The sequence below is a fragment of the Pelodiscus sinensis genome, chromosome 25 (assembly GCF_049634645.1).
Source record: "Pelodiscus sinensis isolate JC-2024 chromosome 25, ASM4963464v1, whole genome shotgun sequence".
Taxonomy (NCBI): domain Eukaryota; kingdom Metazoa; phylum Chordata; order Testudines; family Trionychidae; genus Pelodiscus; species Pelodiscus sinensis.
Window position 1 is genome coordinate 12933582 of NC_134735.1, and position 247855 is coordinate 13181436.

At 57.9% G+C, this 247855-nt stretch overlaps 1 protein-coding gene, 1 long non-coding RNA gene and 210 other non-coding genes across 212 annotated transcripts in view; all 212 read left to right on the forward strand.

Moving 5' to 3' along the window:
* The first annotated feature begins 6324 nt into the window (after positions 1-6324).
* Positions 6325-20612, forward strand: RCC1 (regulator of chromosome condensation 1). The gene is made up of 10 exons (XM_006121066.4): positions 6325-6481; positions 10805-10894; positions 11671-11858; positions 12875-13054; positions 13143-13239; positions 14046-14168; positions 14789-14944; positions 15554-15673; positions 18346-18498; positions 18930-20612. Exons 2-10 carry the CDS (start codon positions 10822-10824, stop codon positions 19103-19105), a joined length of 1266 nt encoding a protein of 421 aa, XP_006121128.1. The 5' UTR covers positions 6325-6481; positions 10805-10821; the 3' UTR covers positions 19106-20612.
* A 33310-nt stretch (positions 20613-53922) lies between these two features.
* Positions 53923-53994, forward strand: TRNAD-GUC (transfer RNA aspartic acid (anticodon GUC)). Its single transcript has one exon. It is a non-coding gene; the product is annotated as a tRNA-Asp (tRNA).
* A 424-nt stretch (positions 53995-54418) lies between these two features.
* Positions 54419-54490, forward strand: TRNAH-GUG (transfer RNA histidin (anticodon GUG)). The gene has a single exon. It is a non-coding gene; the product is annotated as a tRNA-His (tRNA).
* Positions 54491-55073: 583 nt separating this feature from the next.
* On the forward strand, positions 55074-55145 carry TRNAD-GUC (transfer RNA aspartic acid (anticodon GUC)). Its single transcript has one exon. It is a non-coding gene; the product is annotated as a tRNA-Asp (tRNA).
* A 424-nt stretch (positions 55146-55569) lies between these two features.
* On the forward strand, positions 55570-55641 carry TRNAH-GUG (transfer RNA histidin (anticodon GUG)). Its single transcript has one exon. It is a non-coding gene; the product is annotated as a tRNA-His (tRNA).
* A 581-nt stretch (positions 55642-56222) lies between these two features.
* Positions 56223-56294, forward strand: TRNAD-GUC (transfer RNA aspartic acid (anticodon GUC)). The gene has a single exon. It is a non-coding gene; the product is annotated as a tRNA-Asp (tRNA).
* Positions 56295-56718: 424 nt separating this feature from the next.
* TRNAH-GUG (transfer RNA histidin (anticodon GUG)) lies at positions 56719-56790 on the forward strand. The gene has a single exon. It is a non-coding gene; the product is annotated as a tRNA-His (tRNA).
* Positions 56791-57387: 597 nt separating this feature from the next.
* On the forward strand, positions 57388-57459 carry TRNAD-GUC (transfer RNA aspartic acid (anticodon GUC)). Its single transcript has one exon. It is a non-coding gene; the product is annotated as a tRNA-Asp (tRNA).
* A 424-nt stretch (positions 57460-57883) lies between these two features.
* On the forward strand, positions 57884-57955 carry TRNAH-GUG (transfer RNA histidin (anticodon GUG)). The gene has a single exon. It is a non-coding gene; the product is annotated as a tRNA-His (tRNA).
* Positions 57956-58540: 585 nt separating this feature from the next.
* Positions 58541-58612, forward strand: TRNAD-GUC (transfer RNA aspartic acid (anticodon GUC)). The gene has a single exon. It is a non-coding gene; the product is annotated as a tRNA-Asp (tRNA).
* Positions 58613-59036: 424 nt separating this feature from the next.
* TRNAH-GUG (transfer RNA histidin (anticodon GUG)) lies at positions 59037-59108 on the forward strand. The gene has a single exon. It is a non-coding gene; the product is annotated as a tRNA-His (tRNA).
* Positions 59109-59697: 589 nt separating this feature from the next.
* Positions 59698-59769, forward strand: TRNAD-GUC (transfer RNA aspartic acid (anticodon GUC)). The gene has a single exon. It is a non-coding gene; the product is annotated as a tRNA-Asp (tRNA).
* A 424-nt stretch (positions 59770-60193) lies between these two features.
* On the forward strand, positions 60194-60265 carry TRNAH-GUG (transfer RNA histidin (anticodon GUG)). Its single transcript has one exon. It is a non-coding gene; the product is annotated as a tRNA-His (tRNA).
* A 597-nt stretch (positions 60266-60862) lies between these two features.
* TRNAD-GUC (transfer RNA aspartic acid (anticodon GUC)) lies at positions 60863-60934 on the forward strand. The gene has a single exon. It is a non-coding gene; the product is annotated as a tRNA-Asp (tRNA).
* A 424-nt stretch (positions 60935-61358) lies between these two features.
* On the forward strand, positions 61359-61430 carry TRNAH-GUG (transfer RNA histidin (anticodon GUG)). Its single transcript has one exon. It is a non-coding gene; the product is annotated as a tRNA-His (tRNA).
* A 585-nt stretch (positions 61431-62015) lies between these two features.
* On the forward strand, positions 62016-62087 carry TRNAD-GUC (transfer RNA aspartic acid (anticodon GUC)). Its single transcript has one exon. It is a non-coding gene; the product is annotated as a tRNA-Asp (tRNA).
* Positions 62088-62511: 424 nt separating this feature from the next.
* On the forward strand, positions 62512-62583 carry TRNAH-GUG (transfer RNA histidin (anticodon GUG)). Its single transcript has one exon. It is a non-coding gene; the product is annotated as a tRNA-His (tRNA).
* A 585-nt stretch (positions 62584-63168) lies between these two features.
* TRNAD-GUC (transfer RNA aspartic acid (anticodon GUC)) lies at positions 63169-63240 on the forward strand. The gene has a single exon. It is a non-coding gene; the product is annotated as a tRNA-Asp (tRNA).
* Positions 63241-63664: 424 nt separating this feature from the next.
* TRNAH-GUG (transfer RNA histidin (anticodon GUG)) lies at positions 63665-63736 on the forward strand. Its single transcript has one exon. It is a non-coding gene; the product is annotated as a tRNA-His (tRNA).
* A 585-nt stretch (positions 63737-64321) lies between these two features.
* On the forward strand, positions 64322-64393 carry TRNAD-GUC (transfer RNA aspartic acid (anticodon GUC)). Its single transcript has one exon. It is a non-coding gene; the product is annotated as a tRNA-Asp (tRNA).
* A 424-nt stretch (positions 64394-64817) lies between these two features.
* Positions 64818-64889, forward strand: TRNAH-GUG (transfer RNA histidin (anticodon GUG)). Its single transcript has one exon. It is a non-coding gene; the product is annotated as a tRNA-His (tRNA).
* Positions 64890-65474: 585 nt separating this feature from the next.
* TRNAD-GUC (transfer RNA aspartic acid (anticodon GUC)) lies at positions 65475-65546 on the forward strand. The gene has a single exon. It is a non-coding gene; the product is annotated as a tRNA-Asp (tRNA).
* Positions 65547-65970: 424 nt separating this feature from the next.
* On the forward strand, positions 65971-66042 carry TRNAH-GUG (transfer RNA histidin (anticodon GUG)). Its single transcript has one exon. It is a non-coding gene; the product is annotated as a tRNA-His (tRNA).
* A 585-nt stretch (positions 66043-66627) lies between these two features.
* On the forward strand, positions 66628-66699 carry TRNAD-GUC (transfer RNA aspartic acid (anticodon GUC)). Its single transcript has one exon. It is a non-coding gene; the product is annotated as a tRNA-Asp (tRNA).
* A 424-nt stretch (positions 66700-67123) lies between these two features.
* On the forward strand, positions 67124-67195 carry TRNAH-GUG (transfer RNA histidin (anticodon GUG)). The gene has a single exon. It is a non-coding gene; the product is annotated as a tRNA-His (tRNA).
* A 597-nt stretch (positions 67196-67792) lies between these two features.
* On the forward strand, positions 67793-67864 carry TRNAD-GUC (transfer RNA aspartic acid (anticodon GUC)). Its single transcript has one exon. It is a non-coding gene; the product is annotated as a tRNA-Asp (tRNA).
* Positions 67865-68288: 424 nt separating this feature from the next.
* Positions 68289-68360, forward strand: TRNAH-GUG (transfer RNA histidin (anticodon GUG)). Its single transcript has one exon. It is a non-coding gene; the product is annotated as a tRNA-His (tRNA).
* A 585-nt stretch (positions 68361-68945) lies between these two features.
* Positions 68946-69017, forward strand: TRNAD-GUC (transfer RNA aspartic acid (anticodon GUC)). The gene has a single exon. It is a non-coding gene; the product is annotated as a tRNA-Asp (tRNA).
* A 424-nt stretch (positions 69018-69441) lies between these two features.
* On the forward strand, positions 69442-69513 carry TRNAH-GUG (transfer RNA histidin (anticodon GUG)). The gene has a single exon. It is a non-coding gene; the product is annotated as a tRNA-His (tRNA).
* Positions 69514-70110: 597 nt separating this feature from the next.
* On the forward strand, positions 70111-70182 carry TRNAD-GUC (transfer RNA aspartic acid (anticodon GUC)). Its single transcript has one exon. It is a non-coding gene; the product is annotated as a tRNA-Asp (tRNA).
* Positions 70183-70606: 424 nt separating this feature from the next.
* Positions 70607-70678, forward strand: TRNAH-GUG (transfer RNA histidin (anticodon GUG)). The gene has a single exon. It is a non-coding gene; the product is annotated as a tRNA-His (tRNA).
* A 581-nt stretch (positions 70679-71259) lies between these two features.
* Positions 71260-71331, forward strand: TRNAD-GUC (transfer RNA aspartic acid (anticodon GUC)). The gene has a single exon. It is a non-coding gene; the product is annotated as a tRNA-Asp (tRNA).
* A 424-nt stretch (positions 71332-71755) lies between these two features.
* Positions 71756-71827, forward strand: TRNAH-GUG (transfer RNA histidin (anticodon GUG)). Its single transcript has one exon. It is a non-coding gene; the product is annotated as a tRNA-His (tRNA).
* Positions 71828-72424: 597 nt separating this feature from the next.
* Positions 72425-72496, forward strand: TRNAD-GUC (transfer RNA aspartic acid (anticodon GUC)). Its single transcript has one exon. It is a non-coding gene; the product is annotated as a tRNA-Asp (tRNA).
* Positions 72497-72920: 424 nt separating this feature from the next.
* TRNAH-GUG (transfer RNA histidin (anticodon GUG)) lies at positions 72921-72992 on the forward strand. Its single transcript has one exon. It is a non-coding gene; the product is annotated as a tRNA-His (tRNA).
* Positions 72993-73571: 579 nt separating this feature from the next.
* Positions 73572-73643, forward strand: TRNAD-GUC (transfer RNA aspartic acid (anticodon GUC)). The gene has a single exon. It is a non-coding gene; the product is annotated as a tRNA-Asp (tRNA).
* Positions 73644-74724: 1081 nt separating this feature from the next.
* Positions 74725-74796, forward strand: TRNAD-GUC (transfer RNA aspartic acid (anticodon GUC)). Its single transcript has one exon. It is a non-coding gene; the product is annotated as a tRNA-Asp (tRNA).
* Positions 74797-75220: 424 nt separating this feature from the next.
* Positions 75221-75292, forward strand: TRNAH-GUG (transfer RNA histidin (anticodon GUG)). Its single transcript has one exon. It is a non-coding gene; the product is annotated as a tRNA-His (tRNA).
* Positions 75293-75889: 597 nt separating this feature from the next.
* TRNAD-GUC (transfer RNA aspartic acid (anticodon GUC)) lies at positions 75890-75961 on the forward strand. Its single transcript has one exon. It is a non-coding gene; the product is annotated as a tRNA-Asp (tRNA).
* Positions 75962-76385: 424 nt separating this feature from the next.
* TRNAH-GUG (transfer RNA histidin (anticodon GUG)) lies at positions 76386-76457 on the forward strand. Its single transcript has one exon. It is a non-coding gene; the product is annotated as a tRNA-His (tRNA).
* Positions 76458-77054: 597 nt separating this feature from the next.
* TRNAD-GUC (transfer RNA aspartic acid (anticodon GUC)) lies at positions 77055-77126 on the forward strand. Its single transcript has one exon. It is a non-coding gene; the product is annotated as a tRNA-Asp (tRNA).
* A 424-nt stretch (positions 77127-77550) lies between these two features.
* TRNAH-GUG (transfer RNA histidin (anticodon GUG)) lies at positions 77551-77622 on the forward strand. Its single transcript has one exon. It is a non-coding gene; the product is annotated as a tRNA-His (tRNA).
* A 597-nt stretch (positions 77623-78219) lies between these two features.
* TRNAD-GUC (transfer RNA aspartic acid (anticodon GUC)) lies at positions 78220-78291 on the forward strand. Its single transcript has one exon. It is a non-coding gene; the product is annotated as a tRNA-Asp (tRNA).
* Positions 78292-78715: 424 nt separating this feature from the next.
* TRNAH-GUG (transfer RNA histidin (anticodon GUG)) lies at positions 78716-78787 on the forward strand. The gene has a single exon. It is a non-coding gene; the product is annotated as a tRNA-His (tRNA).
* A 585-nt stretch (positions 78788-79372) lies between these two features.
* Positions 79373-79444, forward strand: TRNAD-GUC (transfer RNA aspartic acid (anticodon GUC)). Its single transcript has one exon. It is a non-coding gene; the product is annotated as a tRNA-Asp (tRNA).
* A 424-nt stretch (positions 79445-79868) lies between these two features.
* TRNAH-GUG (transfer RNA histidin (anticodon GUG)) lies at positions 79869-79940 on the forward strand. The gene has a single exon. It is a non-coding gene; the product is annotated as a tRNA-His (tRNA).
* Positions 79941-80537: 597 nt separating this feature from the next.
* Positions 80538-80609, forward strand: TRNAD-GUC (transfer RNA aspartic acid (anticodon GUC)). Its single transcript has one exon. It is a non-coding gene; the product is annotated as a tRNA-Asp (tRNA).
* A 424-nt stretch (positions 80610-81033) lies between these two features.
* TRNAH-GUG (transfer RNA histidin (anticodon GUG)) lies at positions 81034-81105 on the forward strand. The gene has a single exon. It is a non-coding gene; the product is annotated as a tRNA-His (tRNA).
* A 585-nt stretch (positions 81106-81690) lies between these two features.
* Positions 81691-81762, forward strand: TRNAD-GUC (transfer RNA aspartic acid (anticodon GUC)). Its single transcript has one exon. It is a non-coding gene; the product is annotated as a tRNA-Asp (tRNA).
* Positions 81763-82186: 424 nt separating this feature from the next.
* Positions 82187-82258, forward strand: TRNAH-GUG (transfer RNA histidin (anticodon GUG)). Its single transcript has one exon. It is a non-coding gene; the product is annotated as a tRNA-His (tRNA).
* Positions 82259-82843: 585 nt separating this feature from the next.
* TRNAD-GUC (transfer RNA aspartic acid (anticodon GUC)) lies at positions 82844-82915 on the forward strand. The gene has a single exon. It is a non-coding gene; the product is annotated as a tRNA-Asp (tRNA).
* Positions 82916-84008: 1093 nt separating this feature from the next.
* Positions 84009-84080, forward strand: TRNAD-GUC (transfer RNA aspartic acid (anticodon GUC)). The gene has a single exon. It is a non-coding gene; the product is annotated as a tRNA-Asp (tRNA).
* A 424-nt stretch (positions 84081-84504) lies between these two features.
* TRNAH-GUG (transfer RNA histidin (anticodon GUG)) lies at positions 84505-84576 on the forward strand. Its single transcript has one exon. It is a non-coding gene; the product is annotated as a tRNA-His (tRNA).
* A 585-nt stretch (positions 84577-85161) lies between these two features.
* Positions 85162-85233, forward strand: TRNAD-GUC (transfer RNA aspartic acid (anticodon GUC)). Its single transcript has one exon. It is a non-coding gene; the product is annotated as a tRNA-Asp (tRNA).
* Positions 85234-85655: 422 nt separating this feature from the next.
* On the forward strand, positions 85656-85727 carry TRNAH-GUG (transfer RNA histidin (anticodon GUG)). Its single transcript has one exon. It is a non-coding gene; the product is annotated as a tRNA-His (tRNA).
* A 597-nt stretch (positions 85728-86324) lies between these two features.
* Positions 86325-86396, forward strand: TRNAD-GUC (transfer RNA aspartic acid (anticodon GUC)). The gene has a single exon. It is a non-coding gene; the product is annotated as a tRNA-Asp (tRNA).
* A 424-nt stretch (positions 86397-86820) lies between these two features.
* Positions 86821-86892, forward strand: TRNAH-GUG (transfer RNA histidin (anticodon GUG)). The gene has a single exon. It is a non-coding gene; the product is annotated as a tRNA-His (tRNA).
* A 585-nt stretch (positions 86893-87477) lies between these two features.
* On the forward strand, positions 87478-87549 carry TRNAD-GUC (transfer RNA aspartic acid (anticodon GUC)). Its single transcript has one exon. It is a non-coding gene; the product is annotated as a tRNA-Asp (tRNA).
* A 424-nt stretch (positions 87550-87973) lies between these two features.
* TRNAH-GUG (transfer RNA histidin (anticodon GUG)) lies at positions 87974-88045 on the forward strand. The gene has a single exon. It is a non-coding gene; the product is annotated as a tRNA-His (tRNA).
* A 585-nt stretch (positions 88046-88630) lies between these two features.
* On the forward strand, positions 88631-88702 carry TRNAD-GUC (transfer RNA aspartic acid (anticodon GUC)). The gene has a single exon. It is a non-coding gene; the product is annotated as a tRNA-Asp (tRNA).
* Positions 88703-89783: 1081 nt separating this feature from the next.
* Positions 89784-89855, forward strand: TRNAD-GUC (transfer RNA aspartic acid (anticodon GUC)). Its single transcript has one exon. It is a non-coding gene; the product is annotated as a tRNA-Asp (tRNA).
* A 424-nt stretch (positions 89856-90279) lies between these two features.
* TRNAH-GUG (transfer RNA histidin (anticodon GUG)) lies at positions 90280-90351 on the forward strand. The gene has a single exon. It is a non-coding gene; the product is annotated as a tRNA-His (tRNA).
* A 585-nt stretch (positions 90352-90936) lies between these two features.
* TRNAD-GUC (transfer RNA aspartic acid (anticodon GUC)) lies at positions 90937-91008 on the forward strand. The gene has a single exon. It is a non-coding gene; the product is annotated as a tRNA-Asp (tRNA).
* Positions 91009-91432: 424 nt separating this feature from the next.
* Positions 91433-91504, forward strand: TRNAH-GUG (transfer RNA histidin (anticodon GUG)). The gene has a single exon. It is a non-coding gene; the product is annotated as a tRNA-His (tRNA).
* A 585-nt stretch (positions 91505-92089) lies between these two features.
* TRNAD-GUC (transfer RNA aspartic acid (anticodon GUC)) lies at positions 92090-92161 on the forward strand. The gene has a single exon. It is a non-coding gene; the product is annotated as a tRNA-Asp (tRNA).
* A 424-nt stretch (positions 92162-92585) lies between these two features.
* Positions 92586-92657, forward strand: TRNAH-GUG (transfer RNA histidin (anticodon GUG)). The gene has a single exon. It is a non-coding gene; the product is annotated as a tRNA-His (tRNA).
* Positions 92658-93242: 585 nt separating this feature from the next.
* On the forward strand, positions 93243-93314 carry TRNAD-GUC (transfer RNA aspartic acid (anticodon GUC)). The gene has a single exon. It is a non-coding gene; the product is annotated as a tRNA-Asp (tRNA).
* Positions 93315-93738: 424 nt separating this feature from the next.
* On the forward strand, positions 93739-93810 carry TRNAH-GUG (transfer RNA histidin (anticodon GUG)). The gene has a single exon. It is a non-coding gene; the product is annotated as a tRNA-His (tRNA).
* A 585-nt stretch (positions 93811-94395) lies between these two features.
* TRNAD-GUC (transfer RNA aspartic acid (anticodon GUC)) lies at positions 94396-94467 on the forward strand. Its single transcript has one exon. It is a non-coding gene; the product is annotated as a tRNA-Asp (tRNA).
* A 424-nt stretch (positions 94468-94891) lies between these two features.
* On the forward strand, positions 94892-94963 carry TRNAH-GUG (transfer RNA histidin (anticodon GUG)). Its single transcript has one exon. It is a non-coding gene; the product is annotated as a tRNA-His (tRNA).
* A 585-nt stretch (positions 94964-95548) lies between these two features.
* Positions 95549-95620, forward strand: TRNAD-GUC (transfer RNA aspartic acid (anticodon GUC)). Its single transcript has one exon. It is a non-coding gene; the product is annotated as a tRNA-Asp (tRNA).
* A 1075-nt stretch (positions 95621-96695) lies between these two features.
* Positions 96696-96767, forward strand: TRNAD-GUC (transfer RNA aspartic acid (anticodon GUC)). The gene has a single exon. It is a non-coding gene; the product is annotated as a tRNA-Asp (tRNA).
* A 1081-nt stretch (positions 96768-97848) lies between these two features.
* Positions 97849-97920, forward strand: TRNAD-GUC (transfer RNA aspartic acid (anticodon GUC)). The gene has a single exon. It is a non-coding gene; the product is annotated as a tRNA-Asp (tRNA).
* A 424-nt stretch (positions 97921-98344) lies between these two features.
* Positions 98345-98416, forward strand: TRNAH-GUG (transfer RNA histidin (anticodon GUG)). Its single transcript has one exon. It is a non-coding gene; the product is annotated as a tRNA-His (tRNA).
* A 585-nt stretch (positions 98417-99001) lies between these two features.
* On the forward strand, positions 99002-99073 carry TRNAD-GUC (transfer RNA aspartic acid (anticodon GUC)). Its single transcript has one exon. It is a non-coding gene; the product is annotated as a tRNA-Asp (tRNA).
* Positions 99074-99497: 424 nt separating this feature from the next.
* TRNAH-GUG (transfer RNA histidin (anticodon GUG)) lies at positions 99498-99569 on the forward strand. The gene has a single exon. It is a non-coding gene; the product is annotated as a tRNA-His (tRNA).
* A 585-nt stretch (positions 99570-100154) lies between these two features.
* Positions 100155-100226, forward strand: TRNAD-GUC (transfer RNA aspartic acid (anticodon GUC)). The gene has a single exon. It is a non-coding gene; the product is annotated as a tRNA-Asp (tRNA).
* A 424-nt stretch (positions 100227-100650) lies between these two features.
* On the forward strand, positions 100651-100722 carry TRNAH-GUG (transfer RNA histidin (anticodon GUG)). The gene has a single exon. It is a non-coding gene; the product is annotated as a tRNA-His (tRNA).
* A 585-nt stretch (positions 100723-101307) lies between these two features.
* Positions 101308-101379, forward strand: TRNAD-GUC (transfer RNA aspartic acid (anticodon GUC)). Its single transcript has one exon. It is a non-coding gene; the product is annotated as a tRNA-Asp (tRNA).
* Positions 101380-101803: 424 nt separating this feature from the next.
* TRNAH-GUG (transfer RNA histidin (anticodon GUG)) lies at positions 101804-101875 on the forward strand. Its single transcript has one exon. It is a non-coding gene; the product is annotated as a tRNA-His (tRNA).
* A 585-nt stretch (positions 101876-102460) lies between these two features.
* On the forward strand, positions 102461-102532 carry TRNAD-GUC (transfer RNA aspartic acid (anticodon GUC)). Its single transcript has one exon. It is a non-coding gene; the product is annotated as a tRNA-Asp (tRNA).
* A 424-nt stretch (positions 102533-102956) lies between these two features.
* On the forward strand, positions 102957-103028 carry TRNAH-GUG (transfer RNA histidin (anticodon GUG)). Its single transcript has one exon. It is a non-coding gene; the product is annotated as a tRNA-His (tRNA).
* A 585-nt stretch (positions 103029-103613) lies between these two features.
* TRNAD-GUC (transfer RNA aspartic acid (anticodon GUC)) lies at positions 103614-103685 on the forward strand. The gene has a single exon. It is a non-coding gene; the product is annotated as a tRNA-Asp (tRNA).
* A 424-nt stretch (positions 103686-104109) lies between these two features.
* TRNAH-GUG (transfer RNA histidin (anticodon GUG)) lies at positions 104110-104181 on the forward strand. The gene has a single exon. It is a non-coding gene; the product is annotated as a tRNA-His (tRNA).
* Positions 104182-104766: 585 nt separating this feature from the next.
* On the forward strand, positions 104767-104838 carry TRNAD-GUC (transfer RNA aspartic acid (anticodon GUC)). The gene has a single exon. It is a non-coding gene; the product is annotated as a tRNA-Asp (tRNA).
* Positions 104839-105262: 424 nt separating this feature from the next.
* Positions 105263-105334, forward strand: TRNAH-GUG (transfer RNA histidin (anticodon GUG)). The gene has a single exon. It is a non-coding gene; the product is annotated as a tRNA-His (tRNA).
* Positions 105335-105919: 585 nt separating this feature from the next.
* TRNAD-GUC (transfer RNA aspartic acid (anticodon GUC)) lies at positions 105920-105991 on the forward strand. The gene has a single exon. It is a non-coding gene; the product is annotated as a tRNA-Asp (tRNA).
* Positions 105992-106415: 424 nt separating this feature from the next.
* Positions 106416-106487, forward strand: TRNAH-GUG (transfer RNA histidin (anticodon GUG)). Its single transcript has one exon. It is a non-coding gene; the product is annotated as a tRNA-His (tRNA).
* A 585-nt stretch (positions 106488-107072) lies between these two features.
* Positions 107073-107144, forward strand: TRNAD-GUC (transfer RNA aspartic acid (anticodon GUC)). The gene has a single exon. It is a non-coding gene; the product is annotated as a tRNA-Asp (tRNA).
* Positions 107145-107568: 424 nt separating this feature from the next.
* On the forward strand, positions 107569-107640 carry TRNAH-GUG (transfer RNA histidin (anticodon GUG)). Its single transcript has one exon. It is a non-coding gene; the product is annotated as a tRNA-His (tRNA).
* Positions 107641-108225: 585 nt separating this feature from the next.
* Positions 108226-108297, forward strand: TRNAD-GUC (transfer RNA aspartic acid (anticodon GUC)). Its single transcript has one exon. It is a non-coding gene; the product is annotated as a tRNA-Asp (tRNA).
* A 424-nt stretch (positions 108298-108721) lies between these two features.
* TRNAH-GUG (transfer RNA histidin (anticodon GUG)) lies at positions 108722-108793 on the forward strand. Its single transcript has one exon. It is a non-coding gene; the product is annotated as a tRNA-His (tRNA).
* Positions 108794-109378: 585 nt separating this feature from the next.
* TRNAD-GUC (transfer RNA aspartic acid (anticodon GUC)) lies at positions 109379-109450 on the forward strand. The gene has a single exon. It is a non-coding gene; the product is annotated as a tRNA-Asp (tRNA).
* A 424-nt stretch (positions 109451-109874) lies between these two features.
* TRNAH-GUG (transfer RNA histidin (anticodon GUG)) lies at positions 109875-109946 on the forward strand. Its single transcript has one exon. It is a non-coding gene; the product is annotated as a tRNA-His (tRNA).
* A 585-nt stretch (positions 109947-110531) lies between these two features.
* Positions 110532-110603, forward strand: TRNAD-GUC (transfer RNA aspartic acid (anticodon GUC)). Its single transcript has one exon. It is a non-coding gene; the product is annotated as a tRNA-Asp (tRNA).
* Positions 110604-111027: 424 nt separating this feature from the next.
* TRNAH-GUG (transfer RNA histidin (anticodon GUG)) lies at positions 111028-111099 on the forward strand. Its single transcript has one exon. It is a non-coding gene; the product is annotated as a tRNA-His (tRNA).
* A 585-nt stretch (positions 111100-111684) lies between these two features.
* Positions 111685-111756, forward strand: TRNAD-GUC (transfer RNA aspartic acid (anticodon GUC)). Its single transcript has one exon. It is a non-coding gene; the product is annotated as a tRNA-Asp (tRNA).
* A 424-nt stretch (positions 111757-112180) lies between these two features.
* TRNAH-GUG (transfer RNA histidin (anticodon GUG)) lies at positions 112181-112252 on the forward strand. The gene has a single exon. It is a non-coding gene; the product is annotated as a tRNA-His (tRNA).
* A 585-nt stretch (positions 112253-112837) lies between these two features.
* Positions 112838-112909, forward strand: TRNAD-GUC (transfer RNA aspartic acid (anticodon GUC)). The gene has a single exon. It is a non-coding gene; the product is annotated as a tRNA-Asp (tRNA).
* Positions 112910-113333: 424 nt separating this feature from the next.
* On the forward strand, positions 113334-113405 carry TRNAH-GUG (transfer RNA histidin (anticodon GUG)). The gene has a single exon. It is a non-coding gene; the product is annotated as a tRNA-His (tRNA).
* Positions 113406-113996: 591 nt separating this feature from the next.
* Positions 113997-114068, forward strand: TRNAD-GUC (transfer RNA aspartic acid (anticodon GUC)). The gene has a single exon. It is a non-coding gene; the product is annotated as a tRNA-Asp (tRNA).
* Positions 114069-114492: 424 nt separating this feature from the next.
* On the forward strand, positions 114493-114564 carry TRNAH-GUG (transfer RNA histidin (anticodon GUG)). Its single transcript has one exon. It is a non-coding gene; the product is annotated as a tRNA-His (tRNA).
* A 585-nt stretch (positions 114565-115149) lies between these two features.
* On the forward strand, positions 115150-115221 carry TRNAD-GUC (transfer RNA aspartic acid (anticodon GUC)). The gene has a single exon. It is a non-coding gene; the product is annotated as a tRNA-Asp (tRNA).
* A 424-nt stretch (positions 115222-115645) lies between these two features.
* Positions 115646-115717, forward strand: TRNAH-GUG (transfer RNA histidin (anticodon GUG)). Its single transcript has one exon. It is a non-coding gene; the product is annotated as a tRNA-His (tRNA).
* Positions 115718-116302: 585 nt separating this feature from the next.
* Positions 116303-116374, forward strand: TRNAD-GUC (transfer RNA aspartic acid (anticodon GUC)). The gene has a single exon. It is a non-coding gene; the product is annotated as a tRNA-Asp (tRNA).
* Positions 116375-117455: 1081 nt separating this feature from the next.
* TRNAD-GUC (transfer RNA aspartic acid (anticodon GUC)) lies at positions 117456-117527 on the forward strand. Its single transcript has one exon. It is a non-coding gene; the product is annotated as a tRNA-Asp (tRNA).
* A 424-nt stretch (positions 117528-117951) lies between these two features.
* TRNAH-GUG (transfer RNA histidin (anticodon GUG)) lies at positions 117952-118023 on the forward strand. The gene has a single exon. It is a non-coding gene; the product is annotated as a tRNA-His (tRNA).
* A 585-nt stretch (positions 118024-118608) lies between these two features.
* TRNAD-GUC (transfer RNA aspartic acid (anticodon GUC)) lies at positions 118609-118680 on the forward strand. Its single transcript has one exon. It is a non-coding gene; the product is annotated as a tRNA-Asp (tRNA).
* A 424-nt stretch (positions 118681-119104) lies between these two features.
* Positions 119105-119176, forward strand: TRNAH-GUG (transfer RNA histidin (anticodon GUG)). Its single transcript has one exon. It is a non-coding gene; the product is annotated as a tRNA-His (tRNA).
* A 585-nt stretch (positions 119177-119761) lies between these two features.
* TRNAD-GUC (transfer RNA aspartic acid (anticodon GUC)) lies at positions 119762-119833 on the forward strand. Its single transcript has one exon. It is a non-coding gene; the product is annotated as a tRNA-Asp (tRNA).
* Positions 119834-120257: 424 nt separating this feature from the next.
* On the forward strand, positions 120258-120329 carry TRNAH-GUG (transfer RNA histidin (anticodon GUG)). The gene has a single exon. It is a non-coding gene; the product is annotated as a tRNA-His (tRNA).
* A 585-nt stretch (positions 120330-120914) lies between these two features.
* Positions 120915-120986, forward strand: TRNAD-GUC (transfer RNA aspartic acid (anticodon GUC)). Its single transcript has one exon. It is a non-coding gene; the product is annotated as a tRNA-Asp (tRNA).
* Positions 120987-121410: 424 nt separating this feature from the next.
* Positions 121411-121482, forward strand: TRNAH-GUG (transfer RNA histidin (anticodon GUG)). The gene has a single exon. It is a non-coding gene; the product is annotated as a tRNA-His (tRNA).
* A 585-nt stretch (positions 121483-122067) lies between these two features.
* On the forward strand, positions 122068-122139 carry TRNAD-GUC (transfer RNA aspartic acid (anticodon GUC)). The gene has a single exon. It is a non-coding gene; the product is annotated as a tRNA-Asp (tRNA).
* A 424-nt stretch (positions 122140-122563) lies between these two features.
* On the forward strand, positions 122564-122635 carry TRNAH-GUG (transfer RNA histidin (anticodon GUG)). Its single transcript has one exon. It is a non-coding gene; the product is annotated as a tRNA-His (tRNA).
* A 585-nt stretch (positions 122636-123220) lies between these two features.
* Positions 123221-123292, forward strand: TRNAD-GUC (transfer RNA aspartic acid (anticodon GUC)). The gene has a single exon. It is a non-coding gene; the product is annotated as a tRNA-Asp (tRNA).
* A 424-nt stretch (positions 123293-123716) lies between these two features.
* Positions 123717-123788, forward strand: TRNAH-GUG (transfer RNA histidin (anticodon GUG)). The gene has a single exon. It is a non-coding gene; the product is annotated as a tRNA-His (tRNA).
* A 585-nt stretch (positions 123789-124373) lies between these two features.
* TRNAD-GUC (transfer RNA aspartic acid (anticodon GUC)) lies at positions 124374-124445 on the forward strand. Its single transcript has one exon. It is a non-coding gene; the product is annotated as a tRNA-Asp (tRNA).
* Positions 124446-124869: 424 nt separating this feature from the next.
* On the forward strand, positions 124870-124941 carry TRNAH-GUG (transfer RNA histidin (anticodon GUG)). The gene has a single exon. It is a non-coding gene; the product is annotated as a tRNA-His (tRNA).
* Positions 124942-125526: 585 nt separating this feature from the next.
* Positions 125527-125598, forward strand: TRNAD-GUC (transfer RNA aspartic acid (anticodon GUC)). The gene has a single exon. It is a non-coding gene; the product is annotated as a tRNA-Asp (tRNA).
* Positions 125599-126022: 424 nt separating this feature from the next.
* Positions 126023-126094, forward strand: TRNAH-GUG (transfer RNA histidin (anticodon GUG)). Its single transcript has one exon. It is a non-coding gene; the product is annotated as a tRNA-His (tRNA).
* A 585-nt stretch (positions 126095-126679) lies between these two features.
* On the forward strand, positions 126680-126751 carry TRNAD-GUC (transfer RNA aspartic acid (anticodon GUC)). Its single transcript has one exon. It is a non-coding gene; the product is annotated as a tRNA-Asp (tRNA).
* A 424-nt stretch (positions 126752-127175) lies between these two features.
* On the forward strand, positions 127176-127247 carry TRNAH-GUG (transfer RNA histidin (anticodon GUG)). The gene has a single exon. It is a non-coding gene; the product is annotated as a tRNA-His (tRNA).
* Positions 127248-127832: 585 nt separating this feature from the next.
* On the forward strand, positions 127833-127904 carry TRNAD-GUC (transfer RNA aspartic acid (anticodon GUC)). The gene has a single exon. It is a non-coding gene; the product is annotated as a tRNA-Asp (tRNA).
* A 424-nt stretch (positions 127905-128328) lies between these two features.
* Positions 128329-128400, forward strand: TRNAH-GUG (transfer RNA histidin (anticodon GUG)). Its single transcript has one exon. It is a non-coding gene; the product is annotated as a tRNA-His (tRNA).
* Positions 128401-128985: 585 nt separating this feature from the next.
* TRNAD-GUC (transfer RNA aspartic acid (anticodon GUC)) lies at positions 128986-129057 on the forward strand. The gene has a single exon. It is a non-coding gene; the product is annotated as a tRNA-Asp (tRNA).
* A 1081-nt stretch (positions 129058-130138) lies between these two features.
* Positions 130139-130210, forward strand: TRNAD-GUC (transfer RNA aspartic acid (anticodon GUC)). The gene has a single exon. It is a non-coding gene; the product is annotated as a tRNA-Asp (tRNA).
* Positions 130211-130634: 424 nt separating this feature from the next.
* On the forward strand, positions 130635-130706 carry TRNAH-GUG (transfer RNA histidin (anticodon GUG)). Its single transcript has one exon. It is a non-coding gene; the product is annotated as a tRNA-His (tRNA).
* Positions 130707-131291: 585 nt separating this feature from the next.
* Positions 131292-131363, forward strand: TRNAD-GUC (transfer RNA aspartic acid (anticodon GUC)). The gene has a single exon. It is a non-coding gene; the product is annotated as a tRNA-Asp (tRNA).
* A 424-nt stretch (positions 131364-131787) lies between these two features.
* TRNAH-GUG (transfer RNA histidin (anticodon GUG)) lies at positions 131788-131859 on the forward strand. The gene has a single exon. It is a non-coding gene; the product is annotated as a tRNA-His (tRNA).
* Positions 131860-132444: 585 nt separating this feature from the next.
* TRNAD-GUC (transfer RNA aspartic acid (anticodon GUC)) lies at positions 132445-132516 on the forward strand. The gene has a single exon. It is a non-coding gene; the product is annotated as a tRNA-Asp (tRNA).
* A 424-nt stretch (positions 132517-132940) lies between these two features.
* Positions 132941-133012, forward strand: TRNAH-GUG (transfer RNA histidin (anticodon GUG)). Its single transcript has one exon. It is a non-coding gene; the product is annotated as a tRNA-His (tRNA).
* A 585-nt stretch (positions 133013-133597) lies between these two features.
* Positions 133598-133669, forward strand: TRNAD-GUC (transfer RNA aspartic acid (anticodon GUC)). Its single transcript has one exon. It is a non-coding gene; the product is annotated as a tRNA-Asp (tRNA).
* A 424-nt stretch (positions 133670-134093) lies between these two features.
* TRNAH-GUG (transfer RNA histidin (anticodon GUG)) lies at positions 134094-134165 on the forward strand. Its single transcript has one exon. It is a non-coding gene; the product is annotated as a tRNA-His (tRNA).
* Positions 134166-134750: 585 nt separating this feature from the next.
* Positions 134751-134822, forward strand: TRNAD-GUC (transfer RNA aspartic acid (anticodon GUC)). The gene has a single exon. It is a non-coding gene; the product is annotated as a tRNA-Asp (tRNA).
* Positions 134823-135903: 1081 nt separating this feature from the next.
* Positions 135904-135975, forward strand: TRNAD-GUC (transfer RNA aspartic acid (anticodon GUC)). The gene has a single exon. It is a non-coding gene; the product is annotated as a tRNA-Asp (tRNA).
* Positions 135976-136399: 424 nt separating this feature from the next.
* On the forward strand, positions 136400-136471 carry TRNAH-GUG (transfer RNA histidin (anticodon GUG)). The gene has a single exon. It is a non-coding gene; the product is annotated as a tRNA-His (tRNA).
* A 585-nt stretch (positions 136472-137056) lies between these two features.
* On the forward strand, positions 137057-137128 carry TRNAD-GUC (transfer RNA aspartic acid (anticodon GUC)). Its single transcript has one exon. It is a non-coding gene; the product is annotated as a tRNA-Asp (tRNA).
* Positions 137129-137552: 424 nt separating this feature from the next.
* On the forward strand, positions 137553-137624 carry TRNAH-GUG (transfer RNA histidin (anticodon GUG)). The gene has a single exon. It is a non-coding gene; the product is annotated as a tRNA-His (tRNA).
* A 585-nt stretch (positions 137625-138209) lies between these two features.
* Positions 138210-138281, forward strand: TRNAD-GUC (transfer RNA aspartic acid (anticodon GUC)). The gene has a single exon. It is a non-coding gene; the product is annotated as a tRNA-Asp (tRNA).
* A 1081-nt stretch (positions 138282-139362) lies between these two features.
* Positions 139363-139434, forward strand: TRNAD-GUC (transfer RNA aspartic acid (anticodon GUC)). The gene has a single exon. It is a non-coding gene; the product is annotated as a tRNA-Asp (tRNA).
* A 424-nt stretch (positions 139435-139858) lies between these two features.
* On the forward strand, positions 139859-139930 carry TRNAH-GUG (transfer RNA histidin (anticodon GUG)). The gene has a single exon. It is a non-coding gene; the product is annotated as a tRNA-His (tRNA).
* Positions 139931-140515: 585 nt separating this feature from the next.
* On the forward strand, positions 140516-140587 carry TRNAD-GUC (transfer RNA aspartic acid (anticodon GUC)). The gene has a single exon. It is a non-coding gene; the product is annotated as a tRNA-Asp (tRNA).
* A 424-nt stretch (positions 140588-141011) lies between these two features.
* On the forward strand, positions 141012-141083 carry TRNAH-GUG (transfer RNA histidin (anticodon GUG)). The gene has a single exon. It is a non-coding gene; the product is annotated as a tRNA-His (tRNA).
* Positions 141084-141668: 585 nt separating this feature from the next.
* Positions 141669-141740, forward strand: TRNAD-GUC (transfer RNA aspartic acid (anticodon GUC)). Its single transcript has one exon. It is a non-coding gene; the product is annotated as a tRNA-Asp (tRNA).
* Positions 141741-142164: 424 nt separating this feature from the next.
* TRNAH-GUG (transfer RNA histidin (anticodon GUG)) lies at positions 142165-142236 on the forward strand. Its single transcript has one exon. It is a non-coding gene; the product is annotated as a tRNA-His (tRNA).
* A 585-nt stretch (positions 142237-142821) lies between these two features.
* Positions 142822-142893, forward strand: TRNAD-GUC (transfer RNA aspartic acid (anticodon GUC)). The gene has a single exon. It is a non-coding gene; the product is annotated as a tRNA-Asp (tRNA).
* A 424-nt stretch (positions 142894-143317) lies between these two features.
* TRNAH-GUG (transfer RNA histidin (anticodon GUG)) lies at positions 143318-143389 on the forward strand. The gene has a single exon. It is a non-coding gene; the product is annotated as a tRNA-His (tRNA).
* A 585-nt stretch (positions 143390-143974) lies between these two features.
* Positions 143975-144046, forward strand: TRNAD-GUC (transfer RNA aspartic acid (anticodon GUC)). Its single transcript has one exon. It is a non-coding gene; the product is annotated as a tRNA-Asp (tRNA).
* A 424-nt stretch (positions 144047-144470) lies between these two features.
* On the forward strand, positions 144471-144542 carry TRNAH-GUG (transfer RNA histidin (anticodon GUG)). Its single transcript has one exon. It is a non-coding gene; the product is annotated as a tRNA-His (tRNA).
* Positions 144543-145127: 585 nt separating this feature from the next.
* Positions 145128-145199, forward strand: TRNAD-GUC (transfer RNA aspartic acid (anticodon GUC)). The gene has a single exon. It is a non-coding gene; the product is annotated as a tRNA-Asp (tRNA).
* A 424-nt stretch (positions 145200-145623) lies between these two features.
* TRNAH-GUG (transfer RNA histidin (anticodon GUG)) lies at positions 145624-145695 on the forward strand. The gene has a single exon. It is a non-coding gene; the product is annotated as a tRNA-His (tRNA).
* A 585-nt stretch (positions 145696-146280) lies between these two features.
* Positions 146281-146352, forward strand: TRNAD-GUC (transfer RNA aspartic acid (anticodon GUC)). The gene has a single exon. It is a non-coding gene; the product is annotated as a tRNA-Asp (tRNA).
* Positions 146353-146776: 424 nt separating this feature from the next.
* TRNAH-GUG (transfer RNA histidin (anticodon GUG)) lies at positions 146777-146848 on the forward strand. Its single transcript has one exon. It is a non-coding gene; the product is annotated as a tRNA-His (tRNA).
* Positions 146849-147433: 585 nt separating this feature from the next.
* TRNAD-GUC (transfer RNA aspartic acid (anticodon GUC)) lies at positions 147434-147505 on the forward strand. Its single transcript has one exon. It is a non-coding gene; the product is annotated as a tRNA-Asp (tRNA).
* Positions 147506-148586: 1081 nt separating this feature from the next.
* Positions 148587-148658, forward strand: TRNAD-GUC (transfer RNA aspartic acid (anticodon GUC)). The gene has a single exon. It is a non-coding gene; the product is annotated as a tRNA-Asp (tRNA).
* A 424-nt stretch (positions 148659-149082) lies between these two features.
* On the forward strand, positions 149083-149154 carry TRNAH-GUG (transfer RNA histidin (anticodon GUG)). The gene has a single exon. It is a non-coding gene; the product is annotated as a tRNA-His (tRNA).
* Positions 149155-149739: 585 nt separating this feature from the next.
* TRNAD-GUC (transfer RNA aspartic acid (anticodon GUC)) lies at positions 149740-149811 on the forward strand. Its single transcript has one exon. It is a non-coding gene; the product is annotated as a tRNA-Asp (tRNA).
* Positions 149812-150235: 424 nt separating this feature from the next.
* TRNAH-GUG (transfer RNA histidin (anticodon GUG)) lies at positions 150236-150307 on the forward strand. The gene has a single exon. It is a non-coding gene; the product is annotated as a tRNA-His (tRNA).
* A 585-nt stretch (positions 150308-150892) lies between these two features.
* TRNAD-GUC (transfer RNA aspartic acid (anticodon GUC)) lies at positions 150893-150964 on the forward strand. The gene has a single exon. It is a non-coding gene; the product is annotated as a tRNA-Asp (tRNA).
* A 424-nt stretch (positions 150965-151388) lies between these two features.
* Positions 151389-151460, forward strand: TRNAH-GUG (transfer RNA histidin (anticodon GUG)). Its single transcript has one exon. It is a non-coding gene; the product is annotated as a tRNA-His (tRNA).
* A 585-nt stretch (positions 151461-152045) lies between these two features.
* Positions 152046-152117, forward strand: TRNAD-GUC (transfer RNA aspartic acid (anticodon GUC)). The gene has a single exon. It is a non-coding gene; the product is annotated as a tRNA-Asp (tRNA).
* A 424-nt stretch (positions 152118-152541) lies between these two features.
* TRNAH-GUG (transfer RNA histidin (anticodon GUG)) lies at positions 152542-152613 on the forward strand. The gene has a single exon. It is a non-coding gene; the product is annotated as a tRNA-His (tRNA).
* Positions 152614-153202: 589 nt separating this feature from the next.
* Positions 153203-153274, forward strand: TRNAD-GUC (transfer RNA aspartic acid (anticodon GUC)). Its single transcript has one exon. It is a non-coding gene; the product is annotated as a tRNA-Asp (tRNA).
* Positions 153275-153698: 424 nt separating this feature from the next.
* On the forward strand, positions 153699-153770 carry TRNAH-GUG (transfer RNA histidin (anticodon GUG)). Its single transcript has one exon. It is a non-coding gene; the product is annotated as a tRNA-His (tRNA).
* A 585-nt stretch (positions 153771-154355) lies between these two features.
* TRNAD-GUC (transfer RNA aspartic acid (anticodon GUC)) lies at positions 154356-154427 on the forward strand. The gene has a single exon. It is a non-coding gene; the product is annotated as a tRNA-Asp (tRNA).
* Positions 154428-154851: 424 nt separating this feature from the next.
* TRNAH-GUG (transfer RNA histidin (anticodon GUG)) lies at positions 154852-154923 on the forward strand. The gene has a single exon. It is a non-coding gene; the product is annotated as a tRNA-His (tRNA).
* A 585-nt stretch (positions 154924-155508) lies between these two features.
* On the forward strand, positions 155509-155580 carry TRNAD-GUC (transfer RNA aspartic acid (anticodon GUC)). Its single transcript has one exon. It is a non-coding gene; the product is annotated as a tRNA-Asp (tRNA).
* A 424-nt stretch (positions 155581-156004) lies between these two features.
* On the forward strand, positions 156005-156076 carry TRNAH-GUG (transfer RNA histidin (anticodon GUG)). Its single transcript has one exon. It is a non-coding gene; the product is annotated as a tRNA-His (tRNA).
* Positions 156077-156661: 585 nt separating this feature from the next.
* Positions 156662-156733, forward strand: TRNAD-GUC (transfer RNA aspartic acid (anticodon GUC)). Its single transcript has one exon. It is a non-coding gene; the product is annotated as a tRNA-Asp (tRNA).
* Positions 156734-157157: 424 nt separating this feature from the next.
* On the forward strand, positions 157158-157229 carry TRNAH-GUG (transfer RNA histidin (anticodon GUG)). The gene has a single exon. It is a non-coding gene; the product is annotated as a tRNA-His (tRNA).
* Positions 157230-157806: 577 nt separating this feature from the next.
* On the forward strand, positions 157807-157878 carry TRNAD-GUC (transfer RNA aspartic acid (anticodon GUC)). The gene has a single exon. It is a non-coding gene; the product is annotated as a tRNA-Asp (tRNA).
* Positions 157879-158302: 424 nt separating this feature from the next.
* On the forward strand, positions 158303-158374 carry TRNAH-GUG (transfer RNA histidin (anticodon GUG)). Its single transcript has one exon. It is a non-coding gene; the product is annotated as a tRNA-His (tRNA).
* Positions 158375-158959: 585 nt separating this feature from the next.
* Positions 158960-159031, forward strand: TRNAD-GUC (transfer RNA aspartic acid (anticodon GUC)). The gene has a single exon. It is a non-coding gene; the product is annotated as a tRNA-Asp (tRNA).
* Positions 159032-159455: 424 nt separating this feature from the next.
* On the forward strand, positions 159456-159527 carry TRNAH-GUG (transfer RNA histidin (anticodon GUG)). The gene has a single exon. It is a non-coding gene; the product is annotated as a tRNA-His (tRNA).
* A 585-nt stretch (positions 159528-160112) lies between these two features.
* TRNAD-GUC (transfer RNA aspartic acid (anticodon GUC)) lies at positions 160113-160184 on the forward strand. The gene has a single exon. It is a non-coding gene; the product is annotated as a tRNA-Asp (tRNA).
* Positions 160185-160608: 424 nt separating this feature from the next.
* On the forward strand, positions 160609-160680 carry TRNAH-GUG (transfer RNA histidin (anticodon GUG)). Its single transcript has one exon. It is a non-coding gene; the product is annotated as a tRNA-His (tRNA).
* Positions 160681-161265: 585 nt separating this feature from the next.
* On the forward strand, positions 161266-161337 carry TRNAD-GUC (transfer RNA aspartic acid (anticodon GUC)). The gene has a single exon. It is a non-coding gene; the product is annotated as a tRNA-Asp (tRNA).
* Positions 161338-161761: 424 nt separating this feature from the next.
* Positions 161762-161833, forward strand: TRNAH-GUG (transfer RNA histidin (anticodon GUG)). The gene has a single exon. It is a non-coding gene; the product is annotated as a tRNA-His (tRNA).
* Positions 161834-162418: 585 nt separating this feature from the next.
* On the forward strand, positions 162419-162490 carry TRNAD-GUC (transfer RNA aspartic acid (anticodon GUC)). Its single transcript has one exon. It is a non-coding gene; the product is annotated as a tRNA-Asp (tRNA).
* Positions 162491-162914: 424 nt separating this feature from the next.
* Positions 162915-162986, forward strand: TRNAH-GUG (transfer RNA histidin (anticodon GUG)). Its single transcript has one exon. It is a non-coding gene; the product is annotated as a tRNA-His (tRNA).
* A 585-nt stretch (positions 162987-163571) lies between these two features.
* TRNAD-GUC (transfer RNA aspartic acid (anticodon GUC)) lies at positions 163572-163643 on the forward strand. Its single transcript has one exon. It is a non-coding gene; the product is annotated as a tRNA-Asp (tRNA).
* A 424-nt stretch (positions 163644-164067) lies between these two features.
* TRNAH-GUG (transfer RNA histidin (anticodon GUG)) lies at positions 164068-164139 on the forward strand. Its single transcript has one exon. It is a non-coding gene; the product is annotated as a tRNA-His (tRNA).
* A 585-nt stretch (positions 164140-164724) lies between these two features.
* TRNAD-GUC (transfer RNA aspartic acid (anticodon GUC)) lies at positions 164725-164796 on the forward strand. Its single transcript has one exon. It is a non-coding gene; the product is annotated as a tRNA-Asp (tRNA).
* A 424-nt stretch (positions 164797-165220) lies between these two features.
* Positions 165221-165292, forward strand: TRNAH-GUG (transfer RNA histidin (anticodon GUG)). The gene has a single exon. It is a non-coding gene; the product is annotated as a tRNA-His (tRNA).
* A 585-nt stretch (positions 165293-165877) lies between these two features.
* TRNAD-GUC (transfer RNA aspartic acid (anticodon GUC)) lies at positions 165878-165949 on the forward strand. The gene has a single exon. It is a non-coding gene; the product is annotated as a tRNA-Asp (tRNA).
* A 424-nt stretch (positions 165950-166373) lies between these two features.
* On the forward strand, positions 166374-166445 carry TRNAH-GUG (transfer RNA histidin (anticodon GUG)). Its single transcript has one exon. It is a non-coding gene; the product is annotated as a tRNA-His (tRNA).
* A 1067-nt stretch (positions 166446-167512) lies between these two features.
* Positions 167513-167584, forward strand: TRNAH-GUG (transfer RNA histidin (anticodon GUG)). The gene has a single exon. It is a non-coding gene; the product is annotated as a tRNA-His (tRNA).
* Positions 167585-168165: 581 nt separating this feature from the next.
* On the forward strand, positions 168166-168237 carry TRNAD-GUC (transfer RNA aspartic acid (anticodon GUC)). Its single transcript has one exon. It is a non-coding gene; the product is annotated as a tRNA-Asp (tRNA).
* Positions 168238-168661: 424 nt separating this feature from the next.
* TRNAH-GUG (transfer RNA histidin (anticodon GUG)) lies at positions 168662-168733 on the forward strand. The gene has a single exon. It is a non-coding gene; the product is annotated as a tRNA-His (tRNA).
* Positions 168734-169324: 591 nt separating this feature from the next.
* TRNAD-GUC (transfer RNA aspartic acid (anticodon GUC)) lies at positions 169325-169396 on the forward strand. The gene has a single exon. It is a non-coding gene; the product is annotated as a tRNA-Asp (tRNA).
* A 424-nt stretch (positions 169397-169820) lies between these two features.
* TRNAH-GUG (transfer RNA histidin (anticodon GUG)) lies at positions 169821-169892 on the forward strand. Its single transcript has one exon. It is a non-coding gene; the product is annotated as a tRNA-His (tRNA).
* Positions 169893-170475: 583 nt separating this feature from the next.
* On the forward strand, positions 170476-170547 carry TRNAD-GUC (transfer RNA aspartic acid (anticodon GUC)). Its single transcript has one exon. It is a non-coding gene; the product is annotated as a tRNA-Asp (tRNA).
* A 424-nt stretch (positions 170548-170971) lies between these two features.
* On the forward strand, positions 170972-171043 carry TRNAH-GUG (transfer RNA histidin (anticodon GUG)). The gene has a single exon. It is a non-coding gene; the product is annotated as a tRNA-His (tRNA).
* A 595-nt stretch (positions 171044-171638) lies between these two features.
* On the forward strand, positions 171639-171710 carry TRNAD-GUC (transfer RNA aspartic acid (anticodon GUC)). The gene has a single exon. It is a non-coding gene; the product is annotated as a tRNA-Asp (tRNA).
* Positions 171711-172134: 424 nt separating this feature from the next.
* Positions 172135-172206, forward strand: TRNAH-GUG (transfer RNA histidin (anticodon GUG)). The gene has a single exon. It is a non-coding gene; the product is annotated as a tRNA-His (tRNA).
* Positions 172207-172809: 603 nt separating this feature from the next.
* Positions 172810-172881, forward strand: TRNAD-GUC (transfer RNA aspartic acid (anticodon GUC)). The gene has a single exon. It is a non-coding gene; the product is annotated as a tRNA-Asp (tRNA).
* A 1093-nt stretch (positions 172882-173974) lies between these two features.
* On the forward strand, positions 173975-174046 carry TRNAD-GUC (transfer RNA aspartic acid (anticodon GUC)). Its single transcript has one exon. It is a non-coding gene; the product is annotated as a tRNA-Asp (tRNA).
* A 424-nt stretch (positions 174047-174470) lies between these two features.
* Positions 174471-174542, forward strand: TRNAH-GUG (transfer RNA histidin (anticodon GUG)). The gene has a single exon. It is a non-coding gene; the product is annotated as a tRNA-His (tRNA).
* Positions 174543-175119: 577 nt separating this feature from the next.
* Positions 175120-175191, forward strand: TRNAD-GUC (transfer RNA aspartic acid (anticodon GUC)). The gene has a single exon. It is a non-coding gene; the product is annotated as a tRNA-Asp (tRNA).
* A 424-nt stretch (positions 175192-175615) lies between these two features.
* Positions 175616-175687, forward strand: TRNAH-GUG (transfer RNA histidin (anticodon GUG)). Its single transcript has one exon. It is a non-coding gene; the product is annotated as a tRNA-His (tRNA).
* Positions 175688-176276: 589 nt separating this feature from the next.
* TRNAD-GUC (transfer RNA aspartic acid (anticodon GUC)) lies at positions 176277-176348 on the forward strand. The gene has a single exon. It is a non-coding gene; the product is annotated as a tRNA-Asp (tRNA).
* Positions 176349-181084: 4736 nt separating this feature from the next.
* Positions 181085-181156, forward strand: TRNAD-GUC (transfer RNA aspartic acid (anticodon GUC)). The gene has a single exon. It is a non-coding gene; the product is annotated as a tRNA-Asp (tRNA).
* A 424-nt stretch (positions 181157-181580) lies between these two features.
* Positions 181581-181652, forward strand: TRNAH-GUG (transfer RNA histidin (anticodon GUG)). The gene has a single exon. It is a non-coding gene; the product is annotated as a tRNA-His (tRNA).
* A 601-nt stretch (positions 181653-182253) lies between these two features.
* On the forward strand, positions 182254-182325 carry TRNAD-GUC (transfer RNA aspartic acid (anticodon GUC)). Its single transcript has one exon. It is a non-coding gene; the product is annotated as a tRNA-Asp (tRNA).
* A 424-nt stretch (positions 182326-182749) lies between these two features.
* On the forward strand, positions 182750-182821 carry TRNAH-GUG (transfer RNA histidin (anticodon GUG)). The gene has a single exon. It is a non-coding gene; the product is annotated as a tRNA-His (tRNA).
* Positions 182822-183418: 597 nt separating this feature from the next.
* On the forward strand, positions 183419-183490 carry TRNAD-GUC (transfer RNA aspartic acid (anticodon GUC)). The gene has a single exon. It is a non-coding gene; the product is annotated as a tRNA-Asp (tRNA).
* Positions 183491-183914: 424 nt separating this feature from the next.
* TRNAH-GUG (transfer RNA histidin (anticodon GUG)) lies at positions 183915-183986 on the forward strand. Its single transcript has one exon. It is a non-coding gene; the product is annotated as a tRNA-His (tRNA).
* Positions 183987-184575: 589 nt separating this feature from the next.
* TRNAD-GUC (transfer RNA aspartic acid (anticodon GUC)) lies at positions 184576-184647 on the forward strand. Its single transcript has one exon. It is a non-coding gene; the product is annotated as a tRNA-Asp (tRNA).
* A 424-nt stretch (positions 184648-185071) lies between these two features.
* TRNAH-GUG (transfer RNA histidin (anticodon GUG)) lies at positions 185072-185143 on the forward strand. The gene has a single exon. It is a non-coding gene; the product is annotated as a tRNA-His (tRNA).
* Positions 185144-185724: 581 nt separating this feature from the next.
* TRNAD-GUC (transfer RNA aspartic acid (anticodon GUC)) lies at positions 185725-185796 on the forward strand. The gene has a single exon. It is a non-coding gene; the product is annotated as a tRNA-Asp (tRNA).
* Positions 185797-205800: 20004 nt separating this feature from the next.
* Positions 205801-247855, forward strand: part of LOC106732413 (uncharacterized) — a 66698-nt gene continuing 24643 nt past the window's right edge. The window contains exon 1 of the long non-coding RNA XR_012897585.1: positions 205801-206024. This is a non-coding gene — a long non-coding RNA (uncharacterized LOC106732413). The remainder of the gene's footprint in view (positions 206025-247855) is intronic.

The following is a 247855-nucleotide window of genomic DNA, read 5'->3' on the forward strand; positions in this document are numbered from 1 at the left end:
TATGCTGTGCTGTATTCTGGAAAATTAATAAACCCCTCTCTCCTGCTGGCTGGTGGAGACTGTTCTGGCTGCTACAGGGATGCAGGATTGGGGGAACCGCAACTGCGCAGTCACAGTATGTATCCCAGTGGGCCAGGTTGTAGGAAGGCAGAACTAAGCCCTGCACATCTCAAGAGTTCCTCTGAGTTCTCCCGCAATCTCAATTGCCAGAGAGTGGCATCATGAGTAGTTCTGTGAGCTCTCTGAGCTGAAGAATCTCAAAACAGCACAGCAGTCGTCCCCCGTCCCCGCCACAAGGTTCTGCTGCTCTGTTCCTAGTGCACGCCAGAACAGGAGCTGTCCAATGCTTTGCTCTTTGTTCCCCAAACAGCAGTATGTTCTGCTGTCGGATACTTGTTGGAGCTTTGAAAGGGGAAAGGCACATACCTGCAAGGCAGTAGAGCTCAAAATACTGAGCAGAGCCAGTGGGATACTGGCAGAAATTGGTTCTGTGGACAAAATAAACAACAGTGTCTACACTGGCTCTATGTGGACAACAAAGGGAGAGGAAAAGAAAAAGTCTTTCCAGCTGGGTGTTTTCCCCAACAACAGTCGCATTGCAGTGTGTACGCTTTCACTTTTTTGTCACCAACAGCCATTTTTGTTGTTGACAGGAAAAAAGTCATTGATGTTAAATGGAAAATTGGGATGTAACAGTGTAGCCAGTTGGGCTACGTCTAGACTGCATCCCTCTGTCGACAGAGGGATGCAAACAAGCACGTTGAAATTGCTAATGAAGCAAGGATTTAAATATCCCATTAGCATAAACCTGGCCACCGCTTTTTTGGAAATGGAGCTTTTTCGGAAAAAAAGGGCAGTCTAGATGCAGCTCTGTCGAAAATAAACCCTTTTTCAACAGATCCTGTAAACCTCATTTTTTGAGGAATGCAGGAGGATCTGTCGAAAAAGGGTTTATTTTGGATAGATCTGCTTCTAGACTGCTGGTTTTTTTTGAAAAAGCTCCATTTTGAAAAAAGTGGTGGCCATGTTTATGCTAATTAAGCACGGGAGAAGTGTAGTCTAGACACAGCCTTAAATGATTAACCTGTAAGCAGATGCTTTTCAGTTAATGCTACTGGCTACTTAGAAACACTTCCCCCTGGGGCCCTGCATTTAAGGGGTTTTGGGAACGGGCTTGCAGGCAAACTGGCTCAGTCCCAGCTCACGCCAGCTCTGCGTGCCTGCCCACTGGCTATCAAGCTCCTTTAAATACAGAGCTGCAGCAGGGGTAGCTGCTAGGACCTGGTTTGAACTTAAGCCAGCATGCCTGCCCGCAAGCTCCTTTAATGCAGAGCTGCTTATCAGTTAATCATGTAACTGACAAAATTTGACAGCTACACGATTACGGAATTCCTAAAATCTCTACTGAAAAGAAACACAAATGTTGCAATCGGCTGTTGGGCTCTCTAATTCAGATCGTCCTGTATTGTAGGAAGTGGATGGGAAGTTCAGATCGAAGGTCCTACATGTATTGTGTTAAGGGAAGCCTGTAATATTGCTTCATAGAGAATGTTATAGACACTGTCTGAGGGGTTCAGTTGTATGACTAATAGTGGAATTGCTTTTAAAAGGTGGTGCTTGGATCTTGATCTGTCCTTCAGTGACATCACTGGCTAAAAGTTCCATTCACTCAGAGTGAAACTCAGGAACATCTGATGACTTCTCATATTTCATACAAATTGCTGTATGCACTCAGATTCTCCTTGGGTGTCTGGGGAATTAACCCTCTAATCTCCAGTGATATCAACTGTTCTTCAGGACTAACTGGACCAATTGGAGCTTCAGGGGGTAGCCAAGTTAGTCTGTTACAGAAAAAACACCAAATGGTCTGGTAGCACTTTATAGACTGAAACATGTAGATGGTATCATGAGCTTTTGTGGGCACAGCCCACTTCTTCAGATGACCAGAGTTATGAGTTGGGGATAAGAAAACTCGAAATAAATAGGAGAGGGGGAGAGAAAGAAAAAAGGGAGGGGGATGGGAGACAGAGCATCATTAAGTATCTGGTGAATGGATAATTAAACCTAAGCAGATAAAAATCAAAGTAGATAGATTCCTAAAACAGGAATCTACCACTCAGGGAGCTGTTAGGGCCTTCAGTAGTTAAGTAGGTAGTGTCCCCACCAGCCCATATAAGGATTGAGTCCATTAGCATGTGAATTGAATTTGTGGATGAACTGGGATTCCAGGGCTTCTCTGTGTATTTGGCTTGTAGAGCTGGTTTGTGATGAGACAGCTACTTGCAGGTCTGTCAGACTGTGATTAGGCAAGCTGAAATACTCACCAACAGGCTTCAATATATTCGCTTTACGTATATCCGATCTGTGTCCATTGATTCTTTCCTGCAGAGACCATCCAGTTTGTCCAATATATATATATATACTGCTGGCATTTGATGGCATAGCTCAAATTACTGGATGTACAGTCAAATGACCCTTTGATTTTGTGGTTTATGTTGTTTGCTCCAGTGATGAATTCACCAGTGTAGATACGTGGGCAGAGTTGGCATCTTTTTTGGTTGCAGGGCTGGGTTCCTGGAGGCTTATGATGTGGTTGTGTGGCATGGTTATCAGAAAGAATACGTTTCAAGTTGGGGGTTGTCTGTAAGCAAGAATACGTTTTTCTCCGAAGGCCTCTGAGAGTGAGGGATCATTTTCCAAGATGGGTTGTAGATTGTGTGTAATGCGTTGGAGGGATCTGAGTTGTGGACTGTAGGTAACAACTAGAGGAGTTCTGTTTTCTCTTTTGGGTCTGTCTTGAAGTAGTTCATGTCTGGGTACTTTTTGGGCTCTGTCAATTTGTTTTTTCACTTCCCCAGGTGGGTATTTCAATTTTAGGAATGCTCTGTAAAGATCCTGTAGGTGATTGTCTCTGTCTGTGGGGTCGGAGCAAATCCGGTTGTATCGTAGGGCTTGGCTGTATACAATCGACTGAAATATGTGTCTGGGATGGAAGCTGGAAGCATGAAGGTAAGTGTAGCAGTCAGTAGGTTTCCAGTATAGGGTGGTGGAAATTTGTCCATTATTTAACTCTACTGTAGTGTCCAGGAAGTGGATTTCCCTTGTGGATTGGTCCAGGCTGAGGTTGATAGTAGGGTGGAAGTTGTAGAAATCCTTGTGGAATCCTTCAAGAGTCTCTTTTCCGTGGGTCCATATGATGAAGATGTCATCGATGTAGCGTTAAGTAAAAGAGAGGTGTTGGGCGAGAGCTGAGGAAACGTTGTTCAAGGTCAGCCATAAAGATCTATTTATTTCGAGTTTTCATATCCCCCAACTCATAACTCCAGTCATCTGAAGTGGGTTGTGCCCACGAAAGTTCGTGATACCATCTACATGTTTCATTAGTCTATAAAGTGCTAACAGACCATTTGTTGTTTGACCAATTGAAGGCTTCCTTCAAGCCAAACTTCTTGATAAAAATTCCAGCAGATATGATTGTTGGGTTTATGAAGCAGCCTTGCTTGACAACTTTCATAATAGAGTTCCTAGCCATCACATTGCCCCAGGGTGAGCTTTTTACAGGTTATCAGATCCAAAACAAAAATGAAATGCTTAATGGAAATATTTTTGCTAATGCTATTAGACCTACATTTTTATTTCTCTGTAAAATGCTATGTGTACTGAAGAAGAGCTCTGCATTGCTCAAACGCTCATCTCTCACCAAGAGAAGTTGGTCCAATAAAAGATATCACATCACTCACCTTTTCTTTTATAAATACTTATGGCATTATGTGACTTGAATGAAATTGGTTTGGGTGAGGATTGGAACATCGAAACATTGTATAAGCCATGGAAACTAATTTCCATCCGCCTCATAAGTGACAGTAGTTATGACATGAAACTTGGGTATACTAGAGCTTTAAAATACATTTCAATAGCATGAAATTTTAGTGGTGTGGGTAAGAAAAAGTAGGGATTTTTCATGATGGTGACAAAAAGAGAAAAATGTAGTCCCAATATAAGGAGGGCAAAATAAATGAAGTTGAAGTGAGCAAAAGCTGGACGCAGTCAAACTAAAATTCTAGTAAGATACCCATCTTATACTCAAGGCTAAAGATAGATTCTAAATTATAGATAGGCAAGCTGCTAGGATAGACAGAAATATAAACTGGATATTTTGTATAGGTACCTAAGTAACATTGTCCAAGGTGAAATCTACCAGAAAATTGACCTAGTGTGTCTTGTCATTTGATCATCAAGGCTTTGCTTATTTGATTTTTTTTAAATCTAATGTTCTGAGGGATGAATTTTAGAAGCATTGACTTGAACCATGAGTAATGTGATCTGAGCTCTTTTTACTTCCTTTTGGATCTCAAAGGTACCTACTACCTGGCTACTGTGTGATGGGGACAAGGTTTGAGACACTATCCAAATGTGTAATCCATGAACTAAGCTTCTCATAGCCGGAGAGGAGGGGATGTTCTCTAATATGATTAGGGTTTGGAGCTGATGTACCCATGGCTGAAAGGCCCTGTCTACTTGCGGATCTGAACTGTTGTAGAAACCTGAAAAAGTTGAAGATCACTTCAGTGTCCTAGGGTTTATACTGTTCATTGTGTACAAGTTTAAAATGGTCTCTAAACCCGGTTTCCTTCCATGCATATGATTTTCTATTAGTTTTGCTACACCCCGTACAAACATAGACCAAAAATATTTTCTGCCCCAAACTGCTTACATTTTATGCTGGTTTTCTCTGCCTAAGTAGGAAACATTTCTCACAATATTTCATTTACCTTGCCATGGCTTTAGATCACGTAGGGCAAAATGTTCTGACAATTCATTGACATTACAAAATCTGTTTAAAAAGGCAGTCATCTGATCATGTCCTAACCACATTCTAGCCCGCTAGAATGTGCTTCCTTAACACGTTTGACACGTTGCCCTCATCACATTGCTTCAAAAATGTGAAGATTGTAACATGATGCTTCAATGTTCGCAATGCAGCCAGAACATGAAATGGCTTCTCTTTGCGTAGGGAAGGCATTTTGGAACAGACCTGTGAGCACACTCAAAGTGAAGCATGACTCATCTCTGCACTGATAGGTGTGTAATAGGTTCTGGAGTCATGTTGCCTGGACACCTGTTTGGACAATACTTGCCACAGTGTTCTGTGCTGCGGTTTTGAACATACTGAGTTTCTGTTGAAGTGGGACTAATGTGACTTTGGGCTGTTCTCTCAAAAGGCTCAGAGCATTTTACCAGAGTTAGTTTATCCTCACAACACTCCAGTGAAACTGGTGGGTAGTTCCCTTGTTTTCAAAGATAGGGGGAAGTGAGGTGTAGAAATGACTCGCCCAATGTCACAATAATCAGCAGGGTTAGGAATTTTGACTCAGGAACATGGGACTGGAAAGGAGTTCAAGCCTCATCCTCTCATAATCCCTACATGGATCAAGAGCTAGTTTAAAACTAGTTAGGCTGTTTACCCACTTCTGGAGAAGACTGCTCCAGAACCTCACTCCTCTCTGATTGCTGGCAATATTGAATTTCATTCTACATTGATTCATGGCCAATTTTGACTTAGTGGTTTTGAACTCTGAGCAGGAAGCATCACTCCACTCCTTACAAAATCTATCGGTGCAGCACTATATTTTACAGTCTTAAGAGAGCTCTGCTGGCAATTGTAATGCCTGCTGTGGAGAGAGCAAGGCTGTGACAGAACACCTGGGGAGCAGTTACCCCCATCATTTGTAGTTGTGTAAATTCTGTTTCAAAATTCCATTGGGAGCAATTTTTTAAAATAAATGATCCTTTTCAGTGTGTGGGCTCTCCAGATTGCACCACTGGGGTTGGGCAGATGACATTGCTTAGAAAGAAGATGAGTCATTACCTAAACTGAAATACAAAGTGGTAACAAAACAGGCAAGCAAACATTAATTCTTAAATTATATCCCTTTGAACAATGTGAGTTATTTGCAATACAAGCATGGTTGGGTGTATTGGCCCGGATCCTGTCAGCCCTTGCCCGTGTGCTTAACTTCATGTGTGTGGAATCCATGGAATTCAACTACTGGAGCGCAAAGTTCAGCGTGTGCGCAGAATTCGCCCGCTGCTGCAACTGCATCTGCACCAAGCCGGTCTAGGTGCAGAAGTGGGGTCACACCGCGCCAGAGCCAGCAGCGCTGAGGGGGGAGCACCAGGGCTATTGCTTACGACCCCCGCCGCTGCAGTCGGGGTGGGGGGTGAGCGCTGGCCGGCTCAGGCCCTTTGGCATGTACGATGCGCTACGCGCTTCTGACCCCAATTCACCCCGATTTCTCCGCCCCGTGCTGACAGCCCCCGCCGCGGCGCGTTGCGGCCTTTCCGCGCAGTGGCCAGCAGGGGTCGCTATCACCGCTGCTCGCTGCCGGCTGGCGCTGGGGCCCTCGCGCATGCTCCGGTGCAGCGGGTGGGGGGCCGAGAGCAGCGAGCGGGCCAGCCGGGGTGGCGGAGCAGCAAGGAGGTGAGACACTCGGGATTGCGTCCCACCCGCCTCGGGGGTGCAAGCGGGGCTCCGGCCGGCGGAGGGGGGGGACCGAGCCCCGGGCTCCCTTTCCCCGGTGGGGGCCGAGGCCTGGGCCAGCCCCACGTGGCCGCCGAGCGGCTGTGTGCGAAGGTTCCACGGGTGGAACGCCGAGTGTCAGTTCCCTCCGGCCGCGTTCCGAACGTTCCCCGGGAGCCGCTCGCGCGCGCGCAGCCGCCCCTCCCCCGTTCGCCGAGTGCGGGGCTGCGGCAGCGTGCGACGGGGAGGACCCGGGCCAGCGCGGGAATTTCAAACTCCAGCAGCTGCTCTGTGGCTGGGGGGGAGGGGCCGCGGCGCGCAAGGCCGCGTGCGGGCAGGGGGGGCGTTTGAGGGTCCGTTGCGGGGTCTGATGAATCGGATTGACGGGTGCTAGTGGAGGTCGACCTACCCTGCACGGGGCCGCGCGCGCGTGCGTGTGTGTGTGGGGGGGGGATTGCAAAACAGACCCTTAACTCCTTAGGAGCGTGATGGGGGCCGCAGGCTGGCAGGGGTGGGGATTCTCTGGTGGCTTCGTAAAGGAGTGCGGGGGGGAGCGTTCACACTGTGTCTATGTCTACACTGGCGGCTCCTTGCGCAAGAACATCTTGCACAAGGGTTTTTGTGCAAGAACTCTTGCACAAGAAAACATCCACACTGCCATGTGCGAGCTGTGCTTTTGCGCAAGAGCGCCGTGCGAGAAAGCTCTGAGGGCCATTTTAGCCATCGGGCTTTCTTGCGCAAGAAATCCCTGCCGAGCATCCACACTGCCCTCTTGCGCAAGAGCTCCTGCACAAGAGGGCTTACACCTGTTAAAAAAGAGCGTAGCTCTTGCGCAAGGAGCCCTCTCTTCCCACACCGTACTGTACATTTCCTTGCACAAGAGCGGGCGGGCAGTGTGGTCGTTCTGCAGATTCTTGTGCAAGAATGACCATACTTGCGCAAGAAGCCGTGAGTGTAGACATAGCCTGTGTGTTTGTATGTATCCAGCGTTGTGGCCTTGTTCACGCGGGGCTGCAGAGAAACGAGGCGTGTGAGGGCTTGTAAAAGATACAGCCACACCCACCTGGTTGTAAAAGTCAGAAAGAAAGAACTCAGCAGTGGGCAGAGGGAGGCGTGTTTGCATAGCATGTAGCCTCTTGGGAGTAGCCTCCCTCTTCACATGTCTCATTTCTTTGCAAATAATCGTGATGGTGAAGGCACATTATAGCCATGTTCTGCCCCAGCTATATAGCTGGGAATTAGAGGCTTGATTTTTGTGGTGTTTGGGACTCCTATAACCAGTTAGTAAAATGAAGGCAGGCAGATTGTATGTTGAAGTCACTAAGTAAGCTAAAATTGTGCTGTGCTTTGCATATCACTTTTGTCTGGAAATGGATGTTGTGTTCCTTCTCTCTGGGGCATTTGATATTGGCCACTGTTGGCAGACAAGATACTGGGCTAGCTGGACCTTTGGTCTGACCCAATATGGCTGTTCTTATATATAACTAGAGGGACTACGTCTAGACTGGCATGATTTTCCGGAAATGCTTTTAACGGAAAAGGTTTCCGTTAAAAGCATTTTCGGAAAAGCACGTCTAGATTGGCACAGACGCTTTTCCGCAAAAGTACTTTTTGCGGAAAAGCGTCCATGCCAATCTAGACGCGGTTTTGCGCAAAAAAGCCCCGATTGCCATTTTTGCGATCGGGGCTTTTTTGCACAAAACGAATCTCAGCAAAAGTTTTGCACAAAAGGGACTTTTGCCCGAACAGGAGCAGCATAGTATTTCCGCAAAAAGCACTGATTTCTTACAGTAGGAAGTCAGTGCTTTTGCGGAACTTCAAGCGGCCAGTGTAGACAGCTGGCTGATTTTCCGGAAAAACTGGCCAGTCTAGACACAGCCGGGGTGTCAAAAAACTTTACAAACATTAAAGGGATATAGTACAAAATGATTATATTATTGAAACCTTACCACATTTTCCCCTTGTGCTGCTCATAACATCTTACTTTGTTAAAACTACTGGAAAAACTAAATCTCCTTTTCACCATCGATTCATTGTTTAAATTTTACTTTTTGCTTTGCTGGGGCAATGAAAGCTTGACTATCCAATCTCACTTGAATTTCTACTCATTTTCACTTTTTCTCTTGCCGAGAGCACAATACTGCAGTATTTTAGTTGTCACCTCTGCCTGTGCCACTTTAAACAACTATGTTTTTAAAAAAAGTTTTAAAAAATAGTTTTTGAGAGAACTCCAAATGCACCCTAAACGTTGGGCCTAAAATCCTGATATATCACTGTAAGCTTTTCTTAAGGTGTTGGAGTCCAGCAACCTTTGCTTCTGTGCTTGTTATCACACTGATTTCAGATATGGTTGTAGGGTCAAGCCAGGAAATAACAAAAACATGATTCTAGGAAGAAGAAATGGAGTCTTGAAGTAGTGTGCTGTTTGTTTAACATCACCTTTCTCCTGAATCTTCCTCTTAAGCTTTCAGGTGTAGGTTTTCACTGTTGTAATGAGTTACGGATATTTTTAGGATCAAGGACTATTTGTGTCTCTGGCACCTCTTGTAGCAAAGGACTAGGAAGCAGTGTTTTGGGAAAATAGAGCCACAAAACCGTTGAATCCTCTGACTTTCTAACTTCTGATTATCCGTTGAAAATAAGTTTAGCGCTGCTAGCCTTGGTGAAAGTTGAGAAAGCCGAGAATTTGGATTTTTGGGGTGACCATTTGGATAGATCTCATCAACTCGATTCTATCAACAGAGACCTTAACATGAAGATTCTCATAGACTCATAGACTTTAAGGTCAGAAGGGACCATTATGATCATCTAGTCTGACCCCCTGCACAGTGCAGGCCACAGAATCTCGCCCACCCCTCTTAGAATAATCCTCTCACCTATGTCTCAGATATTGAAGCCTTCCAATACTTTGAAGGCCCCAACATGCAGAGAGTCCTTCAGCTGTGATCTGTGCCCAATGCTACAGAGGAAGGCGAAAAACCTCCAGGGCCTCTGCCAATCTACCCTGGAGGAAAATTCCTTCCTGACCCCAAATATGGCGATCAGCTAAACCCTGAGCATGTGGGCAAGACTCACCAGCCAGACACCCAGAAAGTTCCCTATAGCAACTCCTATCATCCCTCCATTGACCTATTTCCAACTGGAAATGAATGGTCAATTAGTTACCAAGATCATGTTATTTCATCCAACCATCCCCTTATCATAGAATCAGAACTGGAAGAGACCTCAGAAGGTCGTCAAGTCCAGCCCTCCACTCTAGGCAGGACCAATCCCATCTAAATCAACCCGGCCAGGGCTTTGTCAAGCCGAGACTTAAACACCTCTAGGGATGGAGACTCCACTACTTCCCTAGGTAACCCATTCCAATGCTTCACTACCCTCCTAGTAAAATAGTTTTTCCTAATATCCAATCTGGACCTCTCCCACCACAACTTGAGACCATTGCTCCTTGTTCTGCCATCTGTCACTACTGAGAACAGCCTCTCTCCATCCTCTTTGGAACCTCCCTTCAGGAAGTTGATGAACATATTAGGGATGTAAACATTAAGTTTAACCACTTAACAGATTGAACCAGAGTGGCTAGCGGGCTCCTGCCTGGCTCTGTCCACCAGCCTTGTGCGGGGACTGGGCAGTGTCGGAGTAGCCCTCCACCCATGGCGGGCTGCTCCCTGGATACTAGGGATGTTAGCAAATGTTTATTTTTGTGAATGTGTAACTGCTGCATTTTTCAGCAATTACGTGTTTACACGCGGGAGGAGAGCCAGGAGATGGTGCTTCAGGGGGGAGGAGCTGGTTTTTAAGCTCCTCCAAGCACTGGCTCCCGCCTACCCCCACAAATGCTGCCTCTGTTAATGGTTAACATCCCTTCCAGTTAACTGTTACCTGGTAAGCATCAGGCGTTAAGGGTGATGCTTACCGGATAATCATTTAACCAGTTACCTGTTAACGTCCCTAGAACAAATGGGAATTCATGATTGCTTCTGAGCTTGACTAGTGGGTAGAATGGTGAAACGGAAATTAGATTCTAAAATTTCCAGGTATTTTAGTGTAACGATGGGATTTTACCTGGGGTGGGAGGGAGGGAGTTAGACATCCAGTTCCCACTTCACTTTCATCTCCCATGGCCGAAGGCCTCTTGCAAAACCCCAGCGTCAGAGATTTATTAGAAAACAGGGGGCTGGGCAGGACCTGACAATGTCACTTTGGAAGCTTGTGCTTTGCAATTCCGCTTTTTCTCCCAGACTCTGGGTTAATGAACGTCTTAACATGCAGTGTTCTTAACAGTTTAGCTCTCTAGCAATATGCCAGGAAAGCGTGCTGCAAAGAAAAGCCCAACACCGGAAGAAGGGTCTCCGGAGAGGAAGAAGGTTAAAGGTAAAATGTCTTTTTTTTCAGGGTTTCTTGCACCTTCCTCTGAAACATCTGCCGGCTGGTGTCAGAGGCAGGCTGCGGGGGCACAGGTCTGATCCAGGCTGACAGTTCTGTATCAGTCACGTTTATAAAACATTGCTGTGGGATAAGCTGTTGTCAGCCTGAAGTGAAAAGGCTGAGAAACCCTGGGCTAAAGGATAAAGAAGCCAAGTTCTTCCATAGCTCCTGCCCCCCAAGGATCTGAAATAGGGATGTTAACTGGTACACCAGGCTTACTGGTGAACCAGCCCTTGCAGTCAGCCCTGCCAGACTGGAGCAGCTTTGGCTGCAGAGGGGCTGAGTGGTGGGACCCCACGGCCCTAAGTTAAAATAGTTAAGTGCTGTCGTTCAGGGATGTTAATTAATCGGAAACCCCCCCCCCCCCCCCAGTCTGAGGAGGCAGGAGTCCCGCTGTACGGATGGAGACTCGGAAGCAAAGCAGGCGGAGGGCTGACTTGCCCAAGGTCTTTCATTGAGTCAGCTGCACTTGCTGCCTCTTCAGTATGATCCCTCCCCCGGGGCTGGTGCGAGGGGCTGCGAGGTCCCCACACAGAGCTCTGCTGGCGTCCTATTGCCTCTGGCCCACTGCGGCGCCTGGGATTCACTGCTGGAGCCCCATGCGTGGCTGGCTCAGTCTCTCGCTCGGGAGCTCCGCCCCGGTTGGGGTGGAAAGGTGTCTCGAGAGCCAGCCTCTGGCATCCTGCTTAGCAGCGTTTCCCCCTCTGTCTCCGGTGCTCTAGTCTGCCATTCGTCACACCGGACGGAGCCTGGCCTGGTGCTGACACTGGGCCAAGGGGACGTGGGACAGCTGGGCTTGGGAGAGGCTGTGATGGAGCGGAAGAGGCCGGCCCTGGTGCAGCTGCCCGAGAGGATCATCCAGGCAGAGGCAGGGGGAATGCACACCGTCTGCCTGGGCGCGACAGGCAAAGTGAGTGGGCGGCGCCGGGGTCGGTGAGGGCCTGACATCGCGTGGGGGTGGGGTGACTCGCTGAGCCCAGACCCACTGTCTTAAATCTTCATGCGGCCGCTGCACCGCGGGTCAGAACCCTCCCCCAAAGAGGTTCCTTACAGACAAGAGCCCTGCGCCAGAGCCCCTCCGGTTACTGCGCCCTCACTCCGCTGCCTTCTGAACTTCCAGAGCGGCTGCTCGGAGCCCGGGCGCTTGGGTGTCAGCAGGGGGCTGGCCCAGGACCGTGCGTGGCGGCGGAGGAGCTGTGCGTTGGTAAAAGTCCTGGGTTCAAAGTGAGCCGTGCAGGGGAAACCTGCCGCTGTGTGACTTGGGCCGTTCGCGTGGCCCGGCGGGGGGCAGAGCCAGAGGACGGCTGTGCCATGGCACAGAGCTCTCCGTCACGGCCCCCCTCCGTCTGGCCCACCTGCGTTGTTGTTGGCTGAATCTAATGAAACTTTGGGGCTGGGTGCGGCTCTCTCCTCGCCTGCCCCTCGCATGGGGCTTGTGCCGTCACACGGCAGCAATTGGGCTTCTCAGCTTACTAGCCTCACGGTGGGGGTGGGGGTGTCAACTGCTCTGGGCCGAAGGGGAGTTGCTCTAAGTGCTTCCCTGGCGGATCCTGTTGCGGGAGACGGTAGCAACACCAAGGTATTTTCAGCCCCTAAAGGACATTCAAGATCTCCTGGCGGCTTGTGGGGGGCAGTGCTTGTCCAAAGTTCCCCTTTTCTCACCAGGACGCTGCCTGTCGGATCCCCCCTGCAGGGACTAGTTCTTCTGCACCCTAAGCCTCTAGCTTGCAAAGTGCCCGGAGATGAAATGGGAACCTCCCTCACCTTCCAACTGCGGCTTCTGAGAATAACCCAGCTGTCGTCCTCGGCTGGCAGGTGGTGGCTGAGCCCTGTGCCAGCTGCTCGTTAGAGCCGGGTGGCTTTTCCAGGCCTGGGTTTGTCCTGGCTCTGGGCACCTCTCCCACTGCGACACGTTTCCATTTCCAGATCTACTCCTTTGGCTGCAATGACGAAGGCGCCCTGGGTCGCGACACCTCCGCGGAGGGCTCGGAGACCACCCCGGGGCCGGTGGAGCTGCAGGAGAAGGTGGTGCAGGTGTCCGCTGGCGATAGCCACACGGCCGCGCTGACGGAGGACGGCAGGGTCTTCCTCTGGGGCTCTTTCCGGGTACGTGCGCTGCGCTGGCTCGGGGAGCACGGCTGCCTCTTCCCTGGCTTTGCCCCTAAATTTCCCCTGCGTCTCGCTTCCCGTCCAGGATAACAATGGAGTCATCGGTCTGCTGGAGCCCATGAAGAAGAGCGCCATACCGGTGCCGCTGCCGCTGGATGTGCCCGTCCTTAAAATAGCCTCAGGTGAGGGACGGCCCAGTGCACAGGGGACAGACAAGCCACTCGGAGACTCCGAATAAACCAGATCATTTGATTCTTTTCTACCAGCTGCAGAAGGCTGGTCCTTCCCCTGCCCTGTGCTCCTTTATTACCCCGACTGGGCAGCCTCTCTGTGTGCGCTTTGCAAGTGTGAACTAGTGAATCCAAGTAGGAGGATTATCTTACCAGTGGGGAAACCGAGGCAGGGCAGGTACAGGACTTTGGATGGGGAAGTCTCAGTGACTCAGCTGATGTCGGCGTGTGGTTTGGGATCAGGTGGGAGCGATGACTCAGCGCCCCTGGCTCTTAGCGTAGCACATGCAAGAGGCAGTTAGTGCTCAGTGCGAGGGCCAGCCAGACGTACTGACCGTCTGAGCCGCGTACGACAATCTTCAGAAGCTTCAGATTGGGGGGGTGTCTGCTGGGGCCCCAAACCCCCAGAGGAGCCTCCCATGGGGCTGAGGCCCTGAGACCCCCTGTCCTCCGGCAGAGGGGAGCCCCGAGCACCCTGCCAGCAGCCTGGTAGGTGCAGAAGGGGGGCCTCTGAGAGCTGCTGTTGAGCCACCCCTGTAACAGAAACGGGCCGCTTGCCGTTCCAGAGCGAGTGAGGAAAATGCCTGGGGGTCTTGCCGAGTCCGTACGTGTCAAGGCTCCTGCGTGGGACTTGGCTGGCTGGGCTTGTTCTCCGGCAGCCTCCCAGCGTCACCCAGCCGCGCTGCTGGTTGCAGGGCCAGGCACGCTGCGTAGAGATGGGGTTCCTGGGCAGGGCTAACCCTCTCTCCATCCCCCAGGGAACGATCACTTAGTGCTGCTGACCGTGGACGGGGACCTGTACACGTGTGGCTGTGGCGAGCAGGGCCAGCTGGGCCGAGTGCCGGAGCTCTTCGCCAACCGGGGAGGAAGGAAAGGCTTACGTGAGTCGATGCCGGGGGTGGGGGGGGGCGCTGGGGCCCCGGGAGGTGGTGTCTGAGATGCTGAGGGGGCGCAGATGCCGATGTCCCGGCCGGCCGGGGTGTGACCCGCTAAGCTGGGAGGCGCGGGCTGTGTCGTTCGGGTTTGTTTTTACAAACACACGACAACGCTGTCGATCCCTCTGCCCTGGGAGCCGCACCCCCGCCACCGACCCAGTGCAGGCCGCTGAGATGAGCTGGCTGGACGGGGCCCTGTCTGCTGGGGGCTCTTTGCCGGCAGTGGCAGTGAGACACGCTGGAGCGGAGGGGGTGGGCAGCGCCGCCGGAGGGCGGTCGCATGGGCAAGTCTCCTTCCCTGGCCGCGAGGAGAGGGCGCCGGGCAGGGGCTCCCTAGCGGGACTGCGGCCGGGTTTCTTTTTAGGCGTGTGGCTTGAGTTGAGTCTGCAAATCCCGCCCCATGGAGCGCTGGGAGAATAAGGCCCCAAGAAGGGCACCGGCCAGCCTCGAGCAATGCTGGGCTTGAAAGGCCAGCCGGGCTCGTCCCTCCACTCCCCACCCTTCCCATGGGACGGGCACCTCCCTGGCTCTCCTCGCTGCAGCCTGATCGCTTGTCTCCCGTGTAGAGCGACTGCTCGTGCCTCAGCGCGTCCCTCTCAAGGGGAGAAGCGGCAAGGGCCGGGTGCGCTTCCAGGACGCCTTCTGCGGGGCCTACTTCACCTTTGCCGTCACCCAGGAAGGCCACGTCTACGGCTTCGGCCTCTCCAACTACCACCAGCTGGGTGAGGGGTTGCCCATGTGCACAGTGGGTCAGCCTCCGCCTGGAGGAGATGGGGGGGAGGGGGACTCTAGCCACGTCGGACCGAGGGGGAAATGGGACACGGGGAGACAGACTTGCCACAGTTCACTGATGGGGAGGGGGTGGCAGACCTAGGGAAAGAATCCAGATCTAAGCCCCATCCAGCGCCTTGGGCACAGAGCAGCCTTCCTCAGCCCCTCACATCAGCCTGCTGGGATCCAGCGGAGCTAAGGAAAGGAAGGGACAGGCTGGCCACCTGGCCTGGTTCCGTTGGGTGCCGATGGTCTCAGCTCCTCGTACCTCTGGGAAGGGTATTTGGAAGCATTAGAGGAGACTCTGGGGATTTCTTACAATGCCAGACCAGCCCCCCCTTCCCGGCCAGGTGCCCCATTGGTTTGAGCAGAGGGCTTGCGTGGCACAGGCCTGTGGAATGAACAATGGCTGCAGGATTCTCCAGCCAGGTGGAACGTTCTTGGGCTGTCCCTGTGCAGGCCAGGCAGGGTGGATTCGCTCTGGGGTTAGGTGTCTGCAGCGAGCTGGGGGGTGTCTGCTCCCCTGTCTCTGACCCTTGGCTTTGCTGTCCCCGCTGCAGGGACGCAGGGCACCGAGCCCTGCTTTGCACCCCAGAACCTGACGGCATTCAAGAACTCCACCAAGTCCTGGGTGGGCTTTTCAGGCGGGCAGCACCACACCGTGTGCCTGGACTCGGAAGGTGAGCGGGGCAGCTGCGTGCGAGCCAGACGGGGCTGCGGTCACTTGGTTTTGAGCCGCTGTCTCCCAGCGCCAGGCTGAGTCCCAGGGCCGGGCGTTCCGGGGCGTAGCTGGAAGCAGTTGGGTCTGTGCATTGTTTTATATGCTCCAAGGGTTTTCCTGAAGAATTTCTCACTTTATCCGTATTTTTATTTCCCTTTTGCCGGGATTTGGGTCCTGGCTCTGGAAGGGGGAGGGCCAGGCCCTGCCTGGGGGTGGGTCAGAGTGAACCTTCCTGCAGCATTGGGCCTGGGACACAAGGTGGCAGCACTGCACAGTTTCTCCCCCGCCCCCCTTCCTGCCATGAGGCCAAACCTGTGTAGCAGAGAGACCCTGTGCACCAGGTTGCATGCCTGGGGTGGGCCCCTGGGCCAAGCCCCCCAGTGCAAGAGCCGGTTATTTGTTCGGCTTCCTTTGCCGTCGTCATTTCTCATTTGGTTCCATGTTGATGGGCGTTTGCTGAAAAGCTCCGGGCTCTAGTTGGACGGTAAAGTCACCGATGTCCTTGGGAGGTGTCCCCGAACTCAGACGCTGCGTAGTGGCTCTGGGAGCTACGCTGTGTGGTGCTGCTATTCCTGCTCCCTCGCTCCCGGGAGGTGCTGTGCTGAGCTGGCACGGGGGGTGTGGCTGCTGCCACATCCCTTCGCACTAGACGAGGGCGTTCCGCACGGCCCACACGTGGGAGTGTGAAGGGGGCTTTTTGGTCTCTTGCCTACCAGAGTCGCGGGCATCACTCCTGGCTTTTCTGTTGCACTTTTCATCTCAGGTGCTGCACAAAGAAGGGTAGTGTTAGCCCCGTTGTGCATGTGGGGAAACTGAGGCACAGGGCGAGAGCAACTTGCCCAAGGTCACCCAGCAGGCCAGGAATAGAGCCCGGGTCTCCAGAGTGCCAGGCTAATGCTCTAGCCACTAGCTCCCACTGCCTTTCTGGAGAGGGCAGCATGCTGCAGCCCCAGGGTTGTCTTCATTAATTACAGAATCCCAGAAACCTCATGGATGCTGCTGCTAACCAGAAATCAGTTGTTGCCCCTTGTGCAGGAGACCTGGGGCTTGGGTGAGAGACTGAGAAGTGAGGGGTGGGGTTTCTGAGGCTCATTCAGACACACGCAGAGCGGCCCCGCCCCCTCCTAACCTCGGCTAGTGCTTGGCTGCCTCCAGCAGGCCAGCGTCGGTGCAAGCAGAGACCGACGTCCTTCAGAAACCGCTCAAAGACTCCCACGTTTATCAGGGCACGAGCTGTCCTGGGACAGAGCTCACTTCCTCATGCTTGGCGTGAAAGAGGCAGGGACCCAGGGATGGAGTGTAACAGGGTGGCTGCGGTTCCCCTCCAACCACGCCGAGAAGGCGAGAGCAGCTTGCGGGGAAACAGCTTATTGCAGGGAGAGAGCCGCCCTGTCTCTTGTCTGACGCGGTTCGACGGTGTCGGGTTCACGTACGAATTCCCGCTCCGCAGTGTCGCGTTGCCGGCTGGCTTTGAAGACGTTTTGCCTAAGTGTGGCAGCTCTCAAGTCTGGTGCTGAGTGTCCAGGGAAGGGATGTAACAGCGTGGTGGCTGAACCGATTAGCAAAAGCCTGTTGGCTAATGCCCTAGAGTACACCCATCCATCCCCTGCCAGTTAATTTTTTAGCAGCCCGGCTCAGTCCTGGTTTGTGCCAGGTCTGGGACCTACCCCTGCTGCAGCTCTGCATTTAAAGTGTATTAGGAGCCAGATGGGCAGGCAGCCCGGCTCGGTTCCAGCTCACACCGGGTTGGGGGGTTCAGTCCCCTCCCCGGACAGAGGCCGCTACCACCCCGCGCTGCTGCCCCTGTATCAGGAAGCAGCACGCTGTGGCAGGGGGCTCTCGGCAGTAGGGCCAGAGCGCACTGGCTGTTGGCCCCGCCCCTGCGGACTATAGAATAGTCAAGCAACCAATAAGAATTCATGAGGTTAATCAACTATTCGATTAACCAATATTGAACATCCCTAGTCCAGGGAGGTTCCAGGCTCTCCTACTGGTTCTTGATGCCTGATTGGTGCCCATTTATCCTTTGGAGTAGAGACAGTCCGGTTTGGCCATCGTACATGGCAGAGAGGCGTTGCTGGCACATGTCCGAGTAGCAGAGGGGCAGGTGAAGGAGCCCCTGATGGTGTGGTTAGGTGCTGGGGTGGTGTCGCGAGGGTAGATGTGTGACAGAGTTGGCACAGGGGTTCTGGCCCTGCCTTGCTTTCACTCCACGCACCTGAGGAAGTGAGTTGTAGCCCACGAAAGCTCCTGATTGTTTCTACTGAAACAGACTCCGTGAACCTGAAGTCCTCCACGTCCCAAGCACGCGGCTTGTCTCCCCTTAGCAGGCAGTGACGGAGCTGAGCAAGTAACGGGAATCGGGAGCAGCTTCGTGGCGTCTCAGCGGGTGTGTTGGGCTCCAGCTTGTGTCCTCTGGCTACGGCTCGGCGGACGGCCTGGAGCGGTCAGAGGCTGGTCGGCTGCACACGGGGCAGTCCCGGGAAGGGAGGGTGCCTGAGCCTAGCCCGATCCGCCTGGCAGGCGGTGGGATGTAGGTAGGAGGGCTGAGGCGGGCGCTGCGTGGTCCGACTTGCTGATGGTCTCTGTGCCTGGGAGTAACACGTCTCTTGTGTGTCCCGTTGGCGCCAGGGAAAGCCTACAGCCTGGGCAGGGCGGAGTACGGCCGCTTAGGACTTGGAGAAGGGGCGGAAGAGAAGAGCGTTCCCACCCCCATCCCCGAGCTGCCCAGAGTCTCGTCCATCGCCTGTGGGGCGTCTGTGGGCTACGCTGTCACTCAGGAAGGTAAGGGTTGCAGGGGACATCCGGGCAGGGCTTGGTGCTGGCACGTGGCGGGGGCTGGGCAAACGCTACTAAAATGTCTTTCTACGAAGGCGCGTTTCTGCGGGGGGGGTGGGGCCCTGGATGTGCGCACGGGGTGTGTTGTGGCTCTACGCAGCCCGGTGGATCCCCCAGCAGCTGGTTAACCCACCTCCGGATCACTCTCTACCCTTCGCGGACAGACAAGCCAGTTTGAATCTGGAGCCTGAGCCTCCTGTTCTGGAGCAGCCGCGGGGCTGAGTGTGGCGGCAGGGGTGCCCCATGTCTCTATCCAAGGGCTGGTTTGAAAACCACGACCCTGCCTCACCCTGGGGACCCGCTCAGATCAGGGCTGTGGGCCCACCAGCCTCCAGCGTCGGGTAGGCAACCAGCCTCTCCCCGCTCTCTGTTTTCAGGGCAAGTGTTTGCCTGGGGCATGGGCACGAACTACCAGCTGGGCACGGGGGAAGAGGAGGATGTCTGGAGCCCCGTGGAGATGACCGGCAAGCAGCTGGAGAATCGCGTCGTCCTGTCTGTGTCCAGTGGGGGGCAGCACACCGTCCTGCTGGTCAAAGACAAGGGGCAGAGTTGATGACGCACCCCGCAAGCGGCTCAGGGCTGGCGTTTGGGGGCCTCTGGTGGCTTCCTGAGACCACCTGATTTGTCTGCAGAGTTGGAGGGGAGGAAGCCCCCAGACTCGCCCCCAGCTGCCTCTCACTCTAATCCCAGGGGCAGAGCCTGCATGGCTGGCGGGCAGTTTTCCAGGGACACGTTTCCTCTCTGGACGCATGCGGCTTTGCTGGCCAGTTCAGGGCTCGCTGCCTTTTCCTCCAGCTCATCCCCGCGTGGTCGCTCCGAAGCCGATTGTCCAGCGTGGGAGCAGAGCGAGTTCCCCGCTGTTTTAAGCAATTCCGGGTCCAGCCAGCTCAGGGGCGTTGAGCTTTTTAAGGCCCCCGCATCCAAAAACCAAATCCTCCAGTCCCATCGTGTCTCCCCCACCCCCGTTTCCTTAGAGCTTCCCCCGGCCCTGGGTGATGTGAGTCACTTTTATGTCTCTGTTGGCCAAGTCTTTTTATTGTACATGGCTGAGCTCCCCCTCCCCTCTGCTGCTTTGTGCGACTTGCTAGCCAGCGTGCTCCCAGCAGACTGGCGCTCAGTCCAGCCTTTGGGCTGGAGGCAGAGGGGCAGGGCGGGGGTGGGGCAGAGGTGCGAGGGAGCGTTCGGTCTCTCCCGGGAGGTTTTCTAGTCCCCTCTAAGAGATGGAGAATCGAGGCAGGACTCTGGCCAGACTTTCCAGGGTCAATCTCGAAAGCCAGTCTCCTAAATCCATGTGCCAGGTCCTAAGTGGCCGGGTTCATTTGTAGCTGCAAAGACCCCAGCAATCTTCCCGTGGGAGCCGGCGCTCAGGACCGTTGCACACCAGGCCACCTGGAGAAGACTCCCCCGGGACACTTGCACTTGAATACGTCGTCCTCGGGCTGGACCCTGCCGGGGTGAAGTTTGGAAAAAATCATTTGTCTAGTCAGATCGATCCATTCCCCTGTCAAGCAGACGAGAGCCTCCCTCCGCTTCCTCTCTTGGCCGCTTGCTTTTAGAATTGCAACCGGCCCGTCTTCGCTGCCTGTCTCCATCTGCTTGGAAAGCTGCAGCAAGGGCACCCGTTTGCAGATGGCTTCTTGTTTGGGCTGTTCCCCTCGCCCGTTAGGGTTTTAATTTGCTGTGTAGGCCCCGAAGAGGAAGAGGAAGAGAAGTCAGTTCCAACGAGGCGTTAGATCACTGCAAGTAGCAAACCCGATTTAGAACCCTGGATCGTTTTGTGTGTGTCTAATTAGCCAGACTCCCTACACCTCTCCCACTCAGTCTCCTCCTGCAGCTGCCTTCCAAACACCTTGAATAAGAACCGCAGTTCTGCAAAGATCTGTTTTATATATTAAGTTATAGCAATATGGGGGAGGGGAGGGAGAAATTGTACAATGGCTCATACAATAGCTTGATTTTTTTTTTTAAAGAAGAATTTAAAAATATTTTGTGAGGTGAGTGGGGAGAAAAGGCAGGAAACAGGAAACTTTTAACATTTGGAATAAATTGAGTTTTGATAACCAGGTGTCTGGCTCATCACTAAGGAGAGATTGGCTTGGTTTAACGCTGTCTCTTGTGTTAGCTCAGTCTTGCCCAGAACCGAATGGCTTTTCTGTTGCTAGCCAGGGCGGCTGCCTTTCAAATGTCAGTGTGAAAATGGCAGCACGGTATAATGCAGCTGATGGTATTTTCCCTTCCAGGGTGCCCGTCATGGGATTGTCTGGGCATCAGACTCTCATGAAATCTCTGCTCGTGTGGCTTCTTCACACGAGCTTATGTTAGAACCAGACACAGGTCCAATTCCTTCAGCCACAAACCGAGCTGGCTCCCTTCTTTCTTTGCTCGTCTGAATGAGATGTTCCTCTCCCAACTAACGCCCTGGCCCTGTGTTGAGCAGCAGTGTGCACTGGAGGGGAGGGTGGGCTTTGGGAATCAGGTTGGTTGCATATGGCAGTAATGCCGAGCGATGGATCGGGACCTTATTGTGCCAGGCGCTGTACAGAGCCAGAACAAAGATGGTCCCTGCCCTAAAGATGCAGTCTGGGTCTGACAGTTTTAGCAGCCTGTCAGGTAATCTATGTCCCCACCTGCTCGGTCATCTGCAGCAGCAGTATTCAACCCCTCGTTGCCTCCCAGAGCAGCATGAGCGCCTGGTGCTGTTATCTCCCTGGAACCCTAAACTTGCTCAGACAAAGGGACTCGTGTGACTTGACTAAGGAGTTTGTGGCCACGTCCTTGCCTGCCGCTTGCCCTTTAACCCAATAGACGCCTCTTCCTCCAGCGCGCGTTTGCTTGTGGGAGAACACGCCACGTCCTGCTTGATGGGCATTTTGCTTTCAGCCTGATCTCTGCGTAGAACCCTCTGCTGGAAGGAAAAGCATTTTTAACCCCCTTCCCTCCGTGCACAGCCCCAGCTCTCAACTGGCTGCTCCAGTGGAGTCTCCCAGTGCTGCATGGGGAGAGTCTAGAGAGCCTGGTGTCTCAGGCCAGCTGAGCAGCCCCGCCCCCAAAAGCAGCTGGTGCATACAGCTCCATGCCTTGCCCCTCATCCGCAGGCACTGACCCCACAGTTCTCCATCACTGATCAATGGGAGCTGCAGGAGTGGTGCCTGCTGGCAAGGGCAGCATGTGGAGACCCCCAGCTCTGACCTTGCTAAAACCTGCAGCTTGCGGAGCCGGAACAGCCTTGAGCTCTGCTCCCTGCCTGGTGCTGCAAAGCCCCCGACTGTTGGCTCCAACACTCACCTTCCCAGCAAGCCACAGCCACTAAACAGTGAATCCAGCCCAGTTTGGTAAGCGCCAGCCAGCCAGCCTCCCCAGTGCTCGGCCGCTCCCCGAGCCACTTCCTTCTCCTGGGGGTCTCCAACCCGCCTGAAACATGCACCAGCCTGCTCCCTCAGCCACAACGCCCCGATCTAGCGCAGCCGTGGGCAACGTGCAGCACCTGGGGGTCTATGTGCGGCCCACGGGACTCTGTCTGCCGTTGCCCACGGGCAGTGTTGCCAGCGTCCGCTGGGTTCCATTCCCGTCGTTTTCTCCTACTGCTATTGCTTAAGTGAGACGCCCGGGAAGTGAGGTGCGGGCCGATTGCAGCCAATCACAGTGCTGCTACTGCTCAGTTGGCTTGCCCTGCAGATTCTAGGGACGAAAGCTACTCTGTCCTAGGAGACCGTCTTGGTTACAACAATCTTGCAGCCTGCTCACTAGCCTAGGCTGCCCCTCGCTGCTTTAGGGTGAGCTTGTCTCTGCTAGGCGCAAGAGCCTTCCCCTGTGCAGCTCTGCCATATGCAACAGCCTTCCTCTACCCCCTGCCCTTCCTGTCTCTGCAGAGCTCTGCTGTGGCCTTGCTCGCCATGCATTTCAAGCCAGCCGTCTACAGGTTTTTATCCCCCTGGAGCACAGATCAATGAGACGGGGGTGCATCCCCCAGCTGGGGAATTGTGGGTTATGCTGGTTGCTAAGGCTTCTTTCTGTTCTCCAGCTTCAGAGGGGTAGTTGTGTTCCTCTAATGGAAACAAACTTTTAAAAACAACAAATAGTCCTGCAGCACCTTAGAGACTTAACAAAAAATGTAGATGGGATCATGAGCTTTCATGGGCACAACCCATTTCTTCAGATGAATGGAGTTTAAGGGGTCCAAGTTCCAAATAAATCACAGAAAAAGAAGGGATGAGGAGGGAAAGGAAAAGAGGAAAAAAATGAGAAAAGGATAGTCAGTGTATCCAGGCTAACGGAAGGGCTACGTCTAGACTGGCATGATTTTCCGGAAATGCTTTTAATGGAAAACTTTTCTATTAAAAGCATTTTCGGAAAAGAGCGTCTAGATTGGCACAGACGCTTTTCCGCAAAAGCACTTTTTGTGGAAAAGTGTCTGTGCCAATCTAGACGCGCATTTCCGCAAAAAAGCCCCGATCGCCATTTTGCGATCGGGGCTTTTTTGTGGAAAACAAAGCTGAGCTGTCTACACTGGCCCTTTTGCGCAAAAGTTTTGCGCAAAAGGACTTTTGCCCGAATGGGAGCAGAATAGTATTTCCGCAAGAAGCACTGATTTCTTACAGTAGGAAGTCAATGCTTTTGCGGAACTTCAAGCGGCCAGTGTAGACAGCTGGCAAGTTTTTCCGGAAAAGCGGCTGATTTTCCGGAAAAACTGGCCAGTCTAGACACAGCCAAGCTGTTAGAATGGGTTCTAAGTACTCTTCAGTATCCGGTGCTTGGCTTTTTAAGTCATTAGGAGGTGGCATGTAGGGTAATGCAGTTAAGGTCTTTGTTTAAATCTCTCCTGTAGGTATCAAACTTGTAAATAAAATTAAGCTCTGCAGCTTCCCTTTCAGGCTGGCTTTTTAAATTGGCTTCTAAACCTTGGGACCCATTAGTGAGTGCCCAGGGCAAGTTAAATTGTTCCCCAACAGGTTTCTGTGTGTTACATTTTTGAATGTCTGATTTGTGTCCATTAATCCTTTGTCACAGAGACTGTTCAGTTTGGCCAATATCCATGGCAGAGGGGCATTGCTGGCACTTGATGGCGTAGATCACATTGGTGGATGTGCAGTTGTATGAACCTCTGAGGTGGTGGTTTATGTGGGAAGGTCCTGTGATGTCGCTAGTATAGATTAGGGATGTAAGCGACTAATCACTTTCCCCCTTGCTGCTTCTATCAGAAAGAGGCAGCAAGGAGGGGAAGAGGGAGGGGTGCTGGAGGAGCCAGCTTAAAAGCCAGTTCCCCCCAGCTTGGTGCGGGGGGCAGGGGCGCAGCGGCGACGTTCCAACTTTGAAACATACAAGAGCCCCAGAAGGGTTCTTGTGCATTTCAAAGATTGAAACGCCACATGGAACCTGGGATCAGTGGAGGACAAAGTTGGAACACCACACTGATCCTTACAACTAATCGAATAGTCGATGGAAACCCCATCGACTATTCGATTAGTTAGTTAACCGAAATTTAACATCCCTCGTATGGATGTTTGGACCGAGTTGACACCGGAGTTGATTGCAGTGTGGGTTCCTGGGTGAGTATGATGGCGGTGTGGCAGCAGGAAAGAATTTGAGCTTAGGGGGTTGTCTGTAGGTGAGGATTGGCCTGTCCCCCAAGGCTAGCGAGAGAGTCTGTTCTCCAGCCCTCACCTCTGCTCCTCACAGAGGTGGCTTTGTAAAGCATGGCAGGAACACCTGAAGCTTCGGCCACAAGGCTGCTGTCCCTGGCCTGGATTCTGTGGCCTTGACTTGTCTGTGTGACCTGTGTGTAGATGGGGCTAAAGGTCTGCAAAAGGCTCGCTCTGCCTGGCTGGAGCTAGTAGCGAAGCCTCCACCCTTGGGCTATGTCTAGACTGGCACGTTTTTCTGCAAAATCATCTGATTTTGCAGAAAAACTTGCCAGCTGTCTACACTGGCCGCTTGAATTTCTGCAAGAACACTGACGATCTGATGTAAGATTGTCAGTAGTGTTGCGGAAATACTGTGCTGCTCCTGTTCAGGCAAAAGCCCTCTTGCGCATATCATTTGCGCAAGAGGGCCAGTGTAAACAGCACAGTACTGTTTTGCACAAAAAAGCCCCGATGGCTAGAATGGCGATCGGGGCTTTGTTGCGCAAAACCGTGTCTAGATTGGCCATGGACGCTTTTCCACAAAAAGTGGTTTTGCGGAAAAGCGTCCTGCCAATCTAGACGCGATTTTCCGAAAATGCTTTTAACTGAAAAGTTTTTCGTTCAAAGCATTTCCGGAAAATCATGCCAGTGTAGATGTAGCCTTGGGGTTTATGGGACCTGTGGCTCCCCCTTGGTCTGTGAATGTGTTAGGCACTTTCATGTCCTTAAGCTAGTCTGAGCCCCAGCTGCGGGTCCTCCTCTTTGAGTCCAGATGGGACCCAGGTGAGCGGCAGTGACCAGCTCCCCCGCAGGTGTGTCAGCTGCAGATTTTAATTTTTCTTCCAGGTCGTTGATGAAGATGGTAAATAGCTCCGGGCCGAAACTGGCTCCTTGTGGGGCCCTGCTGGAGGAAAACAAACCTGCTGGAGAAGTCCCTGGTTCTGGTTCCATTTAGGAGGCCTATCATTTAGCCACCTTTTAAGCTGTTTAATATCTGCTGCATTCATGGATCATTCTCGTTTTTTAATCCTAGTGGCTTCCCTCTCACGGCAGCCTGGCACGTCTGGGCTTGTGTCTGCCTGTTGGGCGCTTTCCTGGGTGGGGGGGGGGTTGGAAAGCTGAGGGGACTGCTGCAGGGCTAATCTCCCCATTGCTGCCAGCCAAGCTGCACAGCTGCTGCGATTTGCTTCGGATCCTATGGGGCTGGCATGCAGGTGCAGGGGAAGCAGTTTCAAAGTGTCTGTCTGGTGTGAGGCTGGCTCGCCCCGCAGAACACAGGTGGCCAAGCACCTGTCATTGGGGATCTTAAAGCACTGACCGAGGGAGAGAGTCTCTGTCTTCATGTTACACAAAGAGGAACGTGTTCTTAAAGCAGTGGGGCCTAATGGAGCAACCTCCTTGCCACAGGCAGGGGCTGAGCAACACAGTGGGGGGACAGCCCCGGCCATGTGGGTCAGAGCCGGTGTTCCCTGTAAGTCCAGCGCTTAGGCAGCCACTCAGCAGAGAGTCCAATGCTGATCAGCGGATCAGCTGCCCAGCTGATTCTATTAGTGATGCACATACACACAAGCCTCTGTGCACAGAGCAAAATGTATTCTGCTCACAGATGGAAAAAATTAGAGGGAAGTTTGGTCAGGGCCCATCCTTGGCCCTGCTTTTAAGGCGAGGTGTGTGGGGTTTGCAGCTCATCGGAATGGGTTCTGGCCCTGTGAATGGTTTAGAGCTGACGCCTATGCAGGCATCCAAACTACTGACATGCCAGCAAATCAGGCTGGGTTCTCTGGGCCTCCTGCCCAGTGCTACTAAATGAGGCCCAGCCTCACTTTGCTTACTAGTGGTTGGTGCAAGAAGTGCAAACTTTGGGCTCAGTGGTGAAAAGGGGCAGGGCTGAATCTTGAAAGACCAGGGGCTAGATTTGCAGCTGGTGCAAATCAGTCAATGGAGCTGTGCTAGTTTGCAAGCGCTGAACAGCTGGCCCAGAGATTTCGTGCCTCCATAGAGGAGCTAGAATCAGGCTGTTCACCTCAGCAGAAGCTGTTGCTAAGTCTGTCTGGGCACTGCCAGGTCTGAAATTAACCCTCTGCTGGCTCAGCAGCAGCTCAGTCTGTCTTCTCAGCTCCTGCCGTCTCAATCCTCCATCCCTTGTCAGCACTGGCCGTTTGCAGAAGCGATGCCTCAAGTTACCAGAGTCACAGCTGTGTGGTCAAAAATAGGGATGTAATAGTAGATTAACCGATAAACAAAAGCTTGTAGGTTAATGCTATAGATTACATGCATACTGCTCCCCGCCCCCACTAACTTTTTTAGCAGGCTGGCCAGCAGCCCGGATCAGTCTCAGCTTGCACCAGGTCTGGGACCTACCCCCATTGCGGCTCTGCATTTAAAATGTATTCGAAGCCAGGTGGGCAGGCAGCCCGGCTTAGTTCTGGCTCATGCTGGGTCCGGGAGCTCAGGCCCACTTCACCCCTGGGCAGGGGCTACTGCCACCCCACACAGCTGCCTCTGTATCAGGTGGGGTGACAGGCAGCTGGTCCATGAGGAGAGCTGTTTTTTAACTGGTTCCCCTCTTGGACCAGCTTCTTCCTGGTACCCTCCACTGCTGCCTCTGATAGAGAGGCAGCAGCACAGGTGGCAGAGGACTCCCCAAGAGCAGGGCTGGAGCTCACTGGTTGCTGCCACTACCTGCAGGGACTATAGAATAGTTGACTAACCAATAAGAATTCATGAGGTTAATTGACTGTTCAATTTAACATCCCTAGTCAAAAATTGTGGTGTTCCCGGGGAGACGGGACTTCCTTCACCTGCAGTTCTGGGCTGTGGCCACACGATGGCAGCAAAAGGAAGGGACTGGAGAATGCCTGCCCCAGAGCCTAGAGCCGTGGTCACCAACCAGTAGATCGTGATCTACCGGTCGATCTCAGGGGCTCTAAGAGTAGCTCTTGAGCCCTCTCTGAACTGCGCGCCTGCGCAGTGCACTTACATTAGATTTCCTCATTTGAGGAGCAGCTACTCACTGAGCAACAACACAGGTGAGTAGCTGCGAGGAATTGTGGGAGCTGGGAGGTCGGGAGGGCTGAAACACCCCAGCAAGCTGACTGTGGCTTTCAGCTGAAAGAGGCTGCCCCGGGCTCCAGCTGATCGGCGGCTTCTCCTCTCTGCCTGCCCACGTGGAGCTTGGTGCACCCCAGCTGAGCGCCATGGCCAGCTAGCCGGGCAGCCACTTCTCTTCCCTCCAGCCCGGCTGCCCTGCACTCAGCCCAGGGAGGCTGCGTCTTGCTCCAGCTGTGCTGGAGCAAGCTTCCCAGGCTGAGCGCAGGATCACAGATTCCCATCTGATGGACTGTATACGACTAGCAATCTCAGACTACAACCCAGACTTCAAGACACTGGCAGATACTGTTCAGTCACAGGTGTCACACTGAGACTTTGTTATTGGAAGGGGCAGGGCAGTAGATCTTTGACTGTTCTGAGACTTAAAAAGTGATCTTGGGTGTAAAAAGGTTGGAGACCACTGGCCTAGAGTCAGTTGCAATTTGCTCTTTTCACCAGGCTGTTTAAAGCTCTGTAGGGAATTCCTAGAAGAGCGAGAGGCACACGAGCAAACAGGGCAAAAAGCAACAGCACTGGGCTACGAAGAATCATTGCTGTGCTGCCCGCCCCAGCCTGATCTACGGTGCAAGAGGCTTTTGCATTAAAACACGGCTCAGGGCTTTGTGTGGCTGCAGGGCTGGCTGGCTGCAAATGCCCAGCTTGGGTGATTAGACAGTATTTGCTGGTTGGAGGCACTGTGAGCTTCACAAAGGTGGGGAATAGTTCCAGATGGGTTAACTGAGGATGGAGCGGTGCAGTGGGAGCGGCCTGGGCTGCAGAGCCAGGCACAGACCCCAGTTTTCAAGGATCCCTGATTCTGCCACCATAGCAAATTCTGCTGGGATTCCCTCTCTACCCCTGCTGCAGCTGTTGCTTCTTTTCCTCATTCTAGCAGGGCAGGAATTCGCTCTGGGACTCCCCCTCCTGGGAAGCTGCCTGAAAGGAATGAGGCCTGGCAGATGGCTTGGCCTTCCCCGGCTGCTAGGGTCACCGTCAGCAAACTCTCCCTCTGCCCCTTTCTGCCAGGCTCTCCAGACGTCTTTTGAGAACAAGGGCAGCGTTCTCTGGGAGATGGTTCTTGGCGAGGGGATGGGGCAGGGCACACACGGTGGGGAGGGGTGGGGTGGGTTATCTACTGCTGCTTGCACCCTTCTCCTGCTTGTTGGTGTTCTCAAGAGTCCTAGCAATAGGACACTGCAATGTACCGACTGGAGTGGCTCACGGCTGACACCTGTTTGGCTGTTGTCAGCCATGTGCTCATCCCACCTGCCATGACTGTGGGTCCCATGGAGGTTTGGAGAGAGCTGGGCAGATGCCAGGCTGGAGCTGGCGCCTCAGCTGTCCCATCTGCCCGTCTCTGGGGGTGAATGCACAGCTGGCTTCTGGGAGGTGACGGCCAGAGCTGCGAGGGATTGCTCCAGGCTCTGGCCTGGCTTTGGGAGCAGGGAGCTGCCAGTTCTCCTGTCCCCACCCAGACCAGGCAGCGCGAAGGGTTCCTGGGTGGCAGAAGCTGGCTACGGATTGTTTAAGTGCCACTCCCAGGGGCTGAGGCTGGCCCTGCTTGCTCCCCCGTGGGTTTGCCCCAGACATGCCTGGCCCTGAAGGGCTCCCCCCCCCACAGGCAGCTGCTCCTTATGAATGGCTCCTTACAGATTTATTTTGTGTAGCTGGGCCTCAGCCACGCCACATGGTCCCATGGACAGGCACAGGAGGAGCCATCCCTGGCCCGTGCCAGCCTGGCTCTGGGCGCCAGCAGGTGCTGCTAATGGCGGGGTGGGGGCTTAGCACCCCGGAGGACACTCAGTGCTCGGGACTCCCTCCTATACCTCTGTGCCTGCAGAACAGCTCCTGGCTGTCAACAAAGCTGCCCCCGAGTTCCTCAGGCGGGTCAGTGGGCAGGAACCGCCCTTCAGATCCTACAGTGGGTGATGTGTGGTCCAGCTCAGCCAGTTAGACCCCCAATGTGGCCCAGAGACATTAACTAATGTACGTGGAAGCAACTCGCCAGTGGTATTAAGGGAGAATTAATGGGCCGCGCTGCATGAAAGGAATCAGCTAGAGGAAAGGTCCTGGGCAGAGACTTAGGAGAGCCGAGTTTGGGCCAAGCCCCAGCCTCTCTCGCTGCCTCAGTTTCCCTTGTTTTGTCTATTTCAGGCTTCGTGGCTGAAGCTGCCAAGCACAATGGGCCCTGATCTCAGTCGGGCCTCTAGGTGCCACTGTCATACAAATACACCCTTGGTTGTAGGGCGAAGGAGGAGGAGGGCAGATGGGGCTGGGGAGAGGAGCATGAGAGCTGAGAGATCTAAAGGAAGGGTGTGATTCCCCTGGGCCGAATTCGGTGTCCGGGTTGCTCCTTAATAGCCCTTTCCGTTGAAACACTGGGGCAGCAGACTAGGCAAGGGGGTCCCCCAGCCTGGTGTGGTCGGTGGGACCGACACCCCCCCCTTCCCGCCCCTTTGCTATGGCCTCGCCTCTTCCCTAGGGGATTCCTGCCAAGGAATTCCTCCAGCACGTGCCAAGGAAAGTGCCCGGTGTCTGCTGGCTGCCTCTGCTGAATGGACGCGGGTCGTGCGCTGCGGGGCGAGAGGAGGCCGCAGGCGCTGGCGGGCGGAAAGGGGGCAGCGCGACTCACAAACTCTCGCCCTCGGGGCTCATGCTGAGCTAGGAGCCGCCAACCTGTTTAAAGCCGGGAGCAAAGCCCCCAGGCCAGCAGAGCTGGCGGCGCGTCCCCGGCCCCGCGACAGCGGATTCTCCTGCTCCTGACTCCGCTGCCCCCCGCCGCGGCTGTGAGGGCAGGAATTAGAGTCTGGTGCAGCCCCCTCCGTCGGGGGTGGGGAGCTCCCGGCTGCTCCCGCCCCAGAGGCGCGGAGGGGAGCGGCGGGGCGGGAGCAGGACCCGTTCGCGCTGCACAAAGCGCGCCAGGGCTGGCCCCGACACGCTGCCTCTGTCCCCTCCCCTCTCCCAGCCGCTTGCCCCAGCGAGCGCTCTAGGCTGGCGCGCAGGGTCAGGGCTGCCCGGGGCGGCGGGGGGTTTCCTCCGCGAGGCTCAGGCCCGGCGAAAGAGGCAGCGTGCGGCCCCGCGGAGAGGCAGCCCGGGAGAGGCCGCGGGAGATGTTTGCCGAGGGTGGAGCTTTCCCGGCCGGCTAGGGAGCAGAGCGGAGAGGCTGGGCGAGCTCTAGCGCCTCGGCTCCTGCTAATGCCCCACGCGCGGCGGCTTGGCTGCTGCTCCCTCTTGATGGACGGGATTCCTGGGCAGCGGCCTTGGTTACCTGGGGCTAGCGGGGCCCCTTCGTGGCAGAGGCCCACGGCGCAGTAAGGACCCTCCCCCCACTAAGGCATTAGTTTGCGGCCCCGCACAGGCAGGGAGCCGGGGGTGTGTCGTGATGGGGACGTGGAAGGGGCGGAGGAAGGGGACTGAATGGGGAGCAGGTGCTAGTGTTGGGGGGGGGCGGGACTCTGGTCAGGAAACGGGTCCCTCGGCCTGGGAATCAGCCGCGAGCACCAGCCGGATCCGGCGCAAAGCTGGCGGCGGCTGGAACAGACGCCGGCCCCTATTCTAGAGGGGTTGCCCCTGGGACCCCCCCTTTCAGTGGTTCGCCTCCCCCGGCTAGGCCACGTGAGCGGTCCTTCCACCCCCGCCTCGCCATGCTGTTCTGGGCTAGCAGCCTCCCCCCTGCTCCCTCCCGTGGGAGCGTGAAACATCGGCGCGGGGAGGCAGCGTGCCCACTCCGCACCTGGGAACCGGCGGGCGGCTGGCTCGACGCGTTAATGGCAGCGTCTGCCTCGCCTTTGGCACCGCCGTGCCGCGCGCAAAAACACTTGAATGCGCTTTCAGGGCCAACCCCCCCCCCGCCCCATCCAGAGCGGCTTGCGCCGGGGAGGGCTCTGGGCCTTGATGTCCATCTCCCTTGGCCAGCATTTCTCACATGGGGCCATCGGGCTCTGCTGCAGCCGCAGCGGTAACTGGGCAGGAGGGGGAAGGAGCAGCGCCTCCCTGTTGCTCCTGGATGCACCATCTTGGTGCCGCCAGCTGGGGCTGCGCCCTGCCCCACTCTGGAGACCCCCGGCCCCAACGCTGGAGGAGCAGGCACCCGGTGAGCTCCTCCCCTTCTGAGGCTCCACCCCCAGGCCCCGTTCCCTGGCCACAAGGCTCCGCCCTCTGGCTGCCTCCCCCTGAACCTCCCTCCGGGGCTTAATTTGTTCCCCGGTTTGTCCGGGCTGGGTGAGCCTCCAGTGACCCTTGTGTGTTCATTTGCTAACATCACTTCTCAGGCTAGCAGTAAATTCATGATAGTGATTTGGACGAGTGTATGGGCTTGTGTGTTTGTTTGTTTGTTTCCTAAGGCTAAGAAAGTATTTTTAGGATAAAGCATGAGAGCAGCCACCAGCAAGAGTTGGGGGCCATCCTTCACGGAAAATTTTCCCCAGAATCCCTGCTCTAGACGTTGTGAGTTCAGGACTCCTCCTCCCCTGCTCCAAACACACAAGCTGGTCACTGGGAATAGTGATAGAAATGAAGCCGTGTTAGTCTGGTGTAGCTGAAACAAAAACTACATAGACCTGTATTTTGTTTAAGCTGGTCACTGGGCTCCTTTGAGTCTTGCTTTGGCAGAGTGGGGCAGGGGGTTTCCTGGTTAGGATTGCAGATCCTGGGGGTAGGGGGTTTCCTGGTTAGGATTGCAGATCCTGGGGGTAGGGGGTTTCCTGGTTAGGATTGCAGATCCTGGGGGCAGGGGGTTTCCTGGTTAGGATTGCAGATCCTGGGGGCAGGGGGTTTCCTGGTTAGGATTGCAGATCCTGGGGGCAGGGGGTTTCTTGGTTAGGATTGCAGATCCTGGGGGCAGGGGGTTTCCTGGTTAGGATTGCAGATCCTGGGGGTAGGGGGTTTCCTGGTTAGGATTGCAGATCCTGGGGGCAGGGGGTTTCTTGGTTAGGATTGCAGATCCTGGGGGCAGGGGGTTTCCTGGTTAGGATTGCAGATCCTGGGGGCAGGGGGTTTCCTGGTTAGGATTGCAGATCCTGGGGGCAGGGGGTTTCCTGGTTAGGATTGCAGATCCTGGGGGTAGGGGGTTTCCTGGTTAGGATTGCAGATCCTGGGGGCAGGGGGTTTCCTGGTTAGGATTGCAGATCCTGGGGGCAGGGGGTTTCCTGGTTAGGATTGCAGATCTGTCTTCTGTGAGCCTGGGGAACTCCGCTCCACTGCGGGTGGACGGGCAGCAGCTGGATGTGCTAGGTCGAAGGACATCTGTTTGGGTTTCCCTAGGCCAACAGAAGCCCTTAGCCTGGTTAATTACACTACCTATAGAAACAAGCCGTTGAATGGTTGGACGCAGGGTGATGCTTTTGACAGTGCCGGAGCTGGGCCAGGCCTAAGAATGGTGCCCCAAGGGCGGGAGCCAGCCTGTTATCGGTTGTGTGGCTGGCGCTTGCAGACACGCTGCCCGGGGTGACAAGTGACTGCACAGGCCGGATGAGCAGAGCGGGAGAGGATTCGTTTGTTTGTAAACCAGCCCCCCTAACGAGGTATCGTCAGACGTGACGCTAGTGCAAAGCCCAACCAAGAGGCTGAATAATGTGGCACTGGACAGGCCCAACACTAAGTTAGGTGAGTCTCTGCACCCTCCTTGCAATTTCATGATGGCTCCTCCCTACAAGAGCCTTCTCCTCTGTAGCTCCTGCCACCTAGCATGATCTTCCTCTGTGTCTCTGCCTCGTCAGTGCTCTGTAGCCTTTCCCGTGCTAACTGAATCCAGCGCTCTCCTCCTTGGGGGGCGGCTTTTTCATTTGCCTGTCTTTCCCGCCATCTCCGTGTTCCCGTCCTTTCATACGCCTGTCTCTCTGGAGCATGGTGGGGACAGCGGTGGCATGAAAGATGCTCCACAGAATCACTCTGCAGTGTCTGATTGTCTCACTGGAAGTCAGATCAAACGTGCACTGGTTCAAACGGCGCAGCAAAGCAGCTTGGCCCGTCTGCTGCTCGCCTTTGTGTGATGTTTTCTCTGAAGCTTAAACTGAACTGGCGCTCTGGGGAGTATTGCAGGCGATAGTGTTGCTGTGTCTGGGGTGGCACAGAGCAGCTAGCAGGATGGGGTCTCAGTCCACGGCCGGGGCTTCTAGGAGCGACTCAATCCATAAATAATTGCTCACGTTGTGATGGGATCCCTCTGGGGTGCAGCCTGGGACTGAGGAACCGCTGCACCCCCTGATGTCTCTCCAGCCTGGGTTGTCTCCCGCAATGTTAGTGCCAAGCAGCAAACTCCTGCGGGAGCTGTTAGCACAACAGCATGTGGGGTCCCACGCCCAGCTCGACGGCATGAATGCTCCCGGAGCCACTCATGAATCAGAGAGAGAGAGGGGCACTTTCCAAATCCCCCCAGCTCTCAATAGTCTCTCAGGAACATACGGTCGAATTGATTCATTGACTCACCAGCTCTTGAAAGTTTACCAGACACTTCAGGCAAACTCACTGGTAGAGAAAAACAGCAAAATAGGTGTATTGACTATAAAAGCTTGTAAGTGATGGGCAAACAGTCAGGCTACGTCTAGACTGGCATGATTTTCCAGAAATGCTTTTAATGGAAAAGTTTTCTGTTAAAAGCATTTTCAGAAAAGAGCGTCTAGATTGGCACGGACGCTTTTCTGCAAAAGCACTTTTGTGCCAATCTAAACGCGCTTTTGCACAAAAAATCCCCGATCATCATTTTCGCGATCGGGGCTTTTTTGCGCAAAACAATCTCAGCTGTCTACACTGGCCCTTTTGCCCGAACGGGAGCAGCGTAGTATTTCTGCAAAAAGCACTGATTTCTTGTGGAAATTCAAGCAGCCAGTGTAGACAGCTGGCAAGTTTTTCCGGAAAAGCGGCTGATTTTCTGGAAAAACTGGCCAGTCTAGACACAGCCTCAGGGTAGTTACTAAAAGACAATGTAGACATACAGTCTGAACTCTCCACCCTATTGGGCTCAGCAGCAAGTAGCTCAAGCAGTTTTCTCTCCCCCCATGCAGTCCACAGGATCCAGATTTCCCCCTTCAAGTCTCAGCAATCTGGATACTGAGGTGGGTGAAGGAGAGAGGCCCAGCATGTGGCCACAGTTCTGTTTTATGACCTCAGCCCCATGTGTTTGGGGAGTTGAAGTCCAGAATGCCTGGAGACCCAGCTGAGGTTCCGGACAAGGTTGATCCATTCTGCTGGGGTGGCTTCACTCTGGGAGAGTCACTGCATTGCAGCTCCCTTGCTGGACAACAGCTGCTGACACCCCACTGGGTGGTGGTTACTCTCCTAGCTGTCGTCTCTGGGAAGCTAATATCTGGCTGCTTCCCCCACTGACAATAGGTTTTAGTGATGACCATGCAACGTGAGTCTCACAACTTCATACGTGTCAATGATAAGGAGAGAGATGACTTTCAGCAGTTCATAACCTTTCCCCCAACACCTTACAAGGGATGCCTTATATGTAAGATCACAATTATATAACCATGTGGACTGTGGGCTAACAGGGTGCTCCCCCCAGAGAATAGAGCATCACCCACATGATTTAAGTAACTTGCCTTGGCTGGAGGGAGGGGGAGTGAGCCTTCCATGGCCAACTCACACCACTAGGCTACGTCTAGACTGGCATGATTTTCCGGAAATGCTTTTAACGGAAAAGTTTTCCGTTAAAAACATTTTAGGAAAAGAGCATCTAGATTGGCACGGATGCTTTTCCGCAAAAGCACTTTTTCCAGAAAAGCATCCGTGGCCAATCTAGACGCGCTTTTCCGCAAAAAAGCCCCGATCACCATTTTCGCGATCAAGGCTTTTTTTGCGGAAAACAAATCTCAGCTGTCTACACTGGCCCTTTTGTGCAGAAGTTTTGCGCAAAAGGGACTTATGCCCGAACAGGAGCAGCATAGTATTTCCACAAAAAGCATTGATTTCTTACAGTAGGAAGTCAGTGCTTTTGCGGAAATTCAAGTGGCCAGTGTAGACAGCTGGCAAGTTTTTCCGGAAAAGCAGATGATTTTCCGGAAAAACTAGCCAGTCTAGACACAGCCCTATTGTGCTGAAACAGAAGACAGAACTATGCAGCACTATAAAGACTAACAAGATATCTTTAATGTGCTGCATAGTCCTGTCTTTTGTTTCAGTTAGACCAGACTAACACAGCTACATCTCTATCACAATTGTTCTGTGCAACTTTATTGGCAAGTATGGTTTACTGAAGCAGGAAAGAGCAAAGACCTTTTAGGAAGGCTGGGTTTGTGGTTAAGGGCGTGTCTACCCTGCATTATAACCTGGGCTCAGACTCCTGTTTGAGCCCAGCCTTCCCCCCACTATTGTCCACGCTGTTTGGGGGTCAGCAAGCACTCAGGACCTGAGTCCTAGGCCATCCAGAGAGGGAGGAGTGTCTGAGCCCGAGTCCCACTGAGACTCAAGTCCAAGCCCTGGCATTTTGCAGTGTGGATGCAGCTCAAGCCGCAAACCCAAGTCGGAAGGGTTGTGTGGTGCGGTTGTTTGCACGGTGGCAAGAGCCAGATCTGGCGGTTGTAAAGCGAGGTTTACGATGCAGTGTGCATGCATCTGACGAAGTGGGTCTTTGCCCACCAAAGCTTATGCTCCAATAAATCTGTTAGTCTATAAGGTGCCACAGGACGTCTCGTTGTTAGAGCAAGGAAGTGACACACGCTCTGCCACTGCATTATGTGAGGGTCAGCTAGTCCAGGTTTAATGCAAGATCCAGGCCTGATCAAGGGCTTTTCCAAACCCCGTACTGCAGGGCTTGAATGGCTCTTGCGGCTGCTCCAGCCCCACTTCCCTTTGCTCCCACCCAGAATAATATGGAGGAAAAGCCAGGGCTTGGCTTGATGCCAGGTGCTCAAGCAAGCCCTGCCCTCCTGCAAGGCTGCCTGAGAGCACAACTACATCTCAAGGCAGATTTGGCACCTCCCGACCCCTGCCAGTGCAGTCACAGCTGGAACCCAACCTTTCTTTGTAGAGACTGTATATGCCAGATTGTGTGTGCACGCAGATCCTGGCATGATTTCCCTGTGGGCAGCCCCCTGCATTAACACAGTAATTAACGAAAAATAACAGCCGCTGATATTTTAATTGCACTCAGAATTCACACAGCGTTACCTAACCTGGACGTGTGTGAGCGACTGAGTGTTACAGGGCAGCATCTCAGTCGGTCTGATGCCAGGGATCCGCTTGCTGCCGCTCTGAACTGTATTGGGGCGATCTCGGTGCTGGTGCTAGTTGTAGGTGTATCCACTGGGGAGCTCGGTGACCTTTTCAGCTCACATAGCCTGGTGGCAAGGACTAATTTGCCGGCGAAAAGAGAAATTCATAGGTTGATTTCTTTCCTCTATAGAGCAGGTAGCGAAACCTCTTTTCACTCCCCTGGATTGGTTTGTTTGTTTTTTCCAATTGCTGGCATCGAGTGGAAGAAATTAACCAACGCTTGGCTGGCTGTGAGGAGAATTTGCTAAAATCTGTTGACTTAAAAAAAGCCACCTCCACCCACACCCACCCCCGGCCAAAACGTAATCGTTTTGTTGAAGCACAAAGGAAATGCTAGGAAGTTCTAGGCATCTTTATCTTCCCCAATTAGATCCTGCCTCATTCATTTTGATAATTTAAGAAATAAGGGTTTTGTGCCTACCCACCACTAATTGAGCCAGAACGGAGTCAGGAAGGAAATCTGAAGCTGCTTGTTCATCTATAACAGCCTGTATTCTTGCCTGTGGTTTTTAACTAAGATCTTTTTAATTTATGAAAGGATTTGGCTTGGTACAATTTCAGTGGGGATGCAACAGGGCCTCCTCGTGCATTAAGCACACTGGACTGGGACTCTGGAGACCTGGGTTTTATTCCTGGCTCTGCCAGTGGCTTGCTGGGTGACCTGGGGCAAGTCACAGCCCTGCTCTGCCTCAGTTTCCCCATCTGTAAAATCAGGACGGTGATGCTGGCCGCCTTTTGCAAAGCACTTTTCCTCAGTAAATATCAACGCTCCTTGCAAAGAGTTAGCTTTGTTATAGTTTTCTGTTGTTTTGCTGAGAAGCTTAATTGCTTTGTGGGGTACTGTACACAGAGAAAGCTGCTGCTTCTCGCGCTATGCTGACTTTCCTGACCGAGGAGGCTCCCTGACAGCGTTCCATGGCCTGTGCTGTGTGGGAGTTGACAGCGGTCCCATCTGGCCTTAGTTTCTTTGGGGGGAATCCTGGCCCATTGAAATCAATGGAATCTTGCCTCGGGCTTCAGTGGAGCCAGGATGTTGCCCTAGGAATGCGACTTCTCTCCTAGGGGGGGTCTGAGGATTATGGAGCCGTGATCCATGTTCCTCGTCAGTGACACTAACCAAATCAGGGACCAACCTGGCTGTGGGTCTGCTAGGGGAGACGTCAGGCTGCTGGTGGGCATCTAGAAGTTGCTTCCATCTCTGGTCTGCCCCCTCGCTTCCCAGCAGTGAGATCGGTGGGACACAGAACTTCCTTGTGCTGATGAAAAGGAGGATCTGATGGGGTGGAAGCTGCCGTCCTTGCCCCGGTGGGCAGTGAATTCCCTCCCCTTCCAGCCTTGCCGGGGGCGGGGGCCCTGCAGGTGGCCAGGTTTGCTGCCGAGGCTGGGACTGGATGGCAGGAATTGCTCTGTTCTGTTCATTCCCTCCGAAGCCCCGGGCACTTGGCCACTAGATGGGCTACGGGGCTGACCCACGATGGCCGGCCTTACCAGCTGATGATCTAGGGCCAGATCCAAGTCAATGGCAGGACCCCCCCAACTTCAGTCAGCTGGGCTCAGGTCCTTGGTGCAGGACTGGAGGAGGGTCTGCGGGGTAAAGCACCAGGTCCCGGAGGCCACTCAAGCGGACCACGAAGGGACGATTGCTCCTAGCCCTGTCCCAGCTGCTTTCTTTACAACGGCCCCTTGCCCGGCGTGTCCATAGGTACCAGCCCTGTGAAAACCTGGGGCTAAATCCATCCGCTGTGTAAACACACTCAAGGTGCAGGGCTGTCTTGAGGGGGGTGCCGGACTTGGGGCAACCCCCCCACCACTGCAGGGCCTCCCCTCCCCCATGCCACCCATTCCTCAAGCTTTGCCTCTGCTCTGCCTGATCCACCCCCGCCTTGTCTCCCCCCCCCCCCCTTCCCCGAGCAATGTGGCCTGGAGGATTACGGAGGGCTGGCGCCGCGGCACCAGGAGTCACCACCCCCCAGGCACCACACAGACTGCGGGAGCCGGAGGGGCCTGGCAGCTGGTTCCACCCTGCCATGCTGTGCCACCCTGCTGGCCCACGGCGCCTGCTTCTCCGCAGGCGGCGGAACCGGAGCGCCCTGGGTAGGGCATCTTCCTGCCACCTCTGAGAAGTCACATGCAGTGGGCTGGGAGAGGGGGGTGGGGCGGGACAGGCTGCCTGGCTGCTCTGACTCCCGCTACCCATGTGGTGAGGGGGAGGTGATCTCTGCTACTACCACCGGGCCAAGTCCCCATAATCCCCCATCCCTCCTGTCCATAGGATGGTTGGGCCAGTGGCCAGTTCAGGGCCCCTCAAGGCCTGGGGTGGCCCCCCCCATCCATTCTCTGCTGAGATGTTACATCAAGCTTCAGTGAAACAGAACTACTACCAGAACTGCTGGCTGGGGCCCCGCAGGGCAGATCTCAGGGGTCCCATTCAACGTGATCCCATGACCAAACAAGCAGGAAGAACTGGAAGTCCTGGCACAGTCAAAGAGCGATGAGGGGACTGGAGTAATGGAGACTTGGTGGGACTCACATCCCTGGAGCACTGTCGTGGAAGGGTAGAAACTGTTCAGGAAGCACAGGCTGGGAAGGAAAGGGGGGGAATTGCACTCTATGGGTATGTCTACACATCAAAGTTATTCTGGGATAGCTCCCCCGCGTCTTCACAAGCCACCTGTTATTTCGAAAAGTTCATTCCACAAGGGTTAAGGGATGTCTCAAAATAGCACTTTATTTTGAAATAAACTCAAAAGAAGTACGCAATTTGCATAGCGCAAATTGCGTATTTTATTTCGCGTTTCGAGTGCAGTGTAGACGTAGCCTATGTCAGAGAGCTGTAGGATTGCTCAGAGCTCTGGTAAATAGAGGGAGAAAAGCCTGTTGAGTGTCTTTGGGTTAAATTTAGAGGCGGGAGCAACAGAGGTGATGTTGTGGTTGGGGTCTGCTATAGACCAGATCAGGATGAGGTAGACGAGGCTTTCTTCAGACAACTAAGAGAAGCTTCCAGATCACAGGCCCTGGTTCTGATGGGGGACTTTAATCACCCTGGTATCTGCTGGGAGACCAACACAGTAGCCCACAGAGGGTGCATCTACACAGCACCCTAAACTCCTGTTATTTAAAAAAAAAATCAAAATAATGAGCAGCTTGCGTAGATTTTGGTATCCTGAAATAGCTGTGCTGTGTAAATGTACCCAGATAGTCCAGGAAGTTTTTGGAGAACATTGGGGATTACTTCCTGCTACAAGTGCTGAAGGAACTGACCAGGGGCCAAGCGCAGCTGGATTTGCTGCTCATAAAGAGGAAGGAACTAGTAGGGGAAGCGGATGTGGGTGGCAGCCAGGGCAGCAGTGATCATGAGATGGTCGAGTTCAGGATCCTGTGCAAAGGAAGAAAGGGGAGCAGCAAAATACACACCCTGGACTTCAGAAAAGCAGCCTCTGACTCCCCCAAACAACTGATGGGCTGGATCCCCTGGGATGCTAACATGAAGGGGAAAGGAGTCCAGGAGAGCTGGCAGTATTTTAATGAAGCCTTATTGAAGGCACTGGAACAAACCGTCCCGATGTGCAGGAAGAAAAGCAAATGTGGTAGGTGACCAGCTAGGCTTAGCAGTGAAATCCTTGGTGAGCTTAAACACAAAAAGGAAGTTTATAAGAAGTGGAAACATGGACAGATGACTAGGGAGGAGTATAAATATTTTGCTTGAGCATGTAGAGGTGTTATCAGGAAGGCCAAAGTGTAACTGGAATTTGCAGCTAGCAAGGGATGTGAAGAGTAACCAGAAAGGTTTTTACAGGCATGTTAGCAATAAGAGTGTGATCAGTGAGGGTGTGGGGCCCTTACTGGATGAGGGAGGTAACCTAGTGACAGATGATGTGGAAAGAACCGAAGTACTCAATGCTTTTTTTGACGGTCAGCTCCCAGGCTACTGCACTAGGCAACACAGTATGAGAAGGAGCAGCCCTTCGGGGAGAAAGAACAGGTGAAGAACTATTTAGAAAAGCTGGACATACACAAATCCATGGGGCCAGATTTAATGCATCCGAGGGTACCGAGGAGTTGGCAGATGTCATTTCAGAGCCATTTGCCATTATCTTTGAAAACTCGTGGAGATCGGGGGAGGTCCCGGATGATTGGAAAAAGGCAGAGGTAGTGCCAATCTACAAAAAGGGGAAGAAGGACAATCCAGAGAACTACAGACCGGTCGGTCTCAGCTCAGTCCCTGGAAAAATCCTGGAGGTGGGTCTCAAGGAATCCATTTTGAAGCAATTGGAAGACAGAAAAGTGGTCAGGAATAGTTGACATGGATTCACCAAGGGCAAGTCATGCCTGATCAACCTGATTGCCTTCTATGATGAGGTAACTGGCTCTGTGAACGTGGGGAAGTTAGTGGATGGGATATACCTTGACTTTAGCAAAGCTTTCACTATGGTCTTCTGCATAATTCTTGCCAGCAAATTAAGGAAGTATGGCTTGGATAAATGGACTATAAGGTGGATAGAAAGCTGGCTAGACTGTTGGGCTTAATGGATAGTGATCAACGGCTTGATGTCAGGATGGCTGTCAGTTTCTAGCGGAGTGACCCAAGAATTGGTTCTAGGGCCGATTTTGTTCAAGATCTTTATTAATGAGCTGGGTGAGGGGATCGATTGCACCCTCAGCAACTTTGCAGATGATACTAAGTTAGGGGGAGAGGTAGATACAATGAAGGGGATAGGGAGGTACACTGGAGGGCAGGGATAGGGTCCAGAGTGACCTGGACAAATTGGAGGACTGGGCCAAAAGAAATCTGATGAGGTTCAACAAGGACAAGTGTAGAGTCCTGTACTTGAGACAGAACAGTCTGAAGAACTGTTACAGGCTGGCCAAGCAGCAATTTGGCCAAAAAGGACCTGGGGATTACAGTGGATGAGAAGCTGGATATGAGTCAACTGGGTGCCCTTGTAGCCAAGGAGACTAATGGCATATTAGGTTGCTTTCGGAGAAGCATTTCCAGCAGATCTAGAGAAGTGATTATTCCCTTTTTTTCAGCACTGGTGAGGCCACATCTGGAATATTGTGTCCCGTTCTCCCTCCCCCCACAACTACAGAAAGAATGTGGATGCGTTGGAGAGGGTCCAGCGGAGGGCAATGAAAATGATTAGGGGGCTGGAGCACATAACGTAGGGGAGAGGCAGAGGGATTTGGGTTTGTTTAGTCTGCGGAAGAGAAGAGCGAGGGGAGATTTGATAGCAGCCTTCAACTTCCTGAAGGGAGGGGTCCAAAGAGGAGGGAGAAAGGCTGTTCACAGTAGTGATGGATGGCAGAACAAGGAGCAATAGTCACAAGCTGCAATGGGAGAGGTTGAATGTTAGGAAAAACGATTTCCCTAGGAGGGTGGGGAAGCACTGGGATGGGTTCCCTAGGGAAGTGGTGGAATCTCCATCCCTAGAGGTTTTTAAGTCCCTACTTGACACAAAGCCCTGGCTGGGATGATGTAGTTGGGGTTGGTCCTGCTTTGGTCAGGGGGCTGGACTTGATGACTCCTGAGGTCTTGTCCAGCCCAGTCTATGACCCCCTCAGAATCAGTAACCAGCAGGCTGCTTCCCTTCACACGCCTTGGCCATGTGCTCCCCCAGCTCATCCCTTCTTGCTTTGCAACTTACGGCTTCTTGCATGCCCTGCTGGTGCCACCTCATAGGCCTCTGGCTGGAATAGCTCTTGGCCTGCAGAGTTCGGCTGGTGTTGCTGGTTCAAGGCTGTTGGAAAATGAGCGTGGGTCAGCGCATCTGAACAGGGATTGCTGAGGGGGGGAATTAATCTGCAACAAGCAGTGTTTGGGTTTTAAATGGACCCCCGCCTGTAGTGTCGTGAGAATACTTTCCATCTGTTGTTACCGTTGCACTGAGAGGGACCGTGTGCTAGGTGCTGTACGTACCAATAGCCACAGACCATTCCTGCACCTGTGCTTTTATGACGGAGGGAGACATGTCCCCATTGTACAGATGGAGAACAGGGAGTGGGTGGCAAGTTCCCAGTCTCTTTCTCTAGACTCTGACCATAGTGTGTCACTGCTTGGAAAAGATCTTCACTTCTAAGCGAGAGAGAGCAACATGCTATTAAAGCTAAATAGAAGCAGCACAGTCTAATGGGCAATGTGCTGTATTAGAACTCAGGAGACCTAGCTTCTGTTCCCAGCTCTGCCACTGGCCAGCTGCATGATTGGGCACCCCCTCCTCCCAGACTCCGTGCCTCAGTTTCCCTTCCCACTCTGTCTTGTGGGTTTAGATTCTTATGGGGCAGAGCCTGTCTCTTATTGTATGCCCGTATGCTGCCCAGTGCAAGGAAATCCCAGCTAAAATAGAAAGTCCCGCGTCACTACTGTAATGTTACCCGTAAATGAGAATTTCCCCTTGCACAGCTGCTGGTTCATGAAGAATTTTAACTTGACACGCTCCTGGTCCCTTTAAAACTGGACCCTGTTCACAAAGGGACTTTCCGCATGAGCGGAGGAAACGTTCAAGGGCTGGGACTCTGGGCTATGGTATGTGAAGCCTGTGGCATCTCAGAGACCTCTGGGAGTTGGGCCCATCCTCAAAGGGGATTAGGGACCAAACTCCCGTTGATTTCAATTAATTGTGGGAATTAGGCACTTACATATCTTCGTGCATCTGGGCCTGGCTGCCACTTCTGGGGAAAGCCGATATCACGGGCTCAACCAGCTGCAGGTCAACCCCCCTCTTTCGCTGATTAAAGAATGATGTTTCTTGCATGTGTATTAACATTCCGTACTAAGGCATTGTCCCAGTCAGCCGGCAGGGAAATGTAACAATGCTAGTTAGGTTTGTCGTGGCCTTTCCAAAGCGCTGCCCTTTCCTGCCTGCTCCCTGACAGCTGGGAACCAAAATATTTTGCCTGAGCTGGTACCTGCCTTTGCATAACGTGACCCTGCCTGCTGCTTCTCAGATAGCTGGCTTGGGTGGGCTCCTAGTCAGTGTTCCCTGTAAGCTGGGCACTTGTGCGGCCATTCAGGAGAAAGTCCAATGCCCCCCCCAGCCGATTAACAGTGTGCCTACAGCTAGGTTTTTGTTCCTACTGGTAGTGCACATGCACATGCCTTGGTGCACATAAAATTATTCCGCACATGGATAGAAAAGATGAGACAGAACATTGCTTCTAGTTACCAGGCTGGCAGGAGCTTGTGGAAACGATTGTGCTGAGGCCGTGGGAGGAGAATGGAGGTGGGAGTGTGCACCAATAACTTGAAACGAATGGGGAACATGATGCATGAAGTGTCTCTTTCTGCCAGCTCCAATTGCAGAGGTTCCCATGGATTGCTTGGGTTTTAGCTCCAGGCTTTGTAGCCATAGGGTCCAGCATACAGCATTTTGAAGCTGGTTCCAAGTCTTCGGCTTCAATGGGTTTTGGATCAGAACCAGGAGGGAGGAAGGGGGCTGTTACTTCATGGTCTCCCTCTGTGTAGCAACAGCACTGTTATGTGAGGCTGCTGCAGGCTTTGTGCAGGGAGGAAACCATCAAGTTCATGCCAAGCTGGGAGAACCCCCCTCTCCCTGCACCTTATGGACTCTGAAAAATCAAATGCATGAACACAAAGGCGAAACTAGTGATCATCCACTTGGGTACTGACTCCCCTCTGTGGCTGTACCTGGTCTCCATTCATGTCAGCAGCAAAACTCCCAGGCAGGAATGACCCCTGCAGCCTAATCTCTAGTCTACTGTAAGTGAGCCGCTCTTTGGACTGTCTCCCCCTCTGCAGGGCTCCTGGGAGGATCCATGGAGTGCCAGCTCCTCCGCCGGGGGCCGTTGGCGCTGAAGTCAATAGAGCTGTCAATTACAGCGGCTGAAGATCTAACCCATCTTGTTTGTGTGCTGCTTGGAGCTGACAGTGCAGCCTGCCCCCGGAAACGCCCATGGGAGGCCGGGGGCCTGAGTGCAGTGAATGTCTCTGCCCCCACAGGCTCCTGGTGCCTCCGCCACGACTCATCAGGCTAAGGAGCTTGCTGGGCTTCGTTCGGTCTGAGCAGCGGTGGCCAAGCCTGCATGTTGAGCGCTTGTCTGGGGACCTGTCATGTTGTTATGGTTTCCACTGAAACAACTGTAACAGCTGCACCTCCCTCCTCAATGCAAGAAACAATCAAGCTCCTGCATGGAACCAGGCAACCGGAACAACAGGAGCATTCACTGAAAATACAGGCAAATGTCACTGCCCAAAACAAGGCATGTGATGACAGGTGTTTGGGGGATTGCTTGGCAGGGTGCATCTGTCGCTAGGACAATAGCAGGGAAAACAGCCGAGAAACAGAAGCAGCAGAAAGCCAAGGATGCAGCCAGAACGAGCGCTGAGGGGAGGATGGCCCGGAGGGAGCCTTTGGGCCAGGTGTTGGCTGAAGGGGGGCTTAGAATGGTGAGCAAAGAAATTGTCCCTGGCTGCAGCTCGGGAAACAGGACTGTGCCTGTTCTTTGTAAAAAACACCAAAGAAACGGCTCGTGCATAGCCCCGAATGGGGGTGGCTTATGAGAGGCAGAATGGCTAAGCATCTGAGCCAGGGAAACAGGCATTAGGGGCCCTAGACCTGCCTCTGCGGAGGAGTTGCATAAGGTTATGCAGTAGGATGCTGAGGGAGGCAGCGATAGACAAAGGACCATCCAATCTCATCACTTTATTAACTCCTCAGCCTCTAGCTGCTAACCCTTCTCTGGGTCATCAAGGGAGCAAAGTTAGAGCGGGGTGATAGTTCGAATACTTGGAAACCGGGGAGGGGACCTTCCCGCTCTCTCCCTCCAGTGCTTTGGATAGGCCCAACATCTCGCTTGGAAGATGTGCTGTGTCCAGTCACTGCTGGCCAGGTGTGTGCGCTTGTGAGGCTGCTGCTGTCATTGGTGATCTGTGACTAAGGGCATGTGTGTGAGAGCCAGGCCCTGTTATAACACAGCTGATTAGTTTTGCCTCTTAACTTCATGGCCCACCTGCAATACCAGGGATGACAGGCAGCAATGCATCCTGCTGCAAGCCAGGCTCAGGCAGCCTAGAGATGCTGAATCACCGAGGGGCGCAAGAGCTCAGTCGGCTTTGGGATCTGGTTCTAAGTTGGCTTTATTTCCTATACCAAGTGTAGAGTCCTTCCCACCCTCCTGCTCTCAACTGTTCTAGTCCCCAGTGACTCCCTGAGCTGCAAGAGGGACAAATATGGAATAACCTGCCCATAAGGGGAGCTCCATCCCTTAGGGGCTGACTCAGAAGCGGGAGAGTTGTGTTACCATTTAAAAGCCCTTTCTCTCCAGATCTGCATGCAGAGAAGGGTCAGTATCGGTACCCAGCAGCCAACATGCCCGGTGGTATTCTGCTTGCTTGGCCTCTGCTGCACATTGCAAAGATGGGATCCTTGAGCTGCCCTCAGGGAGAACCAAGTCTCTGGCCTGAGCTGCTCATTTAACACGGAAGGGTGGCTTGGAAAGGTTCCAGCCGCTCCTTGGTGTTTCAAATTAATATTTGCAAAGACTTTTAATAGTTCAGCTCTTTCTCTTCACTTTCATGTTTCCTCATCATGTGCTCTAGCTCTTCACATTGCTGAAGAATGGAGCTGTCTTCTACTCCTGGGCTGCCTTGTAGGATGCTCCGTGCTCCCCAGCCTGTCCCCGGGTGCTAAGGGAGATGCAGTCGGCTGGACCGTTCTGTTTGATGTCACTCCTGCCTATGTGGGGTACTTGGATGACACCATCTCAGCACTTGGCAAAGCTGAATTCTCATCTTCTCAGCCTCCCTGCGAGGCATGACACTGCTCTCCTCACTGTGCAGAGCGGGCGTTTGGGGCTTGTCTTCACGACCGGGCTACGTTGGCACAGCTGCACTGGCACAGGGCCTCTGGTGAGGTCCCTCTGTGTCGATGGGAGGTGTATGTCAATGTAACTTGCATCACTTGGGGGTGTTTTCATCACCCCCCCCCCCCGAGTGACATACATTCCAATGTGCGTTGTCACGTACGCAAGCCCTAACCCCAGGGACAGGCAACCATTTTTAATAGGGGACTACTTCAAGATTTTGGCAAGCAGTCAAGGGCTGCGCTTCTATGGAGGGGGTGAAGGGTCTGAGATGGAGGTTGGGTGCAGACGGGAGCTTGGGGTAGAGGACTGGGGTGCAGGAGAGGGTGTGGGATCTGAGGGAGTGTTTGGGTGAAGGAGGGGGTTGTCATCTGGGGCAGGGACTTTGGGGGGCCAAGGTCTTGGAGAGGGTGAGGGTGCAGGAGAGGATTCTGGCCTAAGGGAGGGGCTCTGGGAGGGGGAGCAAGGTCTTTGAGTGAGTTGCGACCTGGAGGAGGTAAGGAGAGGGGTACAGAGGATTTGAGTGGTGACCTGGGGCAGGTAGTTAGAGGGTGTGGGGTGCCAGAGGCAGGCTCTGGCTGGAAGGCACGTACCTAGGTGGCTCTCAGCCAACAGCCCTGCAGGAACCTGAGAGAGGCTCTGAGTCTGCTGGCTGCTCCACGTGCCCCCTCCTGCACCCAAACTCCATCCCAGATCCCACACCCCAATCCTCTCCTGCACCCTACCTCCTGCCCAGACCCCACGCCCTCACCCCCAGCCCACTCCTTCATCCTACCTCCCACTCAGAGCAAAGCAGCTTCACATGCTGCCCCTGACCCCAGCAAAATGTCTCCGTTCCTATTCGCTGGAAACTGGCCAATGGGAGCAGAGAGTTTTTGCTGGGGGGTGGGCAGCGAAGCCTCCCTTCTCCCTCACTAGCTATCCAGAGCAGAAAGCAGCCAGCTGTTTAAAGTGTGAGCTGCTCTCTGCCTAAGTGTCCCGGTGAGGCCCGTGGACAGTCTCTTGCCCACCACTGCCTAACCCTCTGTTCCTGCACAAAGCGTTTCCCTCTGACTTCTCTCATAGGGGAAAAAAAAAGTCTTAGATGATTTTTTTTCCTGTCTGAGATGTTTTGAAACAAATGTTTGCTAATATTGCTATTTGTGGCTTGGTTTGGTATTTTAATTGCATTCGGGGGGCATGTTGCCCTTCCCCCTCCCCTCTGGCTGAGGGAACAGCAGAGCTAGCACAGGGAAGCTCTGTCCCTACACTCACCTGCAGGCTCTACCCCCATTGCTCCCATTGGCTGGCAACCATGGTCAATGGGAGCAGTGGGGAGTGGCGCTCCCCCTCAAACAGGAGCTGCACCAAGTAAATGCCCCAATCCCCTGTCCTCTCCTGAACCCAAACTCCAGTGCAGATCCCACACCCCAATCCTCTCCTGCACCCTATCTCCTGCCCAGACCTCACGCCTTCACCCCCAGCCCGCTCCTGTACCCCCTCCCTTCCAGAGCTAACAAAGGCTCTGATGGAGCGTGTGGTGCTTTGCCAAGCCCTGTTCTTAGGAGCAGTGAGGATTTCACTTTTCTTTGGTATCTAAAAGGGTGTCATGAGGAGGAGGGAGAAAACTTGTTCATCTTGGCCCCTGAGGATAGAACAAGAAGCAATGGGCTTAAATTGCAGCAAGGGAGGTTTAGGTTGGACATTAGGAAAAAGTTCCTAACTGTCAGGGTGGTTAAACAGTGGAATAAATTGCCCAGGGAGGTTGTAGAATCCCCATCTCTGGAGATATTGAAGAGCAGGTTAGATAAATGTCTATCTGGGATGGTCTAGACAGTATTTGGTCCTGCCATGAGGGCAGGGGACTGGACTCGATGACCTCTCGAGGTCCCTTCCAGTCCGAGTATTCTATGATTCTATGATTCCTTCACTAGGCATTAAAATCATTGAAGTTCCTTCTCTTCTTTGGGGGTGGGGGTGCATGTGGGGTCAACCCAGTGAGTCAGTGGGAGAGCTGAAACTCAGAACCCATGTGTCCTGTCTCTGATGTGCCCCTGCTTTCATCTCTAGACTGCCTTCCACCCCAGAGCTGGGAACAAAACAATAGTGTCCCAATTTCCTGCTCAGCCTCCTACCCCCACGACTGGTGCTAAATTTCTCTTGGTGGCTCTCGTCTGAGTTCTGGCCAAGTGCCACCTGTGAGAGCTAGGCTGCTGTGGGTGGAAATTCACCCTGCAACCTCGCTTCGGACTGCACCTTAGGCTGCATCTGTCGTGGGAGGAGCAACAGATCCCTAATACTTTCTTTGGGGAAATACTCATGTATGCATGGAGATGAAAAGCAGACGTCGGACCCCACAGTGACAGGATCACATCCTATCCCTAGCGTATCATGGCAACAACTCCTCCAAAATAATAGAACACTGAGCTGCCTGAAATATAACCCCATCCGGCACTCTCTCTGCCTTCCAAAGCTCAGACAAAGTCATGACCTGTCAGCAATACTGCCAGGATCAGACAGCTCCAGTGACAGCTGTTACTGAAAATAATGCTTGCCCTGAGGTCTAAAAGAGAAGGGGACAAAGAGCGAAGAATTACTGTGCTGTACAGTTGGTGCACAATTCCCCTTTCCTGTATGGATTCCAAATGGAGTATTGTGTGTCAGAAGCCCTGTACAGCAAACAGATTCTCCTTTAGCGTGAGTGTTAAGGGACTGTAGCTTCTTCGGTAGCTATGAAGTTTCAAGTGCCTCTGACAGCTCTGACAGGTTCCCATATGGCCAACCTGTTTTATTTTGTTTTTATGGTTGTTTTTTTGCTTAAATGCACAGGACTGTGGCAAAGGGACCGGCTCTGAAAGGTGCCTCAGTACACAATAACTTGTAGCTCATTCCTTTTCCCACGCTGGGCTGGGACCTTCTCTTCCACGTCCCAGGCTGGGACCATGGTGGGACCCCTCTGACCCATGTCACCAGCTCTCTGCACTGAGCAGAGGAAACTGTCTCGCCTCCTTCTGGCTTTGGTATCAGAGCTGGCGGGACTCTGCCACTTACCACTGGTAACCAGCATGCTGCCGTGCTGTCTCCCTTGGCGGTGTAATCAGTGGGCAGAGGAGCCACTGGTGGCTTGTGAATCAGCTGGGGACTCAGTGGAGGCTGCCATCTTGATGTCTTGACTCTGTCCCTGAGCACACTGAGCCCTGGTCTACACGAAGGTTTTATTTCAAAATAACCCCCTTAGGTCAAATTCATGAGCGGCGCGTCCACACGGCCAAGCCCGTTGTTTTGAAATAATGGGACGTTTATTTTGAAATCTGTCCTCCTGCTTTCCTTGGGGAATAATGCTACTTTCGAAATAGCAGTCGTGTGGACACTCTGGTGCTGCTATTTCGAAATAGCTCCTCCCCAGAGTCATTCGAACGAATGACTCCCCAGTGCTCCCTGGGACTCTAAGTCGAGGTAACCCATCCACATTAGGGGATTAATTTAGAGGCTTCCCTGTAGTGACGGTAGTGTAGACGCTGGTATAGTTTTGTCGACAAAAGTCCACTTTTGTCGACAAAACTCAGTAGTCTAGACACACCCTTGTGACAAAACTATACCAGCGTCTACACTACTGCTGAGTTCTGTCGACATAACGTCGACAGAACTCAGCAGTTTTGTCGACGCTGGTAAACCTCATTTTACGAGGCATAACACCTTCTGTCGACAGAGTTCTGTCGACAGAAGGTGTTATTGCCTGTAGGTTGCGTCTAGACTACAGGGTTCTGTCGACAGAGCAGCTTGCTTTGTCGACAGAACTGAATGTGTCTAGACGCTCTTTGTCGACAGAAGTTTTGTCGACAGATACTGTCGACAAAACTTCTGTCGACAAAAGCCTGTAGTCTAGACGTACCCAGAGGCTGGGAACAGAGATGTCTCTTTTGATTCGGGGTGTGTGTGTGTGTGTGTGTGTGTGTGTGTGTGTCCCCTCCTGTTTCTCTTCTAACAACTGTGTTCAAGGGGATGATCAGAGCAGGAAGGGTTAATTTCCTGGACTAAAGCGATGTAGCTTGGGTTGCCAGGTGTCCGGTATTAAACAGGACAGCCCAATATTTGCGTCTTCCGTGCGGAAAAAAAATTCCAAAAATGTCTGGTATTTTCTGTTTTTCCTGAGGGCCGGCTTGGGTGCCCGACAGCAGAGGGAGGGGGAAGCTCAACAACTTCTCCTGTGGGTTTTTTTTCTTAACAGAATTTTTCCTGGGCATTTTTTGGGGGGGGATTCGGTATTTTTTGTGAAACCATCTGGCAACCCTACATGTAGCGCAACCAATGAGCAAAGAGGAACTGCTGTTTTTGTGGGGTTTGGATTGCAGTACCGCCTAGAGTCCCCAAGCAAGATCAGAGCCAAGGTGCTGTACATATACATGGTGTGATTCAGCCCCTGTCCTGACACTGGGTACACAATACTGATCAAGGAAGGGAGATGGGGAATATTATCCCATTTTATAATTGGTAAGCCAGAAGGTCCAGGTAGATTCAATGACATGCCCAGGGTTACCCAGGAAGAGTTTTGGATATCATGCAAACTAGAAACAGGACAAATCCAGCCCCTCCAAATGCACTGAGCCCCTGTTTTGTGGTGATTCCAATGGTTAGTACTCTATGCTGTGGCTGCAGCGACCTCGGTGGAATCCGAGTCACAGCATGGCTTTTTTAGGCTATGTCTAGACTCCAGGCTTCTTTTGCAAGAACCGTTTTTCTGAAGAGATCTTTGTGACGTAGTGGGGGTACGGTACCTAGCTGGTTTCTATGCTGCTGGCTCTGGGGTAACCCCCACTGCTGCCGTGGGTACCAGGACCCAGCAAAACAGGATGAGTCACTATGCAAACCAGTATAGCCAGACACCCCCCATGGAGAGGAACAAAGGAAGGGGGAATGCTGCCCTGGCTGGGGGGCAGGGCTGGAAGAGAGTTAGTGAGTTGCTGTCTGAGAGCATGGAGGAGACAGCCTAGGGAAAGGGGCTGGAGTTTAGGGGCCCAGTCTCCCCCATCTCAAGGGGGCCTGAGGCAGCCTAGCCCAGCTCTGTGACCAGATTCCATCTGTGCTGTGCTGTATCCTGGAGAGGCAATAAACTTCCTCTATTCCACCGGCTGGTGCAGTCTGTTTGTGCCATTTCGGGATGCAGGAGACGGGGGACCCCCATCGCGCCGTCACAATCTTCCAAAAAAAGCTTCTTGCACAAGAGCGCATCCACACACAAGAGTGCATCGGAAAAGCGATGCACTTTTGCGACAGTGTCCAGACTCACTGGACGCTCTTTCGCATAAAAGGCCACCCGGAACCACTTCAGCCAGGACGTTAGGTCACGAGTTGCTTCCGAATGTTGGTGCCAGAGCCTTGCAGAGAGATACGCTTAAAGGGACCCCTTGGACAGATGTTTCTCTGCTTCTGCTTGCCTACCTCTTTGAGGGACAGCAAAGCTTTAGCAGCGCCTGCTCTGGTTGCCCTGTTCTTTTTCGGATGCCACAGCCGTTTCCTTTGTGCCACGGAGCCGGAGCTGCCCCTGGGCATGTGATGGCCCCACACGGCCATGCTGTAGATTTTGCAGCATGTTCTGCCAGCTGCCTGCCTGGTCCTGCATGACCTGGACTTTGATCTTTTTCTGGGGACCCTCTCCATGGCTGTGGCTGCTCCACTTTTGGCAACTGCATCCCCCAGTGGAGAGGCATTTCCAGACGCTTGACACCGGTTTGGACTGGTCATGGAGTGGTGGGATGACCAGCAGTGGCTTCAAAACTTCTGCATGCAGAAGGCCACCTTCGTGGAGCTGTGTGCCTGGCTCACCCCCGACCTCCGGAGACACGACACCCACCTGTGGCCCGCCATCCCCCAAGAGAAGCGGGTTGCAATAGCCCTCTGAAAGCTCCCCACCCCTGACAGCTACTGGTCGGTGGGCAACCAGTTCGGTGTGAGGAAGTTCACTGTCGGGGCCCTCCTCATGGAGGTAAGGTGCTCTGGGGCTGCAGTCCCTGCAGGGAGGAGACAGTGTTGTATAAGGGGGACCTCGGGAAAGGGGAGCTGTGGGGGGTGGAGTGGGGTTGGGGGGAGCCCTGTCCTGGGGGCTTGTGCTGTCCCATCCTCACACAGCCCTGCTGCTGGGGGGGGGCAGCCTCATAGTAGGTGGCTCCTGGGGTGTTTGGGGGGGCAGCACCTCCCAAGGGCTCTCATTCTCTATTTTGTGTGTTTCTTTGTCTCCTTCTGCAGGTTGTGAGGGCCACCAACTCCAGCCTGCTACGGAGGGTCATCCGTCTGGGAGACCTGGATGTGACCATGGCTGGATTTGCTGCCCTGGGGTTCTTGAAGTGCGGGGAGCACTCGATGGGGCCCACATCACGACCTGCGCACCGCACCATCGAGCCACCCGGTATATTAATCGAAAGGGCTACTTCTCCATGGTGCTGCAGGCCCAGGTCGACCACTGGGGACACTTTCCAGACATTTTTGCTGGGTGGTCAGGAAGGGCACACGATGCTCACGTGTTCAGGAACGCTAGCCTGTACCGCAAGCTGGAGGTGGGCACATATTTTCCCCCGCCGTGAACTTGCCACGGGGATGTGCCAATACCACTGTGCAGCTTACCCCTGATGCCGTAGCTTATGAAGCCATACACTGGACACCTGCATCCCAGCAGGGACCAATGAATGCCCACCTGAACCGGGCCCAGATGCAGGTGGAGTGTGCCTTCAGCTGCCTCAACGCATATTTCTGGTGCCTCCTCACCTGCCTGGAGGTGGGGGAGAACAACATCCCTGAGGTAGTGGGGGCAAGTTGTGTCCTCCACAACATTGTGAAGAGGAAGGGGGAGGCCTTCCTCCTCACTGCATGAGGGGCGAGCCTTCCAAGAGCCATGGACAAAGCCTTCCAACAGCCATGGACAGAGGCCATACCCATCAGGCACATCCAGGGGGCCCTGACGAAGATATTTTTCTCAAGGAGATCAGTAACCCTCCCCAAGGCATCTGTACTAGGGGCCCATGTTTTGTGGCCCTATTCCTTCCTCTCCACAACCTCTCCCTTCACCTTTTCCCTGACATCTCAGTAAACACACCTGTTTCGTTATTTAAAAAGAACAGTCTGTATTCATAGTTCAGAAAAGTTGGGAAGAGGGAGGTGGGTAAAAAACAGAGAAAGAGGAGCTGAAGCTCTGCGGAAGCGCTTGCCGAGTGCGGCCGGGGATGTGGGGTACAGTGGCCATTGCTAGTGATTCTATGGGCACAGAAAGGAAGGCTGGGCGGGCCTGAGAAGCTGAAGCACTTGGAAGGCCAAGCGCTGCCGTGGCTGAGTTTGTGAGGGCGTGAGTTTGAGGCGCGTGGAATGTGAGGAAAGGGGAGGGCAGGAAGGAAGGGTTGTGAGAGGAGGGAGAAGGTGGTGAGGAGGGCAAGTGTGGGAAGAGAGGAGGTGGGAGAGGAGGTGAGTAGCGCCCCCAAGGCCTCGTGGTCAGAGCAAGGGTGGTAGAAGTAGGAGAGGGCTGTGGGCGCGTGCAGCCCAGGGGTGTTGGAAGGCCAAGTGAGGAAGCGGAAGCGGGGCTGTTGCTCGGGGCGGCTGTGGGGTGCAGAGGCCATAGGTAGTGTGGCAGAGCAGGCTGGCGCAAGAGGCCCTGCTCCTTTCCTCGTTAGTATAGTGGTGAGTATCCCCGCCTGTCACGCGGGAGACCGGGGTTCGATTCCCCGACGGGGAGAGCGCCACCCTCCCCTTTTTGCCCGGAGGCAGAGAGATGCCGCCTGCCCCGCACGGCAAGCAGCACTCCCGCCCCGGCAGGGTGATTCTTACCCGCAGAGAGACAAGGAGCCTGCAAAGCCACCGGCTCCGGCTTGCCCTTGCCGTAGCCTGACGGCAAGACACGCCCGTGGAGCGCACGCTGCAGAGCGACAAAGGGGCAGACTGTGGCCGAGGGCACGAGGAGCATGAGGGTGGCGACGGAGAGAGAAAAGCGGAGCGGCAGCAGGCCGGTCTCCGGTCTTCTTCTCCTTTGGGAATGGTGTGGAGTGTGAGAGTCCCAGGGAGACTTGAGAAGTATCCCCCGGCCTAGGTGAGGGAGGCGGCCTTTGTGCGAGCGCAGAGCTGAGCCTTCACGGCTCAGGTGCGGCTGAGCTTGCGTCCCGGCCGTGGTCGTATAGTGGTTAGTACTCTGTGCTGTGGCCGCAGCAACCTCGGTTCGAATCCGAGTCACGGCATGGCTTTTTTAGTGAGGGATCTTCAGAGCGGCAGCCTGCTTGCGCCCGAGTGCACAGAGGGCCAGCAGCTGTCCCTGGCTTGGGCTTGGGAGTGGAGCGGACGGGTGGGAAGGCGAGCAGGGGGACTCCTTCCTTCCTGGGTGCCAGAGTCCATGAGCAGCTCCTTCCCTCCTGGAAAGCGCTGTGCTTGGAAGGTGGGTGCAGTGGGCGCGGAAAGGAAAGGAAGGCTGTGCGGGCCTGAGAAGCTGAAGCGCTTGGAAGGCCAAGGGCTGCCGTGGCTGAGGGCGTGGCATGTGAGGAAAGGGGAGGGCAGGAAGGAAGGGTTGTGAGAGGAGGGAGAAGGTGGTGAGGAGGGCAAGTGTGGGAAGAGGGGAGGTGGGAGAGGAGGTGAGTAGCGCCCCCAAGGCCTCGTGGTCAGAGCAAGGGTGGTAGAAGTAGGAGAGGGCTGTGGGCGCGTGCAGCCCAGGGGTGTTGGAAGGCCAAGTGAGGAAGCGGAAGCGGGGCTGTTGCTCGGGGCGGCTGTGGGGTGCAGAGGCCATAGGTAGTGCGGCAGAGCAGGCTGGAGCAAGAGGCCCTGCTCCTTTCCTCGTTAGTATAGTGGTGAGTATCCCCGCCTGTCACGCGGGAGACCGGGGTTCGATTCCCCGACGGGGAGAGCGCCACCCTCCCCTTTTTGCCCGGAGGCAGAGAGATGCCGCCTGCCCCGCACGGCAAGCAGCACTCCCGCCCCGGCAGGGTGATTCTTACCCGCAGAGAGACAAGGAGCCTGCAAAGCCACCGGCTCCGGCTTGCCCTTGCCGTAGCCTGACGGCAAGACACGCCCGTGGAGCGCACGCTGCAGAGCGACAAAGGGGCAGACTGTGGCCGAGGGCACGAGGAGCATGAGGGTGGCGACGGAGAGAGAAAAGCGGAGCGGCAGCAGGCCGGTCTCCGGTCTTCTTCTCCTTTGGGAATGGTGTGGAGTGTGAGAGTCCCAGGGAGACTTGAGAAGTATCCCCCGGCCTAGGTGAGGGAGGCGGCCTTTGTGCGAGCGCAGAGCTGAGCCTTCACGGCTCAGGTGCGGCTGAGCTTGCGTCCCGGCCGTGGTCGTATAGTGGTTAGTACTCTGTGCTGTGGCCGCAGCAACCTCGGTTCGAATCCGAGTCACGGCATGGCTTTTTTAGTGAGGGATCTTCAGAGCGGCAGCCTGCTTGCGCCCGAGTGCACAGAGGGCCAGCAGCTGTCCCTGGCTTGGGCTTGGGCTTGGGAGTGGAGCGGACGGGTGGCAAGGCGAGCAGGGGGACTCCTTCCTTCCTTCCCGGGTGCCAGAGTCCATGAGCAGCTCCTTCCCTCCTGGAAAGCGCTGTGCTTGGAAGGTGGGTGCAGCGGGCGCGGAAAGGAAAGGAAGGCTGTGCGGGCCTGAGAAGCTGAAGCGCTTGGAAGGCCAAGGGCTGCCGTGGCTGAGGGCGTGGCATGTGAGGAAAGGGGAGGGCAGGAAGGAAGGGTTGTGAGAGGAGGGAGAAGGTGGTGAGGAGGGCAAGTGTGGGAAGAGGGGAGGTGAGTAGCGCCCCCAAGGCCTCGTGGTCAGAGCAAGGGTGGTAGAAGTAGGAGAGGGCTGTGGGCGCGTGCAGCCCAGGGGTGTTGGAAGGCCAAGTGAGGAAGCGGAAGCGGGGCTGTTGCTCGGGGCGGCTGTGGGGTGCAGAGGCCATAGGTAGTGCGGCAGAGCAGGCTGGAGCAAGAGGCCCTGCTCCTTTCCTCGTTAGTATAGTGGTGAGTATCCCCGCCTGTCACGCGGGAGACCGGGGTTCGATTCCCCGACGGGGAGAGCGCCACCCTCCCCTTTTTGCCCGGAGGCAGAGAGATGCCGCCTGCCCCGCACGGCAAGCAGCACTCCCGCCCCGGCAGGGTGATTCTTACCCGCAGAGAGACAAGGAGCCTGCAAAGCCACCGGCTCCGGCTTGCCCTTGCCGTAGCCTGACGGCAAGACACGCCCGTGGAGCGCACGCTGCAGAGCGACAAAGGGGCAGACTGTGGCCGAGGGCACGAGGAGCATGAGGGTGGCGACGGAGAGAGAAAAGCGGAGCGGCAGCAGGCCGGTCTCCGGTCTTCTTCTCCTTTGGGAATGGTGTGGAGTGTGAGAGTCCCAGGGAGACTTGAGAAGTATCCCCCGGCCTAGGTGAGGGAGGCGGCCTTTGTGCGAGCGCAGAGCTGAGCCTTCACGGCTCAGGTGCGGCTGAGCTTGCGTCCCGGCCGTGGTCGTATAGTGGTTAGTACTCTGTGCTGTGGCCGCAGCAACCTCGGTTCGAATCCGAGTCACGGCATGGCTTTTTTAGTGAGGGATCTTCAGAGCGGCAGCCTGCTTGCGCCCGAGTGCACAGAGGGCCAGCAGCTGTCCCTGGCTTGGGCTTGGGCTTGGGAGTGGAGCGGACGGGTGGCAAGGCGAGCAGGGGGACTCCTTCCTTCCTTCCTTCCTGGGTGCCAGAGTCCATGAGCAGCTCCTTCCCTCCTGGAAAGCGCTGTGCTTGGAAGGTGGGTGCAGCGGGCGCGGAAAGGAAAGGAAGGCTGTGCGGGCCTGAGAAGCTGAAGCGCTTGGAAGGCCAAGGGCTGCCGTGGCTGAGGGCGTGGCATGTGAGGAAAGGGGAGGGCAGGAAGGAAGGGTTGTGAGAGGAGGGAGAAGGTGGTGAGGAGGGCAAGTGTGGGAAGAGGGGAGGTGGGAGAGGAGGTGAGTAGCGCCCCCAAGGCCTCGTGGTCAGAGCAAGGGTGGTAGAAGTAGGAGAGGGCTGTGGGCGCGTGCAGCCCAGGGGTGTTGGAAGGCCAAGTGAGGAAGCGGAAGCGGGGCTGTTGCTCGGGGCGGCTGTGGGGTGCAGAGGCCATAGGTAGTGCGGCAGAGCAGGCTGGAGCAAGAGGCCCTGCTCCTTTCCTCGTTAGTATAGTGGTGAGTATCCCCGCCTGTCACGCGGGAGACCGGGGTTCGATTCCCCGACGGGGAGAGCGCCACCCTCCCCTTTTTGCCCGGAGGCAGAGAGATGCCGCCTGCCCCGCACGGCAAGCAGCACTCCCGCCCCGGCAGGGTGATTCTTACCCGCAGAGAGACAAGGAGCCTGCAAAGCCACCGGCTCCGGCTTGCCCTTGCCGTAGCCTGACGGCAAGACACGCCCGTGGAGCGCACGCTGCAGAGCGACAAAGGGGCAGACTGTGGCCGAGGGCACGAGGAGCATGAGGGTGGCGACGGAGAGAGAAAAGCGGAGCGGCAGCAGGCCGGTCTCCGGTCTTCTTCTCCTTTGGGAATGGTGTGGAGTGTGAGAGTCCCAGGGAGACTTGAGAAGTATCCCCCGGCCTAGGTGAGGGAGGCGGCCTTTGTGCGAGCGCAGAGCTGAGCCTTCACGGCTCAGGTGCGGCTGAGCTTGCGTCCCGGCCGTGGTCGTATAGTGGTTAGTACTCTGTGCTGTGGCCGCAGCAACCTCGGTTCGAATCCGAGTCACGGCATGGCTTTTTTAGTGAGGGATCTTCAGAGCGGCAGCCTGCTTGCGCCCGAGTGCACAGAGGGCCAGCAGCTGTCCCTGGCTTGGGCTTGGGCTTGGGAGTGGAGCGGACGGGTGGCAAGGCGAGCAGGGGGACTCCTTCCTTCCTTCCTTCCTGGGTGCCAGAGTCCATGAGCAGCTCCTTCCCTCCTGGAAAGCGCTGTGCTTGGAAGGTGGGTGCAGCGGGCGCGGAAAGGAAAGGAAGGCTGTGCGGGCCTGAGAAGCTGAAGCGCTTGGAAGGCCAAGGGCTGCCGTGGCTGAGGGCGTGGCATGTGAGGAAAGGGGAGGGCAGGAAGGAAGGGTTGTGAGAGGAGGGAGAAGGTGGTGAGGAGGGCAAGTGTGGGAAGAGGGGAGGTGAGTAGCGCCCCCAAGGCCTCGTGGTCAGAGCAAGGGTGGTAGAAGTAGGAGAGGGCTGTGGGCGCGTGCAGCCCAGGGGTGTTGGAAGGCCAAGTGAGGAAGCGGAAGCGGGGCTGTTGCTCGGGGCGGCTGTGGGGTGCAGAGGCCATAGGTAGTGCGGCAGAGCAGGCTGGCACAAGAGGCCCTGCTCCTTTCCTCGTTAGTATAGTGGTGAGTATCCCCGCCTGTCACGCGGGAGACCGGGGTTCGATTCCCCGACGGGGAGAGCGCCACCCTCCCCTTTTTGCCCGGAGGCAGAGAGATGCCGCCTGCCCCGCACGGCAAGCAGCACTCCCGCCCCGGCAGGGTGATTCTTACCCGCAGAGAGACAAGGAGCCTGCAAAGCCACCGGCTCCGGCTTGCCCTTGCCGTAGCCTGACGGCAAGACACGCCCGTGGAGCGCACGCTGCAGAGCGACAAAGGGGCAGACTGTGGCCGAGGGCACGAGGAGCATGAGGGTGGCGACGGAGAGAGAAAAGCGGAGCGGCAGCAGGCCGGTCTCCGGTCTTCTTCTCCTTTGGGAATGGTGTGGAGTGTGAGAGTCCCAGGGAGACTTGAGAAGTATCCCCCGGCCTAGGTGAGGGAGGCGGCCTTTGTGCGAGCGCAGAGCTGAGCCTTCACGGCTCAGGTGCGGCTGAGCTTGCGTCCCGGCCGTGGTCGTATAGTGGTTAGTACTCTGTGCTGTGGCCGCAGCAACCTCGGTTCGAATCCGAGTCACGGCATGGCTTTTTTAGTGAGGGATCTTCAGAGCGGCAGCCTGCTTGCGCCCGAGTGCACAGAGGGCCAGCAGCTGTCCCTGGCTTGGGCTTGGGCTTGGGAGTGGAGCGGACGGGTGGCAAGGAGAGCAGGGGGACTCCTTCCTTCCTGGGTGCCAGAGTCCATGAGCAGCTCCTTCCCTCCTGGAAAGCGCTGTGCTTGGAAGGTGGGTGCAGCGGGCGCGGAAAGGAAAGGAAGGCTGTGCGGGCCTGAGAAGCTGAAGCGCTTGGAAGGCCAAGGGCTGCCGTGGCTGAGGGCGTGGCATGTGAGGAAAGGGGAGGGCAGGAAGGAAGGGTTGTGAGAGGAGGGAGAAGGTGGTGAGGAGGGCAAGTGTGGGAAGAGGGGAGGTGGGAGAGGAGGTGAGTAGCGCCCCCAAGGCCTCGTGGTCAGAGCAAGGGTGGTAGAAGTAGAAGAGGGCTGTGGGCGCGTGCAGCCCAGGGGTGTTGGAAGGCCAAGTGAGGAAGCGGAAGCGGGGCTGTTGCTCGGGGCGGCTGTGGGGTGCAGAGGCCATAGGTAGTGCGGCAGAGCAGGCTGGAGCAAGAGGCCCTGCTCCTTTCCTCGTTAGTATAGTGGTGAGTATCCCCGCCTGTCACGCGGGAGACCGGGGTTCGATTCCCCGATGGGGAGAGCGCCACCCTCCCCTTTTTGCCCGGAGGCAGAGAGATGCCGCCTGCCCCGCACGGCAAGCAGCACTCCCGCCCCGGCAGGGTGATTCTTACCCGCAGAGAGACAAGGAGCCTGCAAAGCCACCGGCTCCGGCTTGCCCTTGCCGTAGCCTGACGGCAAGACACGCCCGTGGAGCGCACGCTGCAGAGCGACAAAGGGGCAGACTGTGGCCGAGGGCACGAGGAGCATGAGGGTGGCGACGGAGAGAGAAAAGCGGAGCGGCAGCAGGCCGGTCTCCGGTCTTCTTCTCCTTTGGGAATGGTGTGGAGTGTGAGAGTCCCAGGGAGACTTGAGAAGTATCCCCCGGCCTAGGTGAGGGAGGCGGCCTTTGTGCGAGCGCAGAGCTGAGCCTTCACGGCTCAGGTGCGGCTGAGCTTGCGTCCCGGCCGTGGTCGTATAGTGGTTAGTACTCTGTGCTGTGGCCGCAGCAACCTCGGTTCGAATCCGAGTCACGGCATGGCTTTTTTAGTGAGGGATCTTCAGAGCGGCAGCCTGCTTGCGCCCGAGTGCACAGAGGGCCAGCAGCTGTCCCTGGCTTGGGCTTGGGCTTGGGAGTGGAGCGGACGGGTGGCAAGGCGAGCAGGGGGACTCCTTCCTTCCTTCCTTCCTGGGTGCCAGAGTCCATGAGCAGCTCCTTCCCTCCTGGAAAGCGCTGTGCTTGGAAGGTGGGTGCAGCGGGCGCGGAAAGGAAAGGAAGGCTGTGCGGGCCTGAGAAGCTGAAGCGCTTGGAAGGCCAAGGGCTGCCGTGGCTGAGGGCGTGGCATGTGAGGAAAGGGGAGGGCAGGAAGGAAGGGTTGTGAGAGGAGGGAGAAGGTGGTGAGGAGGGCAAGTGTGGGAAGAGGGGAGGTGGGAGAGGAGGTGAGTAGCGCCCCCAAGGCCTCGTGGTCAGAGCAAGGGTGGTAGAAGTAGGAGAGGGCTGTGGGCGCGTGCAGCCCAGGGGTGTTGGAAGGCCAAGTGAGGAAGCGGAAGCGGGGCTGTTGCTCGGGGCGGCTGTGGGGTGCAGAGGCCATAGGTAGTGCGGCAGAGCAGGCTGGAGCAAGAGGCCCTGCTCCTTTCCTCGTTAGTATAGTGGTGAGTATCCCCGCCTGTCACGCGGGAGACCGGGGTTCGATTCCCCGACGGGGAGAGTGCCACCCTCCCCTTTTTGCCCGGAGGCAGAGAGATGCCGCCTGCCCCGCACGGCAAGCAGCACTCCCGCCCCGGCAGGGTGATTCTTACCCGCAGAGAGACAAGGAGCCTGCAAAGCCACCGGCTCCGGCTTGCCCTTGCCGTAGCCTGACGGCAAGACACGCCCGTGGAGCGCACGCTGCAGAGCGACAAAGGGGCAGACTGTGGCCGAGGGCACGAGGAGCATGAGGGTGGCGACGGAGAGAGAAAAGCGGAGCGGCAGCAGGCCGGTCTCCGGTCTTCTTCTCCTTTGGGAATGGTGTGGAGTGTGAGAGTCCCAGGGAGACTTGAGAAGTATCCCCCGGCCTAGGTGAGGGAGGCGGCCTTTGTGCGAGCGCAGAGCTGAGCCTTCACGGCTCAGGTGCGGCTGAGCTTGCGTCCCGGCCGTGGTCGTATAGTGGTTAGTACTCTGTGCTGTGGCCGCAGCAACCTCGGTTCGAATCCGAGTCACGGCATGGCTTTTTTAGTGAGGGATCTTCAGAGCGGCAGCCTGCTTGCGCCCGAGTGCACAGAGGGCCAGCAGCTGTCCCTGGCTTGGGCTTGGGCTTGGGAGTGGAGCGGACGGGTGGCAAGGCGAGCAGGGGGACTCCTTCCTTCCTTCCTTCCTGGGTGCCAGAGTCCATGAGCAGCTCCTTCCCTCCTGGAAAGCGCTGTGCTTGGAAGGTGGGTGCAGCGGGCGCGGAAAGGAAAGGAAGGCTGTGCGGGCCTGAGAAGCTGAAGCGCTTGGAAGGCCAAGGGCTGCCGTGGCTGAGGGCGTGGCATGTGAGGAAAGGGGAGGGCAGGAAGGAAGGGTTGTGAGAGGAGGGAGAAGGTGGTGAGGAGGGCAAGTGTGGGAAGAGGGGAGGTGAGTAGCGCCCCCAAGGCCTCGTGGTCAGAGCAAGGGTGGTAGAAGTAGGAGAGGGCTGTGGGCGCGTGCAGCCCAGGGGTGTTGGAAGGCCAAGTGAGGAAGCGGAAGCGGGGCTGTTGCTCGGGGCGGCTGTGGGGTGCAGAGGCCATAGGTAGTGCGGCAGAGCAGGCTGGCACAAGAGGCCCTGCTCCTTTCCTCGTTAGTATAGTGGTGAGTATCCCCGCCTGTCACGCGGGAGACCGGGGTTCGATTCCCCGACGGGGAGAGCGCCACCCTCCCCTTTTTGCCCGGAGGCAGAGAGATGCCGCCTGCCCCGCACGGCAAGCAGCACTCCCGCCCCGGCAGGGTGATTCTTACCCGCAGAGAGACAAGGAGCCTGCAAAGCCACCGGCTCCGGCTTGCCCTTGCCGTAGCCTGACGGCAAGACACGCCCGTGGAGCGCACGCTGCAGAGCGACAAAGGGGCAGACTGTGGCCGAGGGCACGAGGAGCATGAGGGTGGCGACGGAGAGAGAAAAGCGGAGCGGCAGCAGGCCGGTCTCCGGTCTTCTTCTCCTTTGGGAATGGTGTGGAGTGTGAGAGTCCCAGGGAGACTTGAGAAGTATCCCCCGGCCTAGGTGAGGGAGGCGGCCTTTGTGCGAGCGCAGAGCTGAGCCTTCACGGCTCAGGTGCGGCTGAGCTTGCGTCCCGGCCGTGGTCGTATAGTGGTTAGTACTCTGTGCTGTGGCCGCAGCAACCTCGGTTCGAATCCGAGTCACGGCATGGCTTTTTTAGTGAGGGATCTTCAGAGCGGCAGCCTGCTTGCGCCCGAGTGCACAGAGGGCCAGCAGCTGTCCCTGGCTTGGGCTTGGGCTTGGGAGTGGAGCGGACGGGTGGCAAGGAGAGCAGGGGGACTCCTTCCTTCCTTCCTTCCTGGGTGCCAGAGTCCATGAGCAGCTCCTTCCCTCCTGGAAAGCGCTGTGCTTGGAAGGTGGGTGCAGCGGGCGCGGAAAGGAAAGGAAGGCTGTGCGGGCCTGAGAAGCTGAAGCGCTTGGAAGGCCAAGGGCTGCCGTGGCTGAGGGCGTGGCATGTGAGGAAAGGGGAGGGCAGGAAGGAAGGGTTGTGAGAGGAGGGAGAAGGTGGTGAGGAGGGCAAGTGTGGGAAGAGGGGAGGTGAGTAGCGCCCCCAAGGCCTCGTGGTCAGAGCAAGGGTGGTAGAAGTAGGAGAGGGCTGTGGGCGCGTGCAGCCCAGGGGTGTTGGAAGGCCAAGTGAGGAAGCGGAAGCGGGGCTGTTGCTCGGGGCGGCTGTGGGGTGCAGAGGCCATAGGTAGTGCGGCAGAGCAGGCTGGAGCAAGAGGCCCTGCTCCTTTCCTCGTTAGTATAGTGGTGAGTATCCCCGCCTGTCACGCGGGAGACCGGGGTTCGATTCCCCGACGGGGAGAGCGCCACCCTCCCCTTTTTGCCCGGAGGCAGAGAGATGCCGCCTGCCCCGCACGGCAAGCAGCACTCCCGCCCCGGCAGGGTGATTCTTACCCGCAGAGAGACAAGGAGCCTGCAAAGCCACCGGCTCCGGCTTGCCCTTGCCGTAGCCTGACGGCAAGACACGCCCGTGGAGCGCACGCTGCAGAGCGACAAAGGGGCAGACTGTGGCCGAGGGCACGAGGAGCATGAGGGTGGCGACGGAGAGAGAAAAGCGGAGCGGCAGCAGGCCGGTCTCCGGTCTTCTTCTCCTTTGGGAATGGTGTGGAGTGTGAGAGTCCCAGGGAGACTTGAGAAGTATCCCCCGGCCTAGGTGAGGGAGGCGGCCTTTGTGCGAGCGCAGAGCTGAGCCTTCACGGCTCAGGTGCGGCTGAGCTTGCGTCCCGGCCGTGGTCGTATAGTGGTTAGTACTCTGTGCTGTGGCCGCAGCAACCTCGGTTCGAATCCGAGTCACGGCATGGCTTTTTTAGTGAGGGATCTTCAGAGCGGCAGCCTGCTTGCGCCCGAGTGCACAGAGGGCCAGCAGCTGTCCCTGGCTTGGGCTTGGGCTTGGGAGTGGAGCGGACGGGTGGCAAGGCGAGCAGGGGGACTCCTTCCTTCCTTCCTTCCTGGGTGCCAGAGTCCATGAGCAGCTCCTTCCCTCCTGGAAAGCGCTGTGCTTGGAAGGTGGGTGCAGCGGGCGCGGAAAGGAAAGGAAGGCTGTGCGGGCCTGAGAAGTTGAAGCGCTTGGAAGGCCAAGGGCTGCCGTGGCTGAGGGCGTGGCATGTGAGGAAAGGGGAGGGCAGGAAGGAAGGGTTGTGAGAGGAGGGAGAAGGTGGTGAGGAGGGCAAGTGTGGGAAGAGGGGAGGTGAGTAGCGCCCCCAAGGCCTCGTGGTCAGAGCAAGGGTGGTAGAAGTAGGAGAGGGCTGTGGGCGCGTGCAGCCCAGGGGTGTTGGAAGGCCAAGTGAGGAAGCGGAAGCGGGGCTGTTGCTCGGGGCGGCTGTGGGGTGCAGAGGCCATAGGTAGTGCGGCAGAGCAGGCTGGAGCAAGAGGCCCTGCTCCTTTCCTCGTTAGTATAGTGGTGAGTATCCCCGCCTGTCACGCGGGAGACCGGGGTTCGATTCCCCGATGGGGAGAGCGCCACCCTCCCCTTTTTGCCCGGAGGCAGAGAGATGCCGCCTGCCCCGCACGGCAAGCAGCACTCCCGCCCCGGCAGGGTGATTCTTACCCGCAGAGAGACAAGGAGCCTGCAAAGCCACCGGCTCCGGCTTGCCCTTGCCGTAGCCTGACGGCAAGACACGCCCGTGGAGCGCACGCTGCAGAGCGACAAAGGGGCAGACTGTGGCCGAGGGCACGAGGAGCATGAGGGTGGCGACGGAGAGAGAAAAGCGGAGCGGCAGCAGGCCGGTCTCCGGTCTTCTTCTCCTTTGGGAATGGTGTGGAGTGTGAGAGTCCCAGGGAGACTTGAGAAGTATCCCCCGGCCTAGGTGAGGGAGGCGGCCTTTGTGCGAGCGCAGAGCTGAGCCTTCACGGCTCAGGTGCGGCTGAGCTTGCGTCCCGGCCGTGGTCGTATAGTGGTTAGTACTCTGTGCTGTGGCCGCAGCAACCTCGGTTCGAATCCGAGTCACGGCATGGCTTTTTTAGTGAGGGATCTTCAGAGCGGCAGCCTGCTTGCGCCCGAGTGCACAGAGGGCCAGCAGCTGTCCCTGGCTTGGGCTTGGGCTTGGGAGTGGAGCGGACGGGTGGCAAGGCGAGCAGGGGGACTCCTTCCTTCCTTCCTTCCTGGGTGCCAGAGTCCATGAGCAGCTCCTTCCCTCCTGGAAAGCGCTGTGCTTGGAAGGTGGGTGCAGCGGGCGCGGAAAGGAAAGGAAGGCTGTGCGGGCCTGAGAAGCTGAAGCGCTTGGAAGGCCAAGGGCTGCCGTGGCTGAGGGCGTGGCATGTGAGGAAAGGGGAGGGCAGGAAGGAAGGGTTGTGAGAGGAGGGAGAAGGTGGTGAGGAGGGCAAGTGTGGGAAGAGGGGAGGTGAGTAGCGCCCCCAAGGCCTCGTGGTCAGAGCAAGGGTGGTAGAAGTAGGAGAGGGCTGTGGGCGCGTGCAGCCCAGGGGTGTTGGAAGGCCAAGTGAGGAAGCGGAAGCGGGGCTGTTGCTCGGGGCGGCTGTGGGGTGCAGAGGCCATAGGTAGTGCGGCAGAGCATGCTGGCGCAAGAGGCCCTGCTCCTTTCCTCGTTAGTATAGTGGTGAGTATCCCCGCCTGTCACGCGGGAGACCGGGGTTCGATTCCCCGACGGGGAGAGCGCCACCCTCCCCTTTTTGCCCGGAGGCAGAGAGATGCCGCCTGCCCCGCACGGCAAGCAGCACTCCCGCCCCGGCAGGGTGATTCTTACCCGCAGAGAGACAAGGAGCCTGCAAAGCCACCGGCTCCGGCTTGCCCTTGCCGTAGCCTGACGGCAAGACACGCCCGTGGAGCGCACGCTGCAGAGCGACAAAGGGGCAGACTGTGGCCGAGGGCACGAGGAGCATGAGGGTGGCGACGGAGAGAGAAAAGCGGAGCGGCAGCAGGCCGGTCTCCGGTCTTCTTCTCCTTTGGGAATGGTGTGGAGTGTGAGAGTCCCAGGGAGACTTGAGAAGTATCCCCCGGCCTAGGTGAGGGAGGCGGCCTTTGTGCGAGCGCAGAGCTGAGCCTTCACGGCTCAGGTGCGGCTGAGCTTGCGTCCCGGCCGTGGTCGTATAGTGGTTAGTACTCTGTGCTGTGGCCGCAGCAACCTCGGTTCGAATCCGAGTCACGGCATGGCTTTTTTAGTGAGGGATCTTCAGAGCGGCAGCCTGCTTGCGCCCGAGTGCACAGAGGGCCAGCAGCTGTCCCTGGCTTGGGCTTGGGCTTGGGAGTGGAGCGGACGGGTGGCAAGGAGAGCAGGGGGACTCCTTCCTTCCTTCCTTCCTGGGTGCCAGAGTCCATGAGCAGCTCCTTCCCTCCTGGAAAGCGCTGTGCTTGGAAGGTGGGTGCAGCGGGCGCGGAAAGGAAAGGAAGGCTGTGCGGGCCTGAGAAGCTGAAGCGCTTGGAAGGCCAAGGGCTGCCGTGGCTGAGGGCGTGGCATGTGAGGAAAGGGGAGGGCAGGAAGGAAGGGTTGTGAGAGGAGGGAGAAGGTGGTGAGGAGGGCAAGTGTGGGAAGAGGGGAGGTGAGTAGCGCCCCCAAGGCCTCGTGGTCAGAGCAAGGGTGGTAGAAGTAGGAGAGGGCTGTGGGCGCGTGCAGCCCAGGGGTGTTGGAAGGCCAAGTGAGGAAGCGGAAGCGGGGCTGTTGCTCGGGGCGGCTGTGGGGTGCAGAGGCCATAGGTAGTGCGGCAGAGCAGGCTGGCGCAAGAGGCCCTGCTCCTTTCCTCGTTAGTATAGTGGTGAGTATCCCCGCCTGTCACGCGGGAGACCGGGGTTCGATTCCCCGACGGGGAGAGCGCCACCCTCCCCTTTTTGCCCGGAGGCAGAGAGATGCCGCCTGCCCCGCACGGCAAGCAGCACTCCCGCCCCGGCAGGGTGATTCTTACCCGCAGAGAGACAAGGAGCCTGCAAAGCCACCGGCTCCGGCTTGCCCTTGCCGTAGCCTGACGGCAAGACACGCCCGTGGAGCGCACGCTGCAGAGCGACAAAGGGGCAGACTGTGGCCGAGGGCACGAGGAGCATGAGGGTGGCGACGGAGAGAGAAAAGCGGAGCGGCAGCAGGCCGGTCTCCGGTCTTCTTCTCCTTTGGGAATGGTGTGGAGTGTGAGAGTCCCAGGGAGACTTGAGAAGTATCCCCCGGCCTAGGTGAGGGAGGCGGCCTTTGTGCGAGCGCAGAGCTGAGCCTTCACGGCTCAGGTGCGGCTGAGCTTGCGTCCCGGCCGTGGTCGTATAGTGGTTAGTACTCTGTGCTGTGGCCGCAGCAACCTCGGTTCGAATCCGAGTCACGGCATGGCTTTTTTAGTGAGGGATCTTCAGAGCGGCAGCCTGCTTGCGCCCGAGTGCACAGAGGGCCAGCAGCTGTCCCTGGCTTGGGCTTGGGCTTGGGAGTGGAGCGGACGGGTGGCAAGGAGAGCAGGGGGACTCCTTCCTTCCTTCCTTCCTGGGTGCCAGAGTCCATGAGCAGCTCCTTCCCTCCTGGAAAGCGCTGTGCTTGGAAGGTGGGTGCAGCGGGCGCGGAAAGGAAAGGAAGGCTGTGCGGGCCTGAGAAGCTGAAGCGCTTGGAAGGCCAAGGGCTGCCGTGGCTGAGGGCGTGGCATGTGAGGAAAGGGGAGGGCAGGAAGGAAGGGTTGTGAGAGGAGGGAGAAGGTGGTGAGGAGGGCAAGTGTGGGAAGAGGGGAGGTGGGAGAGGAGGTGAGTAGCGCCCCCAAGGCCTCGTGGTCAGAGCAAGGGTGGTAGAAGTAGAAGAGGGCTGTGGGCGCGTGCAGCCCAGGGGTGTTGGAAGGCCAAGTGAGGAAGCGGAAGCGGGGCTGTTGCTCGGGGCGGCTGTGGGGTGCAGAGGCCATAGGTAGTGCGGCAGAGCAGGCTGGAGCAAGAGGCCCTGCTCCTTTCCTCGTTAGTATAGTGGTGAGTATCCCCGCCTGTCACGCGGGAGACCGGGGTTCGATTCCCCGACGGGGAGAGCGCCACCCTCCCCTTTTTGCCCGGAGGCAGAGAGATGCCGCCTGCCCCGCACGGCAAGCAGCACTCCCGCCCCGGCAGGGTGATTCTTACCCGCAGAGAGACAAGGAGCCTGCAAAGCCACCGGCTCCGGCTTGCCCTTGCCGTAGCCTGACGGCAAGACACGCCCGTGGAGCGCACGCTGCAGAGCGACAAAGGGGCAGACTGTGGCCGAGGGCACGAGGAGCATGAGGGTGGCGACGGAGAGAGAAAAGCGGAGCGGCAGCAGGCCGGTCTCCGGTCTTCTTCTCCTTTGGGAATGGTGTGGAGTGTGAGAGTCCCAGGGAGACTTGAGAAGTATCCCCCGGCCTAGGTGAGGGAGGCGGCCTTTGTGCGAGCGCAGAGCTGAGCCTTCACGGCTCAGGTGCGGCTGAGCTTGCGTCCCGGCCGTGGTCGTATAGTGGTTAGTACTCTGTGCTGTGGCCGCAGCAACCTCGGTTCGAATCCGAGTCACGGCATGGCTTTTTTAGTGAGGGATCTTCAGAGCGGCAGCCTGCTTGCGCCCGAGTGCACAGAGGGCCAGCAGCTGTCCCTGGCTTGGGCTTGGGCTTGGGAGTGGAGCGGACGGGTGGCAAGGCGAGCAGGGGGACTCCTTCCTTCCTTCCTTCCTGGGTGCCAGAGTCCATGAGCAGCTCCTTCCCTCCTGGAAAGCGCTGTGCTTGGAAGGTGGGTGCAGCGGGCGCGGAAAGGAAAGGAAGGCTGTGCGGGCCTGAGAAGCTGAAGCGCTTGGAAGGCCAAGGGCTGCCGTGGCTGAGGGCGTGGCATGTGAGGAAAGGGGAGGGCAGGAAGGAAGGGTTGTGAGAGGAGGGAGAAGGTGGTGAGGAGGGCAAGTGTGGGAAGAGGGGAGGTGAGTAGCGCCCCCAAGGCCTCGTGGTCAGAGCAAGGGTGGTAGAAGTAGGAGAGGGCTGTGGGCGCGTGCAGCCCAGGGGTGTTGGAAGGCCAAGTGAGGAAGCGGAAGCGGGGCTGTTGCTCGGGGCGGCTGTGGGGTGCAGAGGCCATAGGTAGTGCGGCAGAGCAGGCTGGCGCAAGAGGCCCTGCTCCTTTCCTCGTTAGTATAGTGGTGAGTATCCCCGCCTGTCACGCGGGAGACCGGGGTTCGATTCCCCGACGGGGAGAGCGCCACCCTCCCCTTTTTGCCCGGAGGCAGAGAGATGCCGCCTGCCCCGCACGGCAAGCAGCACTCCCGCCCCGGCAGGGTGATTCTTACCCGCAGAGAGACAAGGAGCCTGCAAAGCCACCGGCTCCGGCTTGCCCTTGCCGTAGCCTGACGGCAAGACACGCCCGTGGAGCGCACGCTGCAGAGCGACAAAGGGGCAGACTGTGGCCGAGGGCACGAGGAGCATGAGGGTGGCGACGGAGAGAGAAAAGCGGAGCGGCAGCAGGCCGGTCTCCGGTCTTCTTCTCCTTTGGGAATGGTGTGGAGTGTGAGAGTCCCAGGGAGACTTGAGAAGTATCCCCCGGCCTAGGTGAGGGAGGCGGCCTTTGTGCGAGCGCAGAGCTGAGCCTTCACGGCTCAGGTGCGGCTGAGCTTGCGTCCCGGCCGTGGTCGTATAGTGGTTAGTACTCTGTGCTGTGGCCGCAGCAACCTCGGTTCGAATCCGAGTCACGGCATGGCTTTTTTAGTGAGGGATCTTCAGAGCGGCAGCCTGCTTGCGCCCGAGTGCACAGAGGGCCAGCAGCTGTCCCTGGCTTGGGCTTGGGCTTGGGAGTGGAGCGGACGGGTGGCAAGGAGAGCAGGGGGACTCCTTCCTTCCTTCCTTCCTGGGTGCCAGAGTCCATGAGCAGCTCCTTCCCTCCTGGAAAGCGCTGTGCTTGGAAGGTGGGTGCAGCGGGCGCGGAAAGGAAAGGAAGGCTGTGCGGGCCTGAGAAGCTGAAGCGCTTGGAAGGCCAAGGGCTGCCGTGGCTGAGGGCGTGGCATGTGAGGAAAGGGGAGGGCAGGAAGGAAGGGTTGTGAGAGGAGGGAGAAGGTGGTGAGGAGGGCAAGTGTGGGAAGAGGGGAGGTGGGAGAGGAGGTGAGTAGCGCCCCCAAGGCCTCGTGGTCAGAGCAAGGGTGGTAGAAGTAGAAGAGGGCTGTGGGCGCGTGCAGCCCAGGGGTGTTGGAAGGCCAAGTGAGGAAGCGGAAGCGGGGCTGTTGCTCGGGGCGGCTGTGGGGTGCAGAGGCCATAGGTAGTGCGGCAGAGCAGGCTGGAGCAAGAGGCCCTGCTCCTTTCCTCGTTAGTATAGTGGTGAGTATCCCCGCCTGTCACGCGGGAGACCGGGGTTCGATTCCCCGACGGGGAGAGCGCCACCCTCCCCTTTTTGCCCGGAGGCAGAGAGATGCCGCCTGCCCCGCACGGCAAGCAGCACTCCCGCCCCGGCAGGGTGATTCTTACCCGCAGAGAGACAAGGAGCCTGCAAAGCCACCGGCTCCGGCTTGCCCTTGCCGTAGCCTGACGGCAAGACACGCCCGTGGAGCGCACGCTGCAGAGCGACAAAGGGGCAGACTGTGGCCGAGGGCACGAGGAGCATGAGGGTGGCGACGGAGAGAGAAAAGCGGAGCGGCAGCAGGCCGGTCTCCGGTCTTCTTCTCCTTTGGGAATGGTGTGGAGTGTGAGAGTCCCAGGGAGACTTGAGAAGTATCCCCCGGCCTAGGTGAGGGAGGCGGCCTTTGTGCGAGCGCAGAGCTGAGCCTTCACGGCTCAGGTGCGGCTGAGCTCGCGTCCCGGCCGTGGTCGTATAGTGGTTAGTACTCTGTGCTGTGGCCGCAGCAACCTCGGTTCGAATCCGAGTCACGGCATGGCTTTTTTAGTGAGGGATCTTCAGAGCGGCAGCCTGCTTGCGCCCGAGTGCACAGAGGGCCAGCAGCTGTCCCTGGCTTGGGCTTGGGCTTGGGAGTGGAGCGGACGGGTGGCAAGGCGAGCAGGGGGACTCCTTCCTTCCTTCCCGGGTGCCAGAGTCCATGAGCAGCTCCTTCCCTCCTGGAAAGCGCTGTGCTTGGAAGGTGGGTGCAGCGGGCGCGGAAAGGAAAGGAAGGCTGTGCGGGCCTGAGAAGCTGAAGCGCTTGGAAGGCCAAGGGCTGCCGTGGCTGAGGGCGTGGCATGTGAGGAAAGGGGAGGGCAGGAAGGAAGGGTTGTGAGAGGAGGGAGAAGGTGGTGAGGAGGGCAAGTGTGGGAAGAGGGGAGGTGAGTAGCGCCCCCAAGGCCTCGTGGTCAGAGCAAGGGTGGTAGAAGTAGGAGAGGGCTGTGGGCGCGTGCAGCCCAGGGGTGTTGGAAGGCCAAGTGAGGAAGCGGAAGCGGGGCTGTTGCTCGGGGCGGCTGTGGGGTGCAGAGGCCATAGGTAGTGCGGCAGAGCAGGCTGGCGCAAGAGGCCCTGCTCCTTTCCTCGTTAGTATAGTGGTGAGTATCCCCGCCTGTCACGCGGGAGACCGGGGTTCGATTCCCCGACGGGGAGAGCGCCACCCTCCCCTTTTTGCCCGGAGGCAGAGAGATGCCGCCTGCCCCGCACGGCAAGCAGCACTCCCGCCCCGGCAGGGTGATTCTTACCCGCAGAGAGACAAGGAGCCTGCAAAGCCACCGGCTCCGGCTTGCCCTTGCCGTAGCCTGACGGCAAGACACGCCCGTGGAGCGCACGCTGCAGAGCGACAAAGGGGCAGACTGTGGCCGAGGGCACGAGGAGCATGAGGGTGGCGACGGAGAGAGAAAAGCGGAGCGGCAGCAGGCCGGTCTCCGGTCTTCTTCTCCTTTGGGAATGGTGTGGAGTGTGAGAGTCCCAGGGAGACTTGAGAAGTATCCCCCGGCCTAGGTGAGGGAGGCGGCCTTTGTGCGAGCGCAGAGCTGAGCCTTCACGGCTCAGGTGCGGCTGAGCTTGCGTCCCGGCCGTGGTCGTATAGTGGTTAGTACTCTGTGCTGTGGCCGCAGCAACCTCGGTTCGAATCCGAGTCACGGCATGGCTTTTTTAGTGAGGGATCTTCAGAGCGGCAGCCTGCTTGCGCCCGAGTGCACAGAGGGCCAGCAGCTGTCCCTGGCTTGGGCTTGGGCTTGGGAGTGGAGCGGACGGGTGGCAAGGAGAGCAGGGGGACTCCTTCCTTCCTTCCTTCCTGGGTGCCAGAGTCCATGAGCAGCTCCTTCCCTCCTGGAAAGCGCTGTGCTTGGAAGGTGGGTGCAGCGGGCGCGGAAAGGAAAGGAAGGCTGTGCGGGCCTGAGAAGCTGAAGCGCTTGGAAGGCGAAGGGCTGCCGTGGCTGAGGGCGTGGCATGTGAGGAAAGGGGAGGGCAGGAAGGAAGGGTTGTGAGAGGAGGGAGAAGGTGGTGAGGAGGGCAAGTGTGGGAAGAGGGGAGGTGGGAGAGGAGGTGAGTAGCGCCCCCAAGGCCTCGTGGTCAGAGCAAGGGTGGTAGAAGTAGGAGAGGGCTGTGGGCGCGTGCAGCCCAGGGGTGTTGGAAGGCCAAGTGAGGAAGCGGAAGCGGGGCTGTTGCTCGGGGCGGCTGTGGGGTGCAGAGGCCATAGGTAGTGCGGCAGAGCAGGCTGGAGCAAGAGGCCCTGCTCCTTTCCTCGTTAGTATAGTGGTGAGTATCCCCGCCTGTCACGCGGGAGACCGGGGTTCGATTCCCCGACGGGGAGAGCACCACCCTCCCCTTTTTGCCCGGAGGCAGAGAGATGCCGCCTGCCCCGCACGGCAAGCAGCACTCCCGCCCCGGCAGGGTGATTCTTACCCGCAGAGAGACAAGGAGCCTGCAAAGCCACCGGCTCCGGCTTGCCCTTGCCGTAGCCTGACGGCAAGACACGCCCGTGGAGCGCACGCTGCAGAGCGACAAAGGGGCAGACTGTGGCCGAGGGCACGAGGAGCATGAGGGTGGCGACGGAGAGAGAAAAGCGGAGCGGCAGCAGGCCGGTCTCCGGTCTTCTTCTCCTTTGGGAATGGTGTGGAGTGTGAGAGTCCCAGGGAGACTTGAGAAGTATCCCCCGGCCTAGGTGAGGGAGGCGGCCTTTGTGCGAGCGCAGAGCTGAGCCTTCACGGCTCAGGTGCGGCTGAGCTTGCGTCCCGGCCGTGGTCGTATAGTGGTTAGTACTCTGTGCTGTGGCCGCAGCAACCTCGGTTCGAATCCGAGTCACGGCATGGCTTTTTTAGTGAGGGATCTTCAGAGCGGCAGCCTGCTTGCGCCCGAGTGCACAGAGGGCCAGCAGCTGTCCCTGGCTTGGGCTTGGGAGTGGAGCGGACGGGTGGCAAGGCGAGCAGGGGGACTCCTTCCTTCCTTCCTTCCTGGGTGCCAGAGTCCATGAGCAGCTCCTTCCCTCCTGGAAAGCGCTGTGCTTGGAAGGTGGGTGCAGCGGGCGCGGAAAGGAAAGGAAGGCTGTGCGGGCCTGAGAAGCTGAAGCGCTTGGAAGGCCAAGGGCTGCCGTGGCTGAGGGCGTGGCATGTGAGGAAAGGGGAGGGCAGGAAGGAAGGGTTGTGAGAGGAGGGAGAAGGTGGTGAGGAGGGCAAGTGTGGGAAGAGGGGAGGTGAGTAGCGCCCCCAAGGCCTCGTGGTCAGAGCAAGGGTGGTAGAAGTAGGAGAGGGCTGTGGGCGCGTGCAGCCCAGGGGTGTTGGAAGGCCAAGTGAGGAAGCGGAAGCGGGGCTGTTGCTCGGGGCAGCTGTGGGGTGCAGAGGCCATAGGTAGTGCGGCAGAGCAGGCTGGAGCAAGAGGCCCTGCTCCTTTCCTCGTTAGTATAGTGGTGAGTATCCCCGCCTGTCACGCGGGAGACCGGGGTTCAATTCCCCGACGGGGAGAGCGCCACCCTCCCCTTTTTGCCCGGAGGCAGAGAGATGCCGCCTGCCCCGCACGGCAAGCAGCACTCCCGCCCCGGCAGGGTGATTCTTACCCGCAGAGAGACAAGGAGCCTGCAAAGCCACCGGCTCCGGCTTGCCCTTGCCGTAGCCTGACGGCAAGACACGCCCGTGGAGCGCACGCTGCAGAGCGACAAAGGGGCAGACTGTGGCCGAGGGCACGAGGAGCATGAGGGTGGCGACGGAGAGAGAAAAGCGGAGCGGCAGCAGGCCGGTCTCCGGTCTTCTTCTCCTTTGGGAATGGTGTGGAGTGTGAGAGTCCCAGGGAGACTTGAGAAGTATCCCCCGGCCTAGGTGAGGGAGGCGGCCTTTGTGCGAGCGCAGAGCTGAGCCTTCACGGCTCAGGTGCGGCTGAGCTTGCGTCCCGGCCGTGGTCGTATAGTGGTTAGTACTCTGTGCTGTGGCCGCAGCAACCTCGGTTTGAATCCGAGTCACGGCATGGCTTTTTTAGTGAGGGATCTTCAGAGCGGCAGCCTGCTTGCGCCCGAGTGCACAGAGGGCCAGCAGCTGTCCCTGGCTTGGGCTTGGGCTTGGGAGTGGAGCGGACGGGTGGCAAGGCGAGCAGGGGGACTCCTTCCTTCCTTCCTTCCTGGGTGCCAGAGTCCATGAGCAGCTCCTTCCCTCCTGGAAAGCGCTGTGCTTGGAAGGTGGGTGCAGCGGGCGCGGAAAGGAAAGGAAGGCTGTGCGGGCCTGAGAAGCTGAAGCGCTTGGAAGGCCAAGGGCTGCCGTGGCTGAGGGCGTGGCATGTGAGGAAAGGGGAGGGCAGGAAGGAAGGGTTGTGAGAGGAGGGAGAAGGTGGTGAGGAGGGCAAGTGTGGGAAGAGGGGAGGTGAGTAGCGCCCCCAAGGCCTCGTGGTCAGAGCAAGGGTGGTAGAAGTAGGAGAGGGCTGTGGGCGCGTGCAGCCCAGGGGTGTTGGAAGGCCAAGTGAGGAAGCGGAAGCGGGGCTGTTGCTCGGGGCGGCTGTGGGGTGCAGAGGCCATAGGTAGTGTGGCAGAGCAAGCTGGAGCAAGAGGCCCTGCTCCTTTCCTCGTTAGTATAGTGGTGAGTATCCCCGCCTGTCACGCGGGAGACCGGGGTTCGATTCCCCGACGGGGAGAGCGCCACCCTCCCCTTTTTGCCCGGAGGCAGAGAGATGCCGCCTGCCCCGCACGGCAAGCAGCACTCCCGCCCCGGCAGGGTGATTCTTACCCGCAGAGAGACAAGGAGCCTGCAAAGCCACCGGCTCCGGCTTGCCCTTGCCGTAGCCTGACGGCAAGACACGCCCGTGGAGCGCACGCTGCAGAGCGACAAAGGGGCAGACTGTGGCCGAGGGCACGAGGAGCATGAGGGTGGCGACGGAGAGAGAAAAGCGGAGCGGCAGCAGGCCGGTCTCCGGTCTTCTTCTCCTTTGGGAATGGTGTGGAGTGTGAGAGTCCCAGGGAGACTTGAGAAGTATCCCCCGGCCTAGGTGAGGGAGGCGGCCTTTGTGCGAGCGCAGAGCTGAGCCTTCACGGCTCAGGTGCGGCTGAGCTCGCGTCCCGGCCGTGGTCGTATAGTGGTTAGTACTCTGTGCTGTGGCCGCAGCAACCTCGGTTCGAATCCGAGTCACGGCATGGCTTTTTTAGTGAGGGATCTTCAGAGCGGCAGCCTGCTTGCGCCCGAGTGCACAGAGGGCCAGCAGCTGTCCCTGGCTTGGGCTTGGGCTTGGGAGTGGAGCGGACGGGTGGCAAGGCGAGCAGGGGGACTCCTTCCTTCCTTCCTTCCTGGGTGCCAGAGTCCATGAGCAGCTCCTTCCCTCCTGGAAAGCGCTGTGCTTGGAAGGTGGGTGCAGCGGGCGCGGAAAGGAAAGGAAGGCTGTGCGGGCCTGAGAAGCTGAAGCGCTTGGAAGGCCAAGGGCTGCCGTGGCTGAGGGCGTGGCATGTGAGGAAAGGGGAGGGCAGGAAGGAAGGGTTGTGAGAGGAGGGAGAAGGTGGTGAGGAGGGCAAGTGTGGGAAGAGGGGAGGTGGGAGAGGAGGTGAGTAGCGCCCCCAAGGCCTCGTGGTCAGAGCAAGGGTGGTAGAAGTAGGAGAGGGCTGTGGGCGCGTGCAGCCCAGGGGTGTTGGAAGGCCAAGTGAGGAAGCGGAAGCGGGGCTGTTGCTCGGGGCGGCTGTGGGGTGCAGAGGCCATAGGTAGTGCGGCAGAGCAGGCTGGAGCAAGAGGCCCTGCTCCTTTCCTCGTTAGTATAGTGGTGAGTATCCCCGCCTGTCACGCGGGAGACCGGGGTTCGATTCCCCGACGGGGAGAGCGCCACCCTCCCCTTTTTGCCCGGAGGCAGAGAGATGCCGCCTGCCCCGCACGGCAAGCAGCACTGCCGCCCCGGCAGGGTGATTCTTACCCGCAGAGAGACAAGGAGCCTGCAAAGCCACCGGCTCCGGCTTGCCCTTGCCGTAGCCTGACGGCAAGACACGCCCGTGGAGCGCACGCTGCAGAGCGACAAAGGGGCAGACTGTGGCCGAGGGCACGAGGAGCATGAGGGTGGCGACGGAGAGAGAAAAGCGGAGCGGCAGCAGGTCGGTCTCCGGTCTTCTTCTCCTTTGGGAATGGTGTGGAGTGTGAGAGTCCCAGGGAGACTTGAGAAGTATCCCCCGGCCTAGGTGAGGGAGGCGGCCTTTGTGCGAGCGCAGAGCTGAGCCTTCACGGCTCAGGTGCGGCTGAGCTTGCGTCCCGGCCGTGGTCGTATAGTGGTTAGTACTCTGTGCTGTGGCCGCAGCAACCTCGGTTCGAATCCGAGTCACGGCATGGCTTTTTTAGTGAGGGATCTTCAGAGCGGCAGCCTGCTTGCGCCCGAGTGCACAGAGGGCCAGCAGCTGTCCCTGGCTTGGGCTTGGGCTTGGGAGTGGAGCGGACGGGTGGCAAGGCGAGCAGGGGGACTCCTTCCTTCCTTCCTTCCTGGGTGCCAGAGTCCATGAGCAGCTCCTTCCCTCCTGGAAAGCGCTGTGCTTGGAAGGTGGGTGCAGCGGGCGCGGAAAGGAAAGGAAGGCTGTGCGGGCCTGAGAAGCTGAAGCGCTTGGAAGGCCAAGGGCTGCCGTGGCTGAGGGCGTGGCATGTGAGGAAAGGGGAGGGCAGGAAGGAAGGGTTGTGAGAGGAGGGAGAAGGTGGTGAGGAGGGCAAGTGTGGGAAGAGGGGAGGTGGGAGAGGAGGTGAGTAGCGCCCCCAAGGCCTCGTGGTCAGAGCAAGGGTGGTAGAAGTAGGAGAGGGCTGTGGGCGCGTGCAGCCCAGGGGTGTTGGAAGGCCAAGTGAGGAAGCGGAAGCGGGGCTGTTGCTCGGGGCGGCTGTGGGGTGCAGAGGCCATAGGTAGTGCGGCAGAGCAGGCTGGAGCAAGAGGCCCTGCTCCTTTCCTCGTTAGTATAGTGGTGAGTATCCCCGCCTGTCACGCGGGAGACCGGGGTTCGATTCCCCGATGGGGAGAGCGCCACCCTCCCCTTTTTGCCCGGAGGCAGAGAGATGCCGCCTGCCCCGCACGGCAAGCAGCACTCCCGCCCCGGCAGGGTGATTCTTACCCGCAGAGAGACAAGGAGCCTGCAAAGCCACCGGCTCCGGCTTGCCCTTGCCATAGCCTGACGGCAAGACACGCCCGTGGAGCGCACGCTGCAGAGCGACAAAGGGGCAGACTGTGGCCGAGGGCACGAGGAGCATGAGGGTGGCGACGGAGAGAGAAAAGCGGAGCGGCAGCAGGCCGGTCTCCGGTCTTCTTCTCCTTTGGGAATGGTGTGGAGTGTGAGAGTCCCAGGGAGACTTGAGAAGTATCCCCCGGCCTAGGTGAGGGAGGCGGCCTTTGTGCGAGCGCAGAGCTGAGCCTTCACGGCTCAGGTGCGGCTGAGCTTGCGTCCCGGCCGTGGTCGTATAGTGGTTAGTACTCTGTGCTGTGGCCGCAGCAACCTCGGTTCGAATCCGAGTCACGGCATGGCTTTTTTAGTGAGGGATCTTCAGAGCGGCAGCCTGCTTGCGCCCGAGTGCACAGAGGGCCAGCAGCTGTCCCTGGCTTGGGCTTGGGCTTGGGAGTGGAGCGGACGGGTGGCAAGGCGAGCAGGGGGACTCCTTCCTTCCTTCCTTCCTGGGTGCCAGAGTCCATGAGCAGCTCCTTCCCTCCTGGAAAGCGCTGTGCTTGGAAGGTGGGTGCAGCGGGCGCGGAAAGGAAAGGAAGGCTGTGCGGGCCTGAGAAGCTGAAGCGCTTGGAAGGCCAAGGGCTGCCGTGGCTGAGGGCGTGGCATGTGAGGAAAGGGGAGGGCAGGAAGGAAGGGTTGTGAGAGGAGGGAGAAGGTGGTGAGGAGGGCAAGTGTGGGAAGAGGGGAGGTGGGAGAGGAGGTGAGTAGCGCCCCCAAGGCCTCGTGGTCAGAGCAAGGGTGGTAGAAGTAGGAGAGGGCTGTGGGCGCGTGCAGCCCAGGGGTGTTGGAAGGCCAAGTGAGGAAGCGGAAGCGGGGCTGTTGCTCGGGGCGGCTGTGGGGTGCAGAGGCCATAGGTAGTGCGGCAGAGCAGGCTGGCGCAAGAGGCCCTGCTCCTTTCCTCGTTAGTATAGTGGTGAGTATCCCCGCCTGTCACGCGGGAGACCGGGGTTCGATTCCCCGACAGGGAGAGCGCCACCCTCCCCTTTTTGCCCGGAGGCAGAGAGATGCCGCCTGCCCCGCACGGCAAGCAGCACTCCCGCCCCGGCAGGGTGATTCTTACCCGCAGAGAGACAAGGAGCCTGCAAAGCCACCGGCTCCGGCTTGCCCTTGCCGTAGCCTGACGGCAAGACACGCCCGTGGAGCGCACGCTGCAGAGCGACAAAGGGGCAGACTGTGGCCGAGGGCACGAGGAGCATGAGGGTGGCGACGGAGAGAGAAAAGCGGAGCGGCAGCAGGCCGGTCTCCGGTCTTCTTCTCCTTTGGGAATGGTGTGGAGTGTGAGAGTCCCAGGGAGACTTGAGAAGTATCCCCCGGCCTAGGTGAGGGAGGCGGCCTTTGTGTGAGCGCAGAGCTGAGCCTTCACGGCTCAGGTGCGGCTGAGCTTGCGTCCCGGCCGTGGTCGTATAGTGGTTAGTACTCTGTGCTGTGGCCGCAGCAACCTCGGTTCGAATCCGAGTCACGGCATGGCTTTTTTAGTGAGGGATCTTCAGAGCGGCAGCCTGCTTGCGCCCGAGTGCACAGAGGGCCAGCAGCTGTCCCTGGCTTGGGCTTGGGCTTGGGAGTGGAGCGGACGGGTGGCAAGGCGAGCAGGGGGACTCCTTCCTTCCTTCCTTCCTGGGTGCCAGAGTCCATGAGCAGCTCCTTCCCTCCTGGAAAGCGCTGTGCTTGGAAGGTGGGTGCAGCGGGCGCGGAAAGGAAAGGAAGGCTGTGCGGGCCTGAGAAGCTGAAGCGCTTGGAAGGCCAAGGGCTGCCGTGGCTGAGGGCGTGGCATGTGAGGAAAGGGGAGGGCAGGAAGGAAGGGTTGTGAGAGGAGGGAGAAGGTGGTGAGGAGGGCAAGTGTGGGAAGAGGGGAGGTGAGTAGCGCCCCCAAGGCCTCGTGGTCAGAGCAAGGGTGGTAGAAGTAGGAGAGGGCTGTGGGCGCGTGCAGCCCAGGGGTGTTGGAAGGCCAAGTGAGGAAGCGGAAGCGGGGCTGTTGCTCGGGGCGGCTGTGGGGTGCAGAGGCCATAGGTAGTGCGGCAGAGCAGGCTGGAGCAAGGGGCCCTGCTCCTTTCCTCGTTAGTATAGTGGTGAGTATCCCCGCCTGTCACGCGGGAGACCGGGGTTCGATTCCCCGATGGGGAGAGCGCCACCCTCCCCTTTTTGCCCGGAGGCAGAGAGATGCCGCCTGCCCCGCACGGCAAGCAGCACTCCCGCCCCGGCAGGGTGATTCTTACCCGCAGAGAGACAAGGAGCCTGCAAAGCCACCGGCTCCGGCTTGCCCTTGCCGTAGCCTGACGGCAAGACACGCCCGTGGAGCGCACGCTGCAGAGCGACAAAGGGGCAGACTGTGGCCGAGGGCACGAGGAGCATGAGGGTGGCGACGGAGAGAGAAAAGCGGAGCGGCAGCAGGCCGGTCTCCGGTCTTCTTCTCCTTTGGGAATGGTGTGGAGTGTGAGAGTCCCAGGGAGACTTGAGAAGTATCCCCCGGCCTAGGTGAGGGAGGCGGCCTTTGTGCGAGCGCAGAGCTGAGCCTTCACGGCTCAGGTGCGGCTGAGCTTGCGTCCCGGCCGTGGTCGTATAGTGGTTAGTACTCTGTGCTGTGGCCGCAGCAACCTCGGTTCGAATCCGAGTCACGGCATGGCTTTTTTAGTGAGGGATCTTCAGAGCGGCAGCCTGCTTGCGCCCGAGTGCACAGAGGGCCAGCAGCTGTCCCTGGCTTGGGCTTGGGCTTGGGAGTGGAGCGGACGGGTGGCAAGGCGAGCAGGGGGACTCCTTCCTTCCTTCCTTCCTGGGTGCCAGAGTCCATGAGCAGCTCCTTCCCTCCTGGAAAGCGCTGTGCTTGGAAGGTGGGTGCAGCGGGCGCGGAAAGGAAAGGAAGGCTGTGCGGGCCTGAGAAGCTGAAGCGCTTGGAAGGCCAAGGGCTGCCGTGGCTGAGGGCGTGGCATGTGAGGAAAGGGGAGGGCAGGAAGGAAGGGTTGTGAGAGGAGGGAGAAGGTGGTGAGGAGGGCAAGTGTGGGAAGAGGGGAGGTGGGAGAGGAGGTGAGTAGCGCCCCCAAGGCCTCGTGGTCAGAGCAAGGGTGGTAGAAGTAGGAGAGGGCTGTGGGCGCGTGCAGCCCAGGGGTGTTGGAAGGCCAAGTGAGGAAGCGGAAGCGGGGCTGTTGCTCGGGGCGGCTGTGGGGTGCAGAGGCCATAGGTAGTGCGGCAGAGCAGGCTGGCGCAAGAGGCCCTGCTCCTTTCCTCGTTAGTATAGTGGTGAGTATCCCCGCCTGTCACGCGGGAGACCGGGGTTCGATTCCCCGACAGGGAGAGCGCCACCCTCCCCTTTTTGCCCGGAGGCAGAGAGATGCCGCCTGCCCCGCACGGCAAGCAGCACTCCCGCCCCGGCAGGGTGATTCTTACCCGCAGAGAGACAAGGAGCCTGCAAAGCCACCGGCTCCGGCTTGCCCTTGCCGTAGCCTGACGGCAAGACACGCCCGTGGAGCGCACGCTGCAGAGCGACAAAGGGGCAGACTGTGGCCGAGGGCACGAGGAGCATGAGGGTGGCGACGGAGAGAGAAAAGCGGAGCGGCAGCAGGCCGGTCTCCGGTCTTCTTCTCCTTTGGGAATGGTGTGGAGTGTGAGAGTCCCAGGGAGACTTGAGAAGTATCCCCCGGCCTAGGTGAGGGAGGCGGCCTTTGTGCGAGCGCAGAGCTGAGCCTTCACGGCTCAGGTGCGGCTGAGCTTGCGTCCCGGCCGTGGTCGTATAGTGGTTAGTACTCTGTGCTGTGGCCGCAGCAACCTTGGTTCGAATCCGAGTCACGGCATGGCTTTTTTAGTGAGGGATCTTCAGAGCGGCAGCCTGCTTGCGCCCGAGTGCACAGAGGGCCAGCAGCTGTCCCTGGCTTGGGCTTGGGCTTGGGAGTGGAGCGGACGGGTGGCAAGGCGAGCAGGGGGACTCCTTCCTTCCTTCCTTCCTGGGTGCCAGAGTCCATGAGCAGCTCCTTCCCTCCTGGAAAGCGCTGTGCTTGGAAGGTGGGTGCAGCGGGCGCGGAAAGGAAAGGAAGGCTGTGCGGGCCTGAGAAGCTGAAGCGCTTGGAAGGCCAAGGGCTGCCGTGGCTGAGGGCGTGGCATGTGAGGAAAGGGGAGGGCAGGAAGGAAGGGTTGTGAGAGGAGGGAGAAGGTGGTGAGGAGGGCAAGTGTGGGAAGAGGGGAGGTGAGTAGCGCCCCCAAGGCCTCGTGGTCAGAGCAAGGGTGGTAGAAGTAGGAGAGGGCTGTGGGCGCGTGCAGCCCAGGGGTGTTGGAAGGCCAAGTGAGGAAGCGGAAGCGGGGCTGTTGCTCGGGGCGGCTGTGGGGTGCAGAGGCCATAGGTAGTGCGGCAGAGCAGGCTGGAGCAAGAGGCCCTGCTCCTTTCCTCGTTAGTATAGTGGTGAGTATCCCCGCCTGTCACGCGGGAGACCGGGGTTCGATTCCCCGATGGGGAGAGCGCCACCCTCCCCTTTTTGCCCGGAGGCAGAGAGATGCCGCCTGCCCCGCACGGCAAGCAGCACTCCCGCCCCGGCAGGGTGATTCTTACCCGCAGAGAGACAAGGAGCCTGCAAAGCCACCGGCTCCGGCTTGCCCTTGCCATAGCCTGACGGCAAGACACGCCCGTGGAGCGCACGCTGCAGAGCGACAAAGGGGCAGACTGTGGCCGAGGGCACGAGGAGCATGAGGGTGGCGACGGAGAGAGAAAAGCGGAGCGGCAGCAGGCCGGTCTCCGGTCTTCTTCTCCTTTGGGAATGGTGTGGAGTGTGAGAGTCCCAGGGAGACTTGAGAAGTATCCCCCGGCCTAGGTGAGGGAGGCGGCCTTTGTGCGAGCGCAGAGCTGAGCCTTCACGGCTCAGGTGCGGCTGAGCTTGCGTCCCGGCCGTGGTCGTATAGTGGTTAGTACTCTGTGCTGTGGCCGCAGCAACCTCGGTTCGAATCCGAGTCACGGCATGGCTTTTTTAGTGAGGGATCTTCAGAGCGGCAGCCTGCTTGCGCCCGAGTGCACAGAGGGCCAGCAGCTGTCCCTGGCTTGGGCTTGGGCTTGGGAGTGGAGCGGACGGGTGGCAAGGCGAGCAGGGGGACTCCTTCCTTCCTTCCTTCCTGGGTGCCAGAGTCCATGAGCAGCTCCTTCCCTCCTGGAAAGCGCTGTGCTTGGAAGGTGGGTGCAGCGGGCGCGGAAAGGAAAGGAAGGCTGTGCGGGCCTGAGAAGCTGAAGCGCTTGGAAGGCCAAGGGCTGCCGTGGCTGAGGGCGTGGCATGTGAGGAAAGGGGAGGGCAGGAAGGAAGGGTTGTGAGAGGAGGGAGAAGGTGGTGAGGAGGGCAAGTGTGGGAAGAGGGGAGGTGAGTAGCGCCCCCAAGGCCTCGTGGTCAGAGCAAGGGTGGTAGAAGTAGGAGAGGGCTGTGGGCGCGTGCAGCCCAGGGGTGTTGGAAGGCCAAGTGAGGAAGCGGAAGCGGGGCTGTTGCTCGGGGCGGCTGTGGGGTGCAGAGGCCATAGGTAGTGTGGCAGAGCAGGCTGGAGCAAGAGGCCCTGCTCCTTTCCTCGTTAGTATAGTGGTGAGTATCCCCGCCTGTCACGCGGGAGACCGGGGTTCGATTCCCCGACGGGGAGAGCGCCACCCTCCCCTTTTTGCCCGGAGGCAGAGAGATGCCGCCTGCCCCGCACGGCAAGCAGCACTCCCGCCCCGGCAGGGTGATTCTTACCCGCAGAGAGACAAGGAGCCTGCAAAGCCACCAGCTCCGGCTTGCCCTTGCCGTAGCCTGACGGCAAGACACGCCCGTGGAGCGCACGCTGCAGAGCGACAAAGGGGCAGACTGTGGCCGAGGGCACGAGGAGCATGAGGGTGGCGACGGAGAGAGAAAAGCGGAGCGGCAGCAGGTCGGTCTCCGGTCTTCTTCTCCTTTGGGAATGGTGTGGAGTGTGAGAGTCCCAGGGAGACTTGAGAAGTATCCCCCGGCCTAGGTGAGGGAGGCGGCCTTTGTGCGAGCGCAGAGCTGAGCCTTCACGGCTCAGGTGCGGCTGAGCTTGCGTCCCGGCCGTGGTCGTATAGTGGTTAGTACTCTGTGCTGTGGCCGCAGCAACCTCGGTTCGAATCCAAGTCACGGCATGGCTTTTTTAGTGAGGGATCTTCAGAGCGGCAGCCTGCTTGCGCCCGAGTGCACAGAGGGCCAGCAGCTGTCCCTGGCTTGGGCTTGGGCTTGGGAGTGGAGCGGACGGGTGGCAAGGCGAGCAGGGGGACTCCTTCCTTCCTTCCTTCCTGGGTGCCAGAGTCCATGAGCAGCTCCTTCCCTCCTGGAAAGCGCTGTGCTTGGAAGGTGGGTGCAGCGGGCGCGGAAAGGAAAGGAAGGCTGTGCGGGCCTGAGAAGCTGAAGCGCTTGGAAGGCCAAGGGCTGCCGTGGCTGAGGGCGTGGCATGTGAGGAAAGGGGAGGGCAGGAAGGAAGGGTTGTGAGAGGAGGGAGAAGGTGGTGAGGAGGGCAAGTGTGGGAAGAGGGGAGGTGGGAGAGGAGGTGAGTAGCGCCCCCAAGGCCTCGTGGTCAGAGCAAGGGTGGTAGAAGTAGGAGAGGGCTGTGGGCGCGTGCAGCCCAGGGGTGTTGGAAGGCCAAGTGAGGAAGCGGAAGCGGGGCTGTTGCTCGGGGCGGCTGTGGGGTGCAGAGGCCATAGGTAGTGCGGCAGAGCAGGCTGGCGCAAGAGGCCCTGCTCCTTTCCTCGTTAGTATAGTGGTGAGTATCCCCGCCTGTCACGCGGGAGACCGGGGTTCGATTCCCCGACAGGGAGAGCGCCACCCTCCCCTTTTTGCCCGGAGGCAGAGAGATGCCGCCTGCCCCGCACGGCAAGCAGCACTCCCGCCCCGGCAGGGTGATTCTTACCCGCAGAGAGACAAGGAGCCTGCAAAGCCACCGGCTCCGGCTTGCCCTTGCCGTAGCCTGACGGCAAGACACGCCCGTGGAGCGCACGCTGCAGAGCGACAAAGGGGCAGACTGTGGCCGAGGGCACGAGGAGCATGAGGGTGGCGACGGAGAGAGAAAAGCGGAGCGGCAGCAGGCCGGTCTCCGGTCTTCTTCTCCTTTGGGAATGGTGTGGAGTGTGAGAGTCCCAGGGAGACTTGAGAAGTATCCCCCGGCCTAGGTGAGGGAGGCGGCCTTTGTGTGAGCGCAGAGCTGAGCCTTCACGGCTCAGGTGCGGCTGAGCTTGCGTCCCGGCCGTGGTCGTATAGTGGTTAGTACTCTGTGCTGTGGCCGCAGCAACCTCGGTTCGAATCCGAGTCACGGCATGGCTTTTTTAGTGAGGGATCTTCAGAGCGGCAGCCTGCTTGCGCCCGAGTGCACAGAGGGCCAGCAGCTGTCCCTGGCTTGGGCTTGGGCTTGGGAGTGGAGCGGACGGGTGGCAAGGCGAGCAGGGGGACTCCTTCCTTCCTTCCTTCCTGGGTGCCAGAGTCCATGAGCAGCTCCTTCCCTCCTGGAAAGCGCTGTGCTTGGAAGGTGGGTGCAGCGGGCGCGGAAAGGAAAGGAAGGCTGTGCGGGCCTGAGAAGCTGAAGCGCTTGGAAGGCCAAGGGCTGCCGTGGCTGAGGGCGTGGCATGTGAGGAAAGGGGAGGGCAGGAAGGAAGGGTTGTGAGAGGAGGGAGAAGGTGGTGAGGAGGGCAAGTGTGGGAAGAGGGGAGGTGAGTAGCGCCCCCAAGGCCTCGTGGTCAGAGCAAGGGTGGTAGAAGTAGGAGAGGGCTGTGGGCGCGTGCAGCCCAGGGGTGTTGGAAGGCCAAGTGAGGAAGCGGAAGCGGGGCTGTTGCTCGGGGCGGCTGTGGGGTGCAGAGGCCATAGGTAGTGCGGCAGAGCAGGCTGGAGCAAGGGGCCCTGCTCCTTTCCTCGTTAGTATAGTGGTGAGTATCCCCGCCTGTCACGCGGGAGACCGGGGTTCGATTCCCCGATGGGGAGAGCGCCACCCTCCCCTTTTTGCCCGGAGGCAGAGAGATGCCGCCTGCCCCGCACGGCAAGCAGCACTCCCGCCCCGGCAGGGTGATTCTTACCCGCAGAGAGACAAGGAGCCTGCAAAGCCACCGGCTCCGGCTTGCCCTTGCCGTAGCCTGACGGCAAGACACGCCCGTGGAGCGCACGCTGCAGAGCGACAAAGGGGCAGACTGGCCGAGGGCACAAGGAGCATGAGGGTGGCGACGGAGAGAGAAAAGCGGAGCGGCAGCAGGCCGGTCTCCGGTCTTCTTCTCCTTTGGGAATGGTGTGGAGTGTGAGAGTCCCAGGGAGACTTGAGAAGTATCCCCCGGCCTAGGTGAGGGAGGCGGCCTTTGTGCGAGCGCAGAGCTGAGCCTTCACGGCTCAGGTGCGGCTGAGCTTGCGTCCCGGCCGTGGTCGTATAGTGGTTAGTACTCTGTGCTGTGGCCGCAGCAACCTCGGTTCGAATCCGAGTCACGGCATGGCTTTTTTAGTGAGGGATCTTCAGAGCGGCAGCCTGCTTGCGCCCGAGTGCACAGAGGGCCAGCAGCTGTCCCTGGCTTGGGCTTGGGCTTGGGAGTGGAGCGGACGGGTGGCAAGGCGAGCAGGGGGACTCCTTCCTTCCTTCCTTCCTGGGTGCCAGAGTACATGAGCAGCTCCTTCCCTCCTGGAAAGCGCTGTGCTTGGAAGGTGGGTGCAGCGGGCGCGGAAAGGAAAGGAAGGCTGTGCGGGCCTGAGAAGCTGAAGCGCTTGGAAGGCCAAGGGCTGCCGTGGCTGAGGGCGTGGCATGTGAGGAAAGGGGAGGGCAGGAAGGAAGGGTTGTGAGAGGAGGGAGAAGGTGGTGAGGAGGGCAAGTGTGGGAAGAGGGGAGGTGGGAGAGGAGGTGAGTAGCGCCCCCAAGGCCTCGTGGTCAGAGCAAGGGTGGTAGAAGTAGGAGAGGGCTGTGGGCACGTGCAGCCCAGGGGTGTTGGAAGGCCAAGTGAGGAAGCGGAAGCGGGGCTGTTGCTCGGGGCGGCTGTGGGGTGCAGAGGCCATAGGTAGTGCGGCAGAGCAGGCTGGCGCAAGAGGCCCTGCTCCTTTCCTCGTTAGTATAGTGGTGAGTATCCCCGCCTGTCACGCGGGAGACCGGGGTTCGATTCCCCGACAGGGAGAGCGCCACCCTCCCCTTTTTGCCCGGAGGCAGAGAGATGCCGCCTGCCCCGCACGGCAAGCAGCACTCCCGCCCCGGCAGGGTGATTCTTACCCGCAGAGAGACAAGGAGCCTGCAAAGCCACCGGCTCCGGCTTGCCCTTGCCGTAGCCTGACGGCAAGACACGCCCGTGGAGCGCACGCTGCAGAGCGACAAAGGGGCAGACTGTGGCCGAGGGCACGAGGAGCATGAGGGTGGCGACGGAGAGAGAAAAGCGGAGCGGCAGCAGGCTGGTCTCCGGTCTTCTTCTCCTTTGGGAATGGTGTGGAGTGTGAGAGTCCCAGGGAGACTTGAGAAGTATCCCCCGGCCTAGGTGAGGGAGGCGGCCTTTGTGTGAGCGCAGAGCTGAGCCTTCACGGCTCAGGTGCGGCTGAGCTTGCGTCCCGGCCGTGGTCGTATAGTGGTTAGTACTCTGTGCTGTGGCCGCAGCAACCTTGGTTCGAATCCGAGTCACGGCATGGCTTTTTTAGTGAGGGATCTTCAGAGCGGCAGCCTGCTTGCGCCCGAGTGCACAGAGGGCCAGCAGCTGTCCCTGGCTTGGGCTTGGGCTTGGGAGTGGAGCGGACGGGTGGCAAGGCGAGCAGGGGGACTCCTTCCTTCCTTCCTTCCTGGGTGCCAGAGTCCATGAGCAGCTCCTTCCCTCCTGGAAAGCGCTGTGCTTGGAAGGTGGGTGCAGCGGGCGCGGAAAGGAAAGGAAGGCTGTGCGGGCCTGAGAAGCTGAAGCGCTTGGAAGGCCAAGGGCTGCCGTGGCTGAGGGCGTGGCATGTGAGGAAAGGGGAGGGCAGGAAGGAAGGGTTGTGAGAGGAGGGAGAAGGTGGTGAGGAGGGCAAGTGTGGGAAGAGGGGAGGTGAGTAGCGCCCCCAAGGCCTCGTGGTCAGAGCAAGGGTGGTAGAAGTAGGAGAGGGCTGTGGGCGCGTGCAGCCCAGGGGTGTTGGAAGGCCAAGTGAGGAAGCGGAAGCGGGGCTGTTGCTCGGGGCGGCTGTGGGGTGCAGAGGCCATAGGTAGTGCGGCAGAGCAGGCTGGAGCAAGAGGCCCTGCTCCTTTCCTCGTTAGTATAGTGGTGAGTATCCCCGCCTGTCACGCGGGAGACCGGGGTTCGATTCCCCGACGGGGAGAGCGCCACCCTCCCCTTTTTGCCCGGAGGCAGAGAGATGCCGCCTGCCCCGCACGGCAAGCAGCACTCCCGCCCCGGCAGGGTGATTCTTACCCGCAGAGAGACAAGGAGCCTGCAAAGCCACCGGCTCCGGCTTGCCCTTGCCGTAGCCTGACGGCAAGACACGCCCGTGGAGCGCACGCTGCAGAGCGACAAAGGGGCAGACTGTGGCCGAGGGCACGAGGAGCATGAGGGTGGCGACGGAGAGAGAAAAGCGGAGCGGCAGCAGGCCGGTCTCCGGTCTTCTTCTCCTTTGGGAATGGTGTGGAGTGTGAGAGTCCCAGGGAGACTTGAGAAGTATCCCCCGGCCTAGGTGAGGGAGGCGGCCTTTGTGCGAGCGCAGAGCTGAGCCTTCACGGCTCAGGTGCGGCTGAGCTTGCATCCCGGCCGTGGTCGTATAGTGGTTAGTACTCTGTGCTGTGGCCGCAGCAACCTCGGTTCGAATCCGAGTCACGGCATGGCTTTTTTAGTGAGGGATCTTCAGAGCGGCAGCCTGCTTGCGCCCGAGTGCACAGAGGGCCAGCAGCTGTCCCTGGCTTGGGCTTGGGCTTGGGAGTGGAGCGGACGGGTGGCAAGGCGAGCAGGGGGACTCCTTCCTTCCTTCCTTCCTGGGTGCCAGAGTCCATGAGCAGCTCCTTCCCTCCTGGAAAGCGCTGTGCTTGGAAGGTGGGTGCAGCGGGCGCGGAAAGGAAAGGAAGGCTGTGCGGGCCTGAGAAGCTGAAGCGCTTGGAAGGCCAAGGGCTGCCGTGGCTGAGGGCGTGGCATGTGAGGAAAGGGGAGGGCAGGAAGGAAGGGTTGTGAGAGGAGGGAGAAGGTGGTGAGGAGGGCAAGTGTGGGAAGAGGGGAGGTGAGTAGCGCCCCCAAGGCCTCGTGGTCAGAGCAAGGGTGGTAGAAGTAGGAGAGGGCTGTGGGCGCGTGCAGCCCAGGGGTGTTGGAAGGCCAAGTGAGGAAGCGGAAGCGGGGCTGTTGCTCGGGGCGGCTGTGGGGTGCAGAGGCCATAGGTAGTGCGGCAGAGCAGGCTGGAGCAAGAGGCCCTGCTCCTTTCCTCGTTAGTATAGTGGTGCGTATCCCCGCCTGTCACGCGGGAGACCGGGGTTCGATTCCCCGACGGGGAGAGCGCCACCCTCCCCTTTTTGCCCGGAGGCAGAGAGATGCCGCCTGCCCCGCACGGCAAGCAGCACTCCCGCCCCGGCAGGGTGATTCTTACCCGCAGAGAGACAAGGAGCCTGCAAAGCCACCGGCTCCGGCTTGCCCTTGCCGTAGCCTGACGGCAAGACACGCCCGTGGAGCGCACGCTGCAGAGCGACAAAGGGGCAGACTGTGGCCGAGGGCACGAGGAGCATGAGGGTGGCGACGGAGAGAGAAAAGCGGAGCGGCAGCAGGCCGGTCTCCGGTCTTCTTCTCCTTTGGGAATGGTGTGGAGTGTGAGAGTCCCAGGGAGACTTGAGAAGTATCCCCCGGCCTAGGTGAGGGAGGCGGCCTTTGTGCGAGCGCAGAGCTGAGCCTTCACGGCTCAGGTGCGGCTGAGCTTGCGTCCCGGCCGTGGTCGTATAGTGGTTAGTACTCTGTGCTGTGGCCGCAGCAACCTCGGTTCGAATCCGAGTCACGGTATGGCTTTTTTAGTGAGGGATCTTCAGAGCGGCAGCCTGCTTGCGCCCGAGTGCACAGAGGGCCAGCAGCTGTCCCTGGCTTGGGCTTGGGCTTGGGAGTGGAGCGGACGGGTGGCAAGGCGAGCAGGGGGACTCCTTCCTTCCTTCCTTCCTGGGTGCCAGAGTCCATGAGCAGCTCCTTCCCTCCTGGAAAGCGCTGTGCTTGGAAGGTGGGTGCAGCGGGCGCGGAAAGGAAAGGAAGGCTGTGCGGGCCTGAGAAGCTGAAGCGCTTGGAAGGCCAAGGGCTGCCGTGGCTGAGGGCGTGGCATGTGAGGAAAGGGGAGGGCAGGAAGGAAGGGTTGTGAGAGGAGGGAGAAGGTGGTGAGGAGGGCAAGTGTGGGAAGAGGGGAGGTGAGTAGCGCCCCCAAGGCCTCGTGGTCAGAGCAAGGGTGGTAGAAGTAGGAGAGGGCTGTGGGCGCGTGCAGCCCAGGGGTGTTGGAAGGCCAAGTGAGGAAGCGGAAGCGGGGCTGTTGCTCGGGGCGGCTGTGGGGTGCAGAGGCCATAGGTAGTGCGGCAGAGCAGGCTGGAGCAAGAGGCCCTGCTCCTTTCCTCGTTAGTATAGTGGTGAGTATCCCCGCCTGTCACGCGGGAGACCGGGGTTCGATTCCCCGACGGGGAGAGCGCCACCCTCCCCTTTTTGCCCGGAGGCAGAGAGATGCCGCCTGCCCCGCACGGCAAGCAGCACTCCCGCCCCGGCAGGGTGATTCTTACCCGCAGAGAGACAAGGAGCCTGCAAAGCCACCGGCTCCGGCTTGCCCTTGCCGTAGCCTGACGGCAAGACACGCCCGTGGAGCGCACGCTGCAGAGCGACAAAGGGGCAGACTGTGGCCGAGGGCACGAGGAGCATGAGGGTGGCGACGGAGAGAGAAAAGCGGAGCGGCAGCAGGCCGGTCTCCGGTCTTCTTCTCCTTTGGGAATGGTGTGGAGTGTGAGAGTCCCAGGGAGACTTGAGAAGTATCCCCCGGCCTAGGTGAGGGAGGCGGCCTTTGTGCGAGCGCAGAGCTGAGCCTTCACGGCTCAGGTGCGGCTGAGCTTGCGTCCCGGCCGTGGTCGTATAGTGGTTAGTACTCTGTGCTGTGGCCGCAGCAACCTCGGTTCGAATCCGAGTCACGGCATGGCTTTTTTAGTGAGGGATCTTCAGAGCGGCAGCCTGCTTGCGCCCGAGTGCACAGAGGGCCAGCAGCTGTCCCTGGCTTGGGCTTGGGCTTGGGAGTGGAGCGGACGGGTGGCAAGGCGAGCAGGGGGACTCCTTCCTTCCTTCCTTCCTGGGTGCCAGAGTCCATGAGCAGCTCCTTCCCTCCTGGAAAGCGCTGTGCTTGGAAGGTGGGTGCAGCGGGCGCGGAAAGGAAAGGAAGGCTGTGCGGGCCTGAGAAGCTGAAGCGCTTGGAAGGCCAAGGGCTGCCGTGGCTGAGGGCGTGGCATGTGAGGAAAGGGGAGGGCAGGAAGGAAGGGTTGTGAGAGGAGGGAGAAGGTGGTGAGGAGGGCAAGTGTGGGAAGAGGGGAGGTGAGTAGCGCCCCCAAGGCCTCGTGGTCAGAGCAAGGGTGGTAGAAGTAGGAGAGGGCTGTGGGCGCGTGCAGCCCAGGGGTGTTGGAAGGCCAAGTGAGGAAGCGGAAGCGGGGCTGTTGCTCGGGGCGGCTGTGGGGTGCAGAGGCCATAGGTAGTGCGGCAGAGCAGGCTGGAGCAAGAGGCCCTGCTCCTTTCCTCGTTAGTATAGTGGTGCGTATCCCCGCCTGTCACGCGGGAGACCGGGGTTCGATTCCCCGACGGGGAGAGCGCCACCCTCCCCTTTTTGCCCGGAGGCAGAGAGATGCCGCCTGCCCCGCACGGCAAGCAGCACTCCCGCCCCGGCAGGGTGATTCTTACCCGCAGAGAGACAAGGAGCCTGCAAAGCCACCGGCTCCGGCTTGCCCTTGCCGTAGCCTGACGGCAAGACACGCCCGTGGAGCGCACGCTGCAGAGCGACAAAGGGGCAGACTGTGGCCGAGGGCACGAGGAGCATGAGGGTGGCGACGGAGAGAGAAAAGCGGAGCGGCAGCAGGCCGGTCTCCGGTCTTCTTCTCCTTTGGGAATGGTGTGGAGTGTGAGAGTCCCAGGGAGACTTGAGAAGTATCCCCCGGCCTAGGTGAGGGAGGCGGCCTTTGTGCGAGCGCAGAGCTGAGCCTTCACGGCTCAGGTGCGGCTGAGCTTGCGTCCCGGCCGTGGTCGTATAGTGGTTAGTACTCTGTGCTGTGGCCGCAGCAACCTCGGTTCGAATCCGAGTCACGGCATGGCTTTTTTAGTGAGGGATCTTCAGAGCGGCAGCCTGCTTGCGCCCGAGTGCACAGAGGGCCAGCAGCTGTCCCTGGCTTGGGCTTGGGCTTGGGAGTGGAGCGGACGGGTGGCAAGGCGAGCAGGGGGACTCCTTCCTTCCTTCCTTCCTGGGTGCCAGAGTCCATGAGCAGCTCCTTCCCTCCTGGAAAGCGCTGTGCTTGGAAGGTGGGTGCAGCGGGCGCGGAAAGGAAAGGAAGGCTGTGCGGGCCTGAGAAGCTGAAGCGCTTGGAAGGCCAAGGGCTGCCGTGGCTGAGGGCGTGGCATGTGAGGAAAGGGGAGGGCAGGAAGGAAGGGTTGTGAGAGGAGGGAGAAGGTGGTGAGGAGGGCAAGTGTGGGAAGAGGGGAGGTGAGTAGCGCCCCCAAGGCCTCGTGGTCAGAGCAAGGGTGGTAGAAGTAGGAGAGGGCTGTGGGCGCGTGCAGCCCAGGGGTGTTGGAAGGCCAAGTGAGGAAGCGGAAGCGGGGCTGTTGCTCGGGGCGGCTGTGGGGTGCAGAGGCCATAGGTAGTGCGGCAGAGCAGGCTGGAGCAAGAGGCCCTGCTCCTTTCCTCGTTAGTATAGTGGTGAGTATCCCCGCCTGTCACGCGGGAGACCGGGGTTCGATTCCCCGACGGGGAGAGCGCCACCCTCCCCTTTTTGCCCGGAGGCAGAGAGATGCCGCCTGCCCCGCACGGCAAGCAGCACTCCCGCCCCGGCAGGGTGATTCTTACCCGCAGAGAGACAAGGAGCCTGCAAAGCCACCGGCTCCGGCTTGCCCTTGCCGTAGCCTGACGGCAAGACACGCCCGTGGAGCGCACGCTGCAGAGCGACAAAGGGGCAGACTGTGGCCGAGGGCACGAGGAGCATGAGGGTGGCGACGGAGAGAGAAAAGCGGAGCGGCAGCAGGCCGGTCTCCGGTCTTCTTCTCCTTTGGGAATGGTGTGGAGTGTGAGAGTCCCAGGGAGACTTGAGAAGTATCCCCCGGCCTAGGTGAGGGAGGCGGCCTTTGTGCGAGCGCAGAGCTGAGCCTTCACGGCTCAGGTGCGGCTGAGCTTGCGTCCCGGCCGTGGTCGTATAGTGGTTAGTACTCTGTGCTGTGGCCGCAGCAACCTCGGTTCGAATCCGAGTCACGGCATGGCTTTTTTAGTGAGGGATCTTCAGAGCGGCAGCCTGCTTGCGCCCGAGTGCACAGAGGGCCAGCAGCTGTCCCTGGCTTGGGCTTGGGCTTGGGAGTGGAGCGGACGGGTGGCAAGGCGAGCAGGGGGACTCCTTCCTTCCTTCCTTCCTGGGTGCCAGAGTCCATGAGCAGCTCCTTCCCTCCTGGAAAGCGCTGTGCTTGGAAGGTGGGTGCAGCGGGCGCGGAAAGGAAAGGAAGGCTGTGCGGGCCTGAGAAGCTGAAGCGCTTGGAAGGCCAAGGGCTGCCGTGGCTGAGGGCGTGGCATGTGAGGAAAGGGGAGGGCAGGAAGGAAGGGTTGTGAGAGGAGGGAGAAGGTGGTGAGGAGGGCAAGTGTGGGAAGAGGGGAGGTGAGTAGCGCCCCCAAGGCCTCGTGGTCAGAGCAAGGGTGGTAGAAGTAGGAGAGGGCTGTGGGCGCGTGCAGCCCAGGGGTGTTGGAAGGCCAAGTGAGGAAGCGGAAGCGGGGCTGTTGCTCGGGGCGGCTGTGGGGTGCAGAGGCCATAGGTAGTGCGGCAGAGGAGGCTGGAGCAAGAGGCCCTGCTCCTTTCCTCGTTAGTATAGTGGTGAGTATCCCCGCCTGTCACGCGGGAGACCGGGGTTCGATTCCCCGACGGGGAGAGCGCCACCCTCCCCTTTTTGCCCGGAGGCAGAGAGATGCCGCCTGCCCCGCACGGCAAGCAGCACTCCCGCCCCGGCAGGGTGATTCTTACCCGCAGAGAGACAAGGAGCCTGCAAAGCCACCGGCTCCGGCTTGCCCTTGCCGTAGCCTGACGGCAAGACACGCCCGTGGAGCGCACGCTGCAGAGCGACAAAGGGGCAGACTGTGGCCGAGGGCACGAGGAGCATGAGGGTGGCGACGGAGAGAGAAAAGCGGAGCGGCAGCAGGCCGGTCTCCGGTCTTCTTCTCCTTTGGGAATGGTGTGGAGTGTGAGAGTCCCAGGGAGACTTGAGAAGTATCCCCCGGCCTAGGTGAGGGAGGCGGCCTTTGTGCGAGCGCAGAGCTGAGCCTTCACGGCTCAGGTGCGGCTGAGCTTGCGTCCCGGCCGTGGTCGTATAGTGGTTAGTACTCTGTGCTGTGGCCGCAGCAACCTCGGTTCGAATCCGAGTCACGGCATGGCTTTTTTAGTGAGGGATCTTCAGAGCGGCAGCCTGCTTGCGCCCGAGTGCACAGAGGGCCAGCAGCTGTCCCTGGCTTGGGCTTGGGCTTGGGAGTGGAGCGGACGGGTGGCAAGGCGAGCAGGGGGACTCCTTCCTTCCTTCCTTCCTGGGTGCCAGAGTCCATGAGCAGCTCCTTCCCTCCTGGAAAGCGCTGTGCTTGGAAGGTGGGTGCAGCGGGCGCGGAAAGGAAAGGAAGGCTGTGCGGGCCTGAGAAGCTGAAGCGCTTGGAAGGCCAAGGGCTGCCGTGGCTGAGGGCGTGGCATGTGAGGAAAGGGGAGGGCAGGAAGGAAGGGTTGTGAGAGGAGGGAGAAGGTGGTGAGGAGGGCAAGTGTGGGAAGAGGGGAGGTGAGTAGCGCCCCCAAGGCCTCGTGGTCAGAGCAAGGGTGGTAGAAGTAGGAGAGGGCTGTGGGCGCGTGCAGCCCAGGGGTGTTGGAAGGCCAAGTGAGGAAGCGGAAGCGGGGCTGTTGCTCGGGGCGGCTGTGGGGTGCAGAGGCCATAGGTAGTGCGGCAGAGCAGGCTGGAGCAAGAGGCCCTGCTCCTTTCCTCGTTAGTATAGTGGTGAGTATCCCCGCCTGTCACGCGGGAGACCGGGGTTCGATTCCCCGACGGGGAGAGCGCCACCCTCCCCTTTTTGCCCGGAGGCAGAGAGATGCCGCCTGCCCCGCACGGCAAGCAGCACTCCCGCCCCGGCAGGGTGATTCTTACCCGCAGAGAGACAAGGAGCCTGCAAAGCCACCGGCTCCGGCTTGCCCTTGCCGTAGCCTGACGGCAAGACACGCCCGTGGAGCGCACGCTGCAGAGCGACAAAGGGGCAGACTGTGGCCGAGGGCACGAGGAGCATGAGGGTGGCGACGGAGAGAGAAAAGCGGAGCGGCAGCAGGCCGGTCTCCGGTCTTCTTCTCCTTTGGGAATGGTGTGGAGTGTGAGAGTCCCAGGGAGACTTGAGAAGTATCCCCCGGCCTAGGTGAGGGAGGCGGCCTTTGTGCGAGCGCAGAGCTGAGCCTTCACGGCTCAGGTGCGGCTGAGCTTGCGTCCCGGCCGTGGTCGTATAGTGGTTAGTACTCTGTGCTGTGGCCGCAGCAACCTCGGTTCGAATCCGAGTCACGGCATGGCTTTTTTAGTGAGGGATCTTCAGAGCGGCAGCCTGCTTGCGCCCGAGTGCACAGAGGGCCAGCAGCTGTCCCTGGCTTGGGCTTGGGCTTGGGAGTGGAGCGGACGGGTGGCAAGGCGAGCAGGGGGACTCCTTCCTTCCTTCCTTCCTGGGTGCCAGAGTCCATGAGCAGCTCCTTCCCTCCTGGAAAGCGCTGTGCTTGGAAGGTGGGTGCAGCGGGCGCGGAAAGGAAAGGAAGGCTGTGCGGGCCTGAGAAGCTGAAGCGCTTGGAAGGCCAAGGGCTGCCGTGGCTGAGGGCGTGGCATGTGAGGAAAGGGGAGGGCAGGAAGGAAGGGTTGTGAGAGGAGGGAGAAGGTGGTGAGGAGGGCAAGTGTGGGAAGAGGGGAGGTGAGTAGCGCCCCCAAGGCCTCGTGGTCAGAGCAAGGGTGGTAGAAGTAGGAGAGGGCTGTGGGCGCGTGCAGCCCAGGGGTGTTGGAAGGCCAAGTGAGGAAGCGGAAGCGGGGCTGTTGCTCGGGGCGGCTGTGGGGTGCAGAGGCCATAGGTAGTGCGGCAGAGCAGGCTGGAGCAAGAGGCCCTGCTCCTTTCCTCGTTAGTATAGTGGTGAGTATCCCCGCCTGTCACGCGGGAGACCGGGGTTCGATTCCCCGACGGGGAGAGCGCCACCCTCCCCTTTTTGCCCGGAGGCAGAGAGATGCCGCCTGCCCCGCACGGCAAGCAGCACTCCCGCCCCGGCAGGGTGATTCTTACCCGCAGAGAGACAAGGAGCCTGCAAAGCCACCGGCTCCGGCTTGCCCTTGCCGTAGCCTGACGGCAAGACACGCCCGTGGAGCGCACGCTGCAGAGCGACAAAGGGGCAGACTGTGGCCGAGGGCACGAGGAGCATGAGGGTGGCGACGGAGAGAGAAAAGCGGAGCGGCAGCAGGCCGGTCTCCGGTCTTCTTCTCCTTTGGGAATGGTGTGGAGTGTGAGAGTCCCAGGGAGACTTGAGAAGTATCCCCCGGCCTAGGTGAGGGAGGCGGCCTTTGTGCGAGCGCAGAGCTGAGCCTTCACGGCTCAGGTGCGGCTGAGCTTGCGTCCCGGCCGTGGTCGTATAGTGGTTAGTACTCTGTGCTGTGGCCGCAGCAACCTCGGTTCGAATCGGAGTCACGGCATGGCTTTTTTAGTGAGGGATCTTCAGAGCGGCAGCCTGCTTGCGCCCGAGTGCACAGAGGGCCAGCAGCTGTCCCGGGCTTGGGCTTGGGAGTGGAGCGGACGGGTGGCAAGGCGAGCAGGGGGACTCCTTCCTTCCTTCCTTCCTGGGTGCCAGAGTCCATGAGCAGCTCCTTCCCTCCTGGAAAGCGCTGTGCTTGGAAGGTGGGTGCAGCGGGCGCGGAAAGGAAAGGAAGGCTGTGCGGGCCTGAGAAGCTGAAGCGCTTGGAAGGCCAAGGGCTGCCGTGGCTGAGGGCGTGGCATGTGAGGAAAGGGGAGGGCAGGAAGGAAGGGTTGTGAGAGGAGGGAGAAGGTGGTGAGGAGGGCAAGTGTGGGAAGAGGGGAGGTGAGTAGCGCCCCCAAGGCCTCGTGGTCAGAGCAAGGGTGGTAGAAGTAGGAGAGGGCTGTGGGCGCGTGCAGCCCAGGGGTGTTGGAAGGCCAAGTGAGGAAGCGGAAGCGGGGCTGTTGCTCGGGGCGGCTGTGGGGTGCAGAGGCCATAGGTAGTGCGGCAGAGCAGGCTGGAGCAAGAGGCCCTGCTCCTTTCCTCGTTAGTATAGTGGCGAGTATCCCCGCCTGTCACGCGGGAGACCGGGGTTCGATTCCCCGACGGGGAGAGCGCCACCCTCCCCTTTTTGCCCGGAGGCAGAGAGATGCCGCCTGCCCCGCACGGCAAGCAGCACTCCCGCCCCGGCAGGGTGATTCTTACCCGCAGAGAGACAAGGAGCCTGCAAAGCCACCGGCTCCGGCTTGCCCTTGCCGTAGCCTGACGGCAAGACACGCCCGTGGAGCGCACGCTGCAGAGCGACAAAGGGGCAGACTGTGGCCGAGGGCACGAGGAGCATGAGGGTGGCGACGGAGAGAGAAAAGCGGAGCGGCAGCAGGCCGGTCTCCGGTCTTCTTCTCCTTTGGGAATGGTGTGGAGTGTGAGAGTCCCAGGGAGACTTGAGAAGTATCCCCCGGCCTAGGTGAGGGAGGCGGCCTTTGTGCGAGCGCAGAGCTGAGCCTTCACGGCTCAGGTGCGGCTGAGCTTGCGTCCCGGCCGTGGTCGTATAGTGGTTAGTACTCTGTGCTGTGGCCGCAGCAACCTCGGTTCGAATCGGAGTCACGGCATGGCTTTTTTAGTGAGGGATCTTCAGAGCGGCAGCCTGCTTGCGCCCGAGTGCACAGAGGGCCAGCAGCTGTCCCTGGCTTGGGCTTGGGCTTGGGAGTGGAGCGGACGGGTGGCAAGGCGAGCAGGGGGACTCCTTCCTTCCTTCCTTCCTGGGTGCCAGAGTCCATGAGCAGCTCCTTCCCTCCTGGAAAGCGCTGTGCTTGGAAGGTGGGTGCAGCGGGCGCGGAAAGGAAAGGAAGGCTGTGCGGGCCTGAGAAGCTGAAGCGCTTGGAAGGCCAAGGGCTGCCGTGGCTGAGGGCGTGGCATGTGAGGAAAGGGGAGGGCAGGAAGGAAGGGTTGTGAGAGGAGGGAGAAGGTGGTGAGGAGGGCAAGTGTGGGAAGAGGGGAGGTGAGTAGCGCCCCCAAGGCCTCGTGGTCAGAGCAAGGGTGGTAGAAGTAGGAGAGGGCTGTGGGCGCGTGCAGCCCAGGGGTGTTGGAAGGCCAAGTGAGGAAGCGGAAGCGGGGCTGTTGCTCGGGGCGGCTGTGGGCTGCAGAGGCCATAGGTAGTGCGGCAGAGCAGGCTGGAGCAAGAGGCCCTGCTCCTTTCCTCGTTAGTATAGTGGCGAGTATCCCCGCCTGTCACGCGGGAGACCGGGGTTCGATTCCCCGACGGGGAGAGCGCCACCCTCCCCTTTTTGCCCGGAGGCAGAGAGATGCCGCCTGCCCCGCACGGCAAGCAGCACTCCCGCCCCGGCAGGGTGATTCTTACCCGCAGAGAGACAAGGAGCCTGCAAAGCCACCGGCTCCGGCTTGCCCTTGCCGTAGCCTGACGGCAAGACACGCCCGTGGAGCGCACGCTGCAGAGCGACAAAGGGGCAGACTGTGGCCGAGGGCACGAGGAGCATGAGGGTGGCGACGGAGAGAGAAAAGCGGAGCGGCAGCAGGCCGGTCTCCGGTCTTCTTCTCCTTTGGGAATGGTGTGGAGTGTGAGAGTCCCAGGGAGACTTGAGAAGTATCCCCCGGCCTAGGTGAGGGAGGCGGCCTTTGTGCGAGCGCAGAGCTGAGCCTTCACGGCTCAGGTGCGGCTGAGCTTGCGTCCCGGCCGTGGTCGTATAGTGGTTAGTACTCTGTGCTGTGGCCGCAGCAACCTCGGTTCGAATCCGAGTCACGGCATGGCTTTTTTAGTGAGGGATCTTCAGAGCGGCAGCCTGCTTGCGCCCGAGTGCACAGAGGGCCAGCAGCTGTCCCTGGCTTGGGCTTGGGCTTGGGAGTGGAGCGGACGGGTGGCAAGGCGAGCAGGGGGACTCCTTCCTTCCTTCCTTCCTGGGTGCCAGAGTCCATGAGCAGCTCCTTCCCTCCTGGAAAGCGCTGTGCTTGGAAGGTGGGTGCAGCGGGCGCGGAAAGGAAAGGAAGGCTGTGCGGGCCTGAGAAGCTGAAGCGCTTGGAAGGCCAAGGGCTGCCGTGGCTGAGGGCGTGGCATGTGAGGAAAGGGGAGGGCAGGAAGGAAGGGTTGTGAGAGGAGGGAGAAGGTGGTGAGGAGGGCAAGTGTGGGAAGAGGGGAGGTGAGTAGCGCCCCCAAGGCCTCGTGGTCAGAGCAAGGGTGGTAGAAGTAGGAGAGGGCTGTGGGCGCGTGCAGCCCAGGGGTGTTGGAAGGCCAAGTGAGGAAGCGGAAGCGGGGCTGTTGCTCGGGGCGGCTGTGGGGTGCAGAGGCCATAGGTAGTGCGGCAGAGCAGGCTGGCGCAAGAGGCCCTGCTCCTTTCCTCGTTAGTATAGTGGCGAGTATCCCCGCCTGTCACGCGGGAGACCGGGGTTCGATTCCCCGACGGGGAGAGCGCCACCCTCCCCTTTTTGCCCGGAGGCAGAGAGATGCCGCCTGCCCCGCACGGCAAGCAGCACTCCCGCCCCGGCAGGGTGATTCTTACCCGCAGAGAGACAAGGAGCCTGCAAAGCCACCGGCTCCGGCTTGCCCTTGCCGTAGCCTGACGGCAAGACACGCCCGTGGAGCGCACGCTGCAGAGCGACAAAGGGGCAGACTGTGGCCGAGGGCACGAGGAGCATGAGGGTGGCGACGGAGAGAGAAAAGCGGAGCGGCAGCAGGCCGGTCTCCGGTCTTCTTCTCCTTTGGGAATGGTGTGGAGTGTGAGAGTCCCAGGGAGACTTGAGAAGTATCCCCCGGCCTAGGTGAGGGAGGCGGCCTTTGTGCGAGCGCAGAGCTGAGCCTTCACGGCTCAGGTGCGGCTGAGCTTGCGTCCCGGCCGTGGTCGTATAGTGGTTAGTACTCTGTGCTGTGGCCGCAGCAACCTCGGTTCGAATCCGAGTCACGGCATGGCTTTTTTAGTGAGGGATCTTCAGAGCGGCAGCCTGCTTGCGCCCGAGTGCACAGAGGGCCAGCAGCTGTCCCTGGCTTGGGCTTGGGCTTGGGAGTGGAGCGGACGGGTGGCAAGGCGAGCAGGGGGACTCCTTCCTTCCTTCCTTCCTGGGTGCCAGAGTCCATGAGCAGCTCCTTCCCTCCTGGAAAGCGCTGTGCTTGGAAGGTGGGTGCAGCGGGCGCGGAAAGGAAAGGAAGGCTGTGCGGGCCTGAGAAGCTGAAGCGCTTGGAAGGCCAAGGGCTGCCGTGGCTGAGGGCGTGGCATGTGAGGAAAGGGGAGGGCAGGAAGGAAGGGTTGTGAGAGGAGGGAGAAGGTGGTGAGGAGGGCAAGTGTGGGAAGAGGGGAGGTGAGTAGCGCCCCCAAGGCCTCGTGGTCAGAGCAAGGGTGGTAGAAGTAGGAGAGGGCTGTGGGCGCGTGCAGCCCAGGGGTGTTGGAAGGCCAAGTGAGGAAGCGGAAGCGGGGCTGTTGCTCGGGGCGGCTGTGGGGTGCAGAGGCCATAGGTAGTGCGGCAGAGCAGGCTGGAGCAAGAGGCCCTGCTCCTTTCCTCGTTAGTATAGTGGTGAGTATCCCCGCCTGTCACGCGGGAGACCGGGGTTCGATTCCCCGACGGGGAGAGCGCCACCCTCCCCTTTTTGCCCGGAGGCAGAGAGATGCCGCCTGCCCCGCACGGCAAGCAGCACTCCCGCCCCGGCAGGGTGATTCTTACCCGCAGAGAGACAAGGAGCCTGCAAAGCCACCGGCTCCGGCTTGCCCTTGCCGTAGCCTGACGGCAAGACACGCCCGTGGAGCGCACGCTGCAGAGCGACAAAGGGGCAGACTGTGGCCGAGGGCACGAGGAGCATGAGGGTGGCGACGGAGAGAGAAAAGCGGAGCGGCAGCAGGCCGGTCTCCGGTCTTCTTCTCCTTTGGGAATGGTGTGGAGTGTGAGAGTCCCAGGGAGACTTGAGAAGTATCCCCCGGCCTAGGTGAGGGAGGCGGCCTTTGTGCGAGCGCAGAGCTGAGCCTTCACGGCTCAGGTGCGGCTGAGCTTGCGTCCCGGCCGTGGTCGTATAGTGGTTAGTACTCTGTGCTGTGGCCGCAGCAACCTCGGTTCGAATCCGAGTCACGGCATGGCTTTTTTAGTGAGGGATCTTCAGAGCGGCAGCCTGCTTGCGCCCGAGTGCACAGAGGGCCAGCAGCTGTCCCTGGCTTGGGCTTGGGCTTGGGAGTGGAGCGGACGGGTGGCAAGGCGAGCAGGGGGACTCCTTCCTTCCTTCCTTCCTGGGTGCCAGAGTCCATGAGCAGCTCCTTCCCTCCTGGAAAGCGCTGTGCTTGGAAGGTGGGTGCAGCGGGCGCGGAAAGGAAAGGAAGGCTGTGCGGGCCTGAGAAGCTGAAGCGCTTGGAAGGCCAAGGGCTGCCGTGGCTGAGGGCGTGGCATGTGAGGAAAGGGGAGGGCAGGAAGGAAGGGTTGTGAGAGGAGGGAGAAGGTGGTGAGGAGGGCAAGTGTGGGAAGAGGGGAGGTGAGTAGCGCCCCCAAGGCCTCGTGGTCAGAGCAAGGGTGGTAGAAGTAGGAGAGGGCTGTGGGCGCGTGCAGCCCAGGGGTGTTGGAAGGCCAAGTGAGGAAGCGGAAGCGGGGCTGTTGCTCGGGGCGGCTGTGGGGTGCAGAGGCCATAGGTAGTGCGGCAGAGCAGGCTGGAGCAAGAGGCCCTGCTCCTTTCCTCGTTAGTATAGTGGTGAGTATCCCCGCCTGTCACGCGGGAGACCGGGGTTCGATTCCCCGACGGGGAGAGCGCCACCCTCCCCTTTTTGCCCGGAGGCAGAGAGATGCCGCCTGCCCCGCACGGCAAGCAGCACTCCCGCCCCGGCAGGGTGATTCTTACCCGCAGAGAGACAAGGAGCCTGCAAAGCCACCGGCTCCGGCTTGCCCTTGCCGTAGCCTGACGGCAAGACACGCCCGTGGAGCGCACGCTGCAGAGCGACAAAGGGGCAGACTGTGGCCGAGGGCACGAGGAGCATGAGGGTGGCGACGGAGAGAGAAAAGCGGAGCGGCAGCAGGCCGGTCTCCGGTCTTCTTCTCCTTTGGGAATGGTGTGGAGTGTGAGAGTCCCAGGGAGACTTGAGAAGTATCCCCCGGCCTAGGTGAGGGAGGCGGCCTTTGTGCGAGCGCAGAGCTGAGCCTTCACGGCTCAGGTGCGGCTGAGCTTGCGTCCCGGCCGTGGTCGTATAGTGGTTAGTACTCTGTGCTGTGGCCGCAGCAACCTCGGTTCGAATCCGAGTCACGGCATGGCTTTTTTAGTGAGGGATCTTCAGAGCGGCAGCCTGCTTGCGCCCGAGTGCACAGAGGGCCAGCAGCTGTCCCTGGCTTGGGCTTGGGCTTGGGAGTGGAGCGGACGGGTGGCAAGGCGAGCAGGGGGACTCCTTCCTTCCTTCCTTCCCGGGTGCCAGAGTCCATGAGCAGCTCCTTCCCTCCTGGAAAGCGCTGTGCTTGGAAGGTGGGTGCAGCGGGCGCGGAAAGGAAAGGAAGGCTGTGCGGGCCTGAGAAGCTGAAGCGCTTGGAAGGCCAAGGGCTGCCGTGGCTGAGGGCGTGGCATGTGAGGAAAGGGGAGGGCAGGAAGGAAGGGTTGTGAGAGGAGGGAGAAGGTGGTGAGGAGGGCAAGTGTGGGAAGAGGGGAGGTGAGTAGCGCCCCCAAGGCCTCGTGGTCAGAGCAAGGGTGGTAGAAGTAGGAGAGGGCTGTGGGCGCGTGCAGCCCAGGGGTGTTGGAAGGCCAAGTGAGGAAGCGGAAGCGGGGCTGTTGCTCGGGGCGGCTGTGGGGTGCAGAGGCCATAGGTAGTGCAGCAGAGCAGGCTGGAGCAAGAGGCCCTGCTCCTTTCCTCGTTAGTATAGTGGTGAGTATCCCCGCCTGTCACGCGGGAGACCGGGGTTCGATTCCCCGACGGGGAGAGCGCCACCCTCCCCTTTTTGCCCGGAGGCAGAGAGATGCCGCCTGCCCCGCACGGCAAGCAGCACTCCCGCCCCGGCAGGGTGATTCTTACCCGCAGAGAGACAAGGAGCCTGCAAAGCCACCGGCTCCGGCTTGCCCTTGCCGTAGCCTGACGGCAAGACACGCCCGTGGAGCGCACGCTGCAGAGCGACAAAGGGGCAGACTGTGGCCGAGGGCACGAGGAGCATGAGGGTGGCGACGGAGAGAGAAAAGCGGAGCGGCAGCAGGCCGGTCTCCGGTCTTCTTCTCCTTTGGGAATGGTGTGGAGTGTGAGAGTCCCAGGGAGACTTGAGAAGTATCCCCCGGCCTAGGTGAGGGAGGCGGCCTTTGTGCGAGCTCAGAGCTGAGCCTTCACGGCTCAGGTGCGGCTGAGCTTGCGTCCCGGCCGTGGTCGTATAGTGGTTAGTACTCTGTGCTGTGGCCGCAGCAACCTCGGTTCGAATCCGAGTCACGGCATGGCTTTTTTAGTGAGGGATCTTCAGAGCGGCAGCCTGCTTGCGCCCGAGTGCACAGAGGGCCAGCAGCTGTCCCTGGCTTGGGCTTGGGCTTGGGAGTGGAGCGGACGGGTGGCAAGGCGAGCAGGGGGACTCCTTCCTTCCTTCCTTCCCGGGTGCCAGAGTCCATGAGCAGCTCCTTCCCTCCTGGAAAGCGCTGTGCTTGGAAGGTGGGTGCAGCGGGCGCGGAAAGGAAAGGAAGGCTGTGCGGGCCTGAGAAGCTGAAGCGCTTGGAAGGCCAAGGGCTGCCGTGGCTGAGGGCGTGGCATGTGAGGAAAGGGGAGGGCAGGAAGGAAGGGTTGTGAGAGGAGGGAGAAGGTGGTGAGGAGGGCAAGTGTGGGAAGAGGGGAGGTGAGTAGCGCCCCCAAGGCCTCGTGGTCAGAGCAAGGGTGGTAGAAGTAGGAGAGGGCTGTGGGCGCGTGCAGCCCAGGGGTGTTGGAAGGCCAAGTGAGGAAGCGGAAGCGGGGCTGTTGCTCGGGGCGGCTGTGGGGTGCAGAGGCCATAGGTAGTGCGGCAGAGCAGGCTGGAGCAAGAGGCCCTGCTCCTTTCCTCGTTAGTATAGTGGTGAGTATCCCCGCCTGTCACGCGGGAGACCGGGGTTCGATTCCCCGACGGGGAGAGCGCCACCCTCCCCTTTTTGCCCGGAGGCAGAGAGATGCCGCCTGCCCCGCACGGCAAGCAGCACTCCCGCCCCGGCAGGGTGATTCTTACCCGCAGAGAGACAAGGAGCCTGCAAAGCCACCGGCTCCGGCTTGCCCTTGCCGTAGCCTGACGGCAAGACACGCCCGTGGAGCGCACGCTGCAGAGCGACAAAGGGGCAGACTGTGGCCGAGGGCACGAGGAGCATGAGGGTGGCGACGGAGAGAGAAAAGCGGAGCGGCAGCAGGCCGGTCTCCGGTCTTCTTCTCCTTTGGGAATGGTGTGGAGTGTGAGAGTCCCAGGGAGACTTGAGAAGTATCCCCCGGCCTAGGTGAGGGAGGCGGCCTTTGTGCGAGCGCAGAGCTGAGCCTTCACGGCTCAGGTGCGGCTGAGCTTGCGTCCCGGCCGTGGTCGTATAGTGGTTAGTACTCTGTGCTGTGGCCGCAGCAACCTCGGTTCGAATCCGAGTCACGGCATGGCTTTTTTAGTGAGGGATCTTCAGAGCGGCAGCCTGCTTGCGCCCGAGTGCACAGAGGGCCAGCAGCTGTCCCTGGCTTGGGCTTGGGCTTGGGAGTGGAGCGGACGGGTGGCAAGGCGAGCAGGGGGACTCCTTCCTTCCTTCCTTCCTGGGTGCCAGAGTCCATGAGCAGCTCCTTCCCTCCTGGAAAGCGCTGTGCTTGGAAGGTGGGTGCAGCGGGCGCGGAAAGGAAAGGAAGGCTGTGCGGGCCTGAGAAGCTGAAGCGCTTGGAAGGCCAAGGGCTGCCGTGGCTGAGGGCGTGGCATGTGAGGAAAGGGGAGGGCAGGAAGGAAGGGTTGTGAGAGGAGGGAGAAGGTGGTGAGGAGGGCAAGTGTGGGAAGAGGGGAGGTGAGTAGCGCCCCCAAGGCCTCGTGGTCAGAGCAAGGGTGGTAGAAGTAGGAGAGGGCTGTGGGCGCGTGCAGCCCAGGGGTGTTGGAAGGCCAAGTGAGGAAGCGGAAGCGGGGCTGTTGCTCGGGGCGGCTGTGGGGTGCAGAGGCCATAGGTAGTGCGGCAGAGCAGGCTGGCGCAAGAGGCCCTGCTCCTTTCCTCGTTAGTATAGTGGTGAGTATCCCCGCCTGTCACGCGGGAGACCGGGGTTCGATTCCCCGACGGGGAGAGCGCCACCCTCCCCTTTTTGCCCGGAGGCAGAGAGATGCCGCCTGCCCCGCACGGCAAGCAGCACTCCCGCCCCGGCAGGGTGATTCTTACCCGCAGAGAGACAAGGAGCCTGCAAAGCCACCGGCTCCGGCTTGCCCTTGCCGTAGCCTGACGGCAAGACACGCCCGTGGAGCGCACGCTGCAGAGCGACAAAGGGGCAGACTGTGGCCGAGGGCACGAGGAGCATGAGGGTGGCGACGGAGAGAGAAAAGCGGAGCGGCAGCAGGCCGGTCTCCGGTCTTCTTCTCCTTTGGGAATGGTGTGGAGTGTGAGAGTCCCAGGGAGACTTGAGAAGTATCCCCCGGCCTAGGTGAGGGAGGCGGCCTTTGTGCGAGCGCAGAGCTGAGCCTTCACGGCTCAGGTGCGGCTGAGCTTGCGTCCCGGCCGTGGTCGTATAGTGGTTAGTACTCTGTGCTGTGGCCGCAGCAACCTCGGTTCGAATCCGAGTCACGGCATGGCTTTTTTAGTGAGGGATCTTCAGAGCGGCAGCCTGCTTGCGCCCGAGTGCACAGAGGGCCAGCAGCTGTCCCTGGCTTGGGCTTGGGCTTGGGAGTGGAGCGGACGGGTGGCAAGGCGAGCAGGGGGACTCCTTCCTTCCTTCCTTCCTGGGTGCCAGAGTCCATGAGCAGCTCCTTCCCTCCTGGAAAGCGCTGTGCTTGGAAGGTGGGTGCAGCGGGCGCGGAAAGGAAAGGAAGGCTGTGCGGGCCTGAGAAGCTGAAGCGCTTGGAAGGCCAAGGGCTGCCGTGGCTGAGGGCGTGGCATGTGAGGAAAGGGGAGGGCAGGAAGGAAGGGTTGTGAGAGGAGGGAGAAGGTGGTGAGGAGGGCAAGTGTGGGAAGAGGGGAGGTGAGTAGCGCCCCCAAGGCCTCGTGGTCAGAGCAAGGGTGGTAGAAGTAGGAGAGGGCTGTGGGCGCGTGCAGCCCAGGGGTGTTGGAAGGCCAAGTGAGGAAGCGGAAGCGGGGCTGTTGCTCGGGGCGGCTGTGGGGTGCAGAGGCCATAGGTAGTGCGGCAGAGCAGGCTGGAGCAAGAGGCCCTGCTCCTTTCCTCGTTAGTATAGTGGTGAGTATCCCCGCCTGTCACGCGGGAGACCGGGGTTCGATTCCCCGACGGGGAGAGCGCCACCCTCCCCTTTTTGCCCGGAGGCAGAGAGATGCCGCCTGCCCCGCACGGCAAGCAGCACTCCCGCCCCGGCAGGGTGATTCTTACCCGCAGAGAGACAAGGAGCCTGCAAAGCCACCGGCTCCGGCTTGCCCTTGCCGTAGCCTGACGGCAAGACACGCCCGTGGAGCGCACGCTGCAGAGCGACAAAGGGGCAGACTGTGGCCGAGGGCACGAGGAGCATGAGGGTGGCGACGGAGAGAGAAAAGCGGAGCGGCAGCAGGCCGGTCTCCGGTCTTCTTCTCCTTTGGGAATGGTGTGGAGTGTGAGAGTCCCAGGGAGACTTGAGAAGTATCCCCCGGCCTAGGTGAGGGAGGCGGCCTTTGTGCGAGCGCAGAGCTGAGCCTTCACGGCTCAGGTGCGGCTGAGCTTGCGTCCCGGCCGTGGTCGTATAGTGGTTAGTACTCTGTGCTGTGGCCGCAGCAACCTCGGTTCGAATCCGAGTCACGGCATGGCTTTTTTAGTGAGGGATCTTCAGAGCGGCAGCCTGCTTGCGCCCGAGTGCACAGAGGGCCAGCAGCTGTCCCTGGCTTGGGCTTGGGCTTGGGAGTGGAGCGGACGGGTGGCAAGGCGAGCAGGGGGACTCCTTCCTTCCTTCCTTCCTGGGTGCCAGAGTCCATGAGCAGCTCCTTCCCTCCTGGAAAGCGCTGTGCTTGGAAGGTGGGTGCAGCGGGCGCGGAAAGGAAAGGAAGGCTGTGCGGGCCTGAGAAGCTGAAGCGCTTGGAAGGCCAAGGGCTGCCGTGGCTGAGGGCGTGGCATGTGAGGAAAGGGGAGGGCAGGAAGGAAGGGTTGTGAGAGGAGGGAGAAGGTGGTGAGGAGGGCAAGTGTGGGAAGAGGGGAGGTGAGTAGCGCCCCCAAGGCCTCGTGGTCAGAGCAAGGGTGGTAGAAGTAGGAGAGGGCTGTGGGCGCGTGCAGCCCAGGGGTGTTGGAAGGCCAAGTGAGGAAGCGGAAGCGGGGCTGTTGCTCGGGGCGGCTGTGGGGTGCAGAGGCCATAGGTAGTGCGGCAGAGCAGGCTGGAGCAAGAGGCCCTGCTCCTTTCCTCGTTAGTATAGTGGTGAGTATCCCCGCCTGTCACGCGGGAGACCGGGGTTCGATTCCCCGACGGGGAGAGCGCCACCCTCCCCTTTTTGCCCGGAGGCAGAGAGATGCCGCCTGCCCCGCACGGCAAGCAGCACTCCCGCCCCGGCAGGGTGATTCTTACCCGCAGAGAGACAAGGAGCCTGCAAAGCCACCGGCTCCGGCTTGCCCTTGCCGTAGCCTGACGGCAAGACACGCCCGTGGAGCGCACGCTGCAGAGCGACAAAGGGGCAGACTGTGGCCGAGGGCACGAGGAGCATGAGGGTGGCGACGGAGAGAGAAAAGCGGAGCGGCAGCAGGCCGGTCTCCGGTCTTCTTCTCCTTTGGGAATGGTGTGGAGTGTGAGAGTCCCAGGGAGACTTGAGAAGTATCCCCCGGCCTAGGTGAGGGAGGCGGCCTTTGTGCGAGCGCAGAGCTGAGCCTTCACGGCTCAGGTGCGGCTGAGCTTGCGTCCCGGCCGTGGTCGTATAGTGGTTAGTACTCTGTGCTGTGGCCGCAGCAACCTCGGTTCGAATCCGAGTCACGGCATGGCTTTTTTAGTGAGGGATCTTCAGAGCGGCAGCCTGCTTGGGCCCGAGTGCACAGAGGGCCAGCAGCTGTCCCTGGCTTGGGCTTGGGCTTGGGAGTGGAGCGGACGGGTGGCAAGGCGAGCAGGGGGACTCCTTCCTTCCTTCCTTCCTGGGTGCCAGAGTCCATGAGCAGCTCCTTCCCTCCTGGAAAGCGCTGTGCTTGGAAGGTGGGTGCAGCGGGCGCGGAAAGGAAAGGAAGGCTGTGCGGGCCTGAGAAGCTGAAGCGCTTGGAAGGCCAAGGGCTGCCGTGGCTGAGGGCGTGGCATGTGAGGAAAGGGGAGGGCAGGAAGGAAGGGTTGTGAGAGGAGGGAGAAGGTGGTGAGGAGGGCAAGTGTGGGAAGAGGGGAGGTGAGTAGCGCCCCCAAGGCCTCGTGGTCAGAGCAAGGGTGGTAGAAGTAGGAGAGGGCTGTGGGCGCGTGCAGCCCAGGGGTGTTGGAAGGCCAAGTGAGGAAGCGGAAGCGGGGCTGTTGCTCGGGGCGGCTGTGGGGTGCAGAGGCCATAGGTAGTGCGGCAGAGCAGGCTGGAGCAAGAGGCCCTGCTCCTTTCCTCGTTAGTATAGTGGTGAGTATCCCCGCCTGTCACGCGGGAGACCGGGGTTCGATTCCCCGACGGGGAGAGCGCCACCCTCCCCTTTTTGCCCGGAGGCAGAGAGATGCCGCCTGCCCCGCACGGCAAGCAGCACTCCCGCCCCGGCAGGGTGATTCTTACCCGCAGAGAGACAAGGAGCCTGCAAAGCCACCGGCTCCGGCTTGCCCTTGCCGTAGCCTGACGGCAAGACACGCCCGTGGAGCGCACGCTGCAGAGCGACAAAGGGGCAGACTGTGGCCGAGGGCACGAGGAGCATGAGGGTGGCGACGGAGAGAGAAAAGCGGAGCGGCAGCAGGCCGGTCTCCGGTCTTCTTCTCCTTTGGGAATGGTGTGGAGTGTGAGAGTCCCAGGGAGACTTGAGAAGTATCCCCCGGCCTAGGTGAGGGAGGCGGCCTTTGTGCGAGCGCAGAGCTGAGCCTTCACGGCTCAGGTGCGGCTGAGCTTGCGTCCCGGCCGTGGTCGTATAGTGGTTAGTACTCTGTGCTGTGGCCGCAGCAACCTCGGTTCGAATCCGAGTCACGGCATGGCTTTTTTAGTGAGGGATCTTCAGAGCGGCAGCCTGCTTGGGCCCGAGTGCACAGAGGGCCAGCAGCTGTCCCTGGCTTGGGCTTGGGCTTGGGAGTGGAGCGGACGGGTGGCAAGGCGAGCAGGGGGACTCCTTCCTTCCTTCCTTCCTGGGTGCCAGAGTCCATGAGCAGCTCCTTCCCTCCTGGAAAGCGCTGTGCTTGGAAGGTGGGTGCAGCGGGCGCGGAAAGGAAAGGAAGGCTGTGCGGGCCTGAGAAGCTGAAGCGCTTGGAAGGCCAAGGGCTGCCGTGGCTGAGGGCGTGGCATGTGAGGAAAGGGGAGGGCAGGAAGGAAGGGTTGTGAGAGGAGGGAGAAGGTGGTGAGGAGGGCAAGTGTGGGAAGAGGGGAGGTGAGTAGCGCCCCCAAGGCCTCGTGGTCAGAGCAAGGGTGGTAGAAGTAGGAGAGGGCTGTGGGCGCGTGCAGCCCAGGGGTGTTGGAAGGCCAAGTGAGGAAGCGGAAGCGGGGCTGTTGCTCGGGGCGGCTGTGGGGTGCAGAGGCCATAGGTAGTGCGGCAGAGCAGGCTGGAGCAAGAGGCCCTGCTCCTTTCCTCGTTAGTATAGTGGTGAGTATCCCCGCCTGTCACGCGGGAGACCGGGGTTCGATTCCCCGACGGGGAGAGCGCCACCCTCCCCTTTTTGCCCGGAGGCAGAGAGATGCCGCCTGCCCCGCACGGCAAGCAGCACTCCCGCCCCGGCAGGGTGATTCTTACCCGCAGAGAGACAAGGAGCCTGCAAAGCCACCGGCTCCGGCTTGCCCTTGCCGTAGCCTGACGGCAAGACACGCCCGTGGAGCGCACGCTGCAGAGCGACAAAGGGGCAGACTGTGGCCGAGGGCACGAGGAGCATGAGGGTGGCGACGGAGAGAGAAAAGCGGAGCGGCAGCAGGCCGGTCTCCGGTCTTCTTCTCCTTTGGGAATGGTGTGGAGTGTGAGAGTCCCAGGGAGACTTGAGAAGTATCCCCCGGCCTAGGTGAGGGAGGCGGCCTTTGTGCGAGCGCAGAGCTGAGCCTTCACGGCTCAGGTGCGGCTGAGCTTGCGTCCCGGCCGTGGTCGTATAGTGGTTAGTACTCTGTGCTGTGGCCGCAGCAACCTCGGTTCAAATCCGAGTCACGGCATGGCTTTTTTAGTGAGGGATCTTCAGAGCGGCAGCCTGCTTGCGCCCGAGTGCACAGAGGGCCAGCAGCTGTCCCTGGCTTGGGCTTGGGCTTGGGAGTGGAGCGGACGGGTGGCAAGGCGAGCAGGGGGACTCCTTCCTTCCTTCCTTCCTGGGTGCCAGAGTCCATGAGCAGCTCCTTCCCTCCTGGAAAGCGCTGTGCTTGGAAGGTGGGTGCAGCGGGCGCGGAAAGGAAAGGAAGGCTGTGCGGGCCTGAGAAGCTGAAGCGCTTGGAAGGCCAAGGGCTGCCGTGGCTGAGGGCGTGGCATGTGAGGAAAGGGGAGGGCAGGAAGGAAGGGTTGTGAGAGGAGGGAGAAGGTGGTGAGGAGGGCAAGTGTGGGAAGAGGGGAGGTGAGTAGCGCCCCCAAGGCCTCGTGGTCAGAGCAAGGGTGGTAGAAGTAGGAGAGGGCTGTGGGCGCGTGCAGCCCAGGGGTGTTGGAAGGCCAAGTGAGGAAGCGGAAGCGGGGCTGTTGCTCGGGGCGGCTGTGGGGTGCAGAGGCCATAGGTAGTGCGGCAGAGCAGGCTGGAGCAAGAGGCCCTGCTCCTTTCCTCGTTAGTATAGTGGTGAGTATCCCCGCCTGTCACGCGGGAGACCGGGGTTCGATTCCCCGACGGGGAGAGCGCCACCCTCCCCTTTTTGCCCGGAGGCAGAGAGATGCCGCCTGCCCCGCACGGCAAGCAGCACTCCCGCCCCGGCAGGGTGATTCTTACCCGCAGAGAGACAAGGAGCCTGCAAAGCCACCGGCTCCGGCTTGCCCTTGCCGTAGCCTGACGGCAAGACACGCCCGTGGAGCGCACGCTGCAGAGCGACAAAGGGGCAGACTGTGGCCGAGGGCACGAGGAGCATGAGGGTGGCGACGGAGAGAGAAAAGCGGAGCGGCAGCAGGCCGGTCTCCGGTCTTCTTCTCCTTTGGGAATGGTGTGGAGTGTGAGAGTCCCAGGGAGACTTGAGAAGTATCCCCCGGCCTAGGTGAGGGAGGCGGCCTTTGTGCGAGCGCAGAGCTGAGCCTTCACGGCTCAGGTGCGGCTGAGCTTGCGTCCCGGCCGTGGTCGTATAGTGGTTAGTACTCTGTGCTGTGGCCGCAGCAACCTCGGTTCGAATCCGAGTCACGGCATGGCTTTTTTAGTGAGGGATCTTCAGAGCGGCAGCCTGCTTGGGCCCGAGTGCACAGAGGGCCAGCAGCTGTCCCTGGCTTGGGCTTGGGCTTGGGAGTGGAGCGGACGGGTGGCAAGGCGAGCAGGGGGACTCCTTCCTTCCTTCCTTCCTGGGTGCCAGAGTCCATGAGCAGCTCCTTCCCTCCTGGAAAGCGCTGTGCTTGGAAGGTGGGTGCAGCGGGCGCGGAAAGGAAAGGAAGGCTGTGCGGGCCTGAGAAGCTGAAGCGCTTGGAAGGCCAAGGGCTGCCGTGGCTGAGGGCGTGGCATGTGAGGAAAGGGGAGGGCAGGAAGGAAGGGTTGTGAGAGGAGGGAGAAGGTGGTGAGGAGGGCAAGTGTGGGAAGAGGGGAGGTGAGTAGCGCCCCCAAGGCCTCGTGGTCAGAGCAAGGGTGGTAGAAGTAGGAGAGGGCTGTGGGCGCGTGCAGCCCAGGGGTGTTGGAAGGCCAAGTGAGGAAGCGGAAGCGGGGCTGTTGCTCGGGGCGGCTGTGGGGTGCAGAGGCCATAGGTAGTGCGGCAGAGCAGGCTGGAGCAAGAGGCCCTGCTCCTTTCCTCGTTAGTATAGTGGTGAGTATCCCCGCCTGTCACGCGGGAGACCGGGGTTCGATTCCCCGACGGGGAGAGCGCCACCCTCCCCTTTTTGCCCGGAGGCAGAGAGATGCCGCCTGCCCCGCACGGCAAGCAGCACTCCCGCCCCGGCAGGGTGATTCTTACCCGCAGAGAGACAAGGAGCCTGCAAAGCCACCGGCTCCGGCTTGCCCTTGCCGTAGCCTGACGGCAAGACACGCCCGTGGAGCGCACGCTGCAGAGCGACAAAGGGGCAGACTGTGGCCGAGGGCACGAGGAGCATGAGGGTGGCGACGGAGAGAGAAAAGCGGAGCGGCAGCAGGCCGGTCTCCGGTCTTCTTCTCCTTTGGGAATGGTGTGGAGTGTGAGAGTCCCAGGGAGACTTGAGAAGTATCCCCCGGCCTAGGTGAGGGAGGCGGCCTTTGTGCGAGCGCAGAGCTGAGCCTTCACGGCTCAGGTGCGGCTGAGCTTGCGTCCCGGCCGTGGTCGTATAGTGGTTAGTACTCTGTGCTGTGGCCGCAGCAACCTCGGTTCGAATCCGAGTCACGGCATGGCTTTTTTAGTGAGGGATCTTCAGAGCGGCAGCCTGCTTGGGCCCGAGTGCACAGAGGGCCAGCAGCTGTCCCTGGCTTGGGCTTGGGCTTGGGAGTGGAGCGGACGGGTGGCAAGGCGAGCAGGGGGACTCCTTCCTTCCTTCCTTCCTGGGTGCCAGAGTCCATGAGCAGCTCCTTCCCTCCTGGAAAGCGCTGTGCTTGGAAGGTGGGTGCAGCGGGCGCGGAAAGGAAAGGAAGGCTGTGCGGGCCTGAGAAGCTGAAGCGCTTGGAAGGCCAAGGGCTGCCGTGGCTGAGGGCGTGGCATGTGAGGAAAGGGGAGGGCAGGAAGGAAGGGTTGTGAGAGGAGGGAGAAGGTGGTGAGGAGGGCAAGTGTGGGAAGAGGGGAGGTGAGTAGCGCCCCCAAGGCCTCGTGGTCAGAGCAAGGGTGGTAGAAGTAGGAGAGGGCTGTGGGCGCGTGCAGCCCAGGGGTGTTGGAAGGCCAAGTGAGGAAGCGGAAGCGGGGCTGTTGCTCGGGGCGGCTGTGGGGTGCAGAGGCCATAGGTAGTGCGGCAGAGCAGGCTGGAGCAAGAGGCCCTGCTCCTTTCCTCGTTAGTATAGTGGTGAGTATCCCCGCCTGTCACGCGGGAGACCGGGGTTCGATTCCCCGACGGGGAGAGCGCCACCCTCCCCTTTTTGCCCGGAGGCAGAGAGATGCCGCCTGCCCCGCACGGCAAGCAGCACTCCCGCCCCGGCAGGGTGATTCTTACCCGCAGAGAGACAAGGAGCCTGCAAAGCCACCGGCTCCGGCTTGCCCTTGCCGTAGCCTGACGGCAAGACACGCCCGTGGAGCGCACGCTGCAGAGCGACAAAGGGGCAGACTGTGGCCGAGGGCACGAGGAGCATGAGGGTGGCGACGGAGAGAGAAAAGCGGAGCGGCAGCAGGCCGGTCTCCGGTCTTCTTCTCCTTTGGGAATGGTGTGGAGTGTGAGAGTCCCAGGGAGACTTGAGAAGTATCCCCCGGCCTAGGTGAGGGAGGCGGCCTTTGTGCGAGCGCAGAGCTGAGCCTTCACGGCTCAGGTGCGGCTGAGCTTGCGTCCCGGCCGTGGTCGTATAGTGGTTAGTACTCTGTGCTGTGGCCGCAGCAACCTCGGTTCGAATCCGAGTCACGGCATGGCTTTTTTAGTGAGGGATCTTCAGAGCGGCAGCCTGCTTGCGCCCGAGTGCACAGAGGGCCAGCAGCTGTCCCTGGCTTGGGCTTGGGCTTGGGCTTGGGAGTGGAGCGGACGGGTGGCAAGGCGAGCAGGGGGACTCCTTCCTTCCTTCCTTCCTGGGTGCCAGAGTCCATGAGCAGCTCCTTCCCTCCTGGAAAGCGCTGTGCTTGGAAGGTGGGTGCAGCGGGCGCGGAAAGGAAAGGAAGGCTGTGCGGGCCTGAGAAGCTGAAGCGCTTGGAAGGCCAAGGGCTGCCGTGGCTGAGGGCGTGGCATGTGAGGAAAGGGGAGGGCAGGAAGGAAGGGTTGTGAGAGGAGGGAGAAGGTGGTGAGGAGGGCAAGTGTGGGAAGAGGGGAGGTGAGTAGCGCCCCCAAGGCCTCGTGGTCAGAGCAAGGGTGGTAGAAGTAGGAGAGGGCTGTGGGCGCGTGCAGCCCAGGGGTGTTGGAAGGCCAAGTGAGGAAGCGGAAGCGGGGCTGTTGCTCGGGGCGGCTGTGGGGTGCAGAGGCCATAGGTAGTGCGGCAGAGCAGGCTGGAGCAAGAGGCCCTGCTCCTTTCCTCGTTAGTATAGTGGTGAGTATCCCCGCCTGTCACGCGGGAGACCGGGGTTCGATTCCCCGACGGGGAGAGCGCCACCCTCCCCTTTTTGCCCGGAGGCAGAGAGATGCCGCCTGCCCCGCACGGCAAGCAGCACTCCCGCCCCGGCAGGGTGATTCTTACCCGCAGAGAGACAAGGAGCCTGCAAAGCCACCGGCTCCGGCTTGCCCTTGCCGTAGCCTGACGGCAAGACACGCCCGTGGAGCGCACGCTGCAGAGCGACAAAGGGGCAGACTGTGGCCGAGGGCACGAGGAGCATGAGGGTGGCGACGGAGAGAGAAAAGCGGAGCGGCAGCAGGCCGGTCTCCGGTCTTCTTCTCCTTTGGGAATGGTGTGGAGTGTGAGAGTCCCAGGGAGACTTGAGAAGTATCCCCCGGCCTAGGTGAGGGAGGCGGCCTTTGTGCGAGCGCAGAGCTGAGCCTTCACGGCTCAGGTGCGGCTGAGCTTGCGTCCCGGCCGTGGTCGTATAGTGGTTAGTACTCTGTGCTGTGGCCGCAGCAACCTCGGTTCGAATCCGAGTCACGGCATGGCTTTTTTAGTGAGGGATCTTCAGAGCGGCAGCCTGCTTGGGCCCGAGTGCACAGAGGGCCAGCAGCTGTCCCTGGCTTGGGCTTGGGCTTGGGAGTGGAGCGGACGGGTGGCAAGGCGAGCAGGGGGACTCCTTCCTTCCTTCCTTCCTGGGTGCCAGAGTCCATGAGCAGCTCCTTCCCTCCTGGAAAGCGCTGTGCTTGGAAGGTGGGTGCAGCGGGCGCGGAAAGGAAAGGAAGGCTGTGCGGGCCTGAGAAGCTGAAGCGCTTGGAAGGCCAAGGGCTGCCGTGGCTGAGGGCGTGGCATGTGAGGAAAGGGGAGGGCAGGAAGGAAGGGTTGTGAGAGGAGGGAGAAGGTGGTGAGGAGGGCAAGTGTGGGAAGAGGGGAGGTGAGTAGCGCCCCCAAGGCCTCGTGGTCAGAGCAAGGGTGGTAGAAGTAGGAGAGGGCTGTGGGCGCGTGCAGCCCAGGGGTGTTGGAAGGCCAAGTGAGGAAGCGGAAGCGGGGCTGTTGCTCGGGGCGGCTGTGGGGTGCAGAGGCCATAGGTAGTGCGGCAGAGCAGGCTGGAGCAAGAGGCCCTGCTCCTTTCCTCGTTAGTATAGTGGTGAGTATCCCCGCCTGTCACGCGGGAGACCGGGGTTCGATTCCCCGACGGGGAGAGCGCCACCCTCCCCTTTTTGCCCGGAGGCAGAGAGATGCCGCCTGCCCCGCACGGCAAGCAGCACTCCCGCCCCGGCAGGGTGATTCTTACCCGCAGAGAGACAAGGAGCCTGCAAAGCCACCGGCTCCGGCTTGCCCTTGCCGTAGCCTGACGGCAAGACACGCCCGTGGAGCGCACGCTGCAGAGCGACAAAGGGGCAGACTGTGGCCGAGGGCACGAGGAGCATGAGGGTGGCGACGGAGAGAGAAAAGCGGAGCGGCAGCAGGCCGGTCTCCGGTCTTCTTCTCCTTTGGGAATGGTGTGGAGTGTGAGAGTCCCAGGGAGACTTGAGAAGTATCCCCCGGCCTAGGTGAGGGAGGCGGCCTTTGTGCGAGCGCAGAGCTGAGCCTTCACGGCTCAGGTGCGGCTGAGCTTGCGTCCCGGCCGTGGTCGTATAGTGGTTAGTACTCTGTGCTGTGGCCGCAGCAACCTCGGTTCGAATCCGAGTCACGGCATGGCTTTTTTAGTGAGGGATCTTCAGAGCGGCAGCCTGCTTGCGCCCGAGTGCACAGAGGGCCAGCAGCTGTCCCTGGCTTGGGCTTGGGCTTGGGAGTGGAGCGGACGGGTGGCAAGGCGAGCAGGGGGACTCCTTCCTTCCTTCCTTCCTGGGTGCCAGAGTCCATGAGCAGCTCCTTCCCTCCTGGAAAGCGCTGTGCTTGGAAGGTGGGTGCAGCGGGCGCGGAAAGGAAAGGAAGGCTGTGCGGGCCTGAGAAGCTGAAGCGCTTGGAAGGCCAAGGGCTGCCATGGCTGAGGGCGTGGCATGTGAGGAAAGGGGAGGGCAGGAAGGAAGGGTTGTGAGAGGAGGGAGAAGGTGGTGAGGAGGGCAAGTGTGGGAAGAGGGGAGGTGAGTAGCGCCCCCAAGGCCTCGTGGTCAGAGCAAGGGTGGTAGAAGTAGGAGAGGGCTGTGGGCGCGTGCAGCCCAGGGGTGTTGGAAGGCCAAGTGAGGAAGCGGAAGCGGGGCTGTTGCTCGGGGCGGCTGTGGGGTGCAGAGGCCATAGGTAGTGCGGCAGAGCAGGCTGGAGCAAGAGGCCCTGCTCCTTTCCTCGTTAGTATAGTGGTGAGTATCCCCGCCTGTCACGCGGGAGACCGGGGTTCGATTCCCCGACGGGGAGAGCGCCACCCTCCCCTTTTTGCCCGGAGGCAGAGAGATGCCGCCTGCCCCGCACGGCAAGCAGCACTCCCGCCCCGGCAGGGTGATTCTTACCCGCAGAGAGACAAGGAGCCTGCAAAGCCACCGGCTCCGGCTTGCCCTTGCCGTAGCCTGACGGCAAGACACGCCCGTGGAGCGCACGCTGCAGAGCGACAAAGGGGCAGACTGTGGCCGAGGGCACGAGGAGCATGAGGGTGGCGACGGAGAGAGAAAAGCGGAGCGGCAGCAGGCCGGTCTCCGGTCTTCTTCTCCTTTGGGAATGGTGTGGAGTGTGAGAGTCCCAGGGAGACTTGAGAAGTATCCCCCGGCCTAGGTGAGGGAGGCGGCCTTTGTGCGAGCGCAGAGCTGAGCCTTCACGGCTCAGGTGCGGCTGAGCTTGCGTCCCGGCCGTGGTCGTATAGTGGTTAGTACTCTGTGCTGTGGCCGCAGCAACCTCGGTTCGAATCGGAGTCACGGCATGGCTTTTTTAGTGAGGGATCTTCAGAGCGGCAGCCTGCTTGGGCCCGAGTGCACAGAGGGCCAGCAGCTGTCCCTGGCTTGGGCTTGGGCTTGGGAGTGGAGCGGACGGGTGGCAAGGCGAGCAGGGGGACTCCTTCCTTCCTTCCTTCCTGGGTGCCAGAGTCCATGAGCAGCTCCTTCCCTCCTGGAAAGCGCTGTGCTTGGAAGGTGGGTGCAGCGGGCGCGGAAAGGAAAGGAAGGCTGTGCGGGCCTGAGAAGCTGAAGCGCTTGGAAGGCCAAGGGCTGCCGTGGCTGAGGGCGTGGCATGTGAGGAAAGGGGAGGGCAGGAAGGAAGGGTTGTGAGAGGAGGGAGAAGGTGGTGAGGAGGGCAAGTGTGGGAAGAGGGGAGGTGAGTAGCGCCCCCAAGGCCTCGTGGTCAGAGCAAGGGTGGTAGAAGTAGGAGAGGGCTGTGGGCGCGTGCAGCCCAGGGGTGTTGGAAGGCCAAGTGAGGAAGCGGAAGCGGGGCTGTTGCTCGGGGCGGCTGTGGGGTGCAGAGGCCATAGGTAGTGCGGCAGAGCAGGCTGGAGCAAGAGGCCCTGCTCCTTTCCTCGTTAGTATAGTGGTGAGTATCCCCGCCTGTCACGCGGGAGACCGGGGTTCGATTCCCCGACGGGGAGAGCGCCACCCTCCCCTTTTTGCCCGGAGGCAGAGAGATGCCGCCTGCCCCGCACGGCAAGCAGCACTCCCGCCCCGGCAGGGTGATTCTTACCCGCAGAGAGACAAGGAGCCTGCAAAGCCACCGGCTCCGGCTTGCCCTTGCCGTAGCCTGACGGCAAGACACGCCCGTGGAGCGCACGCTGCAGAGCGACAAAGGGGCAGACTGTGGCCGAGGGCACGAGGAGCATGAGGGTGGCGACGGAGAGAGAAAAGCGGAGCGGCAGCAGGCCGGTCTCCGGTCTTCTTCTCCTTTGGGAATGGTGTGGAGTGTGAGAGTCCCAGGGAGACTTGAGAAGTATCCCCCGGCCTAGGTGAGGGAGGCGGCCTTTGTGCGAGCGCAGAGCTGAGCCTTCACGGCTCAGGTGCGGCTGAGCTTGCGTCCCGGCCGTGGTCGTATAGTGGTTAGTACTCTGTGCTGTGGCCGCAGCAACCTCGGTTCGAATCCGAGTCACGGCATGGCTTTTTTAGTGAGGGATCTTCAGAGCGGCAGCCTGCTTGCGCCCGAGTGCACAGAGGGCCAGCAGCTGTCCCTGGCTTGGGCTTGGGCTTGGGAGTGGAGCGGACGGGTGGCAAGGCGAGCAGGGGGACTCCTTCCTTCCTTCCTTCCTGGGTGCCAGAGTCCATGAGCAGCTCCTTCCCTCCTGGAAAGCGCTGTGCTTGGAAGGTGGGTGCAGCGGGCGCGGAAAGGAAAGGAAGGCTGTGCGGGCCTGAGAAGCTGAAGCGCTTGGAAGGCCAAGGGCTGCCGTGGCTGAGGGCGTGGCATGTGAGGAAAGGGGAGGGCAGGAAGGAAGGGTTGTGAGAGGAGGGAGAAGGTGGTGAGGAGGGCAAGTGTGGGAAGAGGGGAGGTGAGTAGCACCCCCAAGGCCTCGTGGTCAGAGCAAGGGTGGTAGAAGTAGGAGAGGGCTGTGGGCGCGTGCAGCCCAGGGGTGTTGGAAGGCCAAGTGAGGAAGCGGAAGCGGGGCTGTTGCTCGGGGCGGCTGTGGGGTGCAGAGGCCATAGGTAGTGCGGCAGAGCAGGCTGGAGCAAGAGGCCCTGCTCCTTTCCTCGTTAGTATAGTGGTGAGTATCCCCGCCTGTCACGCGGGAGACCGGGGTTCGATTCCCCGACGGGGAGAGCACCACCCTCCCCTTTTTGCCCGGAGGCAGAGAGATGCCGCCTGCCCCGCACGGCAAGCAGCACTCCCGCCCCGGCAGGGTGATTCTTACCCGCAGAGAGACAAGGAGCCTGCAAAGCCACCGGCTCCGGCTTGCCCTTGCCGTAGCCTGACGGCAAGACACGCCCGTGGAGCGCACGCTGCAGAGCGACAAAGGGGCAGACTGTGGCCGAGGGCACGAGGAGCATGAGGGTGGCGACGGAGAGAGAAAAGCGGAGCGGCAGCAGGCCGGTCTCCGGTCTTCTTCTCCTTTGGGAATGGTGTGGAGTGTGAGAGTCCCAGGGAGACTTGAGAAGTATCCCCCGGCCTAGGTGAGGGAGGCGGCCTTTGTGCGAGCGCAGAGCTGAGCCTTCACGGCTCAGGTGCGGCTGAGCTTGCGTCCCGGCCGTGGTCGTATAGTGGTTAGTACTCTGTGCTGTGGCCGCAGCAACCTCGGTTCGAATCCGAGTCACGGCATGGCTTTTTTAGTGAGGGATCTTCAGAGCGGCAGCCTGCTTGGGCCCGAGTGCACAGAGGGCCAGCAGCTGTCCCTGGCTTGGGCTTGGGCTTGGGAGTGGAGCGGACGGGTGGCAAGGCGAGCAGGGGGACTCCTTCCTTCCTTCCTTCCTGGGTGCCAGAGTCCATGAGCAGCTCCTTCCCTCCTGGAAAGCGCTGTGCTTGGAAGGTGGGTGCAGCGGGCGCGGAAAGGAAAGGAAGGCTGTGCGGGCCTGAGAAGCTGAAGCGCTTGGAAGGCCAAGGGCTGCCGTGGCTGAGGGCGTGGCATGTGAGGAAAGGGGAGGGCAGGAAGGAAGGGTTGTGAGAGGAGGGAGAAGGTGGTGAGGAGGGCAAGTGTGGGAAGAGGGGAGGTGAGTAGCGCCCCCAAGGCCTCGTGGTCAGAGCAAGGGTGGTAGAAGTAGGAGAGGGCTGTGGGCGCGTGCAGCCCAGGGGTGTTGGAAGGCCAAGTGAGGAAGCGGAAGCGGGGCTGTTGCTCGGGGCGGCTGTGGGGTGCAGAGGCCATAGGTAGTGCGGCAGAGCAGGCTGGAGCAAGAGGCCCTGCTCCTTTCCTCGTTAGTATAGTGGTGAGTATCCCCGCCTGTCACGCGGGAGACCGGGGTTCGATTCCCCGACGGGGAGAGCGCCACCCTCCCCTTTTTGCCCGGAGGCAGAGAGATGCCGCCTGCCCCGCACGGCAAGCAGCACTCCCGCCCCGGCAGGGTGATTCTTACCCGCAGAGAGACAAGGAGCCTGCAAAGCCACCGGCTCCGGCTTGCCCTTGCCGTAGCCTGACGGCAAGACACGCCCGTGGAGCGCACGCTGCAGAGCGACAAAGGGGCAGACTGTGGCCGAGGGCACGAGGAGCATGAGGGTGGCGACGGAGAGAGAAAAGCGGAGCGGCAGCAGGCCGGTCTCCGGTCTTCTTCTCCTTTGGGAATGGTGTGGAGTGTGAGAGTCCCAGGGAGACTTGAGAAGTATCCCCCGGCCTAGGTGAGGGAGGCGGCCTTTGTGCGAGCGCAGAGCTGAGCCTTCACGGCTCAGGTGCGGCTGAGCTTGCGTCCCGGCCGTGGTCGTATAGTGGTTAGTACTCTGTGCTGTGGCCGCAGCAACCTCGGTTCGAATCCGAGTCACGGCATGGCTTTTTTAGTGAGGGATCTTCAGAGCGGCAGCCTGCTTGCGCCCGAGTGCACAGAGGGCCAGCAGCTGTCCCTGGCTTGGGCTTGGGCTTGGGAGTGGAGCGGACGGGTGGCAAGGCGAGCAGGGGGACTCCTTCCTTCCTTCCTTCCTGGGTGCCAGAGTCCATGAGCAGCTCCTTCCCTCCTGGAAAGCGCTGTGCTTGGAAGGTGGGTGCAGCGGGCGCGGAAAGGAAAGGAAGGCTGTGCGGGCCTGAGAAGCTGAAGCGCTTGGAAGGCCAAGGGCTGCCGTGGCTGAGGGCGTGGCATGTGAGGAAAGGGGAGGGCAGGAAGGAAGGGTTGTGAGAGGAGGGAGAAGGTGGTGAGGAGGGCAAGTGTGGGAAGAGGGGAGGTGAGTAGCGCCCCCAAGGCCTCGTGGTCAGAGCAAGGGTGGTAGAAGTAGGAGAGGGCTGTGGGCGCGTGCAGCCCAGGGGTGTTGGAAGGCCAAGTGAGGAAGCGGAAGCGGGGCTGTTGCTCGGGGCGGCTGTGGGGTGCAGAGGCCATAGGTAGTGCGGCAGAGCAGGCTGGAGCAAGAGGCCCTGCTCCTTTCCTCGTTAGTATAGTGGTGAGTATCCCCGCCTGTCACGCGGGAGACCGGGGTTCGATTCCCCGACGGGGAGAGCGCCACCCTCCCCTTTTTGCCCGGAGGCAGAGAGATGCCGCCTGCCCCGCACGGCAAGCAGCACTCCCGCCCCGGCAGGGTGATTCTTACCCGCAGAGAGACAAGGAGCCTGCAAAGCCACCGGCTCCGGCTTGCCCTTGCCGTAGCCTGACGGCAAGACACGCCCGTGGAGCGCACGCTGCAGAGCGACAAAGGGGCAGACTGTGGCCGAGGGCACGAGGAGCATGAGGGTGGCGACGGAGAGAGAAAAGCGGAGCGGCAGCAGGCCGGTCTCCGGTCTTCTTCTCCTTTGGGAATGGTGTGGAGTGTGAGAGTCCCAGGGAGACTTGAGAAGTATCCCCCGGCCTAGGTGAGGGAGGCGGCCTTTGTGCGAGCGCAGAGCTGAGCCTTCACGGCTCAGGTGCGGCTGAGCTTGCGTCCCGGCCGTGGTCGTATAGTGGTTAGTACTCTGTGCTGTGGCCGCAGCAACCTCGGTTCGAATCCGAGTCACGGCATGGCTTTTTTAGTGAGGGATCTTCAGAGCGGCAGCCTGCTTGGGCCCGAGTGCACAGAGGGCCAGCAGCTGTCCCTGGCTTGGGCTTGGGCTTGGGAGTGGAGCGGACGGGTGGCAAGGCGAGCAGGGGGACTCCTTCCTTCCTTCCTTCCTGGGTGCCAGAGTCCATGAGCAGCTCCTTCCCTCCTGGAAAGCGCTGTGCTTGGAAGGTGGGTGCAGCGGGCGCGGAAAGGAAAGGAAGGCTGTGCGGGCCTGAGAAGCTGAAGCGCTTGGAAGGCCAAGGGCTGCCGTGGCTGAGGGCGTGGCATGTGAGGAAAGGGGAGGGCAGGAAGGAAGGGTTGTGAGAGGAGGGAGAAGGTGGTGAGGAGGGCAAGTGTGGGAAGAGGGGAGGTGAGTAGCGCCCCCAAGGCCTCGTGGTCAGAGCAAGGGTGGTAGAAGTAGGAGAGGGCTGTGGGCGCGTGCAGCCCAGGGGTGTTGGAAGGCCAAGTGAGGAAGCGGAAGCGGGGCTGTTGCTCGGGGCGGCTGTGGGGTGCAGAGGCCATAGGTAGTGCGGCAGAGCAGGCTGGAGCAAGAGGCCCTGCTCCTTTCCTCGTTAGTATAGTGGTGAGTATCCCCGCCTGTCACGCGGGAGACCGGGGTTCGATTCCCCGACAGGGAGAGCGCCACCCTCCCCTTTTTGCCCGGAGGCAGAGAGATGCCGCCTGCCCCGCACGGCAAGCAGCACTCCCGCCCCGGCAGGGTGATTCTTACCCGCAGAGAGACAAGGAGCCTGCAAAGCCACCGGCTCCGGCTTGCCCTTGCCGTAGCCTGACGGCAAGACACGCCCGTGGAGCGCACGCTGCAGAGCGACAAAGGGGCAGACTGTGGCCGAGGGCACGAGGAGCATGAGGGTGGCGACGGAGAGAGAAAAGCGGAGCGGCAGCAGGCCGGTCTCCGGTCTTCTTCTCCTTTGGGAATGGTGTGGAGTGTGAGAGTCCCAGGGAGACTTGAGAAGTATCCCCCGGCCTAGGTGAGGGAGGCGGCCTTTGTGCGAGCGCAGAGCTGAGCCTTCACGGCTCAGGTGCGGCTGAGCTTGCGTCCCGGCCGTGGTCGTATAGTGGTTAGTACTCTGTGCTGTGGCCGCAGCAACCTCGGTTCGAATCCGAGTCACGGCATGGCTTTTTTAGTGAGGGATCTTCAGAGCGGCAGCCTGCTTGGGCCCGAGTGCACAGAGGGCCAGCAGCTGTCCCTGGCTTGGGCTTGGGCTTGGGAGTGGAGCGGACGGGTGGCAAGGCGAGCAGGGGGACTCCTTCCTTCCTTCCTTCCTGGGTGCCAGAGTCCATGAGCAGCTCCTTCCCTCCTGGAAAGCGCTGTGCTTGGAAGGTGGGTGCAGCGGGCGCGGAAAGGAAAGGAAGGCTGTGCGGGCCTGAGAAGCTGAAGCGCTTGGAAGGCCAAGGGCTGCCGTGGCTGAGGGCGTGGCATGTGAGGAAAGGGGAGGGCAGGAAGGAAGGGTTGTGAGAGGAGGGAGAAGGTGGTGAGGAGGGCAAGTGTGGGAAGAGGGGAGGTGAGTAGCGCCCCCAAGGCCTCGTGGTCAGAGCAAGGGTGGTAGAAGTAGGAGAGGGCTGTGGGCGCGTGCAGCCCAGGGGTGTTGGAAGGCCAAGTGAGGAAGCGGAAGCGGGGCTGTTGCTCGGGGCGGCTGTGGGGTGCAGAGGCCATAGGTAGTGCGGCAGAGCAGGCTGGAGCAAGAGGCCCTGCTCCTTTCCTCGTTAGTATAGTGGTGAGTATCCCCGCCTGTCACGCGGGAGACCGGGGTTCGATTCCCCGACGGGGAGAGCGCCACCCTCCCCTTTTTGCCCGGAGGCAGAGAGATGCCGCCTGCCCCGCACGGCAAGCAGCACTCCCGCCCCGGCAGGGTGATTCTTACCCGCAGAGAGACAAGGAGCCTGCAAAGCCACCGGCTCCGGCTTGCCCTTGCCGTAGCCTGACGGCAAGACACGCCCGTGGAGCGCACGCTGCAGAGCGACAAAGGGGCAGACTGTGGCCGAGGGCACGAGGAGCATGAGGGTGGCGACGGAGAGAGAAAAGCGGAGCGGCAGCAGGCCGGTCTCCGGTCTTCTTCTCCTTTGGGAATGGTGTGGAGTGTGAGAGTCCCAGGGAGACTTGAGAAGTATCCCCCGGCCTAGGTGAGGGAGGCGGCCTTTGTGCGAGCGCAGAGCTGAGCCTTCACGGCTCAGGTGCGGCTGAGCTTGCGTCCCGGCCGTGGTCGTATAGTGGTTAGTACTCTGTGCTGTGGCCGCAGCAACCTCGGTTCGAATCCGAGTCACGGCATGGCTTTTTTAGTGAGGGATCTTCAGAGCGGCAGCCTGCTTGGGCCCGAGTGCACAGAGGGCCAGCAGCTGTCCCTGGCTTGGGCTTGGGCTTGGGAGTGGAGCGGACGGGTGGCAAGGCGAGCAGGGGGACTCCTTCCTTCCTTCCTTCCTGGGTGCCAGAGTCCATGAGCAGCTCCTTCCCTCCTGGAAAGCGCTGTGCTTGGAAGGTGGGTGCAGCGGGCGCGGAAAGGAAAGGAAGGCTGTGCGGGCCTGAGAAGCTGAAGCGCTTGGAAGGCCAAGGGCTGCCGTGGCTGAGGGCGTGGCATGTGAGGAAAGGGGAGGGCAGGAAGGAAGGGTTGTGAGAGGAGGGAGAAGGTGGTGAGGAGGGCAAGTGTGGGAAGAGGGGAGGTGAGTAGCGCCCCCAAGGCCTCGTGGTCAGAGCAAGGGTGGTAGAAGTAGGAGAGGGCTGTGGGCGCGTGCAGCCCAGGGGTGTTGGAAGGCCAAGTGAGGAAGCGGAAGCGGGGCTGTTGCTCGGGGCGGCTGTGGGGTGCAGAGGCCATAGGTAGTGCGGCAGAGCAGGCTGGAGCAAGAGGCCCTGCTCCTTTCCTCGTTAGTATAGTGGTGAGTATCCCCGCCTGTCACGCGGGAGACCGGGGTTCGATTCCCCGACGGGGAGAGCGCCACCCTCCCCTTTTTGCCCGGAGGCAGAGAGATGCCGCCTGCCCCGCACGGCAAGCAGCACTCCCGCCCCGGCAGGGTGATTCTTACCCGCAGAGAGACAAGGAGCCTGCAAAGCCACCGGCTCCGGCTTGCCCTTGCCGTAGCCTGACGGCAAGACACGCCCGTGGAGCGCACGCTGCAGAGCGACAAAGGGGCAGACTGTGGCCGAGGGCACGAGGAGCATGAGGGTGGCGACGGAGAGAGAAAAGCGGAGCGGCAGCAGGCCGGTCTCCGGTCTTCTTCTCCTTTGGGAATGGTGTGGAGTGTGAGAGTCCCAGGGAGACTTGAGAAGTATCCCCCGGCCTAGGTGAGGGAGGCGGCCTTTGTGCGAGCGCAGAGCTGAGCCTTCACGGCTCAGGTGCGGCTGAGCTTGCGTCCCGGCCGTGGTCGTATAGTGGTTAGTACTCTGTGCTGTGGCCGCAGCAACCTCGGTTCGAATCCGAGTCACGGCATGGCTTTTTTAGTGAGGGATCTTCAGAGCGGCAGCCTGCTTGGGCCCGAGTGCACAGAGGGCCAGCAGCTGTCCCTGGCTTGGGCTTGGGCTTGGGAGTGGAGCGGACGGGTGGCAAGGCGAGCAGGGGGACTCCTTCCTTCCTTCCTTCCTGGGTGCCAGAGTCCATGAGCAGCTCCTTCCCTCCTGGAAAGCGCTGTGCTTGGAAGGTGGGTGCAGCGGGCGCGGAAAGGAAAGGAAGGCTGTGCGGGCCTGAGAAGCTGAAGCGCTTGGAAGGCCAAGGGCTGCCGTGGCTGAGGGCGTGGCATGTGAGGAAAGGGGAGGGCAGGAAGGAAGGGTTGTGAGAGGAGGGAGAAGGTGGTGAGGAGGGCAAGTGTGGGAAGAGGGGAGGTGAGTAGCGCCCCCAAGGCCTCGTGGTCAGAGCAAGGGTGGTAGAAGTAGGAGAGGGCTGTGGGCGCGTGCAGCCCAGGGGTGTTGGAAGGCCAAGTGAGGAAGCGGAAGCGGGGCTGTTGCTCGGGGCGGCTGTGGGGTGCAGAGGCCATAGGTAGTGCGGCAGAGCAGGCTGGAGCAAGAGGCCCTGCTCCTTTCCTCGTTAGTATAGTGGTGAGTATCCCCGCCTGTCACGCGGGAGACCGGGGTTCGATTCCCCGACGGGGAGAGCGCCACCCTCCCCTTTTTGCCCGGAGGCAGAGAGATGCCGCCTGCCCCGCACGGCAAGCAGCACTCCCGCCCCGGCAGGGTGATTCTTACCCGCAGAGAGACAAGGAGCCTGCAAAGCCACCGGCTCCGGCTTGCCCTTGCCGTAGCCTGACGGCAAGACACGCCCGTGGAGCGCACGCTGCAGAGCGACAAAGGGGCAGACTGTGGCCGAGGGCACGAGGAGCATGAGGGTGGCGACGGAGAGAGAAAAGCGGAGCGGCAGCAGGCCGGTCTCCGGTCTTCTTCTCCTTTGGGAATGGTGTGGAGTGTGAGAGTCCCAGGGAGACTTGAGAAGTATCCCCCGGCCTAGGTGAGGGAGGCGGCCTTTGTGCGAGCGCAGAGCTGAGCCTTCACGGCTCAGGTGCGGCTGAGCTTGCGTCCCGGCCGTGGTCGTATAGTGGTTAGTACTCTGTGCTGTGGCCGCAGCAACCTCGGTTCAAATCCGAGTCACGGCATGGCTTTTTTAGTGAGGGATCTTCAGAGCGGCAGCCTGCTTGCGCCCGAGTGCACAGAGGGCCAGCAGCTGTCCCTGGCTTGGGCTTGGGCTTGGGAGTGGAGCGGACGGGTGGCAAGGCGAGCAGGGGGACTCCTTCCTTCCTTCCTTCCTGGGTGCCAGAGTCCATGAGCAGCTCCTTCCCTCCTGGAAAGCGCTGTGCTTGGAAGGTGGGTGCAGCGGGCGCGGAAAGGAAAGGAAGGCTGTGCGGGCCTGAGAAGCTGAAGCGCTTGGAAGGCCAAGGGCTGCCGTGGCTGAGGGCGTGGCATGTGAGGAAAGGGGAGGGCAGGAAGGAAGGGTTGTGAGAGGAGGGAGAAGGTGGTGAGGAGGGCAAGTGTGGGAAGAGGGGAGGTGAGTAGCGCCCCCAAGGCCTCGTGGTCAGAGCAAGGGTGGTAGAAGTAGGAGAGGGCTGTGGGCGCGTGCAGCCCAGGGGTGTTGGAAGGCCAAGTGAGGAAGCGGAAGCGGGGCTGTTGCTCGGGGCGGCTGTGGGGTGCAGAGGCCATAGGTAGTGCGGCAGAGCAGGCTGGAGCAAGAGGCCCTGCTCCTTTCCTCGTTAGTATAGTGGTGAGTATCCCCGCCTGTCACGCGGGAGACCGGGGTTCGATTCCCCGACGGGGAGAGCGCCACCCTCCCCTTTTTGCCCGGAGGCAGAGAGATGCCGCCTGCCCCGCACGGCAAGCAGCACTCCCGCCCCGGCAGGGTGATTCTTACCCGCAGAGAGACAAGGAGCCTGCAAAGCCACCGGCTCCGGCTTGCCCTTGCCGTAGCCTGACGGCAAGACACGCCCGTGGAGCGCACGCTGCAGAGCGACAAAGGGGCAGACTGTGGCCGAGGGCACGAGGAGCATGAGGGTGGCGACGGAGAGAGAAAAGCGGAGCGGCAGCAGGCCGGTCTCCGGTCTTCTTCTCCTTTGGGAATGGTGTGGAGTGTGAGAGTCCCAGGGAGACTTGAGAAGTATCCCCCGGCCTAGGTGAGGGAGGCGGCCTTTGTGCGAGCGCAGAGCTGAGCCTTCACGGCTCAGGTGCGGCTGAGCTTGCGTCCCGGCCGTGGTCGTATAGTGGTTAGTACTCTGTGCTGTGGCCGCAGCAACCTCGGTTCGAATCCGAGTCACGGCATGGCTTTTTTAGTGAGGGATCTTCAGAGCGGCAGCCTGCTTGGGCCCGAGTGCACAGAGGGCCAGCAGCTGTCCCTGGCTTGGGCTTGGGCTTGGGAGTGGAGCGGACGGGTGGCAAGGCGAGCAGGGGGACTCCTTCCTTCCTTCCTTCCTGGGTGCCAGAGTCCATGAGCAGCTCCTTCCCTCCTGGAAAGCGCTGTGCTTGGAAGGTGGGTGCAGCGGGCGCGGAAAGGAAAGGAAGGCTGTGCGGGCCTGAGAAGCTGAAGCGCTTGGAAGGCCAAGGGCTGCCGTGGCTGAGGGCGTGGCATGTGAGGAAAGGGGAGGGCAGGAAGGAAGGGTTGTGAGAGGAGGGAGAAGGTGGTGAGGAGGGCAAGTGTGGGAAGAGGGGAGGTGAGTAGCGCCCCCAAGGCCTCGTGGTCAGAGCAAGGGTGGTAGAAGTAGGAGAGGGCTGTGGGCGCGTGCAGCCCAGGGGTGTTGGAAGGCCAAGTGAGGAAGCGGAAGCGGGGCTGTTGCTCGGGGCGGCTGTGGGGTGCAGAGGCCATAGGTAGTGCGGCAGAGCAGGCTGGAGCAAGAGGCCCTGCTCCTTTCCTCGTTAGTATAGTGGTGAGTATCCCCGCCTGTCACGCGGGAGACCGGGGTTCGATTCCCCGACGGGGAGAGCGCCACCCTCCCCTTTTTGCCCGGAGGCAGAGAGATGCCGCCTGCCCCGCACGGCAAGCAGCACTCCCGCCCCGGCAGGGTGATTCTTACCCGCAGAGAGACAAGGAGCCTGCAAAGCCACCGGCTCCGGCTTGCCCTTGCCGTAGCCTGACGGCAAGACACGCCCGTGGAGCGCACGCTGCAGAGCGACAAAGGGGCAGACTGTGGCCGAGGGCACGAGGAGCATGAGGGTGGCGACGGAGAGAGAAAAGCGGAGCGGCAGCAGGCCGGTCTCCGGTCTTCTTCTCCTTTGGGAATGGTGTGGAGTGTGAGAGTCCCAGGGAGACTTGAGAAGTATCCCCCGGCCTAGGTGAGGGAGGCGGCCTTTGTGCGAGCGCAGAGCTGAGCCTTCACGGCTCAGGTGCGGCTGAGCTTGCGTCCCGGCCGTGGTCGTATAGTGGTTAGTACTCTGTGCTGTGGCCGCAGCAACCTCGGTTCGAATCCGAGTCACGGCATGGCTTTTTTAGTGAGGGATCTTCAGAGCGGCAGCCTGCTTGGGCCCGAGTGCACAGAGGGCCAGCAGCTGTCCCTGGCTTGGGCTTGGGCTTGGGAGTGGAGCGGACGGGTGGCAAGGCGAGCAGGGGGACTCCTTCCTTCCTTCCTTCCTGGGTGCCAGAGTCCATGAGCAGCTCCTTCCCTCCTGGAAAGCGCTGTGCTTGGAAGGTGGGTGCAGCGGGCGCGGAAAGGAAAGGAAGGCTGTGCGGGCCTGAGAAGCTGAAGCGCTTGGAAGGCCAAGGGCTGCCGTGGCTGAGGGCGTGGCATGTGAGGAAAGGGGAGGGCAGGAAGGAAGGGTTGTGAGAGGAGGGAGAAGGTGGTGAGGAGGGCAAGTGTGGGAAGAGGGGAGGTGAGTAGCGCCCCCAAGGCCTCGTGGTCAGAGCAAGGGTGGTAGAAGTAGGAGAGGGCTGTGGGCGCGTGCAGCCCAGGGGTGTTGGAAGGCCAAGTGAGGAAGCGGAAGCGGGGCTGTTGCTCGGGGCGGCTGTGGGGTGCAGAGGCCATAGGTAGTGCGGCAGAGCAGGCTGGAGCAAGAGGCCCTGCTCCTTTCCTCGTTAGTATAGTGGTGAGTATCCCCGCCTGTCACGCGGGAGACCGGGGTTCGATTCCCCGACGGGGAGAGCGCCACCCTCCCCTTTTTGCCCGGAGGCAGAGAGATGCCGCCTGCCCCGCACGGCAAGCAGCACTCCCGCCCCGGCAGGGTGATTCTTACCCGCAGAGAGACAAGGAGCCTGCAAAGCCACCGGCTCCGGCTTGCCCTTGCCGTAGCCTGACGGCAAGACACGCCCGTGGAGCGCACGCTGCAGAGCGACAAAGGGGCAGACTGTGGCCGAGGGCACGAGGAGCATGAGGGTGGCGACGGAGAGAGAAAAGCGGAGCGGCAGCAGGCCGGTCTCCGGTCTTCTTCTCCTTTGGGAATGGTGTGGAGTGTGAGAGTCCCAGGGAGACTTGAGAAGTATCCCCCGGCCTAGGTGAGGGAGGCGGCCTTTGTGCGAGCGCAGAGCTGAGCCTTCACGGCTCAGGTGCGGCTGAGCTTGCGTCCCGGCCGTGGTCGTATAGTGGTTAGTACTCTGTGCTGTGGCCGCAGCAACCTCGGTTCGAATCGGAGTCACGGCATGGCTTTTTTAGTGAGGGATCTTCAGAGCGGCAGCCTGCTTGCGCCCGAGTGCACAGAGGGCCAGCAGCTGTCCCTGGCTTGGGCTTGGGCTTGGGAGTGGAGCGGACGGGTGGCAAGGCGAGCAGGGGGACTCCTTCCTTCCTTCCTTCCTGGGTGCCAGAGTCCATGAGCAGCTCCTTCCCTCCTGGAAAGCGCTGTGCTTGGAAGGTGGGTGCAGCGGGCGCGGAAAGGAAAGGAAGGCTGTGCGGGCCTGAGAAGCTGAAGCGCTTGGAAGGCCAAGGGCTGCCGTGGCTGAGGGCGTGGCATGTGAGGAAAGGGGAGGGCAGGAAGGAAGGGTTGTGAGAGGAGGGAGAAGGTGGTGAGGAGGGCAAGTGTGGGAAGAGGGGAGGTGAGTAGCGCCCCCAAGGCCTCGTGGTCAGAGCAAGGGTGGTAGAAGTAGGAGAGGGCTGTGGGCGCGTGCAGCCCAGGGGTGTTGGAAGGCCAAGTGAGGAAGCGGAAGCGGGGCTGTTGCTCGGGGCGGCTGTGGGGTGCAGAGGCCATAGGTAGTGCGGCAGAGCAGGCTGGAGCAAGAGGCCCTGCTCCTTTCCTCGTTAGTATAGTGGTGAGTATCCCCGCCTGTCACGCGGGAGACCGGGGTTCGATTCCCCGACGGGGAGAGCGCCACCCTCCCCTTTTTGCCCGGAGGCAGAGAGATGCCGCCTGCCCCGCACGGCAAGCAGCACTCCCGCCCCGGCAGGGTGATTCTTACCCGCAGAGAGACAAGGAGCCTGCAAAGCCACCGGCTCCGGCTTGCCCTTGCCGTAGCCTGACGGCAAGACACGCCCGTGGAGCGCACGCTGCAGAGCGACAAAGGGGCAGACTGTGGCCGAGGGCACGAGGAGCATGAGGGTGGCGACGGAGAGAGAAAAGCGGAGCGGCAGCAGGCCGGTCTCCGGTCTTCTTCTCCTTTGGGAATGGTGTGGAGTGTGAGAGTCCCAGGGAGACTTGAGAAGTATCCCCCGGCCTAGGTGAGGGAGGCGGCCTTTGTGCGAGCGCAGAGCTGAGCCTTCACGGCTCAGGTGCGGCTGAGCTTGCGTCCCGGCCGTGGTCGTATAGTGGTTAGTACTCTGTGCTGTGGCCGCAGCAACCTCGGTTCGAATCCGAGTCACGGCATGGCTTTTTTAGTGAGGGATCTTCAGAGCGGCAGCCTGCTTGGGCCCGAGTGCACAGAGGGCCAGCAGCTGTCCCTGGCTTGGGCTTGGGCTTGGGAGTGGAGCGGACGGGTGGCAAGGCGAGCAGGGGGACTCCTTCCTTCCTTCCTTCCTGGGTGCCAGAGTCCATGAGCAGCTCCTTCCCTCCTGGAAAGCGCTGTGCTTGGAAGGTGGGTGCAGCGGGCGCGGAAAGGAAAGGAAGGCTGTGCGGGCCTGAGAAGCTGAAGCGCTTGGAAGGCCAAGGGCTGCCGTGGCTGAGGGCGTGGCATGTGAGGAAAGGGGAGGGCAGGAAGGAAGGGTTGTGAGAGGAGGGAGAAGGTGGTGAGGAGGGCAAGTGTGGGAAGAGGGGAGGTGAGTAGCGCCCCCAAGGCCTCGTGGTCAGAGCAAGGGTGGTAGAAGTAGGAGAGGGCTGTGGGCGCGTGCAGCCCAGGGGTGTTGGAAGGCCAAGTGAGGAAGCGGAAGCGGGGCTGTTGCTCGGGGCGGCTGTGGGGTGCAGAGGCCATAGGTAGTGCGGCAGAGCAGGCTGGAGCAAGAGGCCCTGCTCCTTTCCTCGTTAGTATAGTGGTGAGTATCCCCGCCTGTCACGCGGGAGACCGGGGTTCGATTCCCCGACGGGGAGAGCGCCACCCTCCCCTTTTTGCCCGGAGGCAGAGAGATGCCGCCTGCCCCGCACGGCAAGCAGCACTCCCGCCCCGGCAGGGTGATTCTTACCCGCAGAGAGACAAGGAGCCTGCAAAGCCACCGGCTCCGGCTTGCCCTTGCCGTAGCCTGACGGCAAGACACGCCCGTGGAGCGCACGCTGCAGAGCGACAAAGGGGCAGACTGTGGCCGAGGGCACGAGGAGCATGAGGGTGGCGACGGAGAGAGAAAAGCGGAGCGGCAGCAGGCCGGTCTCCGGTCTTCTTCTCCTTTGGGAATGGTGTGGAGTGTGAGAGTCCCAGGGAGACTTGAGAAGTATCCCCCGGCCTAGGTGAGGGAGGCGGCCTTTGTGCGAGCGCAGAGCTGAGCCTTCACGGCTCAGGTGCGGCTGAGCTTGCGTCCCGGCCGTGGTCGTATAGTGGTTAGTACTCTGTGCTGTGGCCGCAGCAACCTCGGTTCGAATCCGAGTCACGGCATGGCTTTTTTAGTGAGGGATCTTCAGAGCGGCAGCCTGCTTGGGCCCGAGTGCACAGAGGGCCAGCAGCTGTCCCTGGCTTGGGCTTGGGCTTGGGAGTGGAGCGGACGGGTGGCAAGGCGAGCAGGGGGACTCCTTCCTTCCTTCCTTCCTGGGTGCCAGAGTCCATGAGCAGCTCCTTCCCTCCTGGAAAGCGCTGTGCTTGGAAGGTGGGTGCAGCGGGCGCGGAAAGGAAAGGAAGGCTGTGCGGGCCTGAGAAGCTGAAGCGCTTGGAAGGCCAAGGGCTGCCGTGGCTGAGGGCGTGGCATGTGAGGAAAGGGGAGGGCAGGAAGGAAGGGTTGTGAGAGGAGGGAGAAGGTGGTGAGGAGGGCAAGTGTGGGAAGAGGGGAGGTGAGTAGCGCCCCCAAGGCCTCGTGGTCAGAGCAAGGGTGGTAGAAGTAGGAGAGGGCTGTGGGCGCGTGCAGCCCAGGGGTGTTGGAAGGCCAAGTGAGGAAGCGGAAGCGGGGCTGTTGCTCGGGGCGGCTGTGGGGTGCAGAGGCCATAGGTAGTGCGGCAGAGCAGGCTGGAGCAAGAGGCCCTGCTCCTTTCCTCGTTAGTATAGTGGTGAGTATCCCCGCCTGTCACGCGGGAGACCGGGGTTCGATTCCCCGACGGGGAGAGCGCCACCCTCCCCTTTTTGCCCGGAGGCAGAGAGATGCCGCCTGCCCCGCACGGCAAGCAGCACTCCCGCCCCGGCAGGGTGATTCTTACCCGCAGAGAGACAAGGAGCCTGCAAAGCCACCGGCTCCGGCTTGCCCTTGCCGTAGCCTGACGGCAAGACACGCCCGTGGAGCGCACGCTGCAGAGCGACAAAGGGGCAGACTGTGGCCGAGGGCACGAGGAGCATGAGGGTGGCGACGGAGAGAGAAAAGCGGAGCGGCAGCAGGCCGGTCTCCGGTCTTCTTCTCCTTTGGGAATGGTGTGGAGTGTGAGAGTCCCAGGGAGACTTGAGAAGTATCCCCCGGCCTAGGTGAGGGAGGCGGCCTTTGTGCGAGCGCAGAGCTGAGCCTTCACGGCTCAGGTGCGGCTGAGCTTGCGTCCCGGCCGTGGTCGTATAGTGGTTAGTACTCTGTGCTGTGGCCGCAGCAACCTCGGTTCGAATCCGAGTCACGGCATGGCTTTTTTAGTGAGGGATCTTCAGAGCGGCAGCCTGCTTGCGCCCGAGTGCACAGAGGGCCAGCAGCTGTCCCTGGCTTGGGCTTGGGCTTGGGAGTGGAGCGGACGGGTGGCAAGGCGAGCAGGGGGACTCCTTCCTTCCTTCCTTCCTGGGTGCCAGAGTCCATGAGCAGCTCCTTCCCTCCTGGAAAGCGCTGTGCTTGGAAGGTGGGTGCAGCGGGCGCGGAAAGGAAAGGAAGGCTGTGCGGGCCTGAGAAGCTGAAGCGCTTGGAAGGCCAAGGGCTGCCGTGGCTGAGGGCGTGGCATGTGAGGAAAGGGGAGGGCAGGAAGGAAGGGTTGTGAGAGGAGGGAGAAGGTGGTGAGGAGGGCAAGTGTGGGAAGAGGGGAGGTGAGTAGCGCCCCCAAGGCCTCGTGGTCAGAGCAAGGGTGGTAGAAGTAGGAGAGGGCTGTGGGCGCGTGCAGCCCAGGGGTGTTGGAAGGCCAAGTGAGGAAGCGGAAGCGGGGCTGTTGCTCGGGGCGGCTGTGGGGTGCAGAGGCCATAGGTAGTGCGGCAGAGCAGGCTGGAGCAAGAGGCCCTGCTCCTTTCCTCGTTAGTATAGTGGTGAGTATCCCCGCCTGTCACGCGGGAGACCGGGGTTCGATTCCCCGACGGGGAGAGCGCCACCCTCCCCTTTTTGCCCGGAGGCAGAGAGATGCCGCCTGCCCCGCACGGCAAGCAGCACTCCCGCCCCGGCAGGGTGATTCTTACCCGCAGAGAGACAAGGAGCCTGCAAAGCCACCGGCTCCGGCTTGCCCTTGCCGTAGCCTGACGGCAAGACACGCCCGTGGAGCGCACGCTGCAGAGCGACAAAGGGGCAGACTGTGGCCGAGGGCACGAGGAGCATGAGGGTGGCGACGGAGAGAGAAAAGCGGAGCGGCAGCAGGCCGGTCTCCGGTCTTCTTCTCCTTTGGGAATGGTGTGGAGTGTGAGAGTCCCAGGGAGACTTGAGAAGTATCCCCCGGCCTAGGTGAGGGAGGCGGCCTTTGTGCGAGCGCAGAGCTGAGCCTTCACGGCTCAGGTGCGGCTGAGCTTGCGTCCCGGCCGTGGTCGTATAGTGGTTAGTACTCTGTGCTGTGGCCGCAGCAACCTCGGTTCGAATCCGAGTCACGGCATGGCTTTTTTAGTGAGGGATCTTCAGAGCGGCAGCCTGCTTGGGCCCGAGTGCACAGAGGGCCAGCAGCTGTCCCTGGCTTGGGCTTGGGCTTGGGAGTGGAGCGGACGGGTGGCAAGGCGAGCAGGGGGACTCCTTCCTTCCTTCCTTCCTGGGTGCCAGAGTCCATGAGCAGCTCCTTCCCTCCTGGAAAGCGCTGTGCTTGGAAGGTGGGTGCAGCGGGCGCGGAAAGGAAAGGAAGGCTGTGCGGGCCTGAGAAGCTGAAGCGCTTGGAAGGCCAAGGGCTGCCGTGGCTGAGGGCGTGGCATGTGAGGAAAGGGGAGGGCAGGAAGGAAGGGTTGTGAGAGGAGGGAGAAGGTGGTGAGGAGGGCAAGTGTGGGAAGAGGGGAGGTGAGTAGCGCCCCCAAGGCCTCGTGGTCAGAGCAAGGGTGGTAGAAGTAGGAGAGGGCTGTGGGCGCGTGCAGCCCAGGGGTGTTGGAAGGCCAAGTGAGGAAGCGGAAGCGGGGCTGTTGCTCGGGGCGGCTGTGGGGTGCAGAGGCCATAGGTAGTGCGGCAGAGCAGGCTGGAGCAAGAGGCCCTGCTCCTTTCCTCGTTAGTATAGTGGTGAGTATCCCCGCCTGTCACGCGGGAGACCGGGGTTCGATTCCCCGACGGGGAGAGCGCCACCCTCCCCTTTTTGCCCGGAGGCAGAGAGATGCCGCCTGCCCCGCACGGCAAGCAGCACTCCCGCCCCGGCAGGGTGATTCTTACCCGCAGAGAGACAAGGAGCCTGCAAAGCCACCGGCTCCGGCTTGCCCTTGCCGTAGCCTGACGGCAAGACACGCCCGTGGAGCGCACGCTGCAGAGCGACAAAGGGGCAGACTGTGGCCGAGGGCACGAGGAGCATGAGGGTGGCGACGGAGAGAGAAAAGCGGAGCGGCAGCAGGCCGGTCTCCGGTCTTCTTCTCCTTTGGGAATGGTGTGGAGTGTGAGAGTCCCAGGGAGACTTGAGAAGTATCCCCCGGCCTAGGTGAGGGAGGCGGCCTTTGTGCGAGCGCAGAGCTGAGCCTTCACGGCTCAGGTGCGGCTGAGCTTGCGTCCCGGCCGTGGTCGTATAGTGGTTAGTACTCTGTGCTGTGGCCGCAGCAACCTCGGTTCGAATCGGAGTCACGGCATGGCTTTTTTAGTGAGGGATCTTCAGAGCGGCAGCCTGCTTGGGCCCGAGTGCACAGAGGGCCAGCAGCTGTCCCTGGCTTGGGCTTGGGCTTGGGAGTGGAGCGGACGGGTGGCAAGGCGAGCAGGGGGACTCCTTCCTTCCTTCCTTCCTGGGTGCCAGAGTCCATGAGCAGCTCCTTCCCTCCTGGAAAGCGCTGTGCTTGGAAGGTGGGTGCAGCGGGCGCGGAAAGGAAAGGAAGGCTGTGCGGGCCTGAGAAGCTGAAGCGCTTGGAAGGCCAAGGGCTGCCGTGGCTGAGGGCGTGGCATGTGAGGAAAGGGGAGGGCAGGAAGGAAGGGTTGTGAGAGGAGGGAGAAGGTGGTGAGGAGGGCAAGTGTGGGAAGAGGGGAGGTGAGTAGCGCCCCCAAGGCCTCGTGGTCAGAGCAAGGGTGGTAGAAGTAGGAGAGGGCTGTGGGCGCGTGCAGCCCAGGGGTGTTGGAAGGCCAAGTGAGGAAGCGGAAGCGGGGCTGTTGCTCGGGGCGGCTGTGGGGTGCAGAGGCCATAGGTAGTGCGGCAGAGCAGGCTGGAGCAAGAGGCCCTGCTCCTTTCCTCGTTAGTATAGTGGTGAGTATCCCCGCCTGTCACGCGGGAGACCGGGGTTCGATTCCCCGACGGGGAGAGCGCCACCCTCCCCTTTTTGCCCGGAGGCAGAGAGATGCCGCCTGCCCCGCACGGCAAGCAGCACTCCCGCCCCGGCAGGGTGATTCTTACCCGCAGAGAGACAAGGAGCCTGCAAAGCCACCGGCTCCGGCTTGCCCTTGCCGTAGCCTGACGGCAAGACACGCCCGTGGAGCGCACGCTGCAGAGCGACAAAGGGGCAGACTGTGGCCGAGGGCACGAGGAGCATGAGGGTGGCGACGGAGAGAGAAAAGCGGAGCGGCAGCAGGCCGGTCTCCGGTCTTCTTCTCCTTTGGGAATGGTGTGGAGTGTGAGAGTCCCAGGGAGACTTGAGAAGTATCCCCCGGCCTAGGTGAGGGAGGCGGCCTTTGTGCGAGCGCAGAGCTGAGCCTTCACGGCTCAGGTGCGGCTGAGCTTGCGTCCCGGCCGTGGTCGTATAGTGGTTAGTACTCTGTGCTGTGGCCGCAGCAACCTCGGTTCGAATCCGAGTCACGGCATGGCTTTTTTAGTGAGGGATCTTCAGAGCGGCAGCCTGCTTGGGCCCGAGTGCACAGAGGGCCAGCAGCTGTCCCTGGCTTGGGCTTGGGCTTGGGAGTGGAGCGGACGGGTGGCAAGGCGAGCAGGGGGACTCCTTCCTTCCTTCCTTCCTGGGTGCCAGAGTCCATGAGCAGCTCCTTCCCTCCTGGAAAGCGCTGTGCTTGGAAGGTGGGTGCAGCGGGCGCGGAAAGGAAAGGAAGGCTGTGCGGGCCTGAGAAGCTGAAGCGCTTGGAAGGCCAAGGGCTGCCGTGGCTGAGGGCGTGGCATGTGAGGAAAGGGGAGGGCAGGAAGGAAGGGTTGTGAGAGGAGGGAGAAGGTGGTGAGGAGGGCAAGTGTGGGAAGAGGGGAGGTGAGTAGCGCCCCCAAGGCCTCGTGGTCAGAGCAAGGGTGGTAGAAGTAGGAGAGGGCTGTGGGCGCGTGCAGCCCAGGGGTGTTGGAAGGCCAAGTGAGGAAGCGGAAGCGGGGCTGTTGCTCGGGGCGGCTGTGGGGTGCAGAGGCCATAGGTAGTGCGGCAGAGCAGGCTGGAGCAAGAGGCCCTGCTCCTTTCCTCGTTAGTATAGTGGTGAGTATCCCCGCCTGTCACGCGGGAGACCGGGGTTCGATTCCCCGACGGGGAGAGCGCCACCCTCCCCTTTTTGCCCGGAGGCAGAGAGATGCCGCCTGCCCCGCACGGCAAGCAGCACTCCCGCCCCGGCAGGGTGATTCTTACCCGCAGAGAGACAAGGAGCCTGCAAAGCCACCGGCTCCGGCTTGCCCTTGCCGTAGCCTGACGGCAAGACACGCCCGTGGAGCGCACGCTGCAGAGCGACAAAGGGGCAGACTGTGGCCGAGGGCACGAGGAGCATGAGGGTGGCGACGGAGAGAGAAAAGCGGAGCGGCAGCAGGCCGGTCTCCGGTCTTCTTCTCCTTTGGGAATGGTGTGGAGTGTGAGAGTCCCAGGGAGACTTGAGAAGTATCCCCCGGCCTAGGTGAGGGAGGCGGCCTTTGTGCGAGCGCAGAGCTGAGCCTTCACGGCTCAGGTGCGGCTGAGCTTGCGTCCCGGCCGTGGTCGTATAGTGGTTAGTACTCTGTGCTGTGGCCGCAGCAACCTCGGTTCGAATCCGAGTCACGGCATGGCTTTTTTAGTGAGGGATCTTCAGAGCGGCAGCCTGCTTGCGCCCGAGTGCACAGAGGGCCAGCAGCTGTCCCTGGCTTGGGCTTGGGCTTGGGAGTGGAGCGGACGGGTGGCAAGGCGAGCAGGGGGACTCCTTCCTTCCTTCCTTCCTGGGTGCCAGAGTCCATGAGCAGCTCCTTCCCTCCTGGAAAGCGCTGTGCTTGGAAGGTGGGTGCAGCGGGCGCGGAAAGGAAAGGAAGGCTGTGCGGGCCTGAGAAGCTGAAGCGCTTGGAAGGCCAAGGGCTGCCATGGCTGAGGGCGTGGCATGTGAGGAAAGGGGAGGGCAGGAAGGAAGGGTTGTGAGAGGAGGGAGAAGGTGGTGAGGAGGGCAAGTGTGGGAAGAGGGGAGGTGAGTAGCGCCCCCAAGGCCTCGTGGTCAGAGCAAGGGTGGTAGAAGTAGGAGAGGGCTGTGGGCGCGTGCAGCCCAGGGGTGTTGGAAGGCCAAGTGAGGAAGCGGAAGCGGGGCTGTTGCTCGGGGCGGCTGTGGGGTGCAGAGGCCATAGGTAGTGCGGCAGAGCAGGCTGGAGCAAGAGGCCCTGCTCCTTTCCTCGTTAGTATAGTGGTGAGTATCCCCGCCTGTCACGCGGGAGACCGGGGTTCGATTCCCCGACGGGGAGAGCGCCACCCTCCCCTTTTTGCCCGGAGGCAGAGAGATGCCGCCTGCCCCGCACGGCAAGCAGCACTCCCGCCCCGGCAGGGTGATTCTTACCCGCAGAGAGACAAGGAGCCTGCAAAGCCACCGGCTCCGGCTTGCCCTTGCCGTAGCCTGACGGCAAGACACGCCCGTGGAGCGCACGCTGCAGAGCGACAAAGGGGCAGACTGTGGCCGAGGGCACGAGGAGCATGAGGGTGGCGACGGAGAGAGAAAAGCGGAGCGGCAGCAGGCCGGTCTCCGGTCTTCTTCTCCTTTGGGAATGGTGTGGAGTGTGAGAGTCCCAGGGAGACTTGAGAAGTATCCCCCGGCCTAGGTGAGGGAGGCGGCCTTTGTGCGAGCGCAGAGCTGAGCCTTCACGGCTCAGGTGCGGCTGAGCTTGCGTCCCGGCCGTGGTCGTATAGTGGTTAGTACTCTGTGCTGTGGCCGCAGCAACCTCGGTTCGAATCGGAGTCACGGCATGGCTTTTTTAGTGAGGGATCTTCAGAGCGGCAGCCTGCTTGGGCCCGAGTGCACAGAGGGCCAGCAGCTGTCCCTGGCTTGGGCTTGGGCTTGGGAGTGGAGCGGACGGGTGGCAAGGCGAGCAGGGGGACTCCTTCCTTCCTTCCTTCCTGGGTGCCAGAGTCCATGAGCAGCTCCTTCCCTCCTGGAAAGCGCTGTGCTTGGAAGGTGGGTGCAGCGGGCGCGGAAAGGAAAGGAAGGCTGTGCGGGCCTGAGAAGCTGAAGCGCTTGGAAGGCCAAGGGCTGCCGTGGCTGAGGGCGTGGCATGTGAGGAAAGGGGAGGGCAGGAAGGAAGGGTTGTGAGAGGAGGGAGAAGGTGGTGAGGAGGGCAAGTGTGGGAAGAGGGGAGGTGAGTAGCGCCCCCAAGGCCTCGTGGTCAGAGCAAGGGTGGTAGAAGTAGGAGAGGGCTGTGGGCGCGTGCAGCCCAGGGGTGTTGGAAGGCCAAGTGAGGAAGCGGAAGCGGGGCTGTTGCTCGGGGCGGCTGTGGGGTGCAGAGGCCATAGGTAGTGCGGCAGAGCAGGCTGGAGCAAGAGGCCCTGCTCCTTTCCTCGTTAGTATAGTGGTGAGTATCCCCGCCTGTCACGCGGGAGACCGGGGTTCGATTCCCCGACGGGGAGAGCGCCACCCTCCCCTTTTTGCCCGGAGGCAGAGAGATGCCGCCTGCCCCGCACGGCAAGCAGCACTCCCGCCCCGGCAGGGTGATTCTTACCCGCAGAGAGACAAGGAGCCTGCAAAGCCACCGGCTCCGGCTTGCCCTTGCCGTAGCCTGACGGCAAGACACGCCCGTGGAGCGCACGCTGCAGAGCGACAAAGGGGCAGACTGTGGCCGAGGGCACGAGGAGCATGAGGGTGGCGACGGAGAGAGAAAAGCGGAGCGGCAGCAGGCCGGTCTCCGGTCTTCTTCTCCTTTGGGAATGGTGTGGAGTGTGAGAGTCCCAGGGAGACTTGAGAAGTATCCCCCGGCCTAGGTGAGGGAGGCGGCCTTTGTGCGAGCGCAGAGCTGAGCCTTCACGGCTCAGGTGCGGCTGAGCTTGCGTCCCGGCCGTGGTCGTATAGTGGTTAGTACTCTGTGCTGTGGCCGCAGCAACCTCGGTTCGAATCCGAGTCACGGCATGGCTTTTTTAGTGAGGGATCTTCAGAGCGGCAGCCTGCTTGCGCCCGAGTGCACAGAGGGCCAGCAGCTGTCCCTGGCTTGGGCTTGGGCTTGGGAGTGGAGCGGACGGGTGGCAAGGCGAGCAGGGGGACTCCTTCCTTCCTTCCTTCCTGGGTGCCAGAGTCCATGAGCAGCTCCTTCCCTCCTGGAAAGCGCTGTGCTTGGAAGGTGGGTGCAGCGGGCGCGGAAAGGAAAGGAAGGCTGTGCGGGCCTGAGAAGCTGAAGCGCTTGGAAGGCCAAGGGCTGCCGTGGCTGAGGGCGTGGCATGTGAGGAAAGGGGAGGGCAGGAAGGAAGGGTTGTGAGAGGAGGGAGAAGGTGGTGAGGAGGGCAAGTGTGGGAAGAGGGGAGGTGAGTAGCGCCCCCAAGGCCTCGTGGTCAGAGCAAGGGTGGTAGAAGTAGGAGAGGGCTGTGGGCGCGTGCAGCCCAGGGGTGTTGGAAGGCCAAGTGAGGAAGCGGAAGCGGGGCTGTTGCTCGGGGCGGCTGTGGGGTGCAGAGGCCATAGGTAGTGCGGCAGAGCAGGCTGGAGCAAGAGGCCCTGCTCCTTTCCTCGTTAGTATAGTGGTGAGTATCCCCGCCTGTCACGCGGGAGACCGGGGTTCGATTCCCCGACGGGGAGAGCACCACCCTCCCCTTTTTGCCCGGAGGCAGAGAGATGCCGCCTGCCCCGCACGGCAAGCAGCACTCCCGCCCCGGCAGGGTGATTCTTACCCGCAGAGAGACAAGGAGCCTGCAAAGCCACCGGCTCCGGCTTGCCCTTGCCGTAGCCTGACGGCAAGACACGCCCGTGGAGCGCACGCTGCAGAGCGACAAAGGGGCAGACTGTGGCCGAGGGCACGAGGAGCATGAGGGTGGCGACGGAGAGAGAAAAGCGGAGCGGCAGCAGGCCGGTCTCCGGTCTTCTTCTCCTTTGGGAATGGTGTGGAGTGTGAGAGTCCCAGGGAGACTTGAGAAGTATCCCCCGGCCTAGGTGAGGGAGGCGGCCTTTGTGCGAGCGCAGAGCTGAGCCTTCACGGCTCAGGTGCGGCTGAGCTTGCGTCCCGGCCGTGGTCGTATAGTGGTTAGTACTCTGTGCTGTGGCCGCAGCAACCTCGGTTCGAATCCGAGTCACGGCATGGCTTTTTTAGTGAGGGATCTTCAGAGCGGCAGCCTGCTTGGGCCCGAGTGCACAGAGGGCCAGCAGCTGTCCCTGGCTTGGGCTTGGGCTTGGGAGTGGAGCGGACGGGTGGCAAGGCGAGCAGGGGGACTCCTTCCTTCCTTCCTTCCTGGGTGCCAGAGTCCATGAGCAGCTCCTTCCCTCCTGGAAAGCGCTGTGCTTGGAAGGTGGGTGCAGCGGGCGCGGAAAGGAAAGGAAGGCTGTGCGGGCCTGAGAAGCTGAAGCGCTTGGAAGGCCAAGGGCTGCCGTGGCTGAGGGCGTGGCATGTGAGGAAAGGGGAGGGCAGGAAGGAAGGGTTGTGAGAGGAGGGAGAAGGTGGTGAGGAGGGCAAGTGTGGGAAGAGGGGAGGTGAGTAGCGCCCCCAAGGCCTCGTGGTCAGAGCAAGGGTGGTAGAAGTAGGAGAGGGCTGTGGGCGCGTGCAGCCCAGGGGTGTTGGAAGGCCAAGTGAGGAAGCGGAAGCGGGGCTGTTGCTCGGGGCGGCTGTGGGGTGCAGAGGCCATAGGTAGTGCGGCAGAGCAGGCTGGAGCAAGAGGCCCTGCTCCTTTCCTCGTTAGTATAGTGGTGAGTATCCCCGCCTGTCACGCGGGAGACCGGGGTTCGATTCCCCGACGGGGAGAGCGCCACCCTCCCCTTTTTGCCCGGAGGCAGAGAGATGCCGCCTGCCCCGCACGGCAAGCAGCACTCCCGCCCCGGCAGGGTGATTCTTACCCGCAGAGAGACAAGGAGCCTGCAAAGCCACCGGCTCCGGCTTGCCCTTGCCGTAGCCTGACGGCAAGACACGCCCGTGGAGCGCACGCTGCAGAGCGACAAAGGGGCAGACTGTGGCCGAGGGCACGAGGAGCATGAGGGTGGCGACGGAGAGAGAAAAGCGGAGCGGCAGCAGGCCGGTCTCCGGTCTTCTTCTCCTTTGGGAATGGTGTGGAGTGTGAGAGTCCCAGGGAGACTTGAGAAGTATCCCCCGGCCTAGGTGAGGGAGGCGGCCTTTGTGCGAGCGCAGAGCTGAGCCTTCACGGCTCAGGTGCGGCTGAGCTTGCGTCCCGGCCGTGGTCGTATAGTGGTTAGTACTCTGTGCTGTGGCCGCAGCAACCTCGGTTCGAATCCGAGTCACGGCATGGCTTTTTTAGTGAGGGATCTTCAGAGCGGCAGCCTGCTTGCGCCCGAGTGCACAGAGGGCCAGCAGCTGTCCCTGGCTTGGGCTTGGGCTTGGGAGTGGAGCGGACGGGTGGCAAGGCGAGCAGGGGGACTCCTTCCTTCCTTCCTTCCTGGGTGCCAGAGTCCATGAGCAGCTCCTTCCCTCCTGGAAAGCGCTGTGCTTGGAAGGTGGGTGCAGCGGGCGCGGAAAGGAAAGGAAGGCTGTGCGGGCCTGAGAAGCTGAAGCGCTTGGAAGGCCAAGGGCTGCCGTGGCTGAGGGCGTGGCATGTGAGGAAAGGGGAGGGCAGGAAGGAAGGGTTGTGAGAGGAGGGAGAAGGTGGTGAGGAGGGCAAGTGTGGGAAGAGGGGAGGTGAGTAGCGCCCCCAAGGCCTCGTGGTCAGAGCAAGGGTGGTAGAAGTAGGAGAGGGCTGTGGGCGCGTGCAGCCCAGGGGTGTTGGAAGGCCAAGTGAGGAAGCGGAAGCGGGGCTGTTGCTCGGGGCGGCTGTGGGGTGCAGAGGCCATAGGTAGTGCGGCAGAGCAGGCTGGAGCAAGAGGCCCTGCTCCTTTCCTCGTTAGTATAGTGGTGAGTATCCCCGCCTGTCACGCGGGAGACCGGGGTTCGATTCCCCGACGGGGAGAGCGCCACCCTCCCCTTTTTGCCCGGAGGCAGAGAGATGCCGCCTGCCCCGCACGGCAAGCAGCACTCCCGCCCCGGCAGGGTGATTCTTACCCGCAGAGAGACAAGGAGCCTGCAAAGCCACCGGCTCCGGCTTGCCCTTGCCGTAGCCTGACGGCAAGACACGCCCGTGGAGCGCACGCTGCAGAGCGACAAAGGGGCAGACTGTGGCCGAGGGCACGAGGAGCATGAGGGTGGCGACGGAGAGAGAAAAGCGGAGCGGCAGCAGGCCGGTCTCCGGTCTTCTTCTCCTTTGGGAATGGTGTGGAGTGTGAGAGTCCCAGGGAGACTTGAGAAGTATCCCCCGGCCTAGGTGAGGGAGGCGGCCTTTGTGCGAGCGCAGAGCTGAGCCTTCACGGCTCAGGTGCGGCTGAGCTTGCGTCCCGGCCGTGGTCGTATAGTGGTTAGTACTCTGTGCTGTGGCCGCAGCAACCTCGGTTCGAATCCGAGTCACGGCATGGCTTTTTTAGTGAGGGATCTTCAGAGCGGCAGCCTGCTTGGGCCCGAGTGCACAGAGGGCCAGCAGCTGTCCCTGGCTTGGGCTTGGGCTTGGGAGTGGAGCGGACGGGTGGCAAGGCGAGCAGGGGGACTCCTTCCTTCCTTCCTTCCTGGGTGCCAGAGTCCATGAGCAGCTCCTTCCCTCCTGGAAAGCGCTGTGCTTGGAAGGTGGGTGCAGCGGGCGCGGAAAGGAAAGGAAGGCTGTGCGGGCCTGAGAAGCTGAAGCGCTTGGAAGGCCAAGGGCTGCCGTGGCTGAGGGCGTGGCATGTGAGGAAAGGGGAGGGCAGGAAGGAAGGGTTGTGAGAGGAGGGAGAAGGTGGTGAGGAGGGCAAGTGTGGGAAGAGGGGAGGTGAGTAGCGCCCCCAAGGCCTCGTGGTCAGAGCAAGGGTGGTAGAAGTAGGAGAGGGCTGTGGGCGCGTGCAGCCCAGGGGTGTTGGAAGGCCAAGTGAGGAAGCGGAAGCGGGGCTGTTGCTCGGGGCGGCTGTGGGGTGCAGAGGCCATAGGTAGTGCGGCAGAGCAGGCTGGAGCAAGAGGCCCTGCTCCTTTCCTCGTTAGTATAGTGGTGAGTATCCCCGCCTGTCACGCGGGAGACCGGGGTTCGATTCCCCGACAGGGAGAGCGCCACCCTCCCCTTTTTGCCCGGAGGCAGAGAGATGCCGCCTGCCCCGCACGGCAAGCAGCACTCCCGCCCCGGCAGGGTGATTCTTACCCGCAGAGAGACAAGGAGCCTGCAAAGCCACCGGCTCCGGCTTGCCCTTGCCGTAGCCTGACGGCAAGACACGCCCGTGGAGCGCACGCTGCAGAGCGACAAAGGGGCAGACTGTGGCCGAGGGCACGAGGAGCATGAGGGTGGCGACGGAGAGAGAAAAGCGGAGCGGCAGCAGGCCGGTCTCCGGTCTTCTTCTCCTTTGGGAATGGTGTGGAGTGTGAGAGTCCCAGGGAGACTTGAGAAGTATCCCCCGGCCTAGGTGAGGGAGGCGGCCTTTGTGCGAGCGCAGAGCTGAGCCTTCACGGCTCAGGTGCGGCTGAGCTTGCGTCCCGGCCGTGGTCGTATAGTGGTTAGTACTCTGTGCTGTGGCCGCAGCAACCTCGGTTCGAATCCGAGTCACGGCATGGCTTTTTTAGTGAGGGATCTTCAGAGCGGCAGCCTGCTTGGGCCCGAGTGCACAGAGGGCCAGCAGCTGTCCCTGGCTTGGGCTTGGGCTTGGGAGTGGAGCGGACGGGTGGCAAGGCGAGCAGGGGGACTCCTTCCTTCCTTCCTTCCTGGGTGCCAGAGTCCATGAGCAGCTCCTTCCCTCCTGGAAAGCGCTGTGCTTGGAAGGTGGGTGCAGCGGGCGCGGAAAGGAAAGGAAGGCTGTGCGGGCCTGAGAAGCTGAAGCGCTTGGAAGGCCAAGGGCTGCCGTGGCTGAGGGCGTGGCATGTGAGGAAAGGGGAGGGCAGGAAGGAAGGGTTGTGAGAGGAGGGAGAAGGTGGTGAGGAGGGCAAGTGTGGGAAGAGGGGAGGTGAGTAGCGCCCCCAAGGCCTCGTGGTCAGAGCAAGGGTGGTAGAAGTAGGAGAGGGCTGTGGGCGCGTGCAGCCCAGGGGTGTTGGAAGGCCAAGTGAGGAAGCGGAAGCGGGGCTGTTGCTCGGGGCGGCTGTGGGGTGCAGAGGCCATAGGTAGTGCGGCAGAGCAGGCTGGAGCAAGAGGCCCTGCTCCTTTCCTCGTTAGTATAGTGGTGAGTATCCCCGCCTGTCACGCGGGAGACCGGGGTTCGATTCCCCGACGGGGAGAGCGCCACCCTCCCCTTTTTGCCCGGAGGCAGAGAGATGCCGCCTGCCCCGCACGGCAAGCAGCACTCCCGCCCCGGCAGGGTGATTCTTACCCGCAGAGAGACAAGGAGCCTGCAAAGCCACCGGCTCCGGCTTGCCCTTGCCGTAGCCTGACGGCAAGACACGCCCGTGGAGCGCACGCTGCAGAGCGACAAAGGGGCAGACTGTGGCCGAGGGCACGAGGAGCATGAGGGTGGCGACGGAGAGAGAAAAGCGGAGCGGCAGCAGGCCGGTCTCCGGTCTTCTTCTCCTTTGGGAATGGTGTGGAGTGTGAGAGTCCCAGGGAGACTTGAGAAGTATCCCCCGGCCTAGGTGAGGGAGGCGGCCTTTGTGCGAGCGCAGAGCTGAGCCTTCACGGCTCAGGTGCGGCTGAGCTTGCGTCCCGGCCGTGGTCGTATAGTGGTTAGTACTCTGTGCTGTGGCCGCAGCAACCTCGGTTCGAATCCGAGTCACGGCATGGCTTTTTTAGTGAGGGATCTTCAGAGCGGCAGCCTGCTTGGGCCCGAGTGCACAGAGGGCCAGCAGCTGTCCCTGGCTTGGGCTTGGGCTTGGGAGTGGAGCGGACGGGTGGCAAGGCGAGCAGGGGGACTCCTTCCTTCCTTCCTTCCTGGGTGCCAGAGTCCATGAGCAGCTCCTTCCCTCCTGGAAAGCGCTGTGCTTGGAAGGTGGGTGCAGCGGGCGCGGAAAGGAAAGGAAGGCTGTGCGGGCCTGAGAAGCTGAAGCGCTTGGAAGGCCAAGGGCTGCCGTGGCTGAGGGCGTGGCATGTGAGGAAAGGGGAGGGCAGGAAGGAAGGGTTGTGAGAGGAGGGAGAAGGTGGTGAGGAGGGCAAGTGTGGGAAGAGGGGAGGTGAGTAGCGCCCCCAAGGCCTCGTGGTCAGAGCAAGGGTGGTAGAAGTAGGAGAGGGCTGTGGGCGCGTGCAGCCCAGGGGTGTTGGAAGGCCAAGTGAGGAAGCGGAAGCGGGGCTGTTGCTCGGGGCGGCTGTGGGGTGCAGAGGCCATAGGTAGTGCGGCAGAGCAGGCTGGAGCAAGAGGCCCTGCTCCTTTCCTCGTTAGTATAGTGGTGAGTATCCCCGCCTGTCACGCGGGAGACCGGGGTTCGATTCCCCGACGGGGAGAGCGCCACCCTCCCCTTTTTGCCCGGAGGCAGAGAGATGCCGCCTGCCCCGCACGGCAAGCAGCACTCCCGCCCCGGCAGGGTGATTCTTACCCGCAGAGAGACAAGGAGCCTGCAAAGCCACCGGCTCCGGCTTGCCCTTGCCGTAGCCTGACGGCAAGACACGCCCGTGGAGCGCACGCTGCAGAGCGACAAAGGGGCAGACTGTGGCCGAGGGCACGAGGAGCATGAGGGTGGCGACGGAGAGAGAAAAGCGGAGCGGCAGCAGGCCGGTCTCCGGTCTTCTTCTCCTTTGGGAATGGTGTGGAGTGTGAGAGTCCCAGGGAGACTTGAGAAGTATCCCCCGGCCTAGGTGAGGGAGGCGGCCTTTGTGCGAGCGCAGAGCTGAGCCTTCACGGCTCAGGTGCGGCTGAGCTTGCGTCCCGGCCGTGGTCGTATAGTGGTTAGTACTCTGTGCTGTGGCCGCAGCAACCTCGGTTCGAATCCGAGTCACGGCATGGCTTTTTTAGTGAGGGATCTTCAGAGCGGCAGCCTGCTTGGGCCCGAGTGCACAGAGGGCCAGCAGCTGTCCCTGGCTTGGGCTTGGGCTTGGGAGTGGAGCGGACGGGTGGCAAGGCGAGCAGGGGGACTCCTTCCTTCCTTCCTTCCTGGGTGCCAGAGTCCATGAGCAGCTCCTTCCCTCCTGGAAAGCGCTGTGCTTGGAAGGTGGGTGCAGCGGGCGCGGAAAGGAAAGGAAGGCTGTGCGGGCCTGAGAAGCTGAAGCGCTTGGAAGGCCAAGGGCTGCCGTGGCTGAGGGCGTGGCATGTGAGGAAAGGGGAGGGCAGGAAGGAAGGGTTGTGAGAGGAGGGAGAAGGTGGTGAGGAGGGCAAGTGTGGGAAGAGGGGAGGTGAGTAGCGCCCCCAAGGCCTCGTGGTCAGAGCAAGGGTGGTAGAAGTAGGAGAGGGCTGTGGGCGCGTGCAGCCCAGGGGTGTTGGAAGGCCAAGTGAGGAAGCGGAAGCGGGGCTGTTGCTCGGGGCGGCTGTGGGGTGCAGAGGCCATAGGTAGTGCGGCAGAGCAGGCTGGAGCAAGAGGCCCTGCTCCTTTCCTCGTTAGTATAGTGGTGAGTATCCCCGCCTGTCACGTGGGAGACCGGGGTTCGATTCCCCGACGGGGAGAGCGCCACCCTCCCCTTTTTGCCCGGAGGCAGAGAGATGCCGCCTGCCCCGCACGGCAAGCAGCACTCCCGCCCCGGCAGGGTGATTCTTACCCGCAGAGAGACAAGGAGCCTGCAAAGCCACCGGCTCCGGCTTGCCCTTGCCGTAGCCTGACGGCAAGACACGCCCGTGGAGCGCACGCTGCAGAGCGACAAAGGGGCAGACTGTGGCCGAGGGCACGAGGAGCATGAGGGTGGCGACGGAGAGAGAAAAGCGGAGCGGCAGCAGGCCGGTCTCCGGTCTTCTTCTCCTTTGGGAATGGTGTGGAGTGTGAGAGTCCCAGGGAGACTTGAGAAGTATCCCCCGGCCTAGGTGAGGGAGGCGGCCTTTGTGCGAGCGCAGAGCTGAGCCTTCACGGCTCAGGTGCGGCTGAGCTTGCGTCCCGGCCGTGGTCGTATAGTGGTTAGTACTCTGTGCTGTGGCTGCAGCAACCTCGGTTCGAATCCGAGTCACGGCATGGCTTTTTTAGTGAGGGATCTTCAGAGTGGCAGCCTGCTTGGGCCCGAGTGCACAGAGGGCCAGCAGCTGTCCCTGGCTTGGGCTTGGGCTTGGGAGTGGAGCGGACGGGTGGCAAGGCGAGCAGGGGGACTCCTTCCTTCCTTCCTTCCTGGGTGCCAGAGTCCATGAGCAGCTCCTTCCCTCCTGGAAAGCGCTGTGCTTGGAAGGTGGGTGCAGCGGGCGCGGAAAGGAAAGGAAGGCTGTGCGGGCCTGAGAAGCTGAAGCGCTTGGAAGGCCAAGGGCTGCCGTGGCTGAGGGCGTGGCATGTGAGGAAAGGGGAGGGCAGGAAGGAAGGGTTGTGAGAGGAGGGAGAAGGTGGTGAGGAGGGCAAGTGTGGGAAGAGGGGAGGTGAGTAGCGCCCCCAAGGCCTCGTGGTCAGAGCAAGGGTGGTAGAAGTAGGAGAGGGCTGTGGGCGCGTGCAGCCCAGGGGTGTTGGAAGGCCAAGTGAGGAAGCGGAAGCGGGGCTGTTGCTCGGGGCGGCTGTGGGGTGCAGAGGCCATAGGTAGTGCGGCAGAGCAGGCTGGAGCAAGAGGCCCTGCTCCTTTCCTCGTTAGTATAGTGGTGAGTATCCCCGCCTGTCACGCGGGAGACCGGGGTTCGATTCCCCGACGGGGAGAGCGCCACCCTCCCCTTTTTGCCCGGAGGCAGAGAGATGCCGCCTGCCCCGCACGGCAAGCAGCACTCCCGCCCCGGCAGGGTGATTCTTACCCGCAGAGAGACAAGGAGCCTGCAAAGCCACCGGCTCCGGCTTGCCCTTGCCGTAGCCTGACGGCAAGACACGCCCGTGGAGCGCACGCTGCAGAGCGACAAAGGGGCAGACTGTGGCCGAGGGCACGAGGAGCATGAGGGTGGCGACGGAGAGAGAAAAGCGGAGCGGCAGCAGGCCGGTCTCCGGTCTTCTTCTCCTTTGGGAATGGTGTGGAGTGTGAGAGTCCCAGGGAGACTTGAGAAGTATCCCCCGGCCTAGGTGAGGGAGGCGGCCTTTGTGCGAGCGCAGAGCTGAGCCTTCACGGCTCAGGTGCGGCTGAGCTTGCGTCCCGGCCGTGGTCGTATAGTGGTTAGTACTCTGTGCTGTGGCCGCAGCAACCTCGGTTCGAATCCGAGTCACGGCATGGCTTTTTTAGTGAGGGATCTTCAGAGCGGCAGCCTGCTTGCGCCCGAGTGCACAGAGGGCCAGCAGCTGTCCCTGGCTTGGGCTTGGGCTTGGGAGTGGAGCGGACGGGTGGCAAGGCGAGCAGGGGGACTCCTTCCTTCCTTCCTTCCTGGGTGCCAGAGTCCATGAGCAGCTCCTTCCCTCCTGGAAAGCGCTGTGCTTGGAAGGTGGGTGCAGCGGGCGCGGAAAGGAAAGGAAGGCTGTGCGGGCCTGAGAAGCTGAAGCGCTTGGAAGGCCAAGGGCTGCCGTGGCTGAGGGCGTGGCATGTGAGGAAAGGGGAGGGCAGGAAGGAAGGGTTGTGAGAGGAGGGAGAAGGTGGTGAGGAGGGCAAGTGTGGGAAGAGGGGAGGTGAGTAGCGCCCCCAAGGCCTCGTGGTCAGAGCAAGGGTGGTAGAAGTAGGAGAGGGCTGTGGGCGCGTGCAGCCCAGGGGTGTTGGAAGGCCAAGTGAGGAAGCGGAAGCGGGGCTGTTGCTCGGGGCGGCTGTGGGGTGCAGAGGCCATAGGTAGTGCGGCAGAGCAGGCTGGAGCAAGAGGCCCTGCTCCTTTCCTCGTTAGTATAGTGGTGAGTATCCCCGCCTGTCACGCGGGAGACCGGGGTTCGATTCCCCGACGGGGAGAGCGCCACCCTCCCCTTTTTGCCCGGAGGCAGAGAGATGCCGCCTGCCCCGCACGGCAAGCAGCACTCCCGCCCCGGCAGGGTGATTCTTACCCGCAGAGAGACAAGGAGCCTGCAAAGCCACCGGCTCCGGCTTACCCTTGCCGTAGCCTGACGGCAAGACACGCCCGTGGAGCGCACGCTGCAGAGCGACAAAGGGGCAGACTGTGGCCGAGGGCACGAGGAGCATGAGGGTGGTGACGGAGAGAGAAAAGCGGAGCGGCAGCAGGCCGGTCTCCGGTCTTCTTCTCCTTTGGGAATGGTGTGGAGTGTGAGAGTCCCAGGGAGACTTGAGAAGTATCCCCCGGCCTAGGTGAGGGAGGCGGCCTTTGTGCGAGCGCAGAGCTGAGCCTTCACGGCTCAGGTGCGGCTGAGCTTGCGTCCCGGCCGTGGTCGTATAGTGGTTAGTACTCTGTGCTGTGGCCGCAGCAACCTCGGTTCGAATCCGAGTCACGGCATGGCTTTTTTAGTGAGGGATCTTCAGAGCGGCAGCCTGCTTGCGCCCGAGTGCACAGAGGGCCAGCAGCTGTCCCTGGCTTGGGCTTGGGCTTGGGAGTGGAGCGGACGGGTGGCAAGGCGAGCAGGGGGACTCCTTCCTTCCTTCCTTCCCGGGTGCCAGAGTCCATGAGCAGCTCCTTCCCTCCTGGAAAGCGCTGTGCTTGGAAGGTGGGTGCAGCGGGCGCGGAAAGGAAAGGAAGGCTGTGCGGGCCTGAGAAGCTGAAGCGCTTGGAAGGCCAAGGGCTGCCGTGGCTGAGGGCGTGGCATGTGAGGAAAGGGGAGGGCAGGAAGGAAGGGTTGTGAGAGGAGGGAGAAGGTGGTGAGGAGGGCAAGTGTGGGAAGAGGGGAGGTGAGTAGCGCCCCCAAGGCCTCGTGGTCAGAGCAAGGGTGGTAGAAGTAGGAGAGGGCTGTGGGCGCGTGCAGCCCAGGGGTGTTGGAAGGCCAAGTGAGGAAGCGGAAGCGGGGCTGTTGCTCGGGGCGGCTGTGGGGTGCAGAGGCCATAGGTAGTGCGGCAGAGCAGGCTGGAGCAAGAGGCCCTGCTCCTTTCCTCGTTAGTATAGTGGTGAGTATCCCCGCCTGTCACGCGGGAGACCGGGGTTCGATTCCCCGACGGGGAGAGCGCCACCCTCCCCTTTTTGCCCGGAGGCAGAGAGATGCCGCCTGCCCCGCACGGCAAGCAGCACTCCCGCCCCGGCAGGGTGATTCTTACCCGCAGAGAGACAAGGAGCCTGCAAAGCCACCGGCTCCGGCTTGCCCTTGCCGTAGCCTGACGGCAAGACACGCCCGTGGAGCGCACGCTGCAGAGCGACAAAGGGGCAGACTGTGGCCGAGGGCACGAGGAGCATGAGGGTGGCGACGGAGAGAGAAAAGCGGAGCGGCAGCAGGCCGGTCTCCGGTCTTCTTCTCCTTTGGGAATGGTGTGGAGTGTGAGAGTCCCAGGGAGACTTGAGAAGTATCCCCCGGCCTAGGTGAGGGAGGCGGCCTTTGTGCGAGCGCAGAGCTGAGCCTTCACGGCTCAGGTGCGGCTGAGCTTGCGTCCCGGCCGTGGTCGTATAGTGGTTAGTACTCTGTGCTGTGGCCGCAGCAACCTCGGTTCGAATCCGAGTCACGGCATGGCTTTTTTAGTGAGGGATCTTCAGAGCGGCAGCCTGCTTGCGCCCGAGTGCACAGAGGGCCAGCAGCTGTCCCTGGCTTGGGCTTGGGCTTGGGAGTGGAGCGAACGGGTGGCAAGGCGAGCAGGGGGACTCCTTCCTTCCTTCCTTCCTGGGTGCCAGAGTCCATGAGCAGCTCCTTCCCTCCTGGAAAGCGCTGTGCTTGGAAGGTGGGTGCAGCGGGCGCGGAAAGGAAAGGAAGGCTGTGCGGGCCTGAGAAGCTGAAGCGCTTGGAAGGCCAAGGGCTGCCGTGGCTGAGGGCGTGGCATGTGAGGAAAGGGGAGGGCAGGAAGGAAGGGTTGTGAGAGGAGGGAGAAGGTGGTGAGGAGGGCAAGTGTGGGAAGAGGGGAGGTGAGTAGCGCCCCCAAGGCCTCGTGGTCAGAGCAAGGGTGGTAGAAGTAGGAGAGGGCTGTGGGCGCGTGCAGCCCAGGGGTGTTGGAAGGCCAAGTGAGGAAGCGGAAGCGGGGCTGTTGCTCGGGGCGGCTGTGGGGTGCAGAGGCCATAGGTAGTGCGGCAGAGCAGGCTGGAGCAAGAGGCCCTGCTCCTTTCCTCGTTAGTATAGTGGTGAGTATCCCCGCCTGTCACGCGGGAGACCGGGGTTCGATTCCCCGACGGGGAGAGCGCCACCCTCCCCTTTTTGCCCGGAGGCAGAGAGATGCCGCCTGCCCCGCACGGCAAGCAGCACTCCCGCCCCGGCAGGGTGATTCTTACCCGCAGAGAGACAAGGAGCCTGCAAAGCCACCGGCTCCGGCTTGCCCTTGCCGTAGCCTGACGGCAAGACACGCCCGTGGAGCGCACGCTGCAGAGCGACAAAGGGGCAGACTGTGGCCGAGGGCACGAGGAGCATGAGGGTGGCGACGGAGAGAGAAAAGCGGAGCGGCAGCAGGCCGGTCTCCGGTCTTCTTCTCCTTTGGGAATGGTGTGGAGTGTGAGAGTCCCAGGGAGACTTGAGAAGTATCCCCCGGCCTAGGTGAGGGAGGCGGCCTTTGTGCGAGCGCAGAGCTGAGCCTTCACGGCTCAGGTGCGGCTGAGCTTGCGTCCCGGCCGTGGTCGTATAGTGGTTAGTACTCTGTGCTGTGGCCGCAGCAACCTCGGTTCGAATCCGAGTCACGGCATGGCTTTTTTAGTGAGGGATCTTCAGAGCGGCAGCCTGCTTGCGCCCGAGTGCACAGAGGGCCAGCAGCTGTCCCTGGCTTGGGCTTGGGCTTGGGAGTGGAGCGGACGGGTGGCAAGGCGAGCAGGGGGACTCCTTCCTTCCTGGGTGCCAGAGTCCATGAGCAGCTCCTTCCCTCCTGGAAAGCGCTGTGCTTGGAAGGTGGGTGCAGCGGGCGCGGAAAGGAAAGGAAGGCTGTGCGGGCCTGAGAAGCTGAAGCGCTTGGAAGGCCAAGGGCTGCCGTGGCTGAGGGCGTGGCATGTGAGGAAAGGGGAGGGCAGGAAGGAAGGGTTGTGAGAGGAGGGAGAAGGTGGTGAGGAGGGCAAGTGTGGGAAGAGGGGAGGTGGGAGAGGAGGTGAGTAGCGCCCCCAAGGCCTCGTGGTCAGAGCAAGGGTGGTAGAAGTAGGAGAGGGCTGTGGGCGCGTGCAGCCCAGGGGTGTTGGAAGGCCAAGTGAGGAAGCGGAAGCGGGGCTGTTGCTCGGGGCGGCTGTGGGGTGCAGAGGCCATAGGTAGTGCGGCAGAGCAGGCTGGAGCAAGAGGCCCTGCTCCTTTCCTCGTTAGTATAGTGGTGAGTATCCCCGCCTGTCACGCGGGAGACCGGGGTTCGATTCCCCGACGGGGAGAGCGCCACCCTCCCCTTTTTGCCCGGAGGCAGAGAGATGCCGCCTGCCCCGCACGGCAAGCAGCACTCCCGCCCCGGCAGGGTGATTCTTACCCGCAGAGAGACAAGGAGCCTGCAAAGCCACCGGCTCCGGCTTGCCCTTGCCGTAGCCTGACGGCAAGACACGCCCGTGGAGCGCACGCTGCAGAGCGACAAAGGGGCAGACTGTGGCCGAGGGCACGAGGAGCATGAGGGTGGCGACGGAGAGAGAAAAGCGGAGCGGCAGCAGGCCGGTCTCCGGTCTTCTTCTCCTTTGGGAATGGTGTGGAGTGTGAGAGTCCCAGGGAGACTTGAGAAGTATCCCCCGGCCTAGGTGAGGGAGGCGGCCTTTGTGCGAGCGCAGAGCTGAGCCTTCACGGCTCAGGTGCGGCTGAGCTTGCGTCCCGGCCGTGGTCGTATAGTGGTTAGTACTCTGTGCTGTGGCCGCAGCAACCTCGGTTCGAATCCGAGTCACGGCATGGCTTTTTTAGTGAGGGATCTTCAGAGCGGCAGCCTGCTTGCGCCCGAGTGCACAGAGGGCCAGCAGCTGTCCCTGGCTTGGGCTTGGGCTTGGGAGTGGAGCGGACGGGTGGCAAGGCGAGCAGGGGGACTCCTTCCTTCCTTCCTTCCTGGGTGCCAGAGTCCATGAGCAGCTCCTTCCCTCCTGGAAAGCGCTGTGCTTGGAAGGTGGGTGCAGCGGGCGTGGAAAGGAAAGGAAGGCTGTGCGGGCCTGAGAAGCTGAAGCGCTTGGAAGGCCAAGGGCTGCCGTGGCTGAGGGCGTGGCATGTGAGGAAAGGGGAGGGCAGGAAGGAAGGGTTGTGAGAGGAGGGAGAAGGTGGTGAGGAGGGCAAGTGTGGGAAGAGGGGAGGTGAGTAGCGCCCCCAAGGCCTCGTGGTCAGAGCAAGGGTGGTAGAAGTAGGAGAGGGCTGTGGGCGCGTGCAGCCCAGGGGTGTTGGAAGGCCAAGTGAGGAAGCGGAAGCGGGGCTGTTGCTCGGGGCGGCTGTGGGGTGCAGAGGCCATAGGTAGTGCGGCAGAGCAGGCTGGAGCAAGAGGCCCTGCTCCTTTCCTCGTTAGTATAGTGGTGAGTATCCCCGCCTGTCACGCGGGAGACCGGGGTTCGATTCCCCGACGGGGAGAGCGCCACCCTCCCCTTTTTGCCCGGAGGCAGAGAGATGCCGCCTGCCCCGCACGGCAAGCAGCACTCCCGCCCCGGCAGGGTGATTCTTACCCGCAGAGAGACAAGGAGCCTGCAAAGCCACCGGCTCCGGCTTGCCCTTGCCGTAGCCTGACGGCAAGACACGCCCGTGGAGCGCACGCTGCAGAGCGACAAAGGGGCAGACTGTGGCCGAGGGCACGAGGAGCATGAGGGTGGCGACGGAGAGAGAAAAGCGGAGCGGCAGCAGGCCGGTCTCCGGTCTTCTTCTCCTTTGGGAATGGTGTGGAGTGTGAGAGTCCCAGGGAGACTTGAGAAGTATCCCCCGGCCTAGGTGAGGGAGGCGGCCTTTGTGCGAGCGCAGAGCTGAGCCTTCACGGCTCAGGTGCGGCTGAGCTTGCGTCCCGGCCGTGGTCGTATAGTGGTTAGTACTCTGTGCTGTGGCCGCAGCAACCTCGGTTCGAATCCGAGTCACGGCATGGCTTTTTTAGTGAGGGATCTTCAGAGCGGCAGCCTGCTTGCGCCCGAGTGCACAGAGGGCCAGCAGCTGTCCCTGGCTTGGGCTTGGGCTTGGGAGTGGAGCGGACGGGTGGCAAGGCGAGCAGGGGGACTCCTTCCTTCCTTCCTTCCTGGGTGCCAGAGTCCATGAGCAGCTCCTTCCCTCCTGGAAAGCGCTGTGCTTGGAAGGTGGGTGCAGCGGGCGTGGAAAGGAAAGGAAGGCTGTGCGGGCCTGAGAAGCTGAAGCGCTTGGAAGGCCAAGGGCTGCCGTGGCTGAGGGCGTGGCATGTGAGGAAAGGGGAGGGCAGGAAGGAAGGGTTGTGAGAGGAGGGAGAAGGTGGTGAGGAGGGCAAGTGTGGGAAGAGGGGAGGTGAGTAGCGCCCCCAAGGCCTCGTGGTCAGAGCAAGGGTGGTAGAAGTAGGAGAGGGCTGTGGGCGCGTGCAGCCCAGGGGTGTTGGAAGGCCAAGTGAGGAAGCGGAAGCGGGGCTGTTGCTCGGGGCGGCTGTGGGGTGCAGAGGCCATAGGTAGTGCGGCAGAGCAGGCTGGAGCAAGAGGCCCTGCTCCTTTCCTCGTTAGTATAGTGGTGAGTATCCCCACCTGTCACGCGGGAGACCGGGGTTCAATTCCCCGACGGGGAGAGCGCCACCCTCCCCTTTTTGCCCGGAGGCAGAGAGATGCCGCCTGCCCCGCACGGCAAGCAGCACTCCCGCCCCGGCAGGGTGATTCTTACCCGCAGAGAGACAAGGAGCCTGCAAAGCCACCGGCTCCGGCTTGCCCTTGCCGTAGCCTGACGGCAAGACACGCCCGTGGAGCGCACGCTGCAGAGCGACAAAGGGGCAGACTGTGGCCGAGGGCACGAGGAGCATGAGGGTGGCGACGGAGAGAGAAAAGCGGAGCGGCAGCAGGCCGGTCTCCGGTCTTCTTCTCCTTTGGGAATGGTGTGGAGTGTGAGAGTCCCAGGGAGACTTGAGAAGTATCCCCCGGCCTAGGTGAGGGAGGCGGCCTTTGTGCGAGCGCAGAGCTGAGCCTTCACGGCTCAGGTGCGGCTGAGCTTGCGTCCCGGCCGTGGTCGTATAGTGGTTAGTACTCTGTGCTGTGGCCGCAGCAACCTCGGTTCGAATCCGAGTCATGGCATGGCTTTTTTAGTGAGGGATCTTCAGAGCGGCAGCCTGCTTGGGCCCGAGTGCACAGAGGGCCAGCAGCTGTCCCTGGCTTGGGCTTGGGCTTGGGAGTGGAGCGGACGGGTGGCAAGGCGAGCAGGGGGACTCCTTCCTTCCTTCCTTCCTGGGTGCCAGAGTCCATGAGCAGCTCCTTCCCTCCTGGAAAGCGCTGTGCTTGGAAGGTGGGTGCAGCGGGCGCGGAAAGGAAAGGAAGGCTGTGCGGGCCTGAGAAGCTGAAGCGCTTGGAAGGCCAAGGGCTGCCGTGGCTGAGGGCGTGGCATGTGAGGAAAGGGGAGGGCAGGAAGGAAGGGTTGTGAGAGGAGGGAGAAGGTGGTGAGGAGGGCAAGTGTGGGAAGAGGGGAGGTGAGTAGCGCCCCCAAGGCCTCGTGGTCAGAGCAAGGGTGGTAGAAGTAGGAGAGGGCTGTGGGCGCGTGCAGCCCAGGGGTGTTGGAAGGCCAAGTGAGGAAGCGGAAGCGGGGCTGTTGCTCGGGGCGGCTGTGGGGTGCAGAGGCCATAGGTAGTGCGGCAGAGCAGGCTGGAGCAAGAGGCCCTGCTCCTTTCCTCGTTAGTATAGTGGTGAGTATCCCCGCCTGTCACGCGGGAGACCGGGGTTCGATTCCCCGACGGGGAGAGCGCCACCCTCCCCTTTTTGCCCGGAGGCAGAGAGATGCCGCCTGCCCCGCACGGCAAGCAGCACTCCCGCCCCGGCAGGGTGATTCTTACCCGCAGAGAGACAAGGAGCCTGCAAAGCCACCGGCTCCGGCTTGCCCTTGCCGTAGCCTGACGGCAAGACACGCCCGTGGAGCGCACGCTGCAGAGCGACAAAGGGGCAGACTGTGGCCGAGGGCACGAGGAGCATGAGGGTGGCGACGGAGAGAGAAAAGCGGAGCGGCAGCAGGCCGGTCTCCGGTCTTCTTCTCCTTTGGGAATGGTGTGGAGTGTGAGAGTCCCAGGGAGACTTGAGAAGTATCCCCCGGCCTAGGTGAGGGAGGCGGCCTTTGTGCGAGCGCAGAGCTGAGCCTTCACGGCTCAGGTGCGGCTGAGCTTGCGTCCCGGCCGTGGTCGTATAGTGGTTAGTACTCTGTGCTGTGGCCGCAGCAACCTCGGTTCGAATCCGAGTCACGGCATGGCTTTTTTAGTGAGGGATCTTCAGAGCGGCAGCCTGCTTGCGCCCGAGTGCACAGAGGGCCAGCAGCTGTCCCTGGCTTGGGCTTGGGCTTGGGAGTGGAGCGGACGGGTGGCAAGGCGAGCAGGGGGACTCCTTCCTTCCTGGGTGCCAGAGTCCATGAGCAGCTCCTTCCCTCCTGGAAAGCGCTGTGCTTGGAAGGTGGGTGCAGCGGGCGCGGAAAGGAAAGGAAGGCTGTGCGGGCCTGAGAAGCTGAAGCGCTTGGAAGGCCAAGGGCTGCCGTGGCTGAGGGCGTGGCATGTGAGGAAAGGGGAGGGCAGGAAGGAAGGGTTGTGAGAGGAGGGAGAAGGTGGTGAGGAGGGCAAGTGTGGGAAGAGGGGAGGTGAGTAGCGCCCCCAAGGCCTCGTGGTCAGAGCAAGGGTGGTAGAAGTAGGAGAGGGCTGTGGGCGCGTGCAGCCCAGGGGTGTTGGAAGGCCAAGTGAGGAAGCGGAAGCGGGGCTGTTGCTCGGGGCGGCTGTGGGGTGCAGAGGCCATAGGTAGTGCGGCAGAGCAGGCTGGAGCAAGAGGCCCTGCTCCTTTCCTCGTTAGTATAGTGGTGAGTATCCCCGCCTGTCACGCGGGAGACCGGGGTTCGATTCCCCGACGGGGAGAGCGCCACCCTCCCCTTTTTGCCCGGAGGCAGAGAGATGCCGCCTGCCCCGCACGGCAAGCAGCACTCCCGCCCCGGCAGGGTGATTCTTACCCGCAGAGAGACAAGGAGCCTGCAAAGCCACCGGCTCCGGCTTGCCCTTGCCGTAGCCTGACGGCAAGACACGCCCGTGGAGCGCACGCTGCAGAGCGACAAAGGGGCAGACTGTGGCCGAGGGCACGAGGAGCATGAGGGTGGCGACGGAGAGAGAAAAGCGGAGCGGCAGCAGGCCGGTCTCCGGTCTTCTTCTCCTTTGGGAATGGTGTGGAGTGTGAGAGTCCCAGGGAGACTTGAGAAGTATCCCCCGGCCTAGGTGAGGGAGGCGGCCTTTGTGCGAGCGCAGAGCTGAGCCTTCACGGCTCAGGTGCGGCTGAGCTTGCGTCCCGGCCGTGGTCGTATAGTGGTTAGTACTCTGTGCTGTGGCCGCAGCAACCTCGGTTCGAATCCGAGTCACGGCATGGCTTTTTTAGTGAGGGATCTTCAGAGCGGCAGCCTGCTTGGGCCCGAGTGCACAGAGGGCCAGCAGCTGTCCCTGGCTTGGGCTTGGGCTTGGGAGTGGAGCGGACGGGTGGCAAGGCGAGCAGGGGGACTCCTTCCTTCCTTCCTTCCTGGGTGCCAGAGTCCATGAGCAGCTCCTTCCCTCCTGGAAAGCGCTGTGCTTGGAAGGTGGGTGCAGCGGGCGCGGAAAGGAAAGGAAGGCTGTGCGGGCCTGAGAAGCTGAAGCGCTTGGAAGGCCAAGGGCTGCCGTGGCTGAGGGCGTGGCATGTGAGGAAAGGGGAGGGCAGGAAGGAAGGGTTGTGAGAGGAGGGAGAAGGTGGTGAGGAGGGCAAGTGTGGGAAGAGGGGAGGTGAGTAGCGCCCCCAAGGCCTCGTGGTCAGAGCAAGGGTGGTAGAAGTAGGAGAGGGCTGTGGGCGCGTGCAGCCCAGGGGTGTTGGAAGGCCAAGTGAGGAAGCGGAAGCGGGGCTGTTGCTCGGGGCGGCTGTGGGGTGCAGAGGCCATAGGTAGTGCGGCAGAGCAGGCTGGAGCAAGAGGCCCTGCTCCTTTCCTCGTTAGTATAGTGGTGAGTATCCCCGCCTGTCACGCGGGAGACCGGGGTTCGATTCCCCGACGGGGAGAGCGCCACCCTCCCCTTTTTGCCCGGAGGCAGAGAGATGCCGCCTGCCCCGCACGGCAAGCAGCACTCCCGCCCCGGCAGGGTGATTCTTACCCGCAGAGAGACAAGGAGCCTGCAAAGCCACCGGCTCCGGCTTGCCCTTGCCGTAGCCTGACGGCAAGACACGCCCGTGGAGCGCACGCTGCAGAGCGACAAAGGGGCAGACTGTGGCCGAGGGCACGAGGAGCATGAGGGTGGTGACGGAGAGAGAAAAGCGGAGCGGCAGCAGGCCGGTCTCCGGTCTTCTTCTCCTTTGGGAATGGTGTGGAGTGTGAGAGTCCCAGGGAGACTTGAGAAGTATCCCCCGGCCTAGGTGAGGGAGGCGGCCTTTGTGCGAGCGCAGAGCTGAGCCTTCACGGCTCAGGTGCGGCTGAGCTTGCGTCCCGGCCGTGGTCGTATAGTGGTTAGTACTCTGTGCTGTGGCCGCAGCAACCTCGGTTCGAATCCGAGTCACGGCATGGCTTTTTTAGTGAGGGATCTTCAGAGCGGCAGCCTGCTTGCGCCCGAGTGCACAGAGGGCCAGCAGCTGTCCCTGGCTTGGGCTTGGGCTTGGGAGTGGAGCGGACGGGTGGCAAGGCGAGCAGGGGGACTCCTTCCTTCCTTCCTTCCCGGGTGCCAGAGTCCATGAGCAGCTCCTTCCCTCCTGGAAAGCGCTGTGCTTGGAAGGTGGGTGCAGCGGGCGCGGAAAGGAAAGGAAGGCTGTGCGGGCCTGAGAAGCTGAAGCGCTTGGAAGGCCAAGGGCTGCCGTGGCTGAGGGCGTGGCATGTGAGGAAAGGGGAGGGCAGGAAGGAAGGGTTGTGAGAGGAGGGAGAAGGTGGTGAGGAGGGCAAGTGTGGGAAGAGGGGAGGTGAGTAGCGCCCCCAAGGCCTCGTGGTCAGAGCAAGGGTGGTAGAAGTAGGAGAGGGCTGTGGGCGCGTGCAGCCCAGGGGTGTTGGAAGGCCAAGTGAGGAAGCGGAAGCGGGGCTGTTGCTCGGGGCGGCTGTGGGGTGCAGAGGCCATAGGTAGTGCGGCAGAGCAGGCTGGAGCAAGAGGCCCTGCTCCTTTCCTCGTTAGTATAGTGGTGAGTATCCCCGCCTGTCACGCGGGAGACCGGGGTTCGATTCCCCGACGGGGAGAGCGCCACCCTCCCCTTTTTGCCCGGAGGCAGAGAGATGCCGCCTGCCCCGCACGGCAAGCAGCACTCCCGCCCCGGCAGGGTGATTCTTACCCGCAGAGAGACAAGGAGCCTGCAAAGCCACCGGCTCCGGCTTGCCCTTGCCGTAGCCTGACGGCAAGACACGCCCGTGGAGCGCACGCTGCAGAGCGACAAAGGGGCAGACTGTGGCCGAGGGCACGAGGAGCATGAGGGTGGCGACGGAGAGAGAAAAGCGGAGCGGCAGCAGGCCGGTCTCCGGTCTTCTTCTCCTTTGGGAATGGTGTGGAGTGTGAGAGTCCCAGGGAGACTTGAGAAGTATCCCCCGGCCTAGGTGAGGGAGGCGGCCTTTGTGCGAGCGCAGAGCTGAGCCTTCACGGCTCAGGTGCGGCTGAGCTTGCGTCCCGGCCGTGGTCGTATAGTGGTTAGTACTCTGTGCTGTGGCCGCAGCAACCTCGGTTCGAATCCGAGTCACGGCATGGCTTTTTTAGTGAGGGATCTTCAGAGCGGCAGCCTGCTTGCGCCCGAGTGCACAGAGGGCCAGCAGCTGTCCCTGGCTTGGGCTTGGGCTTGGGAGTGGAGCGGACGGGTGGCAAGGCGAGCAGGGGGACTCCTTCCTTCCTTCCTTCCTGGGTGCCAGAGTCCATGAGCAGCTCCTTCCCTCCTGGAAAGCGCTGTGCTTGGAAGGTGGGTGCAGCGGGCGCGGAAAGGAAAGGAAGGCTGTGCGGGCCTGAGAAGCTGAAGCGCTTGGAAGGCCAAGGGCTGCCGTGGCTGAGGGCGTGGCATGTGAGGAAAGGGGAGGGCAGGAAGGAAGGGTTGTGAGAGGAGGGAGAAGGTGGTGAGGAGGGCAAGTGTGGGAAGAGGGGAGGTGAGTAGCGCCCCCAAGGCCTCGTGGTCAGAGCAAGGGTGGTAGAAGTAGGAGAGGGCTGTGGGCGCGTGCAGCCCAGGGGTGTTGGAAGGCCAAGTGAGGAAGCGGAAGCGGGGCTGTTGCTCGGGGCGGCTGTGGGGTGCAGAGGCCATAGGTAGTGCGGCAGAGCAGGCTGGAGCAAGAGGCCCTGCTCCTTTCCTCGTTAGTATAGTGGTGAGTATCCCCGCCTGTCACGCGGGAGACCGGGGTTCGATTCCCCGACGGGGAGAGCGCCACCCTCCCCTTTTTGCCCGGAGGCAGAGAGATGCCGCCTGCCCCGCACGGCAAGCAGCACTCCCGCCCCGGCAGGGTGATTCTTACCCGCAGAGAGACAAGGAGCCTGCAAAGCCACCGGCTCCGGCTTGCCCTTGCCGTAGCCTGACGGCAAGACACGCCCGTGGAGCGCACGCTGCAGAGCGACAAAGGGGCAGACTGTGGCCGAGGGCACGAGGAGCATGAGGGTGGTGACGGAGAGAGAAAAGCGGAGCGGCAGCAGGCCGGTCTCCGGTCTTCTTCTCCTTTGGGAATGGTGTGGAGTGTGAGAGTCCCAGGGAGACTTGAGAAGTATCCCCCGGCCTAGGTGAGGGAGGCGGCCTTTGTGCGAGCGCAGAGCTGAGCCTTCACGGCTCAGGTGCGGCTGAGCTTGCGTCCCGGCCGTGGTCGTATAGTGGTTAGTACTCTGTGCTGTGGCCGCAGCAACCTCGGTTCGAATCCGAGTCACGGCATGGCTTTTTTAGTGAGGGATCTTCAGAGCGGCAGCCTGCTTGCGCCCGAGTGCACAGAGGGCCAGCAGCTGTCCCTGGCTTGGGCTTGGGCTTGGGAGTGGAGCGGACGGGTGGCAAGGCGAGCAGGGGGACTCCTTCCTTCCTTCCTTCCCGGGTGCCAGAGTCCATGAGCAGCTCCTTCCCTCCTGGAAAGCGCTGTGCTTGGAAGGTGGGTGCAGCGGGCGCGGAAAGGAAAGGAAGGCTGTGCGGGCCTGAGAAGCTGAAGCGCTTGGAAGGCCAAGGGCTGCCGTGGCTGAGGGCGTGGCATGTGAGGAAAGGGGAGGGCAGGAAGGAAGGGTTGTGAGAGGAGGGAGAAGGTGGTGAGGAGGGCAAGTGTGGGAAGAGGGGAGGTGAGTAGCGCCCCCAAGGCCTCGTGGTCAGAGCAAGGGTGGTAGAAGTAGGAGAGGGCTGTGGGCGCGTGCAGCCCAGGGGTGTTGGAAGGCCAAGTGAGGAAGCGGAAGCGGGGCTGTTGCTCGGGGCGGCTGTGGGGTGCAGAGGCCATAGGTAGTGCGGCAGAGCAGGCTGGAGCAAGAGGCCCTGCTCCTTTCCTCGTTAGTATAGTGGTGAGTATCCCCGCCTGTCACGCGGGAGACCGGGGTTCGATTCCCCGACGGGGAGAGCGCCACCCTCCCCTTTTTGCCCGGAGGCAGAGAGATGCCGCCTGCCCCGCACGGCAAGCAGCACTCCCGCCCCGGCAGGGTGATTCTTACCCGCAGAGAGACAAGGAGCCTGCAAAGCCACCGGCTCCGGCTTGCCCTTGCCGTAGCCTGACGGCAAGACACGCCCGTGGAGCGCACGCTGCAGAGCGACAAAGGGGCAGACTGTGGCCGAGGGCACGAGGAGCATGAGGGTGGCGACGGAGAGAGAAAAGCGGAGCGGCAGCAGGCCGGTCTCCGGTCTTCTTCTCCTTTGGGAATGGTGTGGAGTGTGAGAGTCCCAGGGAGACTTGAGAAGTATCCCCCGGCCTAGGTGAGGGAGGCGGCCTTTGTGCGAGCGCAGAGCTGAGCCTTCACGGCTCAGGTGCGGCTGAGCTTGCGTCCCGGCCGTGGTCGTATAGTGGTTAGTACTCTGTGCTGTGGCCGCAGCAACCTCGGTTCGAATCCGAGTCACGGCATGGCTTTTTTAGTGAGGGATCTTCAGAGCGGCAGCCTGCTTGCGCCCGAGTGCACAGAGGGCCAGCAGCTGTCCCTGGCTTGGGCTTGGGCTTGGGAGTGGAGCGGACGGGTGGCAAGGCGAGCAGGGGGACTCCTTCCTTCCTTCCTTCCTGGGTGCCAGAGTCCATGAGCAGCTCCTTCCCTCCTGGAAAGCGCTGTGCTTGGAAGGTGGGTGCAGCGGGCGCGGAAAGGAAAGGAAGGCTGTGCGGGCCTGAGAAGCTGAAGCGCTTGGAAGGCCAAGGGCTGCCGTGGCTGAGGGCGTGGCATGTGAGGAAAGGGGAGGGCAGGAAGGAAGGGTTGTGAGAGGAGGGAGAAGGTGGTGAGGAGGGCAAGTGTGGGAAGAGGGGAGGTGAGTAGCGCCCCCAAGGCCTCGTGGTCAGAGCAAGGGTGGTAGAAGTAGGAGAGGGCTGTGGGCGCGTGCAGCCCAGGGGTGTTGGAAGGCCAAGTGAGGAAGCGGAAGCGGGGCTGTTGCTCGGGGCGGCTGTGGGGTGCAGAGGCCATAGGTAGTGCGGCAGAGCAGGCTGGAGCAAGAGGCCCTGCTCCTTTCCTCGTTAGTATAGTGGTGAGTATCCCCGCCTGTCACGCGGGAGACCGGGGTTCGATTCCCCGACGGGGAGAGCGCCACCCTCCCCTTTTTGCCCGGAGGCAGAGAGATGCCGCCTGCCCCGCACGGCAAGCAGCACTCCCGCCCCGGCAGGGTGATTCTTACCCGCAGAGAGACAAGGAGCCTGCAAAGCCACCGGCTCCGGCTTGCCCTTGCCGTAGCCTGACGGCAAGACACGCCCGTGGAGCGCACGCTGCAGAGCGACAAAGGGGCAGACTGTGGCCGAGGGCACGAGGAGCATGAGGGTGGCGACGGAGAGAGAAAAGCGGAGCGGCAGCAGGCCGGTCTCCGGTCTTCTTCTCCTTTGGGAATGGTGTGGAGTGTGAGAGTCCCAGGGAGACTTGAGAAGTATCCCCCGGCCTAGGTGAGGGAGGCGGCCTTTGTGCGAGCGCAGAGCTGAGCCTTCACGGCTCAGGTGCGGCTGAGCTTGCGTCCCGGCCGTGGTCGTATAGTGGTTAGTACTCTGTGCTGTGGCCGCAGCAACCTCGGTTCGAATCCGAGTCACGGCATGGCTTTTTTAGTGAGGGATCTTCAGAGCGGCAGCCTGCTTGCGCCCGAGTGCACAGAGGGCCAGCAGCTGTCCCTGGCTTGGGCTTGGGCTTGGGAGTGGAGCGGACGGGTGGCAAGGCGAGCAGGGGGACTCCTTCCTTCCTTCCTTCCTGGGTGCCAGAGTCCATGAGCAGCTCCTTCCCTCCTGGAAAGCGCTGTGCTTGGAAGGTGGGTGCAGCGGGCGCGGAAAGGAAAGGAAGGCTGTGCGGGCCTGAGAAGCTGAAGCGCTTGGAAGGCCAAGGGCTGCCGTGGCTGAGGGCGTGGCATGTGAGGAAAGGGGAGGGCAGGAAGGAAGGGTTGTGAGAGGAGGGAGAAGGTGGTGAGGAGGGCAAGTGTGGGAAGAGGGGAGGTGAGTAGCGCCCCCAAGGCCTCGTGGTCAGAGCAAGGGTGGTAGAAGTAGGAGAGGGCTGTGGGCGCGTGCAGCCCAGGGGTGTTGGAAGGCCAAGTGAGGAAGCGGAAGCGGGGCTGTTGCTCGGGGCGGCTGTGGGGTGCAGAGGCCATAGGTAGTGCGGCAGAGCAGGCTGGAGCAAGAGGCCCTGCTCCTTTCCTCGTTAGTATAGTGGTGAGTATCCCCGCCTGTCACGCGGGAGACCGGGGTTCGATTCCCCGACGGGGAGAGCGCCACCCTCCCCTTTTTGCCCGGAGGCAGAGAGATGCCGCCTGCCCCGCACGGCAAGCAGCACTCCCGCCCCGGCAGGGTGATTCTTACCCGCAGAGAGACAAGGAGCCTGCAAAGCCACCGGCTCCGGCTTGCCCTTGCCGTAGCCTGACGGCAAGACACGCCCGTGGAGCGCACGCTGCAGAGCGACAAAGGGGCAGACTGTGGCCGAGGGCACGAGGAGCATGAGGGTGGCGACGGAGAGAGAAAAGCGGAGCGGCAGCAGGCCGGTCTCCGGTCTTCTTCTCCTTTGGGAATGGTGTGGAGTGTGAGAGTCCCAGGGAGACTTGAGAAGTATCCCCCGGCCTAGGTGAGGGAGGCGGCCTTTGTGCGAGCGCAGAGCTGAGCCTTCACGGCTCAGGTGCGGCTGAGCTTGCGTCCCGGCCGTGGTCGTATAGTGGTTAGTACTCTGTGCTGTGGCCGCAGCAACCTCGGTTCGAATCCGAGTCACGGCATGGCTTTTTTAGTGAGGGATCTTCAGAGCGGCAGCCTGCTTGCGCCCGAGTGCACAGAGGGCCAGCAGCTGTCCCTGGCTTGGGCTTGGGCTTGGGAGTGGAGCGGACGGGTGGCAAGGCGAGCAGGGGGACTCCTTCCTTCCTTCCTTCCTGGGTGCCAGAGTCCATGAGCAGCTCCTTCCCTCCTGGAAAGCGCTGTGCTTGGAAGGTGGGTGCAGCGGGCGCGGAAAGGAAAGGAAGGCTGTGCGGGCCTGAGAAGCTGAAGCGCTTGGAAGGCCAAGGGCTGCCGTGGCTGAGGGCGTGGCATGTGAGGAAAGGGGAGGGCAGGAAGGAAGGGTTGTGAGAGGAGGGAGAAGGTGGTGAGGAGGGCAAGTGTGGGAAGAGGGGAGGTGAGTAGCGCCCCCAAGGCCTCGTGGTCAGAGCAAGGGTGGTAGAAGTAGGAGAGGGCTGTGGGCGCGTGCAGCCCAGGGGTGTTGGAAGGCCAAGTGAGGAAGCGGAAGCGGGGCTGTTGCTCGGGGCGGCTGTGGGGTGCAGAGGCCATAGGTAGTGCGGCAGAGCAGGCTGGAGCAAGAGGCCCTGCTCCTTTCCTCGTTAGTATAGTGGTGAGTATCCCCGCCTGTCACGCGGGAGACCGGGGTTCGATTCCCCGACGGGGAGAGCGCCACCCTCCCCTTTTTGCCGGGAGGCAGAGAGATGCCGCCTGCCCCGCACGGCAAGCAGCACTCCCGCCCCGGCAGGGTGATTCTTACCCGCAGAGAGACAAGGAGCCTGCAAAGCCACCGGCTCCGGCTTGCCCTTGCCGTAGCCTGACGGCAAGACACGCCCGTGGAGCGCACGCTGCAGAGCGACAAAGGGGCAGACTGTGGCCGAGGGCACGAGGAGCATGAGGGTGGCGACGGAGAGAGAAAAGCGGAGCGGCAGCAGGCCGGTCTCCGGTCTTCTTCTCCTTTGGGAATGGTGTGGAGTGTGAGAGTCCCAGGGAGACTTGAGAAGTATCCCCCGGCCTAGGTGAGGGAGGCGGCCTTTGTGCGAGCGCAGAGCTGAGCCTTCACGGCTCAGGTGCGGCTGAGCTTGCGTCCCGGCCGTGGTCGTATAGTGGTTAGTACTCTGTGCTGTGGCCGCAGCAACCTCGGTTCGAATCCGAGTCACGGCATGGCTTTTTTAGTGAGGGATCTTCAGAGCGGCAGCCTGCTTGCGCCCGAGTGCACAGAGGGCCAGCAGCTGTCCCTGGCTTGGGCTTGGGAGTGGAGCGGACGGGTGGGAAGGCGAGCAGGGGGACTCCTTCCTTCCTGGGTGCCAGAGTGCATGAGCAGCTCCTTCCCTCCTGGAAAGCGCTGTGCTTGGAAGGTGGGTGCAGCGGGCGCGGAAAGGAAAGGAAGGCTGTGCGGGCCTGAGAAGCTGAAGCGCTTGGAAGGCCAAGGGCTGCCGTGGCTGAGGGCGTGGCATGTGAGGAAAGGGGAGGGCAGGAAGGAAGGGTTGTGAGAGGAGGGAGAAGGTGGTGAGGAGGGCAAGTGTGGGAAGAGGGGAGGTGAGTAGCGCCCCCAAGGCCTCGTGGTCAGAGCAAGGGTGGTAGAAGTAGGAGAGGGCTGTGGGCGCGTGCAGCCCAGGGGTGTTGGAAGGCCAAGTGAGGAAGCGGAAGCGGGGCTGTTGCTCGGGGCGGCTGTGGGGTGCAGAGGCCATAGGTAGTGCGGCAGAGCAGGCTGGAGCAAGAGGCCCTGCTCCTTTCCTCGTTAGTATATTGGTGTGTATCCCCGCCTGTCACGCGGGAGACCGGGGTTCGATTCCCCGACGGGGAGAGCGCCACCCTCCCCTTTTTGCCCGGAGGCAGAGAGATGCCGCCTGCCCCGCACGGCAAGCAGCACTCCCGCCCCGGCAGGGTGATTCTTACCCGCAGAGAGACAAGGAGCCTGCAAAGCCACCGGCTCCGGCTTGCCCTTGCCGTAGCCTGACGGCAAGACACGCCCGTGGAGCGCACGCTGCAGAGCGACAAAGGGGCAGACTGTGGCCGAGGGCACGAGGAGCATGAGGGTGGCGACGGAGAGAGAAAAGCGGAGCGGCAGCAGGCCGGTCTCCGGTCTTCTTCTCCTTTGGGAATGGTGTGGAGTGTGAGAGTCCCAGGGAGACTTGAGAAGTATCCCCCGGCCTAGGTGAGGGAGGCGGCCTTTGTGCGAGCGCAGAGCTGAGCCTTCACGGCTCAGGTGCGGCTGAGCTTGCGTCCCGGCCGTGGTCGTATAGTGGTTAGTACTCTGTGCTGTGGCCGCAGCAACCTCGGTTCGAATCCGAGTCACGGCATGGCTTTTTTAGTGAGGGATCTTCAGAGCGGCAGCCTGCTTGCGCCCGAGTGCACAGAGGGCCAGCAGCTGTCCCTGGCTTGGGCTTGGGCTTGGGAGTGGAGCGGACGGGTGGCAAGGCGAGCAGGGGGACTCCTTCCTTCCTTCCTGGGTGCCAGAGTCCATGAGCAGCTCCTTCCCTCCTGGAAAGCGCTGTGCTTGGAAGGTGGGTGCAGCGGGCGCGGAAAGGAAAGGAAGGCTGTGCGGGCCTGAGAAGCTGAAGCGCTTGGAAGGCCAAGGGCTGCCGTGGCTGAGGGCGTGGCATGTGAGGAAAGGGGAGGGCAGGAAGGAAGGGTTGTGAGAGGAGGGAGAAGGTGGTGAGGAGGGCAAGTGTGGGAAGAGGGGAGGTGAGTAGCGCCCCCAAGGCCTCGTGGTCAGAGCAAGGGTGGTAGAAGTAGGAGAGGGCTGTGGGCGCGTGCAGCCCAGGGGTGTTGGAAGGCCAAGTGAGGAAGCGGAAGCGGGGCTGTTGCTCGGGGCGGCTGTGGGGTGCAGAGGCCATAGGTAGTGCGGCAGAGCAGGCTGGAGCAAGAGGCCCTGCTCCTTTCCTCGTTAGTATAGTGGTGAGTATCCCCGCCTGTCACGCGGGAGACCGGGGTTCGATTCCCCGACGGGGAGAGCGCCACCCTCCCCTTTTTGCCCGGAGGCAGAGAGATGCCGCCTGCCCCGCACGGCAAGCAGCACTCCCGCCCCGGCAGGGTGATTCTTACCCGCAGAGAGACAAGGAGCCTGCAAAGCCACCGGCTCCGGCTTGCCCTTGCCGTAGCCTGACGGCAAGACACGCCCGTGGAGCGCACGCTGCAGAGCGACAAAGGGGCAGACTGTGGCCGAGGGCACGAGGAGCATGAGGGTGGCGACGGAGAGAGAAAAGCGGAGCGGCAGCAGGCCGGTCTCCGGTCTTCTTCTCCTTTGGGAATGGTGTGGAGTGTGAGAGTCCCAGGGAGACTTGAGAAGTATCCCCCGGCCTAGGTGAGGGAGGCGGCCTTTGTGCGAGCGCAGAGCTGAGCCTTCACGGCTCAGGTGCGGCTGAGCTTGCGTCCCGGCCGTGGTCGTATAGTGGTTAGTACTCTGTGCTGTGGCCGCAGCAACCTCGGTTCGAATCCGAGTCACGGCATGGCTTTTTTAGTGAGGGATCTTCAGAGCGGCAGCCTGCTTGCGCCCGAGTGCACAGAGGGCCAGCAGCTGTCCCTGGCTTGGGCTTGGGAGTGGAGCGGACGGGTGGCAAGGCGAGCAGGGGGACTCCTTCCTTCCTTCCTTCCTGGGTGCCAGAGTCCATGAGCAGCTCCTTCCCTCCTGGAAAGCGCTGTGCTTGGAAGGTGGGTGCAGCGGGCGCGGAAAGGAAAGGAAGGCTGTGCGGGCCTGAGAAGCTGAAGCGCTTGGAAGGCCAAGGGCTGCCGTGGCTGAGGGCGTGGCATGTGAGGAAAGGGGAGGGCAGGAAGGAAGGGTTGTGAGAGGAGGGAGAAGGTAGTGAGGAGGGCAAGTGTGGGAAGAGGGGAGGTGGGAGAGGAGGTGAGTAGCGCCCCCAAGGCCTCGTGGTCAGAGCAAGGGTGGTAGAAGTAGGAGAGGGCTGTGGGCGCGTGCAGCCCAGGGGTGTTGGAAGGCCAAGTGAGGAAGCGGAAGCGGGGCTGTTGCTCGGGGCGGCTGTGGGGTGCAGAGGCCATAGGTAGTGCGGCAGAGCAGGCTGGAGCAAGAGCCCCTGCTCCTTTCCTCGTTAGTATAGTGGTGAGTATCCCCGCCTGTCACGCGGGAGACCGGGGTTCGATTCCCCGACGGGGAGAGCGCCACCCTCCCCTTTTTGCCCGGAGGCAGAGAGATGCCGCCTGCCCCGCACGGCAAGCAGCACTCCCGCCCCGGCAGGGTGATTCTTACCCGCAGAGAGACAAGGAGCCTGCAAAGCCACCGGCTCCGGCTTGCCCTTGCCGTAGCCTGACGGCAAGACACGCCCGTGGAGCGCACGCTGCAGAGCGACAAAGGGGCAGACTGTGGCCGAGGGCACGAGGAGCATGAGGGTGGCGACGGAGAGAGAAAAGCGGAGCGGCAGCAGGCCGGTCTCCGGTCTTCTTCTCCTTTGGGAATGGTGTGGAATGTGAGAGTCCCAGGGAGACTTGAGAAGTATCCCCCGGCCTAGGTGAGGGAGGCGGCCTTTGTGCGAGCGCAGAGCTGAGCCTTCACGGCTCAGGTGCGGCTGAGCTTGCGTCCCGGCCGTGGTCGTATAGTGGTTAGTACTCTGTGCTGTGGCCGCAGCAACCTCGGTTCGAATCCGAGTCACGGCATGGCTTTTTTAGTGAGCGATCTTCAGAGCGGCAGCCTGCTTGCGCCCGAGTGCACAGAGGGCCAGCAGCTGTCCCTGGCTTGGGCTTGGGCTTGGGCTTGGGAGTGGAGCGGACGGGTGGCAAGGCGAGCAGGGGGACTCCTTCCTTCCTGGGTGCCAGAGTCCATGAGCAGCTCCTTCCCTCCTGGAAAGCGCTGTGCTTGGAAGGTGGGTGCAGCGGGCGCGGAAAGGAAAGGAAGGCTGTGCGGGCCTGAGAAGCTGAAGCGCTTGGAAGGCCAAGGGCTGCCGTGGCTGAGGGCGTGGCATGTGAGGAAAGGGGAGGGCAGGAAGGAAGGGTTGTGAGAGGAGGGAGAAGGTGGTGAGGAGGGCAAGTGTGGGAAGAGAGGAGGTGAGTAGCGCCCCCAAGGCCTCGTGGTCAGAGCAAGGGTGGTAGAAGTAGGAGAGGGCTGTGGGCGCGTGCAGCCCAGGGGTGTTGGAAGGCCAAGTGAGGAAGCGGAAGCGGGGCTGTTGCTCGGGGCGGCTGTGGGGTGCAGAGGCCATAGGTAGTGTGGCAGAGCAGGCTGGAGCAAGAGGCCCTGCTCCTTTCCTCGTTAGTATAGTGGTGAGTATCCCCGCCTGTCACGCGGGAGACCGGGGTTCGATTCCCCGACGGGGAGAGCGCCACCCTCCCCTTTTTGCCCGGAGGCAGAGAGATGCCGCCTGCCCCGCACGGCAAGCAGCACTCCCGCCCCGGCAGGGTGATTCTTACCCGCAGAGAGACAAGGAGCCTGCAAAGCCACCGGCTCCGGCTTGCCCTTGCCGTAGCCTGACGGCAAGACACGCCCGTGGAGCGCACGCTGCAGAGCGACAAAGGGGCAGACTGTGGCCGAGGGCACGAGGAGCATGAGGGTGGCGACGGAGAGAGAAAAGCGGAGCGGCAGCAGGCCGGTCTCCGGTCTTCTTCTCCTTTGGGAATGGTGTGGAATGTGAGAGTCCCAGGGAGACTTGAGAAGTATCCCCCGGCCTAGGTGAGGGAGGCGGCCTTTGTGCGAGCGCAGAGCTGAGCCTTCACGGCTCAGGTGCGGCTGAGCTTGCGTCCCGGCCGTGGTCGTATAGTGGTTAGTACTCTGTGCTGTGGCCGCAGCAACCTCGGTTCGAATCCGAGTCACGGCATGGCTTTTTTAGTGAGCGATCTTCAGAGCGGCAGCCTGCTTGCGCCCGAGTGCACAGAGGGCCAGCAGCTGTCCCTGGCTTGGGCTTGGGCTTGGGCTTGGGAGTGGAGCGGACGGGTGGCAAGGCGAGCAGGGGGACTCCTTCCTTCCTGGGTGCCAGAGTCCATGAGCAGCTCCTTCCCTCCTGGAAAGCGCTGTGCTTGGAAGGTGGGTGCAGCGGGCGCGGAAAGGAAAGGAAGGCTGTGCGGGCCTGAGAAGCTGAAGCGCTTGGAAGGCCAAGGGCTGCCGTGGCTGAGGGCGTGGCATGTGAGGAAAGGGGAGGGCAGGAAGGAAGGGTTGTGAGAGGAGGGAGAAGGTGGTGAGGAGGGCAAGTGTGGGAAGAGGGGAGGTGGGAGAGGAGGTGAGTAGCGCCCCCAAGGCCTCGTGGTCAGAGCAAGGGTGGTAGAAGTAGGAGAGGGCTGTGGGCGCGTGCAGCCCAGGGGTGTTGGAAGGCCAAGTGAGGAAGCGGAAGCGGGGCTGTTGCTCGGGGCGGCTGTGGGGTGCAGAGGCCATAGGTAGTGTGGCAGAGCAGGCTGGAGCAAGAGGCCCTGCTCCTTTCCTCGTTAGTATAGTGGTGAGTATCCCCGCCTGTCACGCGGGAGACCGGGGTTCGATTCCCCGACGGGGAGAGCGCCACCCTCCCCTTTTTGCCCGGAGGCAGAGAGATGCCGCCTGCCCCGCACGGCAAGCAGCACTCCCGCCCCGGCAGGGTGATTCTTACCCGCAGAGAGACAAGGAGCCTGCAAAGCCACCGGCTCCGGCTTGCCCTTGCCGTAGCCTGACGGCAAGACACGCCCGTGGAGCGCACGCTGCAGAGCGACAAAGGGGCAGACTGTGGCCGAGGGCACGAGGAGCATGAGGGTGGCGACGGAGAGAGAAAAGCGGAGCGGCAGCAGGCCGGTCTCCGGTCTTCTTCTCCTTTGGGAATGGTGTGGAGTGTGAGAGTCCCAGGGAGACTTGAGAAGTATCCCCCGGCCTAGGTGAGGGAGGCGGCCTTTGTGCGAGCGCAGAGCTGAGCCTTCACGGCTCAGGTGCGGCTGAGCTTGCGTCCCGGCCGTGGTCGTATAGTGGTTAGTACTCTGTGCTGTGGCCGCAGCAACCTCGGTTCGAATCCGAGTCACGGCATGGCTTTTTTAGTGAGGGATCTTCAGAGCGGCAGCCTGCTTGCGCCCGAGTGCACAGAGGGCCAGCAGCTGTCCCTGGCTTGGGCTTGGGCTTGGGCTTGGGAGTGGAGCGGACGGGTGGCAAGGCGAGCAGGGGGACTCCTTCCTTCCTTCCTTCCTGGGTGCCAGAGTCCATGAGCAGCTCCTTCCCTCCTGGAAAGCGCTGTGCTTGGAAGGTGGGTGCAGCGGGCGCGGAAAGGAAAGGAAGGCTGTGCGGGCCTGAGAAGCTGAAGCGCTTGGAAGGCCAAGGGCTGCCGTGGCTGAGGGCGTGGCATGTGAGGAAAGGGGAGGGCAGGAAGGAAGGGTTGTGAGAGGAGGGAGAAGGTAGTGAGGAGGGCAAGTGTGGGAAGAGGGGAGGTGGGAGAGGAGGTGAGTAGCGCCCCCAAGGCCTCGTGGTCAGAGCAAGGGTGGTAGAAGTAGGAGAGGGCTGTGGGCGCATGCAGCCCAGGGGTGTTGGAAGGCCAAGTGAGGAAGCGGAAGCGGGGCTGTTGCTCGGGGCGGCTGTGGGGTGCAGAGGCCATAGGTAGTGCGGCAGAGCAGGCTGGAGCAAGAGCCCCTGCTCCTTTCCTCGTTAGTATAGTGGTGAGTATCCCCGCCTGTCACGCGGGAGACCGGGGTTCGATTCCCCGACGGGGAGAGCGCCACCCTCCCCTTTTTGCCCGGAGGCAGAGAGATGCCGCCTGCCCCGCACGGCAAGCAGCACTCCCGCCCCGGCAGGGTGATTCTTACCCGCAGAGAGACAAGGAGCCTGCAAAGCCACCGGCTCCGGCTTGCCCTTGCCGTAGCCTGACGGCAAGACACGCCCGTGGAGCGCACGCTGCAGAGCGACAAAGGGGCAGACTGTGGCCGAGGGCACGAGGAGCATGAGGGTGGCGACGGAGAGAGAAAAGCGGAGCGGCAGCAGGCCGGTCTCCGGTCTTCTTCTCCTTTGGGAATGGTGTGGAATGTGAGAGTCCCAGGGAGACTTGAGAAGTATCCCCCGGCCTAGGTGAGGGAGGCGGCCTTTGTGCGAGCGCAGAGCTGAGCCTTCACGGCTCAGGTGCGGCTGAGCTTGCGTCCCGGCCGTGGTCGTATAGTGGTTACTACTCTGTGCTGTGGCCGCAGCAACCTCGGTTCGAATCCGAGTCACGGCATGGCTTTTTTAGTGAGGGATCTTCAGAGCGGCAGCCTGCTTGCGCCCGAGTGCACAGAGGGCCAGCAGCTGTCCCTGGCTTGGGCTTGGGCTTGGGAGTGGAGCGGACGGGTGGCAAGGCGAGCAGGGGGACTCCTTCCTTCCTTCCTTCCTGGGTGCCAGAGTCCATGAGCAGCTCCTTCCCTCCTGGAAAGCGCTGTGCTTGGAAGGTGGGTGCAGCGGGCGCGGAAAGGAAAGGAAGGCTGTGCGGGCCTGAGAAGCTGAAGCGCTTGGAAGGCCAAGGGCTGCCGTGGCTGAGGGCGTGGCATGTGAGGAAAGGGGAGGGCAGGAAGGAAGGGTTGTGAGAGGAGGGAGAAGGTGGTGAGGAGGGCAAGTGTGGGAAGAGGGGAGGTGGGAGAGGAGGTGAGTAGCGCCCCCAAGGCCTCGTGGTCAGAGCAAGGGTGGTAGAAGTAGGAGAGGGCTGTGGGCGCGTGCAGCCCAGGGGTGTTGGAAGGCCAAGTGAGGAAGCGGAAGCGGGGCTGTTGCTCGGGGCGGCTGTGGGGTGCAGAGGCCATAGGTAGTGTGGCAGAGCAGGCTGGAGCAAGAGGCCCTGCTCCTTTCCTCGTTAGTATAGTGGTGAGTATCCCCGCCTGTCACGCGGGAGACCGGGGTTCGATTCCCCGACGGGGAGAGCGCCACCCTCCTCTTTTTGCCCGGAGGCAGAGAGATGCCGCCTGTCCCGCACGGCAAGCAGCACTCCCGCCCCGGCAGGGTGATTCTTACCCGCAGAGAGACAAGGAGCCTGCAAAGCCACCGGCTCCGGCTTGCCCTTGCCGTAGCCTGACGGCAAGACACGCCCGTGGAGCGCACGCTGCAGAGCGACAAAGGGGCAGACTGTGGCCGAGGGCACGAGGAGCATGAGGGTGGCGACGGAGAGAGAAAAGCGGAGCGGCAGCAGGCCGGTCTCCGGTCTTCTTCTCCTTTGGGAATGGTGTGGAGTGTGAGAGTCCCAGGGAGACTTGAGAAGTATCCCCCGGCCTAGGTGAGGGAGGCGGCCTTTGTGCGAGCGCAGAGCTGAGCCTTCACGGCTCAGGTGCGGCTGAGCTTGCGTCCCGGCCGTGGTCGTATAGTGGTTAGTACTCTGTGCTGTGGCCGCAGCAACCTCGGTTCGAATCCGAGTCACGGCATGGCTATTTTAGTGAGCGATCTTCAGAGCGGCAGCCTGCTTGCGCCCGAGTGCACAGAGGGCCAGCAGCTGTCCCTGGCTTGGGCTTGGGCTTGGGAGTGGAGCGGACGGGTGGCAAGGCGAGCAGGGGGACTCCTTCCTTCCTGGGTGCCAGAGTCCATGAGCAGCTCCTTCCCTCCTGGAAAGCGCTGTGCTTGGAAGGTGGGTGCAGCGGGCGCGGAAAGGAAAGGAAGGCTGTGCGGGCCTGAGAAGCTGAAGCGCTTGGAAGGCCAAGGGCTGCCGTGGCTGAGGGCGTGGCATGTGAGGAAAGGGGAGGGCAGGAAGGAAGGGTTGTGAGAGGAGGGAGAAGGTGGTGAGGAGGGCAAGTGTGGGAAGAGGGGAGGTGAGTAGCGCCCCCAAGGCCTCGTGGTCAGAGCAAGGGTGGTAGAAGTAGGAGAGGGCTGTGGGCGCGTGCAGCCCAGGGGTGTTGGAAGGCCAAGTGAGGAAGCGGAAGCGGGGCTGTTGCTCGGGGCGGCTGTGGGGTGCAGAGGCCATAGGTAGTGTGGCAGAGCAGGCTGGAGCAAGAGGCCCTGCTCCTTTCCTCGTTAGTATAGTGGTGAGTATCCCCGCCTGTCACGCGGGAGACCGGGGTTCGATTCCCCGACGGGGAGAGCGCCACCCTCCCCTTTTTGCCCGGAGGCAGAGAGATGCCGCCTGCCCCGCACGGCAAGCAGCACTCCCGCCCCGGCAGGGTGATTCTTACCCGCAGAGAGACAAGGAGCCTGCAAAGCCACCGGCTCCGGCTTGCCCTTGCCGTAGCCTGACGGCAAGACACGCCCGTGGAGCGCACGCTGCAGAGCGACAAAGGGGCAGACTGTGGCCGAGGGCACGAGGAGCATGAGGGTGGCGACGGAGAGAGAAAAGCGGAGCGGCAGCAGGCCGGTCTCCGGTCTTCTTCTCCTTTGGGAATGGTGTGGAGTGTGAGAGTCCCAGGGAGACTTGAGAAGTATCCCCCGGCCTAGGTGAGGGAGGCGGCCTTTGTGCGAGCGCAGAGCTGAGCCTTCACGGCTCAGGTGCGGCTGAGCTTGCGTTCCGGCCGTGGTCGTATAGTGGTTAGTACTCTGTGCTGTGGCCGCAGCAACCTCGGTTCGAATCCGAGTCACGGCATGGCTTTTTTAGTGAGGGATCTTCAGAGCGGCAGCCTGCTTGCGCCCGAGTGCACAGAGGGCCAGCAGCTGTCCCTGGCTTGGGCTTGGGCTTGGGAGTGGAGCGGACGGGTGGCAAGGCGAGCAGGGGGACTCCTTCCTTCCTGGGTGCCAGAGTCCATGAGCAGCTCCTTCCCTCCTGGAAAGCGCTGTGCTTGGAAGGTGGGTGCAGCGGGCGCGGAAAGGAAAGGAAGGCTGTGCGGGCCTGAGAAGCTGAAGCGCTTGGAAGGCCAAGGGCTGCCGTGGCTGAGGGCGTGGCATGTGAGGAAAGGGGAGGGCAGGAAGGAAGGGTTGTGAGAGGAGGGAGAAGGTAGTGAGGAGGGCAAGTGTGGGAAGAGGGGAGGTGGGAGAGGAGGTGAGTAGCGCCCCCAAGGCCTCGTGGTCAGAGCAAGGGTGGTAGAAGTAGGAGAGGGCTGTGGGCGCGTGCAGCCCAGGGGTGTTGGAAGGCCAAGTGAGGAAGCGGAAGCGGGGCTGTTGCTCGGGGCGGCTGTGGGGTGCAGAGGCCATAGGTAGTGCGGCAGAGCAGGCTGGAGCAAGAGCCCCTGCTCCTTTCCTTGTTAGTATAGTGGTGAGTATCCCCGCCTGTCACGCGGGAGACCGGGGTTCGATTCCCCGACGGGGAGAGCGCCACCCTCCCCTTTTTGCCCGGAGGCAGAGAGATGCCGCCTGCCCCGCACGGCAAGCAGCACTCCCGCCCCGGCAGGGTGATTCTTACCCGCAGAGAGACAAGGAGCCTGCAAAGCCACCGGCTCCGGCTTGCCCTTGCCGTAGCCTGACGGCAAGACACGCCCGTGGAGCGCACGCTGCAGAGCGACAAAGGGGCAGACTGTGGCCGAGGGCACGAGGAGCATGAGGGTGGCGACGGAGAGAGAAAAGCGGAGCGGCAGCAGGCCGGTCTCCGGTCTTCTTCTCCTTTGGGAATGGTGTGGAATGTGAGAGTCCCAGGGAGACTTGAGAAGTATCCCCCGGCCTAGGTGAGGGAGGCGGCCTTGTGACGGCGCGTTGGGGGTTCCCCGTCTCCTGCACCCCGAAATGGCACAAACAGACTGCACCAGCCAGTGGAATTGAGGGTGGTTTATTGCTCCTCCAGCACAGCGCAGCACAGATGTAATCTGGTTACAGGAACTGGGCTAGGATGCCTCAGGCCCCCTTGAGATGGGGGAGACTGGGCCCCTAAACTCCAGCCCCTTCCCCTAGGCTCTCCTCCATGCTCTTCCACAGTCTAACTAAATTCCCCTCCAGCCCTGCCCCCGCAGTCAGGGCAGCATTCCACCTTCCTTTGTTCCTCTCCATGGGGGGTGTCTGGCCATACTGGTTCAACCAGTTTGGCCTTATCTCTGCCTAGCCAGGTTTTCCCTGCTGGGTCTTGCTCCAGACAGCAGGGGTCACCACAGCCCAGCAATTACCCCCACTACGTCACAGTTCTCCCCCCTCCGAGAGCGAACTGAGCAGGGTCACTCCGCTCGTGACCTAGGGAAGTTCGGGTCCTCTGCGTGGGAACCCGCCCCGGGGACATGGGTGCTCCCCTTGACTCGGGCCGGCCGTGGCAAGGCCCCACATGAGCTGGCTTCCCTCTGTCCACTCGCCGCCCCGCTCCAGGGCGACTGGCGCAGGCCTGTCCTCGGGGGTCACACCCACCCTTCCGCTGGCCTTGATCTCTGGCCAGGGTCTCTCGGGCCGGGGCCATGAGCCCAGCGAGCCTTCTCTGGACAGCCAGGGCGGCTTCCACCCCCGATGCTCCATCCAGGGAGGTCTTCCCCTCCCATAACTCTCTCAGCAAGCCCAGAGGGTCTATCTGGGGTAGAGACCCCCAAGCCGCTTTCCTCCTGTCTTGGGCCTTCCCGCCCCTCTGGCAGGAGTCACAGGACCGGCAGTACCGCTGCACGGCTGTAAAGATTCCTGGCCAATAGAAGTGCTGGAGCAGCTTCAGCCGGGTGCTCCAGATCCCCCGGTGGCCCCCAACGGGGACATCGTGGGCCAAATACAGCAGCTTGAGGCGATACTTTCGGGGGACGACCAGCTGCCGCTCTACCCTCCATGCCCTCGCCTTCCTGGGGGGGAGCCACTCACAGAACAGGAGCCCACGCTCCCGCAGGAATCTCTCCTGGCCACCTCTCCCCCGGGGCTGAGCTGCACGGAGGCCAGCCTGGTCCCTCAGCCTCTGCAAGGAGGGGTCTGCCTGCACCTCAGCCTGGAATTCAGCTGCTGAGGCAGGGATCGGGATCTGTCCCCCACCTCTGCCTAGGTCCGGAGTCCCAGCCTGGCTGGACCCCGTGTCCACTGGGATGGGACCCTGAGGACGCTGCCAGGAGTCCTTCCCTGGACCCACGTTGTCGGCCCCCCGCTGGCTCTGGCTCCGGGTAGGGACTAGAGCCCGCTGGGATTCATGGGGCCACTCCTCTAGGTCATTCCCCATCAGCACCTCGGTGGGCAAGTGCGGGTGCACCCCCACTTCCTTGAGGCCCTCCTTGGCCCCCCATTTCAGATGCACCCTGGCTACAGGCACCTTAAACGGGGACCCGTCTATGCCCTTCAGGGTCAGCTGCGCGTGGGGTAGTATCCGCTCCTGGGCCACTATGTCGGATCGGGCCAGAGTCACCTCCGCCCCCGTGTCCCAGAAGCCCGTCACCTTCCTACCATCCACCTCCAGGGGTATGAGGCACTCGCTCCGCAGGGGCCGTCCTGCCCCCACCCGGTACACGGAGAAATCCGCCTCCTGAGAATCAGACCTCCCAGGGGAGGTGCACTGAGCATCCTTCCCCTCTCTCTGAGCTGAGGTTTGCCTGCCAGCCCCTGCCTCTGGGGCAGCCTGCCCTTCCTCCCGCCCCAGCCAGTTAACCCTGGAAAGTCCCCGGTCCCGGGACCTGGTGCACTGAGCCCTCTTGTGGCCTTTTTGCCCACAGCGCTGGCAAGTTAGGCTTTGGGCTGTCTCTGTCCAGGCCCTGGCTGGTTCTCTGGGGCGCAGACGACCTGTTCCTTGGTCTCGCCCCGTAGTTGACTCCCTCCGTCGCTCAGCCGAGATCCGGTCTCTGCGCGGTTCCCTTTCTCTCCGGGACTCCCGTTCACACCCGGACCGGCTCTCCGTGAACTCATCCGCCAGCCTCCCGGCCTCCTGGGGGTTCTCTGGTCTCCGGTCCTTGAGCCACAGCCTCAGTTTGGGTGGACACGCTTCATAGAACTGCTCCATCATGACCAGCTTGAGCAGCTCCTCTGCGGTCTGGGCTCCGACTCCAGACACCCACTTGCGGCAGTATTGCGCCAGGCGGGAGGCCAGATCCACATAGGTCTCCCGTGGCCCTTTCTGGACCCCCCGGAACTTCTTCCTGTACATCTCGGGGGTCAGCCCGAACTTGTGCAGCAGGGCCTCCTTGACTCGGTTGTAATCCCCGGGCTGTAGGTCCTCCAGCTGACTGAGCACTCCGGCCGCCTCCTGGCTCAGTGCGGGGATGAGCTCCTGCAGCCAGTCAGCTGGGGGAACCCGTTGCAGTCCACAGGCCCTCTCAAAGGCACTGAGGAACCCGTCTATGTCACCCATGTCCTTCAATTGGGCCACCACGGGCCTCTCCAAGCATCTGGCAGTCCTGGGACCCTGGGGCCCATCCGCACTTGGCGCAGCCGGTGCCCCGCCGGTTCTCCGCTCTGCCATGGCCAGCTCATGCTGCCGCTGCCTCTCTCGATCTTGGCGATCCCTCTCTCGGTCCTCTACTTCCAATTCCTTGATCCGCAGCTGGATCTCCAGCCGCCGCAGCTCTGCTTGGCTGGCCCCTGCCCTAGATGGGCTGCAGCTTGCAGGCCTCCTGGGGGAAGCTGTCTCATCTCTCCTGTGGGTTCCAGCGCTCCTCCCCCTCTCTGAGCCTGACACACTCTCAGGGGGGTTCTGGCTGCTTCCCCTGGGGACAAGATCCTGGCCCTGTGGCTGGTCGTTCTCTTCTAGCTGAGCAATCAGCTGGGCCTTGGTTGCTTTCTGCACAGGCAAGCCCCTCTCTCTGCACAGCCCCACCAGCTCTGCCTTCAAGAGTCGGGCGTAGGCCATCTGCCCGCTGGGCCCCTCGGTGCAGACTCACCAGTCTAGTGCTGCAGCGCCCCACGATTCCCAGGAACCGCTTCGCTCTGTCTCCAGCACGCCTGGCTCCAGGGCTCTTGCTTCTACTGCGCCTTGTCACTCGCCGCTGGAAGCTTCATCCACGGGGTGCAGTGCATCCCACTTCTGACACCAGTGTGACGGCGCGTTGGGGGTTCCCCGTCTCCTGCACCCCGAAATGGCACAAACAGACTGCACCAGCCAGTGGAATTGAGGGTGGTTTATTGCTCCTCCAGCACAGCGCAGCACAGATGTAATCTGGTTACAGGAACTGGGCTAGGATGCCTCAGGCCCCCTTGAGATGGGGGAGACTGGGCCCCTAAACTCCAGCCCCTTCCCCTAGGCTCTCCTCCATGCTCTTCCACAGTCTAACTAAATTCCCCTCCAGCCCTGCCCCCGCAGTCAGGGCAGCATTCCACCTTCCTTTGTTCCTCTCCATGGGGGGTGTCTGGCCATACTGGTTCAACCAGTTTGGCCTTATCTCTGCCTAGCCAGGTTTTCCCTGCTGGGTCTTGCTCCAGACAGCAGGGGTCACCACAGCCCAGCAATTACCCCCACTACGTCACAGGCCTTTGTGCGAGCGCAGAGCTGAGCCTTCACGGCTCAGGTGCGGCTGAGCTTGCGTCCCGGCTGTGGTCGTATAGTGGTTAGTACTCTGTGCTGTGGCCGCAGCAACCTCGGTTCGAATCCGAGTCACGGCATGGCTTTTTTAGTGAGCGATCTTCAGAGCGGCAGCCTGCTTGCGCCCGAGTGCACAGAGGGCCAGCAGCTGTCCCTGGCTTGGGCTTGGGCTTGGGAGTGGAGCGGACGGGTGGCAAGGCGAGCAGGGGGACTCCTTCCTTCCTGGGTGCCAGAGTCCATGAGCAGCTCCTTCCCTCCTGGAAAGCGCTGTGCTTGGAAGGTGGGTGCAGCGGGCGCGGAAAGGAAAGGAAGGCTGTGCGGGCCTGAGAAGCTGAAGCGCTTGGAAGGCCAAGGGCTGCCGTGGCTGAGGGCGTGGCATGTGAGGAAAGGGGAGGGCAGGAAGGAAGGGTTGTGAGAGGAGGGAGAAGGTGGTGAGGAGGGCAAGTGTGGGAAGAGGGGAGGTGAGTAGCGCCCCCAAGGCCTCGTGGTCAGAGCAAGGGTGGTAGAAGTAGGAGAGGGCTGTGGGCGCGTGCAGCCCAGGGGTGTTGGAAGGCCAAGTGAGGAAGCGGAAGCGGGGCTGTTGCTCGGGGCGGCTGTGGGGTGCAGAGGCCATAGGTAGTGCGGCAGAGCAGGCTGGAGCAAGAGGCCCTGCTCCTTTCCTCGTTAGTATAGTGGTGAGTATCCCCGCCTGTCACGCGGGAGACCGGGGTTCGATTCCCCGACGGGGAGAGCGCCACCCTCCCCTTTTTGCCCGGAGGCAGAGAGATGCCGCCTGCCCCGCACGGCAAGCAGCACTCCCGCCCCGGCAGGGTGATTCTTACCCGCAGAGAGACAAGGAGCCTGCAAAGCCACCGGCTCCGGCTTGCCCTTGCCGTAGCCTGACGGCAAGACACGCCCGTGGAGCGCACGCTGCAGAGCGACAAAGGGGCAGACTGTGGCCGAGGGCACGAGGAGCATGAGGGTGGCGACGGAGAGAGAAAAGCGGAGCGGCAGCAGGCCGGTCTCCGGTCTTCTTCTCCTTTGGGAATGGTGTGGAGTGTGAGAGTCCCAGGGAGACTTGAGAAGTATCCCCCGGCCTAGGTGAGGGAGGCGGCCTTTGTGCGAGCGCAGAGCTGAGCCTTCACGGCTCAGGTGCGGCTGAGCTTGCGTCCCGGCCGTGGTCGTATAGTGGTTAGTACTCTGTGCTGTGGCCGCAGCAACCTCGGTTCGAATCCGAGTCACGGCATGGCTTTTTTAGTGAGGGATCTTCAGAGCGGCAGCCTGCTTGCGCCCGAGTGCACAGAGGGCCAGCATCTGTCCCTGGCTTGGGCTTGGGCTTGGGAGTGGAGCGGACGGGTGGCAAGGCGAGCAGGGGGACTCCTTCCTTCCTTCCTTCCTTCCTGGGTGCCAGAGTCCATGAGCAGCTCCTTCCCTCCTGGAAAGCGCTGTGCTTGGAAGGTGGGTGCAGCGGGCGCGGAAAGGAAAGGAAGGCTGTGCGGGCCTGAGAAGCTGAAGCGCTTGGAAGGCCAAGGGCTGCCGTGGCTGAGGGCGTGGCATGTGAGGAAAGGGGAGGGCAGGAAGGAAGGGTTGTGAGAGGAGGGAGAAGGTGGTGAGGAGGGCAAGTGTGGGAAGAGGGGAGGTGGGAGAGGAGGTGAGTAGCGCCCCCAAGGCCTCGTGGTCAGAGCAAGGGTGGTAGAAGTAGGAGAGGGCTGTGGGCGCGTGCAGCCCAGGGGTGTTGGAAGGCCAAGTGAGGAAGCGGAAGCGGGGCTGTTGCTCGGGGCGGCTGTGGGGTGCAGAGGCCATAGGTAGTGCGGCAGAGCAGGCTGGCGCAAGAGGCCCTGCTCCTTTCCTCGTTAGTATAGTGGTGAGTATCCCCGCCTGTCACGCGGGAGACCGGGGTTCGATTCCCCGACGGGGAGAGCGCCACCCTCCCCTTTTTGCCCGGAGGCAGAGAGATGCCGCCTGCCCCGCACGGCAAGCAGCACTCCCGCCCCGGCAGGGTGATTCTTACCCGCAGAGAGACAAGGAGCCTGCAAAGCCACCGGCTCCGGCTTGCCCTTGCCGTAGCCTGAGGGCAAGACACGCCCGTGGAGCGCACGCTGCAGAGCGACAAAGGGGCAGACTGTGGCCGAGGGCACGAGGAGCATGAGGGTGGCGACGGAGAGAGAAAAGCGGAGCGGCAGCAGGCCGGTCTCCGGTCTTCTTCTCCTTTGGGAATGGTGTGGAGTGTGAGAGTCCCAGGGAGACTTGAGAAGTATCCCCCGGCCTAGGTGAGGGAGGCGGCCTTTGTGCGAGCGCAGAGCTGAGCCTTCACGGCTCAGGTGCGGCTGAGCTTGCGTCCCGGCCGTGGTCGTATAGTGGTTAGTACTCTGTGCTGTGGCCGCAGCAACCTCGGTTCGAATCCGAGTCACGGCATGGCTTTTTTAGTGAGGGATCTTCAGAGCGGCAGCCTGCTTGCGCCCGAGTGCACAGAGGGCCAGCAGCTGTCCCTGGCTTGGGCTTGGGCTTGGGAGTGGAGCGGACGGGTGGGAAGGCGAGCAGGGGGACTCCTTCCTTCCTTCCTTCCTGGGTGCCAGAGTCCATGAGCAGCTCCTTCCCTCCTGGAAAGCGCTGTGCTTGGAAGGTGGGTGCAGCGGGCGCGGAAAGGAAAGGAAGGCTGTGCGGGCCTGAGAAGCTGAAGCGCTTGGAAGGCCAAGGGCTGCCGTGGCTGAGGGCGTGGCATGTGAGGAAAGGGGAGGGCAGGAAGGAAGGGTTGTGAGAGGAGGGAGAAGGTGGTGAGGAGGGCAAGTGTGGGAAGAGGGGAGGTGGGAGAGGAGGTGAGTAGCGCCCCCAAGGCCTCGTGGTCAGAGCAAGGGTGGTAGAAGTAGGAGAGGGCTGTGGGCGCGTGCAGCCCAGGGGTGTTGGAAGGCCAAGTGAGGAAGCGGAAGCGGGGCTGTTGCTCGGGGCGGCTGTGGGGTGCAGAGGCCATAGGTAGTGCGGCAGAGCAGGCTGGCGCAAGAGGCCCTGCTCCTTTCCTCGTTAGTATAGCGGTGAGTATCCCCGCCTGTCACGCGGGAGACCGGGGTTCGATTCCCTGACGGGGAGAGCGCCACCCTCCCCTTTTTGCCCGGAGGCAGAGAGATGCCGCCTGCCCCGCACGGCAAGCAGCACTCCCGCCCCGGCAGGGTGATTCTTACCCGCAGAGAGACAAGGAGCCTGCAAAGCCACCGGCTCCGGCTTGCCCTTGCCGTAGCCTGAGGGCAAGACACGCCCGTGGAGCGCACGCTGCAGAGCGACAAAGGGGCAGACTGTGGCCGAGGGCACGAGGAGCATGAGGGTGGCGACGGAGAGAGAAAAGCGGAGCGGCAGCAGGCCGGTCTCCGGTCTTCTTCTCCTTTGGGAATGGTGTGGAGTGTGAGAGTCCCAGGGAGACTTGAGAAGTATCCCCCGGCCTAGGTGAGGGAGGCGGCCTTTGTGCGAGCGCAGAGCTGAGCCTTCACGGCTCAGGTGCGGCTGAGCTTGCGTCCCGGCCGTGGTCGTATAGTGGTTAGTACTCTGTGCTGTGGCCGCAGCAACCTCGGTTCGAATCCGAGTCACGGCATGGCTTTTTTAGTGAGGGATCTTCAGAGCGGCAGCCTGCTTGCGCCCGAGTGCACAGAGGGCCAGCAGCTGTCCCTGGCTTGGGCTTGGGCTTGGGAGTGGAGCGGACGGGTGGGAAGGCGAGCAGGGGGACTCCTTCCTTCCTGGGTGCCAGAGTCCATGAGCAGCTCCTTCCCTCCTGGAAAGCGCTGTGCTTGGAAGGTGGGTGCAGCGGGCGCGGAAAGGAAAGGAAGGCTGTGCGGGCCTGAGAAGCTGAAGCGCTTGGAAGGCCAAGGGCTGCCGTGGCTGAGGGCGTGGCATGTGAGGAAAGGGGAGGGCAGGAAGGAAGGGTTGTGAGAGGAGGGAGAAGGTGGTGAGGAGGGCAAGTGTGGGAAGAGGGGAGGTGGGAGAGGAGGTGAGTAGCGCCCCCAAGGCCTCGTGGTCAGAGCAAGGGTGGTAGAAGTAGGAGAGGGCTGTGGGCGCGTGCAGCCCAGGGGTGTTGGAAGGCCAAGTGAGGAAGCGGAAGCGGGGCTGTTGCTCGGGGCGGCTGTGGGGTGCAGAGGCCATAGGTAGTGCGGCAGAGCAGGCTGGCGCAAGAGGCCCTGCTCCTTTCCTCGTTAGTATAGTGGTGAGTATCCCCGCCTGTCACGCGGGAGACCGGGGTTCGATTCCCTGACGGGGAGAGCGCCACCCTCCCCTTTTTGCCCGGAGGCAGAGAGATGCCGCCTGCCCCGCACGGCAAGCAGCACTCTCGCCCCGGCAGGGTGATTCTTACCCGCAGAGAGACAAGGAGCCTGCAAAGCCACCGGCTCCGGCTTGCCCTTGCCGTAGCCTGACGGCAAGACACGCCCGTGGAGCGCACGCTGCAGAGCGACAAAGGGGCAGACTGTGGCCGAGGGCACGAGGAGCATGAGGGTGGCGACGGAGAGAGAAAAGCGGAGCGGCAGCAGGCCGGTCTCCGGTCTTCTTCTCCTTTGGGAATGGTGTGGAGTGTGAGAGTCCCAGGGAGACTTGAGAAGTATCCCCCGGCCTAGGTGAGGGAGGCGGCCTTTGTGCGAGCGCAGAGCTGAGCCTTCACGGCTCAGGTGCGGCTGAGCTTGCGTCCCGGCCGTGGTCGTATAGTGGTTAGTACTCTGTGCTGTGGCCGCAGCAACCTCGGTTCGAATCCGAGTCACGGCATGGCTTTTTTAGTGAGGGATCTTCAGAGCGGCAGCCTGCTTGCGCCCGAGTGCACAGAGGGCCAGCAGCTGTCCCTGGCTTGGGAGTGGAGCGGACGGGTGGCAAGGCGAGCAGGGGGACTCCTTCCTTCCTTCCTGGGTGCCAGAGTCCATGAGCAGCTCCTTCCCTCCTGGAAAGCGCTGTGCTTGGAAGGTGGGTGCAGCGGGCGCGGAAAGGAAAGGAAGGCTGTGCGGGCCTGAGAAGCTGAAGCGCTTGGAAGGCCAAGGGCTGCCGTGGCTGAGGGCGTGGCATGTGAGGAAAGGGGAGGGCAGGAAGGAAGGGTTGTGAGAGGAGGGAGAAGGTGGTGAGGAGGGCAAGTGTGGGAAGAGGGGAGGTGGGAGAGGAGGTGAGTAGCGCCCCCAAGGCCTCGTGGTCAGAGCAAGGGTGGTAGAAGTAGGAGAGGGCTGTGGGCGCGTGCAGCCCAGGGGTGTTGGAAGGCCAAGTGAGGAAGCGGAAGCGGGGCTGTTGCTCGGGGCGGCTGTGGGGTGCAGAGGCCATAGGTAGTGCGGCAGAGCAGGCTGGAGCAAGAGGCCCTGCTCCTTTCCTCGTTAGTATAGTGGTGAGTATCCCCGCCTGTCACGCGGGAGACCGGGGTTCGATTCCCCGACGGGGAGAGTGCCACCCTCCCCTTTTTGCCCGGAGGCAGAGAGATGCCGCCTGCCCCGCACGGCAAGCAGCACTCCCGCCCCGGCAGGGTGATTCTTACCCGCAGAGAGACAAGGAGCCTGCAAAGCCACCGGCTCCGGCTTGCCCTTGCCGTAGCCTGAGGGCAAGACACGCCCGTGGAGCGCACGCTGCAGAGCGACAAAGGGGCAGACTGTGGTCGAGGGCACGAGGAGCATGAGGGTGGCGACGGAGAGAGAAAAGCGGAGGGCCCTGATCATATAATATGGTGTTTCTGAATACGTGGCCCGTTGGTGTTATGCGGTCCGCGCCCCGTTCTCATGTGGCCCACTATGCGGTCTGAATTTACCCAGGGCTTGCGGCCTCGCAGGGTAAGGTCTCTTTTCCACATCCCTCTCCCAGCATACCCTGCCGCACTTCTCAGGCTACCTGCCCTCCACGTTGCTATGCTGATATGCTGGTGCAGCCTGTGGCCTCCAGCGGTAATGCCTCCCCGCGATCAGAGCCACGCTGCGTCGTTTACGTGGCTAAACAGACAGCTTTATTTATCAGGAAAGCCAAGTGAGCCAAATGTGGTCCCAGCAGAGACGGGCCCAGTAAAGCTGGCTAATATAATAAATCCTAGTATCTTTATACCCTAGCCAAACAGTCTGACAGTCAGGGCATCCAATTACAGAAATCCACAATTAAACTTGGAAAAACAATGCCTTATCAGCAAGATGGCAGACAGGTAGGAGGGAGTACATCTCCTCTCCCAACCAGCCCAATTAACACATTCCAATAGCCCATCCTGTAGGCCTCTTCTCACGGGGTGACAGAAAGTTCACTCTGGTCTATGTGCCAAAGAGAAAAGCTGAAATGGTTTCTGTTATACAAGATGGCTTCTAACTAAATATGAAATGGTTTCTACAATATATTTGCATATATATTTGCATGCATATGCAACCACACTTAAGTTGCCGTCCTTGGCATGTGCTGTATCATTGTGGCCCCTGGGGCTTCCAAAGTTGAGTAGCCCGGAACTAGTATGGGGATTTGGACTGACTGTGAGTTTTGGCTTGGCAGAAGGAACCCAGCTGAGATTTTTGCAATGCTAAAACACTGCCTTCCTTGGGCCTTCTCCAGTTTTGGTCACTTTCCCAAAATGTATCTGATGCCAAGTTCAAGATAACTAGCCTTTCCCTCCTCAACCATATGGCCCTAGCATGCGGGAGAAAGGGTTGGCATGGGGGTAAGTAACTGGCTGGGGATTCTGGCGGTGTGGATTCCATTCCCGGCTCTGTCAGAGCCTCGTTGACCTGGGCACATCATATCATTGCTCTGTGCCTCAGTTTCCCAATCTGTAAAATGATCTGTTGAAATTAAGTCTCGCTCTGCCTTTGTAGATTCCACCCTTTTTCAGATTGCATTTGTATAGGTGTACATGGGCACCATGGGACACTTTGGGGCCTGTTCCTGTGAGGCAGAGCCACTTCTGGGATGGAAGGCAGCAGCTGTTTAATGCCCATCTCTCACAGAAAGTGAAGCAGAGCAACTGAAGCTTGCGTGTTAGCTCTCACCTTCCGCCCTATTCAGCCACTGTCACCCCCAGACACTTCTCCTGTGATATAGGGAGCGGGGACCCTGAAACTACAATCTCTCTACTTCCCCAGGGATTGGAAGTCAGATTTCCAGGCTGTGACGGTGCAGTCGGGGTTCCCCTGGTCCTGCATCCCTGTAGCAGCAAGAACAGTCTCCTCCAGTCAGTAGAATAGAGAGGGTTTATTGCACAGCACAGATGTGATGTAGTTACAGGAGTCAAGGCCAGGATGCCTCAGATCCCTGAGGTTAGGGGTCCATTTCCCCACTCCCCCCCTCACCTTAGGTTGTTCCTTTCATGTTTTCCAGCCAGCAACTGCCCCTTCCCCTGACACCTGGTGTTCGTCTCTGCCTCCCTCCCTTTGTCTCTTCCCCCTGGGAAGAGCTTTGCTAACTGCCCAGGCTGGTCCTAGGTGTCTGGGCCAATCCACATGTGGGTGAGTCCGTGGGAATCACCCATCACAGTGCAGGGGGACCCTGGGTTACAGAGCAGACAGCCCCCCCACTACATCACACGCCTGCTCCTGCATGGCCAGAGAGGGATTTTTTACTTGATTTCTCTCGTCAGAGCCTCTGAGGCTTGGTATGTTTAGCGCACCCAAGAGCCAGTTAACAGGCAACAGATAAGGGGGTGTGGCAGGGCGGCCCGGCCCCGCCCCGCACTCACGTCCGGGGAGGCCACCTGGTGCTGGGGGCGGAGGCGGCCCCGCCCAGGCAGCCCTGCTGGGCATGCTCCAAGGGGAGCAGAGGTATAAAAGGCTGCTGGCCTGGAGCTAGTGCCTAACTGCTGGAGAGGGAGTTGACAGGATGGCTGAATGCGCTGTGGCCAGGCTCCAGCTGGGCTTGCCCCCAATGAAGGAGCTGATGCCCCAGGCACCGGACCGGACACTGCGAACCCCGATGCTGACTGGGGAAGTGCAGCAACAGCCACCTGGCCAAGGCCAACAGGTGGGACTGTGATGGGCTGGGGGAAGGGGGTAGGAAGTGACCCAGGGCAGGGAGCTGAAAAAAACCCTGAGGGCTCGGTGCATTGTGGGGAGGAACCCCCGCCGAGCCCGTGGTGAGAGCCACCTGCTGCTCATAGGGCCTTGGGTTGGGGCCTGGTGGAGAGGGAGGGCCCCGGCCCCCCTACCCCGCCTGCCCTGAACCCTGGTGAGTGGGGAACTCGGCCAGAGGACTAGGCTGCAGAGCAGGCGTACTTCGGGACTAGGCCAGGAGGCCGTATTTCCCCTACTAAAGGGGCATTGTACTTCGGGACTAGGCCAGGAGGCCGTATTTCCCCTACTAAAGGGGCATTGTACTTCGGGACTAGGCCAGGAGGCTGTATTTCCCCTACTAAAGGGGCATTGTACTTTGGGACTAGGCCAGGAGGCTGTATTTCCCCTACTAAAGGGGCATTGTACTTTGGGACTAGGCCAGGAGGCTGTATTTCCCCTGTTAAAGGGGCAACATACTTTGGGGCTAAGCCCAAGTGGGCTGGACCATGCCCCAGATGAGGGCAGTAACCCCAAACAAGGGGGGAGCCCCCCGACAGGGGGCTTGTGGTTTCATGTTCATTTTTGCAAAGTGTGTGCGGGGGGAGGGGTCCTTCCCTTCCCTTCCCAACAGCTTTCAGGGACAGTCCGTTGTAAATCTCCCGGTGACTGTGTGTGTCTCCCTTGACCGGCTGTGAATCATGCTCCCAGGAATCAGTGCTGAAGGTGCAGGCGCCCGGCCCGGGGTGGGAAAAGTGGGCCTGTGAAGTGCGGCTCTGTCCTCAGCGGGGGAGTGCGTGGGCCCATCTTGGACCCAGCATGGGTTAAACAAGAATCGACCTGACCTCCAGCCAAACTCCTTTTGAGTTTCAAAACCATTGACTGTCTCGCAGTTATTGATCCTTCCTGTGAGCGTCTCTGAGCTGTCTGGGTTTGGTTGGGAACAGATGTGCTGGAATCAAAACACCCCCCCGCCCCCCATCTCCTGCAGTAGCATCCCAAACTCTTGCCTCCCCTTTCCGTCTCTTCCATATGGCCTGAAGGCTGCCCCCAAAATGACACCTGACCAGCCCGGCTGTCCTGCCTCGGGCTTCCCCTTTCGCATCACACTGGTGATTTGGTACAACTTAGATTTTACTTTCTTCTCTGCTTTTGTCTCCCCCCTCCCCCCCATACACCGCTCTGGTGTGTGCACACACGTTCTGGCGCTGTGGGTTCCATTCCTAGCTCTGCCATAGCCTCAATGACCTGGGCACATCGCGGCACTGCTCCGTGCCTCAGTTTCCCTTCCTGTAAAATGGTCTGTGGGAATTAAGCCTCTCTCTGCCACTGTGGATTTCACCCTTTTCTTGTTTGCCTTTTCCAGGTTGTAGTGTGTAGGTGTACATGTGATAGAAATGTAGCCGTGTTAGTCTGGGGTAGTTGAAGCAAAATGCAGGACAATGTAGCACTTTAAAGACTAACAAGATGGTTTATTAGATGATGATAGGTGTACATGGGCACCATGGGACACTTTTGTATCCTGTTCCCATGGCTATACTCTTTGTATCTTTCTTTTATGTGTTCCTCTGCACCAGCCCAACTCCCGTAGCTGATTTAGCATCATCTCCATTTTCTGCTGCAAACAAATCCATCCTCCACACCCGGTGGCCAGCCAATGAGCTCTCATTCTGTGGTGGTGGTGAGATCCTTGCCCGTGTCCATATGGAGAGCTGATGTTCTTTGGGCAACCATGCTGGTTTCCTAGCTACAGGACAGTGGTTTTCTACCCTCCTGGGACCCCTGTCCAGAACATCTAGTGGGGATCCCCACCACCAATTTACCAATATGAGAAGGGCATCCCAGGCACCTGTTCCTCTCCCCCAGCTTCACCCTAGATCAGCTATTCTGCTTGAGGTCTTCCCTCCAGAGGTTCTGTCTTTTGGAACTAACGAGGACACTCAGGCTACGTCTACACTGCTGAGCTTTAGTGCAAAAACTCGTGGCGCATCCACGTTACAAGCACGTTTTTGCGCAAGAAAAAGTACAGTAGATCATCAGCAGACAAGGCTTTTTGCACAAGAGTTATTCCTCTTTCGACAAGGAATAAGCCTTTTTGCACAAGAGCTCTTGTGTAAAAAGGCATGTGTGGACGGACACCAGGGGTTTCTTGCGCAAGAAACCCCTATCGGAAAAAGCCATTCTGTGAATGGCCATCAGAGCTTTCTTGTGCAAGAGCGTCCATGGCAGTGTGGACACTCTCTTGTGCAAAAGCACAAGGCAGTGTGGATGCGCTCTTGTGCAAGAACTTTTTGTGGAAGATCTCTTCTGCAAAAACTTCTTGCGCGAGAAGCCTGCAGTGTGGACGTAGCCTCTGGCCCCCTGTGGAAAGAGGAATAACTCTTGTACAAAAAGCCCTGTCTTCTGATGATCTCCTATACTTTTTTTGCACAAGATCGCACTTGTGTGGACGCTCCGAGTTTTTGCGCAAAAGCTCTGCACTATAGACGTCGCCTTGCAGACAATCAGATGCATCTCACCAAAACTGGATTTGCCCAGCTCATTTACTTGCAGTTCTAATGTCAGACTCCTGGTAGTATCAGACCCCTGGCAGGCGCAGACCAGTGAAACTCCACAGGGGTGGATCAAGCCACAAGCATTGATAACTATTGAGGATTGTTCTGGGGGTGGGGGCAGTGGGGAAAATGTCTCCCCTGCCCTGGTATGCAGCGCAGAGAGGCACAAGATGCAGCCAGCTGCTCTGAGTAGCCTGGGGCTGCAGCAGGCAGGGAGCCTGCCTGAGGGGCACAGCAGGGTGGGCTGGATTCAAAGGCTTGACAGGCGGGATCTGGCCCTCCCCTACTATAGACAATCTAGCCCTCTGCTGAGATGCAGGATTTGCTGTGTCTCAGCCGGGGCAGGGAACCTTTTTTGGGTTGGGGGCTGTTGACCCTCCAAAGAATCGGGGGCTGCACAAAAGTGAGAAACCAAACCCCACCCCTCCCCAGCGTGGGCGCCCCAATGCTGGGGAGAGCCCCATGCCTCAGAAGCTGGATCCAGGCTGCATCCAGCCCCCGGGCCTTAGGTTCCCCACTCCTGGTCTAAGCCATCCGAACAAGATGGCTGCCCAGCCTCTTTTTGAAACCCCTCTGACACGTCTGTGAGCAGAACTATAGAATCCAGTCCCCGGCTGCTTCTCAACAGGCGGGTTTTCTCTCGCCTCCTCGCAGACATTGTGATGCCGAGAATTGCGGAGAGCAGCGGATCCCCTCGCAGCCGTGAGGTCACACTAGCGTGGGTCTGTACAATCCCCGCCTGGCTCTGACTCAGGGTGTGTGGCGGGTACCCCCCGATCCTGCACCCCTGGCCACAGGGAGATGAAACTCCGCCAGCCGGTAGAACAGGAGGTTTATTGCTTCTCCTGGATACAGCACAGCACAGACGTGATGTGGTTACAGGCGTCCGGGCCAGGCAGCCTCCCCCAGCCCCTTAACCCCCAGCACTCAGCTTAGTCTCCTCTCCATGTTTTCCCAGCCAAAAACAGCCCAGCTCCCGGGCCCTGCCCCCCAGCCAGGTGGCCGTCTCCGCCTCCCTTCCTTTGTCGCTCCCCCTGGGAAGAGCCTCGTTATCGGCTCAGGCTGGGACTAGGTGTCTGGGGGAGTCAGTGGGAATCACCCATCACAGCATAGGGGAACCCTGGGTTACAGAGCAGACAGCCCCCCCATGACATCACAGGGTGTTCCCGGATGAGACCAGTGTTCCCTTCTGGCTTGTTTCTTTTTAAATGTGGGGGTTTAGCGCTAGCGCTGAGGTCAGGAAGTCTGGCGGAGAGCAGCTAGGGCAGGGGATGGACATGAGCTCCCTAGGCCGTTCCCCACTTGCTGTGAGCTACCCTCCGCCCCCGTTCTCTCCAGTTAGTGATTCCTGCATGTGTCCATGCAGCCTGGCTTTGCAGATTTGGGCTCATGCTCCAGCACTAATGATGCCTGTGTAGATCAGTGCTGGAACTCAGCCGGGGTCTCTAAGCAGGAATATTTGGGCATTGCTCCCCCCACTTTCAATTGCTTAGTGTGCTTATGCCTAGTGCTGGTTATGGTGGCTTGGGATTGAACTTGGCTGCCTCTGGACCTGGGCTTCAGAGCCCGTCCCAACCAAAGTGCTATCAACACAGCTACCTGAAGCCCTGTTGTGTGAGCCTGAGTCTGTCCATCCAGGCTTGGCAGCTCTTTGCCACATCCTGTCTGACTCTGGACCCTGGGGGTATGTCTAGACTACATGCCTCTGCTGACAGAGACATGTAGATTAGGCTACCCGACATAGTCAATGAAGCGGGGATTTAAATAATCCCCACTTCATTAAAATCCTGTAAACCTCTTTTCACTAGGCATAAGGGATCAGTCGGCAAAGGCTTCCCCAGCCGACAGATCTGCATCTAGACTGCCACGCTGTGCCAGATCAGCTGATCGGCGGCACAGTGCCGTGGCCATGTTTATTTTAATGAAATTCCCGCTTCATTGACTATGTCAGTAGCAGAGGCATGTAGTCTAGACATACCCCGGGTGTGGCCAGGCTGTCGGGTTCATAGAACTGGAAGAGACCTCAGAAGGCCACCAGGTCCAGCCCCCTGCTCTAGGCAGGACCAAGCCCAACTAAATCAACCCAGCCAAGGCTTTGTCAAGCCGAGACTTAAACACCTCTAGGGATGGAGACTCCACTACTTCCCTAGGTCACCCATTCCAGTGCTTCACCACCCTCCTAGTGAAATAGTTTTTCCTAATATCAAACTGGACCTCTCCCACCACAACTTGAGACCATTGCTTCTTGTTCTGCCATCTGTCACTACTGAGAACAGCCTCTCTCCAGCCTCTGGAGCACTGGATGGGTGCTCTCAAAGTGCTTCTCACTGGACTGGAGTCACAGGACAGTCCTGTGCAGCTTCCCACTCCGTTCCGTGGCTCACTTTTTCAGGAATACAGGGTTTATTCTTCCACAGATCTGCATCTAGACTGCCGGTTTTTTCCGAACGAGCTCAGTTTTGAAAAAAAGCAGAGGCCATGTTTATGCTAATGGAGTGTGGGATATTTAAATCCCCGCTTCACTAGCAATTTCAATGTGCCTAATCTACATCCCTCTGTCGACAAAGGGATGCAGTCTAGACATAGCCACAGACTAACCCGGCTACTACCCCTCTGAGACGTCCCAAACTTGGTAACCTTGTCATTTGCCTCGCTCCATTTCTAGTGGCAGTTCAGGCTGGAGCAGGAATTATTGCTAATGATTTGATCTCTCCCAGTCTCTTCCAACCCTGACTTTGTAGGAGTTCAGTGATTTTTAATCTGTATTAGAATACCGCAGACCAGGACCCCTTGTGTTTGGCAAGCAAAACCATCAACCACTCCTGCCCTGAAGAGCGGAGGGAATCTTCATGTCCTAGCCTAAGCTGTAGTGCAGTGTTAAATCGCTGCTGCCCTCCACCCTGGAGGGGCTGCCTACCAGCAGTGGGTGCAGTGAGCCCTGGGACTCAGAGTGTGGTGCTTGGAGATATAGGTGCTAAGGAATCGCAGGAGGGGATTAGGCACATCCTGCTTTGTCCTAGAGCTACAAAGCTCCCCGTTAATGCAGAAAGCTCCAAGTTCTTCTCTGCACACCCCTGTCATGGACCCCTGAGTGTCTCCTCTAGCCAGTTAAGGAAGTATGGGTTGGATAAGAGGCCTGTAAGGTGGTTGGAAAGCTTGCTAGATTGTTGGGCTCAGTAGCTTGATGTCTGAATGGTGGTTGGTTTCAAGTGGAGGTCTAGGTTGGATATTAGGAAAAATTATTTCCCTAGAAGGGTGGGGAAGCACTGGGATGGTTTCCCTAGGGAGGGGGTGTGATGGTGCAGTCGGGGTTCCTCTGATCCTGCAGCCCTGTAGCAGCAAGAACAAACTCCACCAGCCAGTAGAACAGAGGCTGTGTCTAGACTGGCAAGTTTTTTCAGAAAATCATCTGCTTTTGCGGAAAAACTTGCCAGCTGTCTACACTGGCTGCTTGAATTTCCGGAAAAGCACTGACGTTCTCATGTAAGATAGTCAGTGCTTTTGCAGAAATACTATGCTGCTCCCGTTCGGGCAAAAGTCTTTTTCCAAAAGACTTTTTGCACAAAAGGGCCAGTGTAGACAGCACAGTACTGTTTTCTGCAAAAAAGCCCCGATCGCAAAAATGGCGATCGGGGCTTTTTTGCGGAAAAGCGCATCTAGATTGGCATGGATGCTTTTCTGCAAAAAGTGCTTTTGCGGAAAAGCATCCTGCCAATCCAGACGTGCTTTTTCGAAAATGCTTTTAATGGAAAACTTTTCCGTTAAAAGCATTTTCGGAAAATCATGCCAGTCTAGACGTAGCCAGAGGGTTTATTGTTCCTCCTGGATATAGCACAGTATAGATGTGGTGTGTCTACAGGAGTCTGGGCCAGAATGCCTCAGACCTGGTGATGGGGTCCCTGGGCCCCTAGATTCCAGCCTCCTCCTTAGACTGGTTCCTTCATGATTCCAGCCCCAGACTGCCCCTTCCCCCAACACTCACTTCCTAGCTCCCTCACTGTCCTGAATGGGTCAGATGGGTTGGGTTTTAGGCAGCCCACCTGCTGGGCAGTGCTCTGGACACTAGCCAGTAGGGGTCACTCACAGCCCAATCATAGCCACCAGCAAGGTACTGACACAACATCACACTCGATGGAATCTCCATCCTTAGAGGTTTTTAAGTTGCGGCTTGACCAAGCCCTGGCTGGGATGGTTGAGTTGGGATTGGTCCAGCTTTGGGCAGGGGGCTGGACTTGATGACTCCCGAGGTCTCTTCCAGCCCTGGGATTCTATGATTCTCTGTTTCTGGATGGCTTTCTAGAAGGGGCATGTTAGCCAACCACAAGTTATTGTGCTCAGTACAGAAGTAACTGGGTGAAATCTCTGGCACGTGTGGTACAGGTTGACAGACTAGCTAGAAGATCTCAACCCTTCCTTTTGAAATTAACATGTATAAACTGTAGGGGGTGGTTTAAATGTCTTTGTCACAAGCATCATATTAACACCTACATTAAAACAATAAAAAAGGAAGCAAGCAGCCTGGGGGAACAAAGACCAGGCTGACACTGAAAGGAAAAGGGAGGAAAGCAGGGGAGCAAGAATGGGAAGAACAATGGGACACGATTGTTTAAAATTGATGTGGCTGGTGAATCAGCCTTCATTATCTCTGGAGCTGGAGTGACACTTCCATGGGGAGTGGCTGAGTGCAGTCAGGAGAATGAAGGTGGGGAAAGTAGCGGGAGAGGGCGAGAGGAGGAAGACGGGGAGGGGAGTACGAGAGGATGAATGTGGGGAGGGGAGTGGGAGAGGGCGAGAGGGGGAAGGCGAGGGGGAGGGCGAGAGGAGGGAGGCGGGGAGGGCGAGAGGAGGAAGGTGGGGAGGGGGCAGGAGGGGGGAGAGTGAATGTGGGGAGGGGGGCGTGAGAGGAGGAAGTTGGGGAGGGCAGCGGGGGGGGGGCTGGTGAAATCAAACCGCTTTTGAGTGAGGAAAGGGAAGTTGTGTTAAAGCGGGTCTGGACCATCAGTTCAGAGGCTGGGGGGAGAGGACGGTACTTTGGAAAGAGGGGAGAGAAGAACAGCTGAGAGGGTGAAATTCAGCCTGATGCAAAGGCCTCAGTACAAATGTAGGCCCCACCTCAGTGTTGCTGAGGGCTGACATGGGAGCTAGATGTGGTGGGAGGCGTGAGAGCTGAGTTCTCTGCACATGGGTCAATTTCACACCAGGGAAGAAATGCCTAGAGAACGAATGGCTGGAAATTGCACTCGCTCCCTGTCACGGCTGAAATCCCCAACCTGGCACTTCGAGTGTAGGTAATGGGGGCTGGCTAGAAAAATACAAGTTCCAGCAGAGACTGCATCTGACGTTCTCAGAGACCCCCCCCCCAAAAGAGTTGTCCTGATTTCAATTTTTCCTGAAACCCAGTTGTATTGCCACCACAAAGTGCACCCTCCCCTTTTTCCAGGAAAAAAATCACTTGGAATCTCTTCCTTGGGGGCAACACCCCCGCCCCGCACCTTGTTTCCCCAAAGAGTTGGAAAACAAACGAGCACTCTTGCAGAGAGCAATGAACCTGTGCTCTCTCTCCTGTAAAGTGTCTGCAGCCAGGCACTTAAATTTAAGGACACAAAAGATCACCCAATACTGGGTAACAGAACAAAAAAAGGAAACACTTTTATTATTAAAACAAGACTATCTTTGCAAGCATAGCAAATGACTTGGTGCTAAAAAGCCATGAACTGAAACAAAACTCAGGGGTTCTCCCTGGGATTAATTCTTGGTTACCAGAGAGAGGGAGAAAAAAGACAATTAACCAGCTCAGACATAATTTCCAAACCCCAAAGAAGGAAAACAATAAACCCGACGGGCTAGCTACACTTCAAACCTGATGGGCTACCTACACTACTACTCACACATTCTCATGAACCCAGGGGATCCTGTTCTGGGGGAATTCATTTCTTCCCTCCCTGCCTAGAGAAGATTCCTATCTCTCTAACAAAAGAGACTGCTTCCCACAGTTTGAAATTCTTTAGCTGCATTTCATTGGCTCAGTGCCCAAAGTCCCCTCCCTCAGGTGCAGAATAGCTTAAGGTTAGCTTAACCCTTTCCTCACTCTCCAGGTAAGTTAGGCTCTCCTTTGCTGCTCCTATTCATGACACTCCCCCACCTAGCAATGCATCCCCCTACCCGGCAGGAGAGTCCATTTCTTTATGGGAAATGCCATTGTCTGGCCAGTCCCTCCACAGCTGAAGAACCCCCGCCTGATTTCTGAGTGACCCTGGGATGGTTAATTTCTGACGTTGCTTTGCCATGAAGGGTGGGTTCAGATTCCAACCTTCCCAAGCCTCGGAGTGGGCGACCCTCCCAGTCCAATTTTTCATTTTTCACATGGCCCCTTGCACTAGATGGAACCAATCTCCCAGATTCGAATGCTTATTAGTTTTTCATGGGCGCCCTAGGGCTTCTCCACCCACACAGCCATTTCCAACCCCCTGCAAGGCGGCAGCGCAGATCGGCTTTGGTTGGCAGGAGTTTGCTGGTGAACATGCTACATGGTGGAGCGATTAAATATCCCCAGCAAGTTGAGAGATGGGGAAGGGGGAGAATAAATTAGATTTATTAGCTGCAGCAAACAATGACATAAGCAGCAAATCATTAAGGATGGTAATTACTCTCCATATTACACTTCCTCTAGGATGACATGAAATCAGTATGACTGCTCCCACAATTAGATTATGTTCATTTCTGGGCTGAAGTGGTTTCCAGTGGCTTTTGTGTGGGGGCCCCCTCCTAAGGTTTGTTTTACTTTTATTCTCCATTATTTCATGACATGTCAGTAGCAGTATTGCCTAACATGACATGCGCTAGCACAAGTTCTGGCTTTTTAGGCACTACTAATATCCCTCGATAATTCCCCCGTTCTGTTCCTTCCTGTTGAAGCATCCGGCATTAGCCACAGGATACGGGGCTCTATGGACCAAGGCGCTGATCCAGTGTAGCCATTCTTATGTTCTTCTGACATGTCCTCAAATGGTGTAAAACTAGAACACAAGTGGAAAACATGCAAAAGAAGGCCTCATTTTAAAATGAAATTTGGAAATGTCTCGAAGTGAAGTTTTCCAGAAATGAAAAATGGTTTCCTGCTTCTGAAGTTTTTTGCCAACGATTATGTTGAAATCAAGTTTTAAAAAGTGTTGAAATGGCATTTCTCACAAAGTGATTTGGACGACGTTTTTGTTACCAGCTCTGTGGAGGAAGCCATATGGCAGGATGCAGCAAATCTCTCTCCCCCCCCCCCCCCCCCCCCAGCTCTTCCTAATGGATGGATCATGGCTTCTGTGTTTACATTTTCCCCCTTTGCTGTCCCTACCACATTGCTACTAAGTCCTCACAGTTATGGCCTTTGTGCATGTGGCTGCTTCTTTAGGCCAAGTTAATGCTGTTTTAAGAGAACAAACGTTTATTTTTCAAGCTGAGAGAGAGAGAAAGGATGCACAGGCTTGACTCTAACTAATTGCCCAGAGCGCTAAGCTGGATCTATGTGGCCCATTATATTTTGTTTCTCTGACACAAGGTCAAAATGTGATGGAATGAGTCCATCTAAATAATGATTTCTGCCTCCAATGGGATGCACCGTACCTGAACTCGACTGCCGGGGCGGTGGGCTCTTGGAGGGGTGCGGGGCAGTTGTTGCCGTTCTTTTCTCTGTCTCTGCCTCTCCTCGTCCGCACTGTGGTGGGACCTCTCAAATTGCAACACCCCCTCATAGATTACTGCTTTCCACTGGGGAGAACCTTGCCCTGGGTCATCCCAAGTGTTGACACCGATGCTGCACTTTTTCATGTTTTCCTTCAACATGTCCTTCTCCATGTAACTCACCTTCGAAGGCACTAAAGCACAATATGAGCAACTGCAGAGTGCAATGTACTGTAACCCCATCTGGAAGGACTGACTCTTGGATGCAGAGAGAGGCTGCTGGTTTGGATGCGCACACTTGTAGCGCTGATGGCTGGGAATTGGACGGAGACCAGTCTCTGGTTTCTGGTTTTGCTGCACAGTCACAAGAAAGGTGGGCGCGCGCACACACACACACACAGTTGCCATCTCTTACAGCCTTACATCTGAAGTTAACAATCTTCATTAAGTCCCTGTGCTCCAAACCCTGGACCACTACAATTCGCATAATGTAACAGTAACAGGCTTTTAGCGTACAGACAAAAGGTGCTTGGGACGTGTGCTTTTGGCTTCTCCCCTCTGAGGGAGGATGAATGAACCTGTTGTGAATCTCTTTTGTGTGGAGAATAAAAGCATGTTGTGTGTTGTTGGGATGAGAGATTTTTGGGATAGACGTGTGTTTCTGCAGGATTTGCAGAAAAATCACATCACCCCAAAACACGCATGATTTGGGGGTTATTGGCCAGGTTTTTTATTTCTGCTTTCCTGCAAAAAACTGAAAGCACTTCTGTAATTTTTCATTATTTCCTTCTGGGAGCTTTGGGCAGCTCAATTGTCTTGCCTTGAGGAAAATCTCTAGACTTCAGAAATCGATGATTTAATGGAGTGTCCTGAAGCGTGGCTAGCTGCAGAGTCCCCGTCTAAATTTGCTACCAAATACTGAGGAGAGAAACATCAGTTCACAGGCTATTCTAACAGGATTCAATTCAAATTCCAGCATGAGGCCTATGCAGCAGCCAAACCCTCAGAATACAGAGTGGCTGGCGAGTCACCTGGTATAAAAGAGCAGTTTGGCTTGGCTTCCCAAGCATCTTTCGCACCATGCTGTGTGTGGCTAGACCATGGGCTGTGAAAAGACTGCTCTGTGTGTAAAGATGGAATAGAGGCTGAGGAGACGTGGGTTCAAGTCCTGCTTCAAACCGAGCCTTTTTTAAGTAAGTCACTTTATCATTCAGGGCCCAGTTCTCTCAGCCTTTGTCTCTCCTTGATCAGTAGGAGACAGTCCCTGGTCCTAGCTATGAGTGTATGCAGCACCTACCACAATGCAGCTCTGAGATCTCTTGGAGTCCCTAAGTGTAAAACCAAAGACCTGGGCTGGAGAAGAGAAGTGAGATGGAACTTTTAGAGATTTCTTCAGGGCAGTTAAGTATTTCCCTACACATCCACACGCTTCACCATCCGGAACGTGGCAGGAAAAAGAGGCTGGGTTTTGGGTGTGAAGCCTGCCCTCTGCGAGATGCTTTGGCAAAGTCCCATGCAACTGGCTGTAGTTAGACAGAAAAGCACCAAGATGGGCACAAGCGGCTCCTGTTCAGACTCACCGAAGTGCCGTTCACCTTGACCGCAGAGGACGAGTGGAGTGAGGCAGGCAATGAAATGCTCCCTAGAAGTGAGCTGTGAATTGTTGTCTCATACTCACATCAGCTCTCCTCCAACCCCCTCTCTCACTCTCTAGGTCTACATCTACATTGTGGGCTTCTTGCGCAAGAACTTTTTGTGGAAGAAATCTTCTGCCAAAAGTTCTTGCGCAAGAGTGCATCCACGTTGCCGTGTGGGTCTCAGTCCCAGGCTGCAGGGCCTGGAGCAAGGCCTCAGGGCTGTGGGGAGGCCAGATTAGGCAAAGGCAGCAGGCCCACTCCCTTGCCAATGCTGAGTGGCCATTCCAGCCTGCAGTGCAGTGGGTCACTGAAGCAAGGTTGGTAGAGGGGAATTGGGGGGGGTTCTCTGGGAGGGGAGGACCGCAGAGTGCAGAGACAGGACATGATAAAACATGTCCCTCCCACCCCCCAGAAGGAGGCTGAGACACACTGGAGTGGGCACTGCCAGAGGGCAGTATCCTGAAGGGGACCCTGTGGTTCGAGAGTGATGTGAGGACACGGAAGGACACTCGCCAGAGGGCGGTGCCCTGCTTCCAAGCTAATTCCCAGCGCTACTGGCAAGAGGCACCGTGGTGGTGAGTGTCTGCCCTGTGTAAGAGAAATTATGTGACCAGAAACTGGCAACCCTGCATGTGGGTAACAGTAAACATAAGGTCTCGTGGGCTGCATAAAGAACTCCGATGGGCCACATGCAGCCCACGGGCCTCATGTTGCCCACCAGTGACTCAGAACCACGAGTCAGGGGTTCAGGAAGTCAATCTGGGGAGTAGGAGACACAGTCCAGAGCAGGGTGGCTCCCAGCTGTTTAGACAGATTCCTGTGGCTGGATTAAGCAGGACCAGCCGGCCATGGGGCTGCTCAGGTCTCTGCCAATAGGACCTGAGAGACAGAGCATCAAACTGAGGCTGAGTATCATAGGTCCTGGGTCAGCATTGTCAGCAGGCTGCCAAGGGGAAGGGTGAGGCCTGGGCTGGGACCTGAGGGTCCACAGGAGGAGAGTTGTGCTGTGGTCCCGCACTCATCAGCCTTCTTAACTTCCCCTCTTGCAGTCTAATGCCACTGTGGGCCTAGGCACCCCTGGGAGTGTGGGGAGGAAGAAGCTGGAGAGGGAGGAGGAACGGTAGCTGGGAGGCAGCAGGGGCTGGAGCAGCAGGAGGCAGCAAGCCCTGCCCCAGAGTCGATGACCACCTGGGGGGCATGGACCATTCTGCCCCCCAGGATGTGGTCCACGGCATCAAAATAGGGGCAGGGGTCTGGGTCTGCCCCTGGTTGGGAGCTGTCCCCTGTGGCCCTGGCATAGGCCTGCCGCAGCTCCTTTATTTTCATGCAAACCTGCTCCTGGGTTTGCATGTGGCCTTTTGTGGCCAGGCTGGCCTGTAGACAGTTGCATTCCTCCATTTAGTGCAGAGATCACAGGCATTGGAGGTGTCATGATTATGAGGGTTAGCCAGCAGCCTGGGGATTAAGGGGTTAACTATACCTAGCCAGGTGGAGTGACCAATAAGAATGTAGGTGGGACTTTTCAAACTGGGACAAAGGAATTTGGGTTTTTTTCTTTTCTCCCTTTTTTTGTCTCTCTGAGAGTTCTCTGCAGCTACAGAGAGGGACAAGCATGTCTCTCTCTCTCTCTCTCTCCAAGACACCATTCTTCATTTTCTGTAAGTAGGGTAAAGTTTAGGCAGTTTCGTTAGATTTTATTGTTTTAAGGATTGGGTATGGGATCTGAGATCTGGCACTGTGTAAAAGATGTTTTGGCTTTTCTTTGTAACTAAGTTCTAGGCCCATGGAGTTTCTCCATGAGTATATTTTGTTACCTTCCTCTCTAGTCATTATACTTGCAACCTGAATATTGTTGTAATAATAAAAGTTCTTTCTTTTCTTTTATTAACCTGGCAGTGGTTAATGGTGTGCCCTGATTTTTGTTTTAGGGGGAAGATTTCCCAAATGATCTTTCCCCTGGTTTCTTTAGCAACATTTGGGTGGTGGCAGCGGAAGTTTTATTCCCAAGATCTAGGTTTTTAAGATCTTGGGGGAAGTTTTATACCAAAGCCTGGTAGATAAGGCTTTGGGGTACACTTGCTGGCCCCCACTTCTGCATTTATCATGCCAGAGTGGGGAAGGAGCCATGACAGAGGCATCCCCCCAAATCTGAATTAGGTCCCTGATCTCTGCACTGGACCAGGCAGGTGCCCGCCTTTTCCAGCCCCTGGCAGGCTCCTGGGAGCTGGCAGACTGGTCCTGGGGAGCGGTGGAGGGCTGGCTGGCACTGGCTGCCTGGCTCATGCTGGGGCCACTGGGTCAGGTGCAGTGACTGCTGGCTCTGGGCTGGCAGGCTTGGAGCTGGCACAGGCACTATGGCCAGAGTCTACCTCTTTAAGGGCTCTGGGGTGGGGGGGAGGGAGAGAAGTTTTCTTGGTTGTGCCCAGAGTGGCCACCAGGGCACCTGGGAAGGGCTGGAGGCCCCCTATTTCAAAATAAGCATCTACACAGCGCTTATTTCAAAATAGCAATTTCAAAATCAGCGCTATTCCTCGTGGAATGAGGTTTTCGATTTAATTTTGAAATAGCGGTTTGGCTGTGAAGACGCTGGTAAAGTTATTTCAAAATAACCATTATTTCGAAATAACTTTGCTGTGTAGACATACCCTTAGGGATACTTAGCTGTAGCTGTTGCTCAACAGGGATCTTAGGGAGAATTGACCGTCAGAACTGTAAGTGATATAATGTTATACCAAAGCAGCATTTTATAATCTATGACTATTATGCAATACAATTATGCTGGAATAAAGCCACTCTTATTGTATCTGTTCTGGATTGGTTCTGATACCACGCTCATCGCCATAGTATCTGAACTTCTTCCAGCAGTGCACTAAGCAATGTGACTCCACATCTGTCCCATACGATCTGGTATCCTCATCCAGCGGGGGAGAGAAGCACGTGGAGTAGAATGTCTTCACGAGGAATTAAATCAGCATTGTTTTAGCTATAATGACACTGTGATGTAATTATATTGCTATAGTTCGGCTGGTCAATTTTCCCCATGTAGACCAAACAAGTACTTAGAATCTCTCCAGAGCACAGAATCCTGTGGCATCCAACTCTGTAATAGTTGCACCCGCATTTTGTCCTGCGATGGCATTAGTGACCCAACAGGTGTGGTATGGTGGGCTGTGATCATCCTAGCTTTGGAGAATAAGTGATTCTATTAGCTTCGGGATGGAGAAATACCCAATCATGCAGAACACCTCTCTGTGAACAAAGCCACGGTAATTATCACTGTGCCTTTTTAAATGATTCATCTTGAGTCGCGATCCCTCTCTCCAGGCTTTCTGAGAGCCTGCATACATTTCAAGCTCCTCTGGAGAGGGGGAGAGAGAGCGATTTCCTGAGCCATTGCCAGGGAATCTAGAGCTAACATATGCATATAAGTGTAATTATGAAGTCAGCCTTGACTTGAGATTCAGACAAAGAAACAGGCAGTTGTATAATTAATTGCATGTTTAAGAATAAAGACTATTACATTAGGGTTAATTAGCCGGTGGCTTAATTAAAAAACTAATTCAGAAATTGTCTGCAAAGGTAATTGATCTGTGCTATGACTATTATATGCAAAAAGATATCTAGAGCTGTGCATAAATAGAATTTTTCACTATATTAAATTTGCATCTACATGCACACCCATTTGCACTATTCAACCATGTTCTCTGTGTGCACTACAGTCAATGGTAGGTCACAATGCATCATTAAATCACCTACTCTGATCTGCATAAAATGTCACTCAGTTACCTTCGCTTTGAGTCCAATAACTTGTCTGAAGAGATGGTGAATCTACCTCTTCCCACGGTAGTCAGTCACCATCACTGTTAAAGAAGTATACCTGATTTTCTAAATTGAATTTATCTGGTTTATGTCAGCAGATTATTAAATTGTGTGTGTCTGTGTGGACATGTATGTGTATACGAGTGTGTGCATGTGTGCACAAAGAGGCTGAACTTTGGGTTTGTGAATGAAAACCAGGGATAATTGCTGCCTGGTAGGCTTGTGCATGTATTTTTCACATATGAAGCACATGTGCACCTTTTGCAAGCAGTATTTTGAGGTTATAACTAGCTCCTTAAAAAGAAGTTAACCTTTTAGAAATGGCTAAACAAACAAGCAAACAAATGCTGTGAAATGTATGTCATAGATCTACTGTCAGATGTTAATCCTGCATCGGTAGAGAGCCAAAAATGACTTTTCTTCAACATCAGCTACTTTACACACACAGTCTAGGTCAAAAGAGCAGTATGGAAGTTGCAAAGTCAAGTACGCAAATGTCAGGAAATGCCAGAATCCATCTTGCCCCTGCAGCCTTAATCAGGTGGTCTTGGGTGTGCACATCCACAGTTGCCTGATTTCCCCATCTGCAAAATGGTATCACTGGTACTTGACTGCACCACAGGGTTGGGTTGGGAGGGTTCATCATTGTTGAAAAAGTGCTTTAAGCTCCTTGGTATGGAAGAGGCATGATAAGAACATAGTAACAGCCATAGGGTATATCTACACTACCACCCTAGTTCGAACTTGGGTGGTAATGTAGGCAACCGGAGTTGCAAATGAAGCCCGGGATTTGAATTTCCTGGGCTTCATTTGCATAAAGCCGGGCGCCACCATTTTTAAATGTCCGCTAGTGCAGACTCCGTGCCGCGCGGCTACACGCGGCACAGACTAGGTAATTTGGACTAGGCTTCCTAGTTACTCCAAAAAAGGTTCCCCACGCCTGCCATAAATAAAGAAAACATTGAAACCTTTTGTGTTGAACATCAATATTTTACTTTATTTCAAATGAAGTTTGATAAACATGAGAAAATTGAAGCGCTTAGTCTATTTGTTAAATTTAACCATTCTCCCTCGCTGCAGCACCAGCAAAATGGCTTGTGCGTAATTATGTAATTAACAGTGAGTTTCCATTAACAACTGGTGGTCCACAGAAAGGGTTGCATTGACCCAGGTGCGCCACGGGCCAAAAAGTTTAAGGATCTCTTCTCTAGCTCCATATCGTGTCTTCTGATAGTGGCTAATGCCGGGTGCCCCAGAGGGAATGAACAGACCAGGGAATCAAGTGATCTCTCCCGGTCACCCATTCTCAGCCTCTGACAAACAGACTAGGAACACAACCTCTTCCCATCCTGGCTAATAGCAATTGATGGACCTAACCTCCACAAATTTATCCAGTTCTTTTTTTGAACCCTGTTATAGTTCTGGCCTTCACAACATCCTCTGGCAGGGAGTTCCACAGGTTGACTTTCCGTTGTGTGAAGAAATACTTCCTTTTGTTTGTTTTAAACCTGCTGCTTATTCATTTCATTTGGCGACCCTTTGTTCTTGTTTTATAAGAAAGATTAAACAACACTTCCTTATGTATTGCTCCACAGTAGTGATGGTTTTATAGATCTCTATTGTATCACCACTTAGCTGTCTCTTTTCCAAGCTGAAAAGTCCCAATCTCATTAACCCCTCCTCACACGGAAGCTTTTCCAACCCCCTAATCATTTGTTGCCCTTTTTGTAAACCTTTTCCTATATGAATATATCTTTTTTTTTTTTTTTTTTTTTGAGATGGGGTGACCATGGCTGCCTGCAGTAAGCAAGAGGTGGGCGTACCATGGATTTATACTGAGGCAATATGATATTTTTCTCTCCTCCTGTAGATTCCTTTTTTAATGAGTCCCAGCATTCTGTTTGCTTTTTGGATGGCTGCTGCACATTGAGTGGGTGTTTTCAGAGAACTAGCCACAGTGACTCCAAGATTTCACTCCTGAGAGGTAATTCAAATTCTATCATTTTATACATATAATTGGGATTAGGTTTTCCAACGTGCATTATTTTGCATTTATCAACACTGAATTTCATCTGCCATTTTGTTGCCCACTCACCGGCTGTGTCTAGACTGGCCGGTTTTTCCAGAAAAATCATCCGCTTTACCGGAAAAAAATTTGCCAGCTGCCTACACTGGCCGCTTGAATTTCCACAAAAGCATTGACTTGCACTGATTTCTTACAGTAGGTTCTTGCGGAAATACTATACTGCTCCCGTTCAGGCAAAAGTCCCTTTTGCGCAAAGCTTGTGTAAAAGGGCCAGTGTAGACAGCTCAGATTTGTTTTCTGCAAAAAAGCCCCGATTGCGAAAATGGCAATCAGGGATTTTTTTGTGGAAAGCGCGTCTAGATTGGCATGGACGCTTTTCCGCAAAAAGTGCTTTTGCGGAAAAGCGTCCGCGCCAATCTACATGCTCTGTTCTGAAAATGCTTCTAACGGAAAACTTTTCCGTTAAAAGCATTTCCAGAAAATCATGCCAATCTAGATGCAGCCACCCAGTTTAGTGAGATCTGTTTGTAGCTCTTTGCAGTCTGCTTTGGACTTCCTTTGTAGTTTCCTTTGCAAATTTTGCCACTTCCCTGTTTACCCGTTTTTCCAGCACATTTGAGTACCAGCTGGCAGTAGAGGTGCAGCACGCCAGGATCCCCATGGGTTTCAGATGTAATTGCTGCGTCACTAAATAATGCTCCAAGTCTGCATGATATTAGAAACTCCACAGTGAGACAGACCCTCCTCAGCTGGTGAGGATGAACATGGCTCTGGTGGATATGGGCTGATTCACAGCAGCGGAGGCCCGGGTCTGACAGGCTATGGTGAATGGTTCTCTAATCCGGCTCAATGAGTGCAGCAGCAATGGGATGGATCCGGAGGACAGAGAAACAGTGCCATGATGGGACTGTTCACAGGCTGGGACTCACTGCCACAGCACCTCCTGCTGGTTTTCTTGGGAATCAGCTCTTCAGCCTTGGAGCGCCTTCTGCTGGCCAGTTACCTGTCTTCTGCATTGGCTCAGGCCCCCTGTCCCTCTCAGCCCACAGTCCTCCCCCTCCTCCCCAGAGAAGCGCAATCCCCTGACACCCATCCTACCTCAGTGACCCACTGCCAGTCTTCATTTAGCCCCTTGCCTCCGGGGCAGGCTGCAGTCTGAAATGGCCACTCAGCATTGGCAAGGGGGACCTGCTGCCTTCTCCTGCCCTGGCTGTCTCCCTGCAGCACATGTACCCTCAGGCCTTGAGAGCAAGGCCTCAATCTAGGAGTTTGCCTGGCCAGAGCTTCCCAGCTCTGCCTGCCTTTCCCCAGTCCTGATCCATCTCAGGAAGCCTCTGCAGCATCCCTAGCAGCCAGGTCCCTCCTGCTGCTCAGCTGTGTGTGTTTTCCTCCCTCCAGGAGTCCTATTTAGACAGCCCCAGCTGAGCCCTAATTGGCTGCTGCTTGCCTCAGCTCCACACACCAGCCCTCTCCCAGGGTTGGATTTAACCCTTGGTAGGACCAGTGCAGGGCAGATGTCCTGTCACACGGACCAGTGGGTCCAACTAGATCAGTATCCAGGGCCCAATACCAGCTTCTTCAGAGGAGGAAGCAATCTGGCCTAGCAAAGTTTTTCCCTGTGCCCCATTATTTAGGGGTTGGCTTATGCACTGAACCATGAGGGGTTTGTGTCTCTTCCAAACCCCTAGAATTATTTTTACGGGATTTTTCCTAACCCTCACTATTGCACCACTGAAGGTCAATGTTATCCAGAGCCACATCCAGCTCAGAACCCTACTAAGTTCTTGGCTTCTACTAAATCTCTCGGCCATGAGGGCCACTGACTGACGGGGTGTTCTGTGAAGATTTCTGCGGATTGGTTTAATACGTGCTGCCTCTCAGTGATGCTAAGCAGCCACCTCTGCAAACAGCCCCTCAGCCTTTGTTTCTTTGCAAGAAAGGACTTGGGCACTGACAGGCATTGCAACCCGAAATCTAGGTCCACGTTGTGGCTCGCCCCGTGCTCTCTCTGTGCCTCGGTTCTCCCCTTTGTAAAATGAGGCTAGTCATCCTTCCCTACCCAGGGCCGCATTATGACTTTCGTGGGCCCTAGGCACTTTTGCCTTTCTGGCCCCCTTCCTCCATGAAAAAAAAATTAAACATTATTTTTGATATAACTTTAAATACTTCAACATTTTATTTTTTTTCTGTTTTAGGCAAAATTTAATAGATTTTCGCGGGCCCTAAAAGTTTCATTTTTTTTCTGATGTGAGGAAAAAAATTAAAACATTTTCTTCCACCCCAAAAGTTCACTTTTTTTTTCCTTCTGATTTTAAAAGAAATTAAAACATTTTCATGGGCCCCAAAAAGTATCGTGGGCCCTAGGCACGGTGCTACTGTGCCTAATGGATAAGTCGGCCCTGTCCCTACCTCCCAGGGGTGCTGTGCATGTAAAGCCACCACAGGCTCAGATACTAGGATAATGGGAGGAGAGATCAACAGACACCACTCTCGGTTTGGTATAATGCAGCTGCCTGAATTTGCCTCCCCCCCCCCCCCCCCCGTGCCCTCAGGCCCAGCGACTCCTGTCTGAAGTTTCTGAAGTCTTTTTTTCTTCCAGCGTAGTGTCAGATCATTTCCCCATGCAGCCCCCTGCCCCCCTCTGATTCAATCAGCTAATGTGCTCAGCTGAGCTGGAAGGCTTCCATCAGTGGCTGCTGATTTTTCAAATGAGGCCTTTTAATTCGGTGCTTAAATTTGCCCTCTGGCAGCAGCAGATTGTCTGCCATTTGGACACAACTCTAATGCAGAGCTCAGCTTTCCCCCAGTCACCAGCCCCTCGGGTCGCCTACCCAACTGTTTCCTGGGGTGACCGAGAGCCCTATTGATTAACAAGGGGCAGAGACCTTTCCTGTTCCCGAGTCAGACACAGCACAGGCCTTCTGCTTGGTGCTCCGGGGTGTCTTGCCTCACGGCCAGTAGGCATTGTACAGCCAAAACACTGGCTAGCCCCCAACTTGGAGCCCATGCAGGGCTGCCACGGGACCACGGGAGAGATGTGACACCACCATGGCTTTGGAACCCTCTCAAACGCCGGGCGGAGTGGTGTGGATTCTGAGAGCCCAAGGAGCCTGTCAGCAAGATATGCAAACTCCGCTCCCAAACTCCTTGTCAGAGCCCCGGCTCCTCCCCCCCACCTGCCCAAACTCCCTCTCGGAGCCTTAGGCAGGAGGTGGAGTGGGGGGAGAGTTTGAGTGGGGGAGGGGTGCCCTCTTTGGGCATTCTCTGGGCACCACCAAAACTTCTGCAAACCTGCCGCTCTGACGAGTGATCCACCAGTTGTCATCCAGCCTGAGCTTGGAGTAGTCAGAGGGTTAGGGACCCCGCGAGCATGGGGTGGTGCGCCTGCCCATCTTGGCTAAGCCACTGGTGGGCCTCTCCTCCAAGAATGTTATAGTTGTGCTGGCAAGGCCTGTAGTGTAAACGTAGCCTGACTCCTCCATGGTTTGAAGCATGAACCTGCCATGGAGTGGGGGAGGGCGTTCTGTTATTTATCTTCCTAACCGCTGTGACCCTGGGTCTGACAGGGGTTAGCTGGAGCATTTCAGCAGCCTTTGGCAATGGAGGTGCCTCTCGCAGAGGGATGACATCTGCCCAGAGGGCAACGTTTCAGTTTGAGAGGAAGGCACAAGCCAAAGGCAAAAGATCAAAATGTTTTTGTGGCACTGCGGGCGGTGGCGTGAAAATACAGCCCCTCTGAGACTCAGCCGTCAAAGCGCCAATGGACTGGCTTGGGACGCCGGCGCATGAGGACACGTGCATGCCATTCCTCTCACCAGCTGCTCCATTTCATTCTGCTCCACTGACCATTTTTTCAGCGAGGCTTTTGGATCCCAGTGGGGAAACGCAGAGCAGGGGGCTAGACTGGCGGTGCCTCCGGGAATTACTAATGTCATGACTGAGGCGGGAGCCGGTATGTGCTGGAATGAGTGTGTGCAGTGAAAGGATGCAACAGACAGACAGCTCCCAGGCGGCTCCCTGTGTGGGCTTCCTCTGCACCAGCCATATGTCGAACTGAAGGCTGCAAAGTTCAGCATTTCAGCACAGCTCCCTGGGTCCTGGGAAGCCAGACTTAGGCTTTGGAGAGGACGGCTGTTCTTCTCCATATTCAACAAGGAGCAAGCCTTGCTGCTGCCACATGCGCCTCCCCGGCCCTCTGCATCCTCCCCCTCAAACGCCACGAGGAAAATGGCTCCAGACACACTTCCTTGCCCAGCAGGTAGGACCAAATGCTGCTGTTACTCAAGTGTAAATGCCGAGTAAATCCCCTGAGAATGAAGGAAGCGATTCTAGACTGACACTGCTTTAACCAAGCACAACACTTAAACTCTGCATCTGACGTCTGCTTGGTGAAGGCTGCGAGGGGAGTTGTCAGGCTTCTTGATTCTGTGCTGGCCTCCCAGGTCAGCCAGAGCAGCCATGGCACTGCTCTAGTTTATCTCCCAGGCCAGATATTGATTTAAGTTTGTTTATTTTAACCACAGTCGCTAAACTCACAGCTGTGTGCGCCACCTAGTAAATTTCACAAGGGGTTTTATGAAGTGTGAGAGAGTCTGGGCGGGGAGGGGAACAGACACTGGATGGTGATGAATGTGTTTCAGTGGAGATCAGTTTGATCCTATCCCGTTCTCTGGTCACTGTGAGGCGCTGTGGCTTTCAAGCGTGGCCAAAATATTTCATTTTCACGGCTTACACCCGGACCCGGCAAAGAGCAAGTTTGCTCTAGTTTTAAAATGCTTTTTGCACTACTGGAGGAAGCTAAAATGCCTAATGCCCTCTGTCTCCCCCTTCATCAATCTCCGTACTCCCTCTGCCTCCCTGTGCCTGTCATTGAGGATGACAGCTCTGGGAATTGCACAAACTACCCTCATGCAATTCTGAGGAAGTGGGTCTGGCCCATGAAAGCTCATCACCTAAAAATCATCTTGTTAGTCTTTAAAGTGCTGCATAGTCCTGTCTTTTGTTTCAGCTAGACCAGACTAACACGGCTACATCTCTATTGCAAATCAGAGTGTGATGTCAGTCTTCACTGGGCTGAGGCTGGCCAGGTGTGGAGGGTTGCTGTGGGTTGCTGTCCAGGGCTACAACAGTTAGTGCGGAAGAGGAGTTCTGGAAGGCGGTGTGTAAACCTCATGATTCAGGACTTGGAAAACAATCTCAAATTACTAGGCTGTGTCTAGACTGGCATGATTTTGTGCAAATACTTTTAACAGAAACGTTTTTCCATTAAAAGTGTTTGCGCAGGAGAGCGTCTATACTGGCATGTGCCTTGGTGCAAAAGATTTGCTTTTGCGCAAAAGCATCCATGCCCAGTGTAGATGCTCTCTTGCTCAAGAAAGCTCCGATGGCCATTTTAGCCATCGTGCTTTCTTGCGCAAGAAATTAACTTGTCTGTCTACACTGGGCCTCTTGCACAAGAATACTTGCACAAGAGGGCTTATCCCTGAGTGGGAGCATTGGAGTATTTGTGCAAGAAACACTGATTATGTACATTACAAAGTCAGTGTTCTTGCGCAAATACTTGTGGCCAGTCTAGACAGGCGGCAAGATTTTTGCGCAAAAGCAGTTGCTTTTGCGCAAAATCTTGCCAGTCTAGACGCAGCCCTAAGGTTTAGGATGAACTTTTTAAGGGGGGCAAATTACCCCATATCAAGGGGTTCTTACAGCTTCCTCTGAAGCAGCTGGACCCAGACTAATGTCAGAGACCGCAGACTGGAGTAGCTGGACCTGGGTCAGATGTTGTCTGGCAGTGCCTATATTCCTAGTGGGGCAAAGTGCCAGCCTAGCCACCTGGCCTAGCGGAGTCCTGTTCAGTTCTCCACACATGCTGGTGTGGCCTGGGTGGCCTCAGTGCAAGTGCTCTTTGAACTGAGTCTCTGCAGCTCATTCGCTCCTGTTAGCCAGCCAATCAGCACCATGTGACTATTTCCCTGCTGTTGATACTTGCCTACTTGCTATTAGATGGTGACTCAAATTCCATCTGCTTCCAGTGAGCCACATTCAAACCATCTAGAATAGATCCTATTATCAATCCTCTGAGCCCGCATCCTGTGTGTGGAATTTACCTGCAGCATCACTGGAGGAATTCTGGCAGGCTCCAATTCTCCTTGTACAGGACAGAAGCTTGCTGTACTGGACAGAATCACCAAATGTCCAACAGCAGCCTGCAAAATTCAGCATTTCACCCCAGCTCCAGATCCCGTTCTTCCCTAAGCCTTTAGCTGCTGTTTTGGAATAACACCTTATCTATTCACTCTGGCTACGTCTACACTGGCATGATTTTCCGAAAATGCTTTTAACGGAAAAGTTTTCCGTTAAAAGCATTTTCGGAAAAGCATGTCTAGATTGGCAGGATGCTTTTCCGCAAAAGCACTTTTTGCAGAAAAGCGTCCATGGCCAATCTAGACGCGGTTTTCCGCAAAAAAGCCCCGATTGCCATTTTCGTGATCAGGGCTTTTTTGCAGAAAACAGTACTATGCTGTCTACACTGGCCCTTTTGTGCAAAAGTCTTTCGGAAAAAGACTTTTGCCCGAACGGGAGCAGCATAGTATTTCCGGAAAAGCACTGATGATTTTACAGGAGATCGTCAGTGCTTTTCCAGAAATTCAAGTGGCCAGTGTAGACAGCTGGCAAGTTTTTCCACAAAAGCAAATGATTTTGTGGAAAAACTTGCCAGTCTAGACACAGCCTCTGTGAATAAGATGATCAATCAGTCATGACAGAAGTGTATGGAGATCTCAACCCTCCCTCTCGCTAATCTCATCACCTGGCGCTCTGCATTGTTTCAGAGAAGAACAACAGTAGTTATATGATGAAACACCAGAAGTAATAAATACTTAAATTCCGAAGACTTATTAACCAGACAGAGAAAAGAGCAGGCTGACATGGACGATTGTGTTGGTTTTCACTAAATTCTCATTTGCATTTAAATTGCAAATTAAATTGTACCAGAGTTAAACTGGGCTATTAAAATAAAACTGCATCATAAGGACAGGCAGTTGCATATCACGTTTGCAAAGGGACTTTTTGTATCAGCAATTCGGGGCAAACACTAGTGACAATACACTTGCAGAGGAAAAGGCTCAGTGGGAAGTCATCTGTATTGGGAAGTGTATGTGTGGGCCTGCAGCAGAGGGTGGCTGTTGTAGTTGTGGGAGTAGCTATATGTGGGGTATTGAAGACCGTGTTGGAATTGCAAACTATCATCTTATGATGGGGGGGGGGGGGGGGGGGGGAAGGGGCGGCTTCCTAGTCATGCTCGCAAATTAAGGAGCACTATAGGAAAGTGAATAATTAGAGCTAGTCTAGAAAAAGAGCCTTCCTGGAGCCAGGTGGGGTGAGCCATTCCTGGCTGCCTTAGGGAACCGCCTGTTTTTTCTCTTCTTGCCTGTGGTCATTCTGAAGAAATAAGTAATGTTGCTTTGCAGTCTTTCAGCAACAGGATTTGTTATGTTTTTATCCAATTCTGAGTGTGCTCTGGGAACACAGGACTTTTCATAAGAGCCATTCTAGTAGTTCAGGGCAGCGATACAGTATATTCAGGATTCACTGGTGTGGCGTCCTGACAGGTCTCTTGCTCTGTTAGTGATGATAAATGTTCGGCTGCCTGCGTTTTCATATGTCTCCTCAGTATATCGTGCCAACTCAGTGCAGGTAGCTAGCATAATAGACTTCACAAGAGCCCCCACAGACTCAGATAAGATACAAAGGCACCCGTGTCAGGTTTATTGTCGGAGTACATTAATAGGTACCAGATGGCCTCTGAGCCCCTATGTATTTGTACCTGGGACAATGGGTGGCTCAATCGACAGTATGGATTTCACTATCGCCCCCTACGCTGGCCAAAGAGTTAAGTTGAGGCACCCCAACATTTATAGACAGAAATGAACAATCTATGATACCCACGGTAAGTATCATCTCACGCATTAATGACACGTTTGGTACCTCCCTTGGTACTTTCCTCCAAAGCATTCACACTACCCATTGCTGTGCTTTCACTCTTGTTTCAAACTATTTTATCATGTTCTCAGCTGGGTGTCCCTGCCTATCCCAGTTGCCTGTATTTACATACTTCACGTGCTTTTATCAGTGCTAGCAGGTCTAGTGCCGAGAGACACTGACTTGCAGGCAAACATTTGCTTCTGACTCGGCCAGTCTATTACTCTTGTTAACTTTGGTTCAAGCACCAGATACATACTTCACTCTTTCTTTCTCCTACAGCCATGACTTTAAGCAGAGTTGTTGACTCGGGTCCCACGACTTGAACTTGAGTCCGACTTAAGTCGCCTAGGTGACTCGACTTTGTTGCGAGAATCACAGGTCCGATGATGAATACCCAAGGGAGGAAGGACAGAACCAGGTGGACAGTTTTATCAAATAAAAATTATTTATTTGACAGTGGTGAATTTATAGTATTTATTCTAAGATTTTTAATAGACCGTGTTAATAATGAATTTACAGTATTTATTATATTTATTCTATGGTTTCTAGTAAAACGTGTCAGATATAAGGATGGGAATGGCAAGGGGAATAGTCTCGGATCTTAAAATATCCAGCTACAGTAATTAAATAACAGTGATAACTACAAACTCTTATGTACTACCCAAAAACAACTACAACACTAAGCTTATACAACAGGAAAAAATCAAATCATACATACCAACTTACACAGCACACGGAACATTTCACAGATATCGGTTTGGTTGCGAAGGCCTTGGTTACGCCCGAGAGTCGGGGAAGGTGGCTGGTCGGTTGATCAGACCGGCAGCGCTTGGAGAAGGCTCACGCACGGTGGTACGTGTGTTGCGAAGACCTCCTAGAGCGAACTGTGCCATGGGTATTTATCCCCAAATCTGCACATCGCTTTCCTGCGCTTGCATATTACCATATATGGCCCAATGGTCACCAAGTGGGGGTCTGTGTCCCAGGAGTAGGGCCGAAACTGTGCAGGTTTCATGCAACCAGGTAAGCCCCGCAGTTCTCACGCCAAGGTGACGGGTGGGAGAGTCTGAGGCTATTTTCCCCTCTTCACACCTTCCCTTTTTCTAAAGGCAATGGTATGCAGGAAGGGTGTGGCCGGTTTCTCTCAAGGAGTACTGCAGCCCACTATAACATTAGCGGCCTGGCCAAACTTTTTTACTGGGGGGCAGTTTCTTTTCTCTAACAGACTTGAGACTCGACTCAGGTTCATTGTCTGTGACTTGAGACTTGACTTGAGACTTGCTAATTTTGTTAAATTGACTTGGTGAAAAAATTGTCCGAAAATACCGATATTGCTGGGTGAAAAAATTGTCCGAAAATACCGATATTGCTGGCTTGTACAAAAGTGACTTGACATTTTTTTAAATTAAGACTTGAGACTCGACTTGGGACTTGAACTGTAGTGACTTGAGACTCGACTTGGACTTGACAATGACAACTTGAAAACAACACTGACTTTACGTGCTCTGCATGGACATTTTTCAAAAATCCTTAGATTGGCCAAAGAGCTGGGAGTCTTCCTCAAAATACCAAGGTCCTGAAGGACTTTCCACAGTGGGTGCTGAAAGTCACTCCTAAGTTTTGCTTACATCAGTGTAAATCAGGAGTAACTCCATGGAAGTCACTTGCATTTCTCTAGTGTCAGTGAAAGGAGAAGCAGGCCTGTGGGACATAAAACCAGTTCCTTCCAAATGGGAGGGTAAACAGCCCTAATGAAGGCCAGAGCCTAATGCAAATTTCCTTTCATAGCTCTTCCGCTGTGTCTCAATCATGACCCACTACGCTTCCTGCTTTTTCGACCCCGTTCAGACCTGCCAGTGTGTCTCATTCTAGACTCACAATAGTCCTACTGCTCCAGCCTTTAACCTCTCTTGTGTAGGGACTGTTGGCTGTGGAGGCGTGTTAGAGGGGTGGAAAATCGTTCTTGAGACAGATATTTTTGATGAAGAATCTTTTAATTTCAACCCGTAACCCAAAAGCTCCTTTAAATAACCCAGCACTTACACAACCAAAAGGCTTTTCCAAATGTTCTGTTTATACCACCCACCCAGGCATGTGGGAATGTTGTTGTCCTCACGGGAACCCCTTGTCCCCGCCCACCGTACAGACCCTGTACAAATGCAGACAGTAATTCTGAGACTTAGCCACAGCGGTGTTCAAGTTTCATCCATGTAATTTACAGTTCGCACTCTACTTCCCTCCCAGGTGAAGCAGAAGAGCCCAGTGTGAATACAGTTACACCGACAGGCTAGAGAAAGTCACAAAACACACAATCAGCCCTTCCTGCACATTCATACCACTTGCATACTCGCATGCCACAGTGCGTGTCTGGAGAATGTGTGTCACATTGCAGGAAATGTCTTGAGTACTGTAATAATTGCAGATTCGTGAGACCCAGGCAATTTTTAAAGGTGAAAGAGGAAAAACTCCAAAACCCAGCAGGCTTTTGCTGTGCCAGCAGAGAGTTCTGGATAACACTTTAGTTTTTATTGCTTTCTCATTACTGAGAACAATTTCCCAGCAAAATTGAAAGTATAGTGTGTGGCACCAATGGGGACCTGAGCAGGGAAGGGACAGGAACGGAAGAGGATTAATAGAGCAGAAATCTGACGAACGAGAGGCGAATGTTTCTCATTTCAGTGGCCATAACGGGGATTTGATTTCAGTTGCTTTGTGAAAAGCAATGGCTTGGGCAAAAATAAATATTGAGTAGGGCTGGAAGAAGAGATGGGAGCCAGACCCATGTAAAGAGGATGCAGGAATGGGAAAGGCACCCATTTCACCAATGCATATAAATGTCTCTTGACAGTGACGGAGAATTTAATCCGAGGGTTCGGATGGGGGCCCAAAACCCCTACCAAATCAATTCCAGACACCCTTCTTAAGCAACCAGCTTTATTCAGGAATGCATTCCAGGGCAAAAACCTCCAGGATACTCAGGAGAAAAAAAAGTTTCTGCAAAGTTTCTGCAAATGCCCAAACAAAAGGCAAGGTCTTTTGTACTTTCTTACATGGTAATTACCCCCCTTTTACTGACCACTTACAATTGCATGCATATACAGGTCATGCCCCTTTGCACCAAATTCCCTCCAATCATCATTTGTCCCCTCACTGTCATTTTGCAGGCCTTACAACAGGTTCAAACCAGTTTCACCTGTCCCCTCCTTTTGTATACCTGTGCTCAAGCACGTACCTCTTTACAAAGACCAGACTTTAACAGCAGGGGTCATATTGACAAAAGTTAAGTTTATCCTTCATTCCCCCCTTTGATCCACTTGTGGATCACAATTAATCTGAAGCATCCTTTCCCATTCATCCTCAAACGTGCAAGTGTCTTTGTAGTCTTTCTTGGGAGGGTTCTGTACATTTAGCAGAAGCATCTGTTGTACTTTGCTTTCTGCTACATTTTCTATCTTTTGTAAGCACCTTTTAATACAGCATAAGGCTAGCTGTATCATTATGTATATAGAGCATATTAAGACAAGGAACATCAATATTCCTCCCACCACTTTCTTCATGAGTTCGCTTAACTCTATTCCCAACCAATTCAAAGGATTCCAGTCTTGCAACTGCTCTCTAAATGTTTTTGTCTGGACAGACAATGTTTGGATTTCCTTTATCCTTGTGGTTAGGTTTGAACTCACATCAGAAACTTTAACACAACACTCTGGGCCTATTAATCCACATACCCCTCCTTGAGCTGCTAGTAGATAGTCAAGAGCCAGTCTGTTTTGCTGGGTAAAGATTCGTAATTCATTTAAATTATCCTGTACCACACCTAATGCCCCTTCTGTGGTATTCATGAATTTTTCCATAAGCAAGGACATTGTTTTTAAATCATGATTTGTTTTTGCCTGCCCTACCCATGGAATGGTAGTTTCAGCTACTGCAAGGGCAGTTTGTTCTATCCAGTTCCATGCTTTCTCCCAAGACCCATCCCGCTTATTCCTGATATGCCCTGGTGGCAAAGTGTCAACAATTCTCATAGCTGGTGTCACAAGACCGAGGTAACAAAACCCTGAGGCATTCTGCGGAAGCCTTTTATAGGCAAATTTACCGCATATCCACCAATAATTATACATGTTCCACGAGTCAGACTGATATGTCATCATGGCTCGGTTCCCAAAGGTGGTGTTACCTTCCTTGCAAAGGTCTGTACTAGTGGTCCCTCCCCATATGGTTGTTATTTCTGGTTTGAATAGGGTGCACCAAAGGTTTGCGGTAGACATAGTGGAACCATTATGCCATACATGTGTCCCATTCAGCTTTGTTATAATGTGTGTGCAGCTTGATTTCCCGACAAAGGTGGTACCTGTAAGATTCCTACATAGGGGGCTTGTACCACTGAATGATAATTGGATGCACCCAGTCTGGTTGAACCACACAGTTTGGTCATTTTGTTCCAGTAATGCATCACTTACTAGTCCAGTTTTGTTTAACGGAAGGGCACCTATTGGGTATCCACTATGCGCACTTTGTGGTGCCCAGGCACACACCCAACAGTTAGTTTTGTTTGCGGCTCGTGCCATACCTTCTGCCAGCTGCAGAAAGGTGTTAGTACCAATACCATTCCCCCCTTGGAGCCAAATAAGGCCTATACAAAGGAGGAACAAGAGTTTAGCCATTGTGCAGGATTGTAATCCTTTCAGCACTTGCGCGGACGGAGGTTATAAGTAGAAAACCCACCGTCCTCTGACAAAATGCCGGTAGGGTCAATGGCAAGGTCGGGTGCAGATTGTTGTGGAATGTCAACGTGACTAATAGGACCAGAAGGGATCTGGCCTGTAGTGAGAGCGTAGTGAATGAGGTCCAGGTCTTTGATTTCCGATGATGTATATCCCTCGTTCAGGAGAAGTGATTCGATTTCTTTCTCAGAAAGCGGTAGAAAGTCGTTCTCTTCTGGCTCTGGGCTGACAGGTTCAGTAGGAGGCGATATGTCGGGAGAGGCAAATTCACACAACTTCTGAGGGTCAACGGTGCGGCGCACGTGGCTTGCGTGTATCCAAGAATCTCGCTCGGCTACCTTCACAGCCGTGTTGGTAGTCAGCAGGACCTGGAAGGGACCATTCCACCTTGGAGATAGGCAGTCTTTCCTCCGGAATTCTTTTATCAGGACCCAGTTTCCTGGTTGCACATCATGGCAAGGCACATCAGTTGGGACAGGTAAGGCTTCTGCAACCTGAGAGGAGAGACTAAAAGCAATTTTAGACAGATGTATACAGTATTGAAGTAGTTCGTCATAACATTCAGACAAGTGGGAAGGATTAATTTTTCCAGGAGGCTCAAATCCAAGTAAAATTGGCCTCCCAAATAGGATTTCATGAGGGGTGAGACCATGTTTGCGGTTTGGGGTATTTCGGATATGCATGAGGGCAAGGGGCAATGCCTGTGGCCACTTGAGTCCAGTATCAGAGATAATCTTGCTTAACTTCCGTTTGATATCGAGGTTTTTCCTTTCAACATGCCCTGAACTTTGGGGATGATATGGAGTATGGAATCGTTGTTCTATGTGGAGGGCTCTACACAGATCTTGCAGGATTTTGGCTGTGAAATGGGTTCCCTTATCCGAGTCAATTTTTAAAGGGATTCCAAATCTGGGAACCACCTCAGTAGCTAATTTCTTCACCACAGTAGTGGCGTCCGCTCGGCGGCAAGGGAAAGCTTCCACCCAACCACTGAACACACATACAATAACCAGACAATACTTGAACCCACAGGAAAGGGTTAACTCTATAAAATCAATCTGCAAATATTGGAAGGGTCCATAGGCCCAAGTATGAGCACTCAGAGTAGTCTTTTCTCCACCCTGGGTAGAGAACTTTTGACAAGTAGCGCAATTGCTGTTGATTTTAGCAGCAGCTTGGTGAATCCCGGGCGCATACCAATGCTTCAGAATCTGGTCTGCTACCCCCCTTTTGTTCATATGTCCTAATCCATGGGTAATGGTAGCCAAGTGGGACACCAACGTAGAAGGAGCCACAGGTCGTCCATCTGGTGAAAGCCAAATGTTATTATCTTGAATACGACACCCAGCTTTGTACCAATTGTGTTGTTCCTTCTCAGGTGCCCTAGATTGCAACAGGGATAAATCATTTAGAGTCAGGGGAACAGAAACAGCAACCAGGATTTGAAATGGAGCTGGAGGTCCACTGGCAGCTGCATTCTTGGCTGCAAAATCTGCCCGTCTGTTTCCTACTGATATAGTATCAGTTTTATCAGTATGAGCACTGCAATGCATAATAGAAATAGCAAAAGGTAATTGAATAGCAAGCAAGAGGTCATTAACAAGGGATCCATTAGAAATAGCACTTCCCGAGGATGTTAAGAATCCTCGATGTTTCCAAATCTGACCTACAGAATGACAGATATTAAAAGTATACATTGAATCAGTATAAATGTTAACAGATTGATCAGTAGCTAAAATACAGGCACGAGTGAGAGCAATTAGTTCAGCGGCTTGTGCACTTTTTATCCCTGGAAGAGAATGAGCTTCAATTATTGCATGATCAGAAACAACAGCATACCCGCTTATAAGGTTTCCCCTTTCATCCCTTTTACATGACCCATCAGTGTAATACACTAAATCAGGATTGGACAAAGGAATGTCCCTTAGATCAGATCGTGGGGTACAAGTGAGGTCCACCAATGCTAAACAATCGTGGGGTTCCATCTCATGGGGCTCTCCATCAGTAGGGTTAGGAAAAAGGGTGGCAGGATTTAAAGTAGAACAGCGTACTATAGAGACATTCTGGGCTCCTAAAAGGGCTTTCTCATAGTTAGTCAGTCTTTGCATTGACAAATGCTGGGTCTTAGTCTTATTCAACAAAGCTTGCACTGCATGGGGTACAGCAAGTGTCAGGTGGTGACCCAATACCAGGCATTGACTTTTTTCTAATAGTACAGCAGCTGCGGCCACAGCTCTAAGACACGGGGGGAAACCCTTTGCTACTGGGTCAAGCTGAGCACTAAAATAAGCTACAGGACGAAGGCGATTTCCAAATGGCTGACATAATACTCCCGAAGCGACCTGATCCTGTTCGTGGCAAAAAAGAGTAAAGGGTTTATCATAATTAGGGAGCCCAAGAGAGGGTGGAGAGACCAAAGCAGCTTTCACTTTTTGAAAGGATTTTTCTTCCTCCTCTGTCCACGGGATGGGATCCTTCACCTTGTCACATGTCAGAGATACAAGGGGTTTTACAAGACCAGAGAAATTAGGAATCCATTGTCTGCAATAGCTAGCAGCACCTAAGAGAGACCGAACCTGTTTCTTAGTTACTGGGCGAGGGAGAGAAAGAACAGAGGTTATGCGTTTATCAGTAAGCTTTCGCCCTTCTTGGGATATGAGGTGACCCAAATATTCAACCTCTGCTTTACAGAACTGGAGCTTTGCCTTGGAGGCTTTGTGACCTCTCTTTGCTAATTCACACAGCAAATGTACAGTATCCGTTTTACATGCTTCGTGATTAGGTGAGGCTATCAATAAATCATCAACATACTGAACAAGGGTAGACTCTTTTGGCAGAGAAATTGAATCAAGGTCCCTTTTTAACAGTTGTGAGAAAAGGGTGGGACTTTCAGTATACCCTTGAGGAAGTCTGGTCCAGGTCAGCTGCTCCCCTTTATAGGAAAAAGCAAACAAAAACTGTGAATCCTTATCAATGGGAATGGAGAAGAAGGCTGAACATAAATCTATGACAGAGAAACATTTAGCACCTGCAGGGATAGAGGACAATATTGTTGCTGGATTAGGAACCACAGGAAATCTGGGGATAACAAACTGATTTACAGCTCTTAGGTCCTGCACAAATCTATATATCTGTCTCCCTTGATCATCAAATTTCCCCTCCTTTTTGACTGGAAGTATTGGGGTATTACACACAGACTGCGTTCTTATGAGCACTCCTTGTTCCAACAGGGAGGAGATTACAGGCGCTATGCCCTCCTCCGCTTCCTGGGACAAGGGGTACTGAGACACTCGAGGGTAAGGCCGGCCGTGTTTATACCTGATCCGTACAGGCTCTGCTGTTAACAGTTTCCCAACTTCATTGGAGTGAGAAGCCCACAAAGACGTTGGTACCTGGTCCAGCTCCACACTCTCCAGTTTGGAGTCTGGGTTTATACCTTGTCCGTCTGTTGTTAACATCATGAGGAAATTTGGTGCCTGATTATGGGGTATATCAACAAAGACCCCTTCAGGGGAACAATAAATTGTAGCATTCAATTTACACAGCAGATCTCTACCCATCAAGTTTACAGGCGTACTGGGAGATAACAGAAAGGCATGTTCCTCTGTCAAAGGCCCAATGGTTAAGGAACACGGTTCACTCATTGCATGGGGGATAGTTACTCCCCCAACCCCCACAGCATTTACTATTTCTCCAGTTCTGGCCAGACTGGGAGCTTCATCCTCTCTTATTGTGGAAAGAGAGGCACCAGTATCAATTAGAAATTCATGTTTGTTTCCATTAACGGAAAATGAAACTAAGGCATCAGGTGTAGCAGAAAGAGAGACAGAAGGTAACAGAGAGCATTGCAATGTTTTATCAATAACCTCTGGGCATAGTCAGAACGGATTAATCCTTTGTCGGTCCTCCGGAGGGTAGTCTCTGTTGGGTGCACCTGCTGGAAAGGGGTTAGTATTGGGCCACCTCTGTCCTTGTGGCAATGGTCCGGACTGTCTGTTGGAGCCCTGGTTAAATCTAGTTTGTCGTCTTTTACGGCATTCATTTTTCCAATGGCCAAACCCACCACAGTAATTACACACATCATTAGGTTGGGGGCCACGCCGGGGTCTGTTTGGGCCTTCCCTCTGACCTTTTGGTTGCCCGTGGCCTTGTAAATCTTGTATTTGTAGTGCCATTAGGGTATTTTTAAGTTCCTTTTTCTTTTGTTTTTCTATTTGCAAGTTGTCAAAGAACTGAGTTGCAGCTTCCAAAATTTTCTCAGTAGTTTCCATTTTCCATCCAATCATATTATTAATAATCTTGTCTCCAATTTCTGGTCTTAAATTCTGCACAAAGGTGGTTACTACCATAGTGCGCATATTGGCATCATTTGGGTTAAAGGTGCTATACTTTCTCATGGCTGCAAAGAGCCTTGCCTGAAAATCAACAGGGCTTTCATCTGGCTTCTGTTTGCAGTTATATACTTTAGACCAATCAGTTTGCACTGGAACCATTTCGGTAATTGCATTCAGGAGACCTGTACGGTCGTTTGCTAGCCTGGTACGTTCTGCAGCCGTAGCAGGAATTCCTGGCAAATCTTGGGGCCATTGCTCACCCAGGTGGGCAGGAGTATCCCCAGGGCCTCGCCTTGCTTGGGTGTAAAGAGCTTGCTTCTCATGGGGTTCCATTATTCCCGAGAGTAGCATGTCAATGTCTCTGTGGGTAGGCTGATAAACTTCAAAAATCTGGCGCAATTCCCTTTGCAAGCCCACAGGATCCTCTCTTATTTTTGGGAGAGTAAGCCTAAAATTCATGATGTCATTAGGTGTCCAGGGGACGTGGATAAGTGCTGGGGCGCCCCCTGCTGGATTAGGAAATTGTCTTAGTGGGAAAAGATTAATATTCTCTTTAAACAGTCCAGGAAAACTTTTAGGTCCAACTTCAATAATCACATCCTTATTTACTTCATTACTTATAGTCACTGAGTTATTTTCGGGATCTATTTTAGTTATAACAAACCCCAGGTCCTTTAAGTCTTTTGCCAATGTCCGCTGCAGCATTTTTGAGGAGACTTCTGACTGCTTCAGAATTACTGGACTCTGAGTATGCTCACAGTCTGAAGTTTTATTGGCCAGGTTGACATTCCCCACTGCCCCTGCAGAGGTGTGAGTATGTGCGGGAGATTTAAATTGGGCTGATGCAGCTGAATGATCGGTAAGCAATATTTGGTGATGCTGGGGCAGGTCGGTGGGAAGGGGAGCCGGGAAATTGGGGACCCACAGGTCCAATAGATCTTCAGGTGGATCTGGCAGCGGAGCTGGTGGTTTCGAGATGGATGGGTAGATTCCGCTGGGCGCGCTTGGTGTAGGAACGTACGGAGGTGGACAAACTTTAGAGGAGTCAGATTTCTCCTTTATTTCTGCCAATTGTTTTTTTAGTTTTTCATTTGAGTCCTTTAGGCTAGCCATTATGGATTTATCTCTTAATTTAGAGGCCTGATCATCCCAGAGGTGCCAATAATTCATCTGGGAGGGGTGACTGGACTCTAAGACACCCTTTAAATAATTTAATTTCTCTAATTGAAAGGTACCTTGAACTGGGAATTGCAATTCTGATTCTACATAAGTATATTCATTCCACGCGTGTGTGAGCTTTGCCAGCCTCCTGAGCTTAAGACCTGCTGGCAATTTCCCTGGCTGGCTATAAATCTGCAGCATTTTACCCAATGGGGTTTTTGGATCTATCTTAGATCCTTTATTCCCCATAATCCCTGTCCTATTACCTATAAGACAGTTCCAATCCGGCACTAACCTGCCTTCCTCTCAGCTTCAAGCCTGAGCTGACCCTGTTTCTGTGTCTTCCCACAGTCCCCTTTATAACAAACTTATTCAAAACCAAAAAAATAAATAAATAAATAAATAAAAAAAATAAAGAAAAAGAAAAGAGAAAGACTTACAGTTGCTTGGGAAGGATGTTCTTAACGTAGGGTGGACGCTTACCGCCAGTGAAAGCAGCCGTTCAGGACAAGGAGAGAGGAACAGAACAGTGAGATTTTTAACACGGATCTCTTACCGATTTGTATGGCGCCTTTCTGTTCAGTCTCTCCGGTCCGGCTCGTCACAATCACCTGGTGTCCCGATCCATCCCACTTCTGACACCATAAATGACGGAGAATTTAATCCGAGGGTTCGGATGGGGGCCCAAAACCCCTACCAAATCAATTCCAGACACCCTTCTTAAGCAACCAGCTTTATTCAGGAATGCATTCCAGGGCAAAAACCTCCAGGATACTCAGGAGAAAAAAAAGTTTCTGCAAAGTTTCTGCAAATGCCCAAACAAAAGGCAAGGTCTTTTGTACTTTCTTACATGGTAATTACCCCCCTTTTACTGACCACTTACAATTGCATGCATATACAGGTCATGCCCCTTTGCACCAAATTCCCTCCAATCATCATTTGTCCCCTCACTGTCATTTTGCAGGCCTTACAACAGGTTCAAACCAGTTTCACCTGTCCCCTCCTTTTGTATACCTGTGCTCAAGCACGTACCTCTTTACAAAGACCAGACTTTAACAGCAGGGGTCATATTGACAAAAGTTAAGTTTATCCTTCAACAGGCATCCCGAAAACCCTTCACAGTCTAGCCGTACCCTAAGGTGCTACAGGACTACTTGTTATTTTGGTATGGGTGTGGCTTCCGGGTCCCAGCACAGCCCCTAGCAAGAGAGCAGATATACAGCTCTATGGGTATGTCTACACTTGCACCCGAGTTCGAACTAGGGATGCAAATGTAGGCATTCGAAATGGTCAATAAAGCGGGGATTTAAATATCCCGTGCTTCATTAGCATGATCTTGCCGGCACGTTACTCCAATCAACAGCTGTTTTGAAAGTGAAAGTGCATGCCGGGACGCATTCATTCGAACCAAACCTCTTTGTTCGAACTAAAAAATGAGAAGTAACGTTAGTTCGAACCAAGGGGTATGTAGACATACCCCAAGGGCAGAGCTATATGGCTATAGGGCACTTTTAGACCTGCCCCCATACTGCTGTAATTGAGTAGAAGTGTAGCAGAACAGCTCTTGTGCTTAGATAAGCTCTTTGGAAGCTCATGATCCCATATATTGTTCTTAGTCTCTAAGGCTGTGTCTAGACTACATGCCCCTGTCGTCAGAGGCATGTAGATTAACACATAGGCAAAGTCAAATAAAGCCGCGATTTAAATGATCGCGGCTTCATTTAAATTTACATGGCTGCCGCGCTGAGCCGACAAACAGCTGATCAACTATTTGTCCGCTCAGCGCGCTAGTCTGGACGCTCCCCTGCCGACATCAAAACCCTTTGTCGGCAGCCCCGTTATTCCTCGTGGGATGAGGTTTACCGGGGCTGCCAACAAAGGGCTTTGATGTCGGCAGGGGAACGTCCAGACTAGCGCGCTGAGTGGACAAACAGCTGATCAGCTGTTTGTCGGCTCAGCGCGGCAGCCATGTAAATTTAAATGAAGCCGCGATCATTTAAATCGCGGCTTCATTTGACTTTGCCAAAACAACAAATCTACATGGCTCCGTCGACGGAGCCATGTAGTTTAGACGTACCCTAAGATGCCCCAGCGCTACTGGTTGTCTTCAACTCTCAGTGCCTCCATTCTCACCCCTCTGTGACACTGGGACGATGGTGCGTCCCTACTTCGCAGGATGAAGGCCTGCACGGTGTCCAGACGCTTAGGTGATGGGTGCTTTATAAGCCTTCTCAGAACAAAATACCCCCTCCCCCAAGCTCCTGGCAGGTGCTTTCGGTCTGATTCCTTTGGGCTGGTGCAAATCAGGGTCAGCAGTGTTGAATTTCATGGAGTCACAGGCTCGTGAACCTGCTGTTGGAGAGGGAAATCAGGCCCTTTGGTGACAGCCCCAAAAGCTACGGCCCAGCAAGGGTGTCCCTCCTCCCTTTCCCAGTGCGAGAGAGATGGGAATTGGGAATCTGGGCTTCTGGGTGCTCAGCCACTGGTTCACCTCTGAGCAGGTCACTTCCCTCACTTCTGCCTCAGTTTCTCTATCTATGTAGGGGGTGGTAAAACCCACCTGGAAAGAGCTCGAAAGTCAAATGAACTGTTGTTTGCAGATTACAAAGGCAGGGCCAGTATCTTTGTCCCTGTTTCACAGATGGGGAAACTGAGGCACCAAGCAGCTTAACTAAGGTCACTGAGCTGGGTCATGACACAGGCAGAGTGGAACCTAGGGCCCCTCACTCCCACTGGGCAATGCTCCCCCTGTTTAAGGATACAAGGAACACAGGATCAGGCTGCTCAAAAGCAGGTAGGTAATGGTGGCCGGTGCCCTGCACAGTATAGTGTCTTGGCATCTTCTCTCTTTGTTACACTGGGACCTGAGCCAGGAGACCAGCAGCATCCTTCTTTCTCTCCCAGCTGTGCTGCCAGAGGGTCTCTAGAGTACATCTAGACTACATGGCTCTGTCGACAGATTTGTTGTTTGGTAAAGGGAAATGAAGCCGTGATTTAAATAATCGCGGCTTCGTTTAAATTTACATGGCTGCTGCGCTGAGCCGACAAACAGCTGATCAACTGTTTGTCAGCTCAGCGCGCTAGTCTGGACACTCCCCTGCCGACATGAAAGCCCTTTATCGACCTCCCCGGTAAACCTCATCCTACGAGGCATAACGGGGAGGTCGATAAAGGGCTTTCAGGTCGGCGTGGGAGCGTCCAGACTAGCGCGCTGAGCCAACAAACAGCTGATCAGCTGTTTGTTGGCTCAGTGCAGCAGCCATGTAAATTTAAATGAAGCCGCGATTATTTAAATCGCGGCTTCATTTCCCTTTGCCTACAACCCTCATCTACATGACTCCATTGATGGAGCCATGTAGTTTAGACACAGCCTAGCAGAGGTAGTTGGGAGGGATGGGCAGAGCTTCAGATTGGTGGCTCAGAACTCAAACCCAGCATTTCATAGCACAGAGCCATGAATCACCCTACCATCCTCATGCCACGTCCTCTGGTGCGATGCACATAGGAGGCTGATGTTAGCCCTGCCGTTGCCAGGCCTGGTCCCCTCCCTGCAGGCCAGAGAGATCCAAGAGGAAGCATGTTCAAAGCGAAATTGGAAAAAAAAACGTATTTTTTTAAACCTCCTCTGTTTTCTCTCCTCCAATTTGCACTTGTCTTGACTGAGCCATAGCCTGGGAGGAACAGAGCTGGGTATAAGTGGCTGCTACTAACCAAGAGCTATTATTCTTGTGCTTGAGAAAGTGCCTGGGGTGTACATGTGCCAGTGGGGACTGAGATGCGGGCTTGACACATCGGCATTGTTCACTAGAGACTGGAGTGTATCTCAGCCCAAGGCACACCGGGGCTGTGTCTACATTGGCATTCCTTCTGGAAAAGGGATGCTAATGTAGCACTTTGGAATAGGCAAATCCACGGGGGATTTAAATACCCCCCACGGTATTTGCATTAACTTGGCTGCCGCTTTTTTCCAGCTTGGAGATAAGCCGGAGAAAAGCGCCAGTCTAGACGTGATTCTCCGGAAAATAAAGCCTTTTCCGGAGAATCTCTTATTTGCGAAAGTAGGAATAAGAGATCCTCCGGAAAAGGCTTTATTTTCCGGAGAATCACATCTAGACTGGTGCTTTTCTCCTGCTTATCTCCAAGCCGGAAAAAAGCGGCAGCCATGTTAATGCAAATACCGCGGGGGATATTTAAATCCCCTGCGGATTTGCCTATTCCAAAGTCTACATTAGCATCCCTTTTCCGGAAAGGGGTGCCAATGTAGACACAGCCCACGAGTATGAGAAGGCAGTTTAACAAACTCCCTTTCAGAGCTGAGTGGCACACAGGGAATGTGCCTAGTGGTTAGAGTAGTGCGCTGGGACTTTGTTTGGAGTGTGTTCCTAACTCTGCCACAGTTTTTGCTTATCGGATAGTTGACTAGTCGATTAGTCACTTACATCCCTAGTATTGTGTCCAGTTCAGGGCACCACATTTCAAGAAAGATGTGGAGAAATTGGAGAAGATCCAGAAAAGAGCAACAACAATGATTAAAGGTCTAGCGAATATGAGATCTGAAGGAAGGCTGAAGGAATTGGTCTTGTGTAGTTTGGAAAAGAGAAGACTGAGAGGGGACATGATAGTGGTTTTCAGGTATCTAAAAGGGTGTCAAAGGGAGGAGGGAGAAAAATTGTTCTCTTTGGCCTCTGATGATAGGACGACAAGCAATGGGCTTAAACTGCATCAAGGGAGGTTTGGGTTGGACATTAGGAAAAACTTCCTGTCAGGGTGGTTAAACACTGGAATGAATTGCCTAGGGAGGTTGTGGAATCTCTATGACTGGAGTTATTTAAGAGCATGTTCGACAGAAATCTATCAGGGATGATCTAGATGGTGCTTGGTACTGCCGTGAGGGCAAGCAACTGGACTTGATGATCTCTCGAGATCCCTTCCAGTTCTAGTATTCTATGATTGTATGATTCAGCTCTGGGAGGATGCAATTCTAGGGCATAGCGCCCAGGAAACCAACCCCCAAAAGGTAATCAAACCCCCCAAATAAATGCGTCTCTGTGTAAGTTTTACACAAAGAAAGCTCATGAGGATGTTTGCCCTCTTTATCAATGAAAGAGAGAGATGCTCACTGATTGTTCCCCCAGGACAATTATTTACGCTGGGCCTGATAATAAACCAAAGTGTTTTTATTAGGTACAAAGAGTAGGATTTAAGTGGTTGTAAGTGAAAACAGACAGATCAAAATAAGTTACCAAAAATGAAAAGAAAACGCAAAGCTAGTTCTAATGCAATACAAAATTTATTGCAAAGAGATTCTTACCCTAAAGAGCTGTTCCTGTTCTAGGCATAATCTTCAGTTCAAAGATGATCTTTCACTCTCGCCTGGATCCCCAACCCTCTTTTGGAGTGTGTCTCACTAACCAAAGACAAAGGGCTGGTAACTTCTCCTTGCTTAAATAGGCTTCTCCCCAGGGCAGGAATCTTTTGTTCTACATTCCTCCTTCCATGGAAAATTACTTGGGTCAGAAATTAAATCCCAGTACGAAGTGGTATGAACACATGTTTTACTAGTCCTTTGGACTTACAGGACTTGTTTACAAGTCATTAAATTGATCACCCGTTGTTTAGGCTTTGGGGAGGGGGGATCAGTAATGGCTTTCATTAGCACATTTAAAACTATAAACAGTCTCTAGTTTGTATTTCTAACTTTTCATACAAGAATGATACATGCACCAAAATAGGATATACACATCCAGCCGATTGCAACATTAAAATTCATAGGATACACGAGGTATTTTGTCCAAAGCAGCTCCGAGTTATGCATATTCATTTTTACAACCCAATATTCATAAAGCATGGGGGGAAGGAACCATTCCAATGGTCCCTGAGAAATTCCAGCAGCATTTAAAAGATGAATGAAATGAAATGAAATGACAGGTTTTACACCCTCAACTGGGAAAAGATCTGCCTCATCTGCTCTACATCAGAGTGGAGGATTAGGATTGGGACGGTTCACCTCTCATGCTTTATGAAATGGATTTATACATAACTCAAAGATGCTCTGGAGAAATTGCCTCATGTAATCTAGCAATCTTAATGTCATAATCCGCTGGGTCTGTCTATCTTATTTTGGTGTATGTAACATTCTTGTGTGTAAAGTTAGACATATGGGGTGCGTCTAGACTGGCAAGATTTTGTGCAAAAGCAACAGCTAACAGGAGAGTTTGGAGAGGGAGTTCTCCAGGTAAAAGAGGACTAAAAATGGGACCCTTGTGGTAAGTGGCTGTCTGGAGTGTGTGTTTGTGTGTGGGGAGTTATTTGCAGTGTGCTGCGCTTGTGTTTGTCTGGATTGTTTGTTTGTTTGTTTGGTTTGTCTGTTTGAAGGAGCTTCTAAAAGGTTTGATCTAGAAGCCTCTGTTAATTGGCTGAGCCTCAGTCAGGGGGAGGGGCTACCAGAGCTATATAAGCCTGTGACTCAGCGACCAGGAACAGCCAACAGGAGAGTTTAGAGGGCACTTGTGACCTTCTTTAAAACATAACTCTTAGAATAATCTATATTCCAGAGGTTTAAACAGAATCCCAGTTTACACTTTAACTTATTCATTAAAAAAATGGAGACAGAAGCCCAGCAGAAGAGTGGGGGCTATCCTGTTTATTGTGTCGAGTGTAACATGTATGATTACCTGCCCTGTGGGCGGGTGGCGTATGTGTGCACCCGTTGCAAGGAGCTCCTGACCCTCAGAGACCGAGTTCGGGCTTTGGAGGCCAGGGTGGCTGAACTGGAGGAGCTAAGGGAGGTAGAGAGCTATGTTGATGAGACTTTTCGGGACACTTTAGTACTGTCCCACCTCCAGTCTGAAAGCCCCAGTGCTCTTAAGGAGGATGAAAGTCTCAAGGGAACAGAGCATTCAATGGGAGCAGAGGGAAACCATCCCGTAGTTGGGACCCTCCTCCCAGAGGATGTTGCGGTATCCTCTCGCACTGAGGATACCTCTGAGGGGGAGGGAATACCAGTTAGGAAGAGGCAGGTGTTAGTAGTGGGTGATTCGATCGTTAGAAACATAGATAGTTGGGTTTGTGATGACCAGTAGAACCGTATGGTCACTTGCCTGCCTGGTGCGAAGGTTGCGGATCTCTCGAGGCATCTAGATAGACTTATGTGTAGTGCTGGGGAGGAGCCGGTGGTCGTGGTACATGTAGGTATCAATGACGTAGGGAAGGGTAGGAGAGATGTCCTGGAGGCCAAATTTAGGCTGCTAGGAAAGAGACTGAAATCCAGGACCTCTATGGTGGCATTCTCGGAAATGCTTCCAGTTCCACGCGCAGGGCCAGGAAGGCAGGCAGAGCTTCAGAGTCTCAATGCGTGGATGAGACGATGGTGTAGGGAAGAGGGGCTTAGATTTATTAGGAACTGGGGACACTTTTGGGAGAGGGGGAGCCTATACAGGAAGGATGGGCTCCACCTAAACCAGGGTGGAACCAGACTGCTGGCACTAAACATTAATAAGGCCGTAGAGCAGTTTTTAAACTAAGAGATGGGGGAAAGCCGATTGGTGCGGAGATGCATGTAAATCGCAAGGAGACTTCTCTTAGAGGAGAATCCATTGATAGAGAATCTCTAAGCTGTAGTCAGAAAGAGAGGAGGGGAGAGGGCAAACCATGGGCCCGAGCAGACAAACAACCGCATACAAAGGAATCCAATGCATCAGGGAAGGGCAGACAAATAACCAGTGGTAAATTTCTAAAGTGCTTGTACACAAATGCTAGGAGTCTGACTAATAAGATGGGTGAACTAGAGTACCTCGTATTAAATGAGGAGATTGACATAATAGGCATCACTGAAACCTGGTGGAATGAGGAAAATCTGTGGGACACAATCATACCGGGATATAAAATATATAGAAAGGATAGAGCAGGCCGGGTGGGTGGCGGAGTGGCACTGTATGTGAAAGATAATGTAGAATCAAATGAAATAAAAATATTAAGTGAATCAACATGTTCAATAGAGTCGCTATGGATAGTAATTCCATGCTCCAATAATAAGAAATTAGCAGTAGGGATATATTACCGACCACCTGACCAGGACAGCGATACTGACATTGAAACGCTGAGGGAGAATAGAGAGGCTACCAAAATAAAGAACTCTATAATAATGGGGGATTTTAATTACCCCCATATTGACTGGATACATGTCACCTCAGGAAGAGAACCAGAGATAAAATTTCTCAATGGCTTAAATGACTGCTTCTTGGAGCAGCTAGTGCAGGAACCCACAAGGGGAGAGGCAATTCTCGATTTAGTCCTGAGTGGAGTGCAGGATCAGGTCCAGGATATAACCGGTACAGGACCGCTTGGGAATAGTGACCATAATATAATAACATTCAACATTCCTGTGGTGGGAAGAACACCTCAGCAGTCCAGCACCCTGGCATTTAATTTCAAAAAGGGGAATTACACAAAAATGAGGAGGTTAGTTAAACAGAAATTAAAAGGCACAGTGACTAGAGCCAAGTCCCTGAAAGCTGCAGGGAAACTTTTTAAAGACACCATAATAGAGGCCCAACTTAAATGTATACCCTAAATTAAAAAACATAGCAAGAGACCTAAAAAAGAGTCACCGTGGCTTAACCACCATGTAAAAGAAGCAGTGAGGGACGAAAAGGTATCTTTTAAGCAATGGAAGTCCGGTCCTAGTGAGATAAATAGAAAAGAACATAAACACTGTCAAATCAAGTGTAAAAATGTAATAAGAAAAGCAAAAAAAGATTTTGAGGAACAGCTAGCCAAAAACTCAAAAAGAAATAACAAAATGTTTTTAAAGTACATTAGAAGCAGGAAGCCTGCTAAAAAACCTGTGGGTCCCCTAGATGATCGAGCTAGAAAAGGAGCAATCAAGGACGATAAAGCCATTGCGGAGAAACTAAATGATTTCTTTGCTTCAGTCTTCACGGCTGAGGACGTTGGGGAGATTCCTGAATCTGCACCGTCCTTTGTGGGTGATGAATCTGAGGAACTGTCCCGGATTGAAGTGTCATTAGAGGAGGTTTTGGAACAAATAGAAAAACTTAATGTTAACAAATCTCTGGGACCGGATGGCATTCATCCAAGGGTTCTAAAAGAACTCAAATGGGAAATTGCTGAGCTATTATCTGTAGTTTGTAACCTATCCTTTAAATCGGCTTCCGTACCTAATGACTGGAAGGTAGCCAACGTGACACCAATATTTAAAAAGGGCTCTAGAGGCGATCTTGGCAATTTTCAGATTGGAGAGGGGTAACTAGTGGTGTACCCCAAGGGTCAGTCCTGGGACCAATCCTTTTCAACTTATTCATAAATGATCTGGAGAAAGGGGTAAGCAGTGAGGTGGTAAAGTTTGCAGATGATACCAAACTGTTTAGGATAGTCAAGACAGAAGCAGACTGTGAGGGACTCCAAGAAGATCTCACCAAACTGAGTGATTGGGCAACAAAATGGCAAATGAAATTTAATGTGGATAAATGTAAAGTAATGCACATCGGGAAAAATAACCCCAACTATACGTACAGTATGATGGGGACTAATTTGGCTACGACAAATCAGGAAAGGGATCTTGGAGTTATCGTGAACAGTTCTCTGAAAACTTCCACGCAGTGTGCAGCGGCGGTCAAAAAGGCAAATAGGATGCTGGGAATTATTAAGAAAGGGATAGAAAATAAGACCCAGAATATCTTACTGCCCCTGTATAAAACTATGGTACGCCCACATCTTGAATACTGTGTACAGATGTGGTCTCCTCACCTCAAAAAAGATATTTTGGCCTTGGAAAGGGTTCAGAAAAGGGCAACTAAAATGATTAGGGGTTTGGAACGGGTCCCATATGAGGAGAGGTTAAAGCGACTGGGACTTTTCAGTTTAGAAAAGAGGAGACTGAGGGGGGATATGATAGAGGTCTATAAAATCATGAGTGGTGTGGAGAGGGCTGATAAAGAAAAGTTATTTATTAGTTCCCTAAATAGAAGAACTAGAGGACACCAAGTGAAATTAATGGGTAGCAGGTTTAAAACTAATAAAAGAAAGTTCTTCTTCACACAGCGTGTAGTCAACCTGTGGAACTCCTTGCCAGAGGAGGCTGTGAAGGCTAGGACTATAATAGAGTTTAAAGAGAAGCTAGATAATTTCATGGAGGTTTGGTCCATAAAACGCTATTAGCCAGGGGATAAAATGGTGTCCTTGGCCTCTGTCTGTCAGAGGCTGGAGAGGGATGGCAGGAGACAAATCGCTTGATCATTGTCTTCGGTCCACCCTCTCTGGGGCACCTGGTGCTGGCTGCTGTCGGCAGACAGGCTACTGGGCTAGATGGACCTTTGGTCTGACCCAGTACGGCCGTTCTTATGTTCTTATGCCCAAAAACTTGCCACCTGTCTACACTGGCTGCGAGAATTTGTGCAAGAACACTGACTTTGCAATGTACAAAATCAGTGCTTCTTGCGCAAATACTTTAATGCTCCTGTTCAGGCATAAGCCCTCTTGCGCAAGAATACTTGCGCAAGAGGGCCAGTGCAGACAGGAATGTTAATTTCTTGCGCAAGAAAGGCCGATGGCTAAAATGGCCCTCTGAGCTTTCTTGCGCAAGAGAGCGTCTACACTGGCACGAATGCTTTTGCGCAAAAGCAAATAGTTTGTGCAAAGGCACTTGCCAATCTAGACGCTCTTTTGCGGAAATACTTTGAACGGAAAAGCTTTTCCGTTAAAAGTATTTCCACAAAATCAGGCCAGTCTAGACACAGCCATGGAGTGTGGAATGGTTTATGATGTTAAATATGTAAATGGAAAGACATCAAGGGTGTTTCCAGTGCTGGGATGCTACAGTGTTTGGGTAATCATATGCAAATAGCCTTTTGGTCTTAAGACTTAGTAGTGATTGGGCTGAGGAAGTGTCAGCCGATGGTCAGGGCAGTGAGTGGTGTGTGTGTGTGTGTGTTATACACCTGAGACTTCAACTGCTGGGACTGGGGGTCCCTTTGCAGCGGGCAACCTGGAGAAGGTTGACGGGCGCGCCAAGAAGTTTACAGGGAGAGCTTATTACACCTCTGATTTTGACTGCTAGGATACATGAATCCTTCGCAGCGGGCAGCCTGGGGAGGCTGAGAGATGCCCCAACAGATCTGTCCCCTGGAAGCGACATGATCCGACGCTCAAGCTCTCCCTATATCTGTCCCTTATGACCGGCTGGAGTCCCTTTTAAAATTGTGCTTGGTTCTGTTACAGCAACTGAAGGAGTCAGGTCACAGCTTAAACAGTTACTATTTTATTGTTACAGGGTAAACTTAGCTGTTAAATGCTACTGCTGTGTTACAGATAACACAGCCACTACAAAGGACAGGACAGAAATTACACTAAGAAGTCACTTACAGGTACCATGAAACCCTTTTGGTTCTCTGAGCTCTTATTAAATGCATGCAAAATAGACACCTAGCAGGTATATTCTCACCCCTGCGTTCCAGACTTGGCGTGGCCAGCATCTTTCTCTCAATCCCTCAGGAAGAAGTAGGGTGAGGTTGGGCGTCCCACAAACCTCGGGAGTCAATCAATACCTGCCAGCAGGTGTAGATGATTGGAGCTCAAATAGGGTGGGCTACTAAACCCCTCTTTATACCCCTTGGATCACGTAGGCTTCTTCTTGGTCTCAAGTAGCCAATTAGGAAAAATGGCTTTGAACACCAAGTTTCCCAGGAAGGGTGCAAAGCATAATTCACACCTGGGAAAATGCAGACAATGGGCACCTCTGGTATGTGATGGGCGAAGATTCCTCTCCTGGGACAGTGCAGGCGTGTCAATTACTGGTACTAGCCATCAGGGCGACGGGAGGCCCCGGGTCGTCAGCTAGCCCATTTACTGTCTGGTTTCTGTTTATGGTAGAGTCAGGGTCAGGCAGCACACCTGCGTTCCCAGGGCATCAAAGGCTGACTGCCTTTCTCTTGCTCTTTGGGGGGGGGGAACAAGATGGGGTTCATGTCTGACTACAGGAAGTCACATGTCCACCCCAACTGAAAGGGTGGAATGTAAAATCAGAATTCCTGCCCAAAGGGAATCTTTAAAAACAATAGGAAGCTCGGAGGTTTTGTCTTTGGCTGGCTGGGGTGTCACACCCCAGGGAATGAACCAAAGACCCCAGGGAGAGGAACAGCCCTGGTATGGAAGGCTTAGCTGGAAAAGACATCGTTTTAGGCTGTGTTTGTAATAAGTTTGTATTGAGGTTTTAGTGTTAGAATTAGCCAAGCGTTTTCTGTTTTTTTGAGTTTGTAATCTGCTTTGCTCTGCCTGTTCTCACTTATTACCACTTAGCTCCTACTGCTTGTACTTAATAACATCACTTTTATTTTCTATCAAGTCCAGTGTAAATAATTGTTACCTGGGGGAGTAATGGGTGTGCACGTCCTTCTTTCATTGTCAAAGGGGGCTTACCTAAATAATCCATTTGGGGTCTGATCCCATTTGGGGAGTGGTATCCTGGGGAGCTGGGCCTTAAATTGCACTCCCCTTGGACCTGAAGAGGTTCAGTGTCTGTACTGCTCCTGGGGTGTGGGGGGAAAGGGGACAGTGATCTCAGCTTGGTGCTTTGGCTGCTGAGGACCAGGGAGCTGGCTGTGCAGAACAGGGCGGTAAGGAGAGCAAGAAGGTGAGTATCAGTGGCTTTGTCAGCACCTTGGGAATCAGCCCAATGGGTCTTCTATGACCACCCCCATCACAAGGACATTGAGCCTTCTCAGATTGTACCTGACCCCAGAGCCGCATGCTATAAGCCAGCAGCCACCAGCAGCATCTCCTGCAAACGTGGGGTTGGAAATGATGTCTCTGGGGGCAAATGCGTTGGCCATGATTAATGCATGTGGCTTCATTTTCTTGGTTTTGAAGCACTAGATCAAAAAGCACCAGGAAAAGTCTTTGGGGGCAGCTGAGTCCCTGTGAAGAGGCTGGAATTGCTGCTTCTTAGGGATTGGAAAAGCGGGTTGGTGGGGGGGGTCTGTGGTTTGGGGCTGTGAGGCAATAGCAGAACTCGAGGGGAGCCCAGGCTGGAGTAGCTGGAGGGCTGCAGGGCAGGGCTGATGTGCATGGCAGAGCTGCAAGTCTGGACTAGCGGGAGGTAAAATGATGGCATGGAAATGACACCATGACTCCTCCGCTGCATGTCAATCACAGCGATGGGCGGTTCCTGCCTCTGCCAGCAGAAGGGGGTCTGGGGACCAATCTTGACAGACCTAATTATTTTAGAACAGCTAACATACCTCTGGCAAGGACAAGCTGCAAGTCACAAGGTGTAGGGGTGTGAAATTGCCACCCCTGCTTAATCCCCCTCCCCAGCAATGCAAAGGGCAGCACTGCGGAATCTCAGGATCCTTTAGAGCAGGGGCTGCCGACCCACAGAAAAATCAGTCAGGTGGGGGACAGCGGGAGCTGGAGCACCAGTGCAGGCTCCCCAATGCTGGGAAGGGGGGGAGAGGAGCCCTGAGGGCCAGATCCAGGCAAGCCAGGGAATGCATCTGGACCTGGGCCAACCAGGAGATCCTGGAGCTTCCGAGAGGGGATCCTGATGGGTTTAGCGGGGAAGTGACCAAGTGCCAGCTGCCCCTCCCCCCACTACTGCTGCACTTCTGCCCTCTGCCTTACAGCTGCCCCCTGGGTGCTTCCTGTTGCTGTGCAGGGTGGGGGAGGCAAAAGGAGCAGGGGGCTGATGTCAAGGTGTCCCTCTCCCCTGAACCCCACCTCCACAGAGTGACCAGGGCAGGGCCTTGGGGACGGGGTGGGGCAGGACGCCTGGCAAGGGTAGTTGGATTTGAGGTAGATCTTAGACTGACTTAACTTCACAACGTGATCCTGTGCTTCAAAAGGCTGGAGGCCCCAGCTTAGGGGGACAGCTAATGATTTTGTACAACGGCCTTGTTGGCCCAGCAGGAGTGTCATGTGGCTGGTGACGAATCCCAGCCAGAGTTTCTTTCTGCTAACACTGAACATGGAGCTTCATGATGATTAAAAGGTTGTTTTGATCAACATTTTTCCTTTTCACATTTCCAACTGGAAATTCTTTTGGAATGTTTCAGTCTATTTTCCTCCCTACCCCTCCTCCAACCCCCATCGGGCAGCAAACCAAAGGTTGGAATATTTACCTTTCCTGGGGGGATGGAAATTCCGGTTTCCTACTTTGTACCCTCCTGTTAAACATCCTTTCTTCTTCTGGTCCATGTGCATTCAGTAGCATGGCACCACGAAAGCCCAGGAAGGAGGGATGGAGGAAAGAAGGGAGGGAGGGAGATAGAAGGGAGGGAGGAAGGAGGGAGAGAAGGAAGAAGGGAGGGAGGGAGATAGAAGGGAGGGAGGAAGGAGGGAGAGAGGGAAGAAGGGAGGGAGGGAGGGAGGAAGGAAGGAAGGGGAATGTCTCCTGAGACTGGGGCAATGAGATTATCTGTCTCGAGTCTCTAACCCCACTGTGGTTTTGCAAGCTCCATGTTTTGATGCTCAAGGTTCCTTCCCTTTGCTAGCAGGGCCCTTTGCCTGCTTCCAGTGGGAGGGGATTGCTCTCACCCGCGCTTAGGGTGTGGGAGATGAAAGAGAGGAGATTGTAGCAGGAGAATGGCAACAGCGGGAGTGTAGGAAGGGATGGGGGGGGGCATTGTTTGGAAGTGATTCAGAGAAGGGCAGCGCTGGGGTTCCTTAGCTCCTGAATTTTACTCGCTGTTTGACCTTGCCCAGGATCTCCTAACCCCAGCCAGGGGAGCTCCGTGGGGCTGGGCGATGTATTTATTACACTCCCAAGGTCAGTGTATACAAGGGGCGGGTAGCAATGAAGACGGGGCCATTCTCCTACCTAGACAGGGTGACTTAGCTCCCAAATAGAGACACTGTCGGGAGCAGGGACCTAGGAGGGTTTCAGTTCCTACTGTCCAGATTTTCTACCGAATAGCTACATTCAGAAATAGCAAGCGACGTGGCCCTAGGAGCAAAAGTGAATCGAATTGAAATGTACCTTTTCCGTGCGGTCAGCCCTCGTGACGGCGTTTCTTCCTCTTGGGCCCATGCGTGTTGCTCCGTACAGCGGGTCTTTCTCTGCAGCGGGTGGCTGTTCAACAGGCAGCCCCAAAAGTCTTTGCAAAATGGCCTGTACAGGCAGGATGTCTTTGAGCGACTCAACACCCCCCTTCCGTCTGCGCTGCTGCTGCTGACAGCTGGCCAGCAGCCACTGCTCTCCGGCCGCCCAGCTCTGAAGGCAGCGCTGTGGCCAGCAGCAGCACCAGCGGCAGCACAGAAGTAAGGGGGGGCAAGCCAGGACACATGCACACCTCCTGCAGGGCAAACTGAGAACTGCAGCTCTCCCAGATTCGATGTTGGAAAAGGGACGCGCAAGGAAAAAATCACGGCCATTTGTTCCTATTGCAAAAATCCGCCCAGGCAGAGCTTGGAGTCCCCAGACCTCTGGCATCTGGTAACTCTATACCCAGAGAAGGTAGAAACAGCCAGCTCCTAAGGGAGGCCTGGTCTGCAATTGTGGGAGACTGTCCAATGGGGGGGCCTGGTGGCAGGGTAGCTACCCTGTAAAGAGTGAGTTCTCGCCAAGAACCTGTCCCCACCAGCCCAGGGGAGGAGCCGCTGTCACTGAGTGACTCACTGCGTCTTGTTTAGGATCCTCAGCTTCTGGCCAAACAATCCCGTGTCTGCCCCACTGCTACGTGCGTGATGTAGAGAGCAGAGGGGACAGGAAGTGGGGGCACCCAGGGGCGCAGCTCTGGCAAGAGCTGGCTGAGCCATGGCAAAAGCCAGGAGGGAGCTATTTAAAGAGCGGGCAGGGACCAGGGTTGAATAGGCCAGGACCCGTAAGAAATGTTAAGTTACTTTCACTGCTGCTAGAGAGAAACCCCCTTTCTCTGCAGGGCCCCTCAAGGAACAGAAACGCCCCCTGGGTCATCCTCAGGCAGGATCAGGCCTTAGGGGCATCCTAATTTTAGCCTTGCAGTCACCTGGCCCTGTTCCGCAAAGGTAACTTAGGTGCCTAATTCCCTTTGAAAGCAATGGGAGTTAGGCGCCTAAGAATCACTGGGTAGCTAGCTTGGCAGTTTGAGCCAGCTGAGGGAAGGCAAGTTTGCTCCCTGTCTGACTCGCAAACCAAGAGCCCCAAGTCTGGGTAACGCAGCTGCCTACAGTCTGGGGCTAATGTTTTGTGATGGCACAGCACCCTCCCGCAGGCCAACGCCACCAGGTCGCTGAGACAGCTGCCCTGGGCCATGCTTTGGAGTCATTTCACTTTCCACAGGTGAGCATGTCTCAGATGTGGCATCCGGGTCTCGGAGAGATTCCCGCCCTTTGTCTCCCTTTCCCAGCTGGATTCAGCCAGGCACTCCCAGCTCCTCTCCTAGGACTTTCCCTCCTCCCTCAGCCACAGAATTGACGGGGCCTTTTGGCTTCATGGCGACTCCCTGGTGTGGGGTGGCGAGCGTTTCCCCTCGGAGGCTCTCAACATGGGTGCACTGGGAAAAGCCGGGTGCAATGCGCTCCGTAGTGCAGGCTGCAGTCTCATCCATAATCCAGGCCAGGAGTTAGAGGGACACCAGGCATCCAAGGCTGGGATCCATCTGGGAGGTCTGCACCCAGCAGCCTCAGAAGGGTCACAAGGCAAAGCGGAATCTTTGTTCCGTCCATCAGCGTGGCGTCCCTGACCATTGTGGCTAACAGCTGTGGATGCTCCATGAATTGGGCAGCGTGTTACTATTGGAGGCCAGTTAGGGACACGGGTGATTATTATGGGCTGATTATTTAATCAGAGCCATCACTTTAAGCCATGGCTTCCTTTGAACTTTTTTAATGAGCTGTGCAGCGCCCTGTTAGCCCACGCTTGTTCCCACCCGCACCGCAGCCTGTGACATCTCTTATTAATGAGTTTACAAAGCCAGCAGTGCATGTGCCTGTCCCTGCATATAAATTACAAGCGACGTGTCTGTCGGAGGTGACATATCAGCATTCTCGCCTCTCTCCGCCAGAAGAGTTCGTATTTAACAGGCCTGCATCAATACTGAAGTGGTGTTATCTCTCATTTACGCTCTGATTTAATTGATGCGCCTGGGGCTGGCGTGTTTATTAACCCCCCCCCCCCCGGCTTCTCTCTTTCCCCTCCTCTGTTCTCGCCTTCTAACAAGGCTGCTAATAAAGGACTTTTGGGGAATCCAGCTCAGGCAGAGTTTATATTAATCAAGGTGGATGGAACATTTGTTCCTCTCCAAAGGGAGGGAGGGAGGTGGGATGGGAATCCCCAGCGAGATGACCCGAGGATCAGGTTTGCCAATGGCGGAGGCTGCAAGAATGGGCTGTTCCCAGAGGTGACAAAGTAAATACCCATTTGGGCAGGTCAGCGCTTAATCCAGCTCTGGTTTTCATGAGATGGACCCAGAACAAACTCCAGAGCTGGGCTGTCAAAGAGCTGGAGAAGATGGAGCTGGTGCGAAATCCAGACTCTGAACTGGGTTATTACTGGTGATGGTGTTATTCTGACAGGCCCAGCTGAGATCCGAACCCCGTTGTACAAAGCGCTGTACGTAATGAAAGCAGCCCCTGCTCAGAAGGCCACCAGGGTTAGAGTTAGGCTGTGGTGAGCAGTGAGGCGGGAGAGAAGGGGCCCAGTCTGGCATGCCAAGGGGTAGGAGGAAGAAGGGACCCCGGCTGGTGAGGAAGAGAAGGGGCCTGGGATGGTGTGGAGGAGGGAGAAGGGACCAGGACTTGCAGGGGGGCATGGGTGGAGGAGGGAGAAGGGGGGCCCAGGCTGGCGTGGCAGGAGAAAAGGCCTAGTGTGGCATGGCAGGGGGCAGGAGAAAGGGTCCAGGCTGGTGTGGCAGGGGGCACCGGGGGGAAAAGGGGGACCTGGGCTGGTGTGGCAGCAGCCTGGCCTTGCCCAGTGGCCAGGGAGAGAGCAGGGGTTGCCTACCCCCAGCGGGGGGGGAGGGGGGGTGTTTGGCAAGCATAGCAAGCAGGGAGCACCCGCCCCCTAGTTATTTATGATTTGTGTTACTGTCGTGCTAGGAATCCCGACCAGGGACCAGGACTGTCGTGCGAGGGGCTGTACAAACTCAGAACAAAAACAAGGTCCTTGGCCCATGAAGCTTCCAGGCTAGGAAAAGAGACGACAGATGGACAGGAGAGCACAAGGAGACCATATTGGTCCCTGATCTCAGCACACCAGCAGCCTCGCTATTGTCCAGTTTTGTGTCAGCCTCAGGGGAGAGGACAGGTGTGAGGAGGGTGATGAGATAGCTCTGCAGAATTGCATGGGGTGCATCTTCCAAGCACGAGGGGTAGAGTTGTGTGCCAAGGGCCCCTCTTTCCCTGGCCAGCGTTTGGGCCGGCAGTCTTCCCATTTGCCAGAGGCTGGTCTTGCAGCTGGCTTCTGGGATAGGGAGCCAAGCCCCTCCTTCTGGGACACCATCCCCTGCTGTCTATAGCTGCTGGTACATTGTATGGCTCTTCCTCTCTCCCCCACCCTCTAACTTGGGAGGCTTTTAAAGGCCTCCAGCAGGCCTGAACTGGAGTCAGTTGGCCCCAATCTGCCTGGGCCAGCTGCTCCTAATTGCCCTGCAGCCCTCCACCCCTAATTAACAGGCCTCTTCCCCTTTTGGGGCTGCAGTGATGCACCTGTGGATGTCAGCTGCCAGGGCAACTGGACTGATGACCTCAGGAATCAAAATGCAGGGGTCTCTACTGCTAAGCTAAGAGACATCCCCCTTTCTGCTAATGAAGGCTGTAGCAGGCTCATCAACCTCTGGCTGTGTCCCATGAAAGGGAGTTGGAGTGACACAGGAAGGTGATACAGACAAAGAATGGGAGAGGAAATTTTATTGTCCCCATTTTACAGGTGGGGAATGGAGGCACGGAGCGATGAAGTGACTTCCCCAAGGTCACTCATGGAGCGAGTGGCAGAGCTGGGAATTGGCTCTGGAGCTCTGTCATTGGCCAAACCAAAGTTCCAGATCTGAACACCCTGGACATTTGGGGAAAGTCCCATCTCCAATCTCAGTGGCCTTCCACAGTACAAACATTTTCTCCCTTTCATGATTGTAATGGAATTGAACCATAAATACTGTGACAAGCAGAGGTTACAGACAATATCATGTGAAAATGCCAAGAGGTAGAAGAATGACCTTGCAGGAGGACTAGTGTTGCCACAGATTTCCGGTTTGATGATACACAAGTCTCTCTTAGTGCCTCAGTTTCCCATTTGTACATAAGGAATTATAATATATCCCAGCCTGCAGGGAGAAGCTGTTCCTTTTTTTGTCAAAATAACAACATTTGTGACAAAATTCCATTGTTGTTGAAAACAGTGATTCCTTGGGAAAAAATCAAAACGGAATTGCTTTTGTTTTCCAGAAATTAAAATCAATATTTTTGTCAAATGAAAATGGAGAAACAAATCAGTTTTTCAGTTTCTGGAAACCCCAAGCTGGTCAGGGTGGTGGGGTTGTTTTTGTTTCGGACCAAATTTTTCACAGCTGGAGGGAAGAGGTGACAGAGCTGTGATACACAGAATTCCTCACGGAGTCCTATACCTGTTTGCTCTATTTGTTAAGACAGGCTCTCGTTCCAGAGGAAATATTTGGGGAAATTCTTGGGCAGTGCTATCCAGGAGGTCAGACAAGATAATCACATTTAGGAATCTGTACGGGTATTATGAGGAGGTGACAGCTGCGGGGGTGGCTGGGGAATTAGAGCAAAATGGAGCAATTAATGAACCCGAGGCCATATCTTCACTAGGTGGAAGATCGACGTTGCCACATTTGATCTTCTGGAGTTCGATTTAGTGAGTCTAATGAAGACTCGCTAAATCAAACTCAGAGGGCCCCCCACCAGCTGCTGGTAACCCTGCTCTTGCCAGGAGTAAGAGAAGCCGATGGGAGCTTGGCAGATTAGGGGCGAACTTACAAACAAGAATCATGTGCCACACCAGCCCCTTGTTGCCTCAGAGGGCGTCTCTGGCTGCCAGGCATGGGACCATCCAGGCCTGCCCTATCTGCACTGGGAATGGAAGGCTGGCATAAGAGATGCTATGGTGGTCTTGCCCCACTGGAGGGTTCCCTTAAACAAGGGGAAATGTGGCCAGATCCACCAGGTCTGAGGCTGCTCTGGTGACTGGTTTACTTTGCAGGGACCCAAGCTCTCGACATGACCTGGCAAGGACAGTGCAGGCACAATTGAATAGCAAGGGGCATTGGGCATTGGCTAGTCAAAGCACGTTGAATCTTTGAGTCAGATTCTGGACACTGCTTGGATGACTCCGTGATTCAACTAGGTGGCTAGAAGAGGTAGCTGAGGAGTCCTTTAGCATGCAGGGGAATCCTGGTCCGGTCTCAAGATTTACATGAGCCCCCCTGGGGTGCAGGGAGAGAGTTAGAGCTGGCTGTGGGTAGGAAGGTACGGCTTAGTGTAGAGGCTCTTGCCCAGGCAGGAGGGTGGGGGTGCTATAGGAATATACACTCAGCTCATCCTCAGCTGCAGGAATGGCCTCTAGGGGACCATATGAGCTGCTGTAAATGAAGGCACGTCTGCCCACAGGTCATCTGGGTCTCAAGGTGGATTTGCATTGCCTGGCCCCTTTCAGATGTGCTGAGCTTTGAGCCCCCCAGTGGTTCATTTTCCTCTCCTTCCTTCTGCACTGCAGCCAATATCACAGCTGCTTTGGTTTTTAATTAGCACTGAAAGGAGACAATCAGCCCAGGAGATGAGGGAGGAGTTGGAATTGCACTCCAGCGGAGGGAGGGAGGAAGGGTGTGATACAGAAACATCCTCAAAACATCACTGTCCAGGATTAGAGCTACTGGCTTAAGCACTTGAAAGATGTCAAAGACTCTTGCTGATTCAGCAGCACCCATCCAAGGCTATGTCTACACTGGGCGGGTTTGGCGACAAAAGCACTGTCGACATGCAGAAGTCAGCAAAAGTGAAAACTGGTCAGACTGGTTTTTCTGCCTCCCACTGTCGACATTTCATGGCCACATTGCTAGCTCCCGGTCAACAGACAGAGCAAAGCAATGTGGGTAAGCATCCCACAGTGCAGTGTTGTGGGAAGGCACAGCTGATCCCTGCACTTCTTGGGATTCTCTCCAAGTTCTTCCACAGCCTCCTCAACTGCTGGGAGCAGCATCATGAGTAGTTCTGGGAGCTCTCCATGCTGAGGAATGTCTCTCTAGCCCTCCCCTTGCAGCAGCAGTCGGCCTGCTGTTATGTTCTTAGCAGGGCAGAACAGGAGCATTTCAATGATTTGCTCTTTGTTTGTTCCCCAAACAGAGCAGCTCACTGAGCTGTCAGATACTTCCCGGAGCTTGAAAGGGGATGGGTGCATGCCTGCAGGGCAGCAGAGATCCCAAAACACTGAGCACAGCCATCAGGCCAAGCACTGTGGGATACTGGTGGAAGCCAGTTCTCTCAACATAACAAACAACAGAGTCCACACTGGCTCTTTGTCAACAATAAAGGGAAGGGAAAAGACAAAAGTCTCTTGCCGAGGTGGAGGTTTTTTGTTGCCAAAACTGGATGTTTCCCCTCCTCCCCTGACAAAAGTTGCATTGTAGTGTGTGTGCTGTTTTGTCAACAAAAGGCAGGTTTTGGTGACAAAACATGCCAGTGTAGACAAGGCCCTAGTCTTCAAATTTCACCTGGGGTCCCTATCTCCTGCACACAAGAACGGAGTGGCAGCAGGACTGGGTTAATTTCAGCTGATACCAATAAAGAAAGACAGAGAGATGTACATTTTTGTACAGCCATAAATACTGTTTATTTTTGCTGTATAAAGACACATGAAGCGAGTGGTGCCGATAACAAACAGCCTCTGCTAATATAAAACATGATGGTTCACTTCCTACCGCCTGTAGCCTGGTCTGGCTTTGATACAAGTGACATGAGTGTTTACAGCTGGACAGCCAGACATGGGACCAACATCTGCTCTCACTTACACTAGTTTAGCCCCATTGTTTTAATGCTTCCTGCTGGTTTTTCTCAGTGTAAATGAAATCAGAATCAGGCCTTAGGGATTAGTCCTTAAAAATGGTAGCCATGCTAATCAGTTCAGATTCATTGGTTTGTAGTAAATCAACAGCCCTGATCCTCACCAATCAGCATCTCGCTATTAAAGTCAATGAAGTCAGCTGAAGAACTGGCCCCCTATTTAGAAAAAACAAATATTTACCCATGTTATAACTCGCCATCAATTTTGCCAACCCCAAGCAGTCAAAAATAATGATTTGGTTCCCCCCAAAACATGAGTTTTGCTGAAAAATCATGGGATTGAAATTACATTGTGGAGGGAGGTGATCTTTTGACTTGCCCTGTGTTTTTGAGTTGTTGGGATCTTTCCCCCACAGATATGAAGGGTAGAAATGTAGGGTTTTTGTTTTGTTAACCAAAACATTCTCGTGCAATCACAGGATTCCAGAAGCTGGGATTTAAGAAAAAAAATCAAGTATTGTTTGACTCTCAGTAAAATGGCAAGAATTGTCAATGCTGCATCAGCTTGTTAAACTGAAATGTATATAAACAAACCCCCAAACCCGAATGTTATTGGCAATATGATTTGATCACTCTGAACTCAGGTGGTTTAGTTTTGCCTGTTTATCGTCAGTTTCTCTTTTTCTTGCATTAACCCATTGTTATGTTTTGTGCTGTCAGTGCTATTGGGGAATACAGGCTGGAATGCAGGAATTTCAGGGACCGGTGGGGTGCTTTTCCTGTAAATGTGGACCATAATTTTTTTAAATATAAAGTTCAAAACAGTCATGCAATGAGTGTGCATAAGAGAGGTTAATTGAGTGGAAACAGTGATTAGTAAAATGATTTTGTTATAACATACTAAAAATGTATTCAGTAATAAAGGTTTTATAGAGATTCCCTTCTGGGATCTTGCTGTAATATTGTAAGTGAAAAACAATATTCCAAAAAATCCCCGGCCTCCCGGGAAGGCTCACGTAGAATCAAGCAGGCTGGCTGGGCTACAAGAGGGGCTGGTGGCTGTCCTGCTCCTGCAACAGCAGCCAAACCCTGCCCTGGCCTCACTCCTGGGAAAGGCAGGTGGGAGGAAAGGGGGGGGCAGAAATCAGCATGAGGGAGAGAGCCTCGAGCAGCGTGCCACCCCAGCCTGGCTGGAATCGGCCCCATGGGGGGGGGGGATGCGTTCACGCCCTTCACACCCCTCCCTTGAGTACAGGTCTGGAATATGTAAATTGAAAAAACAAAACTAAACAGCTGCTTAATCCATTTTAAAGAAACTGAGAACATTTCTAGGCATGTGGTGAAAACTGGCTGTGCCCCTTGAAATGAAAGCAGAGCTATTATACATGGAACCATTTACTTCAGTGGCTACGGGTGAAAAGTAATAATTAGAACTTCCCCAGACCAATGCAGCATGGACCTGATCAGGAGCCTTTTGAGGTCAATTGAAAGATTTTCCCGCTTCCCACTGGCTTTGGCTCAGGCTCCGTGAATGTTCAGAAAACACATTATTCACCTCCACGTTCAAAGTGAATGGCAAAGAGACGTTTGTTGCTTTAGCCTGGGCAAGATGGCATTTCACCAGCATCCCGGGAGACTGGTTCCT

Excerpts from the sequence above, each read along its gene's own strand:
- RCC1 (XM_006121066.4), top strand. The coding sequence starts at position 10,822 with ATGCCAGGAAAGCGTGCTGCAAAGAAAAGCCCAACACCGGAAGAAGGG. Across the intron at positions 14,169-14,788 it reads GGGAGGAAGGAAAGGCTTAC|AGCGACTGCTCGTGCCTCAG; the intron begins GTGAGTCGATGC and ends TCTCCCGTGTAG. Across the intron at positions 18,499-18,929 it reads CTACGCTGTCACTCAGGAAG|GGCAAGTGTTTGCCTGGGGC; the intron begins GTAAGGGTTGCA and ends CTCTGTTTTCAG.